The 288,358-nt window shown below is 37.3% G+C and overlaps 4 protein-coding genes and 1 long non-coding RNA gene across 24 annotated transcripts in view; 1 reads left to right on the forward strand and 4 right to left on the reverse strand.

Moving 5' to 3' along the window:
- Window positions 1-318: 318 nt before the first annotated feature.
- DPP4 (dipeptidyl peptidase 4) lies at window positions 319-36,131 on the forward strand. 4 transcript variants are annotated; one of them, XR_014948203.1, is made up of 27 exons: window positions 319-706; window positions 786-870; window positions 7,203-7,301; window positions 7,727-7,821; window positions 7,942-8,016; window positions 10,126-10,178; window positions 10,278-10,350; window positions 11,459-11,579; window positions 11,968-12,128; window positions 13,771-13,874; window positions 16,570-16,705; window positions 16,853-16,897; window positions 19,465-19,569; window positions 19,664-19,731; window positions 19,910-19,963; window positions 20,445-20,569; window positions 21,610-21,657; window positions 22,142-22,240; window positions 23,207-23,348; window positions 24,250-24,319; window positions 24,888-25,082; window positions 25,624-25,678; window positions 27,355-27,454; window positions 28,758-28,822; window positions 33,698-33,770; window positions 34,018-34,091; window positions 34,930-36,131. XR_014948203.1 is itself a non-coding variant. In XM_015869085.3 (26 exons), exons 1-26 carry the CDS (start codon window positions 701-703, stop codon window positions 35,026-35,028), a joined length of 2,283 nt encoding a protein of 760 aa, XP_015724571.2. In that variant the 5' UTR covers window positions 319-700; the 3' UTR covers window positions 35,029-36,131. The 4 variants fall into 4 exon arrangements, 1 of the variants encoding a protein (XP_015724571.2); XR_014948204.1 differs by lacking the exon at window positions 25,624-25,678; XM_015869085.3 differs by lacking the exon at window positions 23,207-23,348.
- Window positions 36,132-37,790: 1,659 nt separating this feature from the next.
- Window positions 37,791-176,974, reverse strand: SLC4A10 (solute carrier family 4 member 10). Of its 16 annotated transcripts, none has more exons than XR_014948201.1 (27): window positions 176,586-176,974; window positions 124,345-124,426; window positions 112,786-112,932; window positions 103,978-104,116; window positions 97,858-98,018; window positions 89,758-89,946; window positions 79,139-79,227; window positions 74,552-74,709; window positions 72,824-72,911; window positions 72,430-72,576; window positions 71,372-71,472; window positions 70,450-70,624; window positions 70,056-70,189; window positions 69,299-69,544; window positions 59,398-59,503; window positions 56,337-56,498; window positions 55,977-56,090; window positions 55,466-55,627; window positions 53,051-53,302; window positions 51,708-51,776; window positions 49,934-50,107; window positions 49,192-49,314; window positions 45,948-46,015; window positions 44,334-44,450; window positions 43,553-43,591; window positions 41,013-41,038; window positions 37,791-40,069 (listed from the first exon to the last, which is right to left on the reverse strand). XR_014948201.1 is itself a non-coding variant. In XM_085553015.1 (26 exons), the coding sequence occupies exons 1-25, from the start codon at window positions 176,631-176,633 to the stop codon at window positions 41,035-41,037; spliced, it is 3,255 nt and encodes a 1,084-aa protein (XP_085409141.1). In that variant the 5' UTR covers window positions 176,634-176,974; the 3' UTR covers window positions 37,791-40,069; window positions 41,013-41,034. The 16 variants fall into 16 exon arrangements, 10 of the variants coding, with proteins under 10 accessions (XP_085409141.1, XP_085409138.1, XP_085409140.1 ...); XR_014948200.1 differs by lacking the exons at window positions 43,553-43,591; window positions 176,586-176,974 and adding an exon at window positions 144,740-145,033 and having other exon boundaries at window positions 37,791-38,725; window positions 39,894-40,069; XR_014948198.1 differs by lacking the exon at window positions 176,586-176,974 and adding an exon at window positions 144,740-145,033.
- A 33,162-nt stretch (window positions 176,975-210,136) lies between these two features.
- Window positions 210,137-218,110, reverse strand: TBR1 (T-box brain transcription factor 1). Of its 2 annotated transcripts, XM_015869243.3 has the most exons (7): window positions 214,957-218,109; window positions 214,501-214,655; window positions 214,128-214,249; window positions 213,751-213,909; window positions 213,240-213,301; window positions 212,253-212,370; window positions 210,137-212,147 (listed from the first exon to the last, which is right to left on the reverse strand). In XM_015869243.3, exons 1-7 carry the CDS (start codon window positions 215,646-215,648, stop codon window positions 211,527-211,529), a joined length of 1,929 nt encoding a protein of 642 aa, XP_015724729.1. In that variant the 5' UTR covers window positions 215,649-218,109; the 3' UTR covers window positions 210,137-211,526. The 2 variants fall into 2 exon arrangements, with proteins under 2 accessions (XP_015724729.1, XP_015724728.1); XM_015869242.3 differs by having other exon boundaries at window positions 210,137-212,370; window positions 214,957-218,110.
- Window positions 218,111-219,137: 1,027 nt separating this feature from the next.
- On the reverse strand, window positions 219,138-263,557 carry PSMD14 (proteasome 26S subunit, non-ATPase 14). The gene is made up of 12 exons (XM_015869143.3): window positions 263,474-263,557; window positions 258,402-258,480; window positions 256,107-256,158; window positions 242,316-242,387; window positions 241,857-241,976; window positions 240,668-240,738; window positions 239,605-239,755; window positions 227,834-227,941; window positions 224,704-224,778; window positions 222,394-222,519; window positions 221,208-221,270; window positions 219,138-219,569 (listed from the first exon to the last, which is right to left on the reverse strand). Exons 3-12 carry the CDS (start codon window positions 256,152-256,154, stop codon window positions 219,471-219,473), a joined length of 933 nt encoding a protein of 310 aa, XP_015724629.1. The 5' UTR covers window positions 256,155-256,158; window positions 258,402-258,480; window positions 263,474-263,557; the 3' UTR covers window positions 219,138-219,470.
- A 22,962-nt stretch (window positions 263,558-286,519) lies between these two features.
- The window catches only part of LOC146760058 (uncharacterized), a 6,192-nt gene continuing 4,353 nt past the window's right edge, over window positions 286,520-288,358 (reverse strand). The window contains exon 2 of the long non-coding RNA XR_014948205.1: window positions 286,520-288,358. This exon is cut by the window's right edge and continues 3,300 nt beyond it. This is a non-coding gene — a long non-coding RNA (uncharacterized LOC146760058).

Genomic DNA, 288,358 nt, shown 5'->3' on the forward strand with positions numbered 1-288,358 from the left:
AAACTTCAAACTTTCACCCTACCCCATACTTTTGTTTTCTGTTCTTAATTTCAACTTCCATTTTGCAGCATTGTACTACTATTTCCTTTTTATGCCAACAGTGGTACCAAATAAGTTAATACAAACCCTTTCTTACTGCAATTTTATCAGTGTTTCCAGGATTTGATTGTCAGAGAAAGAAGTTTAAAGAGCAGAAACTCGAAATGTTGCAGTTATTAAACCATTACAAGCTTTGCCATTAGCATTTAAGGCATTTCACTTCAGCGACCTCTGTGTGGGCGTTATCTGATTTCCTACAAAAATACTTTCTGTGTCAAGGGACGCACAGCTTTGTCCCCACGCTCCAGCGGTTTGTACTGAAGGAGAAACTGCAGCCCTTAAAGAAGAAAAAAAAAAAAAAAAAAGAAAAAGAAAGAAAGAAAAAGAAAGAAAAAGAAAAGCAAAGCACGCGAAGCTGCAGCGCCAGCTGGAACAACGAGATCTTGCACAACAGCCTCGCGGAGCTCTGCCGATGCTGGTTTGCTGCGGGCAGTAGCCGTCCCCGAGCCCCGCTGCAAAGCGCCCCGTGCCACCCCAGCTGCTCGTTCGTGGTCGGCAGCGCCTCGAACGGGCCGTTGGCGAGCATCGCTCCCGGTGATCAGAGCAGCCGCCCCGCCCCGCCCGTAGCCCCACGCCGCGTTCTCCGCGCTGCTGCAGCAGCATGAAGGTGGGTGAGGGAGAAGCAGGGGTTTGTGCTGCCCGGTTCGGGTGGTAGGCGGCGGTTCTGATGGGTCTTCTCCTTCCAGACCTTCCTGAAGTGGCTGCTGGGACTCGTGGGGGTCGCCGTTGTCGTCACGGTGATCGCCGTGCCGCTGGCTCTGCTCACCGGCAGTAAGTCCACGGTGGGGCCGGGAAGGTGGGGGTAGTAATGCTGCAGCCGCCGAGGTTCGGTCGGTGTTGAGGGGTTAGCAGCCGTGAAGCTCAACCTTTCGTGGGGAAAAGTTTTGCTGAAAGTTTGTGCCTGAGCGTACTTTAGAACTGGTGCTCCCGAGTCCTCTGGAACTGGGGAGAACTTTGTTAAGGAGCTGCCTCATCTGGGAGGATGGGGGCTGTGAGGGGAGAAATTTAAAAGTCGCTTAATTTCTGTGTAAATTTAGGAACTAAGTGTCATCAAATTCAACGCTTTTTTTTCCCCCAAAATCTGCAAATGAGCAATAAAAAGCCAATTGCAGGATTTCTAGGGTGTACCGAAGAAGTAAGATCGTATTCTAATTTGCTTTGTCTGCACAACTTCGGGATTATTAATGTTTGTTGAGTGAGATTATATACACTGTGCTGTTACAGAGGTCAGAAAAGTAGGAAAAGGTTTGGAATGCGTTTCTGGACTCTGATCAGCTTGTACCTTCCACGATTATATTGCAACTCTGAATTGTTAATCTAAAACAGTATTAAATCCTCATCCAGCACTGCATTGCTCCCAGCTGGTAGGGCAGAGCTGCGGGTTAATCCCTCTCATTATGTTTTTATGATTAACAGCTGTGCAGTCAGGACCTGCACTGTTCAACACTGTGAGCTCTAAGGAAAAAAAGTATTTTGCAGAGCGGAACTTTGGCAGCCTTATGTTTGTGAAATGGTTGCCCAAAAGCAAGAAGATACATTTGTCGATTTATTTTTCTAAACATAGTAAATGTTTACGTACACAGGAAGTTCTAGTGTTTAAGTCAATTAAAGAGGCAAAATTTGCTTCATTGTACTGTTCACGTGGTATAATTTGCATTAAAATATTTTGTAATTCTTCTCTGTAATTAAGAATATCGCAAAGTAGAAAATCCTTTTGCAAGAGCGGTGGCAGCAATTTAGAATTGGTCATTGAGTTTTATAGTTAAAGAAATCAAAAAGAAAATTGAAAAATCACCTTTGCTGCATGAATTACAAAATATTACCAGCCCTGGCTTGTGTTGCTTTGTCTATTGTAAAAGAGCAGTGTGAATGTATGTCTTCTTACACGTGGCTTAAATTAATGGATGACTAATGATCTAGAACACCTAGGTAGTAAAATAAGGATAAAGTAGATACAGAGAGGGAGAGGTCCTATTTTGCAAACTTGAAGTTCTGACTTCTGAAATCAGGCTAGTTATAACATCTGAATAACAACTGTAACTAAAGCAAGTTCAAAAACTTTGAATTTTTGACTGAAGGGTGCTAAACCAATGTTCTCTGTTAGCTAAGAGTGTATACAGGTGGTGTACTTATAATTAGCTCTTTACAGGTGAGAACACTTAGTCACTGGCAGTTTGATTGCATTGCCTTTATGCAGAAGCTATAGGTCATGCAAGTCAGCTGAGGTTGTCTTCTGGGTCAGTACAGGGACTGAACTGTTCGGAATGAAAGGAGGCAAAACGAGGGGGAGGGTCCACCAACTCACATAACTGGCTGTGTGAAATCAAAGTCAGCTCTGATAAAAGCAATTGTAATTGCTGTTGCTTTTATTTTATCCTAGTGGTTCAAGTGTTTTGCAGAGGGTGAAAATTATTATTGACATACATAGATAAAGAGTTTGAATTTTCTATTGTTGGCCTTCTCTCTGCTGTGCTCCTCAATGTACTTCAATTTCATAAGATTAGTAGTCATGCAGAGCAAAATTAGTTAGGTAAATGGGTTTGAGTGCTATAAAAGGATCTGAATTTTTGCCACTAAAGAGGAATTCTGGCCCATTGGGTAGATGATAGGCCTCAGAAGGAAAAGGTTATTTCTGTTTCTTCTCTTGCCCCAGTTTAGCAATGGCAAATACTTCATAACAAATTTGCATCCCTTCAGTGGCTTTTCAGCCTGAACAGTGATGGTACCATGCTTTGTGTTCGTAGGACACTCCAAAACTAGTGCCTCTTATTTATTTCCATGGAAACTACAATAGATACGAAGAGTGCAGTAACGGTCACTGATAGAGCAAATTCTCAGCTACAGAACACCGTTTTTCATCACTATTAACACCATTAGTTATGCATTTTTGCCAACAATGAACAAGAGCTCTTTGTTTTGTAGTAATTTAGCTGTGCATGTCCACCTGGAATATGACTTGTCTTTCATGCCAGTGTTGTTACTGTTGAAACATGCCACCCATCACCTCACTGCACTCACATCCAGTGTTTGGTCTCTATAAACACCTTTGCTTCATACACACTTCCATGTCAGATGCCATTTTTTCAGACCACCCTTCTGCTACCATCTGTCACACAGCAACAAAATGTAATGGAATGTTGGTGAGAAAGTTCAACCTCTACTGCTATACCACCACCATCTCCCTCTGACACCATGGAACTATATGATAAAAAAGGAAGAGTTACTCTTGAAGTAACCCCTGTATTTTAACAACCTTACCTCAAAGAGTTTAATCCCAAAAGGGAACCAGAATTCAAATTTGAAGTCAGATGACAAAGGCATTGTTATGTCTCGAGGAGTTCTTTAAGTAGTGAATGAAATCCCAACTGGTCACCTTGTAAGGTATGAGTTTTTATTTCAAAGCGTGGTTTGTCTGCTCATACATCATTTCTCCATTTACTTTTACTTCTTCTTCTTTTTTTTTTTTTTTTTTTTTTCCCCTATTCTATAACTTTCTGTACAATAGGCAGTTCAAAACATCCATTGGCTGTACAACATTTCCTCTTCTCTAGCAGTGGTTTTCATTATGGCTCTGGAATGCCAGGAGTGGAAGGAAGAGTAGCCAATGCTGAGAGTAGGAGACAGTGTTTTATTTAGCATACTGCTGCCCGAAGGAGCAAGCCACGAACAACCTTACGATGTGGAGAGCTGTACAACAGTCTGATCAGAAACAGGCTCTTGTACTGGAGATTTAACTCTCTGAGGGTGAAATACTGGCAGAGTGAGATGTAATATAATTGTTAGGTGATAATGTGCTTGTCTTCTGTACTCTGTTAAAAGTATTGTGCCCATTCTTTTGATTGGAAAAGCATAGCAGGTTCTGGGAAGGTTAACAACCTTGAGGCACCAGAGAGGACTTGGTGAGTTTGACACCTGACTGATGAGTTAGGTATTACTAGTGGCTGGGAAAAAGCTAACACAAATAGAGATAAGGATTATTGGCTGCAAAAGTCCAATGACTTCTTGTCATCCTGGATTTCATAATGAAGATCTTTGGGTTTGCTGAGACAGCTTCTTGGTTCAAGGACTCAAAAGAGATGAGGCTGCATATCTTCCTGACAGTTTTGTTAATGTATAACTGAAAAGAAGATGAATTGAAAGCCTCCAAATAGCTCTCAATTGTTCTTTTGGGAATGGTTATATATCAACACTTACCCTGTTTATCCTATCTGTGATCTGTCCTGTGCTAAGCAGATTTGTGACTGGATGGTGTGGAGGAGTATCTATTGCCTGTGTCAACACCTTGCTTGCAACTGAAAAGGATGCTTAAAAATATGAAGGTGTCTGGCTGATATGCATCTCTCATATTTGAAGACCTATGCCACAAGATGAATGAATGTGGCAGCTGTAATCTGTCCCACTTTTATTGGGAATAGGAAATCTTTTATTATCACATTTTTTGGAAGGCTTAAGGATGTTTAGGGAGGAAGCAAGAAAATATGTAAGTGAATTTTAATCTGTGGATTAGAATTGTATATTTGAAGTAGAATCTCTTTGAGTCTAGGTTAAAAAATTTATGTTTAGATGAGAATCTTATTTTGTGTGTTTTTAAAGGGCCAATATAAAATGTGAATGGTAGTTCTGCTAACTTCACTTCAAATTTCTTTACTTAAAAAATTATGAGTGAAATTCTCTACAAAGTTGCAAGTGAGATACAGTAGGTTAAATCTGGCCATTGTGAATCTTTCTCCATTTTTTTGATGCATCTTGCACTGCATTGCAGAATCCATAGTCTCAGTGATGCATGTGGCTATTCTACTTAGTGAAGACAAAAAGAATGGAAATGTTTTCCTGCTATGTGTCTTTGCCTTTCTCTAGGTGTCACTTTACTGCATTATCTACCTTAATTCAAATGTTGAGTAATACATAGAAACAGATTTATCAACAGTTGGTTGCTATGTCTAGAACACTTTTATTTCCTGAGTTTGCATGAGATGTGGCAACTTGGAGAGGGCTACCAAAGCTTTTAACTACAAAGTTAATCATTAAGTCCCCCTGGGGAAGTCCCTGCAGCCTCTGGAACTGCTGGGTGAACTGCCCTGGGGTGATGTCGCTCTTTTTACCTGCTGGCTTTCTCTTGGATGTCATACATCAGGCTTCTCTTCTGAACATGTAGTAAAGCATCCGTTATTAGTAGCTTTGCAGGTTTTCTTTGCTTTTGAGGGGGAGAAAGGGGTAGAGAGAAAGAGCTTGTCATTTGGAACTTAGAAAAACAGTCCCTGTTGGGGAAGAAAGAAAAATAGGAAAAAAATAGAGATGGGAGAGAATTCAGCTTTCACAGTCTTTCTGAGGAATTTGAGAAAAAGAACCCATTTTGCTAAAATGTGAACATATACTAACCTACAATCTTCAAAGCCACTAAAATGTTTTTCAGTGTCCACATGTAATTCATTTTGTAAAAATACAAGCCCACTTGATGCTTTTTTGGGGGGGAGGGAGGGTTGTTTTTTGATTATTATTATTATTTTTTAATGGAGTCTAAATCGAAAGAAGCAAAATGCAGAATGAGAAACATGCAATAAAAATATAGTGTTAGTGCTTTATCTCAGAAACTAGGAAAATATTCCAACTAAAACTTTGATGACTATACCCGTACAGCTTGGCGTATGTTTTCATATTCAGTTACTATGTGGAAGGTGTTGACAGAAAATGAAATTTTAATTTTACACACAGCCAAAAAATCTTAATGGTGGCCTGATTTTTAGTAATGAGACCTCAGCAAAATATGTATGTCACCAGGGGGGAAAAGCATTCAGCAGTTTGGAAAAATCCCTAAACCTGTTCATCAGCCACCTGTCTTAAATTGCTCCTCCTTTTCCAAGAGAGAATTTTATTGCTTTCTGAAGCCCCTCTAATTGAAAGTGACACTTACTCAATTAGGAAGGAGAGAAGTGATATTCCCAACTAGACAACTGTGCATGAATATCAAATACACACTTGTTCATAATCCATCAAATTAAATATTCAGTTAATATAGAATAATTAACCTGAGAAGTTAATATTCTTGTGGAAACTTCACGAGCAAAATATCTAGACTTGTGACACTTCAGAATAGTCAAAACTCAGATGGAACTGAGCAAGTAATTGTCTCAATCATTGTTAAACTAAAAGCTTTGTCTGTTAAGGCTCTTGATTTTTCACTACGGCAATGGCTCTCCAGCCTGTACTGTAAATAAGTAACATACTTATTGTTTGGAAATAAGAGTAAAACTATAGTAGCTAATATAAATGTCTTCCTGTCATGTTCCATATGTCACACTTTTTCAACTTGCAGAAAAATTCCCCGCAGCAATCTTGTGAGGTGGGCTTTTTTTTTTTGTTGCTCTCACTCACTTGTACTTTTTTCTTCTTCAGCATATTAAAAAAGGCTGTCTGTTTAAAAGTATCTGAAAAGACTGGAAAGCTCAGAATTGGTAGTGGCAGGTTATTATCCCAACTGATCAGTCAAAACATCTGTGTTGGATTGTTCTGATCAGTTGTTTATATACTGGATCTTTTTATTTGCTCTGCTACTAACTGAGGGTGGTTTTTGGTGTTGGCTTGTTCATTTTAAAAAGGCAGAGGAGAATCATGAAGAGAACTGCACACCTCAATTTCAGTATATATGTTTGTGTACGTATATGTGTATAATTTACTGTTGAAACCTTTTAAACCTTGGAAAAAGTTGCTAAGGCACTGCAAACAGTTAAAAATATGTATATTTTTGTAGATGTTGACTGTGTCACATGGGAGTTGATGACCAATCTCATAAGTTCATCTGGGTTCAGTTTCTCTTAGTCTTTTCATAGTAGATCAGGTACTTGGTTTTAATTTTGCAGTCAAAATATTAATGTCATAGCAGACGTTACAATACTTCGATAACTTGGTGAAAAACCAGGTAGCACTGTGATCCTTTTTCTTTATGACTGTTGGATTTTCTATGCTTTCTCCCTTCTGGCAGTTCATAGCTGTTTAGCAAAAGCACATCAATTGCCAGTAGCAAAAGACACTTATCTTAGTAGTCGGTTTAAGTAGCTGTGGTGGAAAATGTAACAGCATCAAAATTTTACTTCTGTCTCTTGCAGAAAGTACCTCTGAGTCTGATTCACGAAGAACATATACCCTAGAGAATTACTTGAACAATGACTATGTGTACAAAACACATAATTTGCAATGGATTTCAGGTAATTTATTTTTACATATAGCATGCGCATAAAGAAAATGTGCTACTCTAAATACACAATAATCAGAAATGACTTATATCCTGAAACCACATTAGATAATTAAGTAGTGTTATTACAAAAAGGTATATAACTCAAAGATTTGTGATTTCTTTTCTGTAGATATGCATTAGTGCTTTGTGGCAAACTATGTTCTCCTATTGCTAGAAGTACCCCAAGAGAAAAAGGTGCCAGTAGGTTGAAGCTGTGAGCCCAATTTTTTTTTTTTTTTTTTAACAGTGCTATAAGCATCTTTTAATTAGAAAAGCTGGAAACAGAATATTGACCAGAATTTTTAATTTTATTTCCTGCTTTGAGAGATAGGGGAGAAAGACGTGAGTGATATGTATTTTGCCTGCTGTTTATTGGCATCTCTCTTGCTCTTTTAGGAAATCAATATCTGCACAAAACACCTCATGGGAACATTCTTCGTTTTGATGCTGAAACTGGAACATCCTCAGTAGTCTTGTTAAATACAACAATGGTATGTTGACTTACATATAATATGTGCAGTCTTAGAGTAAGATTTTATATTTAATACTTATTTTCCGAACATTTCTCTGGAATCAGTGCTTAACGTGTTCACTTTGTCTTTTATTGGCAGAGCACATATGAGGCAACAACAGCTATATTGTCCGCTGACCAGAGGTTTGCTCTTCTGCAGTACAAGTATGAAAAGGTACAAATTCACTTAATTTTTTAAGAACAAAACTGGGAAGTAAAGGTTTGGAAATAACAAAGCAAGAAGATGCGGTTGCAAGTAGAGGCTGCAAAGGCTGAAAGAGTGTGAGAGAAATGTTTAGAAGAATAAGATGTATATCTATATGGTAACACTGAAGTCTGAACAGAGAGGAGAAAGAGGAGGAGGAGAAGCAGAGAGATTACAGTGGGTGGGGTAGAGGCATCAGGCTTGGAAACTACAAGAGAAGGGCTTCAAGGATCTGTGCTCTTCACAGAAGAGAGATGACTGCCCATGGCAGGGACATCAGAACTAGGTGAATTTTAAGGCCCTCTCCAACCTAAGTCATTTTATAACTCTGTAACTGAGTGAAGAAGCCAAATAAAAACTTAGTGGATGGAAAGATACTGCAGGGGGAGTAAAGCTGGGGGTAATGTGGAGAGATAACATAGAAGAGTAGATGGGCATGACATCCAAGTGGTTGTGTGGGTGAGGAGAACAGATGTATGCATATGCTTGTATATATGTGTTCTGTATGTGTGTATGAGCATATTACATTGACAGCAATGTAGCAGCAGGCCAGAAGTGTTAGGACACAGAATTTGAAAACTGAGGTGAATGAAAATCCCTGTGTGGTTATAGGCTGTCCTCTTGCACATGGCGTGGGCTCAGGTGTCCTTATTTGCTGCTCTCAGCAAGTATGAGGAAAAACCCCCAGTGTACCTATATCATCTTGGCTTGGTGCTGAATAAAGTAACAAAGGTCAACCCACATGTATATTAGTTAGCAAGAACCCCTGGCCCTGTGTGCCTCCAGAGGAGAGAACGGAAACCTAATGGAGGTGATAACTTGTGTGTGCACTGAGAAGCTAGTAATTTCACTGTTGTTAGCTCCTTCTTGTTTTTATTCCTGGAGAGATCTGCATGTTTTGTTTGTAAAAGGTTCAGTGTGCAAATACTCAAAGGCTGTGTTACTGAGCTCCCTCTACACGTTCTGGCAATGCAATCCAAGAATGCCTGTCACAGTGTTCCAGCTGCAGTCCAGTCACCACACGTCAGTCACCGCTTTTCCACAGCTTCAGCTTCTTTGCTGTTTGCAGCTAGGCCTCTCACTTTCTGTCTTTCTAAATTGTTCAGAATTTATTCTTTTCATTACATTACTAGTGGTGATAAAAAGTCTTATACTTTTCCAGTTACCCTAGACATCCCCTCCTCTTGTGATTTGTTGTTCTATACTATTTTATTTGCTGTAGTCATAAGGTTTAACTTTAATGCTGAAGCAGTATTTTAACCTTTATGTAGTAGTATGATTGAAAGTTATGTTGTTATTAATCTTAATCACAAGAAAACAGAGTAACAAAATGAATCATGAAAATGTGGACGCTTCTTATATAATAGCCATCTGGTTGTGTAGTACTAAGATATTGTTTTATATCCTTGTATCTTCATACAAATCTTCAAGAACTACCATAGAAGGTAACATTGTAGCATACCAACACCATGGGTTAAAACAAGCTTCGTCAGCTTCTCATGGTGAGCACATCTAAACAACTGTTTTATCATCTTTCTCTCTGTAAGTGCCTGAAGTGATAAAGGCTTCAAGAGGAAGGTTTCTGAGAAATAGGTTTTATTTTTGTGACAATATGGATGAGAATATGAATCCTGGAACTAGAGGAGCTGCTACAGAAACAGTGCTGGAACTTGAGAGCTCTACTAAAAAATAGGATGCCAAGTTAAATAATACACCGTGGAAAAGGAGGCAGAAAACAGTTGTGCCAGTAAGGCAGAAGGCGGAGGATTAACTGTAGATAGCTGTGATAGTCATGCCATAAAGTTTCAAGAATTTCTGAAAATCTGCAGAATCTCTTGCCTCTGTTTCTCTTTCCTTGATCAGTCACTGGCTTCCGGCATAGTACCCAAGTGATAACTCCGGAAGGACAGTGTTTCTTCAGTTTTCCTTTAAACCATACAAAGAATTACTGCCCTTGTGGGTTCATTGTGTTTATCTATCTCAAGCAAAAGTCTGAGGAGGATTTCAGAAATTTCAGTGGTAATTGAAGCTTTGGGTCCTAGTGACATTTTTCTTAATATTAAACTAATTCTCTTGCAGTTGTGGAGGCATTCCTACACAGCTTCATATCACATCTATGATTTCAATACAAGGTTAGTAAATTTTGTACAAGATGCAATTTTGATAGCATTTTGCAATGAAGTGGCATTTTGCTGATTCATCTTAATTGTATCTTGTTTTTTCTTTTCCAGCTCCATCTTAGATGGTGCACTACTACATAATGACACGCAATATATATCCTGGTCACCTGTTGGTCACAAATTGGTTAGTAAAGATAATCTAAATTTATACAGCCACTTCTGTACCTGACACAGAGAAGCTCACATTAACAATGTCCTAGGGGCTTGGGGGCTTTCCTACTTCCAGGTAAAATACCTGAACTGTTTCCAAAATGGCTGACCACTGTTGCTGGAAATTCTCAAACATTCCTCTGTGTGTCATGTTCTTTTCTTTCCTGAAAAGATATTCGTGGGAGCAATATGGTCCCAGTATTTTGCCCAAGATCTTAGTATTTTTATGGTAGCAAACAGTAGCTCATCTTTTTCAAAGGTTTTTCTACACATTCACCACTGTGGTTTTTTATATCTTAATAAGAACAATAAAGTTTTATTTAAGGATGAGTTAGAGGATCAAAATTATCTTGTGTACTCTTTCACATTGTCTTTACTTTCCTTTTCTCCTTCCTAATCCATGAAGGTTTTGATAGCTGCTGTGTTCGATTTGACCTAAAGAGCAGTCACAGTAGTATGTGGTATTTAAGTATTCTTATTCCTTGTAGCGGGTTACGGAGCCCAGCCACAGAGGTAAAGGATGTTGAAAGGAAATTACTGCATCTCAGAGAGAAGCTCTGGAATAAAACTCTGATACTCAGTTGCTAAGGGAAAAAACAAAGACACTTTACTCAGGCATGCATTATCTTTGGAGATCTGTTAGCACCACTGAGAGTCTCATCAATGTTTTACCAAAATATTCTCAGTTTTCTTAGAGGGACAAATGAGTGAAAAAAACAACTCCTAAAATAAACTTGTATCTCAAAGGAAAATTAATGGCAAGGTTTTCTTGATGCAATAATAATGTCATTTAAAACAACTGTTCTGAGGGTTGAATTTTTTTGTTGTTGTTTGGTTGGTTGGTTGGTTTTTTTTTGTTTTTTGTTTGGTTTTGGTGGTTTTTTTTGGCATCTCAGCTTAAATTCAGTTTGTTAGTCTGGATTTGTATTACTAATTCATGTTTAAGTATCAGTGAAGTTTGGACAAATGCAAATTTAAAGGACAATTTTTGTTATCGGGAATAAATGTAAGTAGATCACTAAAAAGTGGCATAGAGAGGAAATAGGATTTACTCTAAGACTAATCATAATCATATTTTGCAGGCATATGTTTGGAATAATAATATTTATATAAAAGCTTCACCAACAGCAGCACCTGTGCAAATCACTAGCAATGGAGAAGAAAATAAAATCTTCAATGGAATACCAGATTGGGTTTATGAAGGTAAGTACAAGCACATTTTTCTTTGCATGTTCATGTAAAAAACTTGGGGATTTTTATTTTGCTCTTATTAAAATTGTTTTATCTAATTTCTCATACTGAAAAATTCAATTAATGCAGATCTGCATTTTTAGCACAAGCGTTTATCCTTATCTGGGCTTTATGCCTGGTCAGTGTGGGTATGAATGAACAGAAATTAGTTGTAGCATTGTACAATAGATCGCAAGCACCAATCTTTCTCTCATTTCAGAACTCCAGTAAGCAGTCTGTGATTTGGTATACTAACTTCAATTTTAAAAGGAAATCTTATTAAAAATGTAATAAGAACATTTCTTCAGATATAAGAGCCAGTTTATCAACAATAACTTAAATGCTTTTGCGTCTCTTTCAGAGGAAATGTTTGGCAGCCATTCTGCTCTCTGGTGGTCTCCAAATGGCAATTTTGTGGCATATGCAGCATTTAATGATACAGAAGTTCCTGTTATAGAGTATTCCTTTTATTCTGAAGACACCTTGCAGTATCCTAAGACCATTAGAATCCCTTATCCCAAGGTCTGTGTTATTTATTTAACATGGTTGTTCTGCAGATTCATTAAGGAGTAGTCTCCTTTCATCAGTTTCTGCTAATGAAAATATTGTCTGTCTCTCCTCAACAGCTTGCTGTGATTACTCTTTCTGAAATCAACAGCATCTGGCAATGTTAAAGTATTTATTATCTCTAGGGGAAAGAAAAAAAAAAAAAAAAAAAAGTTAAGTTTTGAGAGATGACAAGTAGATGTTGAGATAAAAATTGCTCTTTACTAAAGTCATTTGACATACACACATTGTGCACACAATGCACACTTCAGTGCATGCAGGTCATCTTCCCTCCAAATGACCGTGTGCCCACTGCTCATGGCTCTGTTGGCACTGGGATAAATGGTGTGAATAGCAGATTCCAGTGTGCTGCTAACAGGTTCTTGCAGACATTCCACTCTGGGAGGATTAAATGTTTATTCCATGGTTTCCCTAAATTTAGCTATTGAAGTTATTTCATGCCTGGGATTTTGATTTAGTAGTGTGATACAGCAATATAAATGGCATTCTTATTACTGATCTCTGTAATAAGTTCACTGCTGGAATGCTGGTCATCCCCATTTGCCTTTAAGTAATACCTAGTATGAAACCAACTTAAGCGTGTCTTTTTGTTCACTGTTTTGGTTTTTATATTCTGCGCTGGACAAACATATATCTGTATCTCCCCCTCTGCCGGTCTGGCCAGCTCTGGAAGATGCTTATATTCTTGATTTGCTGGGGCAGAACAACTCGTAGAACCAGCTGACTCCAACTGACAAAGCTGCTTACCTGGACTAAAAGCCAACCTCCAGTCCCCTTTGTGCTGAATTCAGCTTTCTTTGAGGCAGCTGCACTAGGTCACTCCCTCCCCTCCCCTCCCCTGCTCTTATGATCACTGTTGCCTGTCTCCTTGGAGGCTCCGGCACAAGATCTCACTGGTGGTTACAGTGAGCAGCTGGGCTCACTGCAGTAAGCTCAGAGACTGCCCTGAGTGTGCTACCTGTGAAGGCATAGGTGTAGGAGGTGTGGCGTGAATTGCCAATTTAAGTAGCACCTTTTATTACAAACCCTTCCTGTTTGGAGAATTGCTTATTTCTGGAGGTGGGTGAGCTACAGCTACTTAACTGTTAGTATTAGGATTTAGCTAGCTGGATTCATTTTCTGTTGAAGTCCTTTGTGAGACAGTAACGTTCCAGCTAGTACCTATCAGTGCTACATTTAAAAACAGTGGGGTCCATGCTGCATCCACAACATTATAGGCAGCTGTTAAACAATCAGTTAAGGCAAGGTGTTAGTTTCCATGAAGAATCACTTTTCTTCCTGTGAGCATTGACCTTGATTCGCTTCTAGATACTGTGTGGCCTCTGAAGCAAGATACGATCAAATACTGCTGTGGGTAGAGCAAGACCTATGGATGTTTGTAAATGCAGCCTTTCAGATACATGTAGCTAACACTTTTTTTAAAGGTAATTTATGTATCAATCTTAAGAACTGCATTTAGGAACTTGTCTTCTCAGGTGTCTGCAGGTAGCTGGTTCTACCTGACAGTCTGTAATGATTTCTTCATCTATAATTTCAATCTTTTTTTTTCCCCAGGAATATTCTCTCTTTGAAATTACAATGAAACATTTTATTTTAGGCAGGAGCTAAAAATCCAACAGTGCAATTCTTCATTGTGGATGTCCAAATGCTTCCTGTTTTTAACACTACTGAAATTTCTCCACCTGCAGAAATAAAATCTGGGTAAGAAATTTTGAATAAACGTTTGTGTTTTCTTTTGGTGAGAGCGGGGAGCTTCTGTGTGTGACCACTCTACCTTCTGTGTATATTGTCCTTTTACCAAGTCAAGCAGCTCTGGTAGCAACAAGATTTACCAGAGAAAATCTGCTCAGAGATTATCCTCCTAGTGATTATATATAGATAGCATATTCCATGTATGTTATATTCAGAATGTGACAAGTTCTTGGCTCATCACTCTCAGTGGAGTCTAACTATGGTGAAGTCATTTCACAGTACAACTTTAATATGAGCAAGTTTTGGTATAATCAAATTAAAATGTATGTATTCCAATTCACTGGGAAGAAGAAGAAGGAAAAAAAAAAAAAAAAACCTTAATGGAAAGTGAAGATTTAATTTCATTGGAACCAGACTCCTTGCTAAGGCAAGGTATCGTGGTTGTCTTCTGATTTATACTTAAAATGTTTGTTTTCTCTTGAAATACAGTGAAAAACAGCGCCTTTCAATGTAATTGAAAAATTGTATTTCTCAAAATGCCACTGGAAATGCACAACATGATATAAATGCATTCTGTAAAGAGCAGCTAAGTGGATTTAAAATGCATGCATACAGAATTTGGTATCCTAGATCTTGTTGTTTATTTTTTCCATTTTAACAGTATTGTAGCAATTTTATTTATTTATCTGGAGTTTTGCACTTAGGAAGATTTTGGGTATGCACGCACAGGTTATAATGATGAGCATCAGAAAAAAAACAACACAGGTCTGTCAGCTTGTGCACAGAACTGCATTTTATAAGGAAAGACCTGAAAGATATAATTGGAAGTTTGATGGTGTTCCATATCTGTCCTCTCAGCAGTATAACAACTTTGCGTTGAGATATAGAAGCTTTTTTTATGGATTTTGATCTTTGCCACTTCTAATTTTATTTATCAAGGAAATCTCCCCAAATTCTAGAATGGCCTTAATCTGCAGCTTTAATATGGTAGACAAAACTTGTCACTTATTTGCGTGAGAATGGCCAGCACAAAACCTATGTAACATTCAGATGCCCTTCTTATCTTCATGGGCATTGGGGACTCTTTCTGGTTAACACGAAGATGAAGGCATTGGATGCTTGTTGTCTGAAATGGTTTGCCCTTAAAAAAAAAGGAGTACTGGATAGTAATTGCAGGAATATCCTTTCTAAGCAACAAACGAGGAAGGGCAATGCAGAACTGCTGTAATGTATTTTGGAGTTAATTGCAGATTAATTTGCTTTTCATGGATTATGGAGAACTAAAGGTGCATTCTCTATTTCTCTATTTCTGTAATAAATGTATTTGTTAGGCTATAAATGTTCTCACCCTTCCCCCTCCCCCCCCCCCTTTTTTTTTTAACCCTGTGCTGCTCATCCTGTCTGACTACATGATCTGCACCAGCTGAAATTGTTGACTTCTCTTACTTGGAAGGAACAAAGGCTGTTGGGCTAATTCCCCTCTTAAGAGAAACAAGAAAAACCACTGTTTTTTTCCAAACATGCAACATGCACTTGCAGAGTTTCATAACTTTAATGGTCTGTTCACATTGAAGCCAGTGACAGCAGTGATGTTCAACATCGTACCAAATTCCTAGTCAATTATAAATGCAAGAATCTAACTTCTTTACAATGTGATTTCTGAACTGCAGTCTGGAAATAAACCCGAAAGGGGACGGTAACCAGTTGGCATATATTTTTAATCCATCTGCAGTAATTGTAGTCATCTTTCTTTCTTTCTTTTTTCTATCTTTTTCTCTTGTCTCTTTTCCCCTGTTTTATGATTATGAATAAATTCACTCTGACAAAACTCCCACACATTTTTGTTAACTAACTTAGGGAAAAAGGGAACATGAACTTGGAACTAAGTCAAATGTGCAAATTTTAGTTAAAAATGTGTACTTGCCTCGGAGGGGAGGTTTATTTTATTTTAGTTCACAAGGCTTCTAGGAGATAGGAGAGATCTAAAATAAGAAAAAAAAGGAATGCAACAAAATAAAAAGGTTAAAATAAAGCTACATTTTCTGTTGTGCTTTGTTTAAAAAAAAAAAATTAAAAAAAAATAATCCAACAACAAAACAGAAGAATATTCTAAAAAACTAATATTTCTTTATTTTTTGGAAACTCCAGTTCTTCATGTCAACTAGTTGGTATTCTAAATATGAAAGTAAAATACTCAAATAGTACTATTTGTTGTAGATATGATCTCTCCCTCCGTTCTATCTACTAGGAGTACTGAATTGGACAAATAAGCGTATCACTCAAATTGCTTAGCAGCAATCAACTTTATGTAACAAAGGAAACAATTCCAAGTTATAAGACTCTTAAAAATTTCCTCTAGTTGCATGTAGTACATTTGAGACCGTGTAGGGACAGTCTGGAGTAGGTAATATTTCATGCACTAGTGGATGGTGATCTGGCTACTAGGGTTTAATTGCAGTCTTCCCAGAAGTGGGTATGTAAAACTGTGTAATTCTTTATTGCACGAATGAAATAATAATTTACAAATAGCAAAAATAATCAACAACAAAAAGCCACAATTAGATTTGCATTTGTGGTTATCCTTAAAAGAGTGCATTGAAATGACAGTCGTCAAATTAGTCTCATTCATTGAAGTTGCTGAATGCTGTTTAGTATATTATTACAGAAAGGGATTTCAAATACCTAATGCTACCTCTGGTTTCAGTGATCATTATTTGAGCGTTGTAACATGGGTAACAGATGAAAGGATCTGTCTGCAGTGGCTCAGAAGAATTCAGAATTTTTCAGTCCTCACCATCTGTGACTTTGAAAGTGCAACTGGAAATTGGACGTGTCCACAGGTAAGAAAAATGAAGTGGAAGAGTTGCAATGTTTGATAAATGAGACTGGATAGTAGTAGAGTATCTCTGTATTATTTATCTTTGTAGAAGCATAGTCTGATATAAAATAAACATAATTGTTGTGGGATTTTGTTTTATCTTTTGTAGGAAAAACAGCTTACGGAAGAAAGTACAACTGGCTGGATTGGCAGAGTGAGTGATTTCTAAAACTGCTAAGTGTTAAATGACACTGATAATTAAGAAATCATCTTATGAACTTCTTACCAGTTACAGTGTTCTTGTGTGCAAGGCTGATCCATTCACTCCCTGCATTTTGTGTATGAAGGAAAAATATCTCAAGTGGAGTTGCACAACATTGTCCCCCCCCGCCCCCCCGCCCCATTTTAAACAATGTGGCTATTGCTTTCTGAACTCCCCAGGCTGGACTGACAACCTGGGATGGAGCCCACATCCTCCATGGCATGTGCATCACTCTCAGGTTGCCAAAAAGCAGAGTGCATATTCCAGGCTTCTTTTTAATTCTGACCTGTTGCTTAGGTAGCAATAGGTAGGAGAGTGAAGGAGTGAGGGAGATTGAGAATTCCCTTTGTATTGGGAGAGCTGTCAGCTATGCTGGTTTGGCTGCTCTCCAGCCTTCATGCCACCTCCAGAATGATCTAGGGAATAAAACATTAGGAAACATGTCCTGTACCCTTCAAACTGAAAAGAAGAAGAGATGTAGAGGACAGGAGTTGATGATAGTTTTTCAAATTCTCCCTGATTTTTTAATTTTTTTTTTAAATTTATTTTTTTATTTTCAGAAGTAAACCATCTCAGGTCCTCCTTAGTTTTGTTTTGTAATTCATTTCTATTTTTTTCCCCCCACCCAAAATACCTACTGGAGAGAACTGGGGACAGGATGCTTATAACTGACCGGATTAAAATTTTCATACGCGTCTGCCAGACCAATTGCTACCGTTTGGATGATGTTTTCCAAGCTGCCTCTCAAATACTTTTGTTCATGGTAGAGAGTAGGCACCTAATGAACTACACAGAAGATCTGGGGGAAGTGAAGCAGAGATGCAAAAGTTCAGACTTGGAGGGAGAAATGAGTTTCAGAGTTTTTATGAGAACACAGAGTACACTTTCCACTCCCGCATTTTCCACACACTGATTATGCTTTAGTCACTAATTCACTTTTGAAGTCAAAAATGAAAGTTTAAAGAAATGCAAAGAGGGAGGCAACAGCAGGGATGAAATCATCCGCAGTATGAAGATGAGAGATCAACCCACCTGCTGTCAAATTTGATATGGAAAGGAAGGCCTTAGCGCTGACACATTTTGCTTCTCTGCAGCAAAGGCTTCACAATTAGACAATGTGATGATCAAGCTGCAGACTTTGTAAACAGTTGTGCAAAATGAGAGGGCAAAATGCGAGTCTGTGCCATTAAACTAGGTTGTTGGTTTTTTTGTTTCTTTTAAAGAGACAACCCACATCTTTAGAAGCTGTTGGAAGGAAAATATGATTTCACTGCATGGTTCTTGGATTAGAGAAGGGAGCAGAAAGTAGGGATGATTGAAGAGGGGGGTAAGAAAGCTATCTTTATACCCTCTTAGTCTTCTACTTAAGGATGATAAAATGACGCCTGACTGATAAGGCATACTTCCAATTATATAAAAGAAAGATATGTGATTCTATGCTTCTATATATGTATGTATATAGACATATATTTCATATGTTCTATGTACAAACTTGCATAAAATTATATATATATATGCACAAAATACATACTTTTTTTGCATGTATTCTCAGGGTTTTTTCCTTTTTTAAATTTTTTTCCAAATGTAGAGATGAAATTGTTGTTAATCAAAGAATGCTCAGGACTTCACAGCCTGTGTTACTGCAATAAGACATCCAGGTCATGAACTCAGTTAGAACCTGCCAGTTGAGCTGGCGAAAAGTCACACTTTGAAAAAGCAAGACTGATAAGGAAAAAGTTAGAAAAACATGTCTGGATATTTTGTGCAAAAATATTACTAACAAAGAAGGTACAATTACCTGGAGCATGTGAGTGAGGGAGATTAAGTTCAGTCAGTGTTTATTTAATGACTGGAGGCAAAGTAGTTTAACTTTCGGTTTCACTCTTCATTTACGCAATAGGTATAATATCTTAGATCATGCCATGTCTATTGGTTAATTAATGTTCAGACACTTTTGATATGTAGAACAGGAATAAGTTCTGCTTCACTTACTCATTTCTCTGTGTTTTTCTCACTACTGTGTGGAGCGCATCCAAAATATGTGCTGTAGAAGGGACCCATTTGTTTCTACCACTCCCATTTGATAACTGAATGGATATTCCTTCATGAACGTAGCATTCCAGTTAGGTTTTGTTAGACATCTCATAATGACCTACTTACTAGTAAAATCCTCTAGAAAAGCAGCTTGTTTTCTTCTTTTAAAGTTCAAAGATTTGTTCGCATAAGAAACTAGGAAAACTTAGAGGAATTCAAATGAGATAAGGATGGGCCTCTGTCATTACCAGAGGGCTAGCACTTAGGAAGTTCTGCCCCCTTTAGGAACAGTGAGATATTTTGTGTGGGTTCACTTTTAAAGTAGTGGCTGCAAGCTCCGCCTACTAAATCAGTAGGCAAAATATCTCAGTGAAATATTGCTTAAAGTATAGAAGCTTCTGCTTAGAGTTATCAAAAACTAAATTTATCATTTTTGTTTTGGAGTTTTGTTGTTTGCTTTAATAGACATCTTTCTTGTGTTCAAGTTTCAGCCATCTGTCCCTTATTTTGCCCCAGACAATGCTACCTACTACAAAATCTTCAGCAACACCAAAGGTTACAAGCACATCCATTACATAAATGGCACTGCGGTAAGTTAGTGGACAACAATTGCTGACTTTTTTTCTGCTGGTGGTCAAGAAGCCTCGCATTCTGTTTTTTGTCTTGCCTTTTTCTCCTCTCCAGGCTCCAGTACCTATTACTGAAGGAAAATGGGAAGTAATCAGCATAGCAGCTGTAACCAAAAATTTTCTGTAAGTATCATAATTAAGCTGTTGCCTCCTAGAAGTGTCTAAACAGACCGGGGGAGAGAACTAGGAGAAGGTGCCATTTAATTCATTAAAAATCTGATCTAAACATGTAAGGTAATCCTTTAAATGTTGTATTTTATTGGAAGTACTTTATCAAAACCAGTATGCTTTGCTTTTCTAGGTACTATGTTAGTAATCAAAATGGTGGGATGCCAGGTGGAAGAAATCTTTACAAGTAAGAAATCTGTTCTGCATTTTGAGTAAAATATCTGCTAATGAAAATGTAATGCTTTCTCTTGGAATTTCTGTGTCAAAGAGTAGGCTGTTCATAGTTTAAAGTACCTGCAGTAGTAGGATATTTAATTAAAATCAATTTAGTAATATAAACTTCAAAGAAAAAAAACAACACAACAAAAATAAGTATAGTATTTTTTTGTAATCTTAGTTATACAGAGGCAAGCAAGCAAGTTGCGCCTGAAGAAAACCTTTCATGCTTTTACTTTTGCTGTGATGATAATCCCAGTATTAACTGAAATTAAAAATTTTAAATCTGCTTGCCTTGCTATTCAAGTCAATAGGATCTTTGCTTTTGAATTTTATCAAATTTCATTTGGTCATCTAATTTTAAAAATATACTTCTGCTCCACATTTTTGTTGGTTTTTGTTTTTTTAATAATAATCTTTCATCTCTGAAATGAAGCTCATCTACTTTGCAGAATGCTCTTGGAAAGCAGTCCAAAATCTACTCAGTGTGTTAGCTGTGATTTGAATCAAGATAGATGCCAGTATTATTCTACTTCCTTCAGCAAAGATGCACAGTATTATCAGCTAAATTGTTTAGGTGAGTACATCCAGAATTAACTGACATAAGTATGACTCACTGTTTCGTTGGGTGGGGAAGTTCACTCTGTCAAGATCTTGATAGGCACTGCATAACGGCCTTATGTGTTGGCACTGGCAGCAGAAGAACTACTCCCTTCAAGGCTTGAAAGCACCTCAGAAAAATTACAAGGTTATAAATTATAGTCCTATCCACTAATGGACCTGAAAAGGGCAGCAAACATTCCTGTTCTGTATGCAAACCTCAGATTTCTCAGGGGCTGCCAGCATAATTAGATGGCATTTGTAATATGATGAAAGTTGTAGTGAGCTACAATTTCTTTAGAGAAAATTGAAAGAACAGTAACACCATATCTTATGGATTAAAATTCTTAATTGCAGTTGTGGTAAAGCAGAGGTAGTACTTTACTTTGGGGCCAGATGGTAGAGAGAAATTTCTCAGTCGATGAGGTGTATGAAGATAGAAAGTCATTGCTAAGCCCTATAGGAGGACTTGCTTCTTTTTTCCAGGCTTTTCCTGTAGAGCACTGCATGCAGTTGTGCTGTCAAAGGGAATGTACTGTGCATGGGGAGCTCTAACAGCAGAAGGGATCTGTAGACTCTGGGAATGGCAGGCCACCGGCTAGGTAAAGAGAAATGCCCTATGTGGGAATGAAATTAAGATAGGTAGCACTGTTCAAGGAAGCCAATGCATGTAATTACATAGTCATATGTTAAGTGCTGGGACTGCAGTCAGACTGCAGTCTGACTAGCACTAGATATAAGGGATAAATGAATCATAGGGTGGGGAAAAACAAAAAATCTTTCTAATATCTCCACTTAACCTGAAAAGCATGTACCTCATAGTCACATGGTTTGCCTGCAAGACAATTTGATTATTTATGTGATGCTTCAGTCTGGGCCCCATTAACTGAAAACAGTATACGCAAAATGGATGAAAATGAATTCTGAGCCTTTGTGGTTCACCCAATTCCAATTACTTTTTCAGAGTTGTTTTTTGAGACAGCATGCAAACATAAAGGTTTTGTGCTCTGTCAACAGGCCCTGGTCTGCCCTTGTCTACTCTGCACAGAAGTAGTGATGATCAAGGTATGTAATTGTCTTAAAATATAATTTCTGTTAAACCAGGTATATGTATTGTAAATTTGTTTTAATTCTTATTGCCTGGTATAATAATTAAAAAGTCAGTTTTATCTGCAATTAAATTTATCCTTTATTTCTCCACTATAGTTAACCACAAGGATAGAGTAAGTAGTTCAGTTTGCAGCTATTAATACTGTATTTATTATCTTACACTGTGCTAGGAGAGAGTAAGTAATCTATGTCTTATTTACTGGACAATTGCTTGGGATTTGTGAATGCCCATTTAGATGGAAAATGTGGAAACTGGCATCCTGGTTTCTAAATTACTGAGGAAAAACTATGCCAAAATCATTGACTGTGAGAGGAAAAACAAAAACTGTGGTAAACTGAGACTACGAAGTAGGTGGCCATCTTTTCAAAGTGATTCATATTCAGAGTAATGGAGTTGAAAACAGTGTTTGAGCTTTGACACTTATGAACTGTTATTTAGTCCTCAGGTACTTGGAAAATAATACTGAACTGGAAAATTCATTGAAAGACATTCAAATGCCTTCAAAACAATTTGGCTCCATTACTATAGGAGGGTACAGTAAGTTCAAAGATGTTTTACTTTTCTTCCCCACTTCACCAAGTCCTTTAAGGTCTTCTGTTAACAGAGCATGAAAGGAAAGATGAGTGTAGAGGACATGTTTGCAGTTATTTGATGCTTAGAAACAAGATGAATATAGGACGTGTACATATATGCATGTGTATATATATTTGCTGAAATGCACAAGCATTCTGACCTAGAATACTTTTTCCATAGTGTGATGTCTCGAAGCTCTCATAATATGACTTTGCTCCATTTTTCCATGATATTTACCTGAAAAATAGTAGAAGACTCTACCAGCAACTTGGAGAAAACAAACAAACAAACAAACAAAAGTAAAAAAAGGAGGCGGAGCAGGCACAACATTTATAAGAATGTTACCTTAAATTCAAAATTCAAGTGGGTCTTAATTGACAGACACAAATTTCTTTGGTTGAAGAAAGCAGGTGCAAGGTGACATACAATTATTATTGAAAAATTTGATAGCCAAGGTGGGAAAGCTTGCAAATTGAAAAGCACTTCAAGATTACCTTTGACTTTCTGCAGGGGATATTTCAGTTGAATAGTCACATTGTTTAAAGCATGTTCATACTCAAGATCACATAAACCAAATCACAAATTGCTAGAAAACAAACTGGTAAAGCTTTGCTCATAGTGCTACTTTGAATTTGCACATCCAGGTACAGACAATTCCTTGGAATGTTCCTAGGCGGAGGAACATCAGATAGGTACCAGGCCTACCACTGCCATTCTATCTGAACTGTTTTTTGGTCAAGCCTTTGCTACTGGCTTTTCTATTCATGACAGGCTCCCTCTTGATAAAATGAATATTCTTTACTTTTATTTTACACACTGAATTGATTTCTGTCATTCCCTGTAACCTGTTCTTTTAGATGCCTCCCACCTTCTGCTGTTACCTTGTTTAATAACAATCTTTATCTTTGTGTTTTCTGTCTTTTATTTTAGTCACATTTTTACTAGGGCTAAAGATGAAATCTTCCAGGAAAGATGGAGGTTTAAAGATGCTCTTCATGCTATCAATTGTGTATTCGTCTTTTTATTCTTCTTTGTTCTTACTCCTTCATCTCATCAGGGTAAAAACTTCTGGGTAAGGGGATTCTATTTTTAATGTCACAAATAGGATAAATAAATTTATTTCTGTAGTCCTAATTCAAGTTCCAAGTCTGCTTGCAAATCAATGTATGTACTTACCAAAGAAATTGACTCCTATGACTGCAACAGTACATAGATGATGCAAAACAAAGAAAATATATATATGTAAATGTTCAATTAAGGCTTAGAATTTTTCAGTGTTTTAATGTATTGCATTTTCCTGTCTGAATAGATTGCTGCGATGCTGTAATACACTCCTCACCATCACTGCAGTGCAATCAATCTTAATTGCTTTGTGCTTCTTTCACAGTGTCCGTTCTTTTAAAATTAATGAGTGAATGGTAAAGCCAGTTCGTTTGCAAAACTTACATTGTGTGAATTTCAAATATTCTCCTAACACTCTGACAGCTTCTGTAGGAAGGGCAACGTGGATGGAACCAGAACAGTGTTGACTGAGGAAATAGTAGATACTTGGTAGTAGATACTTGGGTATGTTTCTGTGATGCTTTACAAACTGCTCTGTAAAGCCTTCGTGGTAGGTTGATAGTATTTAGAATTTTTTTTAGTTTTGGGAGAGAAACTTGAGTACAAAAATATTTTTGAGTTTCTTGTAGAATTCCCCTTGCAGATACTTGCTTAGTTTTACAGGTAAGCTTTATAATGCAGGATAGTGTTAAAGGAATGCATGCTGATGCCTCAGATTGTATTATTTTAGGCATTCTAGTTTCAAACTCTCTTCTAACTTTGCTCTATATATGTATATCTGTGTATGTTAGTACAGTTCAGATGAAGCTACTTTTTTAAGGCAGTGATTCAAATGTGCCCTTATATGAATTGAAATGTATATCAAGTTATTTTACTGGAGCACTGACCAAAGTCACTCTCTTTCCTTTTAGACCTGTGGTATCAAATGATAGTGCCTCCCCATTTCGATACATCAAAGAAGTACCCTCTGCTCCTTGACGTGTAAGTCTTCAACTTAGGTGGGAATGCTGAGTTAATAATCACCTTTGTGTACTTCAAATCCTCTTAATAAGATTGGGAAGCACAGAACTGATGTGTTTTCTAATTACCTCTTGAAGGAGTTTCAATAGAGAATGAAAATAAGAGATTCACCCCAATTTGTGGTAAATTTTCTGCACCATAAGATGATGTTGTGCTTAATAAGAGCATATTTTTGTGAGTGGCAGTGAAGCAGATGTATTCTGTATCTTATTTAAAAGACAGGATGTTAGTGTTAACTTGCTACGTTCTTTGCTCTCATTTCTTTAGGAATATTTTTGATGAAACTACATTTCAAAATGAAACCTTGAATAAGCCATGTATCTGTGATACTGGACTGTTTGGAGCATTGTCTCATTTTGCAAGAACATCCATTGTATCAGCCTTCTGCGTTTGGCTCATATGCCAGTCTTGCCACTTATTCATTCTGTCTAGTTTAAAAGTTTGCACTTCTTGTGCAAATTGTGTTTCAAATGCTATATGAGAGATTGTAAAGAGTAAGTGCTTGAATGCTGTGGGTCTTTTCACCCAGGTACGCGGGACCCTGTAGTCAGAAAGTAGATCATGCCTTCCAGATCAACTGGGCTACGTACCTTGCCAGTACAGAGCAGATCATTGTGGCCAGCTTTGATGGCAGAGGAAGTGGATACCAGGGGGATGAGATCATGCATGCTATAAACCGAAGACTGGGAACCTATGAAGTGGAAGATCAGATTTCAGCAGCCAGGTAAGCCACAGTAAAATGGTCAGTAACTGTGCCTTCTTTTCTGTGCTTATCTCAAAATTATTGGCTAAAACATGGGTAAATTTGTTCATTTTTACTGTCGCTTATATGCCAACTATGATTTTATGCTCAAAAGAAGAGAAGAGTTAATGCTGCAGTAAGTTTGCCATCTTTCTTGTTTTATAGGGATGATAACTGTCATTTAAGGAAAGCACACTAACAACTAATTTGTAGTTTAAATCTTTTCTCCAAGCTTTTTTTGCAACTCACTGAAGTTAATAACACTCTCAGAATTATACGTGGAATTGAAAAAGTGGCAGAGAAGTGGGATGGGGACAACTTGGGATCAGACCTAGTTCTAGCAAATGATACAGATGTCAGTGGATGTGATTTAAGAGTTTTTGCCATAAGGAGTCACTGCTGTGCAGTGGGATATGATTATTCACAGAAGAGAGAGAGGCCAACAAGATGAAAACTAGGCACACCTGTACCATGGCAGATACCTGCAATCCATTCAGTGTTCAATTATTCTGTTTGCTTTTAGAACGTTTTCTGAAATGAGCTTTGTTGATAAGGACAGAATAGCTATTTGGGGTTGGGTAAGTACTCAAAGTTGCTTGGCTGGCTTACTTAATTCTAACAACTAGTTGTTGCACTGCCTCCTGTGGGTGTGATGTATTTGAGTATCAAATGTGAAGTACCTGTGGCGTAGCAGCACAATCCAATATCTTGAACTGATGATGTATGTCATGCCTGTATGCATGAGACATTCCTCATTTGCATTCAGGTGCTTTTGAAAAAGATGGGAGGTTTAGGCTGGAGATTAGAAAAAAAATTTCACACAGAGGGTGGTGGCACACTGGAACAGGCTGTCCAGGGAGATTGTGGATGCCCCATTTCCTGGAGGCATTCAAGGCCAGACTGGATGTGGCTCTTGGCAGTCTGGTCTGGAGGTTGGTGGCAGGAGGATTGAAACTAAATGATCATTGTGGTCCTTTTCAACCCAGGCCATTCTATGATTCAATAATTTTTTTTTTAAGGTCCAAATGTATTGAATAATCTTTTGATATTAATTGGATGACTCCAGATTATACAAATAATAATAATGTAAGGCTGCATGGTATACCTAAATGTACTGTTTGGCTGTGAATATTTTATTTCAGACTAGATTTGGTAGCTATTTGATTCGAGCTCCTTAAACTCTTCTCAGTCTTAGGCTGCAGTTTCATTGTTTGTCTGTTGTTCAGATGGGTGTTTTTTGCGTGCTGGGGGTCATGTGTCCTGGATACCAAACTCATGGGAATTTCTTTCTCTTCGGTTTTTAGATTGTCAGCTTCTCACTAAGTGCATTCATTTTGCCAGGTTATGCAAAGTATTCGTACATGGGTGAATATTAGTCAGTACATGCATTACTTTGCTGATCTCGATGAGAAGACTTAAGTATCGAAGCTGGAGAAAATATTTAAGAGCTTTGAACTAAACCACAGTTCCATCTGCCTGTAATCTGTTCTCAAGGCAAAAATGAGATCCAAAAATCTCTCAAATAGCTCTTCTTTTTGAATGTGGGTGGGCACATTTTCCTAAATAACCTCTTCAAAGTATAGCGAGGGCAGTCATTTGGGAGGTCGGTGACATTGTTTAGGTATCTTGTTGCCTGAATGCTCAAGTGTGTCGGATATTTACTCATCTGCGTATCGGGCTAGACTGTGACTGAATGTTCTGTGCCTAGCAAGAAGTGTCTTGCTGCACAGTTCCTCCCACAGACTCAGCAGAAGATCCTTCACTCCCCAGTCACAGTCTTGCTCTTGACACTTTGTAGGAGAGGAAGTAAGTGAGCTGCCGTAGGGTTGCTCTGAGGGAGCTGTAAATTTTTGGGTGCCCTGGTGCAACTACTCATCAGGCATGTTACGGGCCTCAGCTCTGCTTCCACCTACTTCTCCAGCACGGAGAGGGACACAGTGGTTCAGCAGTGTCTTGTTTCCTGTCTTTCACTGCTGCCTACCGTGCTACCAAACACTGTCATTCTAAGCTGAGTCACAGATCAACGGCATTTGCACCCCTTTGCACAGCAAGCTCTCATTCATCAGAGCCACAGCTGCCATGCACTGTTTGATGTCTGTTTCCCGCACTGTGCAGGCTGAGTGAGATCTGACCCAAATTCAGAATGGAATTCATTAATATGAAAAATGCTGATCCTATAAATGTCTGAACCACTTAGCAGATGGGCCCCATCCTTTTCTTTCCGACTAAAATAACAGCAATGTTTTCTTCTCAGTCTTATGGGGGATATGTGACCTCCATGGTGCTTGGCTCTGGAAGCGGCGTGTTCAAGTGTGGAATAGCAGTTGCCCCTGTGTCACGTTGGCAATATTATGGTATGTGATGGCTTCCTTGTTACAAGGATTCCCATATGTCTTGCAGTGCACATGCTGCAAAGTGTTGACTCATAGTGCGGAACTTTGATTATCTACTAGATGCCATATAAATGCCATTTGGTCTGTTTTTATGAACTCGTGGGTATTGCATTTCAGAATAAAACCAGCTCCCTAAACCTTATTTCCCTTTTAAAAAGTCACATCCACAATTCCAGATAATCTCTGTGACCTTTAATGATGCATAATTTTTATGTTTGTAGTAATACTGTAACATGTCTGCGCATGTATTCCTGAGCTGCCACATGTTCTGAGGTACTGAGATCAGTACTGAATATACTTTGTGTTATTCAAGATGCTACTTTAAAAAAAAAAAAACAAAAAAACAGAACTGTGTGACCTAAAATCAAACTTAGGTTGCAAACCACTCTCCCAAAATGATAATCAAATTTGCATCCCTTTTGTTTTTGTGAGTTTTTGTCTTCCTTTTAAGAATGTAAAATTTGGGAATGACAAATTTAATTTTATACGCAGGTTGATGTGAGGAAAAGCTGAACAATTGGACACGTCTGTACAAGCTTCTGGGCTGTAGTTTATAAGGTTGTGAGACACATGAGGCTATAAATATGGTTTTAGAGGGAACTTCCTCCCAGATAATAACGTATAGTTAACAGTACAGTATGTGTTAGTACAGTGTGGCAGTCTTTTAACATTTCTCTCGTTCAGCAGGAAAAAATTGACAACACTGACAAGAAATCAAATGGACATTAAAATGTGTTGACATAACAAACATTGGTTTGTATGGTTAAAATAAAGCAGTAAATCTGCAAAAGTAATAGGATATCATACTGAAAAATCTGAGGAAAACTAAATATTAAATTTTGACTATATGTAAGATAGAGCCCATCTGAGTCCTAAGCTACTTCTACATTTCATATTATACATTTTAAGCAATAAATGTTTAGATAAAAAATGTAATATATTTTTTAAAATGCTCGTTATTTATTGAACAACTTTAGCAACTATTTCTTAGGCTTATTGGAAGAATAACAATAAGGTAATGTTGACATAAAGTACTTCATTAATATTCAACATTCGAGTGTCCATGGCAACCACAAGATTAAATACTCTGAATAATAATGTCTACCTACATGGCTCACTGTGGAAAACTTGGTTTTTATCTTCCATCTCTTTTTAATTTCCAGTGTTCATTCTTATTGTGTCTTATCTCTGTGTGAAATGTCTGGCAGACAGAAATATTGGAAATTAAGTAGTACATTCTATTTGTTGTTGGTTTTAATTACAGACTCAATATACACAGAGCGATACATGGGCCTTCCTACAGAAAGTGATAACCTGAGAAACTATAATGTAAGAAATCACTTAATTTCATTTTTAAGTATGGTCTTTCTCTCCTAAGCTGTTCTTTGTACAGTTTTATTGCATCCCTGTGTGAAGAATTAAGTTTGTTTCTTCATTCCAGTGTTAATGATTGCATTCTACTTTTAGAGGTTTTAGTCTCATGCTTTTGGATTTGAATGAGGCAGTTACTCCTTGCTGTATAGCGTGGGCTCTCTGTTGTTTGGTTTATTCATTTTTGTTGAGTTTTATTTCTTTTACATTCAGTTCTGTTTGGCTACTATGCAGACTGTAAAATAAGCTGTAAATCTGTTTTATTTCAATCACTAAGAAACAAAGTTGTTTCAATATGCTCATGGGCAAACTATGTATTATCTGTACCCTCCTACCCTCCCACCCTCGCCAGCCCCCCCCCTCCCTCCCCCCCCAAAAAAAACAACAAAAACACAACAACCAACCAAACAAAAAAGAAGCCTCAAACATTTCCGCCAGAACAAATCTGCTCCAGTTTTCTCTGAAATTTAATTAAAAAGCGTGGCTATAATGCAAACTTTCCAACTTTGGAAGCTGTAAGCTGTATTCAGGTATTTGGAAACCTTTACAGGTAGGCAAGCCTGTTAGTACTCTGTGCATACAAATACACTGCAGACCAACTGAGAGCCAACTTGGTGCTGGAACTGTGGCCTCATCTCTATGAATATAGGGTTTCTGAACACTGATGGAAAGTAACAGATGTTTGTCCAGAAATTAGGGAATTTCCAGGCAAGAGAACGAAAACAAAATACCTGTGGATTTTTGCTTCATTGTACAGAGAAATTTCTGATGGATGAGTGATGTTTACCCATGGTATTCCAGCAGCTTTTTGTTGCTTAAAGGGCTTTTTGAAACTGCGGGCACCTGAGAGTATGGCAGAGCTGCCCAAACGTTCTGTAAGGCTTTGTTAAGTTCCTGATTGAGGTGGAAATACACTGACTATTGGAGAACAGAGAGTGATCTGTGGGGTACTTTGTTATTATGGCATTTCATGGTGATGCTTAGCCATAATTAGGTTGGAAGCAGACATAAGTGTTATAGAAAAAGAGATGGGGCATTCTCTCTGTTTAGCTTGGTAAATCAGTTTGATTCTTTTTACCCCCACCACCCCCCGCCCCCAAGGTGCAATCAATCGTATGTCATTTCAATATTATGAGGTGGGGAAGAAAGAGTGACTTGAAAGCATGTAAAACATATGATAACATACACTGAAATAAAGACCGAAGTGCCTGTTTTGATATACTACTGCAGTGATCTAATTTGTGAACTGCTGTATTAGCTGAGGAAATCAGAACTGATTGCAGGGTGATTGTCTTCTGTGTCCATCTCTAATAGGCGAACCGCTTGGACCCAGCAGGGCTGACCAGCAACCTTGCAGCAGCCTGCCTGCTTTTTTCCAAATACAGTTCTTGATGGCAGTGGGAACAGTAGGAGGTCTGTGAGGTAGCAGAGTAAATAGAAGTTACTGTCGTTGTGCAGAACGAACGTTAACGCTCTGGGTGCACAAAGTCATTCACCAGCTTCACGGCACAGATGGCAACAGAGGACTGTTTAATCCTTTCAAGCCAGGAGTCGGATTTTCTTGGCATAGTATTCATTGCTGGCAATGGCCACGTTGAAACTGCCAGTACCAAAGAGCTAAAGGTTTCAAATGTGTTACTCTGAGGACTAATTGGGGAGAATGGTGGCTAGATGGAGGAGGGGCATTTGCACAGATCAGATTGTCGCACTTATTGCTTCTTCTAGAGATAGGAAAATTTGACTTAAGTCTTCATGTATTGCTGAAAGCTCCAAATAACACATTACTTGGAATTTGCTTTTCCACATAAACCTTGAGGGTGAGTAGCTTTAGAGGTGGGTTTGTTGTTTTTCATATAGCAACAATGAACGGGTCTTGGGATGTTGTTGCTGTTGAAGACCTTTTCTGACCTCCACCCACCATGTTTCTCTGGCTTATAGCCCCTTCCTTCGGTGTCTCAGGCCCAATAAATCTGCTCCTGGCCCCTTACTGAAGCAGAAGGCCAACTCCTGCACAGTGTTGTTCAGTAAAATAAGTAATGAGAAGCTCTTCTAGCTAAAGCTGTTAAAAACATGTTAACTTCATACTGTCAGGTTTACATGACGCATGATGTATTCCCCATTCTTCTGCATCCACTAGGAAGCAGGTTTGAGAATGAAAGACTGCACAAACCTTGTACTGTGTGACCTAATTTAAAAGAAAGGGGGCATGTGCACACCTGTTGAGAACCAGTGTATGTTATGAATGTATCATCTCAAGAAACTGCATCTAATGGTGCTGAGAGGTACACCCTGCCTATGTATTCTATGATGTTAGATCCCACATTTATTGATGGATGAAATCTGGTGTTCAGTTAACAGGCTGAAGGATGTTTCATGGTCCTCCCTGTAGGGTACTTAGATATGATTAGTGCCACTTAAGGGTTATGAGGTATTAAAAGTTGTCACTTCATAAAAGACAGTCATGAGCATGGGTAGGACTCCCACTATAAGCACGGAAACACGAGTACAGGTCTTAGGCTGAATGGCAGAAACTTCATCTGATGTCAGAAATGTCCCTGATGTAAAGTACTGAAGGCTAAAGTAGGCTGGAGCTTTGCCGGTCAGATGTAGTAGCCACGTAAAGCATACCAAAGAGACTGTTCAACTTGTGAGATTATTTTGCAGTTCACTCTGAATTTGATATGCTTTTGGCAAGTGTTTGAAACAGTCATAGATTTGGCAATCTTTTTCTAGCAGATTTGAAATGTTCAGTCCTTAAGAACTGCTGCATCATTAGGTTATGCAAAACAGGGTACAATTTTGTAAATATGCCATCTTGTACTGGTTTGACATTTGTTCTATTATCTGAGAATATGCTTAAAGGGAGAGAGACCTTCAATTTCAGCCAAACCTTAACTTGTTTGTTGAGTGCTGATAAAATGTTGACTGCTGTGTGATCTTTAGAAAAGCCAGTTACACTCAGCAGGGCCTAATTCTCAGTACTTTCACACAGCCCATTTTCAGACTCTTTGCCATGAAGGCATAACTGTGAAAAGGAAAGAATAAACTACATTGCATTTACATACAGTTCACCTGGGGTTTGTTCAGCTATTTCAGCTGTGGCTCAAGTTGTGATTGTGTCTAACTTTGGACTGTTTGCTATTGTGACATCTCTTTTATCATTTATTTAGGAAGGGGTGGGGTGGCAGAAATGTTGTAAAAACAGAAAAGTATTGACCCCACAATTTAAGGAAAGGGAAGGCACTATGTGTTACATATTAGTACAGCAAGTGATAAATGACTTAGAAAAAGAAATGTGTCCTTTTGCATGTGCTTTCTTTCTGAAGAATTTTACAGCTTTATTTTGTTTAGTGATTGGAGACAAAAAGAAATGATATGCACTTCTTAAAACTGCTTCTGGAATGTTAAATTCTGAAAGTTGTAGACCAAATAAGGCTTCCATGCATAGGTTTGCCATCCTTTAAACTAAACCAGCATTTATCTGCTGGAAGAAAGCTTCTAAAGATAATCTATCAAGTTCTCTTCCATGCCTATGAAAAGTGTTTCATTCAAAGGATACTGCCTGTGTCATTTTCTTTTTCATACACTGGTTGGCTGCAGTAGTAGTGCTCCTGGTTTAATGTTCCCTCAGATTCTGGCACTCTTACTTAGCTATCCGTACTCTCATATTGGTGTGTTTCAATGAGTGGTGTCATGTTTCCAATGTGCACAGCCTTTTATGCATTTGATGAGGCTCCTGTTGAACTGCAGCCTTTCATTATGAAAAGATGGCAAATGCAGTGTCTCATGCTTGAGGTGTTTTGTTTGGTTGGTTTGCTTGCTCCTACTGGGCTCAATCTTTAAATATGACTAAATTACTACAAACGAGAGGTTGGGTATGATATTTTGCTATGACAAAAGGAATTTAATATTAATACTTTCTTTAAAGATGCATTATATTATCAAGAAATGGAAAAGTTTCTATTATTTCCTCTCCTCTCATCCTCATGGCAAAATGTTATCCTATTCCCTTTCCTTGCCCAAATGCAGTTTCTGCTGTCTTTACTTTCCCCATTCCTTAGTACCTGGTCACAATAAAAACCCAGTTATTATCTGCTAAACATCTGTGTCACTATTTTCAATTTGTTGATTAATGTCAATTGCTGATTTTAATTTTTTTTCCCATTGCCATATTTATTTTCTTGTAATTTCCAAATTGCAGATTGACTTTTACTTTTTTTTTTTTTTTTTTTTTTGTCTTGTGAGGTTTTTTTGGTCAGGCACGTCTGTATTATACTTAGAGGAGGTCATTGTTCTAAACTTCTGAGACATATTTACTTGAGCATGATGACATACATACACACACACATATACAAGCTCTGCAGGCTTAGCTACAGGTAGACTGTAGCGTACATGTTTGTGAGGAAAATGATGTGTGTAGTCTGTAATATCTTCTCCTTTCTATCATAGGGTGCACTGTTGCCATGGCAACATTTTTAACTTGCCTGCAGTAGCACAGAAAACCAATGATAAGTGGTGTGCTGCAGGCTAACAACATGCTAGCAAAGCATTAAAGGTGTATCTCTCTCACAAAACTCTTCCCCTCTGGGCTTGCTTGTCACTTTGCAGATGTAACCTTTGGCAATAATTGCAGACCGGTGCAGAAAGGTTCAAGTGTGAGCACAGTGCTGTTGGATATGTGAATATGCTACTCTGGGGGAGGAGGGCAAGGGTTGTTAGTTTTGTCTGAAGAACCCCAGACTGTGTCAACAGGAATCAAAGTCAGTTGGTAGCAGATAATCATCTAACAAATAGCACCTTTTTTTTTTCTTTTTTCCTATTCTTTAATTTCAGAGTTCAACAGTAATGGCCAGAGCTGAAAAATTCAAGGAAGTTGAGTATCTCCTTATCCATGGAACAGCAGATGGTGAGTTGCAGTTAATTAGACATTTTAGTATTACAGACAGGTTTGCAATTCTACTACTGACAAAACAAAAGCATGAAGGGGCAAGGCTGTTACATCTACGTCAATAAAATAATACAGCTTTATCGTACTAATCTGTGTCTCAGTCAGCAGCGCTGGGGAATCTGTTCAATTGTTTTCCTTTTTTCCTCCCTTAATATTACAGAAACAAATTTTGTTTATCTTTTCCATTTTTTCTTCCATTTTTCAGATAATGTTCACTTTCAGCAAGCAGCTCAGATTTCCAAAGCTCTTGTTGATGCTGAAGTGGATTTCCAGGCAATGGTATGGTTGTGGGCTTTTTTTTATTATCATATGAATGGACTTGTATTATGAGAATGATGCCAATAGTTCCCTCTAGTTAGGTAGAAAACAATTGTTGTCTCAAACCAAAGTTTACATATTTGTATTTCATGTTCAGTAATTGAAATGATAACATAACTCTCCATATATCTACTATATAAGAACAAAAAATACTGCAGTTTCTTCCATTTTATTTTTCTGTATTCTCACTTCAGCCAAGCCAGTCCCAGTCTTAGAAATAGCTCACTCAATAGTATAATTTCTATATAAGTAAAAGTAAACTTCAGGTAAGTTCTTTTCTTTACCCAAGATAAACTTCTAGCATTCCTATTGGACTCATAAAGACAGAGCAGTTATTTGCCCAGTCTTACACTGTGCATGGAAATTCCCAGAGAAAAGGTAGCTGTGCTTCCTTTTCTACTTGTTCACAGCCCTCGAGCAACAGTGGAATAAATACAAAAATGAAGCCAAGTGTGCAGCACTGTATGGTCTGTCCTTCAGCAGGGATAACAATATAGTGAGAAGGGACACCATTCTGAACTGAGAAACTGCATCTAGCTTACAAGAGGACAAGTAATGTACTTTTTTTATGCACTTCTAACATGAGTAGCTGCTGTATCCTACACAGTAAGCAGGAACAGAAATCACTACAGCTTCCTGCTATGATTGTCTTTGCTGAATTAGCCTCATAGTGGATGGCTGTTTTGTTTTGGTGGTTGTTGTTGTTTATTTTGTTTTAATCTGCTTTTATGTCTGTTGTTTAATTTATATGGCTTGTGTGTAGCTAGAGGTAACAGTCTCTGTATTTTCTTTCCTGCAGTGGTATACTGACAAAGACCACAGCATCAGCGGTCAAGCACATAAACACATTTATACCCACATGAGCCATTTCATAAAGCAGTGTTTCTCACTGCCCTAGGAAAGCAAGGACACCACCCTTTTGCTTGTTAGTGATGGTATTTCTCCAGAAAACTCCTTTCATGTACACTGAGCCAGTATAAACTTTCAAGAGTTAAGATAGCAGAGGGGAGTCAGCTCTTGGGATACCTGAGGATACAATGAATCTTAATAATGATTTCTGTTGCCAAGCAACCATTGCATTTTTGATTGTTTAATCAAGTCATTAACATCACCAGAATGTATGTAAGTAGGTTGCAGACTTCTAGAAAGCACAGTACTTACTTGAATCAGGAACTTACGATTTGATATTTCAATCTTTAAATAAATAAAATGCATACCTCCAGATTTTCTACCAGTGTAATGAGCACTGAAAATAACGTCAAAGAAGAACTCAAATAATCATTATGTTTCTCTCCAAAAAGGATTATTTCTATGAAAATACTGATAAAACTTTGAACAGATTTTGCTGAAATTATCTAATGCCTGATCAGTGCTTATAATAGAAATATATCAGTAATACTGCAACATTAATAATTTCTGTACAGAATAAGAGCGTTTACTTCAGATCCTTGAGTTATTATTTAACTGCAAACTCTTGGATTACAGTTGCAGAATCTTGCATGGAAAGCATACAACCAGCTTTTACCAGAGATTTTTGAATGATACTTAAATTTAGTGTTGCTGGTTTGTTTCCTATCAGTACTGTGATATTTACTTACTTTGTAGGCAAAGTGGTGCTGCTGTGGAAACCTGCACTGGTACTCTAGCAGATCATAGTTATTTTTCTATGGGAAAGAAGTCTTTATTTAAAATAAATAAATAATAATAATATAATCCTTTTTACCTACAAGTAAATGATATTCCTTTACATCTATTAAGCAAGGACTGGACTGTAGCTCTCACATGATCATGGTATTTAGCAAACCTGCCTTATTCCTTGTAGCCTACCTTTAAACTTCTGCTTTACCTTCAGCACTCCAGGTGGGCTTCTCCTGCTAAAGAGTAAGAATGATTTTTTCTTCATTTCACATAAATAGTACAAGAGGGTTGCATTTTTTCTAAACAAAATAAAAATAAAAAATGTGCTGCTTAAATTAATAAATAATCATTAAGTTTTGAAAAGTTGTGTATTCTGTATCACTGAAAATTCTGCTTAAGAAATCTGTTCCTGGAATTCACATATTTTTGTAACATTCTAAGAGAGACTTACAGTGAAGTTTCAGTTTTTGTTTAATGGTGGGAGGTGATAAGCATACAGTTTATTGATATTCAATGTCCATAAGTGATAGCATGTTTCTATTGTGAGTTACAGGTGATACCAGGTGTGAATGATTACTTAAACAGGTAGATAAAGAAGAGTGGGAAGTTAGCTGTGAGTTATTACTTGTAGGTAAAGAGCTGCAAGTAATTCCTTACAGATCAGAGAAACATTAATGTATTATTATTATTATTATTCTAAATTAAACTAAAAGTTATATGGTCTGTGGAAGGTCATTATGATACTGTTCTTTGAATCTGACCTACCTTACTAATTCTAAAGTCTCACTGGGAAATTGTTCTGGAATCTGAACATGTAGTTCTGTTTTAACTTTATCTGTGAGGCAAAAGAAAGTACAATGCTAATTACCATCAATTAGAATTCTTGTTTTGGAAAGCAACTTCTAAGCTATACATAATGCTACTGGAGAACCACATAACTTTAAGTAGTTTATATGCATATATGTAATTTTTTCAATAGAAGAAATGAGCATCAAATCAGCAGCTTCTTCTATCTGGTAGACCTTCCCTAGTCCATGAAGGATGCAGGAGATTAATTAACAAGATCATAAAACTTCCTCAGGGGACCAACAAATAAATAGGGCATCAGCTTAAATTAAAAATGCACAACCACAGAAAAACACCTAAAAAAAAAAAAAAAAAAAAAAAAAAAGATGCCACAGATGTAAGCAAGTTTCTTAATGTACAAATCTAGCACTATGAACCAATCATTCGTAGCTGAAGTGCTGCCATGTTGCTAAAGTTAGGCACTTACCTGCCAGTTAAACCTTCCCCCCCCCCCATGAAAAGGATGAATTTAGGTTCTTTATTAGTTTTTTACACAACATTTATTATTCAGAGACAGCAGAAGCCTGAAGTGCAAGTTAGACTTCCCTGGCTGGGAGTCCTCCACATCACATTCAAAACTTGGTTGAAGCTTAAAGGATTTTAATAAGATGGAGGTAATACTTAAAATACTTAACACATTTGTGTAGTAGTACTGAACTTTGAGGACTACAAATTTTTTCAGAAGCTGAATTCTTATATGGTAAGATAGCAGGTACTCCCACAAAAGGGAGTAGCCAAGGCAGTGATCAACTATTAGACACTTTAAATTCCTCAAAGCTACAGTATTTAAAATCATATGAACTTACCTGTTGAACTGCTGGAGGTCTGAACTACTGCTGCCTGCTCCACAGTGTTTCTCCCAAAAGCAAGAAGAACCAACTCATAATCAATAAATTGGAATCCCACTCTTCCTGGAACAGGTGAGTATTGTGCCATCCCCGATGATGCACATATTGTTTGTTAGAATCAGACCATGTACATCACCAACAGCTGCATGCAGCTAACCAATGCTGATTGTATTCCATGTTTCAGTGAGATTGCACTTGCATATGCTTCCCAAACATCTGCATTGTATATAACCCAGTCCTGCTCCATATTCAAGTGTTAAGCATCCATTTAAAATGCCACAATACATACCTATTCTAAGACTTTCAGTGTGAAAGTAAGAATTGAAAATTAGTTAGGATAAATATTTATTTTCACGTAACATTTCTTAATTGTGAAAAACACAATAGTCTATTCACATGTACACATAAACTTTTGTAATAAATTACATCCAAGAATTTAAGTAATTTTGAGCAAGAATATGAAATTAGAAGTAAATATAGCACTACATTTTCTTTATATTGTGTGTGATTCAGAATGTTGAGATTAACATCAGAATAGCATTTAAATTCACACAAGAATAGAGTGACTGTTTAAAAAAAATAAAACACTCTGGAATACTGAACAAAATACAGAATGCCATTGAGTACACTGATTTCTTAATATTCTAAGAGTTGGTCAAGTGAAACTAATACATTTTGATCGCATATATTACCTGAAACAAAGTCAGCAACATATTAAAACACCACCAGGCTGCTTTCAGGACAAACCAGTATTGAACTTCTAACTAACCTTAAAACAATTGGAATCTTACAATTTATCATCAATTACACAAAACAAAGCATTTAACTTTAATGTATTGGCATTTTTTTTTTCCTAAATTCATAAATACAAACACTTAATTAAATGCAAATCCTTCTTTGTGTCCATTAGATGTTTCTCCCCCATAAAAATGGCCTTTAAGTGGGCTTTGATAATGCTAGGGAAAAACGTAGAACAGTAACCCTAATGGTTTGCAGCAAAAAGCAGTTATTGTTTATGGCTGAAGTAGTAAAAAGGAAATATAGACTCGCACACCAAAACAGTAGAAGGAATACTTTAAATGTACTAGATATGAAAAATTATTCACATTCGGACTGTTCGAGCGTTTGCGTCTTTTGGAAAGCTAGGGAATGTTAAAGCCCTGTCACTGAGTTGCTGTAATGATCACAATGGTGTGGATTCTCATTCATAGGATTCAGAACTGTAGTGACAGTTAGTCTTCATTTAATCATTTAAAAATTTATCTAAAAAAAAAATTAAAAATTAGTAAATTGCAAATAATCCGTAAATGTCTTATTAATTCAGTACTGAAGCTCACAGTCCATGTTTCACACAAAAGAACAGCCTGAAGGATCAGGTAATGAGAAAACTGGTTATGAATGTGTTTGCAAAGGGCTTAAAGCTGCATTTAACTTTGCAATGCTGTTTTAAATCTTTTCATCAATATGTACTTTATGGAATAGTTAAAATGGCTGTAACAAAACCAGTAGCAGGATACGCATTTAAGTACACGCAGTCTATGGAATTAAAGAGTTCCACATTTGTTAGTAGAGACAAAACCATAGAAATATCAACTTAAGCGGGTGCATTTTAGGAAAGAAGAGGAAAATCATTGGGCAGGTGATATAATGGCACGGGGGATAGAGTTTACATCTACAAAACTTTCCGTATTATGAAATAATGAATTCAGTAATGCTGTAATGCAGTTATTTGGCCTACCACGGTGACATTCATACAATACAAGATACTGTAATCACAGATTGCATTTTTACAAATACCTTACCAATGTTTCACATCAAAGGATGTGGTGGTATTTTTCAACTAAGGTGATGAATGTTTATAATAGATATTTTTTATATATATAATATATATGACTATGTTCCAGTTACATACAAATTTGTATATTAAATACACTGTATTAAATCAAGAAAAACTGCACAAATACAGAATCTGACTCTGCAGTCTCCATTGCAAGAGTAATCCATGACTTCAGAATGACAATTTGAGGAGAAAAGGATTACACTTGTGAGTTTGTTCACAGGGTCAGATCAGTTCTAACTTTAAAATCTTCTTTAATCTCAACTAGTCAAGTTGGGTCTCCTAAAATCTCTTCATCCAGTAAAATGATTTAAAAAAAATAAATAAATTGGAACAACTGTTTCAAGTTCAACTTCAGCAAAGATTAAGTTTTCTCACACAGGAAAAGTAGCAAAATACAGTACAAACATATTAACAGGTACGTTGAATTCGAAAGAAACTTTGTTAAATTTATGATATGAATACTGATAAATGGCCAACACCAGCAAAGGAAATGAAGATTTTTGGCATTGGCTACCATGGACTTTTGCACAGATAGCACACAATGTAGACGTTTAGACAAAGGGTAATGAGACAAACATTGCGCTACGTTACCTGTGCTAGTTTGAGATGAAAGACAAAAGTTACAAGATCATATCAGTTCTATCTAGTGGCTGTGGCACTCCTTTCATTCATTTGTAAAAAAAAATAATTGTAGAACAAGTCACAGACAAGTCTCTCTGTCGACACCTTTCCCTGAGTCAGCTTTCTTCTCTTGTCTGATTTCAGCACTAGAAAAAGAAGAGAAAAAAATGTTGCAGCCACGCTATCATACATATACATGCACACAGATCTGAAAAACAATACTGTACAGATAGCATAATTAACTTTACATGCTGCATAACACAAACTGGGAAGCAAGTGAAAGCTGCTGTGTTGAATGATGCAGAAGACATCAGCCAGCAGTTCAGTGACGAGGTGAGTGGAGAACTTAAGATGTACAGAAAGACAAGTCAGCCAGCATGCAAGCAGGTAGGCTTTTGGCAAATACCACTGTTAGTTAGTGATAACATACAGTTCCCAGACAATACCAGCATTTTCTTAAATGGCACAAACAAGAGGTTACAGTAAGCATTTCTTCAACATGTATTCTGTTGCTTATACATTTGGAAGGAATGTTTTAGAAGCAGCACAAGCCAATTTATAGCGGTAATATTTGGCTTTCAGTCTTCCCCACGGTAAGCAGGAGATGGCAGTGGCAGAGGGGCAGGGAGATGACAATATTCCCTGCTAGATCTCAGTTTTATATAAACTTGCTCATATATGCATATAAGAAATAATGTATTTGCTTGTGGTTTAAATTATTTTTTTTAATCAGCCTAAAAGTTAGATCACATAAAAGCAGAATTCAAATTTTGATTCTGTTGTTGTTGCTGTTTTCCCCAATTAAAACACTGTTGGTTTGCCTACAGAAAGCAATATATGTGCAAAGCAGATGATGTTCTCTTTTACAAAGAGGATCCTAATTTACAACAGCCTATATATGTAAATTAAAAACAAAAAACAAAAAAAAAAAAAAAAAAACAAAAAACAAAAAAAACAGTTGTTACAGTGAGTTTTAGTCACGCTACAAGAATGCAAGAATATAAGAAATGCCACAACAAAGGCAAATCAACAAAGAGAGGTGGGGTATCTAACAGATGTTTCTGAGAACAAACCTCAAGCACAACCTACCAGTTTTCATTGGAATTATTCCTTAACTAGAATGAATGAGAAATAGGCTGAGTTAAACAAGGTGTAAAAGAAAGCAAGATCAATTCTCAAATTCTTAAGGTGATCATGAACAATTTTACAATCATCTGACATTTTTCTTCACGTTAAAATTGCTTTAAGGATACAATTCTATTCAGCCAAAGCTTACTTCTCTGCCTATGGCTGTTTCTAGAGGTGTTAATGGAAATAACTGAAGAATACCAACTTCTGCCACTTCAACTGCCAAATCTGTCACCTTCTGTAGAACAGTGATAGGACTGGATATGCACACACTTCCTGCACACAAAGGACATGCAAACAAATTCCTGGGGGATTAATTTAAAGTGCAACAGTACAGTTGGCAATTACCTATGCTTAGTAAAAGCAAACACTGAGGATATTTGTGTGCTTTAAGGCCTATATTATTTCCAGGCTTTAGCTGCCTTTGACACCAGGAAAATCTTCCTTTTATTTAGCATTTTCGTCTTCTGCATATGTGGGTTAGGACAGCTAAAACTAGGGTCAGATCTTCTCCATATGATTTGAAATTGCTGCCTGATGGATGTAATATTATAGGCAAAGACAGAAGATGGAATTGAGCACCAAGGCACCTATCAGGACAGGCTGTACTCAAAAGCAGACTTTTGGATCCCTAGACACTTTAATAACAAAAAATTAAGGTATCAAGGTAGAACTCAGCTACATAAATGGTTAAATGGCTGCTAGGTAAATCTCAAGCATGTAACCTCTTCAGATATGTAATACCATTGTAAATCTGTGATGTTAGAATTGTCACATGCTCTTTTGTCTCACCATTGCTTCAAAGAGCTGCGGGCAGGGCAGAGCTTACAACAGGTACAGATCAGGCTAAGTTGTTTGTGCAGCCCCTTCCTGCCTAAAATCTCTCTGAGATCATTGTAGTTTATTATTGACCAGTCTGTCATTGCTCAAGACAACTCAGTGTTTCATTACTGGGAAGTACTTTAAGATTTGATATATTTATATTTATAGTACTATATTGTTAACTGATCAGCCCCCAATTTAGAAGGCATTACCTGAAATCATAGTACACTATCATAACTTAATTATCGCTATTAAATTTGAATGATGCCTTTTAAGTTCAACTATGGAAGTACATAGTAATACTTTTCCTACTGTCACATATACTTTCTTATACCAGTGTCTAAAAATACCATTCATTACAAAACAGAACCTTTTCCCACCTGCCTCCCTATGGTCAAATACCCCCCAGCGAAGGCAATTGCATGGTACTTGATCATTTATGAAGATTATGACTGCTGCCATCCTAAACTTTCATTTTTTTCCTCAGTGCTTAACCTAGGACAAAGTTATTTTTAATGTAATTGTATGTGCATTGAGGACTTCAATGTTTTTCTTAGCTGCCTCTAATATAAGGTCAATATTGTCTGCTAACACAGGCAAGCCCTCCACATTCAAAGTTCTTCAAATCTACTTCCATCTGGAAATCTGAGACAAGCTAGAGCACATGGAAAAGGATTTCAGGTTCTTCACAAGGTTATTTATTTGCAACAGGACATTCATAACTAAAACCCAACATTTCCATATCACTTCAGTCCTTGCTTTTTGAGCCACAGCCTATGTAGACTGCTCTATGCCCATGGGATCTTTGAAAATCTCAGGTAAAGAATTACAGATCTACATAATTTATCATACTGTCAAAGGAGGTAATATCTACCAGAGAAACTGCAACTCTAGAATACCCACTGGCAGTGAACATACCCACATCAGTTTCTTCTTTCTCCAGACTTGCACTGCCTGTGCAGCAGAGGCACGTAAGGTAAGAAAATCATAATGTACATCCTTCTCCTGTGTATCACACTGATACCACTGTGACAGGATTGTTTTTAGCCCACATGTAGGGCAGAGAACAAAGCAGAACTACATCGCTATTTTGTCTGTCAGTAAAATAGCATTAAAATTAATGTGCCGATCCATGGGTGTTTGAAACGAAGATTATGTAGTCATCAGCTGTTCATCTTGTTTATGCTGTTTAGGGAAAGGAATAACACTGAAAGGCAGCATGCCATTTTGGGGTGACAAAATTAAAAAACACTATTTCAGTACAAATTGTTTTCCCCAGTGCATCTCTTCACCATAAGACAATGGCTAGATATTTCAAACATACAACTTATTTTGAACACGGGATTTAGAAATGGGCAGAAAATCACTTTGCATAAATAAATAAATAAATAAAATTTAAAAAATTATAAAAAACCTACCAAAGCTACTGATAAAAAAAAAAAAAATCAATTTAGCGTTTAAATATCTTACATCTACAGATTCTATTTTTTAATATAATAAAGTTCAAATTTTATCATGTTAGAGGGAGTTGAAGAAAACATTTGCACATTCCTATTTGAAATTTCTTTTCATTCTGTCTCCCCAAAAATTAGATGAAATCAAGTCACTTGGGTTCCTAGACAACACCACTTTGAATTGGAGGATACAACCAAGGAAAAATTTGGGGCACAGGGTCTTACCTTTGGGGAATCAGCTTCTAGATTGATTAGGAAGGGGAGCTTATGACAGAAATATGATATGAAACAATTAAGTAGAAAATACTGTTATGTTTTAAATTTACTGAATTGGAAAACGTTATTTACAATAGCACTGCGCTTATACTTCCTTATTCCCATTATACTTCTCTAGCACAGACAAAATATCAGTGGTTCATTTTACATTTTTTGTGGATTAAACTTAAATAATACTTAACTATTTGGAGTACAACTGAAGTAGGTGTGAAAAAAAAAGTGACCAGAAGTGATGCAATCTTTAAACTATTTTCACTCAAATATTAGTAGATCACATCAAAATACTGGCTCTTCATATAGCTATTTAAAGGGCAGTAATGACCACTTCTTTTTCAAGAGGGGAGAACAAAAGCAAGCAGAACAAACACAACAGCTGTTGTGCAATATTCCAGGTGTAGGCTGGTGGTTCATTACACAAGCATCAAGCATGCTCAACTTCATTTTCCACTCTAACATAACTAAGTTGCATGCAAACATTTGTGTTGTGTCTTACGGGAGGTGGGGTTTGGTTGTTTGTTTGGTTTTTTTGTTTGTTTGTTTTTTGTTTTTTTTTAATAAATAAACATAGTGAATCTGTGTTTTGACCTTATAATGTTTGACTGGACAGAAGCAAAAGGAAACGAAAACTGCAAGATGCTAGAAATCTTTCTAATCCCTAGCAAAATGTTCTAGCATTGGTTTGAAACTAATATCTAAAGCATAATATAGTGAGGGAAAAAAAAATTAAAACCTTTTAGAAGGAAAGCTTGACTCCTTATCTTTTGCATTCTCCGAGGATATTAACAATGTCTTCCACACAGCAGTTTTTGCCATCTCATCAGAAATGTTTATCACAGATGGATCATCTCTAAGCAAGAATAAAAGTAAATACACAATAAAACAATTGGCAATCATTCTTTGTTAATTATTAACTATACCAAAGCCCTTGGAAACTGATAGTGGTGACAATAAAAAAAACAATTTAAGACAAATCTTAGCACTTTTTTAGCATGTTCCTCATCCAAGAGCAATATTACACAGTATATTTTATTGATGTTAATATGATTAACAACAAATAGAAAATGTTTAAATTCAAAACTTTAAAATAGCCCAAATGGCTACTAATTTAAATCTATTTTTAATAGATTTAAATAGAATATTAATTTTTTAAAAATGCCCTGATAAAAAGATAATCAGTAGCTTTAAGCAGCAATATGTAGCCCTTAGCTTAACTTGGCTGGTCTGAATATGTACTTTTGCACTTAAGAGTAATAATCCTTAGATTAAAGAGTCTGTCTTTACATTTTTCCCAACTCTATGGCTAATGCATGGTTTGACAGCCAGTAAGATCTAAGTAAACCTGTTTTCACATTGTTTGGGGGACCCCCTTTATCAACCAATGTATTGATCCTTCTTTTCAGCTGTAGGCCTGAGACCCTCGCAGTACAGAAATGTACATGTTATTCAGGCAACTTTGCCTAAGTAAGCATGCTATAAATTGAAATCACACCTCAAGATAAATTATGTATTGCTAATACAAAATAGAACAAAACAATGTAGGAAAAAAAAAAAAGAAAAAAACATCAGAAAATTAGAAATATGATGTGATGAATCAAAAATAAGAAATAGTCTGAGATTTTTCAGATACACAGACAGTAAAATGCTACATGTATTTGCCTTAGGGTATGTTAAGATAATATTAAAACATAAGAGATGGCCATTCTGGGAGAGAGTAATATGAATTTGTGGTAATGCAGAGGTTCCTATCAGCAGATGTTTCAAATCTTCCTTATGAGCTTTCTGAAAACTGTAAATAAGAGTAAGGTCTTTTGGGGCTGGTGAAGTGAGTTATTTCTGACAAAACAGAACTTTTCATACTTTGTACATTGTTGCATCACTCCATTATGCTTCACCTGCTCCAGACAGCTTTTAATTTACTATTTCACACAGCTACAATCTTACTTAGAATGTTACAAAACATGATACTATAAAGAACCCAGGTTTCTTTGGAGTGTGTTCAAGGCTGTTCCCTGGCTCTCTGCAATCATGAGAGTGAAGGATTAGTCTTTTCTACATCTTCCTTTCACACTATGTATGTCACAAGCTAAAGTTACTTCTGAATAGTTGAATCCTGCTATCTTGTCAAGGGCAAATGAAATGCTCTTCCTAAGGACTGTGATATCTTATGGAAATACTAGAAAGAGGGACAGCTTGTTAAACGCTGCATTATATGGTTCAGTGCACAAGGCTGTACTCTATTATCAGATGCACATTCTCTCCTAATGTTCAGTGAACATTAAGAATAAATATGGTGGCATGTTTTATTTAATTGTAACTCACCTAAAAGAGGAAATGTATATTTTACCTGTAATGTCCTTCTAGTGGCAACTGAACAGTCCCTTCCTCTTCCATTGCTAACATACTTTGTTCTTCCTAGGAAGAAGGAACTTAGATGTGAGACAGGATATATTGTTGAGAAACATTAATTTTAAGCATCTTACCCATTAATATTAACCATTTGTTAATGATTCCTGAAATAAGATTCTCTTCAACTGTTAATTTGAATATTCAAGATTGACACCCCTCTATTTCAAAGCAGTATCTCCAATTAATGTTACTTATTGATACCAAATATAGAAGACACTTTTTAAAAAGAGACAAAGAAAACTTAGGAACAAGATGGTGAATTTTAAACATCAGACATAACTAGACACATGCACAGCATCATTAACATACAAAAAATAAGACACTCAAATTTATGTTTGTGCACACAGTTTAAATACTGGTTAAAGTTTTACTGCAACAAGATGCCAATATTAGTTTTCACTTAAAGAAAATACATTTTTATGATTCTATGAGAACTAGATATACCTACAACAAATCTATTGTCAAATAATTATAACTTCAGGAAATCTTCATCTTAGGAGGAGGGGAGAACAAAACAGTCTCCCTCAAGTACCATCTCCTGCCTACAAGAACAAAGACCAAAATGGTTCCAGAGCTCTGAGCTGAAGGAAGAGTCTGAAGACTCCCCACCACTTTTAGATGAGGAAAACCAGAGCAGTTGTCACAACACATTAGCTATAAAGCAAAACCTCTGAAATAAGAGTGGCTTAAGGTGTAAATTACAAGCAACCACAGTCTCATAGTCTTGTGCGGGTTGGAAGGGACCTTAGAGATCATCAAGTCCAACCCCCAGGATTTGAGCCTCCTGTGTAGCAGAGCGGCACTTCTACCATTTGTGCCACAGGGGATTCGAACCTGGGCCTCTGGTGTTGCAACATGGCATTCCTACCACAGAGCCACCGGGGCACACACCATGTAAGTAGGTGATTCTGTATGCTTCCCCATGATCCCACATAGCTCTCATAATTGAGCAAATTATGAAAGTGAATTGGTACATATGTAACAAAACAGCTGCCAGGAGGTTAACATGTCTTCAAATGGAATAACCATCAGATCCTGCCCTATACTGGGGGCAGACACACACAGACTTCCTTTTTTCCCTTTATTAGATGGCTTGGTAACAGTTTACCTTGGTGTTTAGTGTTAAGCATTATTAAAGTGACATCAGCTTTCCCCAAAAGAGAAGCATGCCATTACCAGGCAGGCCACCCAAAATGTGACATATCTCACGCACACTGGTAAGCTGGCGTTAGCTGGAAGAGTTGAGATCATTTTCCACAGTTTCCTCCATGTTTTACTACTACAGCTATTTTAAAAGTTGTGATTTTTTTTCCCCTCCAAATGAGAGAAGTCACTTTTGTTCATTCTGGTCTCAGAAAGACTTGATTACATCAGATTGCTGACAAAGGAAGATTTGTGAGAAGGCATAAAAAATATCCACTATAAATGTAGAAAGCCTTGGAAAAATATGACCTAAAAATATTAAAAGAACCCAAGTGATGAAGTTAGGATCCAGTGAAGTTTCAGATCTTGTCAACTATATTTCTGAATATTCTTGTGGGTAGAATACTTCTATTTTTAAAAGCTGTGTGATAGCAACTCTCCAATTAATTCCTTAGGCTACATGTCAGAAGTTTTATTACTAGTTAATTTTGTCATTTCCAGGCTTCACAGCTTCATAAGTTTTTGACAGTTGAACAGTTTTAATAATAGCTTCAAATATTTAGAAATGCCAAAATAAGTAAAAATAGCTTCTCAAAACAGACAGTGAATGAAATAAAGTAACACCAGTAGATTTTCCCAGTTTTGTTTTATGATGCCATCTTACCAAGTATCAGAAGGAAAGAGACATATAACCAAAATATGAGAGTAACAAAGAATTTTTTCCAGTAACCAGACACAAAAGAAGAGATGCCTTAATTACTTTTGGTTACTCTGAATTCTTATGAAAGCTGAATGCTGTGGTGAAATAAAAACACACAACAAAACAATGTTAATTTAGTTCAAAGGGTAAAAAAGAAACCATGCATTTGAACTTCATCCAAGTAACATTGCAGACATACGCTAACTAGTAAATAGTAACCATGGTATTTATTAGCTAGGTAGAACTTTTCCCCAAAATGAATTCTGTTGAAGTTCATTACATGAAACAAAGAAAGCAAAGTTACGCTCTCCAGATCAGAGCTGAGGCAGTGAGTTATCAAGGGTCACAAAAGAATGCAAAAGGGAGAGAAAAAAAACCAATCAGTCCTCATGGCTATGTTCAACTTATTAGCTCACGTCCTATTTCTGTAAACAAATATACCAAGGGGAATCCTTAAACATACATATTCACTGGTCTCAGATTCCTCATGGCTTCCCTGATTTATCCATTCACATTGTCTAGTTCTTGCTACTGCTTCTGCTACCCTTTTACCACAAAAACATTATCTCTCATGGGTACCAGGCCTTTGCAGAGGTCTTCAGGGTAACTTAGAAATTGTGTGCAAAAATGTCCCCAGAGCACTCCTTCCTGAAATGACCACAGCCTTCCAAGACAACATTGGAACAGCCTAGACCTTTGCTTCCTAATGCCACAAAAACCTTCATACTGGGGCAAGACACAGAACTGACATTCAAAAGAACCAGACACTGCTCCCACAGTTCTCCATCAAGACCTGTCCTTCATTTATTTTGACCTATGACTTAGGGACACACTCCTAATATGCCCCCTTAACAGTTGGCATCAACCAGGTAGCTATGAATACTGGCAACAAAGGAGAATGCCATCAGGCCCCTACACAGGAAGTTACTTTATATTCCTCCACCTTTATGGGATATTCAAACAAGAAAATCAAGAAGTACAGCTGAAGGGAAAATGATATCAGATGCAAAACTGATTAGAAAACTAAAGTCAAAAGTCTGAAGAGTCGGTTAACAGGGTAAGCAAAGTCACTGACATTTTTCACTAGCAAGTGGACACAAATTGTTTCTGCAGTGGCAGAAAGGAAATGCTCATCCAAGGTATTGGGTGCAGCAGGTAGATTTGCTATATGCCTTCATTAAAGAATTTTCTCCAATTGTAGTTGTCTAAAGGAGATATTGGTAACGTTACAAAAACAAAACAAAAACCTCATCAAGCACAAAGAAAACAACAAAACCATCCAACCAATGAAACCATCATCCCAAAACAAAAAGAACACACGCCTGAAACCAGGACCCACCTCTTTCTCAGCATCTTCTAGTTTCTTTTTCTTGCTCTCAGGCATCAAATCATCTAACCAACTGAGCTCCCGTTTCGTGAAAAAGAAATCCATTAGTTTTCGGACAAATACCAAAGCTAAGACCTGTAATGATATTTATTCAAAGAATTAGGAAATTAAACTAACAAAATTGACAGCTATACTTTCTAAAGTCAGAGTTTTCAGCTGGAATGTTATCCTTCATCCTGGACAGGCCAACACCTGGACTTCCTTTATTCAGAATTAGTGTTAAATGCTTCAATTCACAACACTGGAGGTTCAGTAGCTATCTTTTATTTCACATTAACTAATCTTGACTATTTTACTAAGCAGCAGGACAGGTTTTTATTTACAGCATGGCATGGAAATAAAGTTCCTCTATGTAATAAATAGTTTTCCTTACTAAGTGACTGTTCTTCCTGTATAATAGGAAAAACAATTAAGCACTACTCCTTAAACAAAAGCATCATACTGTTTTTTGTAATTTAGAAGAATTTTCTTTAAGAAAATACAGAACAGTCATCCACAGCTATAAACTAAGTGCAACCTAGACTCAAATTTGAGTTCACATACGTATTTTATTTACATAACATGAACTGTCCTTGCACACTGAATCAAAGCAATACTGTAATTACCCACCCACAACTAATCTTCTTCTTCAATAATGATTACCCACAACTGAGAAGAAAATGTGTTTTTAGGGAAAATAGAAAGTACTCCATACCATCATGGGAAAGACAATGGCAGCTCTTGAAACCTTTATAATCCACAGGAGTACAAGACAACTCAGCTGAATTACAGTGAAGAGATGGACTTTTCTAAGAGGAACATGCCTCAGATAAATAAAATCTGGCTGATGCTTTGCAGGCATCCAGAATAATTTTATCCTGTCAAAAAGCTGAAAGAGATGTTTTTTTAAAAAAAAATTGCATCAAAATGAGCATCAAAACATGCTGATATTCACAGAGTACATAGGATAGCATGGATATCCTAAGAATCAGTTTTATTATTCTAAATGTAAAAACTGTGCAGAAGTTCAAGTACGCAGAAAAACTACCACAGTTACACTCATAAGCCATGAATCTATGTGAGTCCAACAGTGGACTTGCAGTTCTCTATCTGGTCAAGCCACCACAGTAAGAATAAAAATTACATTTATGAAAAATTTCATTATTTGGTTAGTCATACTTGTCAAGTTCCTTATACATACTTGTCTTACGTATTTTCTACTGTAGACGTGCTGAGGTACCAGCATCTATTGAATTACATTCAGTACAGTCAAGATAAATCATGCTCATAACTGTATAATACGATGCAGAAAGAAAGTTACTTTATAAAAATACCACTAAAATTTCAGGTGAAGAACTCAGTGCTAGACAAAGCAAGAATTCAAAGTAGATGCAAACCTATTGTGACTCAAACTGAGTGGAAGCTAACTGATTCTATCAGGTATTGCACTATTACGTTTCTTATACACTCAAATTTCGGTTTTCAAGAACTGAGCTCTGCTTTCTTTAGCACATAGTTGATCATTGAGAGATCTCTTCAGTCTTTCATCTCCTGTAGATGAAAATCCTTTTCAGTTCACTAGACACTTTATCCCAAGCTGCTCTCATTTCCCTACTGCACCCTTTCTTTACAAAATAAGAACGAAGGAGAGAGAGAGAGGAAAAAAAAAAAAAAAAAAAAGACAATCTAGAAAAGCCAATTGCAGTGCCATTAGGAACATAAGACAGGTTTTTGTTTTTCAGATCTATTTAGTTCCATCCTGACCTAAGCCTTCAAAAGACAGCTACAACAGCTCAGTGATGATAGTGATGCACCATCTACACCTGTAGAATGAGTGATATAAGTCATGCTGTATTCACCCAAACTTCAGGAATTTTCTTTTTTTTAAGGCTTGTAACTTGACCAGATTTAAGCAGATTCCTTTTTGACAGAAATGGCAAAAGGCACATTCTCCCACAGAACCATCTTACCTATTCTTCATCCCATCTTGGGGGAGGAAGAAAATAAGTAAAGCTAGCCAGATTTAGCATGCCTTAAAAACATTTCTCAATTATTCACTTTCATATATATATTTCTGAGAAATATATATATATATATATATTTCTGAGAAACAGATGAAAAAATATTACACTGAAATTATCTAAAAACCTCAGTAAAAGCCCAAACATACTGTTTAGAATTTCAGCCTTAGTAAGTGCTAGGCAAAGTTACAAGTAGAAAGGTTTATGAATAGAAAACACCAAACAAAAGCAAGCCACATTACCAGCTTTGTCTGTAGATAATAGGTTAAAAATTGTTTTGACCTACAATCAAAAATTCAAATAAAGAAAAAAAAATAGGCATTATCATTGCATTTGCATTTTCTAGAATTTAAGGTTGGCAATGTTCCTTTAAGATCATGTAGAAAAGAATAAAATAACTGAATAAAATTAGCTCCACATTTAATAGAAAGCACTGTCAGTAACTGACTCTTCTTGAATGCATTTTACCTGAATTCCCTTTAGAGATGAAGCACCCATGTAAAGGAATACCCCGTAAAGTACTGGCATAGGGATAAACTGCACAAACAAAACAAGCAGAGAAAGGAAAGAGTGTGTTAAATAGAATTTTAAAATATTAAATGCTAAACAGTTGAAATTCAATGTGCCATATGCCTGCATTAATCAGACAGGTTGTAAACTCAGATTCCCTCAATTACAAATTAATAACGATACTCAGAGTATAAAGCAAAAGATGAATCTGGCTCTGCAGTTTTATTTTTCTTCCATGGCCAGATCTGAGGCCAATATACTTTATTCACTATTTATAAAATTAACAGAACTACAAGGAAAGAGTGCATGTTAAATACATACTTAAATATTTTACCTAAGGGACTGCTCAGGAGGGTGTGAATAGTAAAATTATAATCCCCAAAAACCTGTTTGCAATGCACACAAAATATTTCATGTAGCCAATGGAAAAATTCTGCACTCTGTAAGCATTTAAAAATGGTGGATGACTTTCATGGAATGGCATGGAAAAGAGCACTTAAAACATTCAGACACTCTGCACAAAGTGTGTAGGCTACAAAATACTTCCATAGGTAAGTATCTGTTTTATCTACTTAATGCATAAAACTTGCCCGGTTTGCTTTCACTGAAGTAAAGTTATTATGATGTGTGTAATAAAATACTGTGCTGTACAAGTAAAGGCTTACACCCTTCACTGTGACAACGTGCAAGTGTAAATTCTGATCTTACTGAAGCCAGTGGCAGTACTTACTGATTTCTGTGGCCTGACAATTTTTAAAAATATTATGTATATAGATATTATAGAAACTTGTGACTATATATCCAGTTTCATGACAGTGGTGAGCAGCGTAGGGCATGCTGACAGTGTGAGATAATTTTTCTGTTCATTGCCAAGTAATTAACCACAAAAAGCCTCCTGCAACTGTGGAAATAATTTTTAAATTAGCTAGTAATCACAACATGCTTTAAAATTATTTGAAGACATTTACCTAATGATATAGCTCAGCCAGGCTGGCTCATGATAAGATTTGCCTCGAGCCCAAAGTACAGAATAAAAGATAAATCTTGATACGTTACAGGTCAGCAGTAGAATTCATTTTGACTTCAGTAAGACCAGATTTTTGTTACAAGGCTTCTGTTACACAAATGTTATGTGTCCCAAGCTGTTTTATTATGCAAAATTAGAACTCCTCTTTAGATTATCATTGTGAAACATGATAGCAATGTGCTATCATGACATTCATTAAGTAATACAGTAACAGCAATGAAACGTTTTGTGTGGTACAGTATTATTTAACATTTCCTTATTTCTCCCAAATTACCTTCAGAATACTTGTCAAAAAGACAGATGAGCCCATAAGTACAAAAATCATGAGCCCTGTGACTCTTTGCTCCCGGATTCCAAGAAATTTTGGCTGTTCCCCTGGAGCAGAACACTCTGATTCCAGTTTCAAGCTGTTCACATGAGAAATTGAGAGGACAGTGGCTGCAACAAACCATGGCAATCCCATAATGGAACACACTCCAAGCATGACTGCCACCATGAGTAAGTCCAGATGATATCCACACCCTTTCTGTTTAAGGAGAAGACATAAAATGACATCTGCATTAAGAACACTCCTGACAGGCATTCCTAATGAACAGCTAGAGACGATTTAAAATTCTGTCACTTATAGCAAAAAATCTTTTTTACTAAGAGGTACCCAAGGCTGAGGCAGTAGGGGTGGTAAACTGGATATCTAAGGGGAGTTCCTGAGTTCCTGCTTGTTCACGTGAAACAATTAGCCATATTTCTGTTATCAGTAAGTCTACATATCATGAGTCCAAAACAAATTTGTGCCCCAATGATAAGCAGAAAAGCTACTTGATTTATAAATGAGATGACAGAAAGATAATGGAAGATACAGACATTTTTCCATTTTAATTAAGTTTCATCTCTTAATAACACTGGATGCCAATGTGTGGACCATCCAACTGCACAGCCAGCTTTCCTTGCAAATTTGAAGATTGATGATGAACTGCATCAAACTTGGTCATATAAATGTTTGGTAGCATAGCTGGAGGGGATATTTATTTCCTGATTTAATAAATGCTATTTAGCATTTAGCTATGTTTCCTTTACAACGTCAGGTAATGATTTATCTCCACAAAGTTCTGCAATATGGCAACAGATCCAATGTCATGGTCTGATGAAGCAGCGACGTTCATGCAAACAATAATATGTTGAACCATAACTTTGCCTGTAAACCCATGCAAATGCCTTTTGACATAAAAAAAGTAACTAAACTAAACTTGGAAGGGTTTGCTACAGAGACTGCCAAAAACTGAAATGTGCGTTATGCAGAATTTGCTATGGGAAGTATATAAAAAGAGGGGGAAAACGAGCTGGAAGCAAACAAGTCATTTCTTTCTGAAGACAACTTTTTTTTCTAAAATGGGAAGTGTCTGGGCTTATGAAAATGTAAGGCACATGAAAATGCCATCTTATTTACTTACATTATTTGAAAAGGGGAATTCATATAAAATACAGAAAATTATTAAAATGTAACTCTAGCCACCTTCCCTCACTCCCCCAAAGCACTTGTAAGTCTTGGAGATAAGACACATCTTAACCTCAGAGCTCTGTTGAACAAAGATATTAGTTACATGCGCAATGCACTCAAAGAGTTTAATTCTAAATCCTATGAGAGACACCTTTTTTTACCTTCTGACACATTTATAAGGAATGTATCTGCTAATGCATACAGAATCTGAGAGCACTTCCTCACATTCATACATGATCTGAGGAACCTGACATATGGGAAGAAAAGGAAGCATAGCAACAGGTGATGCTACACCAGACCCCAGCAAAACTAAAACGCAGCAAGACAAGGGGGCAGCCAGGAGGACCATCTGACTCCCAGATGCCAGTGCTGAAAAAACACATTCCAAAGCTTGGCAGCAAATTCCTGCATCTGTCAAGTTAACCACATGCAATGCTATGGATTGACATGAAGAGCCAGGCTGACAAAGAGGGCAAAAAAAGAACATATCAAATGTCACAATCATCCAAGAAGAGGCAGTGCAGAGTGAAGGTTGCAAATGCATTTGCTAAAGCAACTTGGGATTGGATTCCTGCTTATTAAAACTATGTCAAAAAAAAAAAAAAAAAAAAAAAAAAAGCCTAAGCTTGCTGCATATACATGTACAGAAACCTGCTGCTAGATTTTGCCCAACAGTTTTTCGGAGGGGTGATGTCCCTTTTTCTCTCTCCATCTGTAGGCAACTAAAGTGTTAGAGAACAGAGCAAGAAGTTATCCTATGTTTTAAGAACCCATTGTGCCTCTAAAGTTCAGCTTCATTCTCTTTTAGGAGGAAGAGCAAACAAAAAAATCCCACATTACAGAATGGCCCCAGTCTTTCAGAAACCAATTCTGCAGAACAACACTGTCAGTATCTTAATTAATATCACAGTGCTTAATGATTAACTTCCTTAGTTTTTTCTTGAGATGAATTGGTATCATACTACAAATAAAACATTGAAGACAACACTTTCTTGATTCAGAATCTCTGTTCCAAACCACGCCAGTAAAGACTTCCCTAAGGTAACAGATCATCAACATTTGGCATAAATACCACATGGACAAATAAGAAAATCTGTAACAATATAAAGGAGTGCTATATAAAATAAATCAGCATCCTTGAGTAGATGAAGTTACATGACCAAAAATGACACTGAAAAGTATTTGATGGAATACCTTTAGTTTATGCTCTTTTCTGTTTATAATGACAGCTGTAATCTGCTGGTCCATAAAAATAAGGATAGTGCAAAGCAGGGCTGGAATTACAGCAGCTATCACTGTCCACCAAGGGTTAGGCCCCAAAGGAGTAATAAACCATCCTCGATCATCTCTGGTGGGCTACAAAAAGAAAGTCATACATGGCCAGTCAGAACTCTAAGGACTATGTACGCAACACACAAAAACATTACTAGGATACAATTTTCTTTAAAATGATTAAATAATCTCTCCCTATAAGACAACAAAGTATGTGCAGGAAAATCATCTAGGATATTGCAGACTTGGGTATATTTGGAAAGAGAGCCACTGAGTTATGCAAGTCATTACTCAGAGCAGCGCATAGCATTCAGTGAGCACAACAAATTTATGTACTTCCTGACAATACAAGCATTATAAAATTACTATAACATTCCTATAGTACACTATTTTTACCAAAATAATCAGGCAGGGCAATTTGCCACTAAATTACCTTAAAAGCATTTGGAACTTGAAGTTTTGGTGATGGGATCCCAATGGCATAGTCAATTAAAACCATGGACAAAATAGTGAGAAAGACAGCAAAATCGCTGACAACAGATCGTACCTATCAGGAGAAACAACAATTTTAACCAAAATACGTACATGATTTAGGACCTATTAGGACTTATTTCTCTTCAGAGTTCCATTTTTTTGCTTACAGATAAATCTATACATATTCTAGTACAAATTTCTTAACAGAGAACAGATAATAGTGTCCACTTTACCAGCACAAAACTGAATTTGCAGAGCAGACGTGATTCATGCTTGCACATAACTAATCATAGCTTCTGAATTAAACAGTGGGACACACCTTTGTTGGGAAGTATCGGCTAGTTTTGAACTGCTTCAGTGTGGACGACAGAGTTACTGTAGAAAAGAATAAGATGACAGACCAGAAAAGGACATCTGGAACATAAGGGCCATGGTGACCACAGGCTCGTCCAACAAATTCTCCATGAAACTTTTTACATTCCTATCAGAGAGAACAAAGTAGTATTGTTCTGAAAAATATCTGTTTATTCTGGTATTTTCATTCCTTTTCTAAGTTGCAAGTAAGCTAGATTGTATTTACATCAAAATCTTTGTTTAGGTATTCTTTTAAAATTAAGACTACTAGTATTTCCATCTGATCTCAAAAGCATCTCCAAAAAGCCTCAAACTCTCTAAAGAGTCACAGCTTTTAACCAGTGTTAAATGATAGGGTCACTAATTAATACAAAACTAGATTTATTTAAAACAGAACATGCACACATTTATTTCTGCCTCAAACACAGATCTGCACTCCCCAGTTTGAAAGTTTGGAAGAAAAAAAAAAAAACAACCAAGAGAACGGCCACTCCTGACAAGTTCACAAGAAAGGACTTTTTGTTTTAGCTCCACAGGCCAAGAAGTTGATAGAAAAGATACTTGGAGTGCGCAGTATTAGCCTAAAAGGAGGTCAATAAATTTAATACCACATGAGGGCAGCACATTCCACAAATTACCTTTTGCTTTAAAAATCTGATCCGGTAAACTACAGCAAAATCCAAAATCTGTATCAATTTTACTGAACATAATTTAAGATCAACCATGCAGGTGCAGAAGAAAACATTTCTAGTAATTCTCCAATAGCACCTTTAGTTGTCGCACTTTTTACAGTGTGACAAGCAGAGAGCAGCTATAAAAACAAGAGCTACAAACTCTGCACTTGCAATTCTTTCCTTCACCTTACCCAACCTCTCCACGCATATAAAGCAAAAAGAAACACAGCACCCAGCAATGCCAGACAGCAATATCCTGCCAGATCAGGATCTTATTGTTCCAAACATACTGGGCCACTGGCTCATCATATTTGTGTCACAGTACTGTGGCGTGCCATGTTATAAGAAACTTGGTCTTTGAATAAAGGGCTGGCTTGAAAAACATCCACAGTTTCTACTTGAAGTTTTGAAGGCACTGAAATAAAAGTATAGTAGCTTAAAAAAAAAAAAAAAAAAAGTATAATACCTATAGTAGGGACACCTCAAGTAAACATGATGCTGATGATGATAGATTATAGATATGTTAACTGAGAAAGAAATATATACAAAAAGTCAGGAAATCAAATAGAGAACTCGTCCTGGTCTGAGGTAGCACTTGGTGCTGGTAGAGCACAGGGATGAAATGCACTACTACTTCACATCTACTGAAAAGTACTTTATCAACATCAGAATAAGAACTCTGCTCATGTTTGGTTTGTCCTGGACTGCAAAAAGAAAAAATAAAATTAAAAAAAAAATAAAAAAATAAAAAAATTGGTCTTCCTATAGTTTTTAAGAGGATATTTGTCTTTCCTGGCCAATTTATGTCTTCAGAAACTTAGAACTTATAAATCAGACAAAAGAAAAAAGGAGAATTACACATCAGAAAACACAGTGAGGCTGACCAAATTTTTAAAGATAACTAAGTCTAATCTGTAGCTGCATTTCAACAGAGTAGGAGAACTGAAGTTTCCTGATGATGCAACAGAAATAAACATATGAACATATGAAAAACATGGGAATTTCTTTGACAACTATAGAGATTCATGGGGGAAAAAAGGCCAGTTACACTGCTACCCGTTGAAATTCAAGTTCTGGTAATAAGGTTTTGAGAAGTTTTAAAGGGCATTATATAATGCACTTGGTCTTTTACATTTATAGTTAAAACAAAATCTGTTATTTTAAATCTCTTCAGCTGCAAATGTACTCTGAAAAACACTGTCAGAGATCTGAGAAAGTGAGAGGAGTCTGCCCCTGCACAGATGCTCTTTGAGTGTGCTGCAGTTTTGGGAATATTCATTCTGGATTGCTGGAATTCCTCAGGCCAGCAGTTCTCAAATTTCTCTCTGCTGTTGCCACACCAACAGAGTTGAGGAGCAGCCTTTTCTATCAAGGCATAACAGAACATGGAAGACAGCTTTTGCTTAACTCATGGTAGGAAGACACAAGTTCTTCTGCATTTCTGCCTTAGAAAGCAACAATGCCAGAGGTGATAGGCTGGATTGGGTTTTAAGCTTTTAAGCACTTCATTTGATTATGCTTACAACAAGGTTAATACATTCTTTTTTCTTTTTTTTTTCTTTTTCTTTTCTTTTTTTTTTTTTTGAGAAATAACTTAGTTTTAACATCTTTTTGCCCTTACAGTGAAATGCTATCTTTGTGAGAAAAACTGGTACCAGACCTCTACATGACATCTTAATCAAATTGAGAAGGCTACTTTAATGAAGGAAAATCTTTTCTAGTATTCCTTTAAACATAGAAAAAGGTACAATTTAGAAATAACATATCTGTGTGAACATATTGTTTTTAGCTTGTTTCTGTCTTTCCACTAGGGAAATAATTCACATAAGGATATATGTAACAATGAAAGCATAGATAAGAGAAAAATTTGGCCACTGAACAGGAACATTACAAAATGGCTCCCCTTCCACTCCTTAGTAGCCTGAACAGCTGGAAGAGTGTTTTTGGGAAAATAAACGCTCCTAAAGTCTTTCTACACAAGAGAACTTTGGTTTCACCATCTGGCAGAATCTAGGACAAACCCGTTATCATTTGACATGTTTAGACTTAATCTCAGTCAAACTCTTGTGTTAGCGTGTCAAGGAGTTTCCAAAGCAGGGCACAGAACGCACATACTTGCTTTAATGTGTACTACCAAAGACTGCATAATGATATAGCAAAACGTGTACAAAGAGAGACAATTCTGCAAAGTCTATGTTAACTTTCCTCCTTAAGCATATTATACACTTTGAACAAATAGGATCAGAAAAAAACACACAAAACAGTACTTTTTCTATTTCTATACTGCATTAAGGACAGATGGAGTCATTTATGCTTAGGCCCTTACTCGCTAAGTTCCAATACTTCACTTACTGACACAGTGAGGTTCCCCCATGGCACATCAGATGCAGATATATTGTAGTCCTGCCAGTATCGTAAGGTTTTATTGCTAGGATGCTCTGGTTCCACACAATTGCATCTGAAATGACAAAAATAGTGTCTTTTTGTTAGTAACAAAAGGTGTAACAAATACAAATCCAAATTATCAACATTATAACATATTAGAATTGTGCTCTATTTTGCCATGTAATTTTAGTTTAAATTAATTCAGTAAATGCATGCTCTGAAGCAGCTTTGAGTCCAGTAGCTAGTGCTATTACAGGAGTAAAAGTTGCCGTGAGGTGCATATGCATATATAGTACATAATGTGGCATATTTAAACTACTGTCCAGAGCATGCTTTCCACCTATTTTCCTCCTATTCTGATGTTTCTGAGCACAGTTTTTAACACTGAGAACGTGCCAGTCCTATTCCACTCCCCTCTTCACAGGAATTAAACACTATGCACAACTCCAGGCTGATACACATCTCAAAAGCAAACTGTCTGTACTTGTTTCTTTTTCTTTATCACAGTGTCTTAGAATGAAAATCAGACTAAGTGCTCAGTCAAGGGCCAGGGCTCTGCAAGATCACCAGCACCAAAGGCTCTGCGAACTTGTGTCTATTGTTCCTCCTTTCCCCACAGATATGTTAAAAGCATGCTTTTCATTTTAAATTGCATATTTTAACATGCAAAACATGAATAGACAGAGTGGGAGGACAATACTGCAAAGAGGCGATTTGAAGTAAAAAATTAAGTCTTTTAAGCCTCTGAAGGAACTGAGGGAACCTTTTCCTTTGACAGAGACTTCAAAATATTCAGAATACTCTGCAGGTTCCAAGATGCCAAGTGTGCTTTGCAGTTCTCTTTAAGTTAACCCTACTTCAAAAAATCTGTAGTACTATCTTCTCTGCTTGCATTTTAACTCTGTTACAGCAGCCACAACTAAATACTACATTTCCTTTCCTGATAAAACTTTCTCTGAGTAAAGGATAAAATCTGATGATATAGCAGAGAACCATTAAGCACACATTTATGCCCCACTTCTACCAGAGTAATGCTTTTCACACTTAGCTAAGCCATCATTCTTTTTTCTGTAGACATCTTTCCACAAAACAAGGATGACAATTCATATATAAACATGTACTATTATCTATACATAGAATTCTGTCATCTACATTTTTAGTACAAAGTAGTGTAATGTATTTCCATTACAATACTATACATGTGACAAAATAGCTGCATTTAATAACTACGTATACAGAGATGCAGGTTTTCTGTGTGCTACTCCTTGCTTTTATTTTAAATGCAGCTATTTATAAAGAAAGAAAAACCCCTTACAGCCCATGGACAAAAGCAAATAAACTAAATAAAGCAATGGAATTCAGAAAAATAGAGGGCCTGAGCCAAAAGCCACTGCAGTAGACTGGTTCTTTCAAACAGACAATATGCTTTGGATCAGGCCCCAAGTGCAGAACGAATGTGCATTCAATGCATAGCTTTAAGTATTACAAAAATAGGTTAAATGAAGTGCATCACTAGCAGTGAGCTAAGGTAGCATAATAAGTCAATAAACAGTATGTCTACATTTCTACAAGAGCGAATTTGATGTTCATGCAACAATACAGTGTGGCTATTTCAGGTTACTATTGTTTCCCGTGAGCACAGGAGCTCCCTGCCCCTGAAGTCCATCGCTGTTCGCCGACTGGCCAGACGCTGGGCGATGGCCCATTGAGGTTTGATTACAGTAGGCCAAGGTAAGGTGGGCTGTTCAATCACAGTCACTTCTTTCTCACTAGAAGGAAAGACTGTGCATGTCACCAACACTATATTGTATAACTATACTTGCTGCAAACTGCAAATTTACATTTAGAGAAGTCTCACAATTGAAGGTATAGTTCTAAACAGCTCAATTCACCTTCAGATAAGATCATCCTCCTGCTTATTTCTAGATCAGTACCACTTTTCTTCTTCAGAGCTTTCAGGTCTGGCCTACACCAAGTTTTGTGGGCATTTACCAGAAGCAGTTCATTCATCATCAAGTACGGTAACTCTGCAAACTCTGATCATAATGACCAAAAACTTTACCTTGAATCTAGCAATTGCCAAGGAATGGGTGAGGAATTAAGCCCTAACTGTAAAGATCCTGATTTCTACTTCAAGAATTAAAATTAAAATCAGAGTAGATCATTGCTTAGCATTGTAGAAATCTGAAATAATTCCTGTCCAAATCAGAAAATACAACTAGAGGTGCCACCATATGATGCCAGAATATAAAAAGTAACTACCAAATCGAGACATTTCATAATAGACTTAATTCCACAATGATTAATATTTCCCAAAACAACTGACCTATAAAAAGAAACTCATATCAGAAAAGTAAATAAATATAATAATAATTCTGAGTAAATAAAAAAATGCTTAACTGGCACAGCTCCATTGGGAAAACTCAATCATTCCCATGCAACCGCCAATTTATATTATCTTGTATTCAAGGCTGGGAAGCACTACTAGCAATTTTATTCAAGACACAAGGCTCAATTTACGGAGATCCTATTTTTCCAGCATGTACATACTATAAGCTACACATATTAATACTACATAAGACTTTGCTCTATATAAAAAGTACAACTGCACCTTCTTCACAATTAGCTAACATACGATTTCCCTCTCCTAGAAGAGGAAGATATTTCTGAGCTCACTTAAGATAATGATTTTTGTTTGATATGAATATTTATATTATAAAAAAAAAAAAAAGCAGGCAAGTATGACTGATAAGTTGCAAACTGTGGTAGTTGAAGTAATGTGTCTCACTGAATATCAGAGCACATATTTGTTAATGAGTAGGAAGATTTTTATCCTAAGAAACAGACTATGCTCTACAAATACGCTGTGCATTAATCACATAACAGAGGCAGAATAAGACAGTAAGAAATGGAAGATAAATCACTAATTTTATTTTAAAAGCAAACTACTGGAATATGCATATCAGGCTTGTTAACACTGCATTTACAAGACTGAAGAAAAGCCCATCAATACTGTAATGCTATGTATGTTTATGTTGTCTACAAATACATACTATTATCAGGTGAGTCTTATGAGCACTGAAGAGTCTAACATCTGCTACAGGAAAGTGACAACAATATCATCACACTCACATACCCTGCTGCCCCATATGTACAACACCTGTATATTCGTGGCACTGTATTTACCATATTTCTTCTCATGTCAGCATTCATAGTGATGAGACTAAACTCTCAGTGGAGGAGAGACTGGAAGCGAAATAATTAATACTGACGGGAAATGGTCTTGTCAGTTAATTTCTATTCTCAGTATCATGAAATCCTTTCAAAGCACAGCTGTCAGAACAAGATGAAATTACTTTCTTCATTTATTAATGAGATCTGCCATTCTGATTTAGACCACTGATTCATTAAGTTAAGTATCTTGCCTCTGACAATCACAAACATAAGTAGACATTCAAATATATTCTATAAATTTTGAAGTCTATAAAATTTAGTTGGGGAGGTTGAAGAGGAAAACAGAGAAGCTTGTATCTAGATAACTCCACTTCATACACACAAATAGAAACATGTATCTACATAAACAGACATCTGATGCTACACTGAAGAAATCACAAATAATTAGGTTTCTTTGAATAGCCTGTAAGAAGATTGTCCTGTCAAGGGAAAAGTCTAGAAAACAGATCTATAATCATACTGTAGTTTTGTTAGCCATGCTCATCTCTCATTAAGGCTACTCTATTATCTGCTTGGTGCAGAGAACAGTCTATGCATTTATAATATTAAGGTATGTAAGAACTGTACATAGATTTTTATCAGGAAGAAAATCAGTGTAATTACATGGGATGTTTCTTGTTTCGATTTTCATCTGAAAATTTTCATTCAGAAATAATTTCAGGTTGTAAACTCACCCCACTTCTACAGTGGGGAAAAAAAAAAATAATAAAAATAATAAAATAAAATAAAATAAAATAAAATAAAATAAAATAAAATAAAATAAAATAAAATAAAATAAAATAAAATAAAATAAAATAAAATAAAATAAAATAAAATAAAATAAAATAAAATAAAATAATAATACCTAGAGAGATACAGATGCTATGTGGTCAGCTTAATTTTTGATCATTCAAGCTTAGCATACCAAAAAAAATAAATACACTCTGACAAAACTATACAAGGACTGCATGTAAATTTTTCTAGATTAAGACAACATTGTGCAGAGCAGCTATTTGTTGTGGAGAATTACTTAAAGAGATCCTATTCTAAAGCAGAGGAGATGGGTAATAGGGGGAAAAAAAAAAAAAAAAAAAAAAGAAGCATTTACTGAGTTTAGTAGAGTAACAAAATTAAGTGAGTTAGTTGGATTGAGCTGAGATAGGGAAGTCCTAGAATAAATGCAATAAATAAATAAATGTATTTCCTGATTCCAAGGCTTGCCAAGAAACAAAGAGAACCAGCAGTTAAACTTGATGGCAGTTGAATGGTTCTAGGAATGAGGGATATTCTGTAGGTCCCATCTGGAGTACAATGTCTGTGTCTAGATCCCCAGCTTTTGGAATGGGTCCACAGAAGAGCCACAAAGATGAACAGAGGACTGAACCATCATCTTTCCTACAAAGACAGGTTAGGCTTCTTCAGCCTGGAGAAGGCTTTAGTGAGACCTCATAATTAGCTTCCTTTAAGTACTGGAAGGTTGTAAACAGGAGATAAATCAACTTTTTACATGGGCAGATAGTCATAGATCAACAGGGAACTATTTAAAACTAAAAAGAGAGATTTAGCAAACATGTCAGGGGGAAAAATTTTCCTTTGAAGTGAGGTGCTGGTACGGGCTGCCCAGAAAAGCTGGGGATGCCCCATCCTTGGAAGTGCTCAAAGGCAAGGTTGATGGGGCTCTGGGTAACCTGATCTAGTGCCTGACAACTCTGCCTGTTATAGCAGGGTTGGAACTAGGTCTCTGAGGACCCTTACAATCCAAGCCATTCTATAATTCTATTCTTTGATTCTTCAAGGAAAGAAACTGGGTATATAGCACAGTTACTTAACTGAAAGGGGAAAAGAAATACCAAAGCAAAGAGTTCAAAGCGATAGTTATATGAAGTGCATATAAAAGTCCATTATATGCTCAAGATCTTAATGAGAAATTCTGTGCATAAGATCACTGACCATGCATTCCAGCTGCAACTCAAGGAAGACAGTATACAAAATAACATAAAGTAAATGCATTATTACAGGATGCAAATGGAGTTGCAAACATAGAATGAAAGATTTAAGACTTGTTTGTTCAAAGACTGATATGCACAAAGCTAATCTTCACAATGACTTCTAGAAGCAATGGTTTCTGTAGCCTGCAAAAGATACTGAGATTGACGTGATCTTGGCTCCACAATTACATAAGTGGGATTTTCTACTCCTAATTCTTAAGTGCATGTCAATACCAAGACAGATTGTAATATGCATATTACTATGCCAAAACATCACTTTAAAATTATTCAATGTAATCTGTTAATAATTGAGTAACTTCTGGTAAAGATTTATTAAAATAACATGAATTTATCCCTGTGGGAAAAAAATAATAATAATAAAAAAAATGAATGGATGAGATATAAAGTCCCAAGGTCTAAGCAACTTCAGCCAGAGAAATAGTTTATCTTCTGTATTCAGAGACAACTACTGTAACATGCTTGCCCTTTAGAGCACACTAGATTTCTAAATCCTTTTCTTTCATCCAAGATCTTCAAACCCCACAGCTGTAGGGTGTTTCCTTTCCTAGCAAAACATGATACCCTAACATTTAATGTACATATTAGAATTGATGTGTATTAGTGCTCCACACTGAATTCACTAACTGGAGATACATTTGCTGCAGAAGTAGGAAAAAGCAGGAGGAGGAGAGCACAGAAATAAAAGAGTTGCTATGCCAACCTACAAATGCTAATGGCATGACAAATACAAAAAGGTCACAGAGGAAACAAGAGAAAAAAGAAAGAGAAAATCCAGATAAAAAAATGTGTATTTCATATAGAAATATTATGTATTCAAATACCTTCAAAACAATGTGTTTTAAAAAGAAAGAACGTACCACAGCAGCATTCTTAAAATCACATCGTCCTCTCCTTTTGATTTACCTCTAAAATGCTTGATTATCTATATTCTAATGACCGTGTTCAAAAAATAAATAAATGAACAAAAATCAGATTTTCCAGAAAGAACACTTGAATACCATGGCCAACATTTTAACACAAACAAGTATAATAAAGAAAATAAGAGCATTAGAACAAGTTCTACATTAATCAGACCATGAAACAACAGATATCGTTTTGAGATAGAATTCTGTAACAAACTCAAACATGTAGCACAGAATGGCTTGGGTGAGAAGAGACATTTAAAGACCACTTAGTTTTAACCCCACACAGTGGGCAAGGTTGTCACCCACCAACACCAGCTGACCAGGGCCCCATTTAACCTGGCCTTGAACACCTCCAGGGATGAGACACCTGGAATTTTTCTGGGCAGCCTGTGTCACTGCCTCACTATTTCCCTCTAAATTCTAAACTACATCTCTCATCTTTTACTTTAAAGCCACTTTCCCTTGTCCTGTCACTATCAGACTTTGTAAAAAGTTGGTCTCTCTCCTGATTATAAGCTCCTTTTAAGTACTGGAAGGCAGCAATGGGGTCTGCTGTGGGAACCTTCTGTTCTTCAGACTGAAGAAGCCCAGTTCCCTCAGCATAGCTTTGTATGAGAGATGCTCCAGCCCTCTGATCACTTTGTGGTCCTCCTCTGAACTCGCTCTAACAGCTTCACATTTTTCTTGTGCAGGGGGCCCACAAAAAAAAAAAAAAAGTGCAATATATCTTCTACATAAAATTGTAAATATTAAATTTCAGCTGATTTTCAAGTGTTTGTGTACACGCCATTTAAAATACATAAAAGTTAAAAAAAAAACAAAAACCAAAAACAAACAAAAAAACACTGTTCTGAATGCTCTTTCTATTGCCTTCTAAGGTTTGTTATGGCAGATGCTAGTAATAATTCCTATGCTCTTAAATATAAACAACTGTACTACATACATTTGTACTTATATAAAACTCCTGCAATTGAGATTGCTCTTTAATATTTAAATGTTACTTAAGTGTGGAGTCAAAGAGACATGGCCTTCTTCTTTTCAGATGTCAGTGAAGACATGACAAGGGGAAATGGCAATAAACTGGGGCAGAAAAAGTTCTGTATCAATATTTGACGGAACTTCTTCACAGTAAGGGTGACAAAGCACTGGAACAGGCTGCCCAGGGAGGTGGTGGATTCAAGACCCACCTTGATGGCTACCTGTGTAGCCTGCTGTAAGGGGCATGGTTAGCAGGGTGGTTGGACTAGATGATCTCTGGAGATCCCTTCCAGCCCCTATAATTCTCTAATTCTGTGATATCAGAAGACGAACCCACCAAAAATACATCTTTCCCACTTGAAATATGGTTACACAATCTGCTTCAAACAAAATAACATTTTAAATGATTTCTCTTTGTCTCCCTAGTACTCCAAAGGACAATACTAACAGCATGCCAATGGTATTTCCTAAGTCAAATTCATTTCTTCACCACAGCAAAGGCAACAATACTGGGATTGCACACTGACTACCTATAGACATCAGAACATCCTTAGAAGGCCCATGGGATAGAAAAGGAGAGTGAGGTCACAACTTACACAAAGAAAGTTTCTAATTGCCCTAAACTATTTATCTTCTTTATAATTCAAGTAAACAACAAGGAGAATACAGAGAACAGAAATTTTATAGTATAAGTTTTTTTTTAGCACAGAATTGCAGATCCAAGAAGTTTTGCATAAGCTTTGGCAAAACATTCAAAGAGAAATGAATTGCTCAACCTTTTGAAGTTAGCCCATTGCTAATTAAAGAACTGCTAGGGCTTTACTAACAATTAAAAACTTGTCTTTAAAATCCCCAATGATAAAAAAAATACAAACAGCTGTTTTTAATTAGCAAACAGCAGATATTAATTAGCTTCTGTAACAGAGTATGCTGGTCCTTTAAGGACAGAACCAGTTTCAGCCCAAGCTTGTAACCCATTTAAACAATAAATAGAAGATTTGGAGGCATACATTGCAGAAAAAGAAAAGTTTCTCATTTCTTCTAAAAGCAATATCCTCACTTCAAGTACACAAAAATGAAATTTTTATTTCAAGTAAGTTTCTGAGCATATTCGTTTTCTGATCTTTCTAGAACTGAGGAAGACACATACAGACATTTAAAATTTTACCATAAAATATGGAGATACCTATCACAGCACCACAAAGCAAAACTTGGAACTTATCTCTGTAATCTCAGACAGATTCATACCTAGATACAAATAAAACCTACCTAACCAGGAATCTGTACCCATATTTTCATGACATATTTCAGTCTTAGCTCTTTCTGCTAAGTGGTTTCAGAATAAAATTTTGTCATTATAGTACTTCCGTTTGTCAAAACGCTGTGAGGACATCATATCCCGTTTCTATTTTGAAGTGGTAAAGGAAAAAGGAAAAAAAACCAAACACAAACACTGTGCTATATAAGGCTCTTTAGAGTAAAAGTATCAACACCGTAGAAGTTATGTGAAGTTAACTGAAATCAGGATATCAATTCAGTTCATGAGGTGCATGCTCTACTTGTGATGTTCCTTGCTTTCTCTTCAAATTAATATTACTTTGTCTACCAGTCAAGCTGTTAGAGAGAAGTACTATTTTTTTCAGCACACCAGAGCACATCACAGCAGAGCTACTGTTCCAATAATTCAATCTGTTCCACTTATTAACATACTTATTGCACATTTGGATGCAGGTTCTACCATCTATTTTACTAGTGATGATAGCATGCACAAAATTTAAATACTTTTTCTGTTGCTGTGTTTTGTTTCTCCCAGCTTAAAATGCAAATGAGACATTTGCTTGAGACACTCCTATTTCTCCAGTGAACAAAAGATGTGGCAATGTTCAGTTGTCATATTTGGGGGACTCCACTCTGCACACAGTGTTCAAATGGGTTCAGGGAAATAAAGATATTTCTGGAGGTGAATCTTCTCTGAAAATGCTTTTCAATGACATTTTAGTCACTGAGGTGACCAGAATTAATTATCCTCAAGATCAAGTAGGATCTTGTCCTTAACTAACACTTCTGTTCTAACATTACGGAAACAATCCTGAATTTTTACTTCAAAATGAAACTACATCAATTAGAGCAATTATTTTTCTGTTCCCCAAGGATAATACCCTGTATCCAAAAACACTTGTAAAACCTCCACTGCCAAGGTACATAAACGCAGACCTGTTAAAAATCTTGTTATTAAGAACAAATTCATTATGACAAATTCCAACACTGCAGAGAGGCACCTAACAATTCTGAATCCACCCCAATTCTCACAGAACTACTGCCATTCAGATTAAGATAAAGGAGGCACATCAAGTCAGTATTTTTTTTCCAAATTGAAATAAAGACAGAAATATGATATAAAATATTATAAAGCACCAACAGAAGGTTATAGTAAGAGACTATTTGGTTGCATCTGATTAAATTAAAATGTGAACAAAAAATTAAAGTTGATTTTTTTAACTATTATTATTATTATAGGATTTCCAAGATTCATTCAAGTAGCTTTCCAAAATTCCAATATTTTTTTTACTTAGTTTACAGTATGCATTACCTCCAGTAACTACTACTCCTATATGCCAGAATCATGCCTAATTCAATAGCTCCCTACATATTATATTCACAATAACTGAAAACTTTTCCTGCTTCACACTACTTGTACTCAAAGATCTCACCATCTATGTAAGAAAAAAAAAAAAAAAAAAAGGATTAAGAAATCATACTTACGAGTACTTGGTCAGCAGGTCCAAATCATTATGCATGTTGATTGGATATGTCTCACTGAGATGAAATAGCTTCTCTAAGGCCTCATAAATGAAAATTATGCAGATAAGAGAAGCAAAAGCTTCTTCAGTAAATCGGGTAATGTAACAGACTAGGGAGCTTGCATCAGTTGCAACAAGGATGATGCACAGGATTGCAGTCCACAGTCCAATGCTAGCTCTCAGGGAAAGGTATGATAACCCATACTCTCTAAAGAAAAAAAAATAAGTAAACAACACAGTTAATCATTTGTCCAGCCACAGTTTCCTAGATGAAAAAACTCCAAAATATGCTTTGTGTAAGAACGTGCAATTTTGGGAACAGTTTGGCTCTTCAGAAAGAGGGCAGGAAGGAGGGAAGGAGGCAAAAAGTGGAACCAACTCTTCAACTTTTATGCATGATCAACAATTCACTTGTTTCAGTCAAAGCATTAGATTTCAGGCTCTGAAAGCCTAAGCAGATCGCTTGAAAACAACCCCCTAATCTTACTCTGCAGATGCTGGAATTCATTAATTAGTGTTTCTAATTCTACTTAAAAAGACTTTACTAATGATGTATATTATGATCTCACTCACCTCAAACATTAGTTGATACATGAATGAATCAATGAAGTAAGTTGCTTAGAAAGTTCAAAAAAAGTCTTGCTTAGAAAGATTCTATATATGTTATTGGTAAGCTACTACGTTTTATAATATATTAGAAATTTTAAATAGCCACGTACTTGCAAAATTTGAATAAAATCTTCTCAAACACTAGAACTGGTCCCGTGCTGCCAAGTATAGTGAGAGGCTGTCCACCAAAGAGAGAGTAGGCAATTCCAGTCATGGATGCTCCAAACAGTGATTCTATTGCACTCTGAATATGACACAAACAGAGAAGTGTGTATAAATTTTCCAACTGGTTCTATTTTGCAACATATAGATTTGTAGACTTCTAAATATTGAAACAAATACATTATAAATACATATATTTAGTATAGAAATAAATATTTAAAATATAAAAACTGATTTTAATATTTATTTATCACCATGGAACAGTAAAAATAAATAAATAAATACTAACCACAAATCTAGCAGTGTAAGTTTGTTTTAAAAAAAATCAGATTTAACACATACTATACGACCTTCAGTTGCTTCTCCCAGTAGACCACCAAATGTGATGACAGGAGACATGCAAGCACAGTAGAGAAACAAAAACGATGCCAGACACTGCAGACTGAGGGCATCCCGGAAGTCACTCCAGAAGAATGGAGCCTTTCTTTTTATATCTAAAATCAATCCACCAAAAAATCTAAAAACAAAAGAGAAGATTTATGAAAAAAGGTTTACTAACTTTCTTACATAGTATTTTTAGCAGCTGCAGAGAAGCTACTCTTCCATATCAAATGAAACATACAGTTATAATTCATCCTTCAACAGAAGAAAGTTTATGGGAACTCTGTCCTGATAACTTTAATCAAGGAATTGTTTTAAAACAAAAGAAGTTGCATGTTTCTTAATTAAAAACTTCAACACCCAGACCCAAAGCTTCTGGCTTGCTTGCATAAAACCCCAGTATTTTTGTTAAATAATTCTTAGTATTTGTTTAATCAGAGAGCTATTACACTGCGTGTTTGCCTACATTCCCACATAGAGAGCACATCATATTCTTTGTAAAACTCTTCCTCAATACATTTGATAATAGGATGAAACAACAAAATATTTGTAAGAATTCATAATATGTGACAAGCCCATTTCCAACTTTTACTTCATACAGAAATAGAAAATGTTGAGTTCAATAGTGATCTGACCTCTACAAATCACAGAGAAAGGAGCTTTCTGTAAATATATGAATACTCAATTATTATGTTTTGCCCTCTTCCTTCACAAACAAATTCAGAAGTACTATCTTTTTCAGCTATGTAGTACGCTAATCAGGAATAAGGCCTGAAAAAGATGACGTGCCAAACTGGTCATTTAAAAGAGAACCAGACCATTATTGTTCTTTCAAAAGGGCAACATCTGGGATGTTCATGATTCTGAATATGTTTTCACTAACTTTCCAGTGCGTTGCAGTTCTGGTCCAGAGTGTCCACCAGGATGTTCTGGCTCCCCATGAGCTGCAGTCCCATTTGGTACTCCCGGAATCTTACGCTTCTCCTACCAGAAAGAAAAGATCCTTTTCTTGGATTTTCACAACTAAACACAAATACAGCAATAAAACAGACTTCAAAACTTGAAAGACTGAACATTGAAATTTTATTGTAAGATTAATCAGCATAATCTCTTCATAAGAAGTAGAGTAGCTGTGTAACCAGAAAAACTAGAAGGTATTGTGGTCTAAGAAATTTAAAGAATACACCTCAGAAAAACCTTGTTATCAGAAAGCATTTTTAAAGAGCAGCATGCCAGACTGCTTTGATCATTTCTTGCTCTTATCAGGCCAATACCTTTTGATTTCACAAGTAACTTAGCATAACAAGTAGCACCTATTGAAAAGAATTATAAATAACAAATCGTTATATGGCTAAAAGTGCATTGCACAATTCAAAATGGATTACAACTATCATCAAAGAATAGAAGAACAGATATGACTGAAGAGCTTTATGAATAGCCACCATTCAGTAACAGCCTGCACTGAGTCTGTAGACATAATTGTGTAATATTATAAAAATGCCAACAAGAAAAAAAAAGACTTCTTCATCTTCAGAGGAAAACTAAACACATCCAGGAGGATACACAATAGAATATTTAGGATTTAAGCTTTTTTTTGTCTTTCTTGTTTCAGAAAACAAAGATAAAGCAATAAGTTTAGAACAAAAGCAAATACGTCTGTTTGTGATAATCAGATATGCTTATTACCAATCAATCTTGAATTTAAGACCTTTAGATCCATCTGTCTTTGTTCAGGAGAGACACAGTTTTGAACTACGCTAACTGTCACCACTATACTATGTTTTCAAGACAACAATTTTCTTAAAGCAAAGTAGCAAACAGAAAGAGAATACAGTATTTCCACATGGTGACTTTGCCAAATCCTAAATTATTTATATTTAATCCTACTTAGCAAAACTTCATCACGATCTTAAAAAGTACCTGATTTTTGCAAGCACAAACCTGAGAAGGAACATTTTTAGGTGGTTCTATTCGTATTGTTGGGTCCCATTCTCCAGGAGGGAGAACTGTAACCTGATCAAGAAACTCATCAATTCCAGACACCAAGTCATTGCGGTCTTTTGCTTTGTAAGCAACATCATGGAACACCTGTGAAAAGCAAAGAGGCATATGTGGGAGGAGAGAAACACTGCAAATATTTCACAACGGTCCCTTCTTGCAAGTTAGGCTCAGCTCACATTTTATCATCTCCTAGCAGCATAACCTGAGCAGTTACAGAATGGTGAAACAAACTTGAATTATATCTGCACATCAATTCCACTGGGCATTCCATGTTCCCTAATACATCCCTTCAGTCATTACAAAATTACTAAAGCCAAATCAAGAATAAAGTTACCTCATCTGTCATCAGTGTTGCAATTGATCTTCCAATCTCATGATACTGTTGCCCTTTACCCAATGGCCCAAGAAGAATAAACAAAAATCTGCAAGAAGTTAAATGGAAATATGTAAAAGGAAGTTGTATGCTAGTTACAATAGAATACTACCAGAATAATTATTTGAAAATTGGAGTATTAAAAAATCCCAAGTCAAATACTATATATAATACTCCTTCAAGATCTTCAGATACACATTTAAACATAGAATCATAGAATTGCTCACGTTGGAAAAGACCTTACATTTTTTAATTCATCTTTCCTGCCACTAAGAAGACTAGCCTCTACTCTGGGCTTGTGGTTCTCTAAAATGCAGAGGATGAGTTCAGATGAAGTAACTGGCATTTCCAGGTTTGTAAAAATGCAGAAACCACGTTTTAAAAAATTAAATTAAATAAAATTAATACATTATTTCGAAAGCAAATATTTTTGAAGAAAAAAATAATATAAAAATAATATAATCATCCTAATTTTTTAATTCCTTAATTTTCTTTAGGCCAAAAATCAAGACATCTGTACTGTGTTCATTGCCATGGTTTTGTTTTGTTGTTTTTGTTGTTTTGTTTTTTTGGTTGTTTTTTTTTTTGTGGAAGAGGTTATGCAGAAAAAAGGCTCCCGTTATTTTAAAAAATTATCTCAGTATCTCATGTATATCATGTATCATGTATAAATGACCTTTATACACATGTACAAAACCTAAAGTCATACTCAAATAAATCAAAAATTAAAGCAAATTTTAGACTATTAATGTGACTGGGAGCAAGAATCAGAATTTGAGCATTTCATCTCCTAGATGAAGGCCATAAATAACTGCAATGCAATGTTGTCTTCTGGTGAAATTCTATTTTTATTTTAAAAAAAAAGAGAGAGAGAGAGAGAGAGAGCGTGAAGAACAGAGGCAGAATACATACACATAAAGCCAAACCAGCAAATAAAAGTAGAGAGGCTGGATAATAGTTAAGCCAGGGAATTTAGATATGGGAGAATTAGACAGAACTTGTATCCAAATTAGACCCAACAGGAAACAACGTATTTGAAGATCTTCTTAGAACCTTAATACAAAGTACATTTAAGACATTAAAATGATTCCTCATAAATTGTCCTCAATGCCAAATTTTTGCAAATTTTAGAAGAAAAATTTTCAACTAAGAAAAATGAAATTCTAATAACACTATGTGGTCAAAAGTTACATTTCCTTTCATGCAATTATCAGTCTTAGAGGAGATGTTGATAGCATATTCTTCATCCATTAACAGTCTTTAGCCAATCAATTCATATAGCTTGAGTCTTTTATATTAAACATCCATTTCACCATATTTTTTTCTTCTGGACTTAATTCTGCAGTATCACAAGATTCATTTTGGTTCCAGATGAAAGTTCGACCACTTTGCATTGCTGCTATTACCTAGTATTTCATCTGCAGAATTAACAGTTTGTATATTATTAATCCTATGCTGCAAACTGACAAACATCTTTTCTACTTCTGTGGAAAATAATTCCAGTCACACATTAACAGCATGTTTCAAAATATACATTTACACATTTATGTATGTTTCTGAATATACATATTCAGAGGGTAAGCAGAAAGATGCCCTTAATTCATGGTGAAATGACATTTGCTGAAGGTCACAACACCTTCCTCCAATAGGTACTTAGGAAAACATGAAGAGAAATAAACATAACTGTACCTAGTTGGAATTGGAACTTCAGCTAGTCCTGTAAGCAGCACTGCAGGCGATAACCTAACAAAAGCAACAACTGCACGGTCCAGGAATTCCAGCTCACCAACTAAGATGTTGGATGCTTCAGCTCCAGGTGGTATCTTTTTCATGAAGTGCAAGTCAACCTGGGAAAATGACACCAAGTTACCCTGGGAGTTACAGATAGGGATTTTTATTTCCCCCCTATTTTGGTCACTTACAGTGTTATATATTTTAATTTTTACAATCATTTTAATTCTTCAGTTTTTACTCCTGTCTTTCTCAAAAGTAAATTTTTCAAAAATAAAAATGCTTTTCAAAAACAGAAACTCATCTTTCAGTATTTGACTAATATTATCTTAGAAACAAAGCTAAAGTACTCCAGAAATCATTTATAAAGAAAACAAACCACAATCTTCTTAGGCATATAATATTAATCTCCTATTTAATAATTTTATAAAAATCATAGCAGCATCAACGATTCATAACATAATTAATTGCAGCAGGAGAAATGAAGACATCTAATTCTTCTGTAATTAATAATTGTTAAACTCATTAATAGTTGCCATATTACAATCTCAGACAGAAAAAGAACAGGCTCCACTACCTCAAATCCCCCCTTCCACTACTCTGTAGTTTTCATACTTAATGGAAAACACTTCTACTGAAAACAGGAAAGTTGGGACCATAATTGCCTCAAGGGAGCAAGCTGAAAGAGCAAAGCAGAACAAAAACTTTGGAGTTTTAAGGCTCTGATGTTGTCTTCACCAGGGGGAGGGTAGGAAGAGACAAAAAAAGAAGGTTCATAATGTTGTTGCTATGTCAGCTCTAGGTATTTGTTTAGGAATGAGTTCATTTATATTTACTTTTCTCAGTATCAGTCTACAGTTTGTAACAAAAATTGTCATGGAGAAATAGAGTATATAATGTATGTTTGATTTCATTGTACACCAGTATTGTCTACATTTCAAAATACATGAATTTTGTCATTTGCTTTCCTTTTATTAATCTAAACACAACAACAGCAACCAAATCCAACATAAACTGTTAAAGTGGACCATTTTAATGTCTATCTTCCAGCCATCTGTCAGTGCTAGCATGCATGGGTTTGGGAAATATTTAGAAATTTGCTTTCTCGCAAATGGCTCTGGCACTAAATCAGAATTCAGATATAATACAGTTGCCCGTATCTTAAATGGAATTTCTCTAAGATCTAATGAGATGTCTAATGCTAACCCTAAGCTAATCTAGTGGTGACCAACACCTTACAAAGCCAGACTGCCATCAAAACAACCTGAAAGATTAGAGTGCAAGTACATTTTAAAATTACTCGTGAGATACATTGTTCTATTGCCCACTCAAATCACAAAATAACACTTTAGAGTTAAATACAACACATTAACAAATTCATTCTGCATCTAATTTTGGCAACATAAGTCAATTATCATTGTGAGAAACAAAATAATTTTTCAGGGACACCTAACAATGTGAGTTCTATAAATTTAACAACCTAACATCTCACATACCACATGCTACAATTGACAGTTTAAGGTCCACTAACATACAGACTAAAGGACCAAGTCTCACATCTGAAAGAAATACTCTCTAATCTACCAACAAGTATTTCCAGACAGGTTTCCTACTGATTGATCAGCTTGAGATTCTAAAAATCCTAATGGTATTGAACAAGGGCCCATTTAACATTAAAGAGGTGCCTCAAACTGGGCAAATATGTGCAAAACTGAGGTGCTGTTTCTGCTACCTAACAAAAGTAGAGGTAGCCCTGGAGTGCATTTGGGGCAATGGCAAAAGTTACATCATTCAAATACTTCATCTAATCTATCCACCATTCTCCACGATATATTTCTAAGTACAAGATGTTGGATAGCTCTCTTCACATCTTAATCTTAACCCTAAATTGATCCATATTCATGACCTGGTGCTTAATGCCCCCAGAAGGCTTCAATTAAGCACAGAAAAAAATTATTAATGTGGAGTCTGCTCCCCTGTAGGGAATCTCAAGGACTAAAGGAGGAGGAGGAGGGCTCCCAGAAAATCAAACAAAATTTGAAATGAAGGCAAACAGAAAATAAATAGCATCAGTCCTGTAGCTTTGACCTGTATTAATCAAATTTACTTATAAACAGGGTCAAAAAGGATTCAAAAACAAATTAATTATTTTGCCTGTTATTTAGGGGGGAAAAAAAAAAAAATAAAAAAAAATAAAATCAAACTTCATTAAGTGTAGGGACACAGTTTTGATTCAGAAATACCGTTTCCATGTGGAGCACAGAAATGTTGCTAGGAGAAGGGACAGGCTTCAACCTCTTAACACATTTCATATTTCAGGACACTTGAGGATCACTTCAGCCTCCAGGGCAAGCAGCAGCATCAGAGCCCAGCCAGATACAGTTGCTACACTACCATCCCCACCCTGCCTACTGGCTCACGATGAAGCAGTGCAGTGACAGACCATTTAAACCGCTTTCATAGGGTTCTGAGAATACAAAGTATTCCCCAGGAAAGAGTAACATATTTACAACTACAAACACTCCTCTCTAGGCTACTGAAGTAACATTCAAGACAGCTTTTAGTGATGTGTCCTTTTGTTATTCATGAACAGATACTTATACAATCAGCAGTCTTGGTGCCATGTTCAGATTAAGTCAGTTTTTTGAATCAACGCCAAAATTTGGAACATTAAAAGCAGCCCAAGGGAAATAGATGAACAAAGATAAAATACTCAAGGAAGTTGAAGGTGCCTTTTTTCAGAAGATAAATGACATTTGTATGTGGAACAAAATTAGAGCAAGAAATCACAATGCTCAAGAGAAAATTAGTGTACTGCTCCACTTTCCTCTCAATCTGCGCACATAATTCCAATTATAACCACTGGGAGTTATGTGCAATAGCACCTTTCAAATGGAAACTGTACTTTATGTATGCATCTTCAAAGGGATAAATAGATCTATTTAAAGATAGTCAAAATGGTATTTAGATCAGAAGTCATTCTCTTAATTCATTTCTGCAAACAGAAGATGTTTCTTTCCTGACATCCTTGTTGGTATCTAACACTGCTGAGCCTAGCCAAAGATGACATGATGATTTCTTCTCTTGTAATTTAACTAGGAATATCTCCAGCACTAAACAACTAGAAACAGAAGAATTAAATGTTGCAGCCTCCATTCTTGTTTAATAACAAGAAACAGAAAAAAAGAAGAAAACAAAAAACATACAGCTAGGTAATGGACTGGGATGCTTACCCTAAAAAGCTCAAGGAAATGGTGGAAATAAGCAAGAAAAGCACAACTGAAGGTCACGTCATCACCACTAGCTTGTTACAACTTCAATTCAGTACAGTTTAATTTTGAATAGCCAGCCTTATTTACGTTTGGCATCATTACCTTGATATTAGAACAATTGCCAGAACATTTATTTTTAGTTAACAATTCTAACGTAAAAACCAGCAAACCAAAATCACGTATGATTTTCTATATTCTTAATTTAAAATATTTTTAAAGATTAGCCTGCAATTTCTTAACATCACAGTTTATTGTCCTTCCTACCTCTGAAGAATTATGGTCCATAATACACCCCTAACCCTCTTCCTTTCTTTTCACCATCTTTGACAATAAGATCCATTTCCCATCTTCATTTCAGGCATATATCATTTCTAGTCAGGCATGTTCAGTCAAGAATTCAACTGGTACAAATAGATACTGCTGCTAAGAAATATCTCTGGCACCAGATGGAGCAATCACATAACTCTACTTTTAGCTCAGTTGCACTAACATTAAGATTCAACAGACACAGAAGTGCTGCTCTTTAGAATACTGGTTTAAATTACCTTTATTCACTTACTCAACCTTTGTTGTATTGACATGCCAGTTGAAGCCATCTATTCCTGTCAGGTCTGTCATCTGTATCTATGTGAAAGTTTGTTTTAGATACGTACAGACTTCTTAAATTAGAATTCTCCGTTACATTAAAGCTGAGACGTTGTTTGCTTTTCTCTGCTATTTAACATTGAGTTGTCATTGCAGTCTCCACTACTGAACAGCTAACATCTTTTGTTAAGGTGTACTGAAATATCTTGGCTTGCCAGGAGTATTAAGTTACAGGTTTACAGAAACACATTCTGTTTGAGACATCTGGAATCCACGAGTTCAGGTTATAAAAAGCATAGTTTGCATTCATGTTTTACTTCTACAAAAGTACATATCTGAAAGGTAAACTCAAATTACAAGAATTCTGTATTATCTTTCTACTGAGGCAATTTTCTGCTCATTTGTAAAAACCTCCCCTCCAGCTATACACCTACTATATTCTAATCCAATAAATGAACACCTGCATTCTTACATTGTCATTTCCTATTACAAGTGATTTATCAGAAAAAATGAGGATTTTTTTGGTTGTTATTACATATGAACATTATTGCAGTATTTGAAAATTTTTAATGTTCAAGTAAAAAAAAATTGCATTTCATAGCTTTTCCTAACTCACATACATTCAATGTATTTAGAAGATCTGTTTGGTAATCTTGAAGCTCCCTTTTCCACCAGGGAACATACTTACCTTGCTAAAGTCAACAGTGCTGTTTTCTCTGCTCACATCATTTTTGTTCTCAACACAGGCTGGAGCAGATTGTGGGGAAACAATCTGACCTGCTAAAAAAAACCAAAACCGTTACAGAATACTAACGTTCACTTCTATAAATAAAGCAAGACTTAATGAAAGAGTTGGTAGAATTAAAAAGTGACATCCATTCCAAATCACATGTATATGAAACATCTAAGCATGACATTTATTTAAATACTTATTTAAAGTAACATTCTTAAAAGAGAATATTTATCACATGCAGCTAAGAATGGGAGAACATAACTCAGAAAATATAAAACAGTCTAGGATACTGAAGATCAGCTTTTTGTATAAATTAATGCTTTATGTTTTTTGAGGTATTACATTTGAATAAAGACCTGCACTTGTAGAGTTTTGTTTTTCTAACAAATCTGAAGAGCTGCCATATTGGGGCAATATCAGTCTGCAAGATTACTTCTCACCAGTATAAAAACGTTCTGATTTCATACATATTACGAAACCTAGCATAACAGTGGGCTAATGTAAGAAAAGACAGTCTAGAAATTAAGATGATTTCATCTCAGTACTGAACACTGTGAACTTGACATGTATAAAATGAATGTTTCGGCAAACACATTTTCAAAAATACATGTGAGGATTTAATTCAGTACTTAAAAAAAATAAATCTCAATATGAGAAGAAGTGTTTAAACACATCTCAGTCTCATGTAAGCCAGCTGTAAGTCTTGTGACCAACTAAATTTTGACAGCAAAAGCTCAAAAAGAGAAACAAGATTAAGTAATGAACACAGGTCATATAGCATGTATCTTAATTAACATTACTTCAGAGGGAAGATTTAGGTTGGATGTTAGGGGGAAGTTCTTCACTAGGAGAGTGGTTAGGCCCTGGAACAGGCTGCCCAGGGAGGTTGTGGGTGCCCTGTCCTTGGAGGTGTTCAAGACCAGGTTGGACGGGGCCTTGGACAACTTGATCTAGTAAATGTGTAGGTTTGGTGATCCTGCTAGGCAGGGGGGTTGGAACTACATGATCCTTGAGGTCCCTTCCAACCCGGGTCATTCTGTGATTACTTAATGCCAGCATTACTCCCATGCACATCCAGAGGTCACCACACACACTGTTACACAGGCAGTAGGGCTGCAACACAGACTGGCTGGATTGATGTGCCTTCCTGCCTTTACTCTTAATGCTCTCCCTGGCATGGCAGTGCCTGCCCATAGCTCTGAACACCAAAACAAATCACAGGAAAAAGCACTAAACATATGAGCCAACTATGTCTTTCTGCTGTAACACATACTCAGGACTGTAGAGTCCAACTGGCTAACAATCAGTATCTTGTGCCCAGCATATATTTGTATCCATAGCAAATAAAGTCTCTCATACAACTAAGAATTTATGATGCAAAAACACTGGTTCTGGCAAAAATCAATCCAAACTTGAGTACTAACAAAGACCATATGTTCAAGACATATGACTATAAAGACAATCCTAAGCTAGGCACATTGTTTGGGCAAATCAAAAAGCCATCGTGTACCCTCAGCATCTTTGTTACACTCATTTGTAGTCTAAGCATGTCCTCAGCCATGGTCAGGAAACAGAGCACACTGTAGGATCCAAGCTGATCAAGACAAGAGACTTGCAAAGAGAATCTCAGCCATGGCCAGAAAACTACAATGTCCAGCTTCTGGGAAAGCTGAGCAGTTCAGTATCCCTCTCTAACTCCGGTCACAAATTTTCAGTAAAACACTTGCTGAAAAAAGGCTGGTTTTCATCAAAATCAACATTTCATTTTCCACTAGGCAAAAATCTCATGCAGAAAACAACAAAAAAACCAAACAAACATGACTATTGGGGTAGACTAACCAAGCAGTTAAAAATAAGTCAATGTAAGAATTTTTATATGGCAAGAATTACAGATTAATTTCAGAAGGATATTATTGTAAATGCCATCAATTACTAAATATGCAAAATCCTTGTAAATGTATGTTCAACTTCTGTTTAAATTAGAACTTATAGTGTTGCTGAGTATTCCACCATCACCTTAAACACTAAGTATACCCATACACTACTCAATGCCATTATTTTTCCTCTATTAAGATTATGTAGTTTTCTAAGAAAGTTCCTCTAGCATTCTAACTATTAAAATAATTTCTATATTAATATGGTTTCTGCAGTATTTTGATAGCTTTAATAATGTAACAGGGAAAAATGTATCTTTAAAAAACCCTAAAATAGAAGCCATTTTGAGCAGGGAATACTACCAGGAAGTCTTAAGCTTACTTAACACTGATTTTCTTCCTTTTAGAGAGTTCTCCTTATTCTAGTATCTATACCAAAGGAAATAGTTGTAATAATTACTCATACTGGCATCCACATTATGTTAAAAAGATTTTGTGCACAGGAAAGCTAAAGAAATAGTAATTTATCATAATTCTGCTGCTAATTATAGATTTATATTTCTAGTTTCTCTGGACCCAAAATTTCAAGAAAACGAGAACACGAATATCTACATGGGAGAAAATAACTTTGACTATTGGAACATGCATCATTTGTCATAAATACTGAAGTTTTAACACCATAAGTTTTAGAATCATAATTTGAACTGTGAAAAGTCCCCTAAGCAATTATTTTAATAGTCTAAAATGCTAGCTTTTAAATGCTGTGTCCACTTTTGTTATAGTGAGTAAAAACATACAGGGTAGGAAATAAAAGTCACAAACTGCAAGTATGTTAAGTTTATAAGAATAGCATATGTTCTTTTCCTGTGCCAATAGAAGACCTCAGACTTTGATTTTCCCATATGCTGGACTACAACACAACTTTTACCTTGAGGCAGTAAGTGATGCTTAAAGAAATGTAACTTCAGACAGCTTTCTGGATCTTGGAACAACGAAGGCTTTTTTTTTTTTCCTTTTTTTCCTTTTCTTTTGGTTTTTGTTTGTTTTTATTTTACTGTATTGAATAACAATCAAAGATACAAGGTAGAGAAGGGTAGAGAAGATAGCTAATTTCTTTTTTTTTTTTTTTTTTGCTTATTCATATGATAATATGCTGCAGAAAACACACTTGTTAAGAAACAATGCAATCTGCAAAGAAAGAATCTGCAACCCAATCTGCATTTCTCTATACTTCAAGAGAAAGTAAAATAAAATGCAACTGTTTTCTGAAGAGATTTTTACTCCTATACATGTTTGGTTTATTAAACATTCAGGTATTTTGCTCTTCAAATAGGTAGATGCTGTGCTATCGTGGCTCTCTCCAGTCAAGAATGTCTGAAAGACCAGACTGCTTTCATACTTGGTAGCTTCCTCTGTGTTCCAGACTACAAAGCCAAAAAGGAGGCCTCAACTTTATTTTGTGTGAAATTTCTCATTGACTTAACAGAGACTTTTCTGAGGTGAATAAGAAAATATTAATGGATTATGTCCAGAATTATACTAATGGCTACTTATTGAACATGTGCGTCACCATGCTACACTGCTTTTCCCATCCATTGTTCAGTTTGCTAATGCACATTGGGAAGTATGTATGTGCTTTATCCTCAAGTGCATTTTAATTTCAGCAGCTGATTGTTTTCTTTGAATGAAGGACACAATTATTGGCATTATGATGGCCCCAGGTAACATTAGACAATTGAAGAGCTAGGCAGATGAAGGGGGGAGCTGTCACACAACACCTGGACTGAAAAAGAAAAAGAGAAAAAGAAAAAAAAAACCATTTCCTTCCTGATTTCTACTAAAAGCTCAACAGACACCACTGCATCAAATCATCTCTGAAATACAACTACACTAAATTCAAGTTTTCTCCAAATTTTACTTTTATAATATCCAAACACACCTAAACGTACAAATGAACATCCAAAGCACCATGTCCAAAACAAATATAAAACAACTATCAGCAAACTCCAACAAAGCTTTAAACATACTCTTTGAAAGACACTCACAATGATGAGCTTCACTTAACAAAGGCATTCCTACCTTCAGATTTTAAGCCAACCTCAAGTTTCAAGTTTCAGTGAGGACATAGCTGAGATGGTATATTGATTCCTTGAATTGGCAGTATGTGGACAAAGGTGGCAAGAATAGCAAGTACATAATCCACCAGTTTCTTAGGAGAGGGCACAAAGATAGCAACATCCCTCCTGTTCTGTTCTTCCTTACTATGCCCCTGCCAGTTCCATTTTAATGGCCTCAAGCAAAATCTTTATACATGCATAGTATGGCATAAATACTCTTCTGTTTTAAAGTGTAATGTAATACTTAGAGTGCTTAAAAAATCTGAAGTTTAAAAGCCATGATTTATCCCGCAGTCAATCTACATGAATGAAATCACCTTCTTTGAGATGTCATCAGAAAGTTATTCAGATTTTTAAAGTAGCAGACAAATGTATTATCACTGAAATATCCAGCCCACACAAAAAAGAACTTAATACCTAACAGACAAATTGACACTGAAATGAGTGCTAAGGTTTATCTATGTATTAAAATGCCAATACCAACAGTTTTAATTTTTCAATTATATTTTAAATTGGTAGTAAGAGGCCAAAATTCACATGAAACAATTGTCACAAAAAGCCAAGTCATGTAAAAAAGATACATAATAATCAGTCACTGTAAGGTCTATATTTGTTACACTAATGCATATATTTGCATTTGCAGATTCAGAGCTTCACATTTTGAGATGATGATTAATTTTGTCAAATAAAAAAAAACAAAAACAAAAAACAGAAAACAGTAAATTAATTTCACAGACAATATACCTTTAGTCTCTAAAATTTAAAGCTTCAGACATCAAACTATGAATACTGTATTTTTAAGTTAAAATACAAGAGGTCTCTAGAACACAAATGACAAATACCAAGTACAATCTATTCAGATTTAAAAAAAAAAAAACAAAACAAACATAAAAAACCCCAACACATTCCATTAACACAAACAAACTGAGTGTATCTGATGCTTCTAAGGAAATTCAACTGGAAAAAAAGTATTTATTTTTCTAAACCATATGTATTTCTTCCCATTCAAAAAAAAAAAAAAAAAAATCTGATTTGCAAGCCAACTATCACAGTCTTCAGGCTTTTCACTGTAACTTGTCACCAACTTGCCAAATCTAAATGCACTTGCTGTCCACTTAGACTAAAATTCAAAGACTGAAAAGCAGCAAGTTTTCCAAAGTATATATTAAAATTCTAATATAACAGAGTAGTGACACCACCTTTGCACAGTGAATTGCATACGTGTCCTCAGGTCTCTTGATAAATAACATTTCCAATCACACTTCCATTTTATCTGTGTAACTGCAAGAAGAATTTGGTGCTTGCTAAAAAAATACAATTTAAGAGGATACATAAGAAGTAATTTCACCAGCTATTCTAACACTAAACCCGAATCTCAAACGTAACTCATATAATGTCATGCAGTCAAAACTGAATTGCTACGATTTGCAGTTTTACAAACAGATGTAAGATAATGGATTTACAGAGACATGGTATCCAAAGTAACTCCCCGCCCATCAAAAAACAACATCATTCCACATAAGCTTTTCATAACTGCCATAGCTGCTGACAAAGGTCAGAGATACTTTTTAATCACTACAGCAAAAAGTTGCATGCTGTCAAGAAACTCAGATGAAGACATGGGTGTACACCTAAAAAGATCTGAAGCCCAAGCAATAATAGGTATTTATACTACCTCCAAACCTTCAGGGAGTTTACAGAACCCAAAGGATAGGAGATGAGGAAGATACAGAGATGAGATGAGCCTGTTAGAGACAGACACAACAAAGACAGAGCAAAATGAAGAAATACAAAGATGAATGATACAGCTTTATACATACAGATTTATACATTTTATTATGGGTACAAGGAAATATGGAAAAGAATAAACATCTAGTGAAAATGTTTTTAAATACAGGTTATATTTTAGCTATATAAAAATCTGTAGATAATATATTTTGAGTAAAATACACACGTTTGAAAAGAATATTAAGTAAGAAATAGTGTACTAGATACTTTAAGCTAGAATTAACTAACAGTGGTCCTGCCTGAACTGCAAGGAAAGCAGGAGTAACCCATCTGATCCAAGATCACCACTGGTATGGCATTCACTGTGACCAGCTCCTAAAATGAAGTAACTTGTTCACATACCTAGAAATGCCTTCCTTCCTTTTAAGAGGGCTCCAAGTAATGCCTCTCTGTCTCTATATAGTACTATTGACATCATCTAAATTTCACATGCTGTAAGCTAGTGCTGGCATAAATACTTGACCTAATGATTAGAAGAGAGAAGGAAGTGAAAAACACCACTGGAGAATGAGTAATTTAGACTTATTTGGATAGTAAACCATACTCTTCATAATCAGATGTCAAGCACAGACTTGCACAACTCCATGCGTGCTCATATTCTCACAAACAATGAAGTCCAAATTAACCAAACATGCCAACCAAAATAACTTTAAAAAGAGACTGTCAAAGTAAATTGCTCCAGCAACTCATTCAGACCCTTAATTTAACACGCCACTGATTTCTTCAAGGCTGTTCAATAAACAGCTTCTTAGAATTTCAAAATTTCTCAAAATCAAACATTATCTGTAGTATAACAGAGTTTTTACACTAATAAGGAGTTTGTTTAGGTGCCAAAAAAAGAACAAGTCAGAATATGTATAAACATTTTAGAGAAGTGGAGAGGCTTGTGAAGTTATTTTTGCATTCCTGTAGTACTAGTAGAAAGGTGTTGCATATTTGCAATTGTCTTTGTATTTTTAGACCATGTCATAGGAATTTATCAAATACCAGTGTAAAAACCTTGGAAATCCCCACAAAAATAGATAAAATTGCTTCTCAAGTCCAACGTAGTTTAATAATGACAGAGATTCCTATTTTTAACCTACCTTTCCGAGTATTTATGCTAAAATTACTGCAATCCTCTATTTGTGGTATTTGGTGTCAAGTTAGGCTTTAAAAGAAAAAATATATGTATTTTTCCTGCTCTTATGCCAAAATTGACTGTCACTTTTTTTTTTACTGGAACATCAAAAGCAGGTTTTTAATTCTCACAGTTTTGATGCTTAATGAAAAAGTGAAAGTTAAACACAGCATGGTGGCATTAAAAATGCATGGTAAATCCATAGCACTCTGACATCTTACTCCTGCAGAGGATGTGAATAAAAGCCATTGTAAACAAAAGATAATACTACTAAATACAAAGCAAATTAATTAGATAGTTTGACGCACAGTTAAAGAAAGGGAAAACAATTGTGGGAGTATATTTGTACAACCATCTTCCAGTAAAGATATCATAGCAGACTAACAGCAACACAGCCATGTATGCAATTTAAGGTTATATCTTCATTTACAGACCTCATTCTTAAACATCTGGAAATGGAGACACTGATAAACTACCATGGGTAAAGAATGTGGACAAAGAAGGGGTTTTCCATCTTCAGCAGTACCTCATAGTCTGCATGGTAACTTCTCTGAACCATTTATCTCACAAACTACAGGCTATTGAGGAGTGTTATCAGTTAACCTGTCAATACTAAAAATAAATTTAACCAAACTGAGAATCTCCTTACAGCCAGAAACAGCAACTTTCTCTGACTCATCTGAACATGGAAAATTAAATGGTTCTTAAGGGTAAATGCATCTTTGGGCTGTATGTTCATCAGTACTATCTTTCTACATCTTTAATTATAAGGAGAGGGAACAGCACCACTGCTGCTAACAATACATGAAACATTTTCTGTTGAACATACATTCTACACAATATTTCTGCACAAATAGGTATAAGTAGGTGGAAATTATGCCTTGACTGGATTGTACCTGTTTCTTCTCAGAAAACAAAGAGGTGTCTCACAGCATATGCCTGACAATAGTATTAGAAGTTTATAATTCTCAGTTTTGCTTTTTTTTCAAAATTTACAAATTTAACTCATTTTTACTTACTTTCACCTGACCCAGAGTTGTAACAACACATTAAGAGCTACTTGTATACATGTTCCACAATAATTAGAAAAGAAATACGTTGCTGCAGTGAGTATAACACTGTAGGTGAACTCTAGTATTTGGGTCATGAGGCAAGGACAAGAGAAAATGTCCAGAAAATTTAATTCCTGCTCTTGATCAACCTTGTAATGACAGCAAAGTTCCTGAAAGATATGCATCTCAGCATAACATCTGCATTATTTATGTGCCATTTATTGTGGTAGGTTACCCAAGCCAGAGAAATAATTACCAACATGCCAGAAGAGGCAGAAGTCCACATGCTTCCCATCCCTTCACTACTGGAGCACTGTGGAAATAGTTGCCTATAAAGCCCATGAGATGCTTATCAGCTGTTGTCTTCAAGAGAAAAAAAGAAAAATTATGTTTCTTTGGAAAACTAAAAATTTAGACTGAACATTTATTTTCTAAGTGTTATGCCAGTTTTAGTACAACTTAGATAACAAAATAAGATCCCAAATTTTTAATAGGTCAATGGATGAAAAGAGTGAAATTTACAGTAAATTAACCTTTCTTTGTTACATTGTAGGGCCATAATCTATTTTGAAGAGGACAATGAAGGAGAGTCCCTAATGCACAGTAGCACTTACAGAATGCATGGAGAAGAGCAGTGCTTCAAACTGATTAAAAGACATCCATGTCCAAAATGACCCTTTTTGGAAAGCTCTGCTGCAATTTAGGTAAAAGGCTGAATTATCTTTGTATAAATGTTCCTAAAATTATTTAGATTTATTTGGCTTCTTTAATCTTAATGAAAATAACATTATGAAAGCAAGTGATAGTTTGAACCAGGAGTACTGAGGCACCTATACAAAAGCACACAAGGTGGAATTGTAGTTTTTCATCTTGCACAATAAAGAAAAGCAAATGAATACCTGTAATAATACGCCTCCCTACTTATAGGATCACTCAACTGCTGAGTATGTGAAACTCGTTTTTAACATGCTGCCCTAATTCTGATCAGAATCTATTTCTCTGAAAATTAAACAGAGATAGTAAGGTACACACACTAAAAAAAAAAAAACTAGGTAAAACTGAGAAGTTTCTGGATTGAATTGCTGCATCGGTTCCACTAATATATAAAGAAAGTTACTGAAATTAAGCTCATGATATTTTCACAGTTTGACCCAAGGGGTCTTTTTAAGGAGATCTATTGCATACTTGTTACATAAAAATTACTACAGAAAGTTTGAGAAGTGCAAGCTTCCGTCTTTCCTCCCATGGAGGAGGAGGAATAGGATTACATTTCTTTAGTGTTATTACTGAATACTTAAGGCAATCAGTAAAAGCTGAATAAAATCAATAGGAAAGTTTTATTTTGAAAGTCGCATTAAAGATGGGCGATCATACAACATATTTTTTCCTACTTTTGTGCATATATACATACAAAAGCTCACATCCTCAAAAAAAAATTGAAATTTTGGTATGACAAGTATGATTCTATTTCATATCCTCTTCAGATGAAATTGTACATTTTCTTTTAGGTCCTACAGCATTCCCTAGGGAAGCAGCTAGATTTAGAAGTATCTACTAGAAATTTACACAGCAGCAAATGAAACTAATAAAATGCTCTTGAAATCAAAGACAATGTTATCTTTGTATAGACAGCCCCAAGTTTCCAGACCAAAACTCATTATGATACTTTTAGTCTCCTCCCATTCTACACCTCACAGCATACACATTCCTCTTGCACCCAACTTCTCTGTGCTGTGGCTGCCTCCCCAACCTTCAACCCCACCACCAAAGTTGCAAGTGAGCTCAGTACAGTCCTGAACAAAGACACAACAGGACAGACTGAGAGTTCACTATAACAAAGGCAACTTTTGGAATAAGAGTTGCTAATTACCATCCAGTGGTGCTCAGTCTAAAATGTCCTGGGTATTGTGATTAAACTGGATAGGGAGGCTCAGCAATTCTGTAGTGCATAATGCCAGCAAGTTAATTGTAAGTATCTGCAAGTTTCATGAGACATGCCTGTTTTTAGGTAAATAAGAGGCAATAAGAAAATATTTTCTATAGTTATGTATAACAATAAGCTCATAAGGGCTTCTGTAAAAGTGAGTATGAAAAAAAGTGAATATTTTTCTCTCTGCAGACTTGCTCATTCACTTTCATAAACATAATTTTCCAATTAGTGATTTTCTGAAATAATTATGAACAGCTCTTCTCTCCCCAGCCACGTCTGAAAATAATTTTCTCGTTTTAAACCTGCAAAGTCAACTATGAAATTTGAAATACTCAGCATACAGTGCCAAGCATCTACTCAAGCAGCCCTGTACTGGGAGCAATATCCCACACAAATTACATGGGACAGAATGCCACAGCGACAAAGTTTACCTTGCCTGCAACACTTGAGCTAGTTCAGCTGGACATCTCTGCATATCACTGAGTTGTTCCACATATTTGAATTTCAAAGTTAAACAAGCGTGTTACTAAATGCATAAGAGGAACCACTCTTACATATAAAAGGTTCTATTTTTATACAGGAACTTCTCAGAGCATAATCACTGAAGTTCAAACTGTAGGCACAAAACACAAGCAATACTGTACAGGTAGACATTACTGAAAGTTCAAAATGCAAAATAAAGCAACACGTTACCATTTTTATCCATGGAATGTGGCTCAGACTGCTTCTTTCCAATATCAGCAAAGGATCTCACAATCGGGATCCTATTGCTCAGTTTCTTCTGGTTCTGATGGTGATGCTGTTTCAGTAATGCTTCATGCACTCTATGACGAACATCCTCACTGAGCTGCCCAGAGCCCACCTGCTGGTCCAGAATCATATCTGAAAAAAAACCAAGTATGTAAGCATAACAAAAAAGGGGAAAGACAAAAAAAAAAAAAAAAAAAATCATTTCAAAGAAGTTGCAATAACAAGTTAGTATGCTACAGATACAGATAAATCAAAGGCACCTGTTCCTTTGTCGCAACAGAATTCAATGATATGTTTTTATCTAAATATGTTTCACTCATTGAAAAATAATAAAAAATAAAAGAAGGTATTAATAAGGTATTAATATAACAAGGTCAGTAACTCAAAAGCATAGGAAGTTCCCATGCCAAGGTCACCTATGTAGCTTGGAAATCATTCCCAAAACATTCCCATATGGAATACCTCTGAACAACAAGTATTGTTGTAACAAGTATCATTATGCAAACTCTCCAGGCTTTCTGTGCTCAACAACAAAGGTGTGCAGATGTTTTGAAAATATTTAAAGAATGTTCCTCTTGGATATTACTTTATACCTTGTGGAGCCCTTCTAATCCGGGACACAGGTTACCTTTTTATCATTATTTGACAACTGTCTTCAACAAGATGCAATACGTGGAATACCCAGCAACATAGTTTAACTCATTCTATTAACTGCTCACGTACCACTTCTACTAACATCAAAATCTCTGAGACTGCTTGTTTCCTCAGTAAGGTATCCTGACTTTCATTAATATGTTATTCTTTCTAGTTCTTTAAAAATGATTCAAAAGAAATTGGAGGTCCACACAGTTTCAAGAATGCTTTCTGTTACAATACTTCATTTACATAAAACATATGCAACATCTGTAAGTTTATTTCCAAGGCAAACTTAAACAAGTTACTGTACTAACTCAAATATAATTCCTCATCACCTGAGAACAATTTACAAGGGTTGTGAATTAAAGCATCAGGATAGCAGAACTTCAGATTAGTTCCAGTATAGCATGGCTCACCTGTACAAGCCCAGCACAGCAAACCACATCTATCCCATCCCTAGGGTCAACTAAGACCTAAGAGCAGGTTGGCTGCTTGCACTTGCCACAGAGATGGCTATTAGACATCACAGCTTCCTTGCAGTGGGTACTTCACAAGGACATGCACTTAGAGCCATATGGTGTCATCCTTGTTCCAAGCAAGCATGAGCAAGAAAACACTGGAGTAACAGCTCTCTCTCTGTTTCTCTAGGTTCACAGGATGACCATCAGGTCATAAGAATACTTCAGGCAACTCCCAAGTAAAACATGGAGTAAATTTATAGAGGAAGGTGCATGTCTTTAGCAATAAAATACCTTTAAAGTCAAACATGTAGCACTTAAAAGAAAAGCTACGCTGAATGTCCTTTCTGCAGCAATGAATAAACAAACATGATCTGGAGCTCTTATTTTTGAGCAGCATACCAGACAAAGAAACCCAAACTCTGCATTCCTGGGCCTATATTCTTCTGATATGCTGCTATTGACAGTTTACAGCAGGAAAAACTGAACTCAGTGTGTAACTGTGAGGTTGCTGGTATTTACACCCCTCAATCTTCCAAATTTTATAACTGCAGTTGCAGGACAAAATGAGAGATTAATGAATAAATAAATAAATAAATAAATAAATTCATGGGTTTTTCTGTATGTCATGATTGCAATGACAACTGACTACAAAATCTAATTTAAAAGCTAAGGTTTGTTTGTTTTATGCTTATTTTCTTTCTCTTAAAGATGAGGAGAGGAAACACTAGCAACCATAAAGCAGTGCTTCATGCAGGACATGCAAACGAAATGCTGTCTTTTATCCTAATCTGTCATTAACGCATACCCCATTACACATTTCCCAAGTGTGTCAAGCACTAAGAGGTATAGCAAACTAACAATTAAGATTCTTGGTCTGCATTTATCATCCAAGACCTGATTTTGGTGTTTACAACAGCGATTATAAATGAGCTATTCTAAGCCAGAGGATTTAGCCTGTTCATCTAAAGAAATAAAGTGCTCCATTGCACTGAGTGCCAGATTCTATTTTCAGCTCTACCTGAATTTACTTTATTCAACTTCTCAGCTGAATTATTTGAAAAGGAAAGAGGGACAGCAACAAATGTCCTTGCTCTTCAATTTGGAGACTCTTAGTTTGAAAAGCAGACTAGCATGTTCACAAAACATCACAATAGTCAAGGCTAATATTTTCAGCTTGAAGCTCAGAGAGCAAGAAATGTTGTAACAGAGCTATTCTATCATCCCACAGTGGATGCTACCAAAAGAACACTGCAGTCATTATAGGAAAGGTATTTTGCATTGGTATGTTGAACAAGAGCTATGAGTGACACTGGTTCTACATATAAAGAAAATGATAACTGAGATTGACTTGTGCAATCTAAAATATTCCCAAACTTGCTGTTGACATGGGAGAAAAACAAAAAAATACACCATACAACTTAAATGCTGGTGAGAAATGTATAGCTTACACACAAAGGAACAAAACCTGAAAAACACTTCTCTGTGGAGGTAATCACAGCAAGGCAAGCTGTAAATCAAACAAACACAAAAATCTGTGTAAGTGAGAAGGTGAAAGCTGAACAAAAGCCTGGTGGAGGGTCAAACTGAGAGAAACAGATTGCTGACAGGTAACTCAGTGCTTTGTTTCAGTGTTTGTAATAAAAGCCAAATTTACCATAAAAGCACTGACAGAAAGATAGTGAAACGTGAGCGCTGCAGCTGAAACAAAAGAAATCAGTGAAACAAAATCTGAACTGAAGTTGGTTTGAATAGATAATTATAATGGAGAAATATAGCTTTGAGCAAACAAATACCAAAAAAGACTTGTTCAAATTAAAGCTTAACATGATATTACTGAAACCAATAAAATTGCACACGTGGTATGTAATGCCCTGAGTTGCTGAACAGAGTCCAGTGACCTCAATCACAAGATTAAGCTGTTACACAGATTGAAAATTCGATTGTGAGAAGCATACACAAAAGACTGCTTGGGGGAAGAAAAAAAAAACAGTATATCTGCACAGAAAAGCATGGGAATATTTAAAATTATACTTCAAAAAATATTAAAATATTTCTCAAAATAAATAGAACTTTCTAATAACTCAAATGTACACAAGTCATCAAAGCACCACCAACTAATTCAGGGGGTACAGTTCGTATTTGAAGAGGTTTGACATTTGTTCACAGTACACTCCACACAACTACAAGAAAACGCAAGATCTGTGATTCATGATTTAGAGAACGCATTGTCATTAAAGGCTGGACCAAACAGTTTTTGAACCAAATGATACAAAATGGTGTCATATGTTAAATGGAAGAACCTTTTTGGTTCATTCAGTGATTACAATTAAAAAAAATAAAAATAAAATAAAAAACAGATGGTAATTTGAGAAGCTACATGGTTTCAAAGGAACTAAATGAAAATATCAAAAGAGAACATTTTCATCTGCCAACTTGAACAACACAGTGAAGCTGCTCTCTAATGGTGCAGTCAGATTCTGGCAAATATCTCCTCAAGAGACAAGTTCCAAAATAAACTGTTTTGATTACATAGATTTTTCAGACTTCCTTTTAGCATATGTTCTATACAGAAGTGATCGATAAAATATTACTACATCAAATGTTCAATGGAATTCCTTGTGTATGCGGCGCTAGCATACTCATAAAGGAGTCACTTCAAAGACATTTTTTAAAAAACAAGTCACATTAAGAAAAGAAAAGCCTAAAATATACTTAAAAGTACATTTTTAACGTGATACATTTCAGAAGAGGAATTGAGCCGTTATCAAAGAAAAAACAAAAAACACTGCATAAAATTTAAGAACAATTTGAGAAACGTCAGAAATTAACATGCTTTTTTTCCCTGCTTGATTACAATGTTGGAAATTCAGCTCAGGAGACTCTACTGTAGTAATATTTTGCCTGTGAATCCAACATCATAAGTATGAATATGCTCTTTATCAACAAAGAAAATTGGATGTCTGTCCAAAGAAATTTTCAGCCTTGTAGATTAAGTCATTTTTAATAAGAGTTGGAATGAGAAAGAATCTAATCAAGAATGGACAAGCTGGAAGACAGGATGATTTAAAAATTCTCACCATATCACTGGTGCCAAAATATTTTTATGCAGAACTATCAGAGTTTCCAGGGATGAAATACAAAATGTTCTGAGAGCCATACAAACAGTATAAAAGATATTTTCTCAGCTGTAGATTTTACTACAAGCCCATCAAGATCTTAAAATGCAGACTTAAATAGAAGAAACTTTCAAGGGCTAAGCGCTGGAATTTTATGCTTTAGTGAATAAGCATTTATAGATTAAAAGCCTTGACCACAACAAACAAGAATTCTTTGTCTCAATTTAGCAGTGTAGATTAAGTATAACTCTTTCAAGGATACAAAGACGGGTACTGCATATACAGTATAATTTGAAATTGGAATGTAGCCCAGATAGCAAGATGTTACCAGCAATACAAATACATAACACACATTTCTCCCTAAGATTTAAAATCAAGTAAAAAGAAAGAAACTAAATATGAACAACTAATTTAGTTGTTCTTAAAAGGTAAGATTAAATATAATAATGCAGAAAGTTATCAACAGATGAAATTTTAAACAACAACAAACATACTATTGAGCTGTCAATCAGAAGCACAAGAACTGAGGTTAATATAAGGAGTGAAACATTGAAAACAGTTGAAGCCAAAAGACTCAGAACCATTTCTTTCAACTCTAACATTCAGGAATGTCATACACAGTTCAAATAGATATCAACTCCAGTGTAAAAATGTTTCAACTGCATAGCACAATACATAGGATTATATCTGTGACAACTACTGACATGAAATAGCAACTTATTAGAAGAGATGGGGAAAGATTTCCTGAGAGATCCTGCCCCAACTTCAGTTCCAGAAGTAATTTATATAGAAAAAAAAAAAAAAAAAAAAAAAGAGCAGACTATCTATATGGAATTCTCACATTCCTAATTTATCTAGCACATGTGTCTGTGTCATGATGGCATGCTTGCCACTGCTACCATTAAGATCATTCCTTACACCCATGCTGCCTAATTTGCGCCTTTGTAACACTTTGTTAATACTGGAGAGAAGAACCTCATACATAGCATTAAAGTAAGAAATTGCAAAGCAACATGCTTGAGGAAGAAAACTACAACACAAACAATAATAACAGACAAGAGCAAATAGAATAGTAATGTCATTTATAAGAAAGATAAAACTCTTTTTAGAGTTTTCAGAGAAACTTAAGACAGAAGAGGAGTAATTTATAGTATGATTTGCTCACATTAAGAGTCTGCTGAAAATTTGCTAAGAATTGAATTGGCAGTGGAAAAATTCCTTTCTCAATTACAAAACCCCCTTGCAAACTTTATCATTTTATCATAAAGGCATACCTATCACTCCGATCTAATAAAATAACCAACAAAATACACAAACATCTGCCTCAGCGTGAGGGGCTTACGAGTTTAAAATGCATGCAGTAATTCAGGAAAGTCATCTAAAGCTTCCTCTCAGAGAGGGAAAAAAAAAAAAAAAAAAAAAAAAAATTCTAGCCAAAAAAGAAAAACTTAGATATCCTCAAAGCTAAACTGACTCAAAATAGTATTACAGTAACTCATCCAATTCTATACCAAGGGACAACTTACACCTGTTATGAATTTCAATCCACAATTAGTAGTGGGAACTTGGAGTTCTTGGACATATTAACTAAAAGCAAAACAAAGCAAAACCAACATGACTACAACTCATCAGGTAGTAAGAGACTATAAATATATATTTATTTTGATTTCACCGTATAGAATTTTCCAAATGGGAGATAGACAACTTTGCCAAAGTTATGTTTTTATTCCAACAATCCCTGCATGAATAAAAACAATTCTGGAAAGAATCTTAGTGACTACAGACGTAGGTGAGTGACTTTTGGATTAAAAATTCTCAAACTCAAGCTTGAAAATCTTAGCGCACTATTTAAGTAAACAGTAATTAAAAAAAAAAAAAAAAAGTCTAGCAGCTGATCTGAGCACTTCTGGATTTTGGAAAAATAAGGAAACCATTAAGCAGCATACTGATAAATACCTCTGTTCATGCAATCAGCTGCTTTTTGTCCTTCGTGTTTATCTGCTATCATTAAGAAGAAAAAATTTTCAGCTCTGATTCACAGCCCATGATTCATGTGAGAACCAGATCTCAGCATACAGTAGAAACCCACACAAGTCTCTGCGGGTTTGAATTTATAATATTTTGCATCAGTTTGACATAAACAATTTGGGAAAGGCAAATGCACAGAGTAGCAAATTTTGCTTCCACTGTTAAATATAATCCACTGAACAATATCTCCCTTATCTGGTCTATTAAATAACTAAGCCAAATAACTAAACTTACACCTACCCAAACTTTCATATCATTGGTTGTCTTCATAGTCTTGAGCAACTGAAAGTTTTTTTGCACTGCCTTTGGTATCTTTAAATCAACAAAAGGTATTTACATTTTCTGTTAACATATAGCTGTATTTAATATTGCCTAAACTAATACTTGTCATATGCCATACTATATATATATATATATATATATATATATATATATATATACAATATATAAATTATATAAGATACCAAATATATGACTCACAAATACAGTATAATTTTCAGAAAAATTGTGAAATCCATTTCAGAAAAATTGTGAAATCCAGTAAGGTAGAAGGTAAAAATAAAAATACAGACATAAATCAAGTTATACAAATAAAATAATCCTCCATATTGTTATGTAGGATTTGGAGTCCAATAAACACAATGAACATGAGACCAGCCCTCACTAACTGCAGAGAAACAGGAAATTAGAGAACTCAGGTGATAAAACAGTGTAGATCCTTGCTCTGTGTCTTCATTGATGGAAGGGAAAGAAATTCTTAAACAGGATCAAGAATACAGCACTAGAAGCTATCCAGGGCACATCAGAGCACAGTGTAGTGTCACTTTAATAATGGGTTTTAATGACCCTCTTGAATATATTTGCATTATACTTACTTATAATACACATACTACCTATGCCTCGATCAATTAAAGGAAACTTACTTCATCTTCTCTACTAACAAAATTATTTATAAACAATCTAATTCAAATTAGCTGCTTTTTCTGGAAAGGGAGAAAAACAAATACTGCATTCAATGAGCCAAGCAAGCACCTTCAAAGTTTTAGGATTGTCTGAGACTCTACTACGCATCTGTCCTATACCACCCCTCATAACCTGCTCCATTACAGTAATGAACGTATTGCCAGCCTCATGCAGTAACTAATTCATCTTTATAGGAAATACCAAGAAAACAGGAAATGGCATTCAGTTTCATTCTCTTAGTTTTGGGACAGAAGGCTCACACAAGCTCGTTCGCTTGATTCTTCTGTTCTCAACAACTCTAGAATTTGACCTACCAAATTCATTGAAAACACATTCAACTATATCTAAAGAAAACACATCTCAGAACTTGTTGAAAAACTTGCACATAAAAATACCATTTCTGACCTCATCTTAACTTAAACATATTTTTTAAACAAGTCTGATTTCATGTTGTATAATTATCATGTACCTTCCTTTATGTTTTGTTTGTTTTTAAGCTAGACTCTGCAGTTTGAGTAACAGTAGCTTCAGTTTGTTGGAATTAGCACAGGAATAATTCACAAAGTGATGTGGTATTGCAGGAGTAAAGAATATATCTGTTCTACTGAAATATATTCTCAGTGGGCTCTGTTCCATTTTAATTCTCTCCCTTACATAAAAATTGACTCTGAAAATAGCAAAAAAAAACTGAAAACACAAAACAACACACTGGTTTTGTTTGATTTTAGATTAGTTTCTAACACATAGAGCAAAATATTACCAAGACTTTCTTGTACGCACATGTGTCTTGATTCTTGTAATTAATTTTCATAACTATGAAATGCAGCATCAGTACATACCTGCAATTTCTTCTATGGAGTTAGCTCTCATGTCCAACAAAACTGTGCCATTCAGGATACAGCTTCTCAGCTCAAACAGGCTATGAAGTGACAGTGTGGCAACATATGGTTTGCTCCACCTCTCCCCACCATCTTCTACATCTTCTTCAAACTTCAACCACCTGTGCAAGCAACCAATTTTATAACTCCAAATAACCAATTTTACAACAGTGCATAAGAAATACGAAATACATTACTTCCACATATACTGCAAGAACACCCTTAAGCATGTCACAGAGATGAAGAGAATGCTAAACACACAAACAAAACCCAGAAAAGTATGTTCACTTGTCCAGAAGTGTTTTAAATTGAAGTTATTAAGTCCTTCAAGCCTACATAGATGCTGCTGTATGGAAACATAGCATGCCAGCCTGGCAAGCCTTGAAAAGCTGCAGCAACAGAAGAAGCCTTTATTATTTGACAAGAGCAACAGCACTTGTTTATTTTATGTGGACTAAGCAACAGGGAAGTCAGAAAGAGCCTCACACCTTGACAGCACCTTCATACAGATTTCCAGACTTCAGGGAAGCACAGAGCCTTAAGACATCTAGACCTAAGCAATTTCCAATGTAACCAAGCCCCTCAAAGCTCAGCAGACACACCTGTCATCTTCCATTCCTGTCTCACTCACCTAATTCTGCTCCTACATGCAAAATATGTCTGTGTACCAATATTCTGCACTTTCCTCCTTGTAGCCATCACTGTGTACAAGATTATTCCTCTTATGATGCTAAGCTGCAATTAGACACCACTCCTGTGACCCACTTATCACCAGAAGTTCTGTTACCTTACTGATGCTCTTGTCTGATTCTAACTCCACCAGCTGCTTGCCTTCCCATCACTTCTCCTTCATTTAAAAATCACCATTTCCCCCCAATTTTTCCTCTAAGTTTTCTGCTGTAAAATCTCCAGTTTCCTGTGCCTAGAACATTTCCCCTCCCTACTCCTTCCCCTCATTTCCTCTGTATCAGCCCACTTTCGCATCTAATCTTAGCCCTGGAGACCCTTTTCTCTGTTACATTTCAATTATCTCCCTTCACTGCAATCTCTCTCTTCTCCCTCCAAATCCAGTTGGGTTATTTTCTTCCTTGTTTTCATTCCATCAGAGAAACACCAAAAAGGTCACAGCAAACAAAAAAGTTTGCCTTCCCTACCCAGAGAGCTATATAATGAATTTAAAATTAAGTTTCTAATACATGTATGCAAATGAGGTTTTTCCACTAGGATTTTCAAAAGCAACATCAAGACATTAAACATACATTAATTCCCCACTGTTACCACATTCAAAGCCATGATTTAGAAGAGATGAGCCACAGGAAGCCATGAAATTTTCAAAGGAGAGAGTGGAAAAATAACAAAGAGTAATTTTTTTTTCCCACTCATGTTGCAGCTACATTTGAACTTCATAAGGAAAGGCAGCTTCTAGTTTACTCATAGTGCCCATGTTTCTAACCTAAAAATCTGCTAGACGTATTGTGGCCATAACATCCCAAAAACAATGAATTATTTTACAGTGTCTTAGGAGGCAATTATCTATGGCTTTGCCTTCACATCATCTCCCTCCATTTTTTGTCCACATTTCTTATGCCTTTAACAGTTTTATAAGATATTCGTACTTGGATATTACTAATTAAAAAAAATAATAAAAATCCCTAATCTTACAGTCAATCACACCTGTTCAAGTGGGTATTAAGACTACAGTAAACATTTCAACAACCCTCTGAACTCACGTACAATATTTAAGGGTAGATATGACTTTGAAATTCAAATTAAGGAATGGATCCCAAGTGTGACAATTTTCCACATTTCAACTCATAGCCAAATATATATACTCACTTCTACAGTTTGCCCGCTTAAATTGATATAATTAAGAAATAAAGCAGTTTATGATATCCCAGAAAATAATGTTAACCCCGCATATATTCTGAAATCGCATGCCACATATTCTTGTGCTTGAAACATATCTTCTGGATAGTAACTACCTAATTCAGGGGGTCCGATGATATAGAATGGTTTAATTTCTATTGTTTTCTTATGTTTGTAAAGTCTAGAACAGGTATACTGATAATGAGATTTAGTTTCTCTGACATTTGCTGGGACAAATCCAAGACCTTCACCCAAGTTTGGAAGAAATATATAACATATATATTTCTGTGTATATAAAAGGTCTTCTAAAGTCACCTCCGCTAATTTTTTCAGGATTTAAAAAAAAAAAAAAAAAAAAAGAAAGAAAGAAAGAAGCGTGAACACTCCACCGTAGACATGTACAGCACCATTCCAGTACACAGTATGAAGTTGAGTGAGTTACAACACAATCTATTTCATAGTCATTTATATTTGCAGCAGAGAGCTGGAATGTGTATTCTCCTACAGCCCACTCAAGATTCAATGTTATTACGGTCACCTTACAATCTGTATCAAGTTTCACACCAGATTTTCCTTGCCTAGGCTGTCTAGATATTAAACCAAAAGGAAATAAGTACCTCGAAAGCAAAGAGGTGACAAATGTAAGGATTATTTATTTATTTATTTATTTTTTAACCTAGCACCTTTGAGAATTCTGGTCCATTTGGACACGTATTTCCACTTCTTCATAATCCTGATTTTTTTCTAGGACATTCATTTTCTTATCATTACTATTAACAATCCACTTTCTAAACTAGAGACAGAGGTTTATTTTCCAAGCAACTTAATCAAAATTTAAGCCTAAAGATATTCCTCCTGGTTCCAGAATGTCTGTTTTCCTCCTTGTCTGGAAATGAAGTGGTATTCTCCTGAAATTTTCATTTCACATGAGCAAATAATTGAGATCCAGCAGTTCGACAACTAGATTTGAGCATGAATTGCTTTCCTAATACCTGCAATTTTCAACTGTGTTACTGTACATTCAAAATCACAAAATCATAGAATCATTTGCAGTGGAAGGGGACCTTTAAAGGCAGTCTAGTCTGGGCAACTTATTCAAGTGTTTCACTACTGTTAACTTAAAAAGGCCTTTACTTATAACCAGTCTAAACCTCCCCAGTAAGCCAGACTTGTGATTCAGTGTGTTCCTTTTTCAGGGTATAAACTATACATCATTCATTCTCTACAAAATTGTACAGCTGGACCACATTCAAAAGTTGTTACATCTCTTATATTAGTAATACTGGCTTTTAATTTTAAATTGTATCTGTTTCTTCTAGCTTGAAAATGCAGGGAAAAAATATTTTACCCCCTCTATATCAACAGAACAAAGTTATTTCATATTCTTCAGTGACTAATTCCACGGATGGGGCACCTTAAATTAGATCTTTGAGTGAAGCAGGCAAAGGTAGCGCATAGTAATGCACTAATTAATCTGCAGGAACACTTGTGCTGATTAGAATTGTTAATCAAGAATTGAAAAAATGGAACAATTGCAAACAGATAGGAGTCTCCTATCTGCAGTAAGAGGAGAAAGAAAGTCTACAAAATGACTTATTCTTCCAAACAAATGATATAGGAATAGAGCTCATTTACATAAAGAACACCAAGCTTTAGTCAAATCTTATCCACAGCTCCCTTAGATATGTTACTATTTTGATCAAGCAAGAACAAAATGTCTCCAATACTTTTAAGAGTTTGCTCAAAACTTTTTTTTCCTTTAAAGCTGATTTGCGCATGAAATTTTGATCAATCAAAAAAGAGAGAGATACAAATTAATTATCTCAGTCAATCCAAGTCCTTGTTTCAGCAGCCCTTAGTAAAATGAATTTAGGACTGCTAAGTCATGTCAGTCCCAATAAACACAATAAGGACAGAGACAATCTCTATTTCACTTTCATTTGAATTTGTAAATCTGGAGCTACACAGCTGCACAATAAAATATACAAGTACTTCCAATGGTATTTTTCACACAGATGGACAAATTATTATAAGGCTAGTACAGCAACAAACCTAGTGTTTTGATTAGAAACATGCTATGAAAATCATAATCAGTCAAATCAAATCAAGTCCCAGATCAAGCATCAGTATCAAAATAGTACTTTAGAACAGCATATATAATTCTAGGTAAGTGTTCAATTCTATGTCCTGTACAGAGTTGAATACAGGTGTATTGGTAACGCTGCTTGTAAGGCACGGTAAAATATTTTTATTATTATTATTTTTAATATTGGTACCTCACTTTATTCTGAATATCACCACCCCTTCTCTCATTTCCATATTAAACATCATCTCATTATTATCACTGTACTCTGACATTCTGGAAGCATTCAAGGCCAGCCTGGATGGAACTTTGATCAACCTGGCAGGAATACCTCCCCTCTAGACCTATAGCAGGGAGCTGGAACTAGATAATCTTAAAGGTCACTTCCAATGCAAACCATTTTACGATTGTGTTGTGTATGATAAGCTTATCTATTTCCAGAGCAACAATGCCTGCAAATTTCTTAGTGAGTTTTAATATAACCCTATTTTGTCACATTCAAGAACAAATGTATTTAATAGGAATAATTCTTTTTATACCTTGTCTCTTTCCTTCACACTATTTCATCCTTAAGCCTGACCTCTTCAATTAGCTCCCTATCCATTAGCATAATTTTTTGCAATAAAATAGACTTTGAGTAATACATTCATTGCCATATTGAAAGGTTTACTAAATAAATCAAACCAACTATTTCTCCTGTCAAAAAATAAAAATTGTCAATTATCTGATTGAATAGCATCATTAAGTTAGTTTGATGATACACCACTGAACTTTAACCAGTTTTCCATTTAGTTCCAAGTCTACCGTTGCTTTCCTCCAGATTTTGTCCTAAGTCTTGCATATCTCTGAAACTCAAATAACAGCCACAAGTTTGCTTAGACTAGTTTTCTTCTTTCTTGAAGAATGTTGCTATGTTTCTTATAATACAGTTCGCCTGACAGAATAACAGAATAAAGGATTTAGTTTTGTTTTCTTTCAGCTTTCTATAATATGAAATATTGCACCCTTTTACTTGCACAGGTAAAGCACCATGATTTTTATTTCCGTATTTGATATCGCCATTTCATTAAAAGTGGTTACAATTTGCCAGAAACATCTCTTTGGTGATTTGCAGGGGAAATTTTTAAGTTGAACCAAAATGCTGGCTGTTCCCCTGTTAAAAATAACATATGCCACTGATACCGGGTTGTTGTTTGTTTTCCCACTATGTAAGCTGATACACTTCTTAGAAGAGGTCCTGCGTATCTCTAATCAGTATGAGAATACTGCAGATTACTACTTTGATTAGATTTTCCTCTCTGAATACCAATAAGATTATTCAGGAGCACCACTACACTCATTCTGCAGTACAATTCCCAAATGAGGATTTTCTACATGTAAAGTTCTATACTTAGATTCTGCCTGCTCCTCTTGGAAAGTAGGAATTTTCAGTAAAACTAAGGGGAAAATTTCCCACAAAACCTTTCTGAAAATTTAAATTCTATTTTTCTCCTAAGGACACCAAAGATGTAGTCCACTGATTTTTGGGCAGCTTTGAAGAATGATGTCACCAAATGTTGTCAGAGAAAGTTGCAATTAATTTTCTAAGAAAGATAATGAAACTAAGCTCCCATGATTTAGGTGCCTGAGGAAGAAAGCATGCAAAAACAAAATTTCCTCTCTAATCATTTTTTTCAGCAAAAATGCAATCTAAACGGTTCTTATTGCATTAATTTAGCAGAAAAAAAATCTAACATTGAGTCAGTAATTGAACAGTAGTTGTTCAGTGATACCTAGAACATGTAAAGGTTTTACTGCTCCAAAATTTATCTTATTCCTTGCTTTAATCTTTTATCAGTTTCTTGAGGATTCAAAAATAATGCATTATTCAAAAATCTATTAAAATAAAGAGCTAAAATATGAGTAAACCTAGGAATCCATAAATCATGTATACAGTATGCTTGCTTTGATTTTTTCCCTTTATAATTATTTTGACCTATATTTCACAAATCTGGCAGTCTAAGCATTGAAATTATGGTTTTATTTAAGCTCGACATCTAAAATCTGTTCCTGAGCTTGCTACAGCTTTGAAATTATTCCTCAGTATACCAACTGCAGTAGAAAATTTAAAAAGAAAAAAAGAGAAAACTTACCTTGCTGTCTCCCTCCACTCAGCATCCTCTCCTTCACGCCAACAAATCTCATCAAGCTCAGTAAAGAGATCATGAGGAATGTGTTCTTCATCATCATCTTCTGTTCCAAGAATAAACTGTACTCTTTGTGATGGAGTATCTGGGAGAAACACAAAAATATCAGATCCAGAACACTATTTTTTTCCCCGGAGAAAGAAAACACCTAGAATTTCACAATAACATCCAGACATTTTCTCTGACACCACTTACTGCTACATACAAAACATCATTTTAATATTTATACATAAACATTTTCAAATTGAGACCTCTATTTACCGTAAGGGTCTAGTCTGCTAATTAAATCATCTAAAGACAGAAGAAGATGTAGAGAAGTACAAACTAGTGGAAGTTGGAACAATATCTCAGAGTAAAAGAGGCAGCATATTTAGAGCTGATTAAAGTGATCTACTCCATTGTCACAAAGAAACACTTTGCCACATTGTAAATCTGCATCTGTAGGATATAGCTGTTCACAAATCTGGTGGACTATATTTGTGTTCTTTGTTTTACCTAGCAGGAGAAAGAAACAAAAGTCAGCTTCTCTAATCCTTCATTTCAGAACACTCCATGTATTTCAAGGACATACTATTCTTCCTTCTCGTTTCTCAGAAAATTTCTAGAACTCACAGAGTACTTCAATGTACTTGTTTATTCAGCTCAAATGTTATAAGTGAAGAATAATAATTTTAAAGGCTACTTATTAATTCACAATGAAACCCAGCATTAAATACAGGAGAGTAGGTAAACAAAGAGATGGCTGAAGAGCTACTAAAAGCTTTAGGGAACAGAGTGGCAGGAGGAACAACTAAGAGGAAAGAAACTACTTTTGGCAAAAAAAGAACAGAAGTAACTTTCACTTCAACCTTTCCCTTGCTGCTCTTTTCTCTCCTTTTTTCTTTAACAACATTTCAAGCTTGCTTTTATTCTAGACCCTTTTCCAATCTCTCTCTACCTACTTTTTTGTTAAATTATGACCCTCATATTCACACATTGGTACGTTCTTACAGAACAATAAAGCAAATACACACAGCAGGGTGTGATCTGAGAACAGGAAGTGCATTCTGGTCAAGAACTGTGCAATTTGTTAACACTCTTCCCCAGAAAGAAAAAAAATTCAATGATATCTGCTTAGAAAGGACAAGCACACATGACTACTAATAGATCATGGAAAACAACCTACTTTGGGAAAGAGTTGGACTGAGTGAGAATATGAGAACACGCACTGCCAAGAACATCCCGTACTCATGGTAAAATCAACACCAAGAACTGATTCAGTGATTAACAGCAAGAGCTGTTAAGTAATAAATTAGCGTAGTACGGCAGAGATCCAGTTTTATAGGATTACAGAACCATAGAACTGTTTGAGTTGAAAGGGACCTTTAAGATCACCTAGCTCCAACCCCACTGCTACAGGCAGAGACACCTCCTGTCATAAGATGGCTACCACCTTATGATAGCTTTCGTATTCATACAAATACATGCTTTCAAAATGTGAAGGAAAACGGGATTTCTGAAGTCAGGTAAAAAACAACAACAAAACTGTAAAGTTTGCTCTAAGCCTCCTCTCTAGCTGACTGTTGATTAACAAGTCAATTGATATCAGTAATGCATCTGCATATAGGACAAAAAATGCAATAAGTTCCCTTTTTATTTGTCACTACACCAGTGAAAACAGCTGCAAGATTCTGGATACCATTTCTGCTACTTGCACTTGCTTCTGAATACATATATATATATATATATATATAGATACACATATATGTATCTATCTATCTATCTATATATATATATATATATCTTTATATGTATATACACACACACAGTTTTAGTTGAAATACAGTAATTTTATTTCAAGGACAAAACCCTAACAGAATTTAAAAAAAAAATAAAAAAATAGATCTGATGGTTCTGCTTATAATACTGTGTTAACAGGATCACACGTGCAAGCAATGCCAGACAGATTTGGCTTTTATTCATAGGAGAAATAAATATCAAATATGTCATTAATGTGTTATATAGAAAACAAGTAACGTGTGATTCAAAACCACTATGAAAGAATACCTCAATTGCTGACTGTCAAACTGTGATAACTTAATCCTCATTCCAAAGCACAATATTTGCAAAACAGGACACTCAGTTTTTCAAGTCAAGGAAAACAGAAACTGGTTTGAACACGTCCACATCTATTTCCACTTCAAGTAGTAATGCCAGCTTGAAAAACAAAAAACAAACAAGCAAAAAATCTTCATTTTATTAACTCTATTTCTTAAAAGTGATGAAAGTAACCTAGACCGGGCTAAAAAAAATAAATGAATGAGATTTGTTTGATCACTATTTCTATTACTGCAGTTGTTTTATAGTAGAGTGCAGATAAATCAGAAGCAATGTGAGTTTTAAGTTGCACAATAAGCAGCTGATGATTACTCCAAGTAAATGGCTCATCTCACTAGCTCAGAAAATCCTCCAGGACCAGCTGGGACCGGGCAGAAAGCAGTCTGCTGAATTACAGGAGCAGGACTACTGTCAATACCACAATTGGCTGAGCCATCTCAGTCAGGAAAAGCTGAAGCAGTTTTCTATTTGCTGTGGCTACAGAAGCTCATGGGAGTCTACTGCCAAACCCAGTGTTACACATTGAGCTAATGCTCACATCACCCATGCAGCACTCACACAGACACCCACACTACCTCTGATGCCTCAAATTCATTGCCCAAATGAAAACTTAACAATTACAGTTTTAAAGCTCCCTGTCTTCATCGAACCATCAAAAGGATAGACATTAAGATCTGGCAGATATGCTGTTGTAAAAAGGACAAAGGCAAACTGGAATGCAGTACTGAAGAAAGGAAGAGATCCCACAGATATGCAAAGATTCCATATAAATATGATAAAAAACTTCATGGTAAGGGTAACAGAGCATTGGAACAGGCTGCACAGAGAGGCTGTGGGATCTCCTTCTCTGGAACATATTCAGCACCCACCTGGACACATTCCTAGGTGACCTAATCAAAGTTTTGTTCTATACTCTGAGGAAATCAAAGAATGATACAAAAACAAACAAACAAAACAACAACAACAAAAAAAAAACAAACACAAACTTATTTCTGATAATATCTGTTCTTTAACCTCAATTGACAGAAAAGGATTCTTCATTTCTAATACTACTGGGAGCCTGAATTTAAGGTCAGTATAAGTAGGCTAATACTTTCTAAATTAGAAAACATATTAAACATTAAAATATAATTTACATCAAAGAATTTTGCAAAAGATAGCAAGCATCATAGAAAACATTTATTTCCTACCTCATGCTCTAGTACATTAACACTAAATAATCTGTTTCTGATTGCTCACTGCATACTGCATAGGACAGGCTGTAGGCAGGGTGTGAACTAGCTTAACCTAGCTGACATCAGTAAAAATTTTCTTCAAGAGAAAAGGAAGCGATGTGAACAATTCAACAGATCACAGAAATGATCACTTCACATAAACATTCATTGCCCTCATGTTTGTGCTCACCAAGAATGTGGTGGGTATGGGTTCTCCCCCCACCTCCATCCTGTGCAGATGAAACTTTGCCCTTCAGCTCAGCAATTAGCAACTGGAGTGGTAATTATTTTTTTAATTAGAAATATGATTTAAAAAAAAAAGTTTATATCACTAAAGTATGCACAAATTAGTAAACAGACATACAGTACACTTCTGAAAATCACTTCAAAGACCTTAGAAACTATCTGTTAGGATGGGATAAAATATAACCTTGTTCCCGTTTTCAGTAGACTCCACATTTTCCTCACTTGAATTGTTTCCATTACCCCAGGATTACGACAAATAACTGTATCTTTTGCGTCTCACAACATGGACAATCCCCAAGCTTCTATTTCTCTTCTTTTACCCAACTCTTGAAACTGCAGTTACAATACACTATTCTAATCCACATTTACTGCAATCTGTTCCACAGCTGTCTAGATATTCAGGCTTCCAAGTTCACCCTTCAGCAGACAAAGCACAGTTAAGAGGAGGGCAATTCTCCTAACAGCTGTACTGTTTATAAATAAATATTTTCCTGATTAACACCCCTTTGAGGTTTAAGATGAGCTACTTAACATAATCAGCTAAGTTCTCTGATTACACTTTTCCACAAGCCTCTCTACTAAGAGAAATCCCCCTTTGCAATTCAAGTTTTTGCTGGTCTTACCTTCAGAACACTTTTCCTAAAACCTGCATACAGTCCTCTGTTCATCTAACTTCCAAGGCTGCTCAGCTTCCCTTGCCACATCTACTATCATGAGTAGCTTAAGTCCCTTTAAAACTAGAGAATTATTAAAGCTAGTTTTCAAGATAGCAAAGCAGAACTTGCACCAGTCCCACCAGCATCTGCACCTCTAGAGAACACCACAGGAGGCTAAAATGAAACCCCCCCCCCCCAGACCTTCACAGTTGCATTCACTTTACCCTCATTAAACCTGTCCTTAAGGACACACTACAGAGCTGGTGTCTTGTTATTCTACCCCATTTTCAAATTGGAAACACTGAAAATTGCCAGTAAAATTCATCTGCATAGCAAACAAGCAAAAACCTGCTAGCCAAGGGGTAACCTGCACTGTCTTTTCACTACCATCTCAATCAGCAGTGTTGGCCCCACTTAGGTTGTGGCCCTGTAGCCTGATGGGGATGGCCCCCATTACCCTCTCAACAAAGAGCACCAACAAGCTGCTCTAGGCTAGAGACAATTTTTTTTGCCCAATTAGTTTTAACCTGAATCAATTCCTTAATTTAATTCACAGAACAGCCATTATATTTGCACCACAAGGAAAGTGGTGTACAGGAGCTTCATGCCAGCATGAAACTGGAACCTTAATTACAACAGCTGTGTTTCAGCTGTAACAATAGCCCTCTTCAGCAGAGCAAACAGCATTATTGTACTTAAGCTAGAGTGGATAATTTCACTGCATTTCTCTATTCTTTCGATAAATTATGAGGTGAGATAGTCAAAATCATGATTTTGTAGTTGCTTAGCTTACAATTTTTACACCCAAAAAACCTTTCCATGAGCAAGCCACGTAATGTGAAAATTAGACAAAGACGCATCCTTAGAGCAAATGGAAACAACTTGGACAAACTAATCCCATCAGGAGGGAACAGAAAGGCAGTGAGACACAGACGTAGAGAAAAAATAATAAATATAAGTATTCTGCACCCCCAGGTGACAGGGCTCACTCCTTTTTACTCCACTAACTACATAATCTACATTTTATTTGGTCTACAAACTCCGAGACTTCATATTGAGAATATCTTGGTTATTCTTGAAAAGTAACAGTCGGAGATAAATAATTTCGTTTCTTTTCCAGAAAAGCTTGTGAGTTGCCATCCAAATGTTCTAAAAAAAATTATTAAAAACTATGATCTGCAGAAACAATCTCTCAGAAAGTAGCTGGTACAGCTTTCTCAGCCACAATTCAAAGGGATTACTGAAAATCTTCCAACTGCAGGCATTTACACTGAACACAGGTGTTTTAGAGCCATGTTGATACAAGGAATTTAAAGCGTTGTTTCTCACTAAATAGAAACCAGGTGGGCACCTGTTTTTTCTGACAGGTGGCCTGTACAGCCATGATGGCACCATGTGCATGCAACTCCTAATGAAACTTCATAGATGAAATTATAATTTACGTAGCTATAAATTATGACCCACCACACAGAAAAAAATGCTTTATCTCATACTTAGTGAACGGTAGTCTGGAGCACCTCATGTCTGAATATTTCAGGCCTTTATTATTCCAGCACCTGTATTATTCATTTCTCACACCCTTGGATTTTATTATACCTCCCTTTGATACTCTGCAACTTCAAAACATTGCTAATTTATTCTCTTGTATCGTAAAAATCATCCTGTATTTTTCTGACTTACTTTGAAGCACTATTTCTATAAGCCAGTCTCACAGTGCTTTTTTTTTCCTCTTTCTTCTTGCACCTGCTTGTTGAAATGCTTCTTCTTAACGATCCTCCCCCCCAAAATTCCCCAAAATGCAGCCTTATACTACCCAGCAGACATGTGCTAAAAGCGAACTATGATGAGAGGCAGCAAAGCATTTCTGTATGTTTGATTAAGTCAAATGATTAATAAATTAAGGGATTATTTCAGATCTGTTCTCTTAGGTAGCACTGGCCATCATGCCAAGTTATGCGTTGAGAGAAGGAAGTGCATTTGTCTTTTTTGCAATTTCCTTGAGTCCCTGGATAATGTTATAACTTTGTGGCCATGGGCAATAAAAGATACGAAGCATTACTGAGGTTTAGTGGATGCAGATTTAGCGAGAGAAATATCCTTCACTCCCTCTCAGAAAATAAATTATACCTATATATACACACACACATATATATACGTGTGTGTGTGTGTGTATATATATATATATATGTATTTTTTTCTCTATCTAGGTTTTAGCACAACAAGCTGCTATAATTCCTGTAAGAAAAATCCTCAGAAAAAACAGGAATGAAGATGCAGACTACCATTAATCCCTGAACAGTTTTGTCTGCCTGCTCTGACTGTACTTAACCCCTAAAATGTTATATGATTTTAAGTCTTACGAAGGCAAATCTCTTTTGATGTTGTCTATGTGGTGCCACATATATGCCTGAATGGGCAAATGTCAAAGCTTAGTCAAAGGTTGGTTCCAGGGGCCTTGATAACTGAGGGGAAGGATTCTCAAATTTTGCTACTTAGATATTGTTTAAAGGTAAAAACTGGATATTTTTAGATTTTTACTAGCATTTAATCGTTCTGCTGTTAGCTCTCTTAGAAAGATTATTGTAATCACTTAAGCATTCCAAATAATATCTTTAGCTTTCAGGCTCTGGAGAAGATCAAGATTTTCTGACCTATATCTTTTCTATCCTGGTCATTAAAAAAGTAAAAATTTTAAGCACCATGGCCTACACACCCTCTACATGGCAGTCATAATTACATTGTAAAATTTGACTTACAAATGTGCAGTTTTACAGTTATTTCAAACAAGTACACCTGCAGACAACCTCACTAACTTACTTATGCCCTTCACAACCATAGATAGATAGATAGATAGATAGATAGATAGATAGATAGATAGATAGATATGTATGCATGTATATATAAATTACTGCCATTCCACTCTTGGAGCTCCCCAGAATACAGGCTAATTTTCAGTTTAAAAATAATTGTATTCAAGAATGCATATTATTATTTGCATGCTGTCAAATACTATTCAACTGAGCCATCTCAGTTTATTTTTGCTTTCAACATTAGGAAGGACACAGGCCTAGGACTCTAGAAGTTCAAAGAAAAAAAAGAGTTAAGTTTTCTGCCAAAATGTGTCACTTACTGGCACTTAAATAAAACCAGATTACTCAATAGAAGACACTGCTTCATAGCTTGAGACATCTCATTTCTTGGCTAATGTAAATTTCAATTGTTTCTCTTGAATCTGACATTTTATATATATATATATATATATATATATATATATATATATATATATATATATATATGCATATTCCTTCTGAAAACCATTTTAGTAATTTATGACCTTTTGTGCTTTTCCAAGCAACTGATTTTAATGCAATGTAAAGTCTTCGTACATTTGAAATGCATTCCAGATGGAAACAATTCAGCCAATTTGAAAAAGACTTTACTTTCTCATTCATTTTCAGGACTGTGAAATATTTGAGCATTTCAAGGTGTTTACTGTACACTTAACTACCAGCCTTTAAAATCTATGTGCTTCAAAGCAAGTTGATTACATAATACAAACTTCAGTTTGTCTCATAATTAGTATTCTGTGACCTGAAATTACATTGCTACATTTCCCTAATGATTTAAAAACATTCTCTTGCACACTGACAACTAGTTTCCTATACATGCTTCCATTAAATTTCAGCTCTTATTATAACCTTGGACATTTCAGCACATGCACTTTTTATCTGTGAAGAGCAAAGAATATTCTAATTTATCCTTAGACAGAGCTTACTTCATCTACTCATTACAACTTTTTTTTCCCTATTCTATGTAAGGCACTTTTTTATTTAAAAATCTGTAAGTTTTAAAATTTCAATATCACTTGTAAGATTTGTTCATTAAAAGATACTTTTCCTGATTTGCTTTCCAGTCCTTAGTAGACTTGTCTCAGAATAGCACCTTATGGTACTATCTAAGGAAAAAGTCAAACACAATCTAGATGACAGTTTATCTTAAAGCATTAAAGATTCATTGACATCAGCAGTATTACAAAACTAACTGTAAAGAACCGCAACTCCTCTATGTTATTTTTTAGGTGCAAACATTCCAGAGATTTCATGGAGCCCTACTGGTGCCATAAAGCACTTACACACTCTTGGCGGTCATGGCAATCTACCTTTCTATAAACAGTTATGAACAGTCTTCTACAGTTGTAGGGATTAGGGATACACCAAAGAAATTCAAGGCTAACAGCAATTCTCAGCAGAGACAAAACCAGAAAACCTGGAGAGCAGGCTGTGGACACCACCTCAGTTTATTTCTTTAACTGTGACATGCATAGAAGGATTAGTGAGGTTTCTTGTGACTGACCACCCCTGGCTACTGCCATTCATTAGAGGAACAAACCTTGGCTTTTCAGCAGAGACCAGAGAGGCTCTGGTGTGTTTTCCAAAACCCTGCTTTCAGACCTGTCACAACCATAACAGGGGGACACACCTTGCATGGTTGTACTGATGTTTACTGCAAAAAGACCTATGCAAAAGTAAAATCTAACTTACCAAAAGGAGGAGACTCTCTCCCATCTTCTAATCCTGAATCTCGTTCTCTGTCTCTTTTTCTGTGTTTATGTCCACGGTGCCTATGGCGCCTGTGACTTTTTCTTCCACCCAGTGGCACGTGAACGCCAATGAACAATGTTCGATGACCTATAAATAAAAAAAGGGTTACCTTTGAAGAAGAGGCTGTGGCAAAACAAGAATATTAATAACTATGCTATTATTAATTATTAATGATTATAATAATTACTATAATTGCAATCACGTAATATTAGTTGCTGTAATATTATTAATTACAATAAAGATGGTGTAGAGCCCCAGATATACCACCTCTTGATACAGGACAAAATCCCAGTTTTGGAGTCCACATGATATAGTGCCAGATTTAGAAGAAAAAAAAATTGCATCTCTGTGTGTGAATTTTGATTAAAGGAAGATAGATGTTCTGTAAAATATCTTCCATAACAATAATATTGAGACACACAGATCTCTTAGCATTCAACATTTGGTAAAGTCACTGCTTGCCTTGTGTGTGAAGGAACTTCACAAAACTCATTTCTATTTATGAGCCAAACCTTGACAGAATTCTTGGGGGAAATTTACTGAAGGGAGAAGGAAAAAAAAGACTGGAAAAAAAAAATTTAAAAAAAGACACAAGAAAGCATTACAGAAGCTAGACTTCAAAATTTCTATGCAATTTTATGTGCTCATATTATAAATACATCATTGTTAGCTTAGGGTGTTTTCATTTTTTCTCCCCCCCCCCTCCCCCTTTTTTTTTTTAATAAATGAGAAAGTACATCTTGCCATGCCTGCCATCATCTCTGTGCTTTGAGCCTGAGGAATGTTGCTGATCAAGCCCAGGGGATTTAGTTCCCTTAGCTATGTGGGCTAGCGAATTCTGAGCACAGTTAAGCATTCAGAAGGAGAGCACAGGGGAAACATGAAGACAGTATCACAAAACAAAACAAAAGGGAAAGGAGACATGACTCACTACAGGCAGGTCTCCCACATTTACTCAGCAGAAAGACATAGTCCAGATTACTCATCTCAAATAACATATATTTTCTCCTTGAAATGAGCATAACGCAGCTAGTGGATAATTGCTGCTTTGCTGTAATCGTTCAGCAGTGTCAATCATCTGAAAAAGGCCAGGAACATTAAGCTAAGGTAGCACGTGATCTCTAATCTCATGGAGCTTTCAGAGGGGGTAGAAAACACAGCAAGGCAACTATTTGTGACAATACACCAAAGAAATTCAAGGCTAACAGCAATTCTCAGCAGAGACAAAACCAGAAAACCTGGAGAGCAGGCGGTGGACACCACCTCAGTTTATTTCTTTAACTCTGACATGCATAGAGGAAACTAGAAAGCAGAAGTATCAGTTCTGATAAACCATTCTTCTAGAGTCAGAACATTGTCCTGAAGCTAAGGCCATGAGTTGACAAATCATTTATTTATTTTACCTATCTCTTTCCTCTTGCTTATTACACACAGCCTAAGAAATGATTTAAAGAGAACTACTGCCTTCAGTGCATTTTAGATGCACTGCAATCGGTGATGCGTGAAACAAAGAAAAATGTATTTCATAGAAATAATTAATTAGAAAGATATTGAAGAGTAGCAATAATGGAGTACTCAACAATTTCCTGTTCACTTTCTTTGGTAGGAAAAAAAACTTCAAAATTACATTTTGAAAGGATTTTAATCATTTCCACAGGTGCAAACAGATCGCTTTTTTAAATTAGTAATTTAATAACTTCCTGATGATTTTTGAAGAAGTGGATATTCTTTTCCTAGTTTGCGCTACTTCAGTGCTCAGGTGTGCTTATGTCAGAAATGCAGATTCAGGTTCACACTTTACCTAATTTCCAGGGCTGAAGCCAGGAATTTAATCTAGACTGTTTTCTATTCAATAAACAAGGAAATACATCTGAAAATGCCAAGTGTCTGAATAGCAACAGAATTTTCTCAATGCAGACTGAATTAGTTCATGCTGAAGAGAAAGCAGGAGCCAGAAACCAATATGAATTACCAGTAAAGCAAAAATGATTCCTTCTGTGTGAATTTAAAGGCCAAGGAATAATTTCAACTTTTCAAAAAAGAAAAATATCAGCTGGGAACAAAGTAAAAATTAATGAATTCTAAACTGTTCGCAAAATGACAGTAAGCAATAAAATTTGTGAGGAAGGAAAAAAAACAAAATGCAATCAATAAGATGATCTAACATCAAATAACCTTTTTGATGATACAGCTGATAAAATTTACAATCAGAATGTAAGGTACCTTTTCCTATACAAGTAGATATTACTAAATAATTGTTTCTAGTGAGATCTAAAAATTTCCCAAGCCCAGAATGCCAACCACAACGCTATCTCACAAGCTCCAGTATAGAGCAGGTCGGTTCCTCTAATAGATTTCTTGTTGCCTTAACTCTGAAGGTGTGCATCCATACCTGTTCCAGTGAAATTCTTCAATACAATTTTTTTTCCCCTAGAGAGTTATACTATTTGAACATGAAAGTAATTTGAAGATGAGCATAATTATAATAAATAAATTTTAAAAAGAACTATTTTAACATAAAATTTATAACAGAAATGCAAAGTGAAATTTTAGAGCAACATTCTAAAGGAAGGACCTTCTCCAAAACAACATTTTACCCAAAATTTTATTCTTTAAGAGAAACTTAAAAGGATGTTCTCTTGTTCCCACCACCATATGCAAGATCCAACAATAAGCTGGACTTTTTTTTTTTAATGTTGGGTACAAAAGCAGCTATTAGAAGTCTATTCATGCAGTTTCATGAATACAAGTTGTGAATAATGTCTGAACATCACAAAATTCAATGGGAAAATTCCAACTAACAGCAAAGGAATCACATTTTTTCAATGTGGATGGGGCCCTATGTAAACTGACCTAGTAGGACCTAGTAGCCCACAGCAGGGATGTTGGTATTAGATGGTCTTTAAGGTCCCTTCCAATCCAAGCCATTCTGTGCAATGTTAGGCAAAGAAGCTTTTAGTTGTTAGAATTGTTACAGCACTCATTCCTTCAACATCTATATTATTATTCCTATTTATTCTTAGTTGGCTTTGGTGTACTGATCTGAGCTGGAACAGAATTGCTTTTCTTAATGGTGGCTGGTATGATGCTATATTTTGGCTTTTGAAGAAGAGCAGTGCTGATAATACACGGATGCTTTAGTTGTTGCTGAGCACCACTGAACAAGGATACTTCAGCTTCTCATGGAGGCCTGACAGCAAGGGTGCACAAATTGCTGGGACAGGACAGAACCAGGACAGCTAAACTAGCTAAGAGAGATCCTCCATACCATATGACATCATGCAAAACCATAGAATTGGGGAGAGCTGGCCAGAGAGGCAGCTGCTGCTTGGGAGCTTGCTGGGCATCAGTCAGCAGGCGTTGAGCAATTGCACTGTGCATCACTTGTTTTGTAAACATATACTTATTGCTATATATCTTTATATATATAATATTCACACACAAAAACTATATGTATACATATTTACACATATAGACAGCATATATATACAAATACATTGTATATACATTTTAAAATGTATATGGTAAAATACATTTACAAGATTACATTAATAAATTCAACTTCATTATAATTACAAAATCTTTTAAAATATAAGTTCAGAGGCCACACAAACATACATAAAATCAAGATTTCCTCTAAATTTTTGAACAAAAGGGGTATTATTTTGCTGCAAGTATCTCCCCTTTTTGAAAGTATGAATTCTTTGCCCTAGAAAAGACAGAAATAAAACATATATTATTAAAACAAATATGTCTTGCAGAGACATTTCTTAAAATAAAATCTAAGTTAATGAGTTATTTAGGGTTGCTGTATTCCACAGAAGAAATTTTTCCTTACATATAAATTTTATTTTAAGATCCAGTAGCAAATTAACTATTTAAAAAGGCAACTCCAGGAAAGCAAACGTTCTCTGCAAAGCCTTGTAAAATGGCAGACCTAAAAATAGTTCTCAAAACCTGGATTTCAAAATTCTGCACTTTTAAAACTGAAGCCTGTTTAAGCTCCTAACTTACTCATGAAGTAAACAAAACGGAAATAAATTTAGTGGTATTTCTAGGACTTTGAAAACACATATCCCGTTATAATCAATGGTGTTCAAAGACATAATGTGAAATAGTGGGAATGGGAAATACCATTACAATTGTCTGAATGGATATGATTTTTCAAGAGACAATGGAGATGGAGAGAAAGGAATTCAGTTGTTTCAGTTAGTTTACAAAAATCAAGATCTTTTTAACAGAATGCTGAGTGTGCAGACATTTTTGCCTACATGCCCTCTATTCTCCTTCCAAATAATTTTACCCATAAAAAACACACACCAATTTGGTAGTCAGAACACACGTATAAGGAACATTCACCTCCCTGCTTTCCCATCAGGAGAGGCTAAATGTGTCTCCATGTTACACCAAGCATTTGGGACTCAAATATGTATTTCAGTGAACCAGCCAAGCTAGCATCTGTTGCATGCAAAGGAGTTGCCCTGCCATGGATTGGGACATCCACGAGCTCCAAGTACAGATGGGACACCTGCCTCCGCTTCTCTCCACTATCAGCTACACTTGGGTCTCTGCCAAGACCCAGATCACAGGCTCATGGACACAATGGACAGGGGCAGATGGCTCTTGACACATTTCCAGAAAAAGAGCAAAGGCAGGCTTCTGTGACCTACTAAGAAAATGCACTGCAATGTCAAGATGCCCTGAGAGAGAAAATATTGCCAATGGTTCAGCTCAAGTCACAAATGACTGCTGACCTCAGCGAGAGAATGAGGTTTCTCTCCCTTCCAGAAAACACTCACTGCCTTGAAACATTTTATATGTATTCCCAGTTAGAGCTGAGCCAAATGCACTCAAAAATGAATGGTGAGGTAGAGATAGAAAAGCAGCGGTCCACGAAGAGTTAAAAAAAAAAAAAAACAAAAAAAAAAACACCAAACCCTATTTTTCCTTACAGGAGAACAAGTGATTATGCTGAACTGTGTAGGAGTTGAGAGAAGTGAGTCATTATTCATTATTGTAGTGCAGCAAGGAGGCAGAGCTAAAGAAAAAGCAGAAAAGCAGAAAAGAGAAAAGCTGTACTTCCTAAACCAACACTTTACATAGTTGTTTGTGGATAAGGTTTGATCAAGGGACATTTTTTATTTTTTTTTTATCTTTCTGCAATGCCATGATCTGGAAGAATGAACAAAAAGCCGCCATGGAGTTTTTTAGATCATACTGAAACTAACATTCTGGGTTAAAATACAACAGAAATCACATAGACTTTAAAACCATATTTTGGCTCATTAAGCATTAAGGATATATTGAATACAAAACATAAGAGCATCACACTGAGGTCATTACAGGACCTTTTTAAAGAGCACTGATTGATCTCTGCCTTCCCAACAAATCTATCCTTTTAACAAAATATTTTTCCAGACTGCAGCTGGACTGAAAAGATCTTTCTAACTGCTTTTATGTTCATTTCCCCATTTCTCTATGTTGTTCCAGAGGAGTCCAGGGACACTGTATACACAATCCTATGACAAGATCAGGTCTCAGACCTTCCAGGCAATTAAAAAAAAATAAATAAATAAAAATAAAAATAAGTCAGCAGAAACAACATAATGGAGTCCCCTCACACATACATCCACTTTCCACTGAAGTTTGGAGGGAAGATGTTGACCAGTAAAAAAAGAGCAAACTCAGTACTAACGTAACTATATGTTAAGAGCTAAATATTTTGAATGACTATCTTGCAATGCTCCAGTTTTTTTCATGAAGTTCAAAGTAATGTCAAATTTCAAAACTTAAAGCTAAAACTGAAGACAACAAAAGACTGGCTTTCAGACTTTATGTGATAACAAGTTTGCTTTCAGTGCTTCATTATTGTTCATGTGAACTTTCAAAGTAACTTTGCTAAAATGTCTGGTGGCATTATTCACAAATTTGCAAAGTGAATCCACTTTTCCATGAACATGGAGTCATTTGGATCGGGAAAGGAGAGTCATCCAAAGGGACCAAACTGGGCAATTGCCAAGGCAAGAGTTTAAGCACAGCTCAAGATAATAATAAAAGAGAGTGATCTCAAGGAATATTTGGAGACATAGGTAAAAACAGACCAAAATAGATGAGAGGTACTACAGAAAGAGATGAAATGGAGTTGGAAATGACTAAGGGAATGAGCTACGCATGTAATACCTGCTAGGCAACAAAATGAAAGAATTCTGCGCATGTAAAGCCAAAATGTTGAGGTTTTTTTTTAAGAGACTTTATTATAGAATATAAAATATGTACTGCACCTATTCAGCCACAGCTAGCATTATAGACACAGCCCAACCCACATCTCTCACAAAATGTTTACATCCACAGTTTATTTCTGGTCCTCTAAGTCTAATGAACATTACCACAGGGAGCACTTGGAAGATCAGACTGAGTAGCAGAATGAACAGGACACCCAAGAAAAGCATAGCCAAGGAAGCTTGGACCAAGGGATCTAATGGGATAACACTGCAATAGCTGTAGCTTCCTGGCAGCCAAAGGAAGGGGACACCTTGGTCACTCTTCCTGTTCAGCCAAGTAGAGTTAGTAGCTGACTTTCTTCTATGCATGGTCAAGGCTGATGCAAGGCTAGCAGGTTAAGATGATTAATGTCCTCTCAGTTCTGTGAGCTGCTAGGTCCTACTAATTTTCAGGTAAATAATGTTAGTGGCAGGCAGTTCCACTATTATGTTATTTCTACAAAATGTCTCTGAAACTGGATTAATTTCCTGCCTTGGAGCTACTCTGATTTTCACTCAGTAATATATGAAGATTAGAGTTCAATCACAATGTTTTTTTTTCATATATAAATCCTAACTATAAATTATAAACTGCCACAAACTACAACAAATAAAATAAAATAAAATAAAATAAAATAAAATAAAATAAAATAAAATAAAATAATAAAGAAAAGAAACAATAACTAATATTACTATGTTCAGAAGAGAAGAATAAAATACTCTGGGATTTCTGCATTCTTGGTAGCAGGACACCTATCAAAGTGAATCTTCAAGAAGGTTGCTAATTACTAAGCATCTGCATGAGCATACTAACATTTCAGATTAATTCTGTTTATTAAGTTTAAATCCTCAGCTTCTGCACCATACTCCACACTGTACTGGTAATGCTTATTTCCTAATTTAGCTTGCAGTCTTTAAAGACTTTTAGTGACAGTCTATGTAATTAAAATTTTATCAAAAGTGTCAGAATGCATATTCTCATGTACATGATTCATATTCTGGATAACATGTTTTATGTGTCCTGAGAGGCTCAAAAGAAGGCAAACTTGATTTCCCACGACACAAATATTTCCCACACTTCTTAGGTAGATAAAAAGCACAAAGTACAAACAGATTAAGCTGCAATCAAGTACCATTTTGCAATTTGCTTCAACAGAGACAGAATTCATTCCCAATTCTTTCTTGGCCTCCACCAAACTACCTCATCTCCAACCATCTCCCTGTCACAGCTACCTCTCAGATCAGATGACACTTATATCCACAGCAGTTTTTGCAATCTCGACAAAAAGATTCAGGTGACTATACATAGAGATGACAACAGTCATTTTCTCTCTCAGCTGATATGAAGAGCATAAACAAAGGTCTTAATCTGAGTGCATTCAGGGCCAATTTTTTTGCATATCTTTATTGTCCAAAAGTCTAAGCAGATGAACAGAGAGCATGAGATCTCCAGACACATACAGATCAACCTAAATACTCCTTTTTGAGAGAAACATGAAGTACACACACTCATTCTGTCAGAAGACTGTTATTACTAAACAATGAATAAATAGCAGGTATAGACAATAACAGAGAATAAGCTGAGAGCAATTATTTTTTGTTGTGCCCATCTGTTAATGGGAACATATCTAGCTGCTCCCAGTACAGCTATGTGTACAAACTGTCCTTCTTGATGCAGTGAAATCCTATATCATTCAGAATCAGTATTTAATTCCCACTTAAGCATTCCACTACTGATAAAAATAAGAGTGTATTTATTGCAGTAGAAACTTTGAATGTATAGACACTGAAAGATAAGTTGAAAAAACATGTTTATAACCAAGGGAAACAGGCTTCTTTTCTGGTTTTGCCTTTAGGAGTTATTCCTTCAACCCTTTGTTAATGCGACAATCAGACAAATGACCTGTTCTGTATTAGTGACTGATCTTGAGCTGACAACACAATAAAAATGAATTACTTGGAAAAATTATTCATGTGGAAAATCTGAATGCTGAAGCTCCACACACAATCTGCTTCTGAAGAACTACAATGGTGAAGGTAAAAGATACAATTTGAAGCACATACTGCATGTATCATTACTGGCATGAAGATGAACAGCATGTCACTTCAGAAATCCTGCAATTCCAGCCTATGTCCCCAGTTATGGAGGTTTGGATTTTTTTGCTTTTGTTGTTTGTTTGCTTTTGTTGTTTTTAATTTGCCATGCTATGCAGAGACAGAAAAAACTGATCTAGACAGACTGAAAATAAAATTCTAGTTCTGAGGAATGTTCTATCAGGCAGTATATATATATATATGTATATGTATATATGCATGATATGCAGTTCCAACATATTTGCACAATGACTGCCTCAAAATATGCAAATACAAGTATTTGTCAGGCTAAGAAATTTCAATTGGAAATTTTAGTTCCTATTTAAATCTTTATATCTGACATTTAAACTTGATAGTCTACAATTTAAAGAATAGAAGAACAGTTATGATTTTAAAATTTAAGGAGAAGAAAATGAAAACTGAATTTCATATTTAAGTAATCATTAATTCTTCATTCAAATAGCAGTTTTTGGAAAGTTTGATACAATGCTGTTGAATTATAAACTGTCAAAACTCTTCTTTGCTAGACTATTCAATAACTAGCTATTTATAGTTTTAAAACACAAACCAAATGAAATATCTTCCAAAGAGCTAATTGTATAATGCATATTAATGATCTAATTATATGATTTTACCAAGCTACGCAATTAGCACCTGATTATATAATTTCATATTTTATAGCTTATGTCTGTTATGTATTTAGGAAAAAGGTAAATTTTTAGCAAAGTACATTACAATGTACATTGGGTAGGAATAAGACTGTGACATTTGTGAGTCACATACACTGTTTTGAAATGGAAAAGTGCCTGGCTGTGCTGTGAAACAAGAGAACATGCTATTAACAGCAGCCTGATCATTAAAATGTACAATCTCTTCAAACATTTTTATGTCACTTGGTATTTCTGGATGCAGTGATTATGTATTTAAAGATACAAGGATCTGATCTCAGAGAGGACACAAAATATATGAGAAAGCTAAGCACATTAAGAAGGATTCTACATCAAGCAGTCGTTTTGTTAGAAGTGTGATTTTGTTTTTTGAAGAAAACCAGACTTATTGTCCAATTACAGAATTTTTAAACAATTTAAATTGATGGAAAGCCTGGGATGGAGGATGCAACTGGAAGTCACTATCATATTTTGGTTTCTACTGATGACAACATATGAGCAGATTTTTAAAAGAATATTTTTAGTGATATTTCACAGGAGCAGCTCTACATGCAGGATGGTGGGGGAAAATAGTAATTAAATCCAGTTTTTAAATGATATACTTGTGCATATTTTGAGATGGGATTTTGTGTTCCACAGTCACATGTGGAACCTAAAATATACATCAGAATAATTCTGACTGCCCTAACGCTTATGTCTACCCATGTGACTAATCTTGAAGACATCCTTCTCCAGAAAGCTGTCAGTTTTTTAAAAGATCATCAGTAAAAATGATTGAGCAAAAGAACATTTCTCTGGGTAGACTCCTCCAGAGAACCCTGTGTTTCATTAACAAAGAGAATGAAAGACAGATCACTGCAGTTCTTCTATCAGGTGTTTCTCTAAGGACATCAAGTACAACAGTTGCATGCTGGCCAAGGATGCATTCCTGTGACTGAAGACTGCAGAAGACAAAGAGCAAGACTGCACAAAGGGATTTGTGGGGCAACATGGTCATTACAGGTCTCTGGAGACATCAAAATTCTATCATATCACCCTAGAAATATCCTACTTGAGATTGGAGGCAGGAAACTCTACCTTTGCACATGCTCAGACTTGCCCTGAACTGAAAAGTCTGAATTGCAACCATGTCTGTATGTTGATGCTCTGCTAAGGGAAGCAGTTTGCTAAGGGAGTAAGCAAGCTACAGGAAGGCATTGCCCTCTATCATGTTGAAGTTTACACGATATCACCAATATGGCCACTGTGCAATGAAAAATGCAAAATTCATACAGGCAGAGTGAAAAAAAGAAAACAAATCATGAGGATCAACTGAATTAATCAAGGAAACCCATTTAGAGAGCTAGGGTCCATGTACTAACAGAGATAACTCTCTTTGGAACTGAGGCAATTAACTCTTTAGATGTACTGTTTAAAAACACCCTAGATCTTAGTATTTCATTTTAGCTAGTTCCTGGGTCTCAGAAGCTAACAAAGTCAACAGGTTCCAGCCTCTAGAGTGGGATATCCTATGTGCAATAAGAATTCACTGTCATCCAGTAATTATGACTGGGGGGTCACACATCTCAGTAATGAAGTGGAAGAGTACTCATAACAAGAATAACACTATTCATTCCGAGATTTCTAAACTTTTTGTTTAGAAAAAAATATTATCTAAACTATTTGTCCAGTATAATAAAATAACTTGCTTCCTTCTACATGCTTAGTTCATCAGGTATGTATTTCTGTGGTGTTTCTGTAGTATATATCCACTGCTGGCTATGCATTTTCACCAGCAATGAACAAGACCTTTCATGCTATCTGGAATATGGCTTGCCTTTCACATCATTGTCACCACTGCAGAAATGCACCACTCACCAACCCCACTGTGCTCACATACACTGTTTGGTCTCTGTAAACATTCAACAAGCAACAATGAAAGTCAATTAGTATAATTTTTTCCATATAGAGGAATTCCATTATACACTATTGCTTCACATGCACTTCCATGTCAGACACCATTTTGTCAGTCTGCCCCTCTGCTGCCATCTGTCACACAGCAACAGCATGTAAAGGAATATTGGTGGGAAGGTTAAACCTCTACTGTCATACCACCAACATCTCCCTCTGGCGTCATGGACCAGAATAATAAAATAGGAAGCACTACTTCCTCCATAGCCCTCTGCTGCTAAATCATCTGTCCTACCAGTGTTTGTGCTTTTGAAAACTTCAGAATAAAAAGACTTACTAAATCCACTCATGTCTGTTTGTAGGACTTGATGATAGAACACTGTGAAAACTAACCAATTTCCACCACTGTCTTTACTTGAACATTAGTGAGAAAATTCTCTTCTTATTTCTCTTTTTAGAATAACTGATGACATTTCACTCTCCCATTCACTTTTAGTCTTCCAATCAATAAGTTTACACATTAGAACTGAGTTTCAGAACTCTCAGAAGAAAGAGACAATGTAATTCACATAAAAATAATCTCTCACCTTCTAGATCTTCCTTTTCAAAATGAGTTTTGAGAATGGAGCGAGTTCCACCTCTATCCACAACAGCTTCTTCATCATTTCTCTGCAAACAGAAAAAAAGGACAGGTAAGCTGCTTCCCATTAGGAATCTATCACCAAGCCCAAAGAGTGCTATGAAACAAGGATATGTTTACTATTTATTTGTTTACTCTATCAACACAGGAACCAAAAGCTTTTCAGAGCTTCATTTTCATCATTAAAGTCTATTCCTTCTGTGTCAGTTTTTATTGAGGTCTGATTACAGCTAATTTTGACATAAAGTATTTCTGCTGAAATGGGCAAGATGATGAGTAAACTACTCATCATTTACGTGAACTACAAAAAATATGAGCTGATAAGACAATGAAAGAAATGAGAATAGAAGTCTCTGGCTGAGGTAGCTTTATTCTTGTGTTCTTGAAGAAAGAGATTGTATATGCATTTTTGTTTACACAATATGAAATATACTGAGCTACAAGCAGAATTCCCAAATTATTAGCACTAACACTCCTTATACTTTGGCAAAGCTAGAGAATGATATTTAGAGGCAATATGATGAGAAAGAAAACATTAATATTATGAAAACAAGTGGCTAGACTTACCATTTGCAAAGTTTTTGTTTTTCTTTACAAAAACCGAGCTGTAGTTACAATGAAGACAAACACCATACACTAACAGCATAAAATAACAAAATATATCCTTCCTCTGGAACTCATTTTATACCTAATTTTTATTGCGCTCATGTGCATTTTAAATGTATTTTCTACTGCACTCTAAACATACTATGCCGTGCATTGTGCTCTAACTAAAAAGAGCTATAGAAGGCAGTCATTTCAGACACCTCAGGCACATGAAAGTATCACAAATCTCTCAGTACAGAAATATTTTGGGAAAAAGCGAGGCACTGGATGCGGTGCAAAACAACAAGTTGGTTTTGCTAGAAGCCTAACATCAGCAATTGTTTAAAATAAATAAATAAATAAATAGAGCCTATAATTCACATGGTGATACAGAGTGGTTTCCAGTAAATAATGATGAAGAAAAAAAGTATTAACTATACAAAACCATTGGTTAATATATCATGAATTCATATTTCTCTTTAGTGTAAGGGTTTTAGTAAGTGATATTAGGACCAGAACTGCATAATTTCTATATATGAAATTGGTATCCTAATGAAAGTCTGAAGCAAGGGATTTGAATACCAGAGTCACACGCTAAATATGCGCCTATATATAGAGTGCAATAGAACATAACAAGAAATTAAATCACATGAGAACCAATCCTTAAAGAGCAGATGCCCTAGGCAAAAAGATTCACATCTAGAGCTAGATGTCATAAATTCTGGATCTAAGCTTTTTGTTTCAGGCTTCTCTCTTTTTTAAAAATAGCTGTCATACTGTAGCTGTTTTATATAGAAAAATCTTAGGAGTGTGTCAGCACCAAGTATCTAGGCTGCTAAAGAAAGAGACTGCAAGCATTACCGTTGTCTTCAGCTTTCTAGTAGATAATAGCACATAACTTAAGTCTGACATAGAGAAAAGGCTTTCTATTCAAACTGCTCTGTCGTTTAATAATTCAGAATTCACTAAAAATATATTGCAGTGCATCAGAGCAGTATGTCTCACAAACAATTTCATCATATTCAGTAACATTAATCCATTATTTAAAGAAGTAAGACTTAACTAGGCATGTGGGTCAGGCTGGCACAGTGCCATGCCCATGGGAGGATGGACAGAGGGGATGCCGAAGAACAGGTATTACAGCCATGTAGAAGTAGTGCTGTTCTAGTGTAAGTCATAGCCACCAGTGTTTTGCTGTTACTGAAAAGGCATTATAGAAGTAAATTTAGGGGAATTTCTGTAATGGGGAGAATATTAAATTACAGGGAATTTTAAAGCTTAACAGATCATCTAACTACACTATATACAAACTAATTCATTAATATTTATCAAAATATGCTCATACACTTTGACTTCTCCTTTCCCATGTGTTCAGTTTTCAGCTTCTGGCAATCTCTTCCTTCTCTGCCTCCTCTTGTAATGTCACAGCAAGTCTCAGCCTTGCCTCATTCTCAGAAGTGGGTTTGTTCCATTAATATTACAGGGAAAAACAGCTTAATTGGGAGTTTTGTGTTGTTGCCAATTCACTTGTCAAACTCTGAGCAAAGTCCAATTAAACAAGCCTTGCACTGTGCACTCTCACTTCCCGGGGAGCAGTATGAAAGCCATCTTGCATTTACCAGTACAAGAGTCATATTGCACTTAGTCCAGAAGTAATTTCTGTGATTCCTGTGCTGCCTTCTTGGAGGAAGGAATAAGGAAGTGAAGGGCTCACAAGTAGTTTAGCACAACTAATCTCATTTTCAAAGAAGCACTATAGCAATGCAAGTAATAATTGTGGCAGGTTCTCTCCACTTTCAGATGGTGATTAAAGACTAGAAACTTAACTGCAATTGGTAATGCTCTGCTTTCTATTAGGATGTCATGAAAACTAAGATATTATTAAATGTCATAATAAGAAACTGGAAGTATAGGCAAAGAAGAACTATAAGACAGGCATGAGAAATTAAATGCATGCTCTACGTGACTTTTCAAGTATCAAGCAGCCATGACCCTCCACTGTAATATCCTCAAAGTATATAAAAGCCATGACTTCACTGCAGTTTTGTCCACCACTTTCAATGTGATCAGAGCAGGGCATGAAGACTAAATCTTTTTCATAATCCCCCCATGTTTATATCAGAATTCTGCTGCTTTTTCAGTTCCCCCACTTTGAATACGATGAAAGTCAGAAATATTACATGATATTGCTAGTAGTTTGGTGTTTAAGCCATATTGAACTACTGGAGCAGCCTGCAAACAAATTTATGGACACACTGACCAGGTATGAGTCCTTGGTATTGTCCTTTATTGCAATGAGTTGCTTGCTGAGTCCAGCAAACACTGTGGTCTATGGTTTAAAGCATGAGACAGGGATCCAGAAAGTACTCAACTGCTAATACTGGATCTGTCACTGACTTGATGTGTTGAGAAAGTTACTTAACCTCATTACCTCAGCTTCTTCATCTGTAAAATAGGGACAATAATACTTACTTATCTGCCTTTCTCAATGATCTGCCCTGTGCCATTATTAATATTCATACAGCATTAAAAAGCAAACAAACAAAAAACCACACAAACAAACAAAAAATCTGTAAAGCACTAAGCCATTCAATTTAGGCATGTGTACAGTATATACAGATAATAGGAAACTAGAAATTGGTAAAAATCAAATTTTATGCCTTTTCAAAACATAACATCAAATTATACTACCATCTTGTAATACAGTGTACAGCTATGACAACTGACTGGAAAAAGGTTATGTCATAAACAAATACATTGGATTAACTTTCTTTTGCTCTAATCCAAGAGCAACACTAAAGTAGCCAGTCTAATTGCATTTCTCTGGAGCTGCAATCAGAGTGCAATAAATATTTAAATAAAAATAAATATATTTAGAAACAGCCTAACCTTTTTCTCTTTTGAATTATATTTGTTAATATTTTGTGTTATCAAAGAATGGTTTAACTAAAACGTAGGCAGGAAACAATTTCCCTGAAAAAGTAAAATATCTGCAAACACACAAAGTAGAACAAATAACGTATCTGGAATAGAAGGATAAGGAGAAGCTGAGGCATTCATGCGGAAACCACAGGCTCCTTAGAGACCAGGGCTCAGCAACTCTACTCAGCTCAGGATTTCACCTTTTGCATTTTACCAAATGAACAATGAAATGATTTTCACCACTGCACATATCTCATAGGAAAAATCTATTCTAATGAAAAAGTTTTATAAATACAGACATGAAAATTTGTGTTTCTTTATACTAGCTTAAACATATTGGTGAGTACAGAAAAGCAAGAAATAGAGCAATAACTCTGCATCATTTACATTGCAACCACACATTTTTAAATTGAAATATGTATGTAAAGTTGCTTATGTTTGTACAAAATTAAAAAGAAATAAAATGTCATAAAGACATTTGATTTCTGTTTTTTGTATGTGGTCATAAAGACTGAAGGTTGTGGTGAGTGCTAGGAATCCAGATTTTCAACCCTTAGATCAACAGATTATAAAGTGAGGTCTCTACTCTTGATAGTACTTGTTAGTATAATGGTGAGAAGTAACAAAAAGCTTCATGGTTTAGAAAGCTGTACAAACGCCTGAAGTGCCCTTTCACACCTAGATCATTTTAATTAATGGAGAAACTGCGCATTTAGAAAAGCAAAGAAATATCATTTTATAACAGATATTTGTGGATGTTTTTTAGTTTCAGCAATTATAAACTACATGAGCCTTCAGTACTCAATAATATCTCAGTTGTAAGGTAGATGACGGAGCAAAAAGAAGAGGAAAGTAACTTATTTCAAAGATGTATACATACAAAGGCATATAAGAAATATTTTTAGCTATACTAGGCAGTAAGGTAGATGCATATACCAGTAGAATTTCAAGATATTTCTAGATGAAGAAATTATGGCTACTTTTATTTTCCTTCTCTGATTTTTGGTCATGGTTTACAGTAAATTGGATAATTACTTTTCTTAAAAATATTTTTTAAAAAAGTCATCTATAAAGAGTATTGGTATTCCAGAAAATTCTTTGGGATTTTCAAACTTTCATTGAAAATCCTTTCTATTCTTAATTAAATTCTTAATATACTCATAGTAAAAATTGCAACATAAACAAAAATCCTTTTTCACCGTTCTTCTTTCTGTAAGATGTATGGCATAGCAGAAGCATTTTTATTTTTTCCACAGTAGAAATTATGCCTATGTATCATGTGCTGACTCATAAGGAAAATAATCATGGTATTAATTACTACCCTAAATAAGCCACTTATTGATGATTAGACAACCTACATAATTCTCAAATGCCATCTGGGACTATGGAGTGCCTGTCAGAATACTAAACACTGCATACTATATTAAATACTGCATTCCTATAAACAATAGAAAGCTGTAACAAAATATTTTTTTGTTATTTTATATTATCAGTATTTATATCTTTTGGAGATGGAACTCTAATGTATTTTTTTAGTTCATATATTTTGCCATGAAGCTTGTGATATAAACCTCATGTGCTCACCTTTTCTGTGATCTGTAGTGAGATTCTACACATTTATCCAGATCTCACATGCCTATCTTGATTGTCTTCCCATTATGAAGATTTCAGCATCATCTTATTTATATATCTCTTTGTGTTGTAATTATTTCAGACACATTGTGTGACATATCTATTTTTACAAACATTTTGGTTAAGATCAGCTTGTCATTTCATAAAGATGACATTAACACAGATAAAGAAAAGTGCATTATTTGAACTCAAGTGATGCCAAGAACACAGAGAATAGCTTGCAAAGACAATTAACTTGAAAGGTAAAACGAAAAAACACAACAACTGCTGTATGTAGATGCATGCCTTCCTGTTGTAGAAGGCAAATTGCTAGTGACTGCCATGTTCAGCCCTGTCCTTCAAATTGTCCTTGAGCAGGCACAGTCACACAAAATTGATTTAATGCACAGTGTATGCCTACAGTTTAAATGATGTAATTCTTTTCTATTTCCAAAGACAAGAGAAGAAATTTAAACTTGTTTTGAAAATTACTACTTAATTGCTTCTATTACATATAACCCTATCTAATAATCTGTTGAAGTGTGGAAGTGGGAAGGACAGTGAATTTTATTTTTCTGATGAAATATCACTTTTTCCATTCTACCAGCTGTACTATATCATCTTCCTCCTTTCTAACCATTTATCAAGAAAGACCCATCAAAAAACACCTTTTGTATAATAATATCCATTCTGTAAGGTCTAAATAGTTAATTTTTAAAAGTTTCTCTCTAATTCTTCTATGGTTCTCTTTGTAGCAGCTTTCTTCAGTAATCACTACTAGTTAACACAAAACACATACTTCTTTTGGTCAGCTCTTCTCCACATAGGTCACCCTATGCAAAAAGTAGAAAGCAATTAGTTTTCATTCCAGATTTGTATCTTGCTCAAGGCTTAATGTCATATGCATAAGAGCATCTTGTGTTGTGTCTTTTTCCCCTCTTCTTTTCTCTCTTTTTATAGAAGTCAAGAACTGCTTAGTATGACTCAAGTACCATCTTCTGCAGCACTGCTAAAAACTGCACTAAAAAGAACTGGCTCCAAAGAACTGGTCTGCTATTGACACTGTTAATACAATAATGCTATTCCTGTAATATATACACATGGATAATTAATAATTAATTAATAGACAGTAAATACAACCACATACTATTGTTATAAATCTATTGCAACTAAACACAAGCAGAAACCACACACAATTAAAACAAAGCTGTCTGAGACAAGTAAATGCTCATTAATACATATAATACCTTAATGCATCCTGTGCTGGCTACACACATTATGCAATATCCAGGCACTACGCACATGTGCATGAACAAATGCATAAACACTAAAATGTTTCCTTATTATGTGATACAGAATCTCCTTTCTTAGAATAAACAAGAAATACACTTAGTGCATTTGCAGGGCAATTACGTTACTTTGCTACTTATATTCTTCATATAAATATGCAACTGAAGATAAGATTTCAAGATAAAGTAATACATTTATTTATTTCATTAATACCTAGATGCCCCACTTTTCCTGCCTTCACTCATCCATCAGAAAAGAATTCTTTGGCTGCAGCAACAGAATGGTAGGGAGTGGGGAGTACACAGAAAAAGAAAGTTCTAACAATGGATACAGTAATGAAATAGCAAGCTGTTAAGTTCTTTCTGGATTCTGGTACTTATTTTGAACATTTGCATTTAATTGCAATTGCATTTGCCATCTTTTGTATGCCTTGGAGTAAAACTATCAGCAATGTCTGAACAATGTGAGAGTCTTACAAAACTTGAACAAGACCCTTATAGTATTTGTGTTCCTTTGAACATGTTCTGCCAAGTTAAGACTCCCTTACCTTTTCTCTTTCCTTCCTTCCTTTCACATCACATCTGCTGAGTTTGTAAGCTAATATTTAATTAGTTACTAGTCTCAGAAAGATCTCTAAATAAATAAAAGACAGTGCTCCTTGCTGCTAGTGAAGGGAGATAGAAGTTGGCTCACATCTCTGTGACTGAAATTTGATTCCCTTTGCTTCGCATTCTTTACAACACCATCAAAATACTTGTAAGTTATTGAGGTAAGAAAAGCACAGGATTCAAGCTCAGACTTTTTACTCCGTGGTTATCATTTGATTATCTTATGTCATCTTAATGCAGTCCCATTAGCTAAAAATCTTTTTTCACTTCATAGCAATGGCTAAGTCAACTACTAAGGAAAACTCCAAAAGCATAAGAACAGATGTGAAGACTTTATCTAAGGCCTAAATCAGATTTACTTTCAGCTTGTCTGGGCTCCCTCCTGGCTTGATGCCAGGTGAGGATATAGCCAGGATAACAGAATTATTTAGGTGTATTTACAAATTAAACATGCTAAGCATAGCCCACTGTGCAAGAAGGTATTTGCTCCTGGGTATCAAATGGTAAAAAGTTTGTTTTAATTTCTAGATTCGTAATCAGCAGTAAGATATACTGTGTTTTAAGTGGGATACACTTCTCAATTCAAAGGTCTTGCTTTCAGCCTCAGAAAACTGAGGTGTCTCTAGATGAAATGTGTCCAGACTTCTTTCGTTAGAAATAGCTCATGGAGAAGAATCATAGAAGGCAGTCTTCTTGCAGCAGCTACTCATGTGGAAGTAGCAAGCGCAAAGAAGAAAGGAGGTCATGACCAAGTTACTGGGACCTGTTTCTACAGCAAATGCAACACTAGAAGAGAGGACCTTTTCATTTATAGCCACAGAAATGTAGTAAGACTGAAGTATATATACTTTATATACAAATGTATGCTAAATACAGATTGAAGCACCCCCCCCCCACCCCCCCAGAATTTACTGTATAATCTGATTATCTGAAGAGACAGGATAGTAAATGGACTACTACACTGATTGACTGTGAACATTCTTATTGGCCAAACTCTTTTATAACGTTTCTAATAAGAAGTTTGCTGCCAACGCTAATAATATCATTCCTATATTAGTAGTGGAGGTAATCTGACTAAACCAAATATAGTTAAAAAGTGTTAAAAACAAGATGGCCTTCTTCTCATCCATCATATAAAAAATGATTTATTTTTTTTTACAATTTTGTACATTGTACAATTTTCTGTTGCAGACACAGAGAATAAACTAGAATCCTTGTGGTTCTTCAGAGGAGTCTTCTATATCTATTATCTTTCTCCAAAAGAGAAGATTGAACCACACCAGTTAATGATCAAAGCTCTCAAAGCTGAGAGGGCTTCATTTTATTGGCTTTTTTAGTTTAGTCTGAAACTAGTAAATAACTTCCTGAATACAACTGAAAATTCTTTCTAAAAAATCTATCTTGTCCAGAATGTATGAATACTAATGTAGGGTTCAGTCTGAACAGTCCTTAAATCATCCGTATAAAATCACAGAATCATAAAATGACTTGGGTTGGATGGGACCTTAAAGATCATCCAGTTCCAAACCCTCCCTGACGTGGGCAGGATTTCCAGACGCTAAATCAGGCACCAGCTCAGGCTGCTCAGGGCCCCATCCAGCCTGGCTTTGAACACCTCCAGGGATGGGGCACCCACAACTTCTCTGGGCAACCTTTTCTAGCACTTCATCACTCTCTGAGGGAAACATTTTTCCCCAATTTTCTAATCTTAAATCCAACACCCCTCCCTCTTTTATTTTAAAACCATTCTTCCTTATCACTATCAGACCACGTAAAAAGTCTGTCTCTCTCCTGATTATAAGCTCCTTTTAAGAACTGGAATGCTGCAAATAAGGTCTTCCTGAAACCTTCTCCTCTCCAAAATGAAGAAGCTCAGCTCCCTTAGCCCTTCTTCATAAGAGAGGCAATTCAGACCACTGGACATCTGTCTGGCCCGCCTCTGAACCTGCTCCAGAAGCAGTACATATTTAAACCTCTTTAGGAAATAACATCAGAAGAAAATTCAGAATGGATAACTTAGTGCTTTTTGTCTCCAGAGTTTTAGTGTTAGAAAAGAGTTTCACAGTTTTCATTGTCAGTTTTCTCATATGGCCACTAAATCCTTCTGCGGTACAGAAACTTTTCCAAAGCAAAAGTTTTTTCAACCCTTCTAACAGGCAGAAACATTCACCTATTTGTTTATGTATTTACTAGATTACCAGTATCACATTACAATTAAGCTTTCAAACTTTTTTATCTAGATGCTTCCAGTATTCAAGAGAAAACAGCAGAAATGACTTGCTACTGAGTTTTACTGGTTCAGCACAAGTAATGTTTTTTTTTAATTGCACACCATTATATGTATTTCATTATATTGCTGTAAAGTAAAAGCAATTACATACACAATGATGAAAAAGAATAATCAACAGATGCTTTTCATACCAGACCAACACAGCACTTCCTTCTTTTACTTAAGACTGATTTGTGTGAGTGTGTGTGTGTGTGTTCATACTCTAAAATGATAACACTTGCTATTAAAACGATAAGCTGTGTGCTGCTAGGTACTTGGATCAGTCAGATCTACTGCCAGTTTTTACCGAACAGTACATGGGAGCCTTTTTTGGCACCATCTCATTGCAGGTACTTAGCAAATAACAATATCCCAGTCTGTATTTTGCCTCATAAGGATCCCCACTCATAGCTGCAAATACTGAATATCTTTTTGCTCATCTGAATATCTTTTTTTTTATTATTATTAGTAGTATTGTTACTAAATATATATGTATTCACATGCAGAGAAAGAAAAATAGCACCTGTGGGCTCCAGTAAGATATATACTGCAAAGTATGCATGAAGTGATAGTAAATAGTTTATGCCAATGGTCACGTATCTTAAAAGACAAGCAGTAGATATGCAAACAAGAATACACAGCAAGCTAAGTATAAGAAGATTCAGACAAGCTAACCCACCTATACAGTCATTAAAAGGTCGTACTTAACTTTACAGACTGCAGGAGAGTTTTGAGGAAGATGGGGTACTATAAGAGAAAGCACACAAAGAAATAGGAGTACTGCCAGAAGAGCAAACAAAAATTCAAATTTGTGATAAAATACCTCTCTTGGAAGGGAAAAAAAGAAAGATATAACTTTTAAAAGAAAGACCAGAAGTTTGTATTTGAGAAGATGAGTAAATAGACTTTTAAAAGCAAAAGATGTAGGCAGAAGAATAAGCTAAGATGATATTAACACCATTAATCAAACGAAGTGAAGCTTTACATTGCAAAGTCAGACAGGAAGATGAGATCATAATAGTCATAGCACTGATACAAACAGGCCTTCAATGTGAATTATGGCTACAGGGACAAACAAGTGCTCTCAGACCTCAGAGCTGAATAGAGGAAGAAGAATGCATCAGTAAAGAAAACTTTGGAACTGTGTCCGACATGACTGTGTTCTGATGACCAATGAGGACCAAAAAGATTTTCTGAGACAGGTTGAATTTAGCTGGAGTAGAGGTAGACTGCAAAAATACAGTAGCAATATCTTCATAAAGATTGTGTTTATGGCTACATTGTCCAAAATAAAGCTGTGAAGGATACAAAAGCTGAGAATGGATTCCTGGTGATATAAAAACACACCTACAAACAGAAAAAGGAGGAGAGGGAGAAGAAGATTTACCTAAAAGGAAGCAAAGTCTGGAAAGAGAATCAACAGGCACAAAATGACAGATGCCTAAAACCAGCAAAATTTTGTGAAGAATACAGCATACAAGCTTGGAGATATGACAGATGGAGTGGAGGAGAACAGAGAATCAGCCTGGAAGCCTTCCAGGTATAAGTCAAGTTGAACATTAGTAAGATAAATATCAGTGCAAGAGACAAACTAGAAGTGAGCAGTGTTTCAGAAAAAAAAGGAGGAAGAAGCTTGAATTTTGATGCTGTCTGGTTAATCTTAATAAATGTACATGGACACAAGAGGAAATAAATGATTTTAAATGGGGTGAGTATAGAGTTCATAAAAAAATACCAAACAGGGAAAACTGCAAGCAAAGATACTCATCACATAACAAAAATCCTAGAAGTATAAATCTCTAAGTCAGAAAGTCAGCAGAATCAAAGGATTTCCACCAGAGATATTCAGCAGTATCTCTGCAGCATGGCAGATGGCATTAAGAACTGAGAAAGTAGATACTGAGAATCAGCCAGGACCATGAATTTTCAGAGTGGTATGGAAGTGGATGAGAAGAACAATTAAAACAGATGAGAAGAGCAAAGAAAACAGAGACTATAAGTAAATCTATGCTGATGGACAAAGTTATAGAGAAATACAGAAATAAGAGCAGAAAAGAAACTGCGCCATCCCGTTATTCTCCCATATATTCTAAAGTCTCTAGATAACAGAGGCTATTATATAAACTTTCTACATACTCTGTACATTAGCTGTTTAAATAAACTACATGGTGATTTAAAATACTAGTTGATAAGAATGACTTGCTTTCACATAGATTAAATCCTGTACCTTGTATTGTATACCACATCAACATAAGCAGTATTGGTGGAGGCATTTTATACTGGTACTCTCTGTAATTATATTAGGAGTTCATGCCAACATGCACTAATAAATCTTTTGTAATGTAGAACTGGACTAATCTAAGCCCTATTCTCTTAGGAATTTTAATCATATTTATGAATCGTTTGCCAGAATAGCACACTGATTGCTTAATTCTTCTTATAATATAGTACACAAGAGAATAAAAAATATCACTGGTTAAGTGCTCTCCTGCATCCTTGGACATACAGATGTCTGGGTTCTTGGACAGAGAGTGATTGTGGGGTTTAGTTATTCATTTATTTATTTTGAAGCCACTTGTTTTGTTATTTAAAGTGTACTCATTCTTTCCCATGCCAAGTATTACAGCTGATAAACGTGATATTTATTTTCACCCATGATTATTTTCAAGTGAAATATTTCTGAGTGGAAAAAAAACTGTAAATAAAGCCAAGCTGGTTCACATATTTTAAACCATGCTTTTCCCAGCAAGTTACAGAGGGACTTTTGTCCCCAGATAAAATTGCAACCAGAGCTGCTTTCTATGGGGGTCCCAGATATTGGCTAACACATTAAAAGTTCTCACAATTGATCTGCCTGAGAGGAAAAAGAGAAAAAAAAAAAAAAAAAAAGGGGGCATTGAAATTCACTCCTTCCCTTCACTCTGATATGATAATCATGCTAACTATATATATTTAAAAAACAAAGAGAACAAACTCTTAGAAAAGAGCTATGTGTAATAATTATTCTTTACAATGTTTATATTCTAGTATGATTACACCTATGGTTTCAAACTGATCCTAGATCTAAACATAGCAGAATTCAACCCAAAGCAGCAGCTTCATAATTCATAAGGTTTTTTATTCGCATTTGGGTTCAGCCACAAAATCCTGCTCCAAAGTAGTGGAATTCACAGCAGTCTGGATCACAGCAAAGATATTAAGACCACAAAAACAAAAGTGAGATCCTACATTCCTTTGCACCTTGTGCAGCTCCAGTTTGATCAGTGGGAACCCATTAGATATCTAAAATTCTTGGAAATTTTTATTTTAAACCACAGCATTGCTAAAGACTGCCACAGAATACTTGAAGAGCTTTCTTCTGCATAGAAACAGAATGATACATTTTAAACTGAGGCAGGGCATAGAAGCATTAACAGGAAACTGGAAGCAGTAATAGGAAGTTAGCAGAACAAAACAAGTCTGTCTTAATCCATTTTTCAAACCAAAACGGCCAACAGCTTTTATAAAGCAAGTAAAGACTGAACCTACTTCATCCAGTTCTGCTTACACTGAAACCAAAGAGCTTTCGACAGAGGAAGAAAAGAAAAGAGAACCACTTTTGGAGGGAAGTCCCTACCTCTGCATTTAGCAGTGGATCTGACTTTCACGGGGCAGTCAGTAAGCCTACCCATCCACCAAAACTTCATAAGCACTAAAACAGCTGGTACCAGCACAACTAGCACCCTATCTGTGCAATATATTCATCTTTCCAATCTATCTGCTGAAAAGGAAAAAAACGAAAAATAAAAATAAAAAAGATAAAAAATAAAAAGATGGAGAAGGGAAAGAAAAATTTTAGCAAATGATATATTTAATTAAGACAAAATAGGTCTCCTTTTCAGAAGCATAAAGACCAAGTCAATAAATCCTCTGCATAGTTCCTGTAATAATTGTTAATCACTTTAAAACTTAATTTCTGATTATTCTTATTATTTGGTTTTCATCAGCCTGAATCGAAGAAGTAATGCTTATTTCAAAGAATAATAAGATTAGCAAAGGTGTGGTGACTTCTTTGAAGGAGCCATGGAAAAAGAAAAAAAAAAAAAAAGGAAAGAAAGAAAAAAAAGGTCAATTCTGATACTATCTTGTATTTATCTTTCTGATATTTTAAACACTTATTTCACATTCCCGCATGGGAGTCAACTGCTGTTAAATTTGGATACCCTTCCAACAGAAGTACTTAGGATATCTTAGCCAAGAAATCCCAGGTTATAATCCAAGTCACACAGGTGAGACAATGAATGTAGTTTGCAGATCCCTTGAAGGCATCTCTGTACATTTGAACTGGATGACTATATATTAGGATGTCACCCTTTGCAAAGATTTCTAAACAGTGTTCGTCAATAATCACCCAGTGATCCTGCTACTGGATAATGGCAGATTATAAGAATAAAATTCCAAGGCATGGAATTATGGTATAATGGAAAAGAATTGATCCTGTGGAATCATGTTGTAATTCCTTGAAGGATTAAAGAAGGATGGTGATATTAAATGATGACAGTTGGAGTCAGATTCAAAACATACAGAAATATATAGTTCTTTACACAGCATATTGGTAAGCTAGGGAACTGGTGGATACTAAAAGTTTTAAGTTCAAGAAATGTGCAGAGATGATCAGGGAATAGAATTCTATAAAAAGCACCAAACATACAATTTCAGGAAAAGATAAAGCATTGCTGGAGCCACTGAGAACTCAGAAAGTACCCAGGCAATGTAGTTGTGCACCTGCTCCACTTCTAGGTTTCCTTTTCTTTTTTACCATTATCAGAGAGACAAGACTCTGTGGGGAGCTGTTGGTCTGACCCAGCACAAACATCTTTACATTCCCATGTTCCAGCAAAAAGACATGGGAACTAATGTATGTAAAAGATGGTCTTCTGCTGAGACTCTGAAAGAGGTAGAATTGCACTAAGAACCTGATGAAGTAAACAAAACAAACAAAACACTGCCTTCATCAACAAAAAAATAATCTCCCAAAATTAGCTTTACCAAGCATGAGGTACATCTTGATTTGGAAATGATGAGTCTCCTGTTGTCTATTATGCCACATCTGCATACATCACTGTGCCTAACATGAACATCTAACTATAAACCAAGAGAGGAACATATCTAACAGTGAACACGCTGGGAAGGCAGGAGCATCTATTACGGGGACAAGAGCAGCTGCAGGGCTTGGCCAATTTACTTTATAGGCTCACGGCTGCCCAAGCCCTCTATATAATCATGTACTAAAAGTGACCAAAGCCCATGAGCCTGAATCTTGTTTTCTACGACTGAATAAACTGCAGTTTATCTGAAGAAATTTTACACTGTCTATACTAGAAGCTAAAAGTGCTTTGATGTACATGTCCATGTTAAATTAGAGATCTGCGGGTGTGCACAGTACAGCCAAGTAAAGACAGTAAAATTAAAAGGAAATTATACCAGAAATTGATAATGACATTTTTATGGATGTGAAAGGAGGGCCAGAAGGGAAATACAGTCTGAGCTATTAAAAGAGAAATTTTGTTTATAGCTGATGATACAGACATTGCTAAAAACGTAAATTTAACCTATGTCTCAACGATTGTACAACTGAACACATCTTTGATGTTGAAGCAGGAAAGACCAAGACACAGTGTGTGCCCCAGATCTTTGCTGAAGACAGCCTGTACAATAGATGTTCAGGACACAAGGAAGTGCTTGTAACAACTTCTGACAGCACAGATTATATCTTTCACTGACATTCACAGAAAATATGCATTTGCATTAGAAGCTAGATGGCTAAGAAATTTCAGCACATCTGCACCCTACAAAACAGAAAACCACTCAGGAAAGAGGAGGAGGGGAGCAGAAGGCAGGCTAGGCAATAACCACCCCCAGTGAGTCACTGGAAGTCACTCACCAACAGCAATGAGAAATTCACTTATAATTACATACAAAAGGGCTGGTGACAGTACACTGAGATCTAGCAGAGGGGACAAGCCTGGCAAATGCATCAAAGCAATCACTTAGTGAAGAAAGTGGTCATCACTGCCAAGACTGCTTTTCATTCTGATATGCTTCGCATTTCATTTGTTTACTGGTAATATCCAGTCACCTCCATTAAGTCCTATGCCGCAGTGGTCTAAGTCATACTTCGACACATATTAGCACAACTACCATGACAGATATTCTAAAGATAAGATATATCATAGTCACCAGGCATTGAGGTTCTTTTGTATCAATAATGCAAGCACTAGGCCTACATCTGCCATGTGAGATCTAAGCATCCAGGAATAATCTTCAGTGCATTATACAGTGCTATAAGAAATCATTACATTACTGACATTGGGAAGAAAAAAAAAAATCTATTGATCTATGCTTTCTCTATGTATTAGATTTTTCTAATGATCCAATGAGATCACACATGTATACATTCTAAAATTTTACATTCACCAAAATGTTTTCCTGGGATAAGACTAGAAAAGTTGGAAGAAAACCAGGGATGGAAAAAAGAGGGAAAAAGAGATTCAGTGGTTCATGTGTTTTCTTTTTCTTCTGAATTTAAAGTATTATGGATTACCTTTGCTGGCAAATAGATCTTAAACACCTTAAAAATGGTGCAGCATAGAACTTTACTGAATAAAAGAGCAACAGCTGCTGATATAACTGACTTGCATGGCTTACTTCTGGACAGAATCCCCCTAAAGAATAGCTTACCCTCTCACCTAGTCAGGACTCAATCATGTATACTGTTATCTACAAGCACACTCCATACCTGAATGCAATTGCTAACCTCAGCCTGCTCAGATCCCCTTACTAAGTCAAGGACAAGATATGGCTCCACTCTTTCACTTAATTCAGGCAAGTGAAAAAAAGTGACAATTTCTGCTGAAAATTTTTTATCACAAGATTGGGGCATAAAACCAATACTGCTTTCATTAGAATAGTTTTAATTGCATTAAATGTAGATACATACCGTATGGGTATGATTTATTGCTTGCATTTTAATGACTGTGTCTGCTTATATAAAATCTTTCATAAAGAGAATTCAGATAAGTAAATTCATCATGTTAGCAGAATAGAATTTTTAATAACTGCTGGCTCTTATAGACACTTCTATTTTATTTAGGCAGCTGAGGAGACAAAATGGAAGCTATTACAAAAATGAGCAAAGTTTTACAATACCTCAAAACCCTTCCATGTGTCCCTTAATGCCTTTTTTCCATTCAGTGCATTCATTTGAATATTTTGTTTCAGCTGATGTTTGCTGCATCAGCTGAGAACATCTGAAAGCACCCTTAATGTTCTAAAGTTCCAACAAAAATAATGTTGGGCAAGTGGACAAGACACAGTTGTGGTTCATATTCCTCAGAGTTCACTTTTTTTTAATTAGCTGTTACCATGCTAGGTGATATATTATTAATCAGTTCTTTAAAATTTACTTAGCTTCAAAAAACAAAAACAAAACAAATCAAAAAAGTTTATAAGTTTCCCTTTAGAACTCATTCTCTGCTTAAGAGAGACATGGACATATTGGAGTGACCTCAGTACCAGACCAGGAAAACAATGAAGTGATTGAAGCTTCTGCCAAGTAAAGAGTGGCTGAAGTAACTGCACAGCCTGGAGAAAAGAAAGCCCAGGGAGGTCTTATTAGAGTGTACAAACAACTGTTTGTGGGGGAGAGTAGGGCAGGAGTAGCCAGACTCTTCTCAGTGGTGCCCAGTGACAGGGTGAGGGGAAGTAATCACTAACAGAAAGATGAAAAATTCCACTTAATCATGAGAAAAAAAAGGCTATGAGATTGGTCAAACACTGGAACATGCTACCCAGAGCTGCTGCAGAGTCTTTATTCCTGGAGATATTTAAAACCTGATGAGACACAACGCTGAGCAATGTGGTCTAGTTGTCCCTGCTCTAGGCAAAGGAGGGTGGACTCCAATCTCCTCCGCTCCAGAGGGCAGGATGACCTCCAAACGTCCCTTCTGACCTCAGCAATTCTTCAGTCTTGCAGTCATTATAATCTTTTGCTGATTTAATATACTTACACTGCTAGTCTCCAAGTCTAAAATGGTAAAAGATCGTCACTGATACCAAGAACTCAGTCTCTGGAGTGCCTTGTCTCTAGATCATAGACAGAGTAGCAAGCCAGGCTAAATTGTTATTTTCTATTTGATTTTGGGGTAGCTATTTTATTTCTTTTCAGCAGAACTCCCTTACTAACATGAAAAAAACTTATAATCACTCAAAATCTTTTAATAATTGTATCTACCTTCTAGAATAGATCCAAGAACATGATGACTTCCTTTTTAGGGTCACTTTTCAATTTTCATATCACTTCCCTTCTCATGTATGTATCTCTACTTTGCTTCTATTACTCATCTTTTAAGAACTTCCCCTCATTAATACGTTCCTCAGTAGCAGTGAGCTGGGGCTGTTCAGCCTGGAGAAGGGAAGTCTCCAGGGAGACCTACAAGCATCCTTTCAATATTTAAAGGTGTCAATAAAAAAAAAGAGAACAGACACTTCAGCAGGGTCTGTTGTGACAGAACAAAGTGAAATGGATTCAAACTAAAAGAGGAGAGATTTTGATTGGATATAATAAAAACCTTTTTTACAAAAATGGCAGCACTAGAACAGGTTGCCTAGACAAGTGGTTGTTTCCTGTCCCTGGAAAAACTCAAATTCAGACCAGGTTCTGAGCAAGCTGATCTAGCTGTAGATGACCCTGTTCATTGCAAGAGATTTGGACTAGATGAACCTTTAAAGGTTCCTTCCAACTCAAATGATTCTATAATTACTGTATAGTCCCATAAATGAAGATGTACCAATAATGGAAATATGTCCCTTGAAGTGAAATAACAAACTCATTTAAAATAGTCAGCAATATTGCTGTTTCAAAATGAAATGGCCTAAACATATACTTCCTGAAGAAAACATTCTTCACCAATTTGTCCTTCTCTATATGTACAGTTTCTATCTTAAACACACCATAGAAGATGTCTACTGCATTATTTGGATATTATTGTCAATGTCATATTTCAAAAGCATCCACAGAATACAATTTGCAGAACTAATACAAATGATAAAACAGAATAAAGGTTAACCACATGGCATATTGCTATAGTTTCCAATATTGCAAAATTCCACAGAGATCCAATTATTTTAAATGAGCAAATAAGACTTCAGGAAGAACTTCAAAATACAGGTAAGTCAGGATTTTAAATAATACTCAAATAAGTAAGGCAAAGAATCTGTGGGGGGAAGGTTGGTCCTATTAAAAAGGTTATAAATACCTCGCAAAGCACCAAAATACCATGAAACCAATACTTTCAGGAATTTCATTCCCATGCCAAGAAACAGAATGTACTCACTGTGCCTAATACATTAAAATACTGAAATAAATTCTAACAGATTAGAAAGATCTTGTATTAAGTGAAAGGTATAGTGAAATCATTCCAGATCTAATCAAGCTTAAGAGTAGGACAGCCTTTCCCCGTTATTAATAAGAATGTAAGCTGGATAAGTACACTGCTCAAATATAAATTATGGCCAGTGAGAGGAATATAACATTTTTCAGAAATACGTTCTTAATTAAAATTGAAAATACAGCCATTTTTAGTGAAGTAATTTGCTGCATATTCTCATGTTTGGTCTTCTGTGGTCTCCCACATATTCATTTCCAACAGAATGCTATTAAACTGGGGTGGAACTGGAATACAGCTCTAAATCCAAAATCAAAACCATGTTCTGTATGTTTACATTTCTAGGTGGAAATGCAAAAATATCTTCAAACCTTGATCACTTAAATCCTGTGCTTTAGGATCAGGAAATACCACTCACCCCCACCCATTTGCAGTCTAAATAGACATGAAGACTGCTGTTTCACGTGAATAAAGCAAGCAGCAGAAAAATTGCACACTACTTTCAAGCTTCAGCTCAGCTTTTAAAACACATGGTCAAATACGTTGCCATGGAAATGTGCTGCAAATACATCTAGAATTTCTTAAGATGGAGCTGATCATCATTTTTGAAAATAAAACTACCCCTACTAATTCTGTGGCATATAATTGCTGCATGCTCTGTTTAAGGGAAACAAAATAGAAACTCTTCAACAGCTATTATCTACCCTTTGTAAAACCTAATGTAGTAACAGTACAACTGATACCACTCTGTGCCCCTAAGTGAAATTAGGCCACTATCTTCCTATTTAAAATACCCACGTACTTGGGGTTTTTTAAACACTCCGACTTTCCTACCTGCCACCACAATACATTAGCAGATCAGTCTTGCAATAAAGTTGGCAACAATGACAAACAAAAAAGGATGAGATGTGATTCACTAAAATGAATTTGGTTTTAAACATTCTAAATATGTAAGCTATTAATCTTCCATTTTACAACCCATTAGTATTAGTATGCATCACTGAGCATAATAATTAAAAGGGGGAGCATTACCTTGCAAAACTTTCACTGCTATGTCCAGGGAGATGTTTTAAAATCAGATTTGAAATGAACAGGAAAAAAAAAGAAAAAAGAAAAAAAAAAAACAAAAAAAAAACCTGCTACTGCAAAATGAAGATTTGTGCCTGCAGAATAGCTCTGTCCTGTTACACAATGTGCTACGTTCTTTTAAATAACCTGAAGGTAGTTGCCTTATACTGTGCTTCATATGACAAATAAACACACACACACAATAGCACTGTGTTGGCACGTAAAGACAAAGCAAACTAAAAATGCAACACAAGAACACAAGCTTGCCATTTTACATTACAGCAAGGGTATAACCTTGTACCAACTTAGTTAAATAAAATCATTTTCACAATAAAAGCAGGTTGAAAAAATAAATATAGAATAATGTTACTCTGTTCAAATAGCAATTCACAGCACATTACATTTGCAAGACATACGTTGCTCTACTTATGTAAACAGTCTACCCTATAAATCCTGTAGCAAATCCAAGATGAAGCAATTACAGAGACAAAGAGATCATAAATGACCTAAAACAGTAAAGCAAACCTTTACATTAGAAATATTAGTATAAACTGTGTGTCATACCTGATGACTTAAAGACTGTAATGTCTCACCGGTTCCAAGCTGCATGACCTTTCTATTTCCAGAGACCCCCAAAAATTGCATTTCCTGTCTTACAAAAGTGCATCACAAATCCATCTACCTCTCAAAATCTTCTGGGCTAGCAAAGAAAGCATTAACAGCCATTCTGTCCATCAGTAAGTGCTGGAGTCATTACCCTCCAGATATCAGATCTTAAATATAGTTTCCTCCGTGCAGTTACAGACATCCAGTAGACAAGGAGGCTGACACAGCTATATCACTGATGCTGCTAATGCCATCTGAAAACAGTAAGCTTACTGCTTAAAGCAATCCTGCATCATCCAAACAGAACAAGCCACATCCTTCAACTCCATGCTTGCGTTTTTTATAAAACCCAGCACTGCCATTATAGATTTTGTTTTCATCTGTGGTCAGCTAAAGGAGAAATTAGATATTATGCAACCAGCTTTGCATTAACAAAAGAAAAGCAGCAGATGAAGTGACATATCGAGGTTATCAAATTTTGCTCGCATGACCACTCTTCAACAAGCAATATCACCATTCAGAAGAAGCTTCAGTCTGACCCAAAGGAAAATTACCAGAAATAAATTACAAACGATTCACAGGCAGCAAGGCATTAAAATATCTCTGCGGTACTCAAACAGCTGCTTTATGCAGACTTATCTGAGTCCCTATTAAATTAAAAACACTGCTTGCTTAACTATTTTGTTGTTTATTTTCAAGAAATTGCATGATCACTGCATTGTTTCCATTGCTCCCTGCTAGCAGCCAGAAAACAGCATGCTTTGAATATGTGCCAGTATTATGACAGTAAAAATGTGGTTTGCTATCAAACAAAGCAATCATGCATGGGGGTTTTTTTCTGATACTAGAGACCTTTCAAGTAAACAAATGTACAGTACCCTTCATAGAAATTTTTAAACAGTTAAGACTACATAGAAATAACTACAGTTTGTATTAAAACACATATTTATATGTGTTATTTATATTTATTTTTGCTATTATTGCAGAAACAACTCTTTGCAAAGAGAAGAATCCCATCACAGAATTAGGAAGTAATAGTGCAACCCACAAACTGGAAAAAATAGACCCACCAAAAAGTTACTAGCATTGACACAGTGAGAAACTCCTTTTGTGATGCAGCCCATATTCTTAAAAACAGAAGCATATCATCTCAGCACATACTAAAATACATTGCTACTGGTTGAATTTTACCAAGAAATAAAATGTAGGATAAGGGCAGGGATAACAGCCCTGATTTAACTATATAGACCCACATAGCTCACGTTTTTCAAATTAATGTGAACATCCTTATTTTATTTTGCAATATAAGCAGATGCTGAAACAAGATGTAAATGGTTCTAAATTAATTCATCCAGATCCAATTCTATTTGTTTAAAATTATTATAATACAGTTGTAGTAATTGATGTTTTGAGTAACTTATAGTTAAGTTTGGCTTATAGTTATCCACGTTATGACACTGAGAATAACAAACTAGTCTCATCCATGAATATCATGCATTTCCCTACAGAGAGCGAAGCTGTCTTCTAATAATTTGTAACAGTTTCACTGTATACAATATATATATATGCAATATAAGGACACTTCACCTACATGGAACAGCACCTTGCTTCGTCATACATTTCTAGGAGGTTTGTGGTTAACTGTGCTTAGATGTGCAAAGTTCCAGTCTAATGAAGCTATCTTCAGTAGAAGATGCCAGTCAGAGAAGCCCTGCAAGGCTTTAAGGTACCAAGTCAGTCTAGACTTAATGCTGCTTTTTATATTCTCCAAGGGAGTTATCCAAGAGGCTTAACCTAACCTGATATTATCTTTTGAGTGTCGGTGATAGTGCAGGTGCCACTTCAAACACTATGAAGATTCTTGGAAGATGCCATTTCTAAAGTTCTCCCAGAATAGTTTTAAAGAAAAGAAAATTACTAAATTACGTGCACAGGATATAACAGCATGACCACAAAATGGTAGAGTTCTCAATTACTGATGAAGTCAGGAGGGGGACAGCAAAACTGCTATCTTGGAATTCCAGAGGGCAAACTTTGAACTGTACAGGTAAACTGTATCAGGTGAACTGATAAGAAGGGTCCCTTGGGATTCAGTCCTGAAGAGTAATGGGTTCCAGGAAGGTTGGACTTCCTCAAGAAGGTAGTCTTAAAGGCGAAGAAGCAAGATGTCCCTCTGTGCTGCAAGGTAAGCGGGCAGAGAAGACTGGTGTAGAGGAATGGGAAACCTTTCCTGAAGCTCCAGGAGAAAAATAGAATTTATCTGTTGTGGAAAAAGGGACAGACAAGTTGAGGAGAGTACGAAGTTGTTAGGATGCGCAGGGAGAAAACAAAAGGCAAAAGCCCAGCCTGAACTTATGTTGGCCCTTGAGGTAAAAGACCACTGAGGATATAAGGAAAAGGCTGAGGTTCCCAATGCCTTCTTTCCATCTGTCTTTAAAAGTCACACCAGTTATCCTCAGGGTACCCTACATCCTGACCTGGAAGTCTCAGATGAGGAGCAGAATAAATTCCTAATGACTCAGGTGGAAATTCTGCTAGAGACCTACTGCTCCATCTTGACTGCCACAAGTCCATGGGGTTGGATAATATCCACCCAAGGGTTCTAAAGGAGCTGGCAGAGGTTATTGCCAAGATGCTTTCCATCATATTATCATTCCTGGTCAATTTGAGAGGTCCCAGAGGATTGGAAGCTTGCCAGAATGACTCCCATCTACAGGAAGGGTCATAAGGAGGATCTGGAGAACTACAAGCCTGTCAATCTGACTTTGGTGCCAGGAAAGGTTATGGAGCAGATCATCTTGAGGGAGATCACATGACATGTGGGGGACAATCAGAGGATCCAGCCTAGTCAGCATGATTTCATAAAAGGCAGGTCCTCCTTGACCAAGCTGATCTTCTATGATCTGATGACCTGCCTGGTGAACAAGGGTAAGGCTGCTGACATGTGATCTCATGTGCATGAGGGCAGAGAAACGCGAAAACACCTAGACTTCAGCAAAGCTTTCAACACTGTCTCCCACAGTATTCTCCTAGAGAAGTTGACAGCCCATGGCTTGAACAACTACACCCCTTGCTGGGTAAAGACCTGGCTGGAGAACCAGCCCAAAGAGCAGTTGTGACCAAGTGCCAAGTCCTTTTCTTTAGCCACAACTGCCCTAGGCAATGCTACAGCCTTGAGGCAAAGTGGTTGGAAGACTGCAGAGGAAACAGATCTGGGATTATTGGTTGACACTTGACTTCCACAATGGTCAAGGAAATCGAAGAACAAAGTGAAAGTGTTCATCATCCTCAGCTTAACAAAGGAAAGGCTAAGGAGGAGATCTATGTTCTGCTGAATGAAATACTGTTCAAAGACTCTTCTTTTGTGATCTATGGACAGCCATGATGGTGGTTAAAGAAACCTCCAAGCATTTACAGAACAAAACAGGAAATAAGCAGAAGCAGACCTGAAACACAGCTGCAGAAACAAAACTTACAAAGAAACTGTTCGGCTCCAAATTTTCTAACAGTTAATGTAGTAGAATCAAAATTTGCCTTTCCAAACACCACATCATCAGTGTTGCTGCTTTGTTAACACTAGAAATGAAAGTTGTATCTTAAATTGTTCTTGATGTCACAGATCACTGAGCTGTGTGTTCCTGACTAATCAGAAAACATATGTAACAACCAGTGAAATGAAAGTGAAAAGATTTCTATCCAGAATCTTACATTCAAAACCAGATTGAAAATATGAAAATGTCTAGCAACCCACTTCCCAAAAGAAAAGACAGGAGAAGGCAAACATCTCCTTTCTCTTCAGACTGTTGAGGATTATGTAGTCTGAGATGGAGACATCTACTGGCAATACTTCATTTATGATGTGTTTTAAATAGATGATTGCTTGTAGTTGTACTTAGAAAAATATATATATTAAAAAAACAACAAAATGTTCCTAAAGTTTGCAGCCTTAAACTTACTTTCCTAGCAATATTATATAGTCAAGTAAATATGAATTAAATATTTGTGAAATTAGATTGAAATTATTATTTTAAAGTGTGTCTAGACAGTGAATAGCTTACATGATTATAATTAAAGTGACCATGACCTTCTTTTTAGACTTTAAAGAAAGCAAGGGTCTCTACCTTTTTAAGCATCTCAGCAATATTCTAACTTGTGCCATGGCATGTGAAAAACTGTCTCCTTTTATATACTGCCAAGGACATGTTTGACTAAGGACCTAGCTGACAACCACTGTAGAAGCTAGAGCTGACTGTAAGAATACATTCTCCTCTCCTCAAAAACAAGATAGTGGAGATTGGACTCAATGTTGTACAATGCAATATTCATTTATTCTCCCTATAAACGAAGAAATAACATTGTAATGAATAATGCTGGAATCTGATTAACAAAACAAATGCTGCTAGATCTTCCAGAGATGGCAAAGGACAGACAATGCTACTCTGGGCATCACCCAAATATTACGTGATACTGAAGGTGATCCTAATTATACTAGGCACCTCATACCTTTGACCCTTTTTCTCTCTCTATTGTTCCTGAAGAAGGAAAAATTCTTTTTCTTAAGAAAATATAGTCACTTCACTAATCCTAGTTTCTCTAAATTTTTCTCTAACTTTTCTAAATGTTTTGCACTTAAAATTTTTACTTCAATGAAGAGAAATGTTACATTTTGACATAATTACCATTAGCTTCTCTGCTGGCAGAAAGTGATGGCAAAATGCCAATTTGCTTGTCTGCTATATGTAAGACATTTCCAAGTTTCCACCCTTCCTTTTAAAGAAAACAGAAAGGGAAGACCAGCCAGGAGAAAGTCCACCATGTCAGCTGATCCTATAAGAAATAAAATTAATATTCTCCTAACAGAAATAATTTTCTTCTGAGCCTGAGATAAATTCCATGCCTTACCATATGTTAAGATGGTCCTTTCAATAATGACAGATTTGATGAAGTTTCCTAGATTGTCTCTCAGTTCAATCCTTTCTCATTCCCTTCAGCTTCTGCTGGAGGCAAAGCTTCAAGAGGCATAAGTCAGCACAGAATCAACAAATTATATAACTTCTATACCCTAGGGATTTAGCCCCTTCCACTCCAATGTTAGCACCAAAAAAAAGAAGTGTGCATTCTTTAACAGTCTCTTTGATCTGTGTAGAACCATGCAGAACTACCCTGATGCATTGCTGAGCCTTGATGCTGATAACCTCATGGGCAAAGAACTCTGACATATCTCTTCTTCTAAAAATATATAGTTAATTATAATATATACACAACTAGCCCCATATCAGATAAAACTGATTCAATTGAATGAGTGGGGAAAGAAAAGACAAAAAAAGAAAGGTTCATATAGGTTTCTTCGGAATATGTAAAAATATTGTCATGCAATTACTTTTACTTCAAACTCAGCCATGCATTTATAGAATAAGAATAATACAAGAATAGTCTAACTATTCTTCTAAAGAATCAGAATTATTAAATACCTGAGCAGTTCCCCAGGTACCAGCTTAGGCTGTGCATCACATCCCCTTAATAGTTTGACTTTTAATCAATAAAATACAGACAAGAAGGATATACTTGCTGTGAAGACATACAAAAAAAAATCCATTTATCCACATACACAATTATTTGCTATAGAATATATTTATTCTACATAAGAGTGATCACAAATGATCATTTAAATCAATATATCTCAGTCAAAAGCCATCCCTAAAGAAATCTGTCAACTATCCCTAAAATTTGCAGGTTGTTTTAAATGCTTTTTTCAATAATGTAAATCACATTTCATGTGATTCTCTATGCTTAAATATCAAAGCACAGAACATTGAAATCCTAATTCAGTGTAAGTATTCCAAAGTTTTGGGAGTAAAAGCCCCTGCTTTGAAAGCAGACAATGGGGAAAAGCAACTATTAGAAGAATATTCATTTAGGATTAGGTTAGTAGGCTTCCCAAAAACTGTATGTGCCTGATGGGAAGAAAGAAAAACAACAAAAAGTACTTCATAAATGCAATTTACCACACATATGTAATAGATGGATTACTACCTAACTTTATCACCTCCACAACAAAAATAAAATAATAAATAAAAGTATCGGCTACTTTTTTTCCAAAATTAATTCTGAAATGTAGGCTCTGAAACAAATATCTGCTTTCTTCCAAAGTATTTGACAAAACAAAACAGTGCACATGGAGAGCAAGCAGGCTAAGATTAACTGCACATGTGTGAAACCCAAACTAAGAGTAGGCCCCAAAATGTGCTGATGTTAGAATACTCTGAATTGAATTATGAAATTACAGAGACAAACAGGATATAAAACTAGACAAATTCATAGATGTTTGAGAGTGATAACAGGGAAGAAAATCATAATTTTCTAGAAAATTTCAAAATTCTTTTAAAATGTCATTGTCTGTATATTGTTTTAATGTTTAAAACACAATTTACACCTAATAATGCAAGGACATGGAAAAAATCATTAAGATTTCAAGAAAGAAAAACAGACAACGATTGCTTAAAATATATAAAGATGGGACAAAATTCCTGTTGGAAGATACAGAATCTTCCATAGGAGCTCCAAAAGTCAAACATGGCCCGCTTTTAAACTTAAACTTCAGCCAACTACTTCACTACATTATATCGGCTAAATAGCTAAAGTGCAAAGGAGAAAGAAAGGTAAAAGTAAATTGAGATGAAGAAATATAATACTTTGAGACACATCCCAGACAAGGAAAATTTTGTGGTTCTGAAGGTGAGGCAGCAATTTCATATATGCTTGCTTTATAATGATAAGCAATTTTAAGAAAAAATATCCAATTCTTATGAATACTATTCAAAAGAAGTGATTTTAGATCAAATGGTTATATTAAACATATCAATAGCAGATCTTCTTGAACAGTAGCCATTGTAAAGACTTTTTAACCTGAATCAAAAATATTAACCAGGGCACTGCGTTAACTGTTACCATTTTGTTTTGCCAAAGGTACAAGGACTTATTTCCATAATTCTTCACAGTCATTCTTTCTTAGGTACAAATATGCCATATACACATACAAGGAATGTACACCACTGCTGATTCTAAAATACTACATGAACTTGGGCTGCCTGACAGATCTTATGCATTACACACAAAATGCACGCAACGGTTGACAGTTTATAACCTAAATGATCAGATCTATCATGGCTAAGTTTTCCCCACGATAATGAAACTTCTGCTTCTTTCTGAAAGAGAAATCCACAGACAGTCCATTTTGCATTTTCTTTTTTCTCCACCTCTGAGAGGGAGAAAGAAACAGCAGCAGAACTCCTCGCTAGTGAATAATGGTGGTAGATACAAGGTTCCTGAATTCAACAATATCTTTCCTACTCTTATCTCTCTTCAGTATCAGTGGGACCATCATATATACACTGTCTTCCTGCTCTCTTAAGCGCTTACTAAGTTGGAGAGAAAAAAACACACTGTTCTGAAGGACATCCAAGGCTAAGTGTTAAGAAATGTCAGCCTGCATCTGCAAGAGAGCATTCACTACATTCCCTGATAATATCCCTTCTCTAAATCCTTTTAAAAACTGTTATTTTACAGCTGTGAGCCATGCTCCATAATAATTTCACAGAAGGTAGCTAAAAAGGAAGGGCATTCTCATCAGTTTTTCAGCATCTACATCATACTCCTCATTGGGTACTTGGCTTTCACAAGGTGCATATCCAATGATATTATATATACATATATCCAAAAGATATTATCTTACTGAACCTGCAATTAAACATAATTACTGAGTCCTCAGATCAGACTCCAGAACTAAAAGCAGGTGCACAGTAATACCAAAATTGCATTGATATAAAGATGCAGCATCAATCCATCAGATAAAAATTCAGTGATAGAATTTTCACTCTGTCCTTCTTTCCCTAAATTCCTTTTTAAAATGCACAACACTGAGCCATAAATGCTTTCATTATTCCTAAAAAATGTTTCAAAACTTAATAAAAAAATGTTACCTTATTTTCTGCTTTTATTGGAAGAAAAATTGACACTTCTTAGTGTGAAATTTGTGGAAGTAAAAACTGACTTTGAATTATATTTCCTATGGAACAATCTCAGGTGAGAAGTAGTGCTAGCTGTACTATCTGGGACATTCAAAACTCATCTGAATAAAATGCTGTGATCTCCTGCACAAAGCAATCTTTTCTTACCAATGCAGTAAAAAACGTACCCAAATGTCACATTTCATGACTTGTTTAACCGTATCATGCCACATACTGAAGCCTCAGTTACCAGGTAATCTAAGTATCTTATTTGAATATGTGAGTACATCACTAATGCACCATCATACCAGGTATGTCTCTAAGTTGATATTTTTCTTCAATTGGCTTACTGAAAAAGTGGTTTAGACAAAAATAATAATGTACTTTAGTATGGAAAAAAGTTCTAGAAAAACTATTGTGAATTGTAATTGCCTACTGTTTTCAATTTTGTAATGAGTTAACAACATCATGAAGACACTTTAGTCATAGCAGCACTTAATATTATCAATCTTGTATTATATTATTTAAATTCTAAAAGATTATCTTCACGTTTTGGATTTATTTCTATTTTTATTGCACAGAAAACAAGAAGTAATTAAATGAAAATGCATTCATTAATCTGAAGAGTTTTCACATAAATTGCTAAAAGTTAGAGCTTTCAGTACTGAGACAGAAGAGAGAAAGGAAAAAGAAAACCAAAGATTTGAGTTGGTTTAAAATAATTGGTACTCTAAATCCACAAAGTACATGTAAGGAATTATAATTTTGACAGGTCCTCCCAAATTTATTTCAAGAAGGTTTTTACTATCTTTCAAAACAATATATGACAACACAGCTGCTACCTCAGATATAATCCAAGAGCATCTGCATCATTTCATCTGATCATTCTCAAATCCCTCTATATAATGACTCTTGAAATTATCAACCTAATTTTTGTTTCCAAGGAAAATTCTACATTTTAACATGCTCAGTGCTCAGTGTTATGTGCAAATTCATGAGAGAATGGTTTACAAAAAGAATTATGAAAGGAATCATTCAAATATGGTAACTAACGCACACTATTAGCAAAATTTTTGAGCATTTCAACTATGGCACTTTCGTTTACTCTAGCTAGTCAGAGAAAATATCAGTTCCAATTGCAGTTTCCTTCCTACCCTTGAAAGAAAATAAACTTATTTTGAAAACAATTATATGGCAGCCTACACCCATTTGGCAACAAGATGGTGAGAGAAGTCTTACCTACTACTACACAAATACATCTACATTATTAAAGTTTTCAACTCATACAAAACCTCATTTTCTATAAATCATTTTAAATACCATGGTTATTGCCTGAATTTCTAGAAAGAACTTATTCAATTAATTAGTAACAAGAGTTCACTCAATTTTAGCAGGAAAAATATGTAGAATATATGCAAGAGAAATAATTCATTCTAAACAATTGTACTTTGCACTGACCCAAGAAAAAAGTTTTAGACCATATCATAAAAGACATTTCTCATAAATGTTTCAAACTTTTTATATTACTTTCTTATTTCACTTAGCCTCCAGCAGTCAATAGACCATAGACTTTATACATAGTCTGCTCTAATTCATCACAAGCCATTGGTTCCCTTGCAAAAAAAGAAAGGTGACTAGGGAAACAAAATCAGAGTCTGCATTTAAGATACGATAAATGTGGGCTTTCTCAATTTGAAATTAAAAGATATCTTTCACCATCGGGAGAAATAGAATTAGTTTGACTCAAAGAAATGAGTTCTCTATTCAAACAGATGCTCCATGTACTCACCTCATTATCTCTTCCAATGATAATTGCCTAAAAATTGTACAAGTAAAAATATAAACCTCCCATTCCCAGCCCTGTCATAACCTATTTCAAGAAATAATGCATTGCTTTTCTTTATTCATGCTCTTAGGCACCTCTACTGACTTGACATTCCTAAGTCTAAGCCTATTTTCCAGGTCATCAGCATGACCTTTGTGCAAAGCTTTACAGCCACAGTTGTTTATAGCTAGATGGCATTATGCCCACTTGGAAAATTATAGTCCATCACTTTTGTTACCAATAGGGTACACAAAGCCTTTTGGTCTCCTAAGAAGAAGCTCTAGACACTTTCAGGCTTTATAGGGACGCGCTCATGTGCGTTAACCATAGAAGATTTTTTTGAGTATCCAGCATTCTATCCAGATGGCATCCAAGGCAATGCCAAAGGCCTCTCAAAGGTTCAGAAAGCCAAAGATTCTTACAAGCTACCAAGCATAGCAGGCCATTCTGGTCACAGAAAACAGTACCTTCCCTTGTCAGGTCAGCGTATTTCCTCACAGTAGAAGCTCTTCTTTTCATTTTTGCAGTTTTTCTCGTACATAATTTTGTTTTTCATAACCCAAGACTCATTAAAGCCCAGACAGTTATCAAGAGCCATACAAAAGCAGATGGTTCTTTCTAAAATTCATTTTCCAAGCAGATTAAAAAATAGTACTCAAAAGCTATTTTCCTGATTTTAACAGCAGAATTGCAGGAGAGTTTTATCAAAAGAAATCCAAGTATTGCATTTTGTATGAATTATTAAGCACTTTTGTTTTGAATCCACGGAAGTAATGAACAGAGGTAAAAGGTACAAAAAGCATGAGAAGGCAGAACTACCAGATTTCTTTTGCTGCTTTGCCATGCAGGACTGCAGATGGCCTCTGTGACACCTGGCATCAGTAGGGTCTTGATTTCAGTTTGTTTTGTCCCCTTCTTTTTCTCTGGCCAGAGCCTTCACAGAGTAGATCCTCTTTTTCTTTTGCCAGCAGCCTGACCCTGCCATGCTAAGCACAACCTTTCTATGCAGTCTTTCAGGCTATTCTATACACTAAATTAATAAATATAAACTGGATTAATTATTCTTACAGTCCAATCTGGCACATTATATTGAATGTCATAATTATCCTGAAGGAATAAAGTGTTGAGCTTTACGTAACATGTTCGTTAAATGTAGTGAACTAATTAAAGTATGTTAATTAGGTAACAGATAAAAAGAACTTTGTATTTGGTAGAGACTGGTCACTGTTAATACCCTGTATTGTGTTAATACCTTGGCTGTATTTTTTTGCTTAATGAGCAAAAGGAAAAGCTGATTATTCAAAAATCAGAAGAAAAAAAACCTACATGTATCATGTGTTGGAAAAACAGCCTCAGGTGACAGAGGAAATACGTACCAAAGGAAATGTATTCTAACAAAGAAAGCATCATTTCAAAGTCCATAAACAGTGTGCTGTTATTGAGAATTTTACATATCCAGATTCTAGAAAAACAATACTTATTTGTGGATGTTGTCAATAAAATTGCAAATCTGATTTTATTTGCACAGTGTATCTGATCTCACTGTACTACAAAAACATTTTTTCCAGATTTGTTTTTGTTGTGCTTTTTTTTTTTTTTTTTTTTTTTTACTTTATGAAAAATGAGATCAAAACCTTCATATCATACACTCTGGTTAGTAAAGCTGAGAGGCAACAAATTGTTAATTAAACTTCTAGACATATAGTGCAAATGTTGGTGGGAAATATACATACATATGCCTGGCAATGAGAACAAGGCTCACACAATATTCTACATGCAATTAAAACTCTGAGCTTGCACTATTTATTTTCATTCCATATCTTAACTCCTTGTCTTTCTTTCACAGAATTTGAAAGGGAGTGATCAAACTTATGAAACATTTTCTTGTACTGAACTTGGGGGAAGAAAATCCTGCTAGCAATCCCAATAAAACAAAGATTTATACTTCATCAGGAGACAACTGGAATGATTTTAGTAGCAAAGGAGAGAGATGTTGGATTTAGTGAACTACTCAGGACAAAACAAACTACTTAATTTCTCTGTGAAGTTTAGTAACATACATTTTGGATCTAGACAAACTGGCAGCCATCTAGACCTACAAGCCTCTCTTTTTGTGTTTTGCATTACATTTCCATTTGTGGCTAAAACTCAGCTGCTATACAACTTGGACTAAACAACGCAAGTTTCTGACCAGAGACTAAACCCTCAGTTCAGGTGCTGCTCTTGCCTATTAGGTGCCCGCTCACCCTTGCAGTGTTCTCTGAAAAACACAGTCTACACATCCAGGAGCACCTAAAATTGTGGCCATTGCTTCACTTTCTAGCAATATGGTAACACCATCTACACTGTTTCACCCACACTAATATGGGAGATAATCTTCTGTCCAAAAAGATTCAAGGATTTAATCCTGCACCTGTAGAAAAAGTTCCCAACTGGCAAGGGGAGAGAGAGCTGTTTCACAGTTGTGACACACCTGTGAGATGACAGGAACATCCTTCTAAAAAACTGAGAGAAATCAAAGCTATATCTTGCTGTGGCCCTCAGTTTGTATTAACTACTGAACCACAAATAAAAGGCAGGTCAAGGGAATCATCATCACTCTCCCCATAGGAGGTTTGCAGGGCACTGGGAGGAGGCCAATGGTTGGGCACCCTGATGAGGAACCTAAACATACCCTCAGTCTGAGAACCAACACCCACACCAATCTGTGGAATCTGCACCTAGAAATGGAGCTTTAAAGCTTCACAAATACCCACAAAACTTAGAAGATTCTGTCAATTGTCTAATACTTGGAGACTCTGTTTCAGGTGAGTCAGTATTATAAGAACACTGTGTCAGACATAGAAGCAGCAGCTGCACACGTTCAAAGTACTCAGACTAATCAGCTGTGTCTCAGAGGGGAGACCATTAGCAGAGGCACAGTACAACACCATCATGGTGAAATTGTCCCCAGTTCTGGCATTAGCCTAGCCACATGTAGCCAGAAACACTTGAGTCACACATGCAAATTTTGCCCTAATACCTTTTCTCACACCAAAAGGGTGGCAGTCAGGCAGGGCCAGAAGAAAACTACTGGATCCAACTCAATCTTACAACAGACTGCAAGATTCACAAACAGTATTATCCCTAATGCTCACTGCTTAAGTGTAAGCTTATTAACACCAATTTCTGAGCTCTTGGTAGCAAGGGCTTTCACCTCTTGCTAGTAATGACCTTTCTGAGAAAATTTAGTCTCAAGTAAACTTCCCTCAAGAACATACCACACCACAACTCAGAACAAACAGCTAATTAAAGAGGACAATGCGTTATGTGTGCAGGGCAGAACATATTAATGTGAGTTACATTCACAAGATTCACCTCTGTTGTATAAAGTTCCTTAGCTAAAAACTAACAGTCTAAGGAAACAGTTTATTTTGTTTATGGTTTGTCCTCCAGAAGAATGCGTGTAGTTGGAATTGAAGAGTTTTTGCCAGCATGCAACATTCTCTATAAGCTGTTTCCATACATAGCATATACATATACATAGCATGAGATGCTCTATCATCAATACATGCCTACTGGATGAGTATTTCCAAGGGAACTTGGCATGTGCATCCTTTCCAGTCTTTTGTACATGCATTTTAGGAAGCTCCTCTATTCCTGAAAATTGTTACCTGCAAAGGTTTTATTACAAAGGATTCAAATTATGCCTATAGTATTTTGCAAACAAGAGCACCAATGTAATGCAAAGGGTAGAACAAATGCAGAACTTGATGCAGTCCTAATCTTCCAGTGAAAGGACAGACAGTTCCTTGTTATATTTCTGATCACAGAACTGCAGAATACCCTAAGTTGGAATAGAATAATGAGGATCACTGAGGAACATTTACTGAACTCCAGCAGACTGATGCCAAGACCACAGCCCTGGGCAGCCTGGTGAAGAATCTTTTCCTAGCATCCAACCTGACACAGCTCCACGCCACTCCCTCATATCTTGTCAACATCACCAGAGAGCAGAGCCCAGTGCTGCCCCTTTGCTCCCTGTGAGAACGTACAGGCTATAATAGTTTTATGCCCTTATGTTTTAGCACCACACAGAGCAAAGCGGGACAATCCCTTCCCTCAGCAGACTAGCAGAGTTGTATATGATTAATTCCAGGTTTTACCAATGACCGTGTTATAACAGCTAACTGTATTTAAATTTCCTAAAGGTATTTCATAATTTACCCTACAGGACAGGCCATATTTCTTAAAAATTACCTTCTGAATTTGGCTCAAGGTGCTCAGGCAGGTAAAGGAGTATACTCAAATGCTCCATAACTGTCTTGATTTCATGAAACCATTAAGTGTTCAGCAATGGTGTTCATTTTAAAGAGGAAAAGATAATAAACATCCATGGTTTAAGGAGAGATAATAACAAAGAACAATCTAAACTGAGGGTTGAAGAGAATGATTTAGAATAGTTTAAGCAAGCACAGCTCAAAATAAAATGAATTGTAAAATCCTGGTTAAATTTAATCAAGAACTTTTGACAAATGACAAAAACTGAAAAGTCAACTTTCCAGACACCCAGAAGCACTGAACTAAATAAAATACAAAGTTACAGCTTACTGTTGCTGAGTTAAATTACTAAAAACAATAAAGAAACTGTCTTCATGGTCAGAAAGTAAATATCCTCGCTAAACTTATCAATTTACCTGATAATGGCTCACAGATAAATTAGCTTTTAATTTTAAGGTTTAAGAACATTTCTGGCCTAAAGGAATCAAGTAGAGAGACTCAGTCAAATAATAATCAAGCACACATTTCTTTGTTCACTCCTCAGCAGAATTTAACTGCATAAAGAGAGAAAAAACTTCCTTGATGGGTGAAGTAGCTTAGAAAAACAATTTAATCTTGTCAGTAAGACACAAAAATAGGTGGAAAAAAAATTTAAAATAAAATTAAAAAAAAAAAAAAAAAAAAAAGAGCTGCAAGGACTTCCATAAGACCAGTAACAATTCAAGAAAACTAAACCAAGAAGTATTTTTGAATAGTCATAATTAAACATAAAAAAAAGGGGATAAAGTTACATATTCTGAACATTTTCAAATGTCATAAAAAATTAATATGCATCAAACCAACTTTAAAAAAAAAAATCTCCATCTTTATACTTTGTCATCTAAATTTTATACAAATGTGCTGGGGAAAATGCTAAAATCTCTGTTACAAGTGTATCAGAGCAATTACTGTTGCAATTCTTCTATCCAAAAAATTGCAACTGTGATATTTATAACACTGAGGAGTCTAAATATAGGTAAGCCTCCGAACAAAAATGCATTATTCAGATTATAAGCATCTTTCACTACACTTTTTGTCATTTTATTCTAGTAACAGTTGCTCTATTTTCAGAAATTTTATATCATTCAGTCTTAACAAGTTTTTTCCAGAGGAAGAAACACTATTATATCCTTTTTTCAATCCTAACTAGTTGGAGGAAATGTTGGCCCCTTGAGTGAACACAATCCTTCAGCAAGTGGAATTATTTTTCTTTTAAAGCTCCAGTATTTATGCTAGAAAATGACCAAATCATTATCACCTAAAAAATAAAAAAATCCAACTATGAACACGGTAAACATGTAAAATGTACATATGTATATGCATCAAATTGGAAATGCTGCATCTTCCTTGTGTTTCAAAAGGGAAAGAAAGAATGAAAGAAAGAATGAAAGAGAGAAAGAGAGAGAGAAAGAGAGAAAGAAAGAGAGAAAGAGAGAAAGAGAGAAAGAGAGAAAGAGAGAAAGAGAGAAAGAGAGAAAGAGAGAAAGAGAGAAAGAGAGAAAGAGAGAAAGAGAGAAAGAGAGAAAGAGAGAAAGAGAGAAAGAGAGAAAGAGAGAAAGAGAGAAAGAGAGAAAGAGAGAAAGAGAGAAAGAGAGAAAGAGAGAGAGAAAGAGAGAAAGAGAGAAAGAGAGAGAGAAAGAGAGAAAGAGAGAAAGAGAGAAAGAGAGAAAAAGAGAGAAAGAGAGAAAGAAACCATTCCAATTACACTCAGGTATTATGCTGTAAGACTTTAGGATTTCAGTGAAGTCTCAATTACCGTAGTAACTGGATGAAGTTCCATGACAATTAATCAGAAAAATTAACAAGAAACAAATCTCAACTCTCACGTAATCCATTATGCAACCTTTTCAATGCATTATGCAATATCACAAAACCTCCATAATGCAACCATAACTCCATCTTTTGCATGGTACCATACAGGCCCACTAGCAAGTCCTGATGTGTTTCTCTAGCGTGGATCAATTATTCACCTTGGAAGTGGGAGATACCTCTTCAAGTGCTCTCACAGGTGTTGAAGAGAAACTGCCACTAGATCACTGACACCTTAAAGGTACACTCTGAGGTGAAAAGCAGTTACAATACAGAATGACAGAACTGCAAGGGTTGGAAGGTACCTCAAGAGATCATTGAGTCCCTTCATAACATTTTTATTGCCTATATTAAAACGTTCCCAAAATAATACATTTTTAAAACATTAGAACAAATAATGGCAGCAATTCCAAGATTGCTCAAGCAATATGATTCCCTTATTTACCATAAAGAATAAGATCTGTGAAATACTCATTATGATTACACAGACTTTTAAGTCTGTCCTATTGATACATTGTGGCTATAGCAATCCATGAGATGCTCCCAAACAAATGGATGCTCCAGAGTGCACCTCTTCATCTAGAAAGTAGTAAATGAGAAAAGAATGGTTTTTGTTGCTGGTGGTTTTTTTTAACATGAAAACCTGTCAGCATAATGCATCCCATTAGATGGATCACAAAGAAAATACAGTTTGAGAACAGAGTCAGTGCTGAAGGGGATGGAAGGTTAAAAGGTGCCTAGAGAAACAAGTATCATTAAGCACTTCACTAACCAAAAGTAAAGCAGACTTTCCCACAAGCATCTTGCCTCTACAAGTTCTTCACTTTTGTACTATGCCCTAAGCAAAGGAGATATAGGTAAGACAAAACAAATACAAATATTATTTAAATGTGTTTGAGCAAAAGTTCAGCAGTCAATTTTAACCTTTTTTTGCAGTTAGATTTTTAGATATTTTCCTAAACAGAGATCTATTCTCATAGGTTAGTATAACACCATAAGCATACTGAATTTAACTGTAGCAAGTACCAGATTTTGCACCTGATACAGGGCAACTCTGGATATATGCACAGACTAGAGGACAAAAGACAGCAGAGAAGCCCTGCAGAAAGGGATCTGGGGGTTCTGGCTGATGATAAGATAAATGTGAGTCAGTTGTGTGTTCTGGCAGCTGGATTCTCAGCTTTGAATGAATCCTGAATTGACCATCAATCAGCTCTATCACACTTAACACATCTCACATCTGCAGTAATACAGTCTTGGTTTAGATAGCTGAAAGTGCACATAGCTGAAGCAGCACAAAACCCAGTGATTAGGATCATGAGTTTCTAAGTTAATTTCAGACTACTGCTGCTGTAGCTGTCAGCTGTCAGGGTTAGAAAACCAATATTGTATAAAACCACATGCACAACTGCACAGTGCTAATCAGCCCCTGATAGTGGGTCATAATGGACAAAGAATGAACCAAAGATGAAAAAAAGAAACAAAAATGAAAATCATGATGATGTTAGCATGAGAAAACAGGATGCTATTACACATTTGCATAAGCCATAAAAGTACTACAGAAATACTGATGGATGTGGGAGGAGGTAAGAGATCTCATTTCTTTTAATCTTGGGAAATTTCATTGCTTTCAATCAAGTTACAAGGCACTGTACTTTCCCCCCCCAAAAAAATGGCTTACCAATCAGATATACAAAAACTCTGTGGAAAAATTTATATATCTGAATATTTCATTATTCTAGATCAGATTCAAACCTTGGTTGAATTTTAGATACCCTTCATGATTTTTATGATTTTTTTAAGCATAAACATCTAACCCTAAGGATTAACCCTTAGAATACAACTCAAACTTGGTTTCTCAGCACAATACAATCCAAAACCAATAAATTCCTCAATCCTGATACATAGTATATTTTTAGATTTATTTCTTTGAAATGTTTCAACATAGTATCTAGTCTTACCCAGTATTACAAGGAAGATGTTTTTAAGTATTTCTTTTCTACATGCATTTGTAGTTTTTATCATAGCTCTTCTGCATAGTTGTAAATGTCACTTTTAAGTGTTTGCAGTGGTCTAAGTTCAAAACCTGCTTTCATGTCTCTCCTTATTCATCAAAGCATATATGTGATACAATAGATACTGATTCTATGATTCTAATTTTGTGTCCATTTTGTAATGGAGACCAAAAAAAAGCACCACAACTTCAAAAACAACCCATACTGTAACTCCTTGAAGTGCTGCAATATTGTTTTCACATTGCAACAGTCATGTGCCATCATCATCCAGGTAATGAGCTTTCTTTGCTTGCCAAAGCACACAACAAAGATGCAAAGAATGAGCAGAGCAGCAGTAAAGAGACAGACTAGATGTCATTTAGGGCCTGTCAGTTGGGTTAAACATGGCTAGTAGCCAAATGAATCAAGCAAGTAAAATCCAGTGTATTAGTCTGTCATTAATACAATTAAAATGAAAGTACTGGACATCCGTCATCAGCTCCTTCAGTGATTCTCCCTCTCTCAGTGACAGCCTTGTGCCCCTCTTTGAAGTTTATAAATGAATCTGTAAAAGAATGCACAACTACTTGCCCATTGTGAAAACGAAGTACTTTACATGTCCTGCCAAGCTGCATCTTATAAATTGCTTGGCAACACACTTACAGTGAAAAAAAGATCTGTGACCACAGCCAAAGCAATTATATTAACAAAGCTCCAGGGATTCAGCTAAGGAAGGTGTTCTGGGGAAGACAGACATAAGTTCACAAGCCTGTAAAGACATTTAGATGGCTCATTTGCTAGCAAGGAAACATAACTGTATGAATGGAGCAGAATGAAGTTAAATTCCCATAGTTACTGAATTCAGCAAGAGCGTGGTCAGATAGACCTCTTTGGGCTGATGTTGCCCACTGCTGAAATGGCAAATATTTGATTAGTGCCACACATTTGTTTGGGATCTCTGAATTGCTAATGCCTTTCTCCAGAAATACTCACTTAAATTAAAAATATGTAACTATAACTTAACAGAAAGAAAATAAACTCTTTGCCACAAAATAAATAAATAAAATAAAAATAAATTTTAAAAGGCAGTACATAGGCAACCTCCATTTGTTTTAGATTAACTGCAACCTTAAGTGAGCTCTTCTACAGATGACTAAGTAAACTGCCACTCTGGAGGCCAAAAAGAACTATTATTCTTTCCACAAAAACATCCAAGATATAACCTGTCACTGCCAACCTAACAATACCAAATGCTATTTTATGGGCCCAGGGAAGAAAAGCAAAATCAGAACTGCAGAAATCACAGGTCTTTCTTCTGGTATTCAGTCCCACTTTCTGGTAAGTAGCTGTTTAAAGTTTTCCTAAGCTGATGATTGCATCTGTTGAATTAGGATAATTGAGTTTAATTATCTAATTCCTTTTTAACCTATTTAAACCTATGGCCTTCACGGTATCCTACATGATTTAAAGTCTTGCACTTGAACTCTGCCCACTGTGAGAAAGTGATTCTCTTTCGTTTTTGACTTGCTGATAACTTTATTGAGCATCCCAGATTCTGCTATAATTACATGGTTACAATTCATTTGCTATTCATTTTATTTTTCACATTATCATATTCTGTCTTCTGAATTGCCTGATTTCCAGAATGGCTCTTAACCTACGTAGTTTCAAGAAGCTATTTCAGAAACTATTTCCCCACTAGTAAAGGAATGCTGACATGATTTCAAAGTATGATCCAGACTGTAAACTCCTGAAACTGAAAGCTCAAACAAAACTCAGCCTCAGGATGCCTGCTTTATTTTTATCTTTTAAACAAAAATCTAGAAGGTAGGTACTTTCTTGATATATCTACAAGATAACAAGACTATGACAGAAACATAGAAGTAGGCAATAATGATTTGATACTGAATTTTCTTTTCTCTGTCTTTTTTATTTTTATTTTTAATTTCTTGCTCTCACAAGCAAGAATTTTTTGCTCTCACAATTCACATGCATGTGTTGGATCCCTCATCTTCATATTACACCTGCAAATCTAAGTGTATATCTAGTCCCTTGAAGTCTGGTCATTAGGGAGTGCTATCTCAAAATAAAGCCTGGTTTTAGATAATTCAAAGGAACTATTACCGATACTAAAACACCAGGCATTACAGGGGACAAAACAAAAACAAATCAAACAAACAAAAAAAAAGGCAAAAAAAAAAAAAGAAAAAAGAAAAGAAAAGAAAAGAAAAGAAAAGAAAAGAAAAGAAAAGAAAAGAAAAGAAAAGAAAAGAAAAGAAAAGAAAAGAAAAGAAAAGAAAAGAAAAGAAAAGAAAAGAAAAGAAAAGAAAAGAAAAGAAAAGAAAAGAAAAGAAAAGAAAAGAAAAGAAAAGAAAAGAAAAGAAAAGAAAAGAAAAGAAAAGAAAAGAAAAGAAAAGAAAAGAAAAAGGCCAGACCCTAATACTTCATTATAATGCTAAAATAAAAGCACACACAATACAAAATATCAATTTTGCTACCCAAAAATGAATTCAAAATACAGGAAATTTCCTCTACATAAACCTTAGAATATGTTTGATACCTTCTATCAACTTTGTCACCAATATGTGGCATCAATATGGAAACCAAAAGTAAATGTATTTAGTCTTAGACACTGAAAACATTCAACTGAATATTTGCCATAAGGCAGTTATTTTTTAAAAGATTCCCACTGAAATTAAATATACTTGTATACTTTTATATTTATGGAAACAAAACCACCATTTCTTATAGCACAAGAAAATTCTGCTGGAAAAAAAAAATACTAAATGTTAGCAGGAAAATAATCAGTTACATTGTGGATCAAATACAAAAATCTCTGAATCACTCCAAATAACTATAAATCAATATTATTTTCTTACATAAAATGTATCCAGCAGAAATAAGCTCAATCTTGCTACTTTGTACATTTCAAGTCATGGGATTTTGACTTGATGCAGAAAACAGTTACATCAGCTCTGCTATATACTCTGATTTGTGCATTCACAGAAGCCCTCTGATCTTTACACAGGATAGACCAACCTTTATCTCAATGGTAGCCTTCAAGCACAGTACTGTTTTCAATGTCATAAAAGGGTGGGCTGGTAAATCTCTTCATAATAAACACATAATAAACATAATAATCACTTGGTTTGTGATTAAAATGTTTTTCCCATCCTTTGCAGTTTACTTCTCTAGAGAATCCATTCCACCTTGCTCAGACTCCTTGAGCTAGTGAGATGCATTGCTGAGATTAGCAAGAAAAACGGCTTTACTGATGATGTAAGATATGGCGTGCTAGATTTGTAACAACTGTACTACATCATGTATTCACAGAGGGTTTATACTGGGGCTTTGGACAGTGAAGAATATGAAGTGTAAGCCACAAAACCTTCAGAACTCTATCATCACCAAAGCCTAGTACCACAAGCATCAAGAAAGTATTACAAACTCCTTCCACTTCTGAAAGTGAAGCAACTAAAACAGAACAAAGGACTGGTGAGAACAAGTGGCTAAGCTAACTCACCGTTCTGTTTCTAAACACTTCCAGTACGAAGGACAAAGTCTCTACCAAATATACATCTTGGCCACTTGATTGATCTTCTGAGTCTTTCTTCTAGCTTCCTACACTCTTAGGTAAAGTAAACCCAGTAACTCTCTTGACTCACTGCTCTTAACTAAAGCCAAACAGGACGCATGTCCATAAACTCAAGCTTTTAAGTTTAATGTTAGCTGTTTTTCTTCTCAGTAGACAGACTGACTTTATTTGCAAAATGATGTAGCACAGAAGGAGCAAGGAAGACATTTGGATAATGAACAAAATACAAGAACAAAATAATTTAAGCCATTTCTGGTCAGAATGGTTTTTTGCTTACAAGCATCATATGAAGATCATTGCACAGCAGTTACTTTTTCTTCCAACAAAGCCCTGCTGAGCAGCAACTGTTACTAAGGTCATTCATTTGTTTTCACCATGTTATTTTTGTAAGCTTTCCTGAAAAAACTGCAAAGTTCAAGCAGGAATTACCCACGTTAGACATTTGTCTGTTTCTCTGTTGGGAGAATGATCGTTACAAAATACCAACCTCAAAATGTCCACTCTTCTGTGACAAGATACTTAAACAATTTTAAAAGGAAAATGCTCTGTAAACTCTCTTTTTGGAAACTCTTACATATCTATACTTTGGGTATGTGAGGAAAAGAGCTCTTGTGAAGCAAATCCCACATTCATCCACTTTCATCACGTGCATATGTGAACACACATCAAGCAGCAGTCTCAGTCTGCATTTCTTTCAGAGGAAAGCAAACTGGAATAGGCGCTTAAGGAGCACAAGTAATCAGAGCACTGTGACTGCTAATGGGAACACAGTTCTTGGGGGAGAAACTGTCCCTAGGCAAACTTAGGTACATTAGAGATTTGCAGTACTCAAAATCAACCTTTTTTCCTCCAAAAACATACTTCCTGTTAATGCACATTCCTTGTCAATGTATGCACAGTCAAGTGCAACTTACAAGGCAGGTACGTTTTCGTTGCTTCTATTATTTTACCCCAGATTTGGCCAATGTGGAAGCACGGGAGTGAAAAGTAAAAAGAATCATAACTCTCAAATGTTCAAATTGTGATTGGGAATTACAAGGTTTTGCACATTTCTTCCTTAAGGTTTACTTCAACAGGTCTTCTCCAACCCAGAGGTTACAGTAAGTTTTAGTTGTTCTGAACAATATTGAATTGCATTTTAAAACCTCTCAGCAACTTTCACTTATGGCTGGGCAAACAAAAAAAGAAATGCATTGTATTCTTTGGCCAAAAGAAATGAGGCACAGTGGATATGAAGTCCAAAGCTTTTAGGCAAGATGAAGTGAAACTAATACAATCAAACTATGCAAACAATAGACAGCTGAAAAATATCACACCTCATCTGAAACAAAATCTGTTTTTTCCTTAAAAGTTAATTTAATAGTCTTTAAACTTTTCTTTCAATGCCTCTTCAGAGCAAAGTCCTGTGAGGTACATGGGGTTTCAGTGAATTAACAGAGAAAGCGAGATGGATGAAAGTAAGAAAAAAAATCTCAATTATGTGAAATTGGTGAGGATACACATGAAGATCGTTGTGCAAGTCAGTATTATTTTTGAGAACATGTTAACCTGTTCTGGATTCACCCAAACTCCTCTCAAAATGAGATCTGGAATTCACCTATGACTAGAATTTTCACCGGCAAGGATTCTCAGATGTATCTGAATCTCAGCTTTACAAGTGCCTTTACTATTTGCTGTGTTTAATTTCAAAAGCTAATTATAATATTGTTACAAAAACAAGTGGACACAGCTATGCATTTCACTGTAACATAAACATTAAGAAGAAAAACGGAACTAGGAAGCTTCTTAAAAGAGATGCATAATGTGGTTACAACAAAGTTATGAACTGTTTGCACAGAAATCGATTAAGTTCTGAAGATATCTCACAATGTGACAGATTAGGAGAGACTGTATTTGTATTAATGGTGGTATTTTTTGGAGTAGTTTGGAGAGTCTCAAAAAGCACATATTAGGCTGCAGGGGCTAGACCAACGTATCTCTTATTCTACAAATTCAGTTAAAACATCAGTCTATAAATTATTCTTTCTCTTTGCTCAATAATGTACTGTTCTAGGACACTGATTCTATTCTGGTACTCCCATAAGTAGGTCACAAAAATGATTAAAAGCTTTTTCAGAAACAATGATATAGGTTATCCCAATTTTCATGAAATCAAAAAGGGAGGAGAACAATCTCCACTCTTCCACAGACACATTGAGATTATCACTTCTCAGTCTTCAGACTACAAAGCATAACAGAGAACATACCTCCTCCTTAGGAATTTTCACAACATGAATTTATAATCTTAACAGTATTGCAACAATATGCTTGAGATACTGTTAGTGAAGTCTTACAAAAAATTGCTCCGCATTCTTTGTAGATGATACTAAACTTGTTTGATTCCAGTTTGCACAGAGATAGTGAGAGGAAAAAAAAAAAAAAAAAAGGCATTAGTAACTGCAATAACAGTTCAACCATTTTCCATGTGGCTATTTAGCAGTCCTTGGAAGAACATATCTGTAAGCTGAGTCTTGAACCCAAGGGTAAAGAACAAATCTCCACAGCAACTGAGAACCAAATACTTGCCATTCAGACCCCCACCTTCATTATTTAATTGCGTATAAAATGAAAAACACCAGCCTCCTATGATCTGTGGAGCACATTATTTCTGGAGTTAGATGAAAGTTCAAGATTCACTTTCATTTTATGACTATCATGATAGGCTTTGTTTTATGACAGAAACAAATAAAATAATAAAACAAGAACAATGTCCTCAACTCCACCAAGTTCAGCCTTGAGAAATAAATACATGTTTCTAAAGCTGAATTTAGATTTTACTTATTGTCACATGGGAATTTTGGCAATTTCCTCAATTTGGTTTTAGATTTCAGTTATGCTGATTAATTCCAAAGAGAAAGCTTTCATAGTTTTCTGTGTTTTCAGTATACATTTCTAAATAAATAAATAAAACTGTGGTTGTGAGAAAATATATTTTTCATCAGTTGAATTTTATCAATACTATTGATAGGCTTTCTATTTGGCTCCTGGAAAATTGGCAAAGATACAGACAGATGTTGAAAACAAAATCCCCCCTCCAAAAAATACACTCCAGGACAAAACCTACCCATATTGATAGAATATTTGGTCTGACTAGAGGTAGGAAATAGACTGCAGGATCTCACTCTGAAGTTATCCACCTTTTTTCTGCTTGGTTTTACAATAGAAACTAAGTTTCACACAATGAAATAAATCTTACTAGTCAGAAGCCAGCCTGATGTTTCAGTCCACTTATATATATGTGTGTGTGTGTGTGTGTGTGTGTGTGTGTATGTATAGTTCTAGTTATAAATATATGAATATATGTATAGTTACATATATATACACACATATAAAAACTTAAAAATTTTGTTCTTCCAAACTCTGAGCATATCAATATAATGCAGTCTTTCTTTGCCTCCCCCCCGTTTGTATTCTACAATCATAAATCCAATTATTCAAATTTATCAGTAGCATTTTCCTGAATCTGAAAATTAAAATAGTGAGCAGAACAATTCTGCAGTATTTTTATTCCCCTTCAGTTCCTTGATTCTAAAAACAAAACATGTGACAAACAAGACAGTATCAATAAAAAATCCAAAGCAGTTATAATCTGATACACGATCTGTCCACTTTCACCCCTTTTTCCTTTTGATTTTTACAACATTATTAAACATACTTAACACCACACAACTACTGCTGAGTTTTCAGTGACTCAGTGGGAGAGGACAGACATGAAATCACATTCTTGCTGATAAATTTCTATATTTCTTAAATAAAACCCTGAAACACTTTCATCTGTTCAAAAAGTTTACATGTAGATAGGATCTTCCTCTCTAGAACTGACATGGCATTTACTATTGAATTTAATTAAACAGTTTGACTGACTAATTATAGCTTAAGAATCTATTTTCCTTTTTTTGCCAGAATCTGATAGCAGGGTTTGGTTTTTTCCATTTTTACATGAAGTGACTGTGAGTGCCTCATGATAAAAAATAGCACAATTACCAATGACTGATACCTGGAACAATTAGTCAGAATAATTCTTCAGATCACTTCTTAATCTATAGCATTTTGCAGGTTTCCCAGAAAAGTTGAAAAGTAACCCCACCCTTTTTCCAAAAAGCAAGAAAAATGTACAAGGCTTTCTAGCATCTTTGAGCATAATAGCTACAAGGAGATACCAGCAAAACTAGTCCTGGAAGCTCTTGCAGTCCCACCAATGCAGACAAATTGCCAGGCTCTTTAGAAGGCCAACAGGACTGCATAAGATCTATGTTTATGTTTATTGTTTTGCAAAAAGAAACAAATAAATAATGTAACATTTGCATGATGTAATCACAAAACCACTGACTGTTAGGTAGCCACCTTTTCAATATGCTCTCAATATGTTTATATAAAACATAATTGAAGATTCAGATGGGCTTACCTTATCAACATTTATAGTCTAGATTAACTGCTCCTATCTCCTCAGTTTGCATATAATATAAATCAGTATTTCTAAAAAGACAAGAGTGAACCATTGTCACAGAATGATAGGATTGGTGAAGATCTCACAAGGTCTTCCTGTCCATCACTCAGCCCTAAGGAGGGATAATTGCATGTGCATCTTTCCTGGCTGATATCTGTCTAACTTGTTCTTAGAGATGAATGACAGAGATTCAGCAAATAATATCAGACAACTTGTAGCTGAAAATTCTACATACAAGAATTGTGTCTTTTTAAATTCTGACTTCATAAAGTCAAATCTTACTTCATATTTTTAGGCTCATCATGGCTCCTGATTTATTCTTCTAACTGCTCTACCATTGCTATTCTTTTCCCAAAGCACTACATGTAGTACTGTAGAAAGCAGTAAAGATCTTAGAAGTGCCAAACACTATCTCACACACCTTCTGACTTCATTTCTCCCTAAATATGCTAATATGACTATTTCTTTGCTGCAAGTTCTTGCTGGTTGATTAAAAAGGAGATCTCACAAATCCTGACACATCTTTCATATCTCAGCTGAACTGTAAGATCTACATGTAGTCAGCTTCTCAATGTCCCATAAATAACTACTCATACAAAGTGAAAAGTCTCCAGTGAACAGTCGGGGAAATTATCAGACAGGGAAGAATGAGGATTCACAGACCATTTCCTCACCAACTATATGAAGATATTACCTGATTTTCACAGTGCTGTTCCTCCATTTCCTTTCCTGTGCCATAACAAAATAATTTCCTCTTTATGCAACTTAATTAGCTCCCTCATTTTTTTCATACATCACCTCTCCAATTTTGCACAGATTTCTCCACATTCATTTTTACCCTTCTTTAATGCTCCAGTTCCTCCCACACAAGATACTTCTTCACACCTTTTATAGCAATTGCATCTATTCTCACTTTTATCTTGCCTATCCAAAGCAACAGCTTTGTAGAAGTAGGGTGGACTTCAATCATCTTCAAATATTCTACACTTATGTTTTGTTTCATGAGAATAACTTTTAAACTGAAAATTATGTTCAGTGCATTCAGTCCTCCATTGATTTGCTGGACATAAAAATGGCACCACTAATATAAAGGGACTCCTAATGGCATGATTCTTCAGAAGTTCACAGTGATTTTCTTGGTTGTTATTTTTGTTGTTGCTGTTCATTTTGTTTTAAATATTGACCTAAAAATGTATGTTGCAGTATGTTACCAAAATGAAAGGAACATCCTGTTTTCTCTTATCACATACATAAGTAATAGTTCAGGACAGTTAACAATGGATTTTGTTTCCTTCACCTGATTAAAACTTCTCATCCACTAAGGTTGTAAACAATACTTAAAAAGCATTAGAAGATGCCAATGGAAGTATTTTGGTTTAGAATTAATTCTGTATTCTTCTAAATGAAAAAGTAGAAAGGGAAGATGTAATTATTAGCAGACAAAATGGAAACGTATATTTAACAAGCAAAAATTGTGTGAATAACTCAAAGCAGGTATAAACACATTAGAGTTATTTCCACAGAGCTTTTCTTTCTTTTGCACAAATGTATATCAGATTGCTAATCATCCTCAGGCAGCAACACAACAGCACATCATATGATTCCAATTTGTTTTTATGATTTTGTTGTGGTTTTTTTTTAAAAAAAAAAAAAAAAAAAAGAAAAGAAAAAGAAAAAAGAAAAATGAGCACCTCTGATTGACACTTCATTTTCTTCTAGCATCTTCCTGGAGAAAAGATTATTTTTTTCCTTTCCATTCAGAACTTAGAAACAGGCAGTAAGAAAGAAAAATACCCGAAGCCACAGCTCCATCCTAAATTTGTACTTACAATTGGGTTTGGAGGTTCTGTTTTCAAAGGTGACACTATCTCAGTACTCTTGTCATGAAAATGTAACACCGTCTCCATTACTTTCCAAAAGAACCACAACATACTATGAACTTGCTTTAACTGTTACTATAATGCTAAATTCTGGGGAAGAGAACTGGGAATTAGTCCTTGGATCAGACTCTGACATCCATTCTTGTAATGAGCAATGCATTTCATCTGCAGCTCTCACAGGAGGTCCCACTCAGCATTAACAAAAGCAAAAGAATTTGGCCTTTTAATGCATGTAGCTTCCCACACTCACCTGCTGCATTAAAAATAGCTGCTACCCAAGATCTTCCTGTACCATTCTCCCACATACGGAGACCTAAGAAGTCATAACTGTGTGTCATTTGCAGCAGTGATAAGAGTAGTGGAAATAAACAACATTTACCTACTACAAGCATAGTACACACACATGTATTATGTGTATCTGTGGACATATATCAACGATGTCATGCTTTAAGGTCTTAAATCTATCAGATTTAAAATATAAAAAGTAAAATAAAATTTAATTTTAAAAGATTCAAAGAGGAAAATGAGAATATGAACTTAGAAAGGAAGAGAAGGTTTGATTTTAAATACATGGGTATTACTGTTATCACTCTTCAGACAATACAGCAAAGCAATGTGCTATGTATGAACACAATTAACAAAAATCTGCTCACTTCATCTATACATGCTTGTATATGAAAAACAACCAACCTCAGTTGGACAAGAACCTCATTTGAAAAGCCAGTTTCTATTTGCATAGCAAGAGAGACCTGGAAGCAACAGAAACAAACATGCTAAACTCAGCTTTTAAACCGTTTTAAGTGACTATTTGAAAGGCAATTTACATGTGTTGAATTGTACACATACGCAGACAACCAGCAATATCCACTCCTCTGACAAGAAATCAATGAACCTTTGAAGAGAAGATCAGCAAATTATTTCTCCCATTCTGTAAACAAATTATGATTTCACTGCAATCTTTCAATTACTCACAACTATTTTAAAGGACTCTGAATAATCACACTGAAAAAGTATGCTTGATGGTTTGTAAAAGTAACATTAGGCATAAAGCATTTTGTTACCAAGCAAACCAAGAAGCCTTACTTCTAACAAAGTTACCACAAACTACTAAGAAAGTGCAGAGGAAAATATATTTCCGCTTTAGTCCTCAAAAGAACAGGGAACACTGTGTCTTATACCTATACAAATTGTGTTTGTCTGGGTTTTTAATTAGAAGCTTGTATAATAAAATCAGCAACAACGTATGACTAACTACAACAAAAATAGTCTCCACTTTGTGCAGACTGTGGGGTTTTGGGTGGGAAATTATATTGATGTTTCACAATTTCTGGGCACTATTAGAAGTTAAAATTAATCGAGGACTGTGTCTTCTACTGTGAACAACAATAATGCATCCCACTTTACAGCTTCTCTCTCTTGCACACATGCACAAAATCAGTTAGACTCAGACCTTGAAGGAAACAGAAGTCTTTTAGCTAGGAGTCTCTTTTTCTTCACGCTCTGTGGCCATCAGACTCAGATGAAGCTTGGGAACAGAACTGTAGCTGTTCTGCAGCTGCGTGCCAGTTTCCATTTAATTCCAATCAAGATGAGGTTTGATTCCTAAAACAAAAGCACTCTCAAGGTACTGCTATGTCATATACCGCTATGTCATCCAGGCCAGAAGCACTAAACTAGTACCAGTTCACAAAATCACCAAGGTTGGAAAAGACCTCCAGGACCATCTAGTTCTACTGTCCACCTACTACCACCATTTCCACACTAAAACACATCCCTTAGTACAATATTAAATGTTTCTTGAACATTCCTGCTCCTTAAACTCTGCACTGACCCCAGGCACAAGATTTCTACCATGCAAAGGCCATTCCTGCTTCACCATACACAACGCTAGAGACATCTGCCAGACTGAGGCTGCCAAATCACATTCTGATGCTTCACTGCTTGATGCACAGAAAATATGCCAGCAGGACAGAGCGATCACCAGGACTGAAGGAGTTTTGTCTTTACCATCACTGCTATGAGACAAAAGCAAGGTTGCCATGTTGAACTGCAGAGGCCCTCTTGGAAACAGCGAGAGCAAGAGAGAAGAATTGAAGATGAATACATGCAACAACAAATACTATATAAAGTAAAAAAGAGTCCCTTCTCCCCTTGACACCTGCACAACAGATGCTGAACTTGCCAGCTGTGCTAAATAGGAGATGGGATCCAGGCCCTAAACCTAACAAGCAGCACTGCCAGGGACCAACAGCTCTGCAGACAGGGAAGGACTCTGCTGCTTAGGACTGCAGATGTAAACAGGGACAATTCTTGCCTAATAGGTACACAACAAATGCTTTCTTCCATGGTCTCCCCAACAACAGCAGCAGCCTTTCTTCCTGTGCTTAGCCATGGAAGAACAAATCTAAAGCCAGACAGCATAAGGTAACCGTGTACACTGCCCCTCCCAAAAGAACTGCCTCTTGTTCCCCAAGCATCTGGTACCACACAAACAGGTGTGATGCACATTCACAAACAGGCTGGCTGCCTAGTAGCACACAGTAAGAGCTTGTCTGCTACCGACTGCAGGCTGTCACGCTGGGGTGAAACACAGAGGGCTAAATCTTCTAGAGTCAGTGATCATGAACACATAGGTGGAAGCTGGACTGTCACTGAATTGCAGCTCAGAGAAAAGGAACTAGACAATTGGCCTGTCAGTGAAAAATACAAGACCTTTTCTTACACCTGTGTCAGAAGCTGCAAGAGCAGCAAATGATGAGAATTAAAGCTATTACTCATTAAAGGTATCCAGAGAGCAAAAAGAAAAGCTTTCCCTGCCACAAGGAAAAAGGAGATGCTGGAGATAAGCTCACACTGTGTAGCAACCTGCCACCTGACTGCAAAATGGACCACATCAACAGATGATGGGAACATACCCTACAAAAATAGGCTTTCCATGAGTGCCTCCTGTCAACCTGCAGCAGCTGAGACTTGGCTCTTTCAAGCTTTGTCAATGCTGTGCAGCTTGTCGTGCTAACACAGAACCATTTTGAGAGCCAGAGAATCCTCCGCAAACCAATGCAGTGTGTTCATGTGGATGTGTACGCATAGGCAGACACTTGTGTATGCACATGAGAGACTTCTCCCTGCCCCAGACAGTCTGATTTCCAGTTTGAGGCAGGAACCTTCATTCACAAACTGAATCTCAGTAAGAGACCAAGACTGACATCCACACTGACACGCTGCGTGCATCTTCAAACCTTATGTTTGGGGGAAGGCAGGCAGTAAAGAGGATCCCCGTTGATTTAACAGGTACCCCGCCAACTGATCCACATCCTACTTGCTGGGAAACAGTGATCCCGTAGTTGTGCAAGCTGTTCTCAGAAGCAAAGGTGCATCGCACACCCCCAGCCAATAACCCCACAGATATGGAACACCAAGAGCACTGAGCAACATCGCAGCACGGATAACAGATCAGGATCCGGTGGGAGACAGACCCTGACGTGCCAGGGCTCGGGTCCGCAGAAACAGCTGCGGTCTGCAAGCGAAGAAAGACCAGGGATCTGAAGAGCCAAGGTCCCCGGAGCGCATTGCACAGGTGTTCGCCCCCCAGGGCTGCCGCACAGCCGGGGGAGGACAAGGGAGATTCTCATAAAGATGCTGTCGGAGGTAAGGGGAATCAGAGAGAAAGGGACCCGGGGGAGCTGGTTCGGACACCGCACACGCTCTCTCCATCTCCGACGCGCCGCCGCCGCATCGCTCGGCACAGGAGCGATCCAACCTGCTTCCCCTCGCACAGAGAAGCCCGCTCCGAGCCGCGGCACAATCGGGCAGGAGGTTCCCCCCCCCCGCCTCGCCCCGCTTCCCAGCTGCCTCCCGCGGGGCGCGCCGCATCTCCCGGAGACCGGGAGCCGCGTTGCGGCAGCCGTACCGTGGGCAGCAGCGGCTCCATCTGCGCCCCCTGGTCCTGGGTCTCCATGCGGCGGCGGCGGGGCCGCGGCAGCGCCCTCCCCGCCGCCCGCCCGCCGGCCGGCGCGGAGCCGAGCGCTGCGCTCCCCGAGCACCGTGGGAGTCGCCGGACTGCGTTAGGCTCCGCGATCCGCCGCGCTCCGCCGCGGATCAGGTGGCGCGGAGGCAGGAAACGCGGCAGTCACATGGCTCTGCGCCCCGCCGGGCCCTGAGCGGGGGGAGGCAGGAGCCGGATCCACCTGCGGGATGTGGCCGGATCCTGCAGCCGCCCCCCCCCGTTCCCAGCTCTCGCCGCCGGCTCCTGGCGGAGTGGTGAGTGCGGGTAGATCGCGCCGCAGCTGCAAAGCGATGCCCGGGCACGGCATCTCTCCTCCTGCTCACCGGTCCCAAGGGGAAATGGAGAGGAGCGGTGGGACCTGACCCCGAGCACAGACCATCGGTAAGCACCGCTGCGAACACTTTGACCCAGTTCGGGAGATCTCTGTTTTACTCTGGACTTCGGCCACAATCCACACAGGACGGTCACTTCAATGCAGAGTGGAGCTTTTGGACCAAAACACATCTGGATGTGACAAGCATCTGAAGAGCACTGAAAACAGTTCTCGGTCCCACCAGGCTTTGACCTTTCACATGGACAACACCTTCAAAATAGGGGTTTGTCCCATTCTTCATTAAAATTGCCCCCACTATCTCCTTTTACCTGAAAGTTATTAAAATGAACCTATTTATCATTCTTCTGCCTACCGTTAACTTAATGGAAGGCTTAAGACCCTTCTTCACCCAATTTTATCATCCAAGCCTGCCACACATCTAGCTGCTCCTGACCCCTGTCTCTGCACCTTAGCACTGATATTTGGCCAGCAAGCACTATAAAAAAAAAAACATTGCAAAGCCTACATCAGGCTTCCCAAGCAAGCCAAAGAACAGATGAGCCCCCCTGTTACAGACACAGGTGCCATATTGCCTACCATGACAGCTGAACCAAACAAGTTCTTGTATTCATTGCTTCACAGCCCATCTATCCCAGAAAACACACCTGTATGTGAGTCAGGACAAACAGAGACCTGACTAGGAAAAATAAGATAAGAAATAAACCTCTGTCTCCCTGTTAATTTCCTTGCCAAAGCAGCAGGCTGTGCCCTATACTTTGGATATCCTCTGCATTCTAAAAGTAGACTGATGAACAGTTGTGCTAAACCTGATTAAATTTCCTCCACCAAGGGACATATTCTTCAAGCTTCCTAAAGTTCTTCTTCTGAGTCAGTTTATTCGTACGTCAGGTACATATAAAGAATGCAGTGGTCCTCACAAAGAAGGGGGTTGCTTTTCTGAGTGGAAGCCAAGAATTTGGTCTTTGTACAAAGTGACACATACACGTAGCACTGCAGAAAGACAAGAACTACAATCCAGGTTTGGGAAGAGATCTGAGATACATGTTTCCATAACGATTACTGATTTACAGTAATTAACACAGTTGGCCATTCAGGTCACTAGAGGTAAGGCTGTGTCAGCACTTACAAAGTAAAACCCTATTTGCAGGAGCTTATAATTAAGCTATAAACGTCACAATGAAGCTTGAAAAGGAATGTGTTTAAAAGTGATTTTTTTTTCTTTAAACAAAAATAAAATAAAATGAATATACCAATTGTGGTACTGAGAAGGCTAGAAATGAATGTTGGCATAAGCATGCTTAGTCTTCTCTATGTAAATATCTCAAAGGTGTCTCAGAAGATAAAGTACTGCAATCCATCAAGCTCTATGCTATTTCATATGTCCCTGACTTTCCATCAGACTCCCTAAGAATATATTCATTCACCCATAAACATCTAAAAGCAAAGAGCAAGAACAAATCAGATTTTACCATGAGCAGGAGGAGGGGCATCAATTTGCAGCGTACATGATGCTATTCATCCAACACAGTTTTTCACAGTGAGAAACAGTATTGAGACCGTGAGCACCATATACAGTGGCTACAAACAAGTTACTCAATTGGGCCAACAAAAGAGAATTAGGATCATTCAGATCAGTCACATGGTTGATTTTGCAATGGTTCTTTCTCAGGGTGCTTTACAGAGTCAGGAGTTTGCCATTATTAAATGATGGAAATATGGAAAAACTGTTAGATAACGAGCCATCTCAAACTGGTCTGTAATGTCTCACTCAAAATCAGGAAAAAAAAACCAACATACAGAAAACTTAAGAGACCTCCGTGTCTATAAAGTTAAAAATTGGGAAAGTCAACATGCAAGCTATTCTTTCAACAGCTACATCAAAGATGTTCTATATGAATATGCAAAATATTGGATCCTTAAGAAAAGTTACAAAGCCAAAGGCTTTCCAGACTGAGAAACTGAAGAATGTAAAGGACTAGGCTGGAAGCTTTGTTTTCAATCAAACATAACCAAAACACTTTTTGTTTGTTTGCCTTTCCTAAGGAGTCTCAAAATAGCTTATCTCCCCCAAAAATAGAAGCAGGTCTAAGTAACTGGTTTCTGAACTTTCAGAATACAATCAGGTCGTTTTCATATTTGCAAGCCTTTGTATATGGCAGCTAAGGTAGAAAGTAAGTTCAGGTTCATGAGTCATCAATAATTTGAGAAATTTGACTGGAAGGATGGGAAGTATGAAATCAAAGCATGTAGATAAGCTGAAGTTTTGAAATTTTAATAATACACTGGATATACTAATAAAATAAATACTTCTGTAACATTTCTGTAAGATTAACTGCATCTTTATATACTTTCATAGTGCATTACCTAGATGAGATATGGGCTTCTGTGTTTAAAGCAAACTTCAGTAGGGAAGCAGGAGACTTTTTCTTGTGCTGTGAATTTAGGTCAGAAGCTGACCTGAGCCCTGCCTGGTGTCATGTTTCAGAAGAAAATTAAGATGGCAAAAGTTCACTTGTATTCTCTTTCCTAACATTACCTCTCCCCTCTTGGGGCTGCAGTGAGCCAGTTAGTCAAATGCTGTCCTGAATCACTATGCTTTTAAACTCCACTGAATAGAGGTTTTATTCCTTAAAATCATTATCTATATGGGAAAATTGTTCAAAGAGCTCAACTCAACAACTCTTAATATACTTTATAGGTATATGGCATGATTTTGGATGCATATAGCATAGGTACAGCTGCCCATGTTCAACATAGAGATGATCTGGGATGTAAACAATTCCTACTGTCTCTAACAGTCATACACAGCTTTGTACATACAAACATAGATTTGTTTTAAGATACAGCCCCAAAACAAAGACCTAAAAATCACAGGATTTAAGCTCATGAGCTCCTTCTATTGTGTCATTATAAGCTCAGTTTTTTTCAGCCTAAGGTATACTCCCTTATTATCAAGAGTGACTATCTCTCCCAAGAAAGTATTCAGATATAAGTGAGTGATGTTATTTGTGCATTTTAATTTGTTAACATGCATAAGAGCGTTTACAGAAGCCTAGCATCATTTACTGGCCTTGTACCACTCACATTTTTGCTCTCATACCTATCTGTCAATTTTAATTTTATCATCCAGATATAGCTTTTATGTTGTCAAGATACAATTCCTGTTCTAGGAAGATGCCATGGGTATCTTGGCTCTTCTCCCAGTTTAGCCATAAAATATGTCACTCTACTGGAATGAATGAGGGAGAAGCAAATCACTAGTAAGCAAGAGTGAATTCTTTATTTTCATGTAGTTGCAAAATGGAACACTGGAAAGACTTACTTTAAATTGTCCCCACAATAGGTATGTATGAAGTCTACCTAATTCTCTCATTTACACCTATCTGATACTCTCACCATCTTCTTTACTTCAAGAAGAACTTGCACTCTATCAGACCTAATGAGGATGCCAGTAGATTTTAGCAGCATACTGAGCAATTTCATGGAATATTCTAAACCAAAAAGGACCTGCATTAGATTAGTTCACTCTCTTGATTCCCACCTAAGCCCTAGATGCAGTTACACTGGTATAGCAGACACAGAACAGATTAATTTTGAACTCTTGTAATATGTTTATTTATAAATATATTTCTTTAATGAATGGAAACCTTTTTAAAACTGCAGATCATTTTCAGTTTCTTACAGGTAATTAAATTTCAAGTAAAATAAATTAATTTCTAAGGGTCAGTAACAAAAGCATGACTAAGCAATCAAAATCCCTTTCTTTCTATTTTTGAAATCTGACCCTGCAAGGTAAAAAAAAATGATGGGCAGACCTCTCAAACTACGTTTTATCCTTAAAAATCTGAACTGTCTTCAGGTAGCAAAAGGAACATCCTATCAATCCATTCTAATACCAGGACATTTTTGTCCTGAAATTTGAGAAACTATTACCTTCTTTAAGAAGGTAACAAAGGGGAGAGAAGGAAAAAAACAAACAAAAAAAAACCTGGCAGTAGTTTTCCCACTCTCTATTATTCCTCTCTATCTGAAAATAAATAACCATCTGCATCATTGTACTGCCTTTGTGACAGGTGGTACTCAGCTATGTTTCTCATTTTACTGGAAAGCAGTAATGGCTCTCTCTTCTGCTAATATACTCTATCTGAAAGAATTTGACTCTAAGTTAATTCATCCAAAATCTGATCCAAAAAGTTTCAGTGTTGATTGGGATGTGTTCTTCGACTGTGACAATTTCTTTCTTCTGTTGGCATCAAAACCAGAAGAAAAAAAAGTATTCTAATAATTGTCTTACTAATATAACTTCTCACATTCTTGAGCCAAAAAAGTAATGCCAACAAAATATGTCTGTGTCCACAAGCCCAATCACGCAACTCTTGTAAAACAGTGAGACAATCTGTGTTGGTAAAGAGCACCAACTATTTTTCACTTCCATTTTCCCCAGTATGTGTTGTCTATGAAATGTGATGAATTTTAAGGTTTTCAAATTGCAGGATGGGTCTTTGATTTTTACTATTCAGTATCCTAATATTAGAAAATGCTTTTTATAAATGCAAAGTAAAACTAAGAAGCCTGAAGACTTTTTCACTGATAAAGTAGTGTGCAAAATGAATCAATGTATTAGTCGCTGATTATTACAGTAGCTACTATTTCTTAGTGCTATTTTTCAACAAGAACTCTCTCAAGCGAAAGAAATTCCTCAGACATATCATCCATTTAATCCGACTTTCTAAATAAAATATGTTCAACCAGGCCCTGATTAGTCACTGACCTAAATAATCCTTCTGAAGGATTAAGCTAACTTAATTTTGAGCTTGCAACAAAGGGATAACATGCTAGATTTTTGCTCCATTTTTCATATAGCCAACTAGAATTAATGTCATATCTTACAGATGTAACACAACATTTGCTTAGATTGACCTTCTAGCCACTGGATCTTGCTACATGTGTTATTCCTAATCCAAGAGGTCTTGTGCTGCCTTAATTCCCTACCTTTCTAGTGCTTCTAACTCCTTTCTTTAAGTTGGGGCTGTATGCTACTGTCACGTAGCTCCTCCAACCTATTTGAACTCACTCACCAATCTTATTTATTTCAGGAAGACAACAGTATTCCAAAACTTGTCTCAACAAAACAACAGTCAGAAGCCAAATTATAGGCCATTTCCCTGTGGATCATCCTTTTTTCCACATCATGGAGAAGGATAGTTCCATAAACCACTGCAATACATAGGAAAATTCTATCAGAATCTAGTCAGATAACAGTTACTGGGAAAGAAGGATGTGTACAATGTATCATGGAATTGATTGAGCAGGAAGGTGCTTTTAAAGATCATCTAGTCAAACTCCCCAGCAATGAACAGGGATATCCATAGCTAAAGCAAGTCACTCAGAGCCCTGTCCAGCCTGACACTGAATATCTCCAGGGACAGGGAATCCACCACCTCTCTGTTCTGGAATAGTACTTCACCACACATGATAGCAATATTGTGAATGTGTATCTAAGAGACTAAAACTATCTGTGTAAATCTCAGAAACAGAAACACTAAGCCATGAGAACTAGGTTCATCAGCACCCAAACCACATGGGTCTTTAAGGAAGTACAGAATTTACATGCTGTCCTGCCTCAGCTATTGAATTTTAAAAGGAATTTACTCAGATATTTGGCTTTGTCTCGGCCAGATTAAAAGCTAGGGTTGCATATGAAAAGGATACCAAAATGCAATTTGTTTAAGGTGGTAGCATTAACTGATTCTCAGGTACACAACTCTTCACACCCTTGCTACCACATAGCCCTAGGGAAACTTGCTTGCTTTGACTTAGCATGGAAAAATAAAATAACGAAAGAAAATATTTCCAGTAGGCCCAAAGACTAGCAGTCACTGGTTCAAAAATCACACTGAAACCCATGCCCAGTTGAATTTGGTGCTGATAATACTTAAAGGGTTTAATATTGATAACCCACAAGATAGGACAGAAAAAGTCCTCCTCAGCCTATGGAAAGCACTCCATTGGAACTTGCTGAAATGCTGGCAGATCAACAATTCAAGAATACCTCAATAAAAAGTAGGAGCATGTTGATAGAAATATTACGAAGCTTAACAAAGCGCAAAATCCTTTACCTGAGATGGATCAACCCTATGGACTGAATCAGCAAGATCAGAGCCAGCAGGTACAGAGAATTCATTATTACCCCCTGTTTGGTGTTCATGAGACCACATCTGAAACAATACCTCTAATTTTGGGCCCCTAGTATACAGATAACAATCAGCAAACTGAAGTCCATTCAAATTATACACTTCCATCATTTACCACCCAAACTTCCACAAGTAAATTAGTCTTGTTTTGTATTTTAAAGAGAAGAAGCATTTCTCATCTATAATTCACCTGATCCAAAGGTAAATATTCAAGGTGAATCATGACCTAAGCATACCTGTTCCTCTCCAATGACTTCAAAGGGATTTCACACAACTGCCAATAGTCACATTTGATTCAACTAACAAACACTATAGGAGAAACCTCCCAAGGTGTCTTGCCTTACACCTGAATAACCTTTTATTCAGAGCATTTACAATCTAAATATCAGTAAAAAAGCTGAGCTCCACTTTTGGTTTAATTCTGACTGAAGGTAAACACACCAATGACAGAACTGAGCTCCAAAGTTTTATCTGGAAACATACTTGAAAATTAAGCCCAAATGCAATTGTACTTTCCTCCTTGAGATGAAAAGACAAAGAATAAAATTCCAAGTATAAGGAGAAAACTGAGAAGTACTAATATACTAATATCAAAAGAATTATTGTTGTTAACATTGCATGTAAAGATATGGGTATTTGTGCAAACTCTTGCCTGAACAGTAGGGAACTCTAGTAAGAGTTCTTGAAAAATCTTACCTGCATGTCTGTGGAATCTCTAAGACAGTAAGTGGGGTTTCTGTATCTTATCTATTTATAGGGTCTCTAAGCTCATTAAGAGATTTAAAAAGGGGAAAAAAAAAAAAAAAAAAAAAAAAAAAGAAAGACAAGCCTTTAGGACATGTAACCTGTTCACCATTTCTACAAATACCACATTATTTCCAGATTTCTAAGTGTAAGGACACATGTAAATCCACTCCTGAGCCATTGCACCATCTTCAGCAATGCTGAACATAGTACTCTAGTCTGAGGTATTGCTGTGAGATCCTAAAACAAAAAAAATAGCAACATATTCACACTTGCAAAATATGCAACAGGATTCTTCTAGTACTCTTCCTGCACAGATGAAAACTTTAAACTCATTTGAGTAAAAGCATGAGGTTATCAGGATCACCAGAAGCACAAAACACAGCTATCACACTGACTGAGTTGCAACTGGAAATATGCACTGGGACACTGTTGCATACTTGGACCTTAGCATCACATCATATATCTTGGTAACTGTGATGGACTGGTTTAAACATTGACCAAAATTGTGTGACAAACTATAAACAGTGCTCAGCATCTTGCACAATTTAGGCTATAGGACACTAATGTCTGAACACTCTAAGCAACTCAGGACTGTTTCTGAGCCCCCACTGTTCTCACTTCAGCATAGTTGGGTTGAAAGGAACCCATTTGTGCCATTCTTCTCCCCCTGTGCTCTGGTTCCCTACAAAAATATAACAAGGACATGGAGAAGCTGTATGTCACTGCAAGAAAGATAAGTGGGGCACAAGGAATGTAAGGCTCACCCAAACAGACTGGAAGTGCGTAGAGTCCAGGGCCTTCTCATGAGGGCAAATCATTCTGCTTTAATGCAAGAACCAACAATCATCAGGATAAATGACAGCTAAGAATATTTTGTTTTGTGTTTATGTTTTATATTTACCAGTAGAGATACCATGTATTTTATTACATTTCTTGGTGTTGTTTTAGAGAACGTAACTACACTACCATGGTCGCAGCACACGGAGGCATTCCTGCTCTGTCCATAAATAACTCAGCTGTGAATATAGCTGATAGTGGAACTGCAGTAGTGCCAAGAACACTGCAAAGAGGAATCTGCAGTATTTCCATAATGATGATTCCGACAATCTAACAGATATAAGATATACTGAATGTATCAGAAGAGCTTTAAGGGCGTTTTATGTTTTAGGATCACTCAAAAGGGGCAAATAAAATGAAGATCACAACAATTAATATTTCTGTAGGCCAACTTCAAAACCTTCAAAAATTTCTGGAAGTGGGTTTAGCAGATTCAGCAAGGAATTTATCCCATTTTCTCATCACAAGAAATATTGTTAGAACATGGCAATATATGACGACTAATGTTGTACTTAATACTAAATTTCAAAAACAAATTTAAACAGAGGTATTCTAATACAGAAAATGGAGGAAGCCTGTATTTCAAAGGGAAGTCTAGGCCAAGATACCCTTGTGAATACTATTGTCATAAGTTCTGTTGTTTCTTTTAGCTCGTGAACAAACCCTCAGGTGAGAGGAGTACGTTTTCACCTTGCCTGATTGCAGCTGTTAGTCCAAATCACAAGGCTACTGTCAGTTAGAAAGAAATGTATTTTCATGCCCAGAGGCAGTAAGAAATAGTTTAATGAAAAGTATTTTTCTCTTTCTTTTGAAGTGTCTGAAATAAATTGCCCATTTTCCAGGCACAACTATTAAGGAATGACAGTGTCTCACAATGCTGGCTTGTATATGAGAAAATCATTCACAGTGAGGAACAGAAAATAACTTTAGAGGGATATTGAATGGTAAAAAAGACTCTCCAGCTCTTAATGAATTTGCAGAACTTGCTGTCAGGAAAGAAAGAACACAGTAAGCAAATACTGAATGTAGAAAGGGCACAAAGAATCTCTGAGGTAGATACTGCCACCATCTATGGTCATTTAAAGCAATCATAATCTACATCACAAATACACCTTGTCCTAACTCACAAAAAATATTTTGCACAATTTCTGCTAACTGTGCAAAGCCATAAGCCTTCATAAAAGAACAGAGTCTTAGAGTCTTAATGAAAGGCAATTCTGCATATCTGGAGTTCAGTATGCTGGTGAATGATCTGAAGCATGACATATACAGCTACAGCTAATACCTTAGTCATGTAACCCTAGACAAAGGCATGACTAGTCCATTACAGCACTGCTAAGGGTCCTTGCAGTAGCTCTCATCTGTTACTGCAGAAGAAGAAATTATGACAAAGGATTCCATATTTTGAACAGGAATCTGATCTCAGTTATCTTGCAATAAGAATGTATTAATGACTTTCTTCATCACGTTCATATGTGATTATATATATTTATATTTATATTTATATTTACACATATAATCTGAATGTATATAAATATATATTTTATATATATATATATATGAATGTTATTCAGAAACTTTGTCTAGAAAATGACAGTAGAATACAAATCAGATCTGGCATCCCTTTCAGAGCTAGACTCCCTGTTCAGACATGAACCATGAATTTTATCTTGGCTGTTTGGTCACCTCTCATCCCAGCAAAACACATGTAGTCTGTAGCGTATAATGTGTTTAAATTGCTGTTCTTCCATGGCAATATTATGGGATGTTCTCTACAAAAAAACCCACTGGCTTCTAATACTGCCTAAGATATTGGTTGTTAGTCTTCAGATGTTACAGAATAGATGATTGATTTGCAAAGGCACTTTTTATACTTCTGAACAATGGTCAGATATATAAAATGAGTATAAGTCTTATCAAAGTCCTGAAATATCCCCTTTCCATCTCAGACACAACCAGTGAGAAAGGTAGTGTGTACCAGGGAAATGAAATGCCGTTTGGTAGGTTCAAGTTGATTTGTGCTTTCCTGCTAAAAATCCCACTATAAGGCATAGTAACCTTTTGTAACTACAATTCCACCTTAAACCGTGGTTGGACATGAGGGTATTTTTTCCCCTAGTACAGGCAAGTCATTATGGAAATTGTAGCTTTGCCAGGTGATGCCAGACCTCACACGGCTCTCTCGGTTTCACTTAACTGGAAGAAATTCCTGCCTGTCTCAAAGAAGTGTAAAGAATTGAGACAGTGCCACAGTGTGCAGCTGAAAGGTCACAAAAAGTATCCTGTGCCACTCAGCTCACCTCCACCCACTTTAAAATCCTTCTGTACCTAACAATCACTTTTGTACACCACCTGCTAGCTCTGAAAAAAATAAGGTAGTACTCATATTAGAAATACACATTCTGTTTTGTCCACTCATACTAAGTATGCCATTTGTGTACACATTTCAATGACTGAGGCCAATTTGATTAAAACAGTAAGTGTGCTACCACACATACCTGTATATCCTGTCACACACCAGGAAGCTTCCATGGGAAATTAAGAAACCGATTTAGTGCACAGGGATTAAGTAAGCTTCAATGACTGCGGTGTCACAGGGAAAAGTAGAAAAGGAGAAAAACTGAAGGGATTTTTATAGTTAGCTTCATTCATCTGATGATCTCCCGCATATGTCATACTCTGAAACAGAACCATGGCATTACATCTGAAATTGGTGTTTTTCCCCAGAGTTTCACGCCACAGTTACACTTCCATCATTTCAGGTCAGAGTAGAGAGTGCAGGATTGTCTTCCTTTCAGGGAACAAGGGACATGTGCCAAATCTGGCACAGACTTGAGCTCCTGAAAAAGTGATCTAACACAAAGTGCGTCTATCTAAAGCCAAGTCCTTGGTGATTTGTCCAAGAGAATTCAAAGTATGTTGTGGGCTGGACATGTTTTTTAAGAACAGATCACTTTCAGTATATTGAATCTTCTTGAAACTAAGAATGCAACAGTTTATAAGAAAGAAAGGAAGGAAGGAAGGAAGGAAGGAAGGAAGGAAGGAAGGAAGGAAGGAAGGAAGGAAGGAAGGAAGGAAGGAAGGAAGGAAGGAAGGAAGGAAGGAAGGAAGGAAGGAAGGAAGGAAGGAAGGAAGGAAGGAAGGAAGGAAGGAAGGAAGGAAGGAAGGAAGGAAGGAAGGAAGGAAGGAAGGAAGGAAGGAAGGAAGGAAGGAAGGAAGGAAGGAAGGAAGGAAGGAAGGAAGGAAGGAAGGAAGGAAGGAAGGAAGGAAGGAAGGAAGGAAGGAAGGAAGGAAGGAAGGAAGGAAGGAAGGAAGGAAGGAAGGAAGGAAGGAAGGAAGGAAGGAAGGAAGGAAGGAAGGAAGGAAGGAAGGAAGGAAGGAAGGAAGGAAGGAAGGAAGGAAGGAAGGAAGGAAGGAAGGAAGGAAGGAAGGAAGGAAGGAAGGAAGGAAGGAAGGAAGGAAGGAAGGAAGGAAGGAAGGAAGGAAGGAAGGAAGGAAGGAAGGAAGGAAGGAAGGAAGGAAGGAAGGAAGGAAGGAAGGAAGGAAGGAAGGAAGGAAGGAAGGAAGGAAGGAAGGAAGGAAGGAAGGAAGGAAGGAAGGAAGGAAGGAAGGAAGGAAGGAAGGAAGGAAGGAAAGAAAGAAAGAAAGAAAGAAAGAAAGAAAGAAAGAAAGAAAGAAAGAAAGAAAGAAAGAAAGAAAGAAAGAAAGAAAGAAAGAAAGAAAACAAAAATGTCATGATCAGAATTATTCTTGTACAGTAGTATCAGCAGATAAACTTTACCTCAAAAATAACTGATGTAGCAGCCTCTCAGATACATAACATGTGTTACAAGTTCGCTTATATAAAATCTATTTTCAGCTGTATAAAAAGCCCTCTCACGTGTTGCCTAGTAGTTTATGCTCTTCTGAGCTGCAGACCCTGTTATGGTACCTCATGTTGTCAGTGACATGGGCTTTAGTGCCACTCTGTGTTCAAACGGCACAACTGCAGGGAGCTGCTGCAGCACAGCACTCAGTGTATGCAGTGGAACGGTATCTTAGTAATTCGAGTCAAACGGTAAATTTTAGAAAAGAAGATGATACTGATCCTCCACGCGATCTCATCTTCAGCCCTAGTAATTCTGTTTTGGGAAAGTTATGGAATTCAAAATGGAGTTTTCAAAGAGGACGAGTAGCACAAAATTGTTCATAAACTGGTAAATTGCCACAGATGTAAGCAGTAAGGAAGTCTACAGAAGGGGATAGGTTATAACTATCGATTGGCTCATGTAGGAAAAGATACACTGAAATTAAAGATTTAGCCTAAAAGAAGAGAGGTAATCCTATATATTAAGTTCTTCTATTCTCTTTTTCTCCATCCTAATTCTCACTAATTAATTTTTGTTATTTTTCCTCTATTTCTTGGTGTTTTTAACCTGGAAGCTCTGTCACAGAATATACTTTCTGAAACACCCTGCCAAGAGTTCTGCTGTCTGCTTTGTTTTTGTTGCTGCTGTTGTATTATTTTTTTTTTAAATAAATCAAAAATAATGCCTCACAAAGGAAAAATAAATATTAATCTTAATGTATTATTAGTTCTATTGATGGTAATTCACACAAAGAAAAATATCTTCTAAGAGTTTTGCATCATATGAATAGAAGTTACAAGCAAGTCAGACAAGATGCTCTCCCAGGCCAATAACTTTCAGAAAATTAAAAAACAAAAACAGAAAATAAATTGGAGAGGTGGCTTACTCCAAAATAAAAGGTTTTTTCCCCAACCAGGATATGATGAAGTTAAGAAATAAGTATAGTGAGAATCAAGCAGGCCAACAAAATCATAAAATACCAGAGACCATATTTTTTGCAGGATGTCATGTCTGGACACTTCCCCTCCCCTGCCCAGCCACCCTCACCTGACAAACACTACTTCTGTTAAGTCAAGAAACATCAAAGGGCTACATCAGGACAACTGTTATTTAAGATATGTCAAGATATTATCATCACATGCAGTAACTAACACGTAATATTGTAATCAAGACATTTTCTTCAGCAGATAAGACCTCAAAAATTTACCAGTCTCAGAAATACAAAATAGCATTGACAGCCCCCCTAGGCTGGCCTCAGGACAATGCATGTCTAACACAGAAGCTGGGTCACAGAAGCACAGCATCACAAAACAGTGCTGAAGGAACACTGATCGTTTGGGGCATGTATTTTCTTTTCTACTTGAATTTGTGTAAAATTGCTAATGAATAGAAGTTAATTAGCTGCACTTAAAACTGATACTCAACTATAGCCAAAGGGAATAAACAGGTTCACCAGCTGCTGTATTACTCAAGCTACACTGTAATTTGCTGCATGCTATTAACATGCTCTCCTGGCTTCAATAAAGAAAATCTTATTGAAATCAGTAGCACACATTTCCTATTTCAGTGAGACATTGCAAAATTAAAATGATATGTAGTAAAAACAATATGTGTGAGCCACCTGCTTACTGTATGATAGAATAGATTGGCATAGAATGACAGCTGCTGCACAGCCAACATTTCAGATACTGTATTACCTTGCCAACTGGACTTAAATTCACACATGATTTCCTTGACTAGCACTGAATGAATTTTTGCTGCTATAAATATGCATTGGCAATTGTGATGAATCATCCTGGATACTAAGGGTCACTTTATACAAATACATTAAGAGCTGTATCTAGTGCAAAAGCCACCAGAGCAAATACTGGTGAGTCAGCACCATTTTGATGACCTACATGAAAAGGACATGCCTTGGCCCCCAGTAAAGGGTGACAGTAATGAAGATAGCAGCTGTGGAACTTGTTGGATACTCGCAGCACAAAATGCTACATCTTAATACCAGAGAGCTAATTAATGATTGCATGCCATCTCATGCTAGTCTGGAGTCTGGGAGAGTTACCACAGCCAAAATCTTCAAGCATTTTAGGAACCTAGAGCCAAATTCAGATAAATTCCACTTAGTTCTTGCGCTTATCCTAGGATCGTTCTTCACCTGTGTTCACTTTTTAGCAGACAACATGAACCAGATTACTGCTTTGCCCCTTACCTATGCTTTCCAAGTTCCCTCTTCAGGCTCATGCAATACACTGCCCTGCTCAATTACAGGTTTCAGTGAAATGCCACCTGTGCGACACTGTTTCTAATTCCCTTCAATTTCAGTCAGAGCTATGGATCTAATTATATTTGCAGATCTATTCTTGCTGGTTTTCTACTGAAAGAGGATGCCTAGAAACAGTAAATGTTTTACCTAACTTTCTGTGCTAACAGCTTATGTCTAAAGTCAGTACTGACAGGAGCTCTAACAAGAAATAACTGCTTTGGATTTTCCCAACATTAAAATATTCCTTGCACGTGGAACAACAGATAGTCTAGGTCTTCTACTGGAAATAATTTTTATAAGGATGAGTGATTTACTGCTCTACCACAGGCAACAATACCATAATGTTCATAAGAAGGCAGGTTTGGGGTAAAATCAGTAGTCTATTTTAACCAATTCAAATGCCAATATCCCATCTGCTAAGTCTCTTTATTTTATATCAGTCTGCCATTTTTTCTTAGTGGTAGCATCAATAAACATTGTTGGTAATCATCTGCTTGTGCTCTAATGTGGCATATTCAGTTTCATTGAATAAAGCCAGTCTGAAGATCTTCAAAGAAAACAATAAATATGACTTGTTTAGCTGTGATTCAGACCCATGTCTCTGGTTTAAGAATGACTCAAAGTTGTATCATCACCAAACTTGAACACAAATAGCTTTTTATCATATACAGAGCTAAATGTTAATAGCAGCTATGTTTTATTTATTCCAAAGAAAATTTCAATGTCACTTTTTTTTTTTTTTTTTTTGCTCAGTTTGCCAAGTGTAGTGGAATATCTCAAAAAAAAAGCCATCAAACTGAGGAGTTCACTGAAAACAACATTTGTATCTGCTGATGTGTAATAGAATTTCAGTTGGAGAACACCCCTTGATTTAAGGGAGGATTTGTTTTGCTTTTTCTTCTTTCAGGCAGATTTGAAACATAGACATGAAAGGCTTAGTAATACAGCCTGGACTCAGGCTTCTCTTAATCACCTTTATCAGTATTTGCTGTAAAAATCTCAAGTTCATCTAGCACATCAAGTCTGCCACCAGAGACAACATAGAACACTATGGCAAAGGTAAGATTTGCTTCTGTAACATTCAAAAATTAGAGTTAGAATAACATGCTTGATCTCAGCAAACAAAAGTTAAAACATGACTTGATGAGATAAACTCTGGCTTGACTAGTAATTTCAAAGCCTCACAGTTTTTGTGCTACCTTCAGGTGGCTAGGGCTTCTGAAGGGGACCAAAGCAACATGAAACTCATATCCTTCAGGTATAAGGGTTCTATCAGTGAGACAGGGAATAACTCAAGATCTAAAACTTCCTGGTTGTGAAATCAACCTGATACAGAGATTATCAGAAACACAGAGGCAGATAATACCAAGCCGGCAAAGAACCATCTGGGAACTGGGTATGTATCTTGGCTTTTCTTGCTTCTTCAATCAAACTAACTCCATTAAAAGTGCATTTTTCAACAAAACTTCATTCTCTGATGTGAAAACCATTACATTCCATTACAGGTTATAGCTAAGACCTGTCAGGACCAGCAGTCAACCTCATGGGATACTGGCCCCTTAACAGCTCCATGCTTCCAGAGGTCCTCTATGTGGTGCTCAGTATCACTGTGGACCAGGAGTTCCAAGGCCTCAGGAGCGGGCTGTATCCTGCTGACATTGTGATTTAGGCTAATTTGTAACATACTGATTTCCCATACCTGTCAGCATATACTGGACCATGCCCTGGCACTGTAGCAGAAACAGCTGTGTTTTCTTATGTCATGGCCTTTGATGTGAGATACAAAGCCATGCTGGTTTGTTGTTTTAATTTTTGACTTAATGATCTTGTGTTTCAGGAGGAAAGAGTAGCTTCTGCTGACAGATATAGGAAATTTCTTTTGGGAGGTGAAACTTGAAGGTATTCCATTAGAGAAGTTTGGTTTTAATGAAATCTATTATGTTAACAACACTGTTCTCCATAGTGACTAGAGCTCCCTTTCCAAAGAAAAGACTAAAGAAAGGTAAATACATTCATTTACAAATGATATTCTTGTATACTTGAAAAATCTAGGTGGTTACCTACGTACAAAAATATACTGGCCACCTAAAAAATATACTGCATTTATTCTTTATCATTTTCTATAACGCTTCCATTCAGAAAGAGGCTTATATTTTCGACAATAGCACACATGCAAAAGAAAACAAGTATATTACTGGAAAAAGTAAATCACTGATATTTTGGAGTGGAAACGTTCAAATACAAATGATAAGTAACTGGTTCTATAGGCGTGGCCTGATACTGTTCAGCATAGTACATTTTTTAGAGTAAGGGTTTTGCCAGGACCACTGCATAACCTGGCCTATAGCCGAGGTTACACACTTTGTGCAAGAAATAAATGAATCTCAGATTTACTACTCAGCAACATTGTCTGTGTCGATTTTCACATACAGTAGTGTAGCCCTAACAACATAGCAACAGAAGCAGTGCTTTGGCAGAGAAATTGCTGCAAGCAGCACAGGTCCGCTAGAGGGCTCAGGGCCGTGCCAGGGAGAGCCGCAGGGAGCAGCAGAAGGGAGTTGCAATTAATGCTAGAAAAACAGCAGTAGCAAATTTTACCCATCCCCTCCCTGGTGAAATGAATGTATCATTAGAAGCAAAAAGAAAAAAAAAATCTATATTAAGATACTGCTAATGTTCTAACAAAGTGACACAAACAAGTCACACCACTAACAACTCACCTTCTTCCTACTCTAGGTATTTATAGCAGCCTCTAAAATTTTACTGATATGCTATGTCCTATTAATTCTGCAATTCTGCTCCTGCCTGTCTTCCCCCACCAAGAAATAAAAAATAAGGAGGATTAACAAAGGTCAAAGTGAAATCTGTAAAGCAGTCTCCCCACCATTTATGTAAGTTAGAGACTTAGGACTGAGCTGATCAAGGCAATCAGTAGTCATCAGTAGTCATCTCACACACGGCATGGCACCTTGCACTGACTTTCTGCATGTGTTGAATTACAGCGGCTGGTTTTTCAGGAACTGGTGGTACGGTCGCATATTACAGAGCAGGAACAAGATTTTCATTATGAAACTCTTTTAAACAGAAAGGTGTCAATAAACAAGCAATGTTAGAAATCAATTGACCCATTATTAAGTGATGTTAGAATAAAATGTGCCATTGCCTTACTTGAGCAGCACAGCACAAGTAAATATCTCTAGAAGAAAAAGCAAAGTCTTCTGTGACAGAAACCAATTTGATATGGAAATGGGTCAACAGTTGCTTAAGATGTAGCACAGTTTTGATTTGATCTGCTATATTTGGACTCTATATGAGGCGCTTCCAGTAACATTGGTATTGCTTATACATGAGACTTTTGCATAATCACTGTACAAAGCATTAGAATTCTTCAAATCAAGAATGATTTTCAAAGCAACTATACATAACTATGTTAATAATGTGGATACAACAGTATTTGCTGGGGAAAAAGAACAACTGTTTGCTCAATTAGGATTCGTGATAAATTGCTTGGCAGACTATTGTTCAAAAGCCCACACAGTCTTTATCCAAGAGAAGCCCAAATGCATCCATGAGCATCAACTTATGCATAATGCTGAGCTCTGTATTCATACTGATCAAACAAAGAAAAAATTTAAAATAATCAGACATACCAGATAAGTTTATTTTACAAATGAAATCTCGTATCTGTAGCAAACAGGTTGCTTTTCAGAAATGATCACAGTTGGAGTTGTTCTTGCCTTAGGAAAACAACCAGATTCCATTTTAAGATTCTTATTTCAAGGATATGATATAACCATTTACTTCCACATACCCTCTGCTGCTACCCTTCTTGTTCACCTTGCTATTCCTGTGAAGAAAGACCCTAGCAATCTTTTCATCACATTAGAGACTAACCTAATTTCACTCCTGAAAATTATGGAAATAATATCATGAAGCTTACCACCATGTCAGGGAACTTTCTCCAGCCAGTTGTGAAAACTGCTTCCTTTCAGTTGGTTGACCTTTGCTCACGTATGCAATTGATACTATCACACTGTTTTTTCTTTGCATTCGTATTTCATTATCTGACACTGGAAATGAGCACAAGCATGTAATCACTACCTCTAAGTGCATGATGACAACAAATATCTGCATTCATACCCTAAAAGCCAAGCACAGACATTAAGGATCAGATACTGACTCCTGCTGTGCAAATATACATGGGAATACAATCTCGCATAAGGCCATGGACAAGGACCTGGTAGCCCTCACTGACTAGAGCCATTATTACCTCCTAAGTATTGTCAACTTTAAAAAATAAAACTGAGTGGTAGCCCATTTTTAATCAGTCTCTGTGTGCTGTCTAGCATTTAGAGGGGACACATTCGAAGCAGAGGTTATAATGCCAACATATAATCTCCACAGTGATATAAGAAATTATTATAGCCATAGGAACCCAGAAGCTTGCTGAGATCTAGTGAAGTGCCAATACTAAATCATCACACAAAAAAAGTGAGACAAAAATTCACCAGGTTTGTCAATTACAGATTAATAAGAATGACTCTAAAATCAACATAATTTACTATTACAGAGGCTAATAAGTTTTAGACTCCGTGTGAATATCCTTTCTGTTATGCATCCTACACAGCACACCATCAAAGGTGATACTGTAAGAACAAACATCTCTACAATGCACCCATGTATATCTCTACCAGTGTACAGCCCATTCAATCCAAGCATATTTTAACCTAACAATTGCTATAGCATATTGCAATTATAAGACTAGCTGCTATTAATGAAAACCAAACTACTCAGTCCTATGTCTGGCTCTGTAACAGATGTCATACATAATGTTTAATAAGTAGTTCATGTCTCTTGATACCATTTTACCACTTGTAAAAGAAGAATGCTTTCAGATCACCGAATGGTAGACATTGTAGAAGTAGAAAGCAATGATTATTATTTGTTGTATTATTATTATTTAATGTAACATATGGATGCAAAATTCTGGCTTGTTTGACCAGGAAGACAGCCCTATATGTTTAAAATTAAATTAGCATTAAAAAATTAAGCAAACAGACTATCTCAAATAGGAAATGAAATAAACAGTATGGAGCTCTTTAAATACATAACAAGTAATCAGCAAAAGGGCTGCAAGTGGAACCTGAGTGGGAAGCTTGTGACCAGTGAGGCAGATATTGCTAGAAGCCTGAATGAAAGTTAAAAGGCTCCATGACTAGGCCAGACTATGCAGGCAATTAGAACTGCTGAATGCTGCCAAGGCATCAGGCCAACAAGAATTACAACTCAACAAACTGAATGAAGGAGAAGGGTGGGAGGGGGATGGGGGGATGAAATAAAAAGTAATTCAAAAACATAATAAAATATATTTCTTTAAGAGTCTAATTAAATATTTGAGATCTTGCAAGGGATGGGGAAAGTGCCAGGTAACTGGAAGATGGTTAACTAAATTGAAGGGATCTGTGCTCTCATTAATGCGTGGGGAAATTTACAAGTGTAACTTCTAATATCATTAATCAGAGCTACAATAAAAGAGTGATTCCAATGTACACTGTTGGAGGAAGGCTCCTGTTACCTAGATTGTTTTTACCTTTTAAGGATTTGTTGAAGAGTTACACAGTGATTTTTGGATGTGGATAATAGTGATCATTAAGATGTAACCTCCCAAAATAAGACTTTGTTCTACTTTAAATATGGGGTGATCCCAGAATAAACAGTATTTTCATAAGAACTTAAGAGCATTTTTTTCAGAATTGTGCAAGCATTTACATTTCTCTACCCTGCACCTCATATATCCCAAAATAACCTTGTAGGGCATGTGTCAGATTCAGATTGTATGAAGTAGCTGTGCTTCTGCCATTCCGTGTCAGAAGGGTCACCAGCTAAGATAATTTTATTGTGCTTGAGCAGAAATGAGACAGGGAAATGAAGCCAGCAGGTCACTCACCCGCAAAGAAACGGTCAGAGGGAGCAGAACAGAAGTACCTGTGAAAGGACATAATGTTGGCAAGGGTAGGGGGAGAGCTGCAAGTGTATCATGCCATGGGATCCAATTAGAAACTCTATAGATTTGGTTATGTCACATAAGAATACACATAGCTTTATATAGCTCCAAATTCCACGATTTTGTAACATCTATCACACGTCAAAATTTAAATGCAAGCCAGTTACAATAATAATTTTTCCATCCACTGCTCCTGCATTAACTCAGAAATTTCCTCCAAAACAAAAATGTAAACTTTATCACTCCTGTATCACTACAATGAATTCAGGGGTCAAATACTTTCCAGTAGAAAATTGGTGGTATTTAAAATACTCTTTTTCTACAATCTATGAATACAAACCTAAAATAACAATGTCAGTACCTCTTTAAGATACATAAAATGAAGAATTTAGGGCCACAAAGATTATGTCAGGGTTCCAGTGGGAATGAATGCATACCCTGGAATGGGTCACAACAAGGAATCTATTCAAAATTTTAAAAAGAGGGAAAAAAAATACCTGAAAAGCTAACAAGCTCGTGAAGAAAAAAATAAAAAGAAAAATGATGTTATGAGGAGTCTAAGACTACATAAAATTGTTTTTAAAATTCAGAATGCTCTTATACACCCCAGAAACTGATCTCTCACATAAGATGTGTCTACATGAGACACAGGTTTTAAAAAGCTGTATTCTCAACCTTTTACTAATTCCTCATCAGAAAGATTATCAGGTGACTACTTCAATGAGTCCAATATATTTGAAACTCATAGATAAGCCTGGACTCTTATTTCATGACAGGAATGTTACTATATACTTTAAAAAGTAAAGGAAAAGATTTCTGACTGAATAAAATTATGACACAACAAATGATATAACCATAAAAATATTTACTGTTCCTGAAGATGCGAATCATTTCATGCTACCACCACAGTATTACCTCATGACAAACAGCAACCAAGAATTATTTTCTTTCTTCTTTTGTCTACTCTCATGAAAATACAGGCACCTGTAAAGGACAGAACAGACTCACATTTGCATTTGCTATGAAAGAAAGCTTTTTTCACAAATACATCCTTGAGGACCATAACAGAATCAAATACAAGACAACAGGCAGTGCAGGTACCATTTTCATATAGAACTCAAATACTGACACAAAAGCAAAAGTCAATTACTACCAACCAAATCTGTTAATTTTCCCAAGATGAAGATGGCAGAAGAAAAAATAATTTTAAAAAAAAAAATTAAAAAAAGAAACTTTTCACATTAAGGTAGTGGCTAAATTGTAGCTTAATATATAATTTCTGTGCATATAAGGCAAGCATAGACAGACCATATGTCTTTTCTTGGCCTTTAAACGCTCCTATTTTCCACTAGACTTGCCTTTTTCTCCATCTATTGGCAGTCATACCATTTGCTGTTCAGGTGATTGGCTGTAATGAGCCAACTCTTGTTTCCGTATGAATAACTGTTTTTTCCCCCAATTACTTAAGCTGCCAGCAAGTTATATTCTTTGATGCAAATCTGACTGTCAGTAAAGGAGAGCATAAAGAGAGTATATGACAATACACTTAGCTTAATATTTTTCTTAAAAGCTTTTCAGTTTAGCTTCCACAAAACATAGGGAAGAAGGCAATGGCCCACAGTAAGAAGCAATAATATCTCTAATTGGCTTTGTGCTCCACATGCCCCCGTAATAAGCTTTTCCATATGGTAGTCTGAAATAAATGTATTAATCTACATTTATGTGTTTATGTCACTTTAAAAGTTCCATTTTAGTTCATATCAAAACCCATAAAAACAAAAAGTCACATTTTATTTTACAATTTTATTTTCAAAATTTGAATATCAAATGCATAGTATGATATTTACAGTTTTGGGAAACAAGCGAGCAAACTGAAAAGCGTGGGAGGGGGGGAAGCTTCTGAGGCCTAAGAGCACCAGTTATTAACAATATGAGAACCAAGCATACAATTTTAACTCGCTTTTTTGAAAGGTCATTTTATTAATTAATCTTTCTTAAGTGAGATTGGATAATATTTCACTAAAAAGAAAACATTACTTTAAGCCAGCATACAGCTTATGTTTTTCAAGCCAAAAGAACTATTCTTGGAGTCCACCGTGGTCAGCACAATCATAGACAGGGCAACAGGCAGACTCCTGCCTGGTGTTGGCCACCACCATATATGACAGCAAATGCTTAAAGAACAAAATTATTCTTCACAGAAAATTGCCATATTAAAATTCTAACACAATACAGAAAAAGAAAAGATTTCCAACATTCAAGGCCAAGCCCATAAGTTACATACCTTCAAACCCATGCCATTTCAGGAAACAGCTGTAGCTCACTATCAAGCAGATTTTCCAGGTGTTGCCCATTTCTTCCAGGTGATTCCAATCAGAAGTCACTTTAAACCTTTAAGTGATTCTTAGATGTTTACTTCCACATTAAAAGAGATAGATATCTCTTTAGATAGCTGTTAATGTTAAGAGATCATCCTATCTAAAGAGAAAGGTAATTTCAGTACCTACTAAAAACTGCCATTAGCTTTACAAAACACATATTTGGTTCTGCAAACTCCAGTTGTTTTCTGCTAGGATTTTACCTATGAAGTGATTAGACATTGTACAAGGACCTCTTATAACAGCAGGTGTTCTAAACACTACTGCTCTTTTGCTGAAAGGGCTTCTGGGTTTTTTTTTCATTAAAAACAAAATAATAAATTATTGTTTACGTAAGGTTGACAGCACTTTCTCACAGAGCTGAGACAGAACAAGCAGCCAGCAAAGGGAAGACAGGTGAAAAACAAAATTTAACAGCCTGCTAACAATTATATCATCTTTGATTGTACCGATTTACAATCAAAAAAGGTCTTGTCTAATCTTTCTGTAAGGGAAGAGAAAAAAACTGCTAAACCTAAAATTCATTAGTGAAATGCATTTAATGTCTAAATTAAACAAATCAGTACTGTTAAATTCAGTGTGCTTAATTAGCTTGTGTAGGAATACAAATACAGGTTTTAAGATTACATTTGTGGTTTATTATTATCACTATTTTCTCCCCACATGTTGAAATAGTACATAACTGAAAATAAATATTGTTTTTAAATTCATTAACTTTGATATAGGAGTTAACTAGAGTTTAAACAAATGGTTTTATACGTAGCTTTTTTCACTGATGCATTTTAACAGGTATTTTAAGAGCATTGCCTGTTTGTTTTTCTCCTAGACTCAAAGTCTTCATGTCTGTACTTAAGGAAAACTGGCTTCTACAGACACTGAGGGAGCATTGCTGAGCAGGTTCCCAGTCAAGAAAGGAACAAATAGGTACCTAACTAGGTTTCCAAAAGTTAAAATGCTGCCTAAATGTTTTCAGCTCTCTTCATAAAGACTAATGGATTAATACAAGTCACAAACTAGCTGGAGCCTATATTTGAAATCTGCTCCCAAACCTCATTTGCAGATCGGCCAGATGGTAATTAGTGTGGAGGTGTTCTCCAGACAGAGTTGCTTTCAGGACGGGGTTTTTTAAATTTTACTGGGGTTAGAGAAGGAGAAAAGGAAGTCTTTTGGTTTTTTACTTCCCCCAGCTAAGTTTAGTAACCGCTACGAAAGAGTGAACAAAAGCCAAGCTACAACAGAATCTTCTCTAGTTTGTTACATTTAAGAAAGTGCTTGCAATTTAATCCAAAGAGACCAATAAACAGAAGACTAAAATAAAAAGGCAGAAGGCTGCAGTGTCAAAGTGCTGTTAAAGTACACGAGAAAAGCAATCCACTTGGGGTTCATTGTAACACTTCTAATAATGAGCTTCCCATATTTAGACACAAGAGATAGCAAATTCAAACCCCCTGGAAAGGATACAATACAGTTAGACAACAACATAGCAAACTGTATTTGTTTTGTTGTTACTACCTATGCACCCTATGGTTTCTTTAGGGAAGACGATATGATATCTTTATACCACGGTGTGTAAAATAGCCTGAAATCTCTCTTTAACACCACTATCATACCACAATATTTCCCAAATAGTGAGACCTCTGCTTCATGCTAAGCTTGATCTGAAGCATCACGGAAAAATTTATATGTTTTGTTACTGCATTTCTTTCTGAGAGGTTTTCAAAATCCTTCTAGTCAGTACATGAGATAGGATACATATTGTCGGGGATAAGTTGTTAAAGTGAATTTGAAATGTGCTTCTCAAAATATCGTTTACACATTTACCAGATGGTAAAATAAACATGTAAATTGTTATCGAGTATACACCAACTTTATACTACAATTTTACCCACTGTAGAAATGGTGTAAAAATGCTGAATATAGTGTTACTTGTTCATTTAATAGTTTATTAACATTTTAAGTACATTTGGAGAATAGGTTGACTTTCAAAACAAAAAATATATATACTTACAGAAATAGCATTTTAATCCACTGATAAGGTCAAATTAATATCCTTGCTACTAAATTCAACATTCAGCATTTACCCTATCAATAATATGATTAACATAATTATAGTTTGTTTTAAAGTATTTGCCTATGCACAGATGTTACATACATGTGCTTACTGGAAAAAGGTCTTAAAAGACTCATTTAAGTTGTGCTGAGGGCAGAAAAAAAGTAATTTTAATTAGCACAGCTATCAACATCTCAGTGAAAGGTAGCTGCTATTGTACCAACTGGGCACTTAATAACTGAAATTTACCCTTCCATGAGCCACCATACGCATTCAGAAATTTACTAACATGAATAGTAAAATGGAAGAGAGGATGTTTGCTAACAAAACCCCATATCTTAAATAGAGCCTGATGTGCACACCATGTAAAATCACACTGGAATTAAAAACTTCCAGCTCAAAGACTAATGCTTGATCTTCCCTGAAACAAAAGATCTAATTAATGTAACTGGAAGACATCAGATGAAGGACGCTGATGAAAACCTGTTTGCACAGCCTGTTGATTGGCGTGTGCTTTCCTCCAACACAGTTCTACAGTACTACAGGATTTTCTTTACTACCTTTCAGACTATAATAACTTCATTATTTTGAGGTCTTGGGTTTGGGAATTTTCCTTCTCTATGAGGAAATATATTCACTCAGCACAACTTATTTTCAGTCTGTGCATCCAACAGACTCCGAACTGCTCATTAAATATGTTAGCTAGGCTGTGAACTTAGAAATATCTAAGGACATTTTTCATCAGTCCACAGTGGAGTCTTGGATTCCCACCTGAATGTTATTTGAATTATTTTTTAGACTTTTCACAGCATCCAAATTCAATCTTGTCCCAGATATTAAGCTCCTGTTGACTATTACACTGATGCTTGACCTTGGCAACGTGGTGTTATCACGCAGATACAAGTAATGACACAGAGTTACATTAAGTGTTTAGTTAATTTTGTTAGTGAGATCTGGAGGAGCTTCTATATCAAATATCCTGTAGTGCCACAATGTAAAACACTGCAAACCAAAACTGACTTTAAAGAATGAGCACTGTACAGAGCACTGTACAGAGAGGTAGAGTAAAGCTATTAGATAAGAAGGTTCTGCAAGCCTGTCCAGTTTCTCTAGCTCCAACAATGGAAACTTATGCTTCATATACTCAGAAGCCCTGCTGAAAAACCAAGTGCATGTTAGCACTCCTAAAACATCATTTGCAATTTGCTGCTTTGGCAACCTACTTTTTTGTTCAGATTCTCTAAATGAGCCATTTTGCATGAAGACACAGGAATATTTGATGGCGTTGAAGAGATTACAATTGTAAGGTTTTTACATGGGAATAACTAACAATGCAATTTAATTAGGTACCCAAATCTCACTAAAGGGCTGGGTTTTTTTTCATTAGGAAGAAGCACAAGTTCAAACTTAAAGAAGTAACCTAAACAGAATAGCAGATGTAGATGGGATGTGTCCAATAGCACACCTGCAATTACCCACATACTTCCACACATGAATCAAAACAGATGTTGGGAATCATAAAAGTCTGACTTCCAAAGAGTATTGGCTTTGGTGTATAAACAAGTGCTACAGACAAAACACTGTACCCAAGAGGAAACTGATAGAAAAGGCACTGCCTTCAGAGTCTGTGCCACGAAGCACCAACCACCTCTGCCAGCTAACTTCTAAGCAGAGCCTGAGCCAACACTTCTACAAAGGCAGGGTGAACACTGCAGCATATGTTGCTATTTACATAACTAATTGTAACATGAACAGATGAAAAACAGCCTCTAGCTTCAGCATGTAGGTGCACAATAAGTGATTGTATTATATATCCAAAACTGGAAACTGTCAGAAACAAAGCCTCTAGTAACAGTGGCTGAAAAAGAATCTAGAGATGCATCTCCCAGATTGCAGAGTCTATTCTTCACACAGCTGTGTGCTTTACAGCTAGAATGCAAATCTAGACAGAACTCAATGAGAGCTGATACCTATGCAAGCTTTCATACAAGTGCACCCCACACTCAGATGGTGGAGATGCTCAAGAAAAATTTCCAACCTCTGAGTAGCTGTGGATTGTCACTACAAGCATTGTAATATGACATAAAAATTTGCAAAGGGTACTGTAAGTACAATAACCACTCTGATCTTTCTGCACAGTGCATACACAGCCTTTCACACACACAAAAAAAACCCATCAAAACCAAAAACAAGGAAGAAAAATTCAATGGCTTGGAGTAAAACTCCAACTGACTTGCTCCTAAATAGAAGGATACTCCAATGTGGGAAAATGTGAAATATAAATTAAAGCTGCTTACACAGACTGCTTTTCAGTGAAAAATAGGAAAGAAAAAAAATAGTATAAGATGTATAAAATCCAATATTTCTCAAGCAAAATAGCATGTCTATGTAGCTCTGGGGGGGGAGGGGTTATTATTTGGTTATTATACAAAATAACCAAATTAAAATATATTATTATTAAGGTACCCTCTTAATGACAGTCTTTTAGAAAATGGTGTTAAAAATGCAAAGGTAATAAGTAAGTTCCAAAGAATCAAGCTCAGATCAACTGTGGCCCTATAAATTTTAATGCAACCCCTGTAATACGAAGAGTTAGCCAGTTACTTGCTGCTTAGGAGAAATCTAACAAAGAGACACTCTGTTAACTCAGGTTAAACTCGTATACAGACAGACTCATATAAAAACACACCTTTTATGTAAGTTAAATACTTTACAACCACAAGAAACTTGGTAAATATAAATAAAAGCATTTGGATGCAAAATAAAGCAGCCTTCCACACATCCCTTCCTCTTCACTAATCCTGAGTAAGAAAAGGTCCTTGTTGAAGCATCCCCCACAAAACAAGAGAGCACTCGCCCACATGCTCAAGCTCTGAACAGAACCAGCCATGGAGGAAGCCATCCCCTGTGAGGAAACAGGTGCAGGAGAGCAAGGCAGAGACTGGAGCTCATGGAACCTCTGGAGATCTTCCATGGAAGGAGACCCCAGGCTGCCTGGGAACTACTGGTGTATTTGCATCAGTTCAGGAAGGTCCTATTGCATCAGCCAGGCATTCAACAATGCATGCACTATCCTAAACAACTCTCTGGGGAGAGCTTTACTGCTATGAGTAAACTCATCCGATGCCCACCTGCTTCTGAGGGGGACTGTTGGGTTGCTGCAGCCCTGCGGTCACACTCGCCCACTGGGCTGCCCTTCCCCTGCAGCAGCACCATTCCACACAAGTCATTTCAGAGCACTGAACTGACAGTAAACCCAACGTCAAGGAAAGACTGAGCTACACAGAGCAGATTTAAACTCTCCCGGATCATTATCCAGTGCATCTGTAGGTATCAAAATAATACTGAAACTGAATACACTTGTACCACTTAGCAGGGCACGTATTTAGCACCATCATTGTCCTTGACCATCTATCAGTGGTAAATTTGAACGTGATGATAGAACTGCAGTTTGATTCCTAAGGGGCAAAAATACCCCAGGATCCACAGCAGACAACACTGCCAAAGTAAAACGGACATAGGTGCTCATCCTAAAGACATCTGTGTATGTAACTGCTGAACTTTACACTGTAATAGGACTATCACTTGGGTTGTTGCTCCAGTACAATGTAAAACAAGCTTATTTTCATGCAAAAATGAGCATATGGTGCCAGTGGACCACCGTGGATTTGACCTTTTAAGCTACATCCACCTAACTGGCATATAGTGAAATGAATTCCTGAAGCAATCATACATCCATGTGTCGTTGAGGTAAGTTTTTATTGCTACTGTTACACTTTATGTTACTTTAGCTTATGTCTACTTACAAAAATGAATAATAGAAATGCAATTAAAAATTAAAATATTTCAAATAATATCCATTGATATCAATGATCAGACAAAAATTTTAAGTGAACATTGTAGGGAAATACACTGACCGAAACACTGAAGTGCTTAAAAATACAACACAGAAAGTTAACATCGGGGTTTTTCATCCTATTCAGCACAGAAGAAAAAGAGCTACTCTAAATAAGACTCTAAAATGTGTGAAAAGAAAAATGGACATCGCAAAATTTTTGACGTGTGTAAGAGTGAAAATATCTGATTAATTTCTTCCATTTAACTTCTGAACGTTTCTTTAATACTAAAGGGATCCTGTTGGCCTAAATACTGCCCCTAAAAGGGGGATGAATTCTTGCACAGCATACATCAGCCAGACCGGTTTTGATCTAACTATGAAGACAAATAAAGCATTAAAATCAGCTTTGACAATAAGAATAAATGAAGCTTCAGTTATTCCCATAATCTAATCAGATTATTTAAAAAGTAATATATACCAAACATACCAGTCCTCTATTAGTATCTGAAGTAATTGCTCAATAATATGTCCAAGAAAAAGAGCTGTCGAAAGGATGAGCAGGATTTAGAAGCACTTCAAGTTTCTCAGTGAGATTTTCATCATATCTTAACAGAGGCTGCTAAACAATTCAGAACCTTTTGAACAATGCCCCTACCCCTCACGCAGTGTTTTCAATGCCTTGATGCAGGAGCTGTCAATAGAAAGCAAAACCTTCCACCTTTTATTCAGCACCTTACAGCTCATCCAAGCCCTGTGCTCTCTTTTGCTAACACAACAAGCTCAGGGTGCTTTAGAAGTACAGTGACAAAGCAGTGGCAATACTAGGAGGGGGGAAATTTTATAAAGGTTTGATGACAAAGGACATAGTGCAGCAAGCAGTCATTTCTGTGTGATACCGCACTGCAGATTGAATCTAATAAAATGCAGGCACTAATGCCAGAGCAACAGGCAGAAGGGCAGTGAGGTGGGGCTCCCAGAAGATATGGCCACACATGGGCATGAGCCCCGAGGGTCCCAGGCAGACAGCAAGCACAGCCAGCCCTATACTGTGTCAGCACTTCCAACGAGAGAAGCCCACAGGTGCAGATCCCATGGTTGAGCTGTGGTCTATCCCGGATAAATTATATCTGCCCTTACATTAACATTTCCACAAAGGTAAATCGGCTGTAACAAGGTGTTAAGCCATCACCAAAAGCATTCCTTAATTTACATTTGTCATTTCAGTTTAATACTTGGTGGGTGGGTGTCTCCATCTAAACTAGGACATCTTCCTGCAGTCTGAATTTTTCTCTCAGCTGCAGATATTGGTGCTGTACTCTCCCATTCAGCCCCAGACCAATGTTATCAGCTTTGGGATAAACAAAAATGGTCAGTGCTTAACTGAACACGTATCGAGGAAGAAGCCTGCTTACAGAAATCAGTCCTGAAGCATGTACCATGGAAATTAAGATGTGACTTTTAAGAATAAGTTTAAATTCAGTGTCAGTGCCAGGACTAGAAAGTTAAAATTTGTATATATATATGTATGTATGTATATATGTATATAGACCCAAACAAGCCAGAAAATGTATTGCAGATGATTGAAGTGGGAGCTTGTCTGATGTGCTTGGGTAACTCATCAATGCGGTGTTTCTGCTATACTAAAAAAAAATCAGATTATTAAGTGTATTCTAAATTAGTCAGTCACTTCAAGGTACACGAATATCACAATTATCGAAAAAGGCCTTGATCCTGAAAACATTTATGTCTGTGAATTTTTAGACAGGAGAATAGTCTTTGTAGGACTGACCTCTTACTTTACATTATTCACACATATGAACTTGCATGCACGATCAGAGACTAAGGCAGGAATACACATTTACAAGCTATCAACATTTTACCTAAAATGTCTCTTAAAACAGATTCAAAGTCATAACCAGCTGTTTCTTATTTAAAGCTTAAGAAATAAATGCTTCTTAACACAACCTAATAGTGTAGACACTTTTACCCAGAAGGAATGCACCTGACGTTTTTCATTCATTCTGTCTTAAATTTGGGGAGGGAGGGAAAAAAAAAAAAAAAAAAAAAAAAAAAAAAGAAATTAATTGATCTAAAATAAGTCATATTAAGACCAGGAAGGTCATTCATACTCATATCAGCCCCTTCATGTTAGAAACAGAGCAGCCCTGGGCAACTGCACTGATAGCATGAATAAAACACCACCAATTTTATTGTGAAATATATTTTATCACGCCAAAAGTTGTACCTAATCTGGAGTGGCAGCCTTGGATCTTTGAGAATTAATGGTTATCCTACCTCTATCAGAAGGACAATATTGCCTATGCACGAAACTTCAAGACGTACATATATATACATATATATATGTACACATTTCAAAGATACACATTTCAGATGCACAAATCTGAACAAATGGAAAGATTTCGGGTGATGGTGCTCTGAAACAAGCAGTGCTTTACTTGTGCGTTCTCAAATTAATACACGTTCTGATAAGTGCGCAAAATGTTATCATTGAGCTGAGTGGCTCTCTGGACTTCTACGAACATATTACATCTATCTAACTGAGAAGATGGGGCACTGAACGCAAACACTCTGCTGCCTTCCATCTACTTATCACTCTGCTATCTCCATTTTTTACTTTGACTTTGCCCCCCGCTCCCAGCCAGTCACACCTTCCCCAACGGAGACCACATCCATGACAAGTTTTAATACTTAAAATGAAAACTAGGATGCATCTTGCCCAGAAACAGTACCTGGAAAGCATACTTCCATGCAAAATCCCTTTTTTCCCTGCTTTTCCCAGTACAGAGATGTTCTATTTCTGTCTCTCGGTGAATTTAAAATTCTCCTATGCAATTCAAATACGATTTCCAAAGTCAGTAACCTTTCACAGGGACAAACCAGAGCATTTCCAGTTGACAAAGTGATTTGTGGTGGGCACACAAAGCACCTGAAAGCACAGACAGCAAGAAAAACTATCGCAACAGAACTCACTGCATAACATTACAAGGAAAATTTTGCAATTAGGACTCTTATCAGTCTTATAAAAATCCAGATTTATGCCAGCTGGGGGGAAAAAAAATCATTGTTCACCACAGTTCCCTCAAGCACTACCTAGGGGAGGGAAGTGATGACCAGACAGCGAAAATTAAGAAGAACGTGTCCCACCTTACGCCTATTCTGCCAATCTGTCGCGGTTGTTCTTCTAGCTCCATAGGTTTACATGACTTCTTTTTTTTTTTTTTTTTTTTACTTTTTTTTTTTTTTCTTTTTGCTGACAAGTAATACAAGACAGATTCTTGCCTTCTTAGGATCTTGCAATCTAGTTTAGACATAGCACGTCAAGTGGTGATGAAAGAAGGTTAGGGTGGGTTTGAAAAGATGAGGATTCCAACAGTAAACGATGCGGAGACATCAGTTTAGTAATGTACACATGTTTTGCATGATTCATTGGACCAAAATGGCCAAAGGAACTTAAAAAGCTGTCAAAGGCATCTTTACCTCTGACCTACCTAGTCATCCATCTGCTTCCTCATGCTGTCAATCAAAGCCCTCCCATCCTTATCACTATTCTATTACACACATTTTCCACAACCATTTCTCCTCCAGCTCTTAAAAAATATCTTAGCAAACATTTCAATCAGTCATTAAAAACCTTGTTAAAATATGCAATGTGTCATCAAATATGCATAGCGTACTCGTGCAAAATCTGCAGAGCATACATCGCTGTATTGCATTCCATACAGCATTAATGTGAAGCATCGCAGAAAAGTATTAGCAGCAGAACTTCGGATTACTTTCTGTGGATCACCTTGTTTGGAGCTCGACTCGTGTTATTTTCGGATAGCAAAAGAGGGGCATCTGACCAGATTATTTTCCAGAATAATTAATTTCAAAGTCGGCTCGGTGCGGACAGGGTAATATTATACTTCACACGTAATACACGCAATTAGCTGCTGCTCCGACAAATCAGACTCAGGGTTTGCTTCAGCTGCACGGAGCACACCGGGTCAGAGCCGCAGACACCTTCACGTGTCAGCAAACACGGGCGTGGCAGATACACACCCGCACTTACAAAGCTAATAATAATCGATTGTAATAATAGCAAGTTGACCTACCGACAGGAAATAGCCCTTCCGCAGCCTTTCTCTCTTCCAGCCTCTCTCAGGGATAGTTACGGGTTTCCAACCTCCTGTCGGAATAGTTACGGAACACCGTTAAGCACGGAAGCTCGGGGGGGGAATTTGGCTCAGATCTATCGCACCCCGAGCGCCCATCCCGGACCCAGCAGGCAGAGCCGCTGCCCGATCCCACCGCCCGTCCTGACGGCGCTGGGGCCGCTTCCCCACAGCGACTCCCGCACTCGACGGCCTCGGGCTCACCTCAGAGGGGCCGCGCGTGGAAGCACCGCGCGTGGCAGGGCCGGGCCTTCGCCCTTTGCGGGGTGGGAGACAGAGCGGGCTGCCGGCATCGGTAACGTCGCGGAGTCCGCCTGCGGGCCGGTGCGGACGGGGGGCAAGGCGAGGAGTGGACTCGGTTCGTGGCGGTACCGCCTCACGGCCCCCACGGGCCTCCGAGCGTCCCCGCGGGCGGTGCCCCACGGCCCCCACGGGGCACGAGCCGCCCTCGCTCGACCTCTCCGGCAGCGCGAGGTTCGGAGCGAGCCCCGAGTGGAGCCGCACGGGCGCGAGGGGCAGCGCCACGAGACGGGGATCCGCGCGGCCGCTCCGCGCTTCCTGGAGAACCCTCGGTCCTCCGGCCGGGCGTCCGCGAGTGGGTCGGCAGCGCGCACGGACCGACGGGCGGCACGGCAACGCCGCGCAACAAAACGTCGTCGGGGTTTTCACGGGATGCCCTTCCGCCCCACGACCCGACGGCGCTCCTCCCGCCCGCTCTCGTTCCCGGCCGGCCCCGGGAGCTCCCGCCGGCCGCTGTCACGGACGGCGCAACGCTGCCCCATAGACGTGAGCGTTTTGCCAGGTTTATTTTACTTGTCATACACAGACGATACAAACGGGCAAAAACCGAAACGTTTCTCAATGGAGCATGTACTGGTATAAAGTATTCAGTTCCACGGACGTAACAGAACGAATATAAAAATCACAACATTCGATTTACAGAAGAGTCAAAAATATACACACGTTTATGACCCTGAATTTCTATTAGGAAACTTCCCCGCCGAGCGTAACCTAGACCGAATACTTAGCCCGATGCATATTTCGGTTTGTAATTGTTTTTTCTCGTATAAAAACGCGTTAATTGCGTGGATTTGCTACTCGAAATCCGAAGGCTTCGCTGCTCTGCTTCGCCGGGAGGAGCCGCGGGTCGGCCCCGCTCCGCCGTGGCAACAGCCCGAGGTGAACGGCGGAGCAGGCAGAGCTCGGTCAGCTACTGGATGGAAAAGTCAATTCCGAAACTAAATGCAGTAAAATATACAAGTCACAATTCATCTCCACTGGACTACACTACGGTTACCAACAAGTCAGTCGTCTATAGCTTTTTTTTTTTTTTTTTTTTTTTTTTTTCTCAAGATCATTCATTACAAAGATTTACAGCGATATAAAGAATGAGGGGAAAACTGCAAAGAAATTTGAGAAGAGTTTGTCAGCGTAGTTGGCACCTGCAGGGACCGGTAATGGATTTGGCACTCGGGGGCAAAGGGAGGAGGAATATCACGAAAATAATGATATTGCTGCCGTCGAGCTATTCCTTTTAAAGAAAGATACAGAGGCGGTGAATTTCGCTTTGGGAAGGCGTCATGCTACTTTAATCGACTTTCCTACGAGACGTATTTCTGTTCTGCCGGAGGGAAGCTCGCTTGTGCCCAGCCGTGTCGGCCCGGGGCGGGGCGGGATTCGTTCATGCGAGGAGCTGCGGATAAAGGCGGACAGAGCTTCGCTCGCGGTCACCTGGGGGCGGGCAGGGGAAGGGTGAGGGGGCAGAAGGGGGAAGATTGAAACAGGATCTAAGTGTTACGACTTAACAGTAAGAAACGAAAGAAAAACTCCAACGAATAGGAAACGAAACTAAAGAAAAGTAATAAATTAAGTACTATGTACAGGCATTTCACAGGCTCTTTTTCCCCCACTAGCACTATCGTCCCCTGGTATCCATCCGTGGTGAGAGGAAGGAAGCGCTGGACGGTTGGAGTCTGAGCATCCTACTGACAGTGGGGTGCGGCGGGACCGGCCGGGGCCTCGCGGGGGCGGGCGGGGAGGGGGGGGGCGGCGGCTGCTCTGCCTCCCTCCCTGCCGGGCCGGGCCGGGGCGGCTGGGGCGGCTGGGGGCGGGGGTCAGTTCGCTAACCGCGGAGAGGTTCTTGTGCAAAACGGCGGCGGGGCCGGGCCGGGCCGAGCCTAGCTGTGCGAATAGAAGCCGTAGTAGCCGATGTCCTTGGCGCAGGTCTTATCGCAGTCCCGCTGGGTGAGAACCTCGCTCTTGAGGGGCGAGGAGCTCTCGGACACCGGGGTGTCCGAGGGGGAGATCCGCCTCCTTTTAGCCTGCTCGTAAATCCCAGAATCGGTGGAATCGATGGACTTTATGGACGACGGCGTCTCGATCCAGCTAGAGTCGGACAAATCTTTGGGCTTGGAGTCCTCGGCGCCCGGCAGAGGGGAGCGCTCGGGAGCCAGGCTCTCCGCCTCTTCCCCCAGGTAGGGGTTGCCGGCCGCCATACGAGCCGCCGCCGCGCTGTTGGGCCAGCAGGAGAGCACGGAGCCCGACTTGCTGCAGTACTGCGGGGGGCTGCGGGCCCCCCAGCCCGACGGGTCGGCGTAGTAGCCCAGCGGCCGCCCCGCGCAGCCGGCCGCCTGCAGAGGCAGCGCCTTGACGCCGGCCGCCGCGTAGGAGAGCAGCGTGGCCGCGTTGCCGGCGAAGTCGGTGGCCGTGTCGTAAGCGGAGGCGGCGAAGTCGAGGCGGTTGTTGGCGGGGGCGACGAACCAGCGTTGCGGCGAGGGGGCCCCCGGGTCCTCGGCTTGCTGTGGGGAGAGCAGCCCGTTGGTGTGGGGCACGCTGCGGTCGGCGCCGGGTCCCGGGCCGGCTCCTGCCCCGGGGTGGAAGCGGGACTTGGCGTAGTTACTCACGAACTGGTCCTGAAGGAAGGAGCCGGCCATGGCGTAGCGGGCCCCGGGAACGATCTGCGAGCGGGGCGAGTCGTTGGGGGAAGGCGTCAACCGGTCCATGTCGCAGCCCGTGTAGATCCTGCGGGAGCGAAGGGGACAGAGCTGGGTGCCCGCCGCCCCGGCCCGGGCACGGACGGCCGCCTCGAGTCCCCACACCCTCAGTCCCGCTTTGAGCTGGGATTCCCGAACTCTGGGCTCTGCCTCCCAGCCCCGAGAGCCGCTGAGCCGCACAAACGCCGCTCCCGTCGCGAACCCAGCAGGCGGCCCGGCCCGGCCACTGCGGCGAGCAGCCTAAGGGATTGTGGCAGCTGCTTAACACTTATTATTGAGAGTCACAGACGAACTATCAACATTTTACGGAGTTTAAATTAAGCTAATCTTTAAACACCTACTGTAGGAAACGAGGAACCAGACGCATCCCTGCGTGGCCTATATATAATTCTCCCATGCTGGGCTGCAATTTGCGATTATAAAAACTTTAATGGATGAATAACTACTATCTGTATTTAATTCAGGCTAAAACTGTGCTTTAATTAACCCTCCACGCCTCCTGGAATTTCTTATCCAAAATAAAACTTGGCCCTTAAACAAATCCAACGTGCGAGACAACATCGAGCTTCCCCCTCCCCCCGGCTCCTTTGCAGCGACGCCCCGTCAAGTTTTTCCCTACAAAAAAGGGGAAGGCCCTCCCGGTCGAAGGCCACCGGGCCTCTCGGAAGGCCCCGCACGGTGGTCCCGGGGCATCGAGGGGAGAGTGGACTGACAGCGGGGACGGCGAAGCCCCACGAGTGTCGAACCGGGAGGACGCTCCTGGCTCTCAGCAACACGAGGAGAACGCGGCCGCCACAACCGCGCCCTCCCCGCTGCGCGCACCGGGAGCCGCGGGCCGCCCCCTCGCCCCCGCCCGCTGCCCCCGAGGCCGCTCAGAGGCGCGGCGCGGCCACTTACGTGTCGTAGTTATCCCGGAAGCCTTTGGCGAAGGGGTTGTGGTCGATTTTCAGCTGCGTGATCTGGGGAAGGGGGAGAAAAGCGAGGGGTGAGAGCGGGAAGGTCCGCCGGATCGCCGCTAGGGCGTGGAGATAACGCGGCGGAGTGGCGTGCCCGCAGACATGGCAAAGGGAACGCTGAGATTTACTTGATTCTAAAAATCACGCTCGATATCCCACTTAACACCGTATTGTCAGAAATATCGTTACTCGATCTGCGTCCCATCATACAACCGGGTGCGGGCAGAGCCGCGAGCTCCAGCCGCGTTGAGCGCACGGAGCCCGGGGCCGAGCGGTCAGGGCAGGGAGCGGGGGGCACCGAGACCGGGGACGGCGCCTCAAAGCGCTCATCGCGGCCGCGCTAAAGGAGCCCCTCGGGGCACCGGGAAACGCCGCTCTCGGCCCCGGGAGAAGGCAAAGCGGAGGGCGAGGAGAGGGGGAGAAGCTGCCGCGCCCTGCGGGGAGCGCCTTACATCGGTGTTCTGGTAGGCGGTGACCGCGATGAACTGCGTCTCGGGGAAGGTGAAGGTCTGCACCCTGCCCGGCTGGTTGGTGTCCTCCGTGCCGTCCTCGTTCACCTCCACCACGTGCAGGCGGGGCTGGTACTTGTGCAGGGACTGCAGGACCACCATCTGTCGGGCACAGGGACGGGAGCGGGGAGAAGCGGGGATCAGAACGGGGAGGACGGGGCCGGGAAGGACCCACCGCCGCCCGCCCGGAGCGCCTCTGCCCCGGCAGCCGGCCACGGTAGCGTAAAATCACGACTAAAACACGTCTATACTCGTCCGATCAGGGAGTGCGGGGTTCCGCCCAATACAACAAAAATAAGCGGAGCCGTTCCCCCACTGACCTGCCCGTTGTTGTTCGATGCTCCTTTATTGTTGGTAAGTTTGAGCTTCCCGAAGGAGATCTCCTGGCGCATCCAGTGCGCTCCCGTGTTGGGGGAGTCGGGGTGCATGTACACGCGGTTCCCTGGGCAGAACGACAGAGCGGCATCGCGGCTCGTACCGGGCCCGCACAGCGCGGAGCCCCCGCGAGGGCAGCGCCGATTCCCCCTTTCACCGCTCGCACCGCGTTCCCCCATCGCCCTCCGCTTTCTCCTCCACCCTCTCTTTTCTCAAAGCGCCGCCGACCCTTCCACGCGCGAGTCGGCACACAAAGGCTTTAATTAATCGTTCTCACCTACATATGTGTCGAGAAAAGTGTTAATTGGAGAAACTTGCCTTGTACATTGGTGTCCGCCTTGCCGCAAGGAACCCATTTGCCTCCCTGAAACCTCCAGTGGTTGGGATCCGCCAAAATTACATCCACAAAAATATTGTAGTGAGCCGTGGGGTCGAGACCAGAAATATTAAAACTTAGGAAAGGGAACATGCGCCTATAAAAAAAAAAATAATAAAAAAAAATGAAAAAAAAAGGCAAAAATAAAAATTTAAAAAAAAAAAAAGGCAAAAAGAAAGCAAGCGGCGACTCGCGCCCGCGGAGGAGCCGTCCCGCTGTGCCATCCTCGCAGCTCCCGGCGGCGAGAGGGGAATAAAATCCCGGCTCGGGTCCGTGCCCGGGGCGCAGCGCTGCGCGTAGGGACGGGCGCGGGGCTGCCCGGGTCCCGGTGGCTCCCCCGGGGTGGTGGCGGCGGGCGGCTCCCGCGGCGGCTCCGCGCGGCGGCTGCGGCGGCTTACCTGCCCTGCTTGGTGATGATCATCTCCGTCTGGTGCCGGTGGAATTTCAGCCAGAGCGGCCTGTTGCACAGGTAGACCTGAGCCTTGCCCGGCACCAGCCCCGGTTGGGCGGAGGAGAATTGGTAGAACGGGGCGCCCTGGTAGGAATGGCCGTACTGCTGGGGGTAGGGGTAGCCCGGCGCCGGGTAGCCCTGCGGCGAGGAGTTGGACAGGAGGCTGTTATAGGCGCCGTTGGTGATGACGGGGTGGTGAGCCATGTAGCGGCTGGGGCTGGCGATGGAGAAGGCCGGGTGAGCGGGTCCGTGCTGGCCGGGGTAAGGGAACATGGCACTGGGCGCGGAGGCAGCAGACTGGGGCTGGCTGGACTGAGAGAGCAGATAGCGATCTGCGGCAGATCCATCGAAACTGTGACGAAGCTCGGAGACCCCGTCCAAGACGGGAGAGAGTTTATTTCTCTGGACGTCCCCTGGTGTGTCCTTGGAGTCGGGAAAATTGTCTGTATCTGACTGATTCGTCATCCCCCTGGTAATTTTTTTCAAAGGTGAACTTCTCTCCAGGTTGTCAGTGGTCGAGATAATGGGATGATCATGCAAGGCAAGCTCGGATCCGCCTGCGTGTGGGTAACTGCTGCTCACATTGAGAAATTTCTTGGAGAGCATGATAGAGGGAGAAAGACAATGCTCCAGCTGCATCGCTCTGCACCGCAGCAATAACCCTTCCGTCCCTGGAGCTGAGGGCTGCTCGCTACCAGAAGCGAGACATCCTGGGACCCTCGGTAGGCAGAAAGCACTTCATCCACCAAATGCTTCCCAAACGTTTGATTTACTTTTTTTTTTTTTTTTTTTTTTTTTTTTTTTTTCCTTCCTTCCCTGGGAGAAGAGATTGGCCAATTGACACTATGCAGCAATCAGGAAAGACTCACTTTTGATCTCGCTGCTTGTGGAGAGGATGAAACGGCTCCTGCCATTGGTTAACCGCTGTCAGTAATTTAATTAGATAGACATTAATTAGGATAATCACCTGGCTCCCGGTCGCGACGATCATGGCAAATTGAAGGAGATGATTTTATTGTGAGATAGAAGGAAGGCGAAGGGGGGAAGGGAAGAGCGTGTTTGCTGCTAGAGCTCGTTATTCTGTGACCTTTCCCGCATTTATGTTCTTTTTTTCGACCGCGGCTGGAACGCTGCCCCGCGCTGCCCCAACGCCGCGTGCCCCCGCCCCGCCTGCGGGGACGGCCGCCGGGCCCCGGGGCTCGGCCCCAAGTTGAGGAATAGCGAGAACCGTGCAGCCCGTCCGCCCCGAGGCGCCCGCCGCGCGTTCCCGGGTTCCGTAGGAAATAAATATCGGGGCGCTGTAACGCCGCGGATTATCAGCCAAACGACGCGGCCATCCGCTCTTGTTCCGGGGCTCGCGCCTCTCGCTGCTGTTTTCCCCCCACCCCCCGGTGTGACTCGGTCCCGCACACGGCTCTGAGATGGGATGGAGAGCTTCGGTAGCGCGTTGCCGGCGCGGTTCGGCACCTCGCGGAGCGCACAGCTTCCTCCCGACGGGCCGCGGCCGCAGCGCGGAGCCGCCTGGGCCCCCGGGGCGGAGAGGCGGGGGAACCTGCGGAAGGCCGCGGTGCTCCCGCTGCCCTCCCTGGGCGAACTGAAAAGCTGTTAAAAGCCCCACTTGCGTCCGTGTGACTATTATTTTTGCTCCGGAGGGGAACACACTTGGTTAATTTTTTTTACTATTTTCCCCTTAGCGCTTGGACCCCAGGGATGCTCCCCACCACTTCACTTCCCTGCTGACACCAGCTTCCAATTTCACTCCCGGATAAAGCAACCAGGGCCGCCCCACTGTCGGATGCACAACGGCTGCAACTTCGTGCACTCAGCCCAGGGTGTGCCGGCAGCACTGCGACCCATTACAGGGCAGGTTCAGACTCCCACCTCTTGCAGGCATTTGGGAGTCGCTCAGCAGCTCATCCCAGTGGCTGGTGTGCAAGAGAAGCTATTTTGCACACGCTGAGTGGAAATTGTTGTAAGAAAATCATGCATGAAGCAAAAAGCAGGTGTTTGCTCACAGTCTGGTGGTATGGCATAGGCAACTTTCTGCACTGTGCCTTCCCCAGTTGGTGCTTTATCGCTCTCAGCCTTAATTCTGCTCCTGACCCATCTCACCCATGTGCCTGCCTCTGCATTTCTCTGCTCAACCCCAGTGCAAAGGGAATGGGGTTGGATACACATGCAGGAGCTATGTCGAAACACATCTCGACCCCAGGAAATGCGGCCTCGAATTGTGTCGCTACCCCCATACGCATGCAGAGCTGCAATGAATTCAGTGGTGTACTGCCAATCACATGGAAGTGCTAATGTATGCCAAAAATCCTCAGTGCACAACTCCTAAACTGGTATAATGGGGAGAGATGCAATGGCAGGTGGTGCTCCAGAACCGTCACAGACAGGAGGAGAGGTTCACTGATACAGGTGACGAGGGGTCAGGCTGCTAATGAAGGGCTGTGGCTGCAGGCTCTGAAGGCAGCTGCTCGTAGACCTCTTCCTCTGGGCTGGGGACAGGCAGCTGCCTTTCAGGTTACTGCACGCACACATGCACTCTTCCAAATCCTCTGTGTAGCTTCTAAAGCACTGGACAAAAATGAGGAGAGATGCCCCGAAAAACAGCTTTTTGATTATTCATGAAATATCTCAGTAAATGGAAAATTGTGCCTCTGCAAGCGAAACCGGGGACTGGATGGAAAGAAGGGTATTGCAGCACAGGCTCATGCTACAGGGGATCTGCATCTCCAAGACTCTCTTCAGCCACCCTCTATAAGATGTACATTTGTCAAAATAAATTTAGAATGTGCAAAAATTACAACTTTAGATGCCTGCATGCCCTGGCCTTGCATGCATGTTACATGGAGCACTGCAGGAGCTCTCCTTGTTCTGCAGCACCACATTACTCCAAACCCCCAGTAGCCACAGCCCTCCGAGTGCAGCAGGGGGCACACATGGGACAAGGGCACGGTCCATATAAGCCTTCCCCAAGGGATGGCCAGAAAGCACTTCCACTGATCTTAACCACAGGCAAATGTGGTTTGCTGTCTCCATTTTCTGCTGCCTACTGTGGGGGCAGAGTGAAGGCCATAAGGAGGGCAGCTGCAAAAATCTACATGTTTCCCTCTGAAGTCAACGCATGCTAAATATACTTTGAGAGGGAGCTACTTGAAAATAGTTAAAGGCCTAAATAAGAAAACAGAAGAATGTTTGAACGGTCATGAACAGATAAATAGAAAATTCTTTGTCACCGTGTGGGAAATAAAACATAATTTTAGGGTCCATTTGTTTACCATGCAAACAGTCATATCACTTGAAAATCCTTAAAAACAAAATCGAAAGTTGTATCGAGGAGTTTTAAAAACACTCATCTGCTGTAGTTTAAAAAAAATTCCAGCAGTTGAAACACTGTGAATGAGTGACAGAAAAAGAACAAACACTTCCACCAGACAAAAAGGGCTCAAAGCAGCCTAATTACCTCCAACACCTAAAATCCAACCAAACCACCCCTGAGCTCCTACCCAAACTCAAAAGCACCCCCCTAAGCCGGTACTTGGCTTTGTCTGCCTTCAGCCAAGCAACCAAACCCACCCACCCCACGGGAAGCGTTTCCCTCTCCAGTCTGTGGAAAGGGTTTCAAATGTCGTATTCCAGCTGGGACTCTTTCCTTATATTTATACATACGGGCACCTCATGTACCTCCTCTTTCACAGGAGGAAAGGTTCCTATAACCTTAGAGCAGCCTCTGCCACTTCAGCGTTTATTCTCAGAATACTGCTATTTATGACACCACTGGTGAGCGTTGTGTGAATCAGTTATCAGCAGAACTGAATGCATTTTCTTAAGGTCAGTTGTCTTCTGTGGATATTACAGTTTGAATACTACTGAAAGGCAGTGCTTAGCATAATTTTCAGCATTTTGGTTTTTGTAAAGCCTTGGAATTCAGTGCTAATACCTTTTTTTTTCTATCTCAAAAAGAATATTTGGCAATCAATGGGAGCCAAGTTTCATTGGAGAATCTTCTGCCGTCCTAGCAACTACTATCTCAGTAGTGTGACAGTGGGCAGAAATGTGTTTCACCAGCATGTTTCATACATCATTAATTCCCCTCACTCTTTCACAAAGAAGATCTTCCAGAACTTAAGACAGGCTTGTAAATGTATTTTTATTATGTTGCAACAATCAAAATATATATGTACTACTGATTTTTTCCCCCAAATATTAAATGAAAATTTAATACATTTTTTGCCCACGTTGTGTTCTTAAAATGCTTTGGAATCTGTAAAGACCCTGATGTAAGGAAACCGAAGCAACTGCACAATTAGAGACTGGAGGGTGTTAGAGAACTGCACTTAAACTGCAAATGAAGTCAGATGTCTCTGTTTAACCAAATATAGCCTCAACAGTCTCTCTTTGTGAGTATTAGAAACAATAAACAAATATACACAGAAAGCATCACAAAAAGAAAATGGGTTATTTAAATACAACTGTATCCAACATAGCAGCTAAACATTGGACAATGTTTGAAGTCATCAGCACATCCACATGCTCTTCTAAATGACGTTTTGGGTCCTGAAACACAAAGGATGCAGTAAGAGAAATGAGTAAATCTCTGTGAACACTTTTAATTACATCATTGTAAAACCACTGCAAGTTAAGAGGCTGGTGATGCTCCAGAATGTTGCTTTCTAACTAGACTTATCATATAGAAATTCAGAAATTGCTTAGTCCACACCATCACTCAGAGTAATTGAGGACTGGTTTAGGAACTGCATTCCTATACAGCCTCTGAAGGTTCTCTGTACTCTGAAGGTGTACAACCACAACAGCTGTGAGTTTTAAGGACAAAACACAACATGAGGAATTCACCTCAGCTCTGGTACTCAGCTGTTTGCTTTCAGATACTTGTGCAAAACTGCAGCCTAGTCCTGTAAAGTCTTCAAGTAGTTGTATAGACCATGAGAAAATCAGCACACAAATACCCATAAAAAATAAACAGAGCTGCACAACATGATGTTTAAAGTTCTGAAAAATGCAAAGCTAAACCTGAGCAGCTGTCTGTTTACAAAATGTTCTATATAAAAGTTGCAGAGAAACAAAAACACATGGAAATTACTCAGTAATTTTATCAGGAAAAATGGCTTTTCTTTAAAAAGAACTTATTCAAAACAGATATTTTTCTCCCTCATATGTGTAATGATTTAAATGATGAGAGCTCAAATCATGTTTAAGATGACACCAAAGCTCTTAAAATACAACCTTTGTCACATGTTTTATTATATATACTTACGTTTGTGTAGGTGAGCATAAACTCTATTGTTCTGAATGCTACAGAAATACACGAGTGACTGAACAATAGTGTAGATGTGTTATGACATAGCAGCTAGAAGCTGACACATAAGAGCAATCCAGAATCCTTTAAATTCTTCTGCTATTAGTAATACAATAAATATTGGTTCTTCAAGGATGTACTGTTCAGTTATAAAGCTATTTCTTGTTTCTGTTGCCTTTCTTGAATTTTGAATGCAATCTCTTACCAACTTGTTTTGCTCATTTATCCTCTTTTTCCAGAGCAGCTTTTTCCCTCAGCTTTTAGGTTAAAATCATAAATGTAAGTATTTCTCTGTGAAGTCCTCTATCTCCGGGCATTGTAAAGAGAATGATTTGAATAGATGTTTTCAGTTTCATTTATGGTTCTAAACTGTTTCACTCCAATAACAATATGAAGCTATGCATCTTACTCGCACACGTGCATATTGGAGCTCAGCATTGACTGTGCTTATGAAGGAGGACAGGGTGAGCTGGCTCATTAGCCACGATAAGGTATAAACTACACTCTCATCTTTTTTTCAACATTGCTGTTCTTTAGAAGCCTTCATGGTTTTGACCTTTCTGACAGTACAGACAAGGATATCTTTATGCATCCCCTTGGAAAGGAGAATAAAAAGGAAAAACTACCAAATCTTAACAGCGCTCCTCAGCATCTAATACAAATGCACATGGAATGTGACTTGCTGATATTCTAATGATTACCTAAGGCCAAAAGCCACGCTGCTCCCTACACCCCAACCTTCAGCAAAAATAAATTCACTATTCAGAGCACTGAGAATATCTTGCATGTAGAAATAAAATCACCTACGCACAAGTAAGGAAATTAATATTTAGAATGAAGGAAGCGTATCATTCCACCTCTAATTCATCGCACCTCACCTGCTTGCCAACATTTTTTATTGCCAGCTGTTCAGGTGTCATCTTATCTTCTTCTTCAACAGCCTGTGAACGAAACACAGAAAAGGTCAATGTTTCAGATTTCATTTACTTTTTCCCCACGCCACGAGATTCTCAAATATATTTCTCTTTCACCAAAAAAATAAAAAAATAAAAATCAAACGGCAACACGTTTTAGAAAGTCAAAAAGAAAGTGCTTCAGCTTTTCAGCACACATAGGTTTAATTACCAAGTGTTGGCGCAAAAGATCAAGGCAAATAGTTTTATTGTCAGGTAAGCAAAATGGATTCACAAATCTCTTTTAAGCAAAAATGCTAAGTGAGGGGTATTGATAGTTAAAGATAAAAGTTAAAGTGGTACAGCAAAAAGCATGTTGCCTACATTGTTTCAACTGTTAGAGGTTTGATCACAAGTACATTTTATAAGTGCTTAAAGTCACCAATGCATTTTTATCATATTCTGTTGTCTTCAGACACAGTATCTGTACTATGTAAAACCATTAACTTACCTAGCAAATGTAATACTGAATTTTACTTTCAAGGGCTTTTTAGATTTAAGAAAAAAATTGCCCCTGTCAATAATGACAGACAAGCTTACTACTTCTGGAATGGTTATCTATGTCTAGTATTTTGAAAAGGTCAGTATTAAAACAGTACGGGCAACTGATTCTTCTTCCTTACAACCCCAATAATAATTTCCTTCTCTAAAAAGAACATGAAATTAGGCTCTAGAATCAATTCTGAATATTTACTACCTGCCTATCTACTGTGATGATAACAATAAACAAGCTTTCTTCTGCTATTCTGTAGTCTGGACAAGTAGACCTTAGCTGAAGGAATGAAGAGCACAATTTCATTTTGAACTACAGAAATCCGAGATTCTTTTCACTAAGTACAAAATTAATTTAATTACTCATATTGCAAAGGGAAACATGTGATTAAGCATTTTGCTTATCTGGGGCAAAAACTTTGTGACAAAGCCTGAAGATGTATCATAGCACTTTAATAATCACCAAGGTCCAAAGTGCTCCTCCTGCAACAATTTCTTTTTCTTATGGGCTAAACTCATACAATTCATTTTGAATAGGGCTGATGATAATCACCTTCTTACTTCTGAAATCAAATTACTTCATAAACATTACAATTACATCATTATGGGATATGAATACCTTGTTATAATTCTTAGCTAGTTCTAACATCTCCTTCACTACAGTTTCATTGAGTTTGCAGTGTTCACTGTAGTCCTGAAGTGTCAAACCTTCCATCCAACTCTTCTTATGCAAATTAAGCAACATCTGCAAAATAAAACCTGTTTAGAGCATGCATCATAAACCACATTCAAGTACTATGGCAATGTCTAATTTACAGTACTAAGAGTATAATAAAAATTACTGACCTTGCAGTGTCTAAGGAAATACAACAATCAAATATTCCACTAAAGCAGACAACAGATTTCCCCTAAGTTTTTAAGGATTAAAAAATTTTGAAGCCTAAATGTAAAAACGAAGCACAGAAACCAGAGTCACATCTACACCAACAGGAACTCTTTTCTTTCGTAATATAGTGGTTTTGCTGGAGGCTGAGTATGCACAAGTGTATTGCTGAAGAGGTAGCAGGTAGGTGAATATTTTAGCAGCCAGATAAAGAAGAGTTGAAGCTTTTGGCCTGTGTTAAATTTGAAAAAATATTTTAATTCTTTGATTAAATGTATTTAGGCTTAACTTATTGTCCTGAACTATACACAAGCAGCTGCTACAGTTGTGAAAAAAATGAACTTCAAAGCAACCAAAACATGACTCCTTTTCATCCTCTTAAAAAGTAAAGGGCCTTAAAAACATGACAAAATGAAGCAGATTTTTCATGGCAATAAAAGCAATGACTATTAGAAATATCTGAAACGTGCCTGGCTCTCTGATAACATTCTGACATTTGTGAAAGAGAAGAAATAGTTACAAAAGCCATTTCCTGATTTTCATCCATAAGGAAAGCCTATTTTGCAGCTCTGCACACTCAAGGACTGTAGGAAGCACTACTTCAGCAAATAGTTTCAGCTTGCCTTTAATTTGCAAGTATTTTTTTCAGAAGATTTTAAGAATCCATAAACCCTGCAGATCCCACCACCTGAATGAAAGAAAGAAGCTACTTCATCTAATGTACTGCTTCCAAAGAAACCTGGCTTTCGAGCATATGAACCAAACTGAAAGCGTCATAATTCTTATTAGCAAGATCTTAGTTACTAACAGAAGGAGTTGTGGGCAAACTGCATATGGACAGTTTAGCTAGGCTATCTGGATTTTAAAGTATGGCTTTGTGCGATGGGCTCCTCGTTTAATAGATGAACCATGTCATTTTCTTTCTACAGATGGAATTAACAGATCACCAGCACCACGAGGGTGTTCTGACATCTAAATCTGCCGTAGGAGAGCAAGGTAGAAATAACTCACTGCCTCACAGACTACACAGACTGAAGTTTCCTTAACTTGGTCATGATTGTTCTCCTACTTGCAATGTGTAATCATTTATATATGTAGACCATTAAACCAAATTAACACTAGGAATTTCAGATAAGAAGTTGTACTTTAATGGCAGCCTCTGGATGCTCTACAGGCATTTCCCAAGGCAACTAGTTCTTTCGAATCAGTAACTCTTCTACATAATAGAGCAGACTTGCAAGAATATTCCTCCATTATTAAAAATTTTTCTCTTTTTATACTTCTAGCTCTCTAAAAGTAGAAAATATGAAAACTATTCTGACTGTTGCATCATGAAATCCAACTATTCATGGTAACACAGACATGAACATGCAGTCGTGAGCCTTAGAACCTGGGTTTTCAAGAATTAACTCCTGTAGTTGATGAATAAGATTTCTTTCCTGTTTGTTCTCCTGGCTGAGACTGTCAAGCTAGAGGATTTTACTTGTGATTGGGGAATTTTGATACAAAAGACAACATTTTTCCTCAGTTACTGAATAATGCTTGTTCTGTAAATGTGTGAAAGTAAGAAGGACATCACTACCTTCCTGATACTCAGTGGTATCTTCAGGAGCTCTGTTCATGCCAACTGCATGCACCTTCTGTTGAAGTGATCACAGCCAATAAAAACCTGAGACTCCTTGGTCATACAATTCTATTTTAGAAAATATAGTCTTCCAGCTTCTGTAATTCCAGCCTAAAAAACCTAAAGCAGCTGGTATGTCTTTCAGCCTACATCACTGGTAACTCAACTTTGCACAAACCCGTTACACGAGGAGAACAGCATGAGGACTTTCTGTGAAACGTGGACACAAATGTACTTATATGAATGTTAGGATGCATTTTCAGAAGGTTCCATCAACATTACTACATATCTAGGTGCTTTCTAGAAGATGAGCCCTGAACTGTTAAAGCAACCCCTGAATCAGCAACTAAAATTAGAATTCACAAATCCCATGTAGTTTGTGCAGTGTTCTTTGTTCTTTGAATAAAAGCTAAAATAATTACCTTCTGTTCTAGTTCATTCTTCCTGTAGTTTATAGTGATGGAATAGTAATGTCTGTTCAGTCCATGAATTAGTGCCTGTGAAGTTCAAGGGAAAGTTTGCATAAAAATTACCCGTCATTGAAATGAAGACATATTAGAAGAGTTCATTAAAACACAGCCATCTTCAAACATCACTTCAAGTAAATGTACCTGTTCCTATTTCTCTTTCCAAGTCTGTTAAACTGATATCTATACTTTCTGTTTCCAAAACAGGACTTATTCCATGCAGTAACACCCATCCATTATAAGAAGAAGCGGTAGCTGCCTGCAAATGCTTGAGCAATACATACGCGCAGATAATTCCTTCAGATCTTGCCTCACTCAACCAATTTGGGTATAATTTCTACTAAAACACATCTCTTTCTGTTAGAAACTGAAGAATGCTGACTATGCCCATCACGTTCATCCTAGATACTAAAGCTCATTTTTAATTTTTAAATACAAAAATATCCTTTCTCATTATAATTGCACCCTTGCCAAATTTGCCTTCAATCTTCATAATCTGAGTGACTGAGATGAGGTGATACGCCATCTTTAAGCACTTATCTTCCATTTTATTCATGCGGATGACATTATTATTGTTTGCTTTTTTAATTTGTGACTAAGGAGTGATTTGGATTAGGATTTGGTGCAGTGGGGTTTAAAAAAACCCTGTGATAAATCTTCAGCAAAACTATAATTTGCTCTTTTCAATTAAAACTTTACAAACAAAGCACATATTTAGAAAAGCGATAAATCATACTTAAACTGACTGCAGTTTAAGTTTGCACAAATGTTTCTTATGTTTCAATTGTTCCACCTGTCTATGTTTAAATATATTCTTTAGAGCAAACCAGAATGAATGTGCATTTGCATCTTATGCAACTTAATATTTCAGCATTCCAAAATTATCTGGATGAAAGCTGAAAATGTTCTCAGACATGCATTTTTAACACGTTTCTTTTGAAAAATACACAGACTTAAAAAAACCACAACTGATTACTTTTACAGGAACTAATAGCTCAGGATAACCACTACTCATATTACTGATTATAATTACCAAATAGAGATTTTATCATCAATAAAAAAATGTTATGACAGAAGCTATTAGTATTTCCCGCTGCCATCTCCTTAACCCAAATTGCTGCATAAATATTTGTTTTGTTTTAAAGACAGTTGCAGATACTGTGGGAGTTCTGCAGATCTCCTGTAATTCAGAAGATTTGACAAATGCCTTACTTTCTCCAACTTTCCTTCCATACTCCCAAACCATTCCCTTATAGAATGGACAAGTATAAAAGACAACCAACCACTCTACTTTAATACTGAGCAGAAGTTGTGGCAAATGCAACAGCATAAACTGAAGCCCATAAAATACTTGCTTTACATTCTGAAGTGAACCCTGCTCTTAGAGCATCGTTTCAGAGGTGAACTGCCATTCCTACGTGCCTTACAAACTGGATGCACCAACAAAGAACAAGTGAAAAAAAAAATCTCATAAAATAAAATAGGGGAAAAAAAACCACCACCAACAAAATAGGGATGAAGACAAGTCAAGTAGTGTACTTATTATAAAAGCAAGGATAAACTGAGTCCTTTCCAGAAGAAAGGCTGTTTTGCATTAAGAACAAACTATGGCTTTTAGCTCAGTGGTGACATTGCAACAGCTCACTGCCAACTCGCAAAAAAAATTACACAAAAAAAAACCCAAAAAAAACTCTAACAAAGGAAACCCAAAACTCCCATGGCCGAGATTTGCCATAGTGTAGTGACAGTGATCTTAAAATAATGAAGCTTAACAATACTTAAGGGGCTTTCAAGGCAGGTCATTACACATGATCCAGAAAAGCTCAGTTAGGATATTAACCTGAAAGATGCAAGCATGGGCTTGCCTATACCCAATCAAGACATCAACTGGTTATTTTCTTCATGTTCACAATTTTTGCAAATTCAAAAATCAAAATAAAACACAACAATCTTGTTTAATTATCTGGTTTTAATTACTTATTTTAATAAGCAAGGGTGTTTCAATGAGTAAGTAATAAAAATGAAATCTTTTGAAAGCTATGAGTATGGTGATCTAGTCTCCCAAGGGTTATTTCTCACAGAAGTTTAGCCCCCCTATTAGTTCTATCATGACTGGTATACTGCCATTTCTCTAGGATGCTTATCTAGCAGATATTACTTTTATTAAGTAAAGGATCAAAAGAGAAAGAACTTAGAAACACAGCTACAAGTACATATGCCTCTTAGAACACACTGTAAGGGGGAAAAGTTTTCTGAAGAGAAAAAGTGAAAGGATATTGAGGCAGAAGAATGACAGATAAAAGCACTGCATTACTCTAGGGAATACTTGCTTCAGATCAGAAGCTGTATCTTAAAATGCTGGTTTGCTTCATTCAAGACAAACACCTTTTTTCTTATCAGTGAAATTGTTAACTACTCTGAATACCGAGTTTCACAAATGGTTCTGAAGACATATAAGACAACATTCTCAAAGGAAATGTTACAGTCGAGACAACCAAATGACCTATTGATCCACTGAATCTCCTATTCTACCTTTTTTCCCCCCCCAGCAAATTACTTCATTGTATCAAAATCAGAGATGAATTTGAAGACAAAATGCAAGGTTAAATCCAGATTGCATGTTATACAACACACATATGCATACGGCAGAAAGGCGATATTATTTTTGAAAATATTTTTTTTCCATAATTTGTTCCAGAATAATTTGAGAAGGCTGAGGAAAGTTAATAAAGAAGTTTTAATTTAAAATTACAATACTGAAAAAGGTTAATGATTTATCTATTTCATGTCACCTGGGATGGTATCAATTGTTTCTTTAAGTACTTTGCTTTTAAAAAACATATATACTTTCACCTTTGCAGTAAATAATTACACAGGAATTCACACCTTGCTAGCTAATTTAGGGCTCAGTTTTGAACTCTTCATATATGTAACTCTGCTGATGATTCACATCACCTTTAAAGGCATGCTGAAGAATGCTATAGAGAGAACAATAAACAACTTGTAGTATAGTGTTTCCAGGCACCTTCCCCCCAAACCACTGAAAAGGTCCTGCAATTTACAGAATTATCAACACTGATTTTACCTGGATAGACGGCTTGTTTAAGTGACCCAGATTTGAAGTTGTTTGTCTTGGTTCATGTCCCAAGACCATCATATTAGCATTGATCAATCTGAAGGCATCAATAACAACCTGTAAAAACAAGATGTCAAGTCAATTCTTTTTAGAAAATGCAACTAATAGTGCCAAGCAACAGTGGACATGGCACAATCAACTCTCATCTGTTTTTGGCCTTTATCCAGAAAATCATTTAATTATAACATTAATAAAAAAGAGCCTCCTGCTGGCTATGCTATCAGCACACTACACTACCTTGTATTGTAAGGTGACACCAATTACTATCTTTTCCATGAAGCTGCAAACTTTATATACGTTATATAATCAAATAACAAATTTTGTGTACATTTACTCTTAATCTTCAAAGGCATGCATATGTTTGTCACCTAAACCTTATCCAATCATAGTGAATGACAGAGAGAGACTAAAACTGAAAGTGAGCACAAGCTAAGGGACCGAGTCTAAAGCCCAGTCCTGTCACATCAATTATACTACCACAATACTTGAAATGACAAGAAAATTATAGCTAGCAAGGAACTTGCCCCATGTATTCCCTTCTAGTCAGATGCTTTTTGCTTCTTGTGACTACGAAAGGGTCTATAAACTGTCTGATGGATTAAAAAGTCCTTGTCAGTGTCATGCTCAGGAGTAAAAAATAGAGTATATGAAAACCAAGGTCATTTATGATTTAAAGATACACAGTAGGTATTATTCAGTGCCATTTCTTTGCAAATAAAGTACATTTTCCTCTGAATTTTGTTCTGTGCAGAATTTGAATTAGAAAATATTTGGAAATAGTATTTAATGGCCCACAGAATAAAATCCAATCACCTATCCAACGTCTACACCAGACGTGATGGAGCTGAGGACATACCAGCAATACACACAAAAAGTTAACTCTCACCAGGCACTCACTATTACAAGCCAACCATTCCTGTTCAGGCCCTGATCTTCTAAATGGGACTGAGGACATACGCAGCTTCACAGAGCCACACAAATAGCTCTTGCCAGTCTTTGCAGACATCTTTTCTGCATAGCATTGAAGAGTTATTCCAGTTCTTCAATCTAAATAGTTTTAATCTCAGCTGCTTTCACTGCAATCATTTTTATTCTCCCCCATTCTATGAACTGGTCAACAACAGACACATTTATAGGACTAGTCAGATATTTTGAGGAATTAGAACTGAACTAAATCTTTTGTCATGAATCAACAAGACATCAACCACTGTCTCCTACCAAAAGTGCAGAGAAAGTGACATTGGGTTTTCCACACATTTTCCTATTATAATTAAATACATACAAAATTTGTTAGGATTATAATTATTACGGTAATTGATGTTTAAATGAAATTAGTAAGCAAGTATTTATCACAAAATATTTATCAAATTGTAAACTTTAAAAGCCTGCTAACTCATCACATTTACTTTTCAGGTCCCACTGTTTCAGCCATGTTGAGTGACAAAGTACCACTCACTATCACTACAGCTTACTGAGTGGATCCTCAGCTGCTTTGCCAGACTACTCTGTATATATCATGGCTTAGAAAGAAGCAGAAAGTGTATGCAACAATGTTATGCTAAAAATATTAGGCTGTGGCCCAATAAACTTCAGTTAACAGTGACAACTCATTTCTCAACAATAATAAAGCCAAATTACATTTAATATGCAGCAAATGCAAGCCATATTATATTAATACTACAATGTTATTTTTAAAAACCCTTAATTCTCAATAGCTTATATACATCTTGTGGATCTAAAATAAACGTTATTTTCCTCTTATTACTATCAGATTTTTCAAGTATCTTAAAATACTCATGACAAGTCATTTTATTTACATCCTGTGTTCCATTTTAACCAGATGCTCCAATTTACAAACACCTGGAAATGCCCAACCATAACAAACAGGCAGTATAAATTAAAAAGTCAAGTGAAGAGAAAAAAAAAAATCCACACTGCAGGTCTCCTGAGACAAGCTGGCAAAGAGGGGAAAAAAACAAGCAAATAATAACTTGCTCTGAGGAGCAAGCAAGGCAAGCAGGGCAGCGCAGTTCCAGGCCAGGTGGGCCTCATGGCCACTCCAGCCAACACAACCAGAATAACAAAGGTGTGCAAAGAACTGAAATCACAAACTCCACTTTTTGGACAGGGATAAAACCATAATTCCTATAACCCAGAAGGACAGAACAATGTACCCAGATGATATTTCTCATCTTAGTTGCACTATGACGACCAATGGTAATTAAATACTTTAACTACACTAAGATTAAAGGAATTTGCTGCTATCACTATAGCAACCAGCTTAAAGAAACTAACATGCTCAACAACCTGGAGGCTAAATTTAGACCTAATACGCAATAAAAGCATAAACAACAACAAATCCTATATATTGGCTTGCACAAAATGTAATTGCTTTCTTTGTAGTGAGAACGAATCAGTTCCTCTGTTAAAGGATTACATAAAAATAAATACTCATTATTGTCCAGTGTACTAATGAGCAATGGGTGAAGTAGGTGTTAATTACGCCACAATAAGATTAGAGAGAAGAACCCCGGTGGGTGAGCACTTGGAGGTGCGAGGAGCTGAAGTCAGCTTACTACATTTGTGTATCTTGAAGTACAGCATGATGCAATCAGGTGACAGCAACGTGGTCACTCACTATTTTACAATGGAAACTTCAGAGATGGCATTATATTAAAAAAAAAAATAAAAGCACCTCTAAGGTTTAATTAAAAGCAGCATAACCCCCCACTTTGCTACTCAGAATTCCACAAAGAAGTCAGTACGTCTCTTCCAAATTTTTAAGCTGTCACTGCACTTCAATTATCCAATGCATCTTGCAACGTGTTAGTAAAAACCACAGTTTTCAAGCTTCATGCTAAATTCTCTTTCTGTAAAGACATAAAAAGTTAAAGAAAAGTCTGTGGCATTGGGATACTTTCCAGAAATAAGAAGGTAAGATTTTTTCAAATGCAATTCCACAGCACATCTCTTTCACCACTCTGACCAGTTAATTTCTCCGAGTACAAGTGTCTTCAGACTTTACAGAGGTCATTTCAACAGCAGACAGCTTATAACAAAACCATTAGCAGTTTGGCTAGCTTAAGGAAACCTCTTACTTTCCTTTTTTGTTTATTATCACTGCATGAATCTGCAGCATATGAGAGTTTATAATTTCTCGGGCTTGTTAAATTCATGTTAAAGGTCTGTTTTCTTGTTGAATAAATTTTGTTCATATAATGCTGCCTATTTCATATACTGAGTCTTTAATAGCACCTTTGGTCTATGCGCAACTCACAGATCAAAACAGAGGACTAAAATAGGGGTTGATGATGCTATTTACATGTGTGATTCCTGCTGTCTTCTTGTTAGTAGCTTTAATATAATAGAAGACCTTGTCTGTTTTGTAATTAACACATCTTTACTGGAGAGATATTTGGAAGTGATTGCTGTGAATATACTGGTTAGTAAAATAAACACAATCACACACCACTTTCTGTTATCAGACAAATTTGTGAATTGTACACATTATACTCCAGATCAACAAACTGTGATATAACAGCCAAGTAGAAGACACATTTATATAACCCTTTATTTTTCTGAAAATATGTATTCAATCTGACCTTGCAAATATAATTAGCTTGTGGGATGTGTGGATTTCAGTACCATGGATGCTTTACTAATTGCAGCTCTTGGAAATAGATACTAAATATTTGGAAGCTGCCAATACAAAATAAAAACTGCATCTTTTTGTACATCTGTCTTAGCTTCAAAAAAGCATAATAATCTAGAAAACAATAACTATACAGCATTTTTCAAGCATTTCCCTGGGGTCACTAACCACAATAGAGACAGCATAATGGACTTCCAGAAACAATATTTGTAATTATGCTCAGTGTACTTTATAAATTTGAGGATAGTTATAATTAATGTGATTCATGGCTACTCACAAGTGTTGGATTCCTCAACTGGTAACTAGATAGAAATCTGGCCTTTTCTAATCTGTGCATAGTTATTATAGATAATGGCACTATTAAAAATGTAGGATGCTCAGTAGCCAGATATGTTTTAGCTTCTTCTGAAAGCGCATGCAGGTACACAACCACTTTTTGTGAAGCAGTCTTGGTGCTTGAAAAAAATTACGAGAAATTTGGGAGTACTTCACAAACGTGATTCTATTACATTCCTCCAATATCAAATCTACAAATAAGACTTAAATAACACCTAGGGCAAGGTCCGCCATATTTTAATGCTGAAGCTCCATAAGAAATAAGCCAGTCTTTTTTATTTTAATTACAATCTTTTCTAGCATCAATATTTTTTCCACTGAAGATTCCATCACATATGGTGACTATCTTTAAAAATGTATTGTATCCTTTAAACTCAAATAGCAATGCATTGTTTATGCCATATGTTTGTGAACAAATACGCCAGTGCTTAAAGAAAACTGCGAAAGATATAATGTGGTTATGCCAGGTGTGGAAAAAGAAGTAATGTCCCATCTAAAATATCTTTTATCACCTGCAACTGACCTGTTATCGACTGCTTAGTTTGTTTCTAGATTCTTTAAAAATGAAATGGAACATGTGACCTGAGAAGTGCAGTTATGGTTTATGACCATTTCGTTATTTATGCTGCCATGCACTGTTAGACAACTACAAGTGAAGAACATCTTCTGTCCCCTGCAAGCCCACAACATAAAAAATTAACAGAAATCTTACTTTTTATGCCATTTCCAATGAAAAGCACTAAGAACTGAAACTGACTCATGCCAAATGCATACCACTGAATTGCTGTGATTGTGAGTTTGAAGTTTGCAACATGGAAATTATTTATAAAATGTCAATTTTAGCTCTGGAAAATATATTCCTAGGAGTATGTGCATTTTCCTTCTCTATCCTTAGAGAATTGCTTATTTGTGGTCAAATCTGCTGTACAACTTCAACATCCATACTGGGAGGGGAGAGAACTACAGTATAATACATTTATCTTGACAAGTGAGGGCATGCATCCATAACTCACAAGCAGCAAACCACAAGTTTTAAAGCTATATGACTTAATGAAGATAAATGGACTATTCTACATCCACTATGGCAAAAGGAAATTAAACATTTACTACTTTCCAACAAAAAGTCTTCTTGAAACTTTTTTTTTTGTTTTAGGGAAGGGCATGAACTGAAGTAACCTGTGTAAATGGTTTCATAGGTAAGTATATATCGCTAATTTAAACACAGCAAATCCAAAGGACGTTGTTTTAAAAATTTTGGAACACCAGCATTGATATTAACAGTTTTGGCATCGCACTAAAAAATTTGGGTCTTAAAATATGCAAAACATGTTCTTCTGAATACACGCAATTATAATAAAAATGTTGGCTTTCATACAAAACCATAGCAAATGCATGGCAGAGTGGCGGTGATGAAGCAGTTCAATGCAAATGTAGTTTATGCCTACGTTCAGAAAAATCATACCCTCAACTGAAATGCACATACATGAACACTAAGTGGCCTACTCTGTAGTGCAGATGCAATTCATCTCCTACAAATACGATTCTTCAGGGGAAAAAAAATGCATCAGCCTTTATTGAATCAACAGTAATCAACACCAACACAAACGTTATTTTCTCCCTTACTCTCCAAATCAGGCTGCTATCAAAAATCTAGATCTAATTTGGTTCCTGCCTGGATCCAAGCCAGCTGTTTCAGCCCCAATAAGCATTCTCTGCTATACTAAACGCACTGTCCTGGCAATGGTAAGAAATGTCACAGTTCAACTAGTCAGTTCAACAGTCATTTGGTGGTCACTTAGCTGTTTGTTACATGAAACTCTTGCTGAATATGATTGCTCTCCTTACGCCACAGGCTACTATGGCGGCTGACAATGTCATGTCTTGTTGACACTGACACTCCTGTTGACCAACTTTAGATACAGAAGCAAACAGAGAACTACACAGACACAAAGATGCAACATCACTAAAAAAGCTTTTTCTAAAAAAGAAAGACTTTGTCTTCAGGCTTTGGCAACTAAAAGGCTAAAATCACACTATGAAAATATACTATTTTGTTTCTGTAATCATTTATGACAATAACCTCAACAATGCAAATTGTTAATGACAAAGTATCAAAGCTTCATCTTCTCCGATGTTATTTCTCAGCTGTTGTGGTTCTCTCCTTTAATTTCAAAAACTACAAATTACTAACAATCGATCAGAGAATCACAGAATCCTTAGAGTTGGAAGGGATCTCTGAAGGCCACCTATTCCAACTCCCCTGCAATGCACAGGGACACCACAGCTACATCACGTTGCCCAGGGTCTTATCCAGCCTCACCTTGAAAGTCTCCAGGGACTGGGCATCAACCACATCACTGGGCAACCTGTTCCAGTGCCTCACTGTTCAGAAATGTACCAATACTCAAGGCATTTATACAAGTACTCAAGGTTTATACACACTGTAAGACTACTTAATTGCAGTATCAAATGTACAGAATGATCTAATATCCTTCTCTGAACAGTTTCAAACAGAATTATGTATTGTAAAATTCCCTTCTATATTTTACAATCTTCCCTTTACATCAGAAAATAACATTAGTAAGTCCAATTCTAAAAACAAAAATTGTTCCAGGTAAAAAAATGTTCTGATATAAAATCATACATACTACATGTATTAAAAAAATTTCATTGTAAAATATGAAGTGCATAATAAGTCCAAGTCAATAATTGCATCTCAAATCAGTAGTGGACAATACAGTCCATTTAGTGTTTTGTTTAGTTTTTTACTAACACTTGGAAGCTGTACTCTTGTGACTTCATTTTGCCTGTTTCTGGGAATGATTTATTACGAAAATAATTAAGATAAATGCATGAACTGAGGAGGGGAAGCTGTGCGAGTAAAAAAAAAAAAAAAAGAGAAGCCCTGATAGTGAGCTCCTATCTACTTCTCAAAGTTCTCATAAATTGAATCCTTAGTGGGCTATTTTCAATTTCAAATTTCACGTGTTACACTAGTCTCTCCACACATCTCATTTTAAGGATTCCTTTTTTTCCTCCTTTAAAAGTAGCCACTACCTCTCAGCAAGCAAGGGAACAGGAGAAGTATGAAGAGAAAAAAACAGTACCCCAATGAAAGAATGGAGGTCTGAAAGTATTTAAGACTTATGAAAATTCTTGAGGATATGTGTTAGTTTTCAGCATTCAAGAAGATGAACATCCACTGTTAGTTTTCTGCCTCCTTTTGGTTTCATTCCTTTAGACTAAAAAAGTTATAAAAGCAAACAACATCACACTTCTTATCTTAATTACTGAACAAAAGAAAAACAAAAAAACCCAGCCTATTAAGCTGCAAAGTTAAAAACTGAAATCAAGTATTGCCAACACCATTTCACTCATATATAACAAATTACACACTGGTTGACATCTATGTCTAGAATTAACACACATACCAATGAGAGGGGAAAAGAAGAGTACTGGGAACAGGTCGTTCAGTAATGAACTCTGTTTGATGGTATGCAAGTGTTGTGGTGGTACTTTACTCTCATATCCTATGCCTGTATAAAATTCGCCCATTTCAAAAACAGACACTGCAAGAATAATAAAGCAGTAGAACAGATATCCCAGGAGTCTGCTGCATCTCAAGATTCAAGTGGACAAAATCTTAGAGTGATTTGATCTGAACTCAATACCAAGCCTATGTTGTGCACAAAGCTGGACTAGTTCCCCAAATATCACTTCCCACCTGTATGTCTGCTACTACCTGACTGGTCAAAAGTTAACTTTATTTTTTTCCTCCTCATTCGCTCTGAATGAGATCTGGGCAATAATAAAATACCATAGCAAAAACCTCTTCTATAAAAGTTGCAGGATATGGTCTGAGCATGGGATTAAGATGCACAACATGTTTATCTGCCAGGAGGTGACAAACATGCAAAGTACAATTTATAAAAAGTTATCACAAAGACAAGTTTTCTTCAGAAAACAACAGATTTTCCTGCCAGTGTTTCTGACAGAGCCTTGCTAGGAAAGATTAGAGCACAACAGACAGGAAATTCTGCTGCATGAACAAGTGCTTTGTTAGGGACTATACGCAACACCATAAATGGCAGAAGTTCAGATCATTTTGATATTTCGCAAAATTTTGTCAGCAATTATTAATTGACAGAAACTAATGAACGACCTCTCAGGAAAGCACACCATTACAGAAGATGACTTTTTCTAAATGAAGATTTCTAACAGTGCTAAATAAGTAAACTAAACAAAGCTTAAAGCTTTAAAGAGTTTTAAAAAGAAAACAATCACCTTTTTTCTAAATATAAATGAGTATTAAGGTGTAGTTAATGCTTGTGGAGTGAAAGACATAACTACATGAAACTTACCGTAATTTAGTATTTTCCTTAAGAGGTGAGGAACAGCTGCTAATTTAAGGTCCAAAAAAACCCAATTTTTAACATTTGGCAAAGGTATATTATTCTCTGTACAGTCATTTCAAAATGTATGTTGGAAAGAAATACAAAATGTCAATATTTAACTTTATTCCAGAGCTTTAATTTAATTACTTCTGTGAAATATTCCAAATATGCATCACAACTCCCATTGCACAGACTGAAAAGCTGGAGGGGTGGTTAAAAAAAATAATGTTTTGTACTAAGTACAAGATCAAGCAGAAGCCAGATTGCCCACTGTCCCTGTTTTACCATGTTCAACTTCATTCACAGAATGGAAATAAGAAATGCCAAAACAAAGCTTCTTCTCTCTGGTTTCTGGTAACACTGACCTCAGTTAAAATTCGCTGATCTGCTGTGAGTTTGTTTTACAGCCAGCAGGAAAATTATCAGCCTCAATATATGTAAAGGTCAGTGTGTAGAGTACTGCCTTTCACATGTCCAACTACATTTACGTGAGAATACCCAACTCCGAGAATGGTCACAGGAGACAGTGTTTAACCCATGGGCCCATATGAGGATTTTTTTTCTTATTTTTTTTAATGTGAATTTCATATTTTGTTCAAGACCATTAAGAAGACATAATGCATCTGTTTTGGAACTGGTGAGAATCTTACAACAACTTGTCTTTGAACTGCAGTCACCAATGCCAGTCCCAGCAGATCTTTGGAATCAGAAGACGCATGGCCAGATAAGGACAGCTAACAAGTAAACAAGTTGTATCTTTCCACCAGTGACAGGGCAAACCACTTTTTAATGCTTTGGATAGACAAGACCAATTCCTCACCAGAATTCATTTCAACTTCCTGACGTGTGAAAATTACCTCTGCCCCAACTCCTTCCTCCCCAGCACCAGCTGCCTCGCCGGCTGCAGGCCGCAGCCATTTATCTGGGCATGAACTGCTCTCCGGCAGGTTTAAAATCAGCTACTGTGTTATTTTGGACTTTGTTTTTAAATACTTCTAATCTCAGTCAAAACACACCATATTAAAATCTTCTATGCCACATGTTCACTGTAATTTTTGCCAGATAGTTATGTCGGTAAAAGGTATAATGAGTAATGATCTTGGACTCACATAGCTACACACATCCGCAAAAGCCCCCCCCACACACACACCCCAGTGTAATGGCTACTACAGCAAGAAAACAACCTCTGCCAGAATTTCTTCTTCTGCTGGCAATGGGGACACCCAGGCCCTGAGATAGGAACAACACAAATTGCCCAGCATACCAAGATGCACCAGACAGCATTCTAAGGCAGCCATGCACATAATGCAGTCAAACCTGACCTATGAAACCTCCCCAACTCTAATAAATCTGTTCTTCTTGCAGTTCATCTAAAAAACAAATACACTCTAATCTAAGTGAACTTCTCAAACAAAGACCTAAAAGTAATACAGACTCAATAGCCTAATCTCACACCCCAAAACCGAGAGATTAATTAGAAGTAGTAGACATAATTGGGGGGATTCTAATTCTAAGATTTAGGGATACACTTGCCAGAAACATGACAGATGTAATTTATTTTTTCTTCCTTGAGATACAAATGAGAATGTAATTTAAGGTCTGTAGCAGCTAGTCTTGCATGGAAAACAAACACTGCAAGACTTCCAGTGATCTTAAGTACCAGCAGCAATGCCATACAAAAGGCTGCAATTGAGAAACATTTAGATGGACAAAAATTCAAAATAAAAATACCAAAGCTTTTTTCATGAGGAGAACAAAGACCTTCACTTAAGATGGCATCTGTGTCAAACAACAGTGGCAAAAGAAAGACCCAAACCAACAGAAAACAACAAGCAACGTGGAAGGAAAAAAAATATGCTTAGTGAGCAAATGTAGTACAACAGCAGCATGACTTACTGGGAGGCTTTTCCCCTCAATGAATTGAACAGCTAGTTAGCTCCATGTTACTAGTACGCACCTCCAAATTATATTTTGACAAAATAATGTTTCAATATTTGTACTGGAAAGAGAAAATTAAAGCAAGCTAAGCAACTCTAAAGAAAAAGTTCTAGGAAAAGATATGTCACTAACTAAATAGCATAATGCAACGATTCTTTCCCCCCAAACTATCAGAATACACCAATTACACTATTCAGAAGGAAGCAGATTTGATTCAGATGTCTGATATCTTCCAAACAACTGAAAGCTATTCATTTTTCAAACGCCTCTGTTTTACAAGAACAACTACAAGATAAAAATCAGAATTTGAATAAAACAAACCAAGAAAACAATCTAAATGCAATGCAACTGTAGCTTCAGAATATTCTATTATGAAATTAAAGGAAAGCTTAGCAGAAGCATTTGATAGTTTCCCCATAGTCTGGCTCACAAGAAATACGGTACTACTTGACAGAAAATGAACACTTTTTAAATATTTATAAAATTACATTAATATAATCCATAGATATATATCATGATGTATTTCAATAATTATTCCACAATACAATGGGAGTGCATGCTCAAACAAAACACCTCAGCAGTATTTTAAAGCAGTAAACCACCTAGCCAATTTCTGTGCGTTCTGTAGTTTTTCTAATCCACTCTCCCTGTGGTTGAGCAAAATCGAATTGCCTCTCACATTTGCAGACAGCTCTGTGAAGGTGATAATAGAGCTGCTCCCTGCTGTCATGAGGCAGGAAATAGGAAAATGGCATATGGGGCTAGAAAGAAATAAAAAGAGAACTAAACAAGAACAAAAGAGATTTCAACAAAGGACAACTATAACCCAATATGCTTTGCAAGTTAATCTCTTTTCATAATCATTCAACATATTTAATCATTTATCTGCACATTTTCTCGAAAACTTGAATGCTTGATACCAAGTCTTCTGCAAAGTTTTATTCCGTAAAACATTTTGGAATAGAAATGCTACTAAGAGCCAACATATGTAACACCTATAAATCAATGCCTTATTAGTACCCACATTAAGGGGCTAAATCTATTCCAATCTGTTAGTAATTCATCGTAGGTTTTGTGGCTAAAATGAAATCTCTGAAACAATGCATACTTGGATTATTAGTTGCAAAAACACTGAGAGAGAAGCCTGAAAAACAAAACACAAAGTAAGGGTTGTTACTGGTTTTGTGCACTGACAATATCGAAGACTTCCAGCTTGTTAGAGAACTACTGATGTGAGACATGGAATAAACAGAAAAGGATGTTTTCATTTACAGTAAGATAGTTATTCATATACTTTTAAGGCAGAATGAGCCTCCAAAAATCAAAAAATTGCTCGTACCCACAGCGCCTCCAGACTAATTCTTACTGCAGTACCTTTAAAAAACAAAAGCCTACTATACCTTTCCTTTTACACTCTGAATGGGATCCACCACCACGGCAACAGCTCTTTCTGATAATGCTTCAAAGCTCTGCTGAGTATTGATATCTACACCAGACAACCAACAGCCAAAGCCAGGGTGACTGTGATACCAACCAACAACCATCTCAGGTCTGAAATGAAGAGAACATTGAAGTTCTTGAAAAATAAAAACGTGCAACACAAGAAGAAACAGTTACGTGTCAAGGCAAAAATTGGGGTGACTCGTGAAAAAATACCAGTGGAAATACATTACTAACCATAGTATGGTGAAAGCATGAGCATGAATAAATCTAACAAAAGAGGGTTATCATTAAGGGATGCACATTAGCAAAGGAAGATCATGCTTTCAGTTTTTCATCCTGTTACCACACCTTCCCTGAACCAGTTTTTACCCTTTCAGCACTTGAGTAAATATCTACTCTTTAACTCCTTGGCGTCAAGGGTTGAATTTTCACTGCAGAAAGTCCATTTCAGACATGGACAACGGAAACCAACGGTGGGAAAGGATTAAATATCAATTAAACCAGCAGTAGAACTAGGAACTCAGTCAAAAAGCAATTTGCACTGTTCTGTTCAGCTGCTGAGCCTTTTGCTAACATTAATTTTGAAGTTTTTCCCACAGTAAAAGAATTTGAGCAAGCAGGCGACAACTGTTGAGAGGTAGGAGTGAAATAAAGATTCATTTAAATACTAGGGTATTTTACCCAATTATTTTTCTTCTCATTGAAATTGTACATAAGTAAGCTAAGACAATGCAATTTTGTTTTTGTCTTAATTGAAAAAGAAAATCAATCTTTTACTAAATTGAGCAGCACTCTAATCTTTTCTGTGCAATAATCAAAGATGTAAGTTTAATGTGAGTGACAACCTTCTGACAATGACACGAGGAGAATTACATGCTACACCACTCAGCCATTTTCTGGGCCAATTACTTCTTTTCAAAAATTACAAATAGCCCCGTGTTCACTAATTTTGCAGAGAGCCAACTGTTTCTTCTAAGCAGAGTGTATTGGTTATCCCCAGCTCTTCTCAGGGTGACTTACCTCCCTGTCTGTTTCAGCATATCCAACATTTTTGCTTGAAATACAGGATCAACTGCCTCCACACTGACACCCTAACGCAAAGAGAAACAATCACAGCAATTGCAAATAAAGTCATACTTCAGATCTTTTAACTTGTTACTTTTCACAAACAAAAATTTAACGAGATCTCACTAGCATATGTTAAAGAAGTGAAACACCATTACTTCAGAATACCTTTAAATGTAAAATACAGTTTTACAATATGAATGTGTTTTAATGGAATTTTTTGAAATGCTAAAAAAGATTCACAATTGCCACTTAGCTAATTTCTTCTATGAGCAAACATGATTAAATGGGCACAAGGATTCATCTTTTCTTCCTCTTTCTTTCCATTCTGCAAACTCTGGCCTGTTGTTTCTCAAGTTCAGCTCTATAGATTTTTTTCCAGATAAATAACAGCATCTTTTTGATAATTCTATGTAACTGGCTACATACTACTTACTACACACAGTCAGGACAAAATAATTCAAATGCTTCATTTCACAGCTTTGAGCTACAAAGAGATCTGTGAATATTTTAAGAGCAATATCCCAAGTTACACAAGAAAAGCATCAGAAGCTCCAATTACGCCTTTTATACTCTTTAAAATATCTGTCCATTACATTAATACTCTTACTCAAAATTAAAATACATGTTTCTTTCATTTCACAGTAACATTCAAGAGATGTGCCACTATAAGGTCTATAACAGAGATTAAGTTTGAAGTATATCCAAATTATCCAACACAGTTAAGGGCATGATAAACTTCTAATCAAATCTTTACATTCTTTAATCCCTCCCCTGGCTGCTGGTATGAGTTTTTGAAGTTATCAATTTATATATCTTGTAAGTGATGTTATAACCACATATTTATACATACACAAAGACATGAGTGATCTCCATACTGACACACTCACCCATGTGTATATCAACAAGTCACCTTTTTTTTTTTTAACTGAAATCCACAAACACAAATGATCAAACACCACCAAAGTATAATAAATTGTCTAAAATGGTGTCAATATGTGAATTACACATGTTCACTCTATACCTAATAGGCAGGCAGAGTATGCTCAAATAAGGCTGCATGAATTTGAAAGGAAGGAAAAGCTTTTACAAACTATTTACTATATGGGAGAAGAAAAAAAAAGTCTAAGTGCAAAGAACTCACCGTTCCAGATTGTGGCATAGCAAAAACATCAATCACTCTCACAGTGTAATCATCAACAAATTCCCCGAGCATCAGCCCCATAACTTCCATAGGGACACCAGCACGACCATGTTTCAACATCTGGAAAGAAGATGAAATAACATTGTGGAATATTATGGAAATTTAAGCAGTAGGAGGCTCAAGTTCAACCTGGGAGAGTTCTTGTAGCTTTTCCTGCTCTACTGATGATTCACAACTGGTAGCACTTTTAGAAACTATAAGGCACTATACAAAGTAGTACAAATTAAGCCATAAAAAAGAGAAACAGTAAGTTTCTTATTCTGAATGTTTCACTCAGTGTTAAATATATTGTAAAAATCTGTCTATGCAGCATTAAGGAGCCCAAGGGCACAGAGCCTGGGGAGGTGCCAGGCGCTCAGCCTGCAGCACCACACGGAGCTGGAGCACAAACACACTTACTTTCAGCAGCGCCAGGGATGAGATATAAACCTGTTCCGCTGTGTCGACCGCAGGAGCATCTGTTGGTGGTCCCTATGAAAAGAATAAATCATCAAGTATTTTCCCCACTGTTGTTATGCTGCCATTTCTAAACCTTTTGTATTCTGCATTAAGAAATTAAAGAAAAACGTATATGATCGGGAACTCGTGTGCAAGATGCAGATCTTACAAACAAACAGAAAAGCACACCCAAGCCCCCACCATGTCCTTACAAAACCTTCTTACACTAAATTACTTTGTAATAAAAGTCACTGAGCCCCCATCCTGCCTCCCTCAGCCCCAGACCAACGCCACCCCGAAGAGCAATCTTATCAGAGACCGTCACATACAAAGCTGGCAAGCACTGCACCGGCACAAACCTGTTACAAGCACCCAGGCTAACAGTCAGATAAGTTTCCATTAGTCAGCCTTGCTGCAATGCTAACCTTCGTCAGCTGTAAAATACGGCCAGTTCTCCAATTAACTATGTGTTTCTTACAGTGGTGTGAATGTAAATGCTGCTGGGCTAGCATGATTAACTGGCACCAACACAAACAGCAATTTCCCTTTGCTTCATCAGCTTTCTGCTAAAGAGGACTTGCAGATAAAGGCTAAGGGAGTACTTTGCAGATACACTGGTAGAGCGAGAGAAAAAACGGACCTCCGATCCCTAGGTGGAAAGCTGTGAACAAAATACTTTGCTCTTTGCCTTATGAGTAGTTATTCAAAAATTAGCACAACTGTCCCAGGTGCGAATGATTGGTTGAAACAGGTTCTCTGTACAGCTGAAAATGAAAAACACAGGAGGCAGCAGTTTAACTGTCCCTTTCTTGAAGAGCAAGAGACATATTGCACTAACATACAGAATTCCGTATCAGCTTGCCTCATTACAGCCAATTAGCAGTACATTCATTACTTTGTTAACAAATTGCACGCATGCAGCAGATTTCCACTGAAAAGACAAAAGGTTACCTCTGCACCAAGTGACGCAGAACAAACTTGTGAAGGCTACAAAGCAACCACGGAGCAAGGGGAAGGAAGATGCCCCCCATTACATTAAGAGAGGAAAAGAAATGTTTTGTAGATTTAGAACTTCGATTCCACGCTTATACGCGATAGAACAGTTACAGTGAAAAAAAATCTACAATCAGAACATGCCATGGGACCAGAGCACCAGAATCACTTGTCCCATAGCTATGACCAAACCACTTGGCAGGCGAGGCTTCAAATACGCCACCATTTTCTAGAACTCTATTTTTCCTCCAAATACATTATCTTACATTCTTAACTGCATCTTTTTTGCTCCATTTAAAACCTCACAGAATTTTTCTTCTTTTCCCTTAGTACTTTGCAAATCACAAAGACTTAGATTTCCATTTAACCACATCTAAGAAGAAAGCACAGAAGAAAAAAAATAAACCAACCACCAAACTTGAGTTTGATAATGCTTCCATATCTACATATAGCATAAAGCCATTCTCTTTCAATTTTCTGTTTGTGACCTGACTAACGAGAGCAGAAGTACAAATGCAGTAACCTTGGCTCTGCCTTCTGAAGAACCATAACACCAATGCTGCGACATCACCATGTACATATCCATTTGTCCCAGATTTACCTCAACATTTCACTGCAAGCAAGCAGCCCATTTCGACACCCATTATTAACCAAAGAACTGGGATTTCCAGACAACTAATGTTCGGGTTTGACAAAACTTAGGAACTTCAACTGAAGTTTATTCTGCAGGTTATGACATTTAAATTGGCTCTTCTGCACGGACTCTCCATTGCCTGTTAGGGAGGCAGATCACACTGACACCCTTCCAGCAGCTGAAGCATTAATCACAGCTTTGTCCCCCGCACAGACACCTGCATTCACAACTTGTAAGAGTTTAATTATTCTTCATAACTTTTCCCACTTAAAAATCTATTTAAAATCAGTCAGTAGAACCAACACTGACAGAAAAGAGACAAAGACAAATATTATTACATTTTGTTTCTGTAATAAGACAGATAAAATACTGTTAGCTTATGCGAAGGTATGAACTAAACCTGGGCATTAGCCTACTGAGCTCATTCTTAACCTTTTTTTCATTATTTCCCTACTACTTGGAGCTTTCAAATTATCGTAGTGGATTTTTAGGGGTTTTGTTTGTTTTTGTGGTGGTAATATTCCTGAAGTATTTTGTGTCATTCTTGCTGTTGAACCCTTCAGCAACCTGGAAGATAAGTTTTAAAAACAGAAACTACTTTCTGATAAGTTCTCCTGCCCATACCCATAGCCAATGATTCATCTTCAGCACAGGAAGTATTGTTAATGCAAAAGGAAAGGATTTACTCCATTGGTGTAAATCAACTTCCTTGGTTTTTTTCCCCTTATGTCTTTTAAGCCATGGCACTTACTAAGAATGACTTTGTATGCTAAGATTAGCTAATATGTAAAAGGTCCACACAAAGGGTTAGCACACAGCAACCACAAATTCACTGTTTCACTTTAAGCAAAGATCAGCTCCAACTCTTCTCATACTTAGTTTGCTTGAACTCTTAAAAATTAGCTAACGGTAATATTCAATGCACATGTGCTGTAGTTTTATCAATAACCAATCTTCCTACATAATATAGTACATATCAACTAAATATTTCCTTGGTCATAGCTGTTTGTTTGGGAAGATCTAACATTTCCCTTTTACTGCACTTTCCCCATAGATTACTATTACCATCTAAATATGAGGAAAAGAGACAACTTGTTGTAGTGCGTAAATTATTATATGTATGAACCTTCAATCTATAATCAAAGCAAAGACTGGAACACCAGCATAAAATAAATTGCTCTAAGTTTTAAATTGATTCCTACATACTGATTTGGGAATTTTGAGGAAGAAGTGGATTAAATCTTGTCCATAATTACCTCTGCAACCAATTTAATTCCTCTTCATTTTCTACCATAGGCAAAATGGATTAAAAAACAGCACAGGTACATAATCGCCCATCAACAGAAAAATATAAAATATATTAAAGATTCTTATCATAAAGCTTTTAAGGATTGGACAGACAAAACCATCAGAATAAATCTGGGATCAAGTAGTTTACTCGGCTTTAAATAACATCAATTGAAAGAAACAGGCATTTGGAAACAGGAACCAGCTGACTTCCAGCTCCGACCATTTCCTTTTCCCAACGGATGACACTCCATTGAGGACAGTGCCAGGCTGGCAGTCAAAGCCGGACACCAGTCACACAGCAAGTGGGAGCCACATGTGCATTACACATTTAAGACACTTCTTTCGCAGGCTCTGCTCATCTTCCACAGAATGTTATGCACTTTTTTTTTTTCATGAAAGAAGGGAACAAATAAGAAGACTTTATTAGCTGAACTCCACATGGAGGCAAAGTATTGTACACTGACCTCCACAACACGTGCTGTTCTTTTATCGCTGTTCATAAACTTTCCTGCCTGCCAACTTTGCTTCACGAGGATGGTGCTCCTTTGTTAGAGTACCAAATTAATTTAACTGGTGTCAGCAACCCAAACAAGAAAGCTTTGCATCTGTAGCACAGAAAATCTGATGATATTTTTTGTTTCACTGCTGTATTCAAAGGTCAGTTTTCCCATTACACAGACCTTCAGACTGTCCATCCTGCTGCAAAACAGCAAACCAGCCCCTTTCTACAGGCACTCAACTTTATTGAGTAATTTATTACAGAATTGGAACTCGGGGAATTGCAGGAGAATGTTATTTAGAAATGTCAGGGAATATTCAGCATTCTTGATCATTCCTGTATAAGCCAAATTCTTACAATTCAAAAATTGTGTCAAAAAGAAAAAAATGAAAAATTATTATGTTACCTATTGAAAAATGATGTTTCTTCTGAACCACCTATGCACATTATGAGTCAGAGAAACACCTGCCTAAAGGTCAGTCACACTGATCCAATCGAACTCTGGCTTTTCTTAGAATGGCAGAACCCCAATTGATAACACTATGTATAATTAAAACGCTATTTATTTTTGGTGTTTCTAATATGACTTATAATTCAGAATGAATCACATTCAAATTACGAGCAGATGATTACACTGAAGTATTACAATTATGCATGATACGCATAATTTTATTTCAAACAGTGAAAGGGGCGATCCAATATGAGAAGCAGCCCTTTACTTGGGCAGCCCTTGTTGAAGAAGTGTTAAAGGCGTTTGCCATTCTAACAGGATAAAAACGAACGCCTCCAAGTGTTACCGACTCAGGACTTTTAGCAAATTTGTTAACACGTTCAGGTATATTACTCCACCTTTCTCTTAGTGTGAACTGGTATCAATTATTTAGCCAATTTTATTATGTTATTAAAATACCTGCTGATTAAATGCGAACTAAAGTGTCATTTTAGAGCACTGCTCCTTATTTGTACTATTTTACATTTTTCCAGATAGGTACAAAAAGTGGACTCGATTAATTACACTACCAACTGAGAAATATTCTGCAAATGGAGACAGCTCCTATTGTCTAAATAAATCTTAAATACTGTTCCAGTGTCACACTAATAGAACAAAAGAGGATTTTGAAATACAGCACAGCAGTTCCAACAAAGAAACTCAGTTTTACAGGGGCAGCTGTAATAAAAAAGGCAGCAAAGTGAAGTGCTGTAGAGCAAATCTTATCCTTACTGAGTCAAACAACATTGCTGTGTAAAATATAAGAACCACCATAATCATTCCTTTTTTTTTTTCCCCCTCTCAATTGGAACAATTTAAATGTGAACATAAGACACACAAGCGAACACTGACCACTGTAGTGTTTATTCCTTCCCTAGTAAGGCAAGAAAGAACCTTTTAATAGTTTAATTTTGTGAGTATTAAACAACTAGTGTGAAAAACAAGCTGCATGTAAACTATTTCTACTGCCTCTGCTTCAATGACTAGCTGAGGCAACCTGTCATAGGAGGTGTTAATTGGCAATAGGAGTACAAGTCAGAAGCATGTTCCCCATCGTCCTAACCCAGCAAGGCTAGGTCATTAAAGTGGAAATGAATTCTTTCATGCCGACTTAACCCTTTCAGTACATATTTGCAGCTGTTATAACTGAAGACAATTGAGAAAGACAAAGTAAAACTAGCACTACTTTGGAATGTAAGTATTCACTAACCCTTTTCCTTTACTTCTCTACTTCCTTCAAAGTAGTCATTCCAGACAATCGCATTTGTTTTGAAGGTGGGAAAAAGGGGCATTGGGGTATAAACACAATGACAGCCATGGTAAAATAACGATTTAGCATATTAAAGGATACACGTAAAGATCAGGCACTCAAAGTGAGCTTAGAGCTACTGTTTTCACTGAGGTAAATCCAGTAGTGAATGTATAGATCAGAATGGGAGGAAAAGCACTATAGAATACATGCTAAAAGGACACAAAAACCTGAGAATTGAGAAGAGAGAGTGAGGTAGGGGTGATAATAAAGACTCAAAAGTCACTTAAGCAATTCTGCTCTTCTCTACTTAGCCTATGTAGAGAAGAGGCGTAACCTGCTATGTTGAGATATACCCTAAGAAAACCATACCTCTTTTTACACATTGGTAAACCTAAAAATCTTATCTAAATGATGACTGCGGAGCAGTCCCGTCTGTACTGAGACAATGCACTTCAAAACAAACAACAGCAGTTCAATCAGGGGAAGCAACAAAGTGAATAATCTCAATGTTTTAACAACATGGTCATGACAAACACCAGAAGCAACGCATTTCATTTCCCATAGCACAGGACAATCAGTCATGGCACAGCAAGTTATCTTATTTATAAAAATAAAATAAAATCCTATAGAGTTCATAGGAAGGGGGAAATATACTGATTTGCACTGTAAATCACACACTAATTAGTAGGAATTTAAAATTTTATTGCAGTTTTCCAGCTAGTACACACACAATTTTACAGTTAGTTCCACATCAACAGGATTATATTTTGAAGCGAGCATTATGTCTAAACAGTTTGTATGTTTAGGCCCATTTTTATACCAATTATAATCAAGCATACATAACAGACCACAAAATACCATAAGCCTCAACAAACAGCCTAGATTTCTGAAAGGATCACATTGTCTTGTTACACCATATGTCAGATGAAATAAAAATTACAGTAATATGTTTAGTTTCAGTCTTGTAGACTCCAAAATGGAGTAGGGATGCTAGGGAAATATTATGGCATCAATCGTTGCTTTAAATTAAAAATATCTTTGTGAAAAACTTTAACAGGCTGGATTAAAGAAAAAACTGCCTCAGTATGTTTAACAAAATCCTGTCTCCTACAAAAAAAAAAATCCATCCAGGTTCACATTTACAGCACAACTCAACAACAACAATATAGATGGATTTGAAACATTCAACATTTCCCACCTTCCTCCTCTTCAAAACCCAAAGTTACAGAACACAGAACTTTGTATAGCTCTGAGCAGTTGGCTCAATGGGTTGGGATCACCAGTTTGCAAACACCTCCTCAGCAGAGCCAAAATTTTACTACCTCTTTGTTTGTTTTAAATTAAACAGAACTGACAGAGAACATGGCCAAAATTCTAGTTTTGTGTATATGCAGGAACCATCCAACAAAATTTAGCTTATGTTTCTAGCCTGCCCATTCAAAAGTTCTTTAGTAGAAAAAAAGAAAGAACCCTCAGTGATATCCCTTCCATAGCTAACAACTGCACAGAAGTACAGCAATCCACCTACAAGGGCAATGGCAAGATTTTCCACATACAGTCACAACGCCTAAAATCATCAAAATTATTTTATAACGTCTTCTACCAACAACAGTGTTCCTGTTTCTGAGGTTCCCATAGAAAATACCATTTGAGGTGAAGGCTTACAGCTTAGTAAGAGAATATATATATTTAGCAGGATTTGGCACTGGTATGCAGCCAGTTTAGTTTATTTTGAGATAAGGTAAGCTTAGTTTTGCTACACTATACTTTGTATACAGAGACTTGTACTGATTAGTCATTCTGGTTAGTCTAATGTTTTAATAAATACATATTATCCAATGTTCAAACGTATTAGAAATATACTGATATTTACATATTTGATGCAAATTGCAATATTCTGATTTTTGTATTACCAATGCAGCTGTAGCATGAAGTGGCCTCTTACATTAGCAGGACTAGGGGAAATGGTTTTAAGTTGAAGGAGGGAAGATTTAGGTTGGATGTTAGGGGAAAGTTCTTTACTAGAAGGGTGGTTAGGTCCTGGAACAGGCTGCCCAGTGAGGTTGTGGATGCCCCGTCCTTGGAGGTGTTCAAGACCAGGTTGGACGGGGCCCTGGGCAACCTGATCTAGTAAATGTGTATGTTTGGTGGCCCTGCTAGGCAGGGGGGTTGGAACTACATGATCCTTGAGGTCCCTTCCAACCCGGGTAATTCTGTGATTCTGTGTGATTTAAGTATTTAAAATTTGCTGAGACACACAAAAAAGCAAGGGAAGGTAAGTTACATCACTGTGCTAAGCACAGATAGCAGAAATCCATATGAATAGCGTGACAAAGCAAATACTGTTTTGCGCGTGCATATGTTTTTGAGAAGAACTACTGCTCTTCACAGCTTGAAACTATAGAGAAACGAAAGAAAAATTCAGAAAAGTTCAGAAAAATTGTTATCTATTCCTGTCAACACATAATCTACTGAGGTTTAGAAATGAGATACTGAAGGAATCAGGATTTGTGAATTTTTCTCTTCCTCCAGAAAGCTGTGCTCAAAGTTCTGTTTGATGCTGTCATATTCTAAACAACTGTGTCAAGCAGTCCAGGTAGCCCTCTGTGCACCCTGCCTGAGGTCACCCTAAAGCACACCAAAACCTACCAATATTAATGCACAAAGAACACCTCTAATGTATGGCCCTAGTGGCACTGCAACTTATTATTCAATAGTATTTCAGATATATTCAATAGTATTATTGTTATTCAATAGTATTTCAATAGTATTTCAGATGAGGAAACAACTTTGATCACTATATGGGCGCTGTTTTCTGCTTACAGAACAGAATGTTACAAGAGAATAGGCACAATGAAAGAGGCATAAACATGACTGCTCTTGTTTAGTCTTTTTTCCTATTCTCTCATTACAACTACTCTCATTTCCTTGCCCAAGTTTCCTTTGTCTCTTCTATGGAAAGTCAGCTGGACTATGCTGGCAATTAAGTTGAGAAGAGAGAAGCTAATTGCCTAATTATTAGAAATAAAGAAGTTTAAAATCTGAGGCCAAGAGTAGACAGCTAAAAATGGTCTCCAAATCTTACAGGAAAACAGTACATCATAGGAAGCTGATAATGCTCAGGGACAACCCACTAGCTTTGTAGCTTTTAGTAAAGCATGACTCTAGAGTGGCACTTTAATGCATCTTTTACCCCATGAAGAAAGTACATGCTGTGGGCAAATACTCATCTGCTTAGACAATTGTATGACAGTCCTTAAAGTGACTTCAGAATGCCCCTGTACCCCTGCCCCTGTTAACACTGTTGGATACAAATAATGTTACAATTACTCAACTGTATTTCCAATGTACGCAAACTATATCAACTTTTAGCAATCCCCAACAGTCTTCAAGTAAGCCTATGCTATCCGTGAGGCTAGCAAATTCTGAGCGTAAGCAGATCTGGACCACATTGCTGCCTTAAATATGATACACAACTTTTGCTGCTTTAATAAAGGACTATTCAACCAACCAACGTAATAAGGTACTCAGCTCAGTCAATGCAAGTAAAATAGCATGGTTTACTCTACCATGGGTGCTTTTCTCCCTTCCTGAAAACGATCATGTATATAAAACATATAACAAGCACACATACCTGCTGGAGCAGGGAGGGACCAGCTGACATTCAGAGATCTCTTCCAATCTTAATCATGCTGTGATTTTAGATATGAAAGCTGAGACTTTCTGTAGGAGATACTGCAGGCCATTATGTTCTTCAAAATTTTTATAGGAATTGATGTTGGATGGTTTTCAGTGGATGACTACTGTTTGTGACTGAGAAAATTTTAAAGCTTGCTGCTCTTTAAATGGGTTGATACCCTCTTGGGAACGAATCAAAATTGGAAAAAGTCACACAAGCTGTATTCTAGCTTTTTTTCTTCCCCCCCATCAGTTGGGATGTATATTGACTATTTTAGCAATAAAAACATTCTGAGTACTTGGAAACTTTGGTGGAAAATGTCTCACAAACAGTGGCACAGTAATGATGCATAACTTCCAGAGCTGTAAATTCACACTTATTCCTCTTGCAGAGTATTCTCAGAAGGAATATCAGAAGTTTGAAATGCATGGGAAGCAGAGAATTGTGTACCGTCACAATTCAGGCCACAAGGTTTATATACGCAGGGGACACAGGAACGAGAAAGTCACTGAGGTGTAATAGATACCAAAAACTATAAGAAATGCTCCATGCCATTTGAAGAAAAAACAGCTAAACAAAACTACCCAGTTCCTTACGTTAAAGGCAACAGCATTCAACAGACACACTTGTATCCTCCAAAGTAAGAACAAGCTGTTTCAAAAAGCAATTAACTACAATAATGTTCAGTAAGTTGCCTTATTACACAAGGGGATATTAGCATGCAGATTAGCCAGCTAGAACATGCCATTTACTTCAAGACACATCAGTTTATTCCAATGAAGTAACTCAAGGAAACCTGCATTTAATTGATAATTGGAAATCAGCTACTGTGAGCGTGACCCTCCTTTGTCTGCCAGCTCACCAACTCTTATTCTGAAGCCTTGCAGAAAACCAAACCAGTAGTGCTCTATTCTAATAACCATCCTGGCTAGATCAGCAGATGAAACAGAACTTTGTATCAGTGGCAGGTCTCCCAAGTTCCCACGGTGCCACAGATTTACTCAATGGGACCACTATGTTCTGAAAACCCATGATAACATGAGGGAAAAGGTTCCACGGAATCAAACACTACAATGCTTTAAGCCTCATAATCAAAGTGACAGTTTTCGAGTGCCATTTACAATGCCCTAATCTGGAAACATCCCAGCTAACCCATCTGATCAACTATTTCACAGATGGAAGCACTTGATGGCTAATTGGCAAGTCCATTATTCAAATAAAATAGCTATCTGCACTTCTATTTTCTATATTCCAAGTCAAGGGGTAAACATTCCTTGTAAGACACAGGTCACTCCTCTCTGCCTTCCAGCCCATTTTTATACTGTCCCCTCCCCCCACCATCAAATATGTTAATTCAGAAATACAGAAATAATTTTATTTTCCATGTAATGCACTAGAACATTTGTACGCACCAACACAACGATGGAAACCACTATTTTCAAAGATACATTAAGAAATGAAAAATTATTTTTTAAAATATCACTTATTTCTCTGCTTCCTACCACACCTAGACAGAAAGAGACCAGCTTTGCTCATGTGGACAAGAACTTGTATAGCTTGGGTTACTCTTCTGGTAGTCATGGGCAAACAGCTCTTCTCTCTTCATTTACTCACACTCTGAATCAATATCCACCAGGACTGCCTAATAGAGACATATGTGGAACTCATTTCACTAGCAAACAATAGCTCAGCGTACAAAATGAAGAGGAGTGTTGCTCCAAATTCCTGCCTGCTGCTTAAGAAGAATGCTTTACATACCCCACAAAGCCTGTTGATTTGTCTGCAGCAAATGTACAATGCAGAACCAAGTACAAAATCACCAGTGAAATTTAGTGGTGGGCAGTATTTCAGGGGATACAACAGGGAGATGGAAAACAATGAAACAGAAAAGGAGAGAAAAAAAAATGGCAAAGCAAAGACGCAGGAAGAGAACGTGCAAGAAAAGGACAGTAAAGGTATTTCCAAAATCTGAACTCCCATGATCAACAGAAGAGAAACAAAAGGATTAATAAGCATCATATCCCTTTCTAAGTGTTTCCCAACATCTTTTTAAAAACCCCTCAAACCCTCACTCTTCTCAATGTATATCACACAAGCAGAAATTCAAATGCTGACACTACCAGGCAGCTGGGAATCAAATTATGTACAAAGAAGGTCTTATTTATCGTGCCAAGGTCAAAACTAACATAGGTATATCTCATACAAGGAACACAAAGTTAATGACTAAGTTTACTACCAGACAGAAAACACCATGGATTGCTAATGTGATGCCAATGCATCTTCATTCCTATTTTCTTCTCTCTAGGAAGGCAGTCCTCGTCAATCTATGACTAATAAAGAAACTGTTCATAAAATTCCTAAACAGTAAGTCATTGGATGGAAAACACAGTTAAAATATGCATGTGGTTATTCTTACAGTGATATTGCCTTTCTCAGATATTTAGCAGACACACATGCAGATGTATGTGGTCATTGGTATTTAGCACAGACCACCTCTGGATAACTCAACATTGAAACCAAATAATTTGCCTTCAAATAACACCTCAATAATATGTTGATAAAGCAAGCAATAAATGGAGAAAAAAAAAATGGATTTGCTAGAAGTAGCTCCCAAGTAGAATACAAGACACCTAAAGACTTCTGAAAAGAAAGATGTAAAAACAAACCCAGGAACAGCATATGGGAGTTTAAAAGTAATAGGGAAAGCAAATAATATAATACAGGTGGTATTAGAAAGGTGAAAGAGACAGGTGCTGTTGAAGAAACTAAGACAAGTCAATGAAAAAGAATTCCATGATAGCGATCAAACAGTAACCGTGCTTACCAGGCATTTGCTGATAGTCAAATATTTGTTAAAAAGCAAATCAAATCAACTGTTAACTGATCTTATTTGATACTCAGTCCTCCTGCTAAGAAATCAAAACCTCCACTAAAAGATTAGTTAGATTGTGTTCCTTTGAAAGTGCTTCCTTTTCCATAAGTCTCTACACACATATGATTCTTGCATAACTCCAACAGGTAGTTTTACTATGTTCAACCTTAAAAGCAAAGCCTTCAAAGAAAAACAGTTTTATACAATTGTTTAATACACTGCAGGGCAACCCACTGGTAGTAGCCCTGTCTACCCCACAGCAGGACAATAAATACTCAGTTTCTTCCTTCCACCTCAAAGTCCTCTGATTCACTCTTAATTATGTCTCAGTCAACACTCAGAACAGAAGTGATCTTTGAATGTCCATCAAAACACTATATTCTAAGGACACAAGATTATTCTGTTTAAATATACTTTCCACTGCTTCAGTAAACCAAAGACTACAAGAGTAGCCCAGATATGCACTGCAAGCAGCAACTTGCATAAAGAGCAATTCAGTTTTCCACTTTCTTTTCAGTCCGACACATTCTCATCAATTCATTTAAGATACAATTCCATATTTAAACAAACAGAGCAGCTTTGCAGGCCAAAGCTGCCAGAGGAGTTCATCAAGCTTCCTTTGACTGTTATATTCTATTGTCTGCTTCAGTTTCCTATCAAGCCTTAAATTAAAGCTGAGAAATTCAGAAGACACCCGAGGAATTTAACTGTAAATTTAAAAAACAGCTTTGATATGCATCAAGTTCAGAGAGGACCAAGAAGTGAAAGCTTGAGTGATTAGACTGCACAGATGTTAAAAAACTGAAGAGTCATGAAGCAGGCTGGCAGCTCTGGGGAACAAGAGAAATAGCTGCTTAAGAAAGTGAAACTAAAAATAACTGAGGACTGATTGAAGATTCACTAAAGGAGCGTGAATAGAATTTTAGATATAAAGAGGGGAAAAAAAAAATTCATAAAAAGTTGCAGCTAATTTAGCCAGACACCTAGAGGCTGTAATCACTTTGGAATACACACCAAATTCAGTACTATACCACCGGACACAGAGATGTCACACATGACCAAAAGAATCCATAGGTTTCACAATCTTAGTCATTCCAGAAGCAAACACACACATCACAAATGCTAAGACAAACAGAACTGATTCCTCCCAAAGCACAACAGCCTGGTGTAGAATAGGAACCCTCCCTGAGGCAGATGAGGAGTGAAGGAAAAGGCCTTCTACTGCATACAGCTGGAACCAATGGGACCATGAAGTTCCATCCCGTACGTAAGGAAAGGATTCCTCCTAGAAGACTCAGGCAAAGAAGTTCTTTTCCTCTTTTTCTCCTCTATCAACAGTAGCCAGGAAAAAGCCTGGCAGCCTGATGCGATGAGCTTGGTTTTATTTTTGAAGACATCAACTGGTCAACAGAATAAAAAGCACCTGAGACTTACACTAAGGAGGTAGGAGAGACCACACACATGGGCTTCATGCTGGAAAAGGATGACTGCTAGAGGGGTCTTTCTGCTGTGAGCAGAGCTACAGAAGCAAGGACAATAGCCAGCAACATAAGAGAGTACAACACGTGCAGGTGGCTACAGCTACCTTCAAGTAATGAAATACATAAATACCTCAGTCATAATGCCTACCACAACCTCATTTAAGAACTGAATTACTTATTTTACAAAGAACCAAATGGGTACGTTCAATCACTTAGAGCAATAATAATGTTCTGAAAACCCCTAGTATTGGAAATCCATTTTGAATTTTGTTTTCTGTTTTCATGGCTTTTGAATTCAAACTAGAACCACTCAGATACCACGTTAAAGGTTAATAAACATTCTATAAACCCACAGTGCCAACACAAGCGTTCACACCAACAAAAGCAGTCAGACTGTAGCAAGCAATGATTTGCATACACATATAGCATCTATGAAGTCAGATATGATTACCGTGAATTCTGTTTTTGGGGGGGAGGGTGTTGTTTGAAAAAATAATTAAAGGCATTTCCAGTAACTGATTTAATATAAAAAAGAGAAGATGTTGACAAGCTGTATACTAACCTGTCCCAGGCCAGGCATACCTCCTCCAAGTCGCAGAAGTCTATCCATATTTCTAGAGAAAGAGAAACAAAGGGAAAAAAATGTTCCCAGGCTCTGAAGTGTTTACTAAATTGCTATCTATATAATTCACCTTCAGTCACTCAGTATGTCAAAAATATTGGTGGTAATTACAACACAACATCAGACTTCCTGTTAATTAACACCACATATTAATTCAAGAAGCTGTCTTCCATGCTAATTAACAGACCTTGTTTTATTGCTTTGGTTTTGGGTTATCCCCATTTCTGAAGATGACTACTCTTGACAAACTTCTCTAAACTTTTCTATCGTTCAATTAACTGCAGGAGTTTTGTTGCTTAAGAACAGCACCTACATCCAGGAAGTTCCTGAAACTTAAGACATACATGCAAGCTTACTCTAATTTGTTCAAAAAGCATCAATACAAATGTGAAAGTAAGGATTTTAGCATCCTCATTAGTAAGTTCTGCGCTAATTAACTTACAGCTTGTCAGTTACCATCAAAACTACATGTGAAAGACACTGAGCAGATTATGGATCTCTGAATTAGCATCAAAAGCTTTTTTTTAATGAACTCATTATACTAAAAGAAATACTGTAAAGTAAACATTTAGTGTGTATATAGTTAGAACATTAGTGACAGTGCAGTCATTTAATACATTTCCAGCATTGTATGTGGCATTGCTTCCGTGCAAGACTATTCCAATCAACGCAACCAACTCGTTACCGTCTTGGAAAGAATAAAAGTCATTTTCATGCTGCAGATTTTCAAGGATTGACCTCTAGGAATGAGAAATGCTGAGGTGCCCAACTAAAGAATTAAACAGATGCTTATTGCTCTGCAGTTTATTCATTTAATATTGTTGAAAAGCAATTTAATCTTTCATCCTTGTCAACTAAGTAAGGATTCTGTTCCAGGTGTAACAGTACTTTAACCTGCTCACACCTCATACCTAAGACACGGATCAACAACACAAGCTATTTGATAATCTCATTCTAGTTCAATGCTTTGTAGGACACATTACTAAGGCAAGCAAACCTCACAACTGCATCCTCAGCCACCAGAAAGTGCTTCCTTAAAACCACCTTGGCACTACATGAACTAAAAAGGAATTTATTGAAAGGTTATAGCTGTCTCTTCAGATATGCAATGAAAGCAGTTTCCTTATTACAGGCAAAAGCTAAACACAGCATATACACCCAGTCATCCCAGTCTACAACAAACTACAAATCAAGAATTTTCATTGAAAGGTAAAGTTCACGTTCAAAGCTATTATGTGAGTAAATCAGAAATGGCTTCTATGAAACACCCATGAGTACGAATTAAAGCCAAATAAGTTTCATTTTCTAGGGTAGACAAGCATCCACTGAAACCCAAAGGCAATTATTTATCTTTATGACACTGACAATGGCTGAAGAGTGGCAGAAAAGTAGAGTTTAGCTATTAAAAATGGAGTTTTAATCAGTCACGATTGTGTGCTTATTTTGAGAAATCTGACACTACAACAGGTAGAGACAATGAAATAGAAGAGCGGACGCTTCTCCTGTAAGCTGTAGAGGTGTTTTACCCACCCGTATTTAAGAAATAATATTGGATAACAAATTTCATACCTCATTACCTTTCGCTTTAGCAAGTGGCATACAAAAGCTATAACCAGCTCATTAATATTTTATTTATAGCATTTATTCTAGTTCCTAAACCAACAGAATATCTTAAACGTTAATGTAGAAATTATGCAAGTATGTTGTTTAATACAACAAAATGTGCTTGTATACAGTGAGATTAAAACAACTACTTATACAAACTGTTTATCAGCATAACATTCACAGGTTTTGGAGCATCAAAAACCCCATTTTTTTAAATGGAACTGTAGGGATATAACACCCTATAGCTACCACTAAACTGAAAACGTTCAGATTCTCGAAGCAGCAGCACACACAGAATCTCCAAGAACTAATTCTAGATGCTACGTAAATCATTTCACTATTTCCATAGACTGATTCTGCTTAGAGCCTTTGCAACTAATATTTTCCTAATTTTCAAGTGAAGATGCTTTAGTAGGTTAGAACATATTTAGTCATTCATAAATATAAACATCTGAACAATTTATGTATACAATCCAAATTAAAAGAAAAATTGTTAATCCTTTGTGCCCAAATATTATTTCAGCAATAGTTTCAGTGTGAGTGATGATACTTTTCAAAACTTAAGCAGCATTTTAGACCCTAGATAAGATTACTTTAGGTTTGCAAACAGAACAAATCTGCATTTCTAACCTGGTGCTCAACGAGAGGTGATCGCAGAATAAACTCAGCAGAAGCTCCCACTTTTTGACTACGAAGATGTCAGCCTTTCCTACAAAGCAAAAAAGGAAGGAGGAGGAGAGAAAAAAACAGTAAAATTAGAAACATAGTAGCATTAGAAACATTAGTAGCATAATGTAACAAGAAATGTTGCACTGACGATCTCTGAAAGGATAAAGCATCATTTCAGAATATCCCAAATAACTCTTTTTTGTTTTATTTCAATAACATTTCTGAAGGATTATGTGCAGCCCAAACTTCTGTAACACAGGAAGAAGTTTATGAATAATAATGTTAAACCTATATCTTTTCAATAGCTACAACGAGAAGCCATGTTGTATTTTAGCTGATGAAATATGACTTCCAATTTCACATTTATACCACCTTAACAACTTTACAAATCCTACCAAGTCTGTGCCAACAGTTCAAAGCTAACAAATCATTTCTGGTGCAGTTAGAATAAAGTACAGTCTCTTGTTACTATTTTAGAAGAACTGTACTATACAGAGCCTTTGGTGTAACTAAAGCAGTGAGGGAGGCCTCCACATTCACCTGATCTCCAGTTTAGGAAGGCTGCTTTACACCCAGTGTAGGAGTTCATAGCTGTGTTATCTTTCTCCCAGAGAACACTGCCCACTAATTGCATCCACTCAGTCTCTCACAGCGCAGTGTTTTAAAACAGATCTGTGGCCATGATTTGATAGATATTTTTTTGCATTGTCAGTGTTACCATAAGGAGCACTGGGAAAGCTGCTGCTGCTTAACAACTTGATGCCGCTTTTCTCAGTGCTGCCAGAGCAGCCGTTTATGCAGCCCTGCAACAAACTGATAAGCTAAGAACAATGTTGGTTTTAACCCCATTTGCTTCTATGATAGGAATCATGCTGCATCCCAGAAGCAGTAGTCCTAGAACAACAGCAAATGAGGAATTGGAAGAGCCAGATGCTCTAAAGCAAGTCCAAATTCCAGAAGAAATTTACATCAAGCTAAAGTTGCCCAAAGAATGTCTCTACCTGTCTTTTTTGGTTGTAGGTACACTTGGTAGTTTTACACAAGTCACAGAATCACAGAATGACCCGGGTTGGAAGGGACCTCAAGGATCATGTAGTTCCAACCCCCCTGCCTGGCAGGGCCACCAAACATACACCTTTACTAGATCAGGTTGCCCAGGGCCCTGTCCAACCTGGTCTTGAACACCTCCAAGGACGGGGCATCCACAACCATCCAGGAAGGATCAGATGAGGCAGGACCATAGCAGAAAACAGCTGCACCAGCACAGGCTGCAGACTACAATCAGTTCAGAAGCCTGCCCCACTTGTACCCAGCAGCCCTGCACTCCCTTCTCCAATCCCTTCCTGGGATATAAGAAACAGTTCACTGGGTGCTTGGATTAGTGTTAGGTCATGAAGTGCAGCCAAATAGCAACTGTTATCAAACTCCACCTGGATCAGTCTGGGGCACAAAGTGGATAACAAAGATGCAGTTGCACCAAGGTGACCATAGGAAAGAGAGTGACACAGAACAGCAGCTTGGCTTCAAAGCCTTCAGCCATTGGACACAGCTACTGAAGACAAAAAAGAACCTATATTCTTAAATTCATCACCTCTTCACACACACACACTTCCACTCCAAGCCATTCTAAGACAACTTGAAGTCAGTATTCAGACAAAAAACTCCTGCGTGTAACAAATTGAGAAAATGTGCAGGGTAGGAAATACTAATGATATTCTACTCTTTCCAAAAGAAACTGGGATTCATAGTGCAAAAAGTCTATCATTAATGAGCAGTGTTAATGCTGCTTTAAGGGCAGCTCTCTGTCACAGAACACTACTGTAAAATACAGACAATTCAGACATCAAGAAGTACAGATATCAGTTTCAAAAGCGTATTTTAACTACATCTTCCACTTCAAACACAATCTAATGTCTAATTTAAGAGAAAACCAGCTTAGCAGCACCAGAATGTAGCTTATGCTTCTGTCCTGATACCAACTGCCTGCTCTGTCCTCTCGCTTCTCTCCTAGTAAATGCATACAGTTAAGTAACACACAGCTGAAAGTTTTCCCATATCTGCTGACAAATGCAAAAGGCTGGTGTTGATTACACACCTACCTGCATTTATTTCATATTTTATACACATAAAATAAGTATATAGATAAAAACAGAGAAAAGTAAAGAGAATTCACAGAATCTCTCGTTCCCTTCCTTTACAAAGACAGAAAAAAGTACATCGATAATCACATAATCATGAAGACTGGATAAGATCTCTAAGAACAACCAGTCCAATTGTCCACCTACCACCAATACTGCCCACTAAGCCACAGTCCCTTAGTATCAAATCTACACTTTTTTTTAACACCTCTAGTGATGGTGATTCCACCACCTCCCTGGGCAGCCTGTTCCAGTATTTGATCACTCTCTTGGAGAAGAGTTTTTTTCCAAATATCCAATCTGAACCTCACCTGTGCAACCTGAGGCCATTAGCCTTAGTCCTATCGCTGTTACCTAGGAGAAGAGGCCAACTTCCCCCTTGCCACAATCTCCTTTCAAAGTGTTGTATAGAGCATAAAGGTCTCCACTGATCCTCCCCTTTTCCAGACTGAACAATCCCAGTTCCCTCAGCTGCTTCTCATAAGGCCTGTGCTCCAGACCTCTCACCAGTTTTGCTGCCCTTCTCTGGACACGCTCCAGGGCCTCAGTGTCTTTCCTGTAGTGAGGGGCGCAAAACTGAACACTGCACTCAAGACAAAGCCTCACCACAGTTGAGTACAGAGGGATGATCTCTTTCCTGCTCCTGCTGGCTGCAATATTTCTTATTCAAGCCAGAATGCCATTGGCCTCCTTGGCCACCTGGGCACACTCAACCAACACCCCCATGTCCATTTTCTCTACACAGTCTTCCAGCCACTCTGCCCCACATCTGTAGCATTGTCTGTGGTTGTTGCAACAGAAGTGCACAATTCGGCACTTGGTCTTGTTGAGCTTCATCCCATCAGCCTCAGCCCATCTATCCAGCCTGTACACCTCCTTCTGTAGTGCATTCCTACCCTCAGGCAGATCAACACTTTCTCCAAACTTGGTGTCATCTGCAAACTTACTGAGGGTGCACTCAATCCCCTCATCAGTAAAGAAGATGAACATGATTTAGCATATTTCAGCACACATTCTGAATCAACTTGGAAGAATTAAGATGTGTCCCCCAGGACACAACTGGGACCCCCATTGACCACCAACAGCCAATCAGGGAAACCGTAGAGGTCAACCCCATTCCTGTCCCTGACCCCATAGCCAACCTAAAGGACCCCAAAGCCACTTTAAAGAACCCTATAGCCACCCTAAAGGACCCCAAAGCCACCTTAAAGAAGCCCATAGCCACCTTAAAGGACCTCAATTGCTGAATCTCTATGCATGAGTCCAATACCACAGTGAATTCTTTCATATTTGGTATTAATAATCCATGGTGGAGGCCCTCAGTGAAAGAGAATTCTACTGGATTGAAAACTCCAGAGTGGGCAAAACAAACCAAAAGGCCACCAAAGAGCCCTAACAGCAGCAAGAACACCAGAATAGGCTCAGTTAAAAGAACTTAATCCAGTCTGAAATTGCTACATTGAGTAATATCATGCTACACTGTGTAACTTCAATTTCCCCTCTGGTAACTGTTTCTCCACCTGCCCTAGGAGGACTACAAGGCTGAGTTTTGGATAAGTGCAGCCAATTCTCAGTTATTTGTTCTTTGAAGAATAATGGACCAGAAGCAGAATAAAGCAGGCAGGTTGGGTCCCCTGATTTTGCTTGTGGATTCCTGAAGTACAGCAAACACGTCTAATCCTACTACACTGCTGCTGAGCTGCAGTTACAGAGTCAATCCAGACTGAAGGCGAATGGCCTGTAGTGCTGAGAACACCAAGTTACAAGTTTAAAGTACATCAAGTACAAGTTAGCAGTTAAGGGAACAGTCATTAATGAATCGCATCACTCTAAAATGAACTTTTTAACTTTAAGCTATACATAGGTAACAAACTCCTCTAAACTGTGCAGTAGGGAGAGCAAACATGCAGCTGTTCAGGAACAGTTCTTCCCTACCAAGCTGTCATCATGCAGTTTCCTGCTGTTCAAGACAGCCAAACTACCTGTCCCTCTCAATTATGCCAGCTGATGGGGTATAAACAGAGCCTGCTTCAGTCCTTTCCTTGCTTCCACAGCAGAAGCTCTCAGCCAGTGCCCTTCACAGCAGAAGCCTCATCCAACCGCACACCCTATATGGGAGACACACCTTGGACACACGCTGGAAGGACTAAGCTTTTAAGCCTCACGCAAACCTGGAGGGCTGTTCAGATTGCCTGGCACCCTTTTGGCTATTTGTAGCTTTCAAATACGTTTTATAAAGCTCAAAAAAATAAAGAAAAAAAAAAAAGAAAGAAAAAAAGAAAAAGAAAAAGAAACGACAACCCCCCCCAGTCCTTGCTGTCCTGTGGGACTTGCTCGTCTTAGCGAAAACAAATACCTCTGTAAGTGATGACCTCAGCGCGCACTCAGCTCTGTCAGCTGTTTACAAGTGCCCAGCTACGTCACTTCAGTTCTACGAACAAGACTGAGCTGTGCTGTATACAAGGCACAGCGCTGCTGCTCGTCATGGTGCCTCAGTTCCTACGCAATCCCGTTTCCCCCAGCCCGGCGCGGACAACCCTTCTCCCCACCTTCAGCCCTTCGGCCCACGAGGTCCCTGACAGAGCCGCCTCTGCCCCTACAAGCTCCGCGCCGAGACAGCGGCCGGGAGCGCAGAGCGGGCGCTGTGTAAGGGGAAGGGCCGGAGGGGCCACGCTGCCCGGGCCCCGCACGGACCGAGGCCCGGCTCGGCCCCTCCAACGCGGCTCCTTCGGGCGCCTCCCGCCAGGGCCCGGCCGCAGCCTCGCGTAAAGAAGGCCCTCGGCGTCCCGCCCGCCGCTCGAACCCGCTCCCGACGCCAAGCAGAGGTCGCCCCGCAGCCAGGCGAGGCCCCAGACGCCTCTCCGAGACCAGCGGGCCGTCCCACCGGGCCCTCACCTCCGAACGGAGCCCACTCCCAGCACGCCGCCTCGGCACGGGCCGCCGTGAATCAGCCGGATCTCATTCAAAGCCGGTCCGCCCAGGGCGCTGCGTGCGCTTCCCGGTTCAGAGGGCGCGCGGCGGAGACTTCCGGCCCCGGAGTCGGCTTGGGGGGGGGAAGGCAGCCATGGCAACGCGGGGTGCTGAGAACGTTATTCCTGCTATTGTCAGCCCTTTAGAAGAGCTAATAGCAGGACACGGGGAAATGGTTTTAAGTTAAAGGAGGGAAGATTTAGGTTGGATGTTAGGGGGAAGTTCTTTACTAGGAGAGTGGTTAGGCCCTGGAACTGGCTGCCCAGGGAGGTTGTGGATGCCCCGTCCTTGGAGGTGTTCAAGACAAGGTTGGACGGGGCCCTGGGCAACCTGATCTAGTAAAGGTGTATGTTTGGTGGCCCTGCCAGGCAGGGGGTTGGAACTACATGATCCTTGAGGTCCCTTCCAACCCGGGTCATTTTGTGATTCTGTGACCGTTAAACCGCCTCTTCTGTGGTGTGAGGCGCTGAGGCGAGACGCGAGCGGGAGCTGTGGGCCTGAGGGCACTGAGAGAAATCTGGGAGGCTCCTCGGGTATCATGGTTACACTCGTGTTGGCTCTTATTCTGCCCACCTACAAATCCACTGCTGTCACAAAGTTACCTGCAGCACTTGGAGCAGAAACGTTCAGAAGGTCCCTGAGGTGACACTGAGGTGCTGAATGAAGCACTTAGGCGGCTTCACACTGAAGTACTGATCATAGAATGACCCGGGTTGGAAGGGACCTCAAGGATCATGTAGTTCCAACCCCCTGCCTGGCAGGGCCACCAAACATACACATTTACTAGATCAGATTGCCCATGGCCCCGTCCAACCTGGCCTTGAACACCTCCAAGGACGGGGCATCCACAATCTCCCTGGGCAGCCTGTTCCAGGACCTAACCACTCTCCTAGTGAAGAACTTCCCCCAAACATCCAACCTAGATCTTCCCTCTTTTAACTTAAAACCGTTTCCCCGTGTCCTGCTATTGTCAGCCCTTTCCAAGAGTTTACTCCCCTCCTGGGAGTAAGTTCCCTTCAGGTATTGAAAGGCTGCAATGAGGAACGTTAAGCTTGTCTCGAGCTCAGAGCCCAGCTGCGTCCAACTGGCACCCGAGCACAGATAACCAGCAGATAGGATGGCTATGTGTTCTAAAAATGCATCATCAGATCAAAAAGAGAAGGATGAATAGGAACATTGCATGCAAACATTTGGAAAGAGGTGTCGTGAGAACTGAGAGGATTCAGAGCAAAGTAATAAAGTGATCGTATGTATGAAAAATCACATGTGCAGACATGGAAAAGAGTGGAATGTTAACAACTTTTTCCATACGAAGACGAGAAATTTGAGATAAGATAGAAGCGTGTTCACTAATGAATGATGTGGAGGAAACAAACTGGATTTTTCGATTACCTTTATGGTACATGAGAGAAAAACAAACAACAGCAAAAAGATTGGCAAATGGAAAGAGGAAAATGCAAAGCTGAGGAAATAATTCTTCTCATAATATGTGACTGTGCCAGATCTAAATGTCTCAGGAACTTACTCTGAAGAGATCAATACTTTTTTTAAAGTGCATATTTATATATGGTTAATAGTTGAGCAACTGAAGAACATAAAAGGCAATTTCTTGTGTTTCCACAATGAATGACCAAGAACAGCATTACGGCTTGGTTCTGAAGCTCCTTTAAGGATTGAGAATGTGAAATCAGAAGATGGTCAGCACTTTACACTCACAGATGGTTGCGGGGAAGCAAGTGCAAAGGTACTGTGTTATAAATTACACTTCAGCCAGATACAGTTACCCCTTCCATGGCACATTTGCCTCTTTGAAAATCTTAGGTTTTTATACTGCAGTGTGTAAAGTGATTGAAAAGAGATAAAAACTCCATTAAAATCATACCTACTATTCTGCTCTGTAAGAGGGCAATCTTTCTGAAAAGCAATATTCTTATCATAGTCTCTTTTATCTCTTTTCAGATCTTTGCTAGGCTGAGAGAATTGCTAGAGTTAAAATTCCCCAAAAAGCCTTAGAAAGATAAAGAATTGAAATGTAGCTTATACCACAAATCTGTCATCTCTTGTACATACTATTAAGGCAAAACCTGTCAGTGCATTTTGTCATTGCAATCACAGCCGGGTTATTCAGGGGAAAAACAAAAAAACAAAACAAAACCAGAGTATGTGTGTGTGTGTGTCTCACACAGAAGAAGATATAGAATCATAGAATTTCTGAGGTTGAAAAAGACCTTAAAGATCATCATGTCCAACTGCAACTGAACTGTACTTCCCTAACTCATTTCAGCCCTCCACTAAATCCTGTTCTTGAGCACCACATCCAAATGGTTTTTAAACTCATTCAGGGATGGTTTTACATCTTTTATTATTTTACTTGGAAAATCCAAGCTGCTCCCATCTTGTTCTTAATACTTTGAGACTTTGGAGTATTTAAATGTCTTTGAAAGTCATAACAATCAAAAACTTTTATTTTAGATTACATTGATGAGGTAAGTATTGAAATACATTTTATATTTTCCTAATTTGCACGGCATTTTCATCATTTTATTCTTGCAGTTAACTGAAATTCTGTCACCTTAGTAAGAGACACTGATTGCATTTTATTTTTTGCTCCACATACGTGTGTCTTTATGGAACGTTGCAGTTCCAGAAGAAAAAATATCTACAAAATTCTTTAGAAGTGGGAGCATCCCACTGGTTTAACACACATAGCAAGGAAAAGCAACGTAGTCAGGTCTTTGTACTTCACCTGTACCCACTGATTTGAATGAGTTCTGTCAGTTCAAACCATCTGAAGATTTGGGCCTTCTTTGAAATAGAAAGTGGAACAGACTTTCATTGTTATTCTTAATTACATTTCACGTCACAGTATTGACTCTCATAAAACATACATTTATTGAAATTTTATAAATAATATACTTAGAGAAGAAGAAAAAAAGGAGAAAATAGAAGAAATATTTACATTAAAAAGTATAGTGAATTAATTGGATATATAGAGCCAGTATCATCTTTGGTACTTACAACAGATGGTATTTTATATTTTGATATAAAAAAGATATATTCTTAATCATATATGTCAAAGAAAAGAGACCATATGTTGTTAAACACTTCCAAATTGTCATTTAATCTGAAGGGCACTCTCTTGCATGATACTAAATCCCTCATTGTTTTTGTCTAACCAGTGCTAATCTACAGAACATTTATATCTATTATTTTGCTGTAATGAAGTGCTGGATTAGAACACTCAGGCTTTGTTCTTTTCATTTTTATTACTTGGATGGAGGTCACTAGTCCAGTTTTCCTCATACCTTCCTGTCCTTACTATACTACTAAAGCGACCAACAATGATCAGACTTGCTAAGAGATCACACACCATTATTGCCCAGTTTCCGGTTTATGTGGAATGTGGTTTTCCACCAGGTCTGTGATTTAGTTAAAGCAGCAGTAGTTGATTTAGTTAAAGCAGTAATCCTGCTGCTCTGTAATTAATGGCTTTAATTTTACAGAGCTGAGTGACAAAATTGTGGTGTTATCTATAGGACGTGAGAGGGTACACTGGGAGATTGGCCACAGTTTTTGTGCTAGAATTTGAAGTTTGTTAGAATAATTGTATATTGTATATATATATAATGTCTGGAATTAGAATACAATGTATACTGTAGAACTGGATGAGACATTGGAGTTTTGAACGAGTACGCTGCTATTTAAGAATATAAAATAGAGCACAGGAAATACATGTGTACTGCAGAGTAAGAGACCTGACTTCAACCTCGTGAGGAAATAAGTTAGAAGAAACACACTTGCTTTTTCTCTGTTGGTTTGTTTAGCTACAAACCATGTTTGGTAGTCAAACACTGAATAAATAAGAATAGAGGAATTGGAGGTTTTTAAACTGCAGGTTTTTACCCTGGACTGGAGCTCTGTACATGAGGATTTGGCAAATCTGTATGTGGGGAAATTATTTCTTCTGTCATACTTGGCGAGCACTCAAAATGGTTAGAAGTGCTTATGATGACCTCTGTGACATCCACAACAGCTTGTGAAATGCCTGAACAACTCTTTGATGCATGCAGACTAATAAGAGGTCTTGTCACAGACAATGAATTAAATTTTACTAGAATATAGGTTAAAGACAGTAAACAAAAGTGAGAACGCTTTTTACAGTCATCTCAACATTCTACAGTCAGCTACAGAATGCTGATAGAGGTTTGAAAAAGCTCCATTAATCGTAAAGCATATGATTAATTGAAACCAGAAAAACAAAATAATAACAACAAAAAAACACCCACTATTTTCATCTTTTCAACAATACAGGCTTGCCCATTAAATTATGACAAGAATAAACCCAGCATAATTTTGAGTGAGAAGAATGGTAGCAATGTATTTGGATATCACCCATTTCGATTTAGAAGGTAAAGAATACTAAGAATGCAAGGATTCACTGCTGTATGCAATATAACTCCCCCAAAATGTCAGAGCCAAAAGATACTGTTTATATTGAAAGTTTCTGCATTCAGGAGTCAATACAAATCTCATCTACTGTTCTACAGTAAACTGGACTTTTGTCTTTTTATGTCTATTTAAAGTGGCTGAGTTGTGAGAACTATCTACAAACCATCTGGAGAAGATAAGGCCAAGAAAAAATCAGTCTTGCTGGAAATGCTCGTGTTGGGGGTGTCTATGGAAAATTTTCATGAGACAACAGAGGAGTGGGTTTGTGTCCCTGGCAATTGCAAAGGTGCTACTCTGTGAGAGACAGATTATTTAAATAACTGCGTAGAAGACTGTAAATTGAAGACTGCAAATTAAGAGAAAGGTGGCGTGTAAAGTGGACATACTGTGGTTTTTTTCTGGATTACTGTGGGATGGAGCAATGTTCAACTTTTTCTTTTTTTTTCCTTTTTATTCAGTGGGAGTTTTTCCCCTTATTTGCAACACAATAAAAATAAATTTTACACTTCCTTTAGCGCTTAAGATGTTCTTGTAGTTGAACTGAAACATTCCCTTACAAAATGCTCTGTAGCTGGTACAATGCTTTGTGTCAGTGTCAGGAAGGAAGAGCTAAGAAATTGACTATTTCAGTCATTTCAGTGGCTCTGCATCAGGAAGTAGTACAGAGTAGTATGAATAAATTGGTAGGTCTCAACAGGCAACACAATATTTTTGTCAGCCTTTTTTTTTTTTCCCTTGGATATCTCTAGATTCAACCCATGAAGTGAATGAGCATTTGCAACTGAAGTATGTTAGGCATGTTCCTGGTCCGCAGTTATTCATGTGAAAGAATCCAGTTTTAGTGCTCCCAAGAGAGATAAGGACAGCAAATCAAAACATCCAAGTAGAGACAATCGAGGCTTTAAAGGCTCCTGATCCAAACTTAAACATGCATCGTGTAGATGCTCAGTATATGCCTTTATTTTTCCTTCCAAAAAGTATCCCGCGGTATGAAAACATGTCAGAAAGCTGGAGAAGAGTGAAATAAGATTGAAGAAGGTGAGGTCCTCTACATTACTACACATGGCATGCCCAAAGCACTGGGTATATACAATATGTTCTATGGAGAGCCTGAGGGACCTGTAAACTGCTAGATAAGCCCCATTCAGTGAATATTTTGATCCTCACAAGAATGTCGCTTGGGAAAGGCACATTTTTTACAAGAAACCAGCTGCCAGATGAGACCATTGACCATTGTTAAGATCTTTAAAATAAAGCCAAGTAATGTGAATTGGAGCAGTTAACAGATGGATGAATTACTTGTGATATAAGTGATAACCAAGTCAAAGCAAGGTGAGAAAAGGACTTGACATTGCAAAGAACAGAGGATATTTGCAGGGCTAGTAAAGACTGCTTCCCAAATAAAAGTGTTAGCTAGTGGGGAAGGAACTGGAGTCTATCTAATTAAAAATGCATACCAAAGCATAAAGAGAAAATACAAGGGTAAACAAATGGCAGAGACCAGACTTGTTTTCAATAAATGTAAAATCAATCACAACATGGTGAAAAGGTCCCACACAAGAGGTTCAGTGTCCTGTATACAATGAAAGCAGCCATTTTGCAGAAAATAGATTGCTCTCAACTCAACTTATAGAGATAAGCTAAAGAAAAGTGATCAGTATTTGTACTATTGGGAAACATAACAGTGGTGACAACACTGAAAGTCACTATAATGGTATTTTTAAAGGGATGATCAGGATGGTATTGTTAAATAAAAATAAAAATAAAAATAAAAATAAAAATAAAAATAAAAATAAAAATAAAAATAAAAATAAAAATAAAAATAAAAATAAAAATAAAAATAAAACTTTTCTGCTGGGCCCAAACCTTTTCATTTGAAACTGTATCACAAGCAGAGGGGCAATTTGTGGATTTTGGAAATTCTCTAATGACACAAAAGTAATAAAGAATTGCTACATATTCATCGCTCCACGTAAGTTATATCTGTGGAGACTGCATTAATAATTGCAGTGATGTAGCAGAGAATAAAGTAGCTTTGGAGTCTTGGTGCCTGTACAAAACATGGTTCTGTCCATTATTTTTTATTAACACTGTTAGGAAGTGAATGAATTTGTCCTTTCTATTTAAATAGAAACAGGATAACATTAATGTATCTAACATATAAACTAAATTTGTCAATTTCTAGTAGTCTTCATCTTCAGAGTCATGGAAGGTATTACTATAATTATTCTGATCTTTTCTCATTAGGGTTTTTTCAGTCCTTGGAGCACATTCAGATACATCCAGTGGCATTTTCCCCCATTATTGCTTTGCCTGTTTCTTCCTTGTCCTCCTTGATAGAATTCTCTGCTATGCTTTTATGACTTTATGGGTCCTCTTCATTGTGGTTGCAAATTTTTCTGAGATAATGCAAATTATTAATATCTAACTAGCTAAAGATAGATATTTCTCCTTCTCATTTCATTTAGAAAATAGTTACTTTATTGACTAAACATACACATCACACATCAGTCACTTCAGCTTTTTATGGTATGAGTCACTGGTGGAAGGAAAAGTTGAAAAGCAGAATTGCTTCTTGACTACACACAATTTGTAAAGTTGTCATCATATCTTGTTCTATGTGTTGACCACAATAATGAAAGTGTACAGAAAGGGATCTTTCTCATTGCTTCTTGTCATATCTAAATTGGTTAAAATAATATTTTTTATGTTTGTATTCTGCCAAGTAGGCAGGTAATTTGGATAGACAGAGTATTTGCATCTGACAATAAACTACTCAGGTAAGGCAAGATGTCTATTTTAGTTACATTGGCTGTCTGCCATAAATAAATACAGTAGCAATTTATCTCATCTCACTAGCTATCTTGATTCAATTGATTAGAGGCTATAAATTAACTTTAATTACAAGTTGTAGCAGTTGGTATTTGGAGACCTACGTGTTTGAGACCATGTGGTGGCAATTTTATTCTCCACTGCAGAAATAAACCAAGGAAACTCCCTTACTAATGCCGAAATTTCTAATTTCATCCTTTTTTCTTTTAAATTTATTTGCCTCCAGGTTTGTTTGCTTGTTTTTATCCTGCATTTAGAGTAGTGTTGAGTGTTCTATTTTTTTAGCTTGAATTACTAAAAAAAATTATTTTAATATCTTTTTTTAGGTCCTGAGTGCATTCCAGGCACCAGCTGAACCTAAAGCCTTTCCTCTGCAAAGGTAGGATGTGAACATTTTCATCCTTGTCTGATTTTTATTGGTAATATAAACAAACTTGAATATCTTTTTATGCAAATATTGCATGTGTACATAGGACTTTTTGTGAAAAGATTTGCATGTTTGTCTTTCTGGTTCCTAAGGATTGATGGCATCAGTCTCAGTACCAGATATTTTAGGCATCATTGATCTGTTCCTTGAATTGTTTATGCTAAAGGAAAGTTAATTTAAATTAAATTTTACTTTATTTTAATTCAGATTTATTTGTTCTGATAAAAAGAGTGAACGGGAGTTCCTTGTTTGTCCTTGTTACTGAAGTGCTAACTGTGACTGCACTCAGTGTTGTTTAACTGGTAACAATGAGGCTAAATCCAGATAGGTAAAATATCATGGAGATGAGCAGAGTGTTCAAGGTGAAAGTAAATACAAAAGCTTTGCTGTAATTAAAGATATGGAAATAGATAATTAAAAGTTAATATTTTTGAAGTTTTAAAAAGTTATTGTATTGCTGGACTTACGTGGCTGTAAAAATGGAATTCAATACAAAACACGATGTGAACTGTAATGAAGACAGTTCGCATACTTGTCTGTTATATATGTTTGAGCTTTTTAACTATAATGTATTTGAAGTAACACGGCATGGAAACATCTTGTGTTAAGACTACAGGCTTGTCTTGTTCCATTGGTTAATCCACCACACTAATCTATCCTTCATAGCCTACAGAATGTCATAATTCGCTATTAATGACTAGTTTTCAAAGTCCAAGAAGAGACTTCAGTATCTGCTGTCTGATTGTCTTTTTAATTGTCTGTTTTGATACTCAGTGAAACCTTCAAATTTCTTTTTTGCTCTTGTTTTAGTTCAGCAAACTCTGTCTATCAGTTCCAGGCAGTACTTTTAATCTCTTTTAGCTAGTGGAGTCTTGAACAAAATCCAGTGGAATTGTTTAAGTATGTCATACATGTTGATTGATTTATTGATACTAATGTTGAGACCTCACTATTCTTAATTGCCATTTACAAATTCCTTTAGAAGTCCTGTGCAACGATTAAGAATTAGTCCAGATACTTCGCAGATCACAGCTGTGACATCGGTGCTTCTAAAGTTCTTTGGAGTCTTTGAGTAATTCTCATGTATAGGGCACAATGCTACAGTGTTTAAGTATCTGAGATATGGTATGGTAATCCATTTAGAGTGTGTGCAACTTGAAATTTTGGTGGAATAAATGCAGTTGATAGTCTAAAAAAAACCTTTTTCATACAGTAATTATGCTCCCAGAAAACTGCTTTATGGCAGCCTTATAGTAGTATTTCTGTGTCTTTTAGGAGCTTTGGAATTTCATCTAGTGTTTGTCTACTTAAAATTCCCACAGCTTTAGCTTTTCTTCATTACCCCTTTCAGCATTTGTCCAGTGAACTAATATAGTTATTTGCTCCTTTCATTTCAGTTTTATATTCAGTAATGAGAGGACACTTCCTTTCTCCACAAAAACTGAATTTAGGAATTAATTAAGTGATAGATTTCCAGGCTACTTGAAAAATAAACTCAACCAAGAGCAATGATCTCATCTATCTAACAGTTATCTTTTGTGTTCACTGCTCTTCTCTCATTCTTTCAGCAACTGTGAATTGCCTTTAAATAATCATGAATCCATTGTTGTATATATATCTTTATCAGCACAGATGCTTAAGACTTCTATTGCCCGGCTGTAAATAACATCACTTTTAATTAGAAATGCACTGATATAAATCCAACTGCTCATCCTTAACTTCATCTTTCAGGTAACTGGAGCTGCTAATTACTTTTAAAAATGCAGGTCAAATGCTCAGTATCTGAATTCATTAACTCAGTGGAATATGGCTAACTCTGTGAAAAATAGGATAACTTTACAAATGTTTTTAGAGGTCAAATTTTGTGCCGTACATTATCTTCTGACTTTATTTGTTCCTACTGATGGATCTAAGATTTTGTAGTAGTAGCAATACTCAGCCACTCCTTAAATGAATGGTTGTTAAGCTAGCTCCATTCTTTTTTAATAGAAAGTAGCACAGTGTATTCTTAATGGTATATATGTAAGCAGTGACATTAGAGATCTTCATCCCACTGGAGAAATATTAAAGCCAGCTCATTCAGCTTTTCTCCATACATTCTTTTGGTTTTGTTTTGCAAGCAAGTAAGAGAAAAATGACTCTCAGTTCCAGTCATCACATGTGACTACCAAACACTAAAATAGTCAATTCTGAATGTACAGCCCTGGTCTTTTAAACCGCATCTTCTGACCCTCTGCAGAGCACACGTTTTTAAGGAAATGTGTTCTACTTTCAATATTTGAGAAAACTATTTGAAGCTACCATAGATTTGCATCTGGCTGACAGCGTGCCAGTTGTCCAATCCAGTTCGTTATATTTCTGTAAAAAAACATTTTTATATACACAAACACTTAAATAACCAAGAATTTTATAAATGCAAACCTTCCTTACTGTCCTAAAAGCATAAGGATAATAAGGATAAGCATAGACTGCCTGCTGTGTGAAAATAATCATGTTTCCTGTTATTTGAAAGTACTCTTAATACTGCAGTTAGTTTTCAAACAGCTGTTAGATTTATAGTTGGTGGGCTATTTACAGTAGTAGTATGGTTTAGGCCTTTTAATTTATATAGCACTTCTTTCAGGTCTTCCTGAATTCTTCCAGTTCTTCCTTTCATTTCCCAAACATATGTTAAATTTTATTCATTTCCTACCAGTAAAATTCTAGCTAGTCTTCTTACATCCCTTGTAATTTAAAATTGGCTTCAGATAGATTTGAATGATGTGGATTATATTCATGTAACAAATGACTTAAAATAAGATTATTTTATTTTAATGAAATGTTGTAGTATAGGTAAGTTTTGTTTCTTGTTGATTCTTGAATTATGTTTCACTATATAAATTGAGAAAAATACAGCAATACCAAGTATTCCTTATCACAGAGGAAGGAGCTATCTCACATATTTTAAATGAAGTGGTATTTTTAAGGAGGAAGAGTCTCCTCTGCCTAAATTTGGGCATACAGTCTCTATTGCCTTTTGAGGTCTTTGTCATCTTGCCAGTTAAATAAGCAGGGTGGGCATTATTTTTTTCTTTTTTTGTAGAAGCAAGGAATGCTAAATGCCATTTCATAAAGCTTACTAAGGAATGCTAGCTTTATTTAATTTTACAGTGACTGATATCCGTAGGAGGCGAAGGCACGTAATATTATGTAGTGTTGCACACATTTATTTCATGCTTGCATGGAGTATATATTTATATTTCTTTAGAAAAAGATAGGCCTTCAAGCATTGGGAAATGCTGTGTATATTTCGACATTCTTTCATGAGAGTTACAAACATTCTATGTGATTCAAGCCAATCGTTCATAAATTCTTCTTAAATGTCCAAGGGATGAGACCAGCATTTGGTCTTATTCGTTGTATTTGATCTCTTTTGATCTTTAAAGGTCCGAACTTCCAGAGTGGTGTTATCAGCTCAACTGACAGTCCTCTTATTTCAAACCAGAACTGCTACTATGTGTCAGAAGAGCATATAACAGAGGTCCTGACTATAAACGGTCATCAAAATTTGACAGTTTTCTGTGTAATAGCTGGATGCTAAATTCTCCTTTAGTTAATTCTTTATCTAATTTGTGATACTGAATTCTATAGGTATCCTAATAGTATTATCAACTGATAGCAAGGTCTTTTTACATACAATATTTTACTTTTTGGATATTAAACTATTGCAAGTAATGGCTACTAAACAGCTGTATATCAGACAGTAGAAACACATAGTGTAACATGTAAAAAAAAAGTGATTAACTTTACAGCTCATTCTGATAAAAAATAACGTAGATTACAGGTTCATTATTGTTTATTACCATATATATTATGTATCTATGTAAGCTGCACGCATTTATTCTGCAAATGGTGATGGAAAATAAGGCCATGCATATTCCTACAACAAAGCTGTTCATTGTATAATTTAGTTTTCAGCTGAGTCTGAACTTACTGCAGGTGAAAATAAGATGATCCAGATCTGTCAGCACTGATATACATGTAGGTGGTTCCATTATTATAATTTGTGAAATGCTCACAAGCTGTCTTTGTGAGGGTGCTTATATAGAGTAATGTATTAAAAAGAAGCAAGATGTTCTACCTTATGATGGCATTGCAGTTGTGCAGTTTGTGTAAAGCAAACGAATGTTTCTAACATAGACACAGAAGAATTTTTGAGCTGAAAAAATCAGTGTTATTATTTTGTGATTTTGGATGTAAGGTAATATCACAGAATTTATGAAAGAATTTCCTGCTTTTTATGTGATAGATATGCTTATAGCATATGGGACTGATAAGTATTTATAAACCAGATGCTCTTTTCGTGAGCTCTGAGTTTGTTTAAGAATAATACTGGTATTCTTGCATAGAATACTAGTGTAGCAGATCTGTCCCTCTTCCTTGGATCTAGAGTTGTAGTGCTAATACCAGTGGGTCTTCTGGACTTTTTCCCACTATTTCAAGAAGACTGCTCTTCTTCCATTCTTTTCTTAAATTGTACTTTTAGCTGTTATTTAAATCAAATACTCAGGGATGAGTATGAACAGTAAGTTCAATTGGTGCTAGAAAGTGTTTGCAACTGTGATTAAATAAATGATCAGACAAAATTCCTACTTCAAAACTCTACTTGTAATAAGCTTATTTAAAATTTAAAGATGTTTTAAGTGTGACATGATAATATAACCAGATATAATCTAGTACCTCATATGTACAATTTCACTTTTCCCTTCCCCTTCCCCTTCACCTCAGAGTTCAGAAATGTAGTAAAACACTGTTTGCATGAAGAGGTCATTCATTTTCTCAAGACTGAAAGATATACCCAGAAAATAGAGGATGGGGTTTTAGACTCGTAGTCTTTTCATCAAGTCAATCTTTTTCATTTGCTTCATTCTTCATTATATGTAATTGAGGCCAAAGTATGTATTACCTGTCCCTCTAAACAGAATTCCTGTACTTAAGTGTAGTTGATGATTTGAAAAATAAGTGTTGAAAATCATCTTCAAATTCTACTGCCCTTTTTTACCTACCTGAAATATGAATACTGGGACCATCAAAGTTTCAGACAAACAACAGTTCTGCTTTTCTTTTTAGTTCTGGCCAGTGTGCCATTTTTGAAATATTCAAACAAAGAAACCACAAACCGCTAGTCACACCACAATACCAGCTTGTGTTTACATTTTCAGCTCTCCAGATCATGATCCTATTGAGTGCGCATAGAGCGAGTGCGTGTACACGCGCCCATCCACCATCAGGAGAAATGAAACTGTAAACACAAGCTGGTATTTTGGTGGGGGCACACTAATATGGCGGTTGGTAGGGTCGGAAGGTGGAGAGTGAATTATGGATCCAGAATTTCCTTGTATTTTTCTTTTTAAGTGAGGCTGCTTGTACAGTAACTGCTATTCAAACCTAAATGTTCAGTCTTAGAGCAGTAGAACCCGGTCTCATTGATTTTAATCTGTGTATTCGGACTTGAACAAAGATGAATGAAAGTGCTTCTTGGCATACTTAAACTAGGCAATGAAATACAAACTATTTTATGGAGAGTTTTTGTATGAGAGTGTAAAAATGATCTCACAGTCTTTATCGTTCATGGTAAATCATCTTGTTTAGTATTAGGCAAACACTAACAAAATCATTCATAGTATTTACATGGTGAGACTCTCTTTAATCTTGAAGAATCTAAGATTTATATTCAGAAGTAAACTGTTCAATTAGGAAACACACGATGCAGACTGAGGCATCTCTAAGATCTCCTCTATATCATCTACTACTCAATTTAAATATATTTGCAAGTTCCTAGTCCTTCTCTATTACTGAATTAAAGTTACAGTGCTTGAACAAAGCTTTTATCTGGAGAAAACTTGTGCTTACTCTTTACAGAACAGATGTCATGAATCTTTAAGGAAATCTCATCATGAAAAATTAAGATCCTTTTGTCTGAAGTTGATAAAGTTTTCACATTAATCATTTGTAGCTATTTTACCCTTCTTTCTCCAAAAAGGAGAAGAAAGAAAAATATTGCTGAAAGAATATTGTCATTTTGAGAGAACATAACGCTTAAGTACATGATGAGGTCCTGGCTTTAAGAAACAATACAGATGCAAGTAACAAATGAAAGGCTGTTATCTTCATAAAAAAAAATACAGTTTCCCTTTTCTGATAGCTCCTCATAGGATGACAGCAGTATGTCTTAATTTTCAGTCCTGCTATCGTGTTAATATGTGTCAACATCAGCGTTTCTGAGCTTACTCTTTCATAAGGTATATGCTGTTCTTTGTGCCACAGTAGAAGTTTTAAAGCCTTGTGAAAGAAATCAGACTACAGACTAAAACAACTAAATTAATTAGAAAATAAATAATCTTAAAAATAGTAAAATGCTAACAATCTTTTTCTTTCAAAAACTGTAAATGTGTTTTATTAGTGACATAATTAGCACATAGTGTCTGTATTTATGCGATCTTTAAAAATTTTTTATGTTAAAGGAACACGAGACTTAATAAACACAATCATATTCTCCATTGCAAGCTCTCCACACTTCATGGAAATAACACAACATCATAGTTCCTAGTATGTCTGGTTAAATATAGTGCAAAAGGCTAATTACATACTCTTAAAGGACTTGTGAAATTTGATGTGTATATAAGATAATTAGGTTAGTCTAACCCCAAGATATTTTCTTCTGCACTTTTATGGACTCGATTTATTACCAGAGATATTACAGTGAGTGACCAAAAGAGATATGTTTTCATTCCTAATACTCTCAGGTTTTTGCAACAAAGTCATCACTATTTTTTTAAAGGTAAGCTTTAAGTTGTTTGTGTGAAAACCATGTTCTGGTTTGATTTAATGGAAGCTGAGGTTCTCAGTATAACCCATCACAAATCCTGGGAGTTAGCAAACTACTGGAATCTTTATAGACTAGAATAGGAGGAGTTGGTAGATAACTTCATTATTAGTAAGTTTCTGGTTAGTTTTTGGTTGGTTTGTTTTGATTTTTATATTTAGATCTTTCACTGTTAGTCAACATGATGTACCTTTTTTAGGAGTGACTTCAGCATTCTATCCATCCGGACTTGCTACTTATTTCTGTGAATCTTTCATTCTGATCTCTCTATTTGTGGTCAAGGAAACCACAGAACAGCAGCAAGGAGCTTATCTTTTTAAGACCCAGCCTAAAGATAGAAAATGTCTGTTCTGGTAGGGCAGAGCAATAGTAATTCATTTAGCAACCCATCAGTAATACAGAAAGATGTTGGTGTAAGATCTGCTTTGGTGCTTTTCCCAGACCTTAGGAAAAGAGTAGCTGGCAAGAACTGATGACTATAAATCCTGCTAAGGTTGTTCCTGTATCCATGTTTTCTACTGCTAGCTTGAAAATATATTTTTTTTATGAGATCTGATCCATCCAATCCTTAATCTCATTTACAGCATCATATTTTTTCCTGAAGTTATTACAAATGAGCATTAGACTAACTACAATAAAATACTTTAGCTACAATAATAGCTACAGCAGCATAGATATTAGTCATATAAAACCACTCTCTTGTTTTTTATATAAATTCTTTCTTTTATACAAAGTGGAACAAAATAAAATGGGGAACATCATATCTTTGCATGCTATGGCAGATAGAATTGGCAGAGATTAGTCAGTCTTTAACTCCAGGTAGGAAATTCACTGAAGATTAAAAACAAAACATACAAACAAAAGAAACTAATTTGAATAATAAGAAGAAAATTCCCAGATCTGATACACAATTGAATGACTGGAGTGAAGAGGAAAGATGTAGCCAAATCCCACCTGCATAAACTTTTAATTTATGCCAAAATACTGCTATGATAATTTTGATTTATTTATTAGTAGAAATAAATTTTATAATAACATGTAACTGTGAAATTCTGTGGACTGTCTCTTTTATATTTACTAGACATATATTGCATATGTTTGTATGCAGTACATAAAAAAACACTGTTTTGAAGTCATGTCTTTAGATAATTTCAGATTTTATATTAAGATGTAGAAGTAGTAGTAAAAACATTCAGAGTGTACAGTGTAAATAGTCTCATAATCTGAAGACTGCGGTGCTTAACATACAGCAGAAAGGCAAAAGAGGATTACAATCAGAATTATATAAATGGAAAATTTCATCCACAAGAGCTATTCTTTCACAAGACTTTTACCAACGTTTCAAATAAAGTGATCTATATTTGCACATAGTAAACAAGAAAATGCTTTCTAAAATACATTGCTTTGAATTTGAAATTGTTTGTTTTTAAAATACCTTTTTCCAGGGCCAGATTAAATCTTACATAGATAAAACTTAGTTAAGCACTACATGTAGTAAGCTGGTAAACTCACACGTTGTGTGCCATGTGGCTGAAAAAACTTTAGGTGAAATAAGTTACTATTACTATTACTGTAATTGATTTTTCTTTGGGGAAGGAGTATGGAATGACTTGCCTTATGTTTGTTTTGAAGAAGTTCCTTCAGAATTAGATCTTATTTACAGTAAATCTAAGGCTGTGGTTCCACTGGAGCCGAAGCCAATCTAAATGTTGATTGCTGCAAACCCTACTTTTGGCCATATGTTACCACTGCTTTCCCTTGAGCTTTCTTTGCTGTGCTCTTCTCCAGCATTTGTACTGGCACCTTCATTCATCTGACTTTAAAGTGTATCTATTGCAACTCAGTGGCCTGCTGCTAACCCAGAAGAGTATATTTTGTAAGATATGCTTCCTCACAGGTTCAGATTAATACCAGTCTCAGGGAAGCATGCAACCAGTTTGGGGAACAGAAAAAAAGAAGCAAAATTATCTCTTTGGATATGGGCTTCCTTTTTTCTCTTGGTTTGGATTTTCTTTTTTCTTTTTTCTTTTTCTTATTTCTTTTTTTTTTTTTTCTTTTTCTTTTTTTTTTTTTTTTTTTTTTGGACCAGCCTATCTTTATTGTCAGGCTGCAGCTATTCTGCCATGAAACAGCTCACCTCTGTGGGAAGATGGGAGAGAATGGCATCATCCAAACACTACTGCTGATGCAAGGGTGTAGGCTGAAGCACTTGGCAGAAAACAGCCTAGCAGCTCTAATTTGGAGCAGTTCAAAGTATCATGAAACCGCAGCTTTACCTAATGAAATTGGATAGTTGCTCAGGTATTTGTAGGGATTATTAGAAAATATTAGCTTTATTTAAAAGAATGTGTTTGTATTTGAACAGAAATAGTGTATCGAGCAGTTAAACGACTAGTTCTTATGTTATTCTTGGGTGGTGTAGCAGAATGGTCTGAAATCAGTCTGCTAACATTATTCAATTATTGTACAGTAATTGTTCTGTGTTTATTTTGGTTTGTATTTTTAAATATTAAGAGTGCTGATTTAAACCTGATTTCTTTCCTATCCCTGGAAATTCTGTTTCTCAGTTCAGGATTAGACATTCCCTCAAATTGCCTAGAACTCACAAGTGATGGTGAAATGGCCACTCAGCTATGTGTTATAACAGTAGACCCCAGCAGATCTGAAACATTTAGATCTCTCTGTTGTCAAGGCTTCCTTCTCATGTAAGAATGTCCTATTATTGCATTAATTATTCTAAGATAATCAGTTCTTCTAAATTTATACACAAGGACTTTTAAAAATACAATAAATTAAGCATTAGTTCCAAAGTATTTATAAAAATATTAATAATGTCATATTAGATACACAGTATTGCATCATCTTAATTATCCCTAAGTCTGGTATCTAAATAGTATTAATGAGGTAAATATCCATAAGAGGACAGATTTAGAATCTCATTGCTAAAACCGGTCAAATAATTCATAATGAATTATTCACCTTGTTTTTTTTCTTTTCTTTTCTTTTTTTCCCATGAACGCTTAGTGAACAGATTGTGGTTTTCTCAGAAGAATTAATTATTCAAAGTTATTCACCAAAAAACTTACTAATTCTCAGGCTCAGTTTCTTGGTGAACAATATATTGCGAACATCTGACTGGCTCCACTACTGCAGATCTTGCAAAAGTCTTCCCCCCACACCACCCCAAACCCATAGTAGCCCTCCCTTCTAAGTTCAGGTCTCTGAAACAAAATGTTTCTAAGTTTATTTCTTTTTTTCTTGGGTGTCCAGGGATCTCTCCCTCTAAATTCAACAGAGGCACACAACGGTAGTCCTAAAACTAATGCAACACTGTCTCTGTCTTTCAGTTACTACTTATTGTTTGCTGTATTACGCTTTTACTTAGTTCCCCACTTCTTCCGCTTCAAGAGATGACTCATTGACAGCTACATATGGATGATGTGGTTTTATGTATTGAATTACACATACAACACTTTTGTAGAATTATTGCTAAAAATGTTTCTATATAGGTGAATAATATTTACATCATTTATCTAAATCAAGTGACTTAATTTTAGAACATATTGCTATTATCTAATCTGTGTAGTATTCAGGATAAGATTTTTCCCCCATATAGTAGTATTTATCTATAGACACACTGCCTTCTCCAGCTGCCAGACATGGAAGTTCTCTAAAATATCTCCATTAAATCAACTACATTTGCTGGAATAAATCATGGAATAGACAGGCTTACTATGGTTTGGCCTACACCATGTGGACAAGATGGTTCAGTCCCAGTTTGTATTACTTTTCAGTATGGCTTTTCTTTCTCAAGAAAACTCCAGTTCCAGGTTGACTACCTCTCACTGAGGAGCAGCTCTGTCTCCCAAGGCAGCCGCATTCTAGAGCATCTTTCCATGGCTCTTCTTTTCTTTCCTCTTCCCCCCCCCCCCCCCCCCCCAGACTTTTTCCTTTATTTTTAAATTTCATGAGCGCTTTGGTCTGTAATGTTCAATTTTTGTCCTTCAAATGCAACAAAATAGCATCATCTCTTAGCACTGGAAGACTATATCATTAAAATGTTTAAATGCCATTGGGAAAACAAAAGCAAGGAAACAGCCTTTTGCTTCCATTTCCATGAATCAAATGTCAGCAGCCTGTTGGCTCTGTGACTCTCCTATTAACATCATACTTGACTGACCTGTTTTCCTCTTCACCCTCTGCTGTTCACTGCTTCCCTTTAGTAACAAGTCAGGAAAATGTACTGGTAAAAGTCCATCCAATTATCTTCTGCCCCAATGTACTGGTGTAAAATGTGAAGGTTTGCTTTCTACAGCACAGAAATTGATAATGAATTGGCAGACAAAGTTCTGAAATTCACTGTGAGTGATTCGTCATTCTCATCTGTTGTCTCAGGACCATAGAAAACTGTTCAGTAATGAAATAGCAGATACTCAAAGGATAGAGCTGTTCAGTTAATAGTTAAATCAATAGATTATACTTCTGTTTCCTATATCCTCGTATATCTTATTGACTTGTTCCTACTCCCATCCTCTCTGTGTCTCAAGTAATCCTTAGATTACATCCATGTTATGTTTAGAAAGGTAAATATAAAGAACATCCTCTGTCCTTTTGAAGGGACATCCACAGAATGTTTCTGGCTTTTCACTCAACCTGTAGTTTTGGGTTCTGGCCAGATTAGAGACATGACGAGGTGAGACTGGCCCAGGAGCACCTGTGAGTTTTTGCTTCTTAGTTTGGTTGTTTTTTTGTTGTTGTTATTGTTTGGTTTTGTTTGTTTGTTTGTTTGTCCACCACCTTCTGGCAAATACAGCAAATAATGCTTGGAATCATTTGTTCTGTTAGTATGAACAGGCTTATTGTTACACCCATCAAAGAATAACAATAACAAAAAGCGGGATCTTAATATCAGCTTCTGAAATGTGCTTGAAACTTGCCAATAGACCTATATACACAGTATTAGGCAGCAGGCCATAACCTAACAGCATTCTTTTTCCTTACTGTCCTTGGGAAACAGTGTTAAAGAAATCAAAAAACCACCAAGCACATTTTTTTCCCAAACTCTGGGAAAACAACACCTTATGAATGTTGGAGTAGCACAGTGCCCAGCAAATAAAAAGATTTCTGCTGTTTGCAGTTAGGTGTACAGCTCGTTCTGATGAATGGTGCCGAGATAACACTCAAGTGGAAACCATCCCCAAAGCAATGAGAGACGTTTTATTCTGAAACCCCAGGTGTTCCACAACTGTCCAAGCAATGCAGTTCCAATGCATCGCACTCTTTGTGGTGCGCTCTTATAATAAAGTGAACTAAGGACGAAGGCCCAAATGCTGTTTTGCTTAATCTTGAAAATAACCCTGGTATTTTCATTCTGAATTTCCCAGATTCCACTGATCTACATCAAACTGCAAACATCAGTTTTGGTATTACCTATTTGGTAAAATTGAGCCTTACATTGCTGGAGATTTTATGTTCAATGTCAATTAAGCCCATTTCTTAAACTGAGCTGTCTGAGGAGATTTATGTCATCAATAGAGCAGAAGCAAAGGAGTTGTGTCAATGCATTACATTCTTTAATGGGAATAATAACCACGACATTTTATATTAATGTTGGGATGCTGATATGAGTAAATAACACTAAATTTTACACCATACTTGCACTACAGCACTTTTAGAGACCCCCTCCATTCTGTATGTATGTGAAGCACCGGGAAAAAGACCAGAGTGGTTCAACAAAGATATTGAGGAAGCGTTGGCAGTCCGGTGAAAGGCATCGTAAATAATAACTAAGACAAGGGGGGCTTTCAGCTCCGGCTCAGAGCGTGCTTCTCCAACTTGCTCGCAGTATCGATTCGGCTGTGGAACAGAGCAGCGAGGACTTGCGTTCTCAGCCTCTTTTCTTTGTCTGACTGAGCTGCTGGGTACCGGCTACAAGGCTGCCGTTGGGCTCGGGGAGGAAGGGCTGTTCGAAAGCCGGAGGGGAGGGGGCAGGCAGGCTCCAGGCCCCGGCGTGCCGAGGAGGCAGAAGGCGGCGGAGCGCCGCGCGGTGCCACTGCCCGCCCAGCGGGGGCTGCTCCGTTCCGCTCCGCTCTACCCGCGGGCGCCATGGGCGTCGTGCGTGCTCGGCGGTACCTCTCCGAAACGGCGCTCTTTGTAGCTAAAATACGGCTGAAGCGCTGCAACGCAAAGGTGTTTCAACTACAAATGTAGTTACTGAGAAAGAAAATGGAAAGGAATTAATAACCGAGCGCACGTGAGAGGCTAAAAGGACGGCAGAAGCGGCGAGTCCCGCCGCCCGGCAAGCCGCAGCACGGCTGAGCCGAGCCGCTCCGCTAGGAACCTGCCCCGGGAGCCACGCTCCCCGGCCTGCAGCCTCCCGCTGCCAAACCGCCGGCGTTTTCTTGCTGAAAATAAGGTCGGGAAGAATTTGCAGGTTATGGCAAACATTGGCTAATCACCCCACGCCTGCCCTAGAAGAGGCAGACGGACAGACACAGGGGAAATCGCTGGGGACAAGCTACTGTGAAACGCAGTAGCCCTGGAAAGCCTTCCCAGCTCCAGTCTGCTATTACAAGAAAAGGATCATGTGAGGATCCTTTGAAAGGAAACGTTCTAACTAGAGCAAGCAACTGCATTAATTGGAAGGCTTGTATTCATACATGCTGAGCTAAATAAAGCAGGCTGCTTTGCTGCAGCAGGCTGGGGAGAATGTATAAAACTAATCCTTTCAATGACTTTGCCATTGATTAGAGTATCCGTAACAAACGCACAGTTCTAAGAGTTTCACTTAGCAAGAAACTTTTTTTTCTTTTCTTTTTTTTTTTTTTTTTTTTTCCCCCAGAAGCAGGAGAAGCATCTTAAAGCTAAACAATTAAATAAACTGGGGGGATGGGGAGGTATAGCCAGGATTCCCGAGCTCCGAGAGTCGAAGCCACAAGGTATCCCCCTTCTTACAGCGTGAAGTTAACTTTCCTGATAGAGAGAAACTCGGCAGGACAACAAGCTTTGATCTTTGTGTGAAGGAGGAAAGTAATAGAGTGACAGTCTCTCCAGAGGGTAATTATTCTTTGGCCGCTCAGACAAGAAGTTTCCTGTCACTGTTAAGGTTAATATTAAGGTAGCTCCGCTATACTTTCCCATATTAAAAAAAAAAAAGAAAAAAAAAAAAGAAAAAAAAAATCCTCCCAGAATGTTATACTATTAATTGCCAATTTGCATATGTGTGCAGCTGCTGTTTTGGCTCCGATCTTCCATCCGATAAGCTTGCTGGAGGTATCACAGAGCACTTGGCAGCTTTCCTATTTGAAAAGAAAGCCTTCCTAACTACAGAACAGCTGATAGTCTATCAGTGATAGACCCTGATGGCGTGAATTACAATTACACTACTTTTCACACTAAATCTGGGTGATAGCTACTTGGAAAGAAGTTTCATCATTTTTTACCACAAACTGGAAAAAGAATTACATGGTCATGCTGTGCTTTTAAAGGCAGTTTGGTTCACTTTTGTCTATTTAACACCTAATTCCGAGGAGTCCATAGGCATCTGGAGATCTGAACGTCGCGTAATGAATTCACTGTTTAGATGGGAGATTTTTTAAATCTACCTCAAATTACATTTATTAACAAGGCGAGCTGGAAGTGTTAGAGTTGTTAGACGCTTCATTTAATAAATAATTTGTGGGTATTTTCAGTTGTCATATTCAGAGTCATGGGGGTTTACTTATTTTTTAATTAGCAATTCCAAAACAATGCTACTGCAATTTAACAATTCATCACGTAATCTGGGGCTGTTCAGTTCAGCCACTAATGCTAGATAATTCAGATTGTTATTTTGATCTGTTTATAACTCATTTTGTTGTGATAAGAGAACTGCTGCCTTGAAATTAAGTGGCACGATTTTCTATGGACCTTGTTGCGACATAGAAGCTAACTATTTCGTCTTTGTCTACCTATTCTTATCATTAAACGTAGTATACCAAAGCATTAGGCATTTAAAAATAAATAAATTAAAAAATCTCTTGTTCTCTCATCTCACAATCGGGCTATATTTCGCCTAAGTATGTTTTCATATACCACTGCGGAGGAGGGTCGGGGGAAATGCAAGTGTCAAAGTAAATTGAAATGGAAGAATGAGTCACCCACACTGCTGCCGAGGTCACGGTGCCTAAACTTTTTCCTTTCTATGTCAGCAAGTTAATTTAGCGAGGTGCTGCCCCGATACTTCAATGTAGCTGCTTAAATATATTTAAAAGGCACGGTGGAAAGCCTGACTCCTGACGTAACCAACCTAACAGAAAATAGACGTTGTTTTCCTTTTTTAGTTGCTTGCTTTATTAGATTTCTCACTCTCGCAGATTATCCAAAAACTACCCATTGATTGATCGCCCGTAGAGCTGCATTTGGTGTAAAGAAAAACTTCACAGCTTTATTGGCTCCCAAGAGACAAAACAAACATAACAAGATATTCGTATTAATACAAACAATGTAACAAATGAGAAAAATCATCACATTTAAATAAGGCGGTAGAGTCAGTCCAGTGTGCATCCCATCCTCTGATACACCAGACATGGCAGATCGGCTCCTCACCAGCGCTCTGAGGCACGAGTCCCCATGGGAGTTACATTATTGCTCACAGCATCTCAACACAGTGAACACAGTCAACCTAAGAAAATGCCACCGACTAAAACTTTAAGAACCCAGTTTAACGGTATTTCACTGCAGGTTTGCGGCTCTAAACAATAAGGTTGAGATTAATCTGTTTCTTCAAAAACATTGTGAATGGTTATATGCGCAGACTTGGACCTGGAAGCGGTTGCTCTTTTTTTTTTTCCCTCTCTTTTTCCCTCTCTTTCTCTACATGCAACTAATCGTAGCAACGCATTTATTTGGGGAAGAGAAAGAGAAAAGGTTCGAACTTTCTGCCATTCCTTCTGAAGACAAAGAAAGGAACGTGTTCCTTTAACCTCGGTGGAAGAGTCAAAGGAACAAGTTTTATTAAAAAAAGAATAATAAAATCTCCTCCCAACACCCCTCCCCCAAACACACACACGCACACCTACACACGGCACGAATTTGCTTTAAAAGAAACCTAATGCCCCCTTAGCCTCATCTCGGCACAACATCTAACTTGATATATAGTTAGAAGGGAAGGGATCCGATTTAGAGGACAGCGAGTCCAGTCGGGATTACTTCCTTCAAACTCTATATTAAACGATGAGACCGGGCTATTTATTACATAGTAACACTTTCTCCACCGACATTTTCTTATAATAGCCATTTTCTTCACCCTATAATGGAAAAGGCACTTAGACCCGGTGGGAAATATGGACCTTCTGAAACGCTGTGAGAGTCTTAGCATGCTTGTAGTCTTGTTACCCCCATGCAAAGAGCGAGGTAATTAATTGCTTTTCTGTCATTCTAGTAATCTCTTCTCTTTGATAATCTGAGTAAAACTAGAATGAAGCTGGATTTGTTGGCCATACAATTCCCTTGAAGTCCATAAAAGGTTTGACACTTCTGAGATTCGCATCACGTTCCAGGTCTTGCAACCATTTTCTACCGTATGATGGGGTCGGAAAATAAAGCTGAAACCTTTTATTTTTATGTTTGTAGCGTGTTTGGACTCGACGAGCATTTCTTGGCAATCCCGGTATTCTCTAGGGACTAAAAAGCAAGACACACTTAAAAACTCTTACTGCATTTAAGGCCCATTGATGTTAATAGGCTTGTGAACTTGAATGAGTGACTGCAGACTCCCTGCTAATAACTTTCATGTGGGTCTTTTTTCACCCTTGTCCGTCTATACGTGCACACACCCGCCACAGAGCATTGACTAAAACTTGGGTACGCAGGGCAGTCCTCAGTGCGGGTGTGAGGTCACAGGGATCCTGTGGCCTCTTTGCTGCGCAGGGCAATGACGATCCCGGGAAGGAACAGCATGCACGCGTTTGGATAATAAAACAAGCGTGTAAACTGAACTAACTTCAAACTAATCTGTGAAGCATTTTGTCCTCTTCTTTTAAGAGGCGCTCACAAATTACTACACACATATCTTCAATAAGTTGCAGTTGTCATCACGAGCTACAGCGCCCAGGTATCCTTACGCAAAGTAGATTTTATAATAATGACTTCTGAAACCTTGTTAAGCGGCACGAATCTATTTCACGATTAAACAGTGTCTCATCTTCTATTGGTTTCCCTCTCAGATTTCTATTGCTTGAAACGTATGTGCTTTTAC

Source organism: Coturnix japonica, chromosome 7, assembly GCF_054131305.1.
Source record: "Coturnix japonica strain WE chromosome 7, WE-NBRP24, whole genome shotgun sequence".
Classification (NCBI taxonomy): Eukaryota; Metazoa; Chordata; class Aves; order Galliformes; family Phasianidae; genus Coturnix; species Coturnix japonica.

Bases quoted from the DNA above. Each gene is read 5' to 3' on its own strand.
- TBR1 (XM_015869242.3), bottom strand. From the start codon at position 215,648: ATGCAGCTGGAGCATTGTCTTTCTCCCTCTATCATGCTCTCCAAGAAA. The intron at 213,302-213,750 runs GTAAGGCGCTCC...CCCCTTCCCCAG, and splicing joins CCGCCTACCAGAACACCGAT to ATCACGCAGCTGAAAATCGA. The intron at 212,371-213,239 runs GTAAGTGGCCGC...TCGCTCCCGCAG, and splicing joins TTCCGGGATAACTACGACAC to GATCTACACGGGCTGCGACA.
- PSMD14 (XM_015869143.3), bottom strand. From the start codon at position 256,154: ATGGATAGACTTCTGCGACTTGGAGGAGGTATGCCTGGCCTGGGACAG. The intron at 239,756-240,667 runs GTAAGTCACCCT...TCTTCATTTCAG, and splicing joins ATGCTGAAACAGACAGGGAG to ACCTGAGATGGTTGTTGGTT. The intron at 221,271-222,393 runs GTATTCATATCC...TTTCGTTCACAG, and splicing joins TAGCTAAGAATTATAACAAG to GCTGTTGAAGAAGAAGATAA.
- DPP4 (XM_015869085.3), top strand. The intron at 7,302-7,726 runs GTAATTTATTTT...TTGCTCTTTTAG, and splicing joins TAATTTGCAATGGATTTCAG to GAAATCAATATCTGCACAAA. The intron at 19,964-20,444 runs GTAAGAAATCTG...TCTACTTTGCAG, and splicing joins GGTGGAAGAAATCTTTACAA to AATGCTCTTGGAAAGCAGTC.
- SLC4A10 (XM_015869079.3), bottom strand. From the start codon at position 144,820: ATGCAATTTTTGGGGGTCTCTGGAAATAGAAAGGTCATGCAGCTTGGA. The intron at 70,190-70,449 runs GTATGTGTTAAA...TGTCATATTCAG, and splicing joins AAGCAACTGAAGGTCGTATA to AGTGCAATAGAATCACTGTT. The intron at 59,504-69,298 runs GTAAGTATGATT...TTGTCATTTCAG, and splicing joins GACCTGCTGACCAAGTACTC to ATGCAATTGTGTGGAACCAG.